The sequence below is a fragment of the Paroedura picta genome, chromosome 5, assembly GCF_049243985.1.
Source record: "Paroedura picta isolate Pp20150507F chromosome 5, Ppicta_v3.0, whole genome shotgun sequence".
Classification (NCBI taxonomy): Eukaryota; Metazoa; Chordata; class Lepidosauria; order Squamata; family Gekkonidae; genus Paroedura; species Paroedura picta.
The window spans coordinates 29341288-29562005 of record NC_135373.1 but is presented as its reverse complement, the minus strand read 5'-3'; the positions used below and the strand labels follow the sequence as shown (position 1 = coordinate 29562005).

The window sequence follows — 220718 nt, the reverse complement described above, 5'->3', positions numbered from 1 at the left end:
CTGTAACCCGCCATGAGCCATTCAGGAGTGGCGGGTAAGAAATTGAAGAAATGAATTAATAATACGTAAACTGGCCTTCCCTCTCTTTATATGGGATGTTTGTGCTTGCTGGCATGAGAGAAAGAGTCGGGAGTTTCACATCCGCTTCTTGATGGATGAAGATGTCACTGCATTTCACAATGAAGCCAGCTGTGGTGACAAATGGGTCCCCTTTTCTTGATCTGAAGGACTGGGCCGAAAGCCACTCAGCGTGCCAGAACAATCGCCCAGCTGAAGGAGACAGATGGCACATCCGCCCGGAACTGCAGACCAGAGACTTGTTTGTTAATGGTTAACTGGCACCGAAGGTTGCTGATTGGTCAGGAACTGTGGGGATAGGAGTGGGGGGGGGGACAAGGCCTTGTCTCCTTCTGCTAGGGTTGCCCTTCCCAACTTGGGAAATTCCTGGAGGGGAGGGAGGAGTTGGGGTTGCCAACTTTGGCTTTGGGAATTCCAGGAGATTTGGACCTGGAGTCCGGGGGTGGAAGGCTTTGGAGGGGAGTGGTTGGACTGTCTGTGAATTGCCAGTCCATTCTCACTTCATTGGCGTCTGGATGCGGACCCCAATTTTACGCCTGGCATTATACATTTGTGGGTTTCCCTGGCGTCATCCAGGAGTCCACAGCTTGCATTTTACGCTTCCATTGGGAGAGTAGATGTTCCTGGCTCCTTTACCCGTTTTAAACACCCAAGTATGTGCAATAACCTAACATCCCCCCCACACACACACACACACACTTGTTTTTGTGTCTTGCTCTCATCACCAACATCCCTCCTCCTCCCTTCCTCCCCTTCCATGAGAAAAGTGCCCAAGTGCTCCCCTTTTCCCTATGCTGTGCTGCTTATGTGGTGCCACCCCCACCCCCAAAGCCTTCCTGGGAGCAAGGTAAATTAAAAGCCAGCTTGGGAAAAAGGGTGCCTTCTTGCACCTTTAAGTGTGCCACTTCAGGCAAGCATCCTGGGTCATCCATTTACTCCCCCCCCCCACTCCAGTGCATATTATTATTATTATTTGTTTTAAAACCCAGTCATTCCAGAGAAGCTTTTTTTCCCCTTGGAAAAGCTGCAGGAGGCTGCTGGAGGAAATGAACAACCAGGGTAGCCTCCCTGACTGAAACTGATCACAGCTCCATTTACCTTCATGAAATTGACAAAGAGTGTTCTGCTCAACACACCCATTAAATGTAGTGAAATCCTTACCTTAGGTAGTAATTATATTCTGGCCGCTCCGCATGATGTCACCAACATCCAGCATTTGGGCAGTAACCGGCTGGCTACATGGCCCATTTTAAAGCGCTAGTTGGAGTATCACATAAAGTGGATTCCCCAACCTAAAATGTACAAGCTACAGGAGAGCAACCATCAGGCCACCAGCAAAAGAAATCTATGGAGGTGAAGAAGTGCTATCTCAGCCTCCAATGTCCCACTCTCGCACCCACCTCCCTCTCCCTTCACCTGGAGACGGGAGTTGTTTTTTTTAGGTGAACTGATTGAAGCAACGAATATTCATACAAGCGTGCAGGCAAAGCCAAAAATAATTTTTTCCAACAGTTTAAACATAAAGCATGCCATCCCCCCCCCCCTCAAGTCAGGAGGCTTGTACACTAAGGGCCCGATTTGGCCGCTTTGGTTGCAGTACTCATGTAAGTCAATGGCGCCATTGACTAAAATGGGAATTTCGGCTTTTCTGCCTTTCCTGAGGCCTGGGGAAGAGGGAGTTTGAGATACAGCCTCCAAAATTTCTGGGTAGCTACAGGAGGCTCTTCCCAGAATCCCCTCCAAATGTCAAAAGGAATGGTCCAAGGACTGGCTTCTAGGGGCTCCCAAAGTGGGTGCCCCCATCCGTCCATTCTATCCTATGGAGGGGACTCTCCTATGGAGGGGACTGGCTTCCTGGCTTGATTGAGAGGCGGTAGAGAGTCACGTATAAACCGTGTTGCTCTCTTCCACCATTTTCAGCAGCACTTGCGGACAGCAGCATCACCGGTAGGTGGCATCATGACCCATCGGGTGAAGCTTCTAACCTTGCTGTTCCTGTTTTCTTCTCCTTCTGCGGAGAAATCCTGTGAAGAAAACTGTTGGGTACAATTTTCATCCACAAATACAACATGCATGATGTCCACTTTGAAGATCTTGGAATTCATAACTCCTTTGTTGTGAGGGTTGTATCCAATAAAAACTCCCAGCTCCGTTCTGGGATCCACTTTTCCATGCTTTTGCTTTGGTACATAAGAATAGACTTTTGCTCCAAAAGTTTTCAATTGTTCTAGGTTAGGCTTTCTGCCAGTCCAAGCCTCATATGACATTTTGCCAATAATCTTTGAACATATTGTGAAAGTAGGCTGCAGTGTTTACAGCCTTTGCCCGGAACTTCTCAGGCAAATTTGACCCTAGCAACATGCATCAAGCACTTCCCATTAAGGATCTGTTGAATCTTCCTGCTGTTACATTTAACTCTGGAGTGCATGAGACTGTTCTCCCTTGGGAAATTCCTTCTTGTTCTAGGGAATTCTTCAATCCGGTATCGCAAAATTCTGATCAACATTCAGGAACTTTGGAAAATTTGTTCCTCATTTAGTTCACATATGTCTTAAATGAGTCCAATGTTTGATCTTTAGATCTCAAGAAGTATATGCAAGCAAATTTTGTACCATGATCAATTATTGTGAGGATATACCTCAAATTTCCAGCACATGCTGCAATAGGACCGATCAAGTCTTTGCTCTGAGGAATTCCAGAATTGCTAGACATGGAGGGCCTTCTCCCTTTAGCTCTGAGACAAACTTCACAACCATTTCTAGAAATTTCACAGTCATCTTATAGCCAACCTCACAAAAGGGCTTCTTAATAGATCCAAAGTTTCTATGGCCCATTCTTCTGTGAAATCTATAAACACAATTTCTATGTTTGCAATCACCCTTGCTTACGTTAAGCAGCATTGGCTCATCACAGCCTTCCTTCTCAGCCTTGAGAAAATAAGGATTCCCTCTTTTCTCTGCTTTAAATTTTTCATCCAGATTAGAATCATAAATCAGCCATTCATCTCCTCTTATCTGGGATTCAAACCCCCCTTCCTGCAAGTCTTGATACAGAGATCACATTTAACTTTGCAGAAGGAACATAAAACACATTAAGCATAGAGTTCTCCTCTTGTGGCGCAGAGTGGTAAGGCAGCTGTCTGAAAGCTTTGCCCATGAGGTTGGGAGTTCAATCCCAGCAGCCGGCTCAAGGTTGACTCAGCCTTCCATCCTTCCGAGGTCGGTAAAATGAGTACCCAGCTTGCTTGCTGGGGGGTAAATGGTAATGACTGGGGAAGGCACTGGCAAACCACCCCGTATTGAGTCTGCCATGAAAACGCTAGAGGGCGTCACCCCAAGGGTCAGACATGACCCGGTGCTTGCACAGGGGATACCTTTACCTTTACCTTTACCTTTCTCCACAGTATTACCACTGATTTCTCTAGCATGAAAAACTGACACAAGTGAGACATACATGAAGGCCATTAACAAAAAGGATGCATTTTGTGATTAATTATTTTTAAATTATGAGCTAACATGGTGAAAGGGAGGAGCTGTTAAGGAATTGTACATGTTTTATAATCCCAAACCTATGTAGATTTGACAAATTTTAGAAATGTTGTGTTTCTCCTATGCATATCATAGAACAGTGGTTCTTAACTTGGGGTTAAGTTGGGGTTGCTTGTCCCTTTCCCCGGGGTTGCCAGGTTGCCCACCACCATGGCGGCAGGTAACGGTGGGCGGTGGCGGGCAGCAGAGGTGGGCAGCTGCGGGCAGCAGGCAACGGGCAGAGGCAGGCAGCAGGGCCATGGCAACGTGCCATCCGCCTCAATTGCACGCATGCACACACACACCACCTGCATGCTGCGCACGTGCTGTGCACATGCGCGCATGCTGCTGCCACCACTGCACCAACCGCCACCAAGTTGCGAAGGTGAGAACCCCTGCCATAAAGTTTGCTCTCCATTTCCTCCAGGGGAACTGATCTCTGTAGTGTGGAAATTACTTGTCTTTCTGGTGCCACACAGAGATTGGCAACACTAAGGCCGGTCGGGGAACGAAGTCACAAGTGGTGTGGGTTGATCTACGCAGCAAGATGAGTACCATATATACATATTTTGAAGTGGGCGTGTGCCTCTAAAACTGACCTACATGTTAGAGTATATTAAAGTGAGCTGATTCATCTCATTGTGAATTCCTTCAGCACATTCACACAGTCAAAACATCCACCATATTTCTGAACGATCCCAAGGGGTTTATTGCAGTGGAGAGAAGGGACAGGCCCAATGGTAGGCCAAAAGGCTCTTATACATTGTGTACAAAGGCCTGGGTTAGAGTTCTGATGCCCCCAGTGTACACCTCAGCGCTCCAGGGCTGATTCTGCACTTAACTTTGTTTTTCCATTGTGGATCCTGCTGAATTCAGATCAATTTCAACTCAGGTCTTCCTGTATCCCTCCCCCCACAATAGAAACAAAGTGTTCTGTGTGTGTGATTAGGGAAGCTCAGAGTGGGGAAAGAAGGCAAGTGCAGCAGGAGTTTCTTTCTTTTTTTGAACAAGGGGGTGGGAGAGAGAGTGGAGACAGCAAAGGAGAGGGAAATAACAAGAGGCAAATCTCTTCTGAGAGAGCGCAGTCACTTTAAGGGAAGCCTTGCAACCAGGAACCAGGAAGATTCTGAACTGATGCCCTGGCCAATCAGGGAAGATTGCTTTGCGACCAGGAACAGAAGCTACGCATTTACTCATGGCAGTCTTTCAAATATTGAGGCTTATACCCACTCCAGGATATCGCAGGGGGAAGGTAGGGTCAACACGAATCAATCATGCATGTTGCAGAGGGGAAATGTAAAGTGCCCCAAATCAAAATGGAAATCGAATTCAGTGTAGATTGCAGGGACTCATTCGAACTGGGATTCTGGGCAGACTACACCCTGATCAGTGAATGAGGGTCAGCTTCACATTCTAAAGTATGGAGACTCCATAAACTGACTGCCTTGATGGCCCAGGCTAGTCTAAGCTCATCAGATCTCAGAAGATGTGCAGGGTTGGTCCTGGGTTCCTACACAGAAGCAGCCAATGGGAAAGCTTGTCCAAGGGTGGCCATATATCGGCTGCACCTTGATGCCACTTTCCATCACCGAAAACTGGCCTCTGCTTAAAGCAGGGCATTTATGTTAGGATTTCATAATGCTCTCGTATATGCTGTTTATCTGGTATTATTTCATAGTTCAGTCTACATAATAAAAAATTATTTGGGGGATTTAACATTTCCCATTCACCTTTGCTCTTCTGCTGCATTGCTATTTCTGCAACCCTGCGGTTGTTGCCATGTTGGCCTTTTTATTTGTTTTTATTGTTGCAATGCTGGTATTTTTATTTGTTTTTATTCATTTTTAATGCAAACCGGAGTTCAAATGCAACTGGGAAAATAGCCTGTACCAGGCCAATCAATGCATGCTGGAGTTGCTCAGGTTGGTTTCGGGAAGTGGACGGAATCCGTTCAAGCGCTGAATGGAGGAAGGAGATGCTTCGCCTGCAGGACTTTGGCTCTCAGCTGAACAAGGTTATCCCTGGTTAGAATTTGGCTGAGAGACCACCAAGGAAAGCCAGGGTTGCTGCACAGAGGCAAGCATTGGCAAACCACCTCTGAACCTCTCTTGCCTTGAAAAGCTTCCAGAGGGCGCTATAAGTCAGCTGCGACTGGACAACCCTTTCCACCCCAGGAAAGAGGTGCTCCACATTGACCGTTTCCGCACTGGGAACTTCACTGGTCCAGCTCCTGAACAGGAGCACAAATAGGGGGCAGATGAGGTACACCAGGCCAAATGCTCCCCCATGTGGGTGCAGGAAGAGGTAGGGCAACCTGAGGTCGGGCAACCTGCCACGATTAAAACTCCATCCTGCAGCCTGACATGAAACCTCCAGTGCGTAAATGGACATTGCGGCAGAATGGACTGGAAGTCTAGGGCCACTTTAAACACTCAAAAGCAGCTTTTGTGACGTGAGCAGCTCACTTCATCAGCTTCATCAGCTCACTTCCACAGCCTGCCTCTGGACTTTCAGACGCCCCAGAGTTTCGGATTCATTTTCTCACAGCAAATCAGCACAGTAACCCCTCTGGACTTACCCACCCAAATGCTGTCATCCTGTGTGGTGCAGGCCTAGTGTGTGTGTGTGTGTGTGTGTGTATTGCTAACTGTACTGCTGAGCAAGCTGCTATCACAAGGCAACTAGACATGTCAGAGAACAATAGCGCCTGTATGCAGAGGCTTACAGGCTAGGATCTTGCGTTCTGAAAAATTGCGTACTGTTATGTGTGAATGCTAATCAAATATGCTGAGAGCCAGCTTGGTGTAATGGTTAGGAGTGTGGGCTTCTAATCTGGCGAGCTGGGTTTGATTCCGTGCTCCTCTCGCCACAGCACTGATCAAGCTGTTGTGACCGAGCAGTAATATCAGGCCTCTCTCAGCCCCACCTCCCTCACAGGGTGTCTGTTGTGGGGAGAGGAAAGGGAAGGCAAATGTCAGCTCCTTTGAGACTCCTTTGGGTAGAGAAAAGCAGCATATAAAAGCCAACTCTTCTTCTTCAGTAATATCAGGGCTTCCTCAGCCTCACCTCCCTCACAGGGTGTCTGTTGTGGGGAGAGGAAAGGGAAGGCGAATGTCAGCTCCTTTGAGACTCCTTCAGGTAGAGAAAAGCAGCATATAAAAGCCAACTCTTCTTCAGTAATATCAGGCCTTCCTCAGCCTCGCCTCCCTCACAGAGTGTCTTTTGTGGGGAGAGGAAAAGGAAGGAGACTGTAAGCTGCTGTGAGACTCCTTCAGGTAGAGAAAAGTGGCATATAAGAACCAATTATCTTTTTGTTCAGTAATATCAGGGCTCTCTCAGCCTCACCCACCTCACAGGGTGTCTGTTGTGGGGAGAGGAAAGGGAAGGCGACTGAAAGCCACTTTGAGCCTCCTTGGAGTAAAGAAAAGCGACATATAAGAACCAACTCTGCTTCTTCTTCTGAGCTTGGGGGGGGGGGGGAGGAGTCAGCCAGCAGAAGTCGGCCGACTTTCCTTGCCCTCAGTTATCTGCGTGTTGCATCTGAATCTCTCTCATCCCAACAACCCTGAGACTCATGAGCAACCAGCCCTGAAGCTTTAAAAAAAAAAAAAAAACACTGGCAATATCATGTGCATATGCCATTGGCTTATACAGAATCAGACCCTTGGTCTCAAGACCTGTGTTATCTACTCAGACTGGAAGCTGCTCTCCAGGGTTTCCAGCTGAGGTCTTTCATATCACCTATTGGTGGTGGGAAATGCTGTCAAAGGCGAGACGCATTTCAGAGGTGGTTTACTACTGCCTGCCTCTGGGTCCCAACCTTGGATTTGCTTGGCAGCCTCCCATCTAAGCACTAGCCAGGGATGACCCTGCTTAGCTTCTGAGATCTGAGGAGATGGGGCCATCCAGGTCAGGGCTCTCCAAGGGACTCGGGCAATGGTCTTTCGTGTCACCCACTATCCCGATTCTTTTAAGTGGAGATTCTCTGGGTTGGATCTGGGGCCTTCTGCATACTGCTGGGATATTCCTACACTCATTCCCCCTCCTTTCCCCTTATACCATTGTAAATAAGCCTTCAGGGAGGGTGGTATATAAATATGAATGAATGAATGAATGAATGAATGAATGAATGAATGAATGAATGAATGAATGAATGAAATACAAGCATACTCATTCCTCCCCCACCATGACCTCCCCAATAGCTTCTCCTGATTTTTTAAGAGAGACATTGCAGCTAAATCATCAGAGCTTTCATTTATTACTGATCTATATTTGGAATGGGTCTACAGAAGGCTTCCAGCCTCTCTAGGACAGCAGAGGGATACTTTCACATCCTTTGGATATTTTTCTTCTGATAGATCCTCAGCTGATCTTGCAAGCATGGAGTGGCAGAATCTAGGAGAGGGGGAAAATACATGGTTTACATTGGAAGAAAAGTTTGTTCCTTTCTAGAATCAGGGTGTTTGTTTTTCTTTCTTTTTTTAAAGAAGAAACAACTGCACAAAAATCAAAAACTGACAAGAAGAAGCTGCAGAAAAACAACAACTAAATGAATGAAACTGAGCATGTGTTGAACTAAAATGCAAACTATATTGGAACTTGTGCCTAAGTTTATAAATTTATTAACAACCAAGTCTTTATGTCTGTCAAAAGCAAGGATAACGAAGGTGCGTAATACCAAATACGGTCTGATATGTATCAAAGATTAAAAAAAACAAAAAATTTCGACAAAGTCTTCTTCAGTGGTCATGAAATGTCAAACAATATACAACAATGGAACATTACACAGATGCAAAGAATGCATACAAAGCAAAGGGCCAAGACTGCTATTTATTATGCTGCAGAAAGCACATCCTGCACAAACTATTAGTGCAGCCATCGGCCTGAATGGGATAAAAATCAAAGGTACCTAACATACTATCCAGTCCTGGCTCCAAAGCACATACAGCCATTTTCCTTTCTGTGCAGATAATTAATCTATCCACAACCTTGAAGCTGCAATGGTTGTATTTTTCTAAGGTTGCATTGTTGTATATCTGTTCCACTATATATTTCTGGTAAGGCCTTGGAGGAGGAGCTGTTCTCATGGCTTAAGTGCCACTCAACGCTTAACACCCAGTCAGGGAGGCTGTCCTGCCCCTGAGTGCCTCCTCCTCCAATTGGCTTGCCTGTCTGTCCAGCGGCCAGCCAATCGCCTTCTGTCCCCCACCCTGACCACCCCCTCCTCCTTCCACTTCCCTCTGAGGCTCAGAGGATGCAGATCCCTGCTGCATGAGAGCTGCCCCTTCCGTGAGTTCCCCAACAGCTGCCTGCAGCCTTTCCAGGTCCTGGGGGCCATCCGCAGAGTTCTTCCACCCCCACCCCCCAATCTAATGCCCGTTGTATTCCTGAATGCAACAGGCTTTGCCCCGTGTTGTTTTATATTTTATGACCACCAAAGAAGACGTCAAAAACGTGCTGATCCCAATTGAGATGCTTCCTACAAAGCAACTAGTCATAGTTGATGGTCATGAGCCATGGTGAAGGCAAGGATTCAGGTGTGGCCAAACTCTGGTTCTACATATATCCATGGACTACAATTCCCAGCAGCATGCTGGCAGGGGCTCATGGGAATTGTAGTCCATGGACATCTGGAGAGCCACAGTTTGGCCACCAGGAAGCGACATCTGGCAGGAGCCATCAATAAATTCTTGGCTCTCCATTTGTAGTTTTGTTTGAGGCCTTCTCCAGCTCAGAGTGTAATCGATAATGGAGATATTTTTTTCTTATGGATGGGACAGCAAAAAAGGTGGCCCAAGGTAATATTAAGATCTGGTCTCTCCCCTCTTGAAAAGCTGCAGTAGGGGGAGAGCAAATAAGACTTTGCAAAATTACAGTAGGTGGGATTTTGGGGGAAAAGAAGATAGCATTTCGCCTTTGTCTCCCCAAATAAAAGGAGGTGTGGCAGATGTATTCTCTAGTTTGCATGATATCTCAAGGACAAGGAACATTGGGCTTTCCCCCGTGGACTCCCAGGAGAACCCACCTGACTCTTGGCTTTCACATACTTACCACTAACAGTCATCATCATACTCCTCACTATCATCATCAATTTGTGTGTCTTGCTCTGGTTTTTGCACCGGACGTTCTGGTACGTCCTCAGCTGAAGCACCTCCATTTTCTTCCTCCTCCTTTTGTCCTTCTTCGTTGGGGATTTCATTGTCTTGGTTGACCAGTGGCTCTTGGTTGTCCTGTGGTTTTTCTTCCTCATGTACGTCCTCTGAAGGAACAGGTTCCAGTTCTTCCATCTTTTCTTGTCCTGGGACCTCAGAGCTGGCTTCGTTGTCCTGTGGCTTTTCTTCCTCATGTACATCCCCTGAAGGAACAGGTTCCAGTTCTTCCATCTTTTCTTGTCCTGGGACCTCAGAGCTGGCTTCGTTGTCCTGTGGCTTTTCTTCCTCATGTACATCCCCTGAAGGAACAGGTTCCAGTTCTTCCATCTTTTCTTGTCCTGGGACCTCAGAGCTGGCTTCGTTGTCCTGTGGCTTTTCTTCCTCATGTACATCCCCTGAAGGAACATGTTCCATTTCTTCCATCTGTTCTTGTCCTTGGGGTTCAGAGTTGACTTCATTGTCCTGGTTGACCTGTGGTTCTTCTTCCTCAGGTAGATTCCTTGTAGTAGCAAGCTCAGCTCCACTGGGCTCATTGCTTTGTGGTCCCTGCTCTTCATTGCTTTTTTCTTTTTCTTGTTCTTTTTCTTGTTCTTTTACAAGTTCAAGTAGCTCTTTAGGGACTCCAGTCACTTTGAAATTATCCACTTGGAACACCCAGCGTCCTGGGACATGGACATTGCTCGTTTTTGTAATGTTGATAATTTGATTCATGCGTGAGCCTGGGATGCTGTAATAGTTTTTGTCATTGCCACTGTTAAAGCCAGCCTGAAAGAAATATTATATCATCTACATATGGACAACAATTAAGGTCTGTTTTGTGGCAACAGTTCATCCATTCATTCCTTAAAAAAAATTATGCAACCTTTTCACCAAAGCATGCAGAAACAATAAAAACATCAACACATTTAGCAAACTTGATAATTACAGCAAGACTAACTGCACCAAGAAGAAAAATAGCATATAAAAGAGTGTTTCTGTTCCACTATGGCTCAACCCATCTGAATAGCAGCATGAAAAATTTAAGAAAAGGCTTTTCTGCATTCTCATTTTCCATGCTTGTAAGTTCCTGTTTCTTCATGGGAGGGATGTATTCCAAGTGTGCTTTGCTTCCTCTAGAGGTCAATATGATATTACACAGGTTTACGTTTTGCGTATCTGCAGGTTTTTATGCTGGACATAAACTGGTGTGATATAGAATTGGCCACTAGGGGGAGCAAAACACATGCAGAACAGGAATTTATAAGCCAGAAAAATAAGAATGAGGAAAAACCCTCTCACACAGCAGAATCAAAAGTGAAACAAACACCAAAACCTTGAACCAGTTGGTGTACGGGTTTAAGAGCGGCGGCTTCTAATCTGGTGAGCCAGGCTTGATTCCCCGCTCCTCCTCCACATGCAGCCAGCCTGGATGACCTTGGGCTAGTCACAGTCCTGATAGTGCTGTTTTCACAGAACAGTCCTGTCAGAGCTCTCTCAGCCCCATCAACCTCACAGGATGTCTGCTGTGGGGAGAGGAAGGGAAGGTGATTGTAACCTGCTTTGAGACTCCTTCAGGCAGTGAAAACAGGGTATAGAGATCAACTTTTATTTTCTTCTTAAGCAACAAGGGTAACCTAGCATCTGAAAGTCAACACAGGCTGCTTCTGCTTTTTTTTTTTTTAGAGCTCTTTTTTGTATTTATTCATTTCATTTTTACCCTATCTTTCTCCCTGTTGGTGACCCCAGGAAGCTTACATTATTCTCCTCTCCTTCATTTTCTCTTCACAAAACCCCTGGTAGGTAGGTGAGGCTAAAAGCATGTGACTGGCCTGCCCAGGAAACTTCCTTGGCATAGCATGGATAGGAACCTTGGTCTCCCTGATAGCCAACATGGTGGTTAAGGGCAGCAGACAGTAATGTGGAGCACTGGGTTTTGATTCCCTACTCCTCCACTTGGACCAGTCACAGTTCTTTCCCAGCCTCATCTACCTCTCAAGATGCCTGGTGTGGGGAGAGGAAGGTGACTGTAAGCTGCTTGGAGATTCCTGAAGGTAGAGAAAAGCCGGATATAAACCCCAACTCTTCTTCTTCGGATCCTAGTTCAACACTGCAACCGCAACATCACCCCAGCTATCTATGGGACATGGGGCTTTGAGTTTCCTTTCCTTTCCTTTGGTACACTCTTTCCCAAACCTTCCTGTGCTCAGATCTGTTATGGGAAGAGCATTCTCCAAACACGTTGCCGTGCATCTGCATGGAAGGGGGTCGATTTTCCAAGTCTCTTCCCAAATCAGAGCCTTTTCTCCCTTGTCATCCCCTCATACCTATCTTCCCTGCAGCACCACCAACTTGGGTCTTTACTATAGCAGTAGAACAATGACTGATTTTTTAAAAGCCCTTTGTTGGCATGTTGGGGAAAAAATAGAATGGAAAGCAAAGATGGTATGCAGGAAACTCCCGTGCTGATCATCGAATCATCGAATCATCGAATCGTCGAATCGTCGAATCATCGAATCATCGATCATATAGTTGGAAGGGACCTCATGGGTCAATGGATACTCCATTGCAAATGCCCCTGTACAGTAAACCTATGTAGCAAACACCTTATTAGCCAAACCTATGTAGGATCGCTGGGGAGCAGTCCACCTAATTCTCTCTGGGATCTTTTCTGCCCGGTGGGCCACCCTGGTTCCTAGCAACGGGGCAATTACCATTGCTGCTTCCCAGGTCCTCACAGGGGAGGATTTTCCCCGCTGGACATGGTCTACCCACGATTACTGTCTCCACATGAGGCCAGCGGGGCAGGGGGCGGGCGGGCGGGATTGTGTTTACAACACAATTTCACCTTCATGAAAATTTCTAAAATGCCCTGGTTGGCTCTGCACTGACTGTGTCATTTTTTGGCCCTTCTGGGACACTGCAGGAAGGGGAAGAGCTGGACCTAGAAGATCCAACTCTTCTTCTTCCACATGGGCCTGCCCTGGGATAGGCCCCGTTGGGGCCTGCAGCAAAGAAGGGAACGCGGAAATATCTGCATTCCCTTCCCACAGGACAACAGAGGGCCGAAAGTGGGCCAGGGATAGGACAGCGTTGATGTCATGTAGAAGGGGGGGGGGGAATTAGCTCCACTGTCATACGAGCACTGGCCCAGCCTTTTCCCCCCGTGCGGAAAAGGTCTGGGAGAGGCAAAACTAGTCTAAAGAGCCTCTGTGACCTGCTTATTTGTGGAATGGACTCACCTGTGCTGACATTCCCCCCAGACCTGTTGTACGATTTCCACCACTTGCTGTTCCAGTTGTCCATTGGATGTCTCCATAGTTTAGTATGACAAAGGATACATTTCCATTGGTTGTCAAGACACACTGGAAAGTGTTGGCCTGCCGTGTGGATGAGCAAAAATAATTAAGTTAAGAGCCAGACTACATTGCCTCAGGCCTCCCCTGGATTGCAGCTTTCTCTCTTTCCACTGATACTTTCTTTCTCAGAGTTGGCTCCGTGGGACTTGAGCAAAATCTGCAAATGTTTGTATCATGAATGTCCAATAGTTTTTTTTTTGGGGGGGGGGGGGAACTTTAAATGAAATTGAATGGCAGGTAAATGCCATTGTTTAAAAAAACCCCAAAAACTGTGCTGTTAGGATATTCCAACTCATAAGTTCACTTTTCACAAACATGATAATAGCAAGACCTTTGAAAAATCTTTCCATTTAAAGGTTGGATTCTAAAAGTCTGAGAAATGGTCAAAATCCTTAAAATGGCAGAATCCATACGTACTAACAGATGTTTGTTAACACGGGGGAATTGACCTAGCAATTTACATTTAATTTACAGCTTCATGATTTTAAAAAAATGTATTTGATTTATTCCTTGACGGCTCGTGGCGGGTTACAACACCAGTAAACAACCCCATACAACCCCAATTAAAATCCCAGATAAAAATCACAGTCGTTAATCAACGCACAAAAAAGAAACAGAGGAAAAACAGCGCCCTCAGTAATCTCAGTTATCCCAAGCCTCTCAAGAGGAGTGGGAGGGTGCAGATGTTACCAGCAACCGTATCTTCCTGTTATAAATGTTATAAAACGTGTGTACACTTAAATTGCCTATATAATCTATGTTTCTAACAGCAATGCATGGCCCGCATCTGCGGATAGTTCAATGTGCCACACCAATGCTAAACAGATTTTTCAATGAATTTGGGCGACTCCCATTTGGGAAGTTTCAATTACCCCCATATTATTAGAATATTATGAGGCTGGGAGTTCAATCCCAGCAGCCGGCTCAAGGTTGACTCAGCCTTCCATCCTTCCGAGTTGGTAAAATGAGTACCCAGCTTGCTGCTGGGGGGTAAACGGTAATGACTGGGGAAGGCACTGGCAAACCACCCCATATTGAGTCTGCCATGAAATCGCTGGAGGGCGTCACCCCAAGGGTCAGACATGACCCAGTGCTTGCACAGGGGATACCTTTACCTTTACCTTTTACTATTAGAATCCTTGTATGCACATGCCAGGAGCCGTGTCAGGCCCGGCTATGCCAGTGGCAGACAGTGGAAGAGGCTTGGTGGCTGCAGTGGAGGACCCTGGGAGCCAGGGTTAAGAGCAGCTCCCAGGCACCACCACTGTCCCCATGGGGATTAAGGCGGATGGTCGGGCTTGGAGCCATGCCAGGTTGAGCGGGGGGAGGGGGAGAGGGGAGATTCTCCCTCTGCAAATCTCCCATTTGTTTGTCCTGTTTTGTCAAAATAGCAATGCATTTTGCTTTGATTTACATTTTAAAAATCGTGTCTAGTGGCTAGAAAGTAGGACAAACGGAATTAACGGTGGCTGAAGGATATGGATCTTGTTCCTACTGGTGCCTTACCTTTTTGGAGACAGATCCAAAATAGGCTACATGATCCCAGGTGGCAATAAAAGCCCAGGTAGCATTGAAAGGTATTTCAGGGAAGTATTCCTTGAGGTCCTTGGTGATTCTCTCCAGCAGTTTTGGGTCTTTATTCTCCCGCCACCAAATCTTACCATACTGCATAGTATTGACATCTCCCCAGTAGGGGGCGACAAAGGCTTTTCCATCCACCAGAGGGATACCTTTGGGGGTATATTCTGGGACAGACGAATTAAAGGAAACCACGCCATTGTTGTTCACCTGTGATAGGACAGAATGGAGCAGCATAAACATAACAGCAGTGGAAATAATAATAATTACTTATATGTGATATTTCATTCATCACTGGTAGCTAGAAGATGAAGAAGACGAGTTGGTTCTTATATGCCGCTTTTCTCTACCCGAAGGAGTATCAAAGCGGCTTACAATAGCCTTTCCTTTTGTCTCCCCACTACAGACACCCTGTGGGGTAGGTGATGCTAAGAGAGCCCTGATATTACTGAAGTTGGTTCTTATTTGCGGCTTTTCTCTTCCCGAAGGAGTCTCAAAGTGGCTTACAGTCGCCTTCCCTTTCCTCTCCCCACAACAGACACCCTGTGAGGTGGGTGAGGTTGAGAGAGCCCTGATATTCCTGCTTGGTCAGAACAGCTTTATCAGTGCTGTGGCCAGCCCAAGGTCACCCAGCTGACTGCATATGGAGGAGTGTGGAATCAAACAGATTAGAAATCCGCACTCCTAACCACTTCACCAAACTGGCTCTCATCATCATGGATTTGTGGCAGGGGATGGAACCGCACCATAGCCACTGTGCTTTCCAAACTGAAATGTTCTTCTACCCATTAATCCAGCCTTTCTCACCTTTTTTTACCATTGAGAAACCCCGGAAACATTCTTCAGGCTTTGAGAAACCCCAGTAGTGGCGCGATCTTGCAGAATAGGGTTGGGAAGCAGAGCTGTGCACATGCCAATTCCCTTCACACTCCCTCCAGGCCCATCACTGGTCATTTTGGGAGGGGTGTACAGGTTGACATGACCATATCGGGTCATATCATCTGTTAAACAGTTAACAAAATTTAAAAGATCTAAAATTTATTCAATCCCACCCATTCGGGAAACTCTTCCACGTCCATCAAGAAACCCCTGCCTTAATGGGCTGTCCTCACAGTTAAGAATGCCAGACTTGCTCTTACTTCATCAGTTCTCAGCCATTGTCTACAGTCAAATTGTCTTTGCAGATTTTGGAAGGACTACAAAAATCTCCCATTCCATTTTCGTCAACGTAGATCATTGAATCATTCAGCAGGCCTCTTTTTAAGCAACTGTGGGAAACGTTTGCTGATGCTGAGGTTCTTAGTTTCCAAACCCACTTCAACTCATATCCATTTAGGCAGTGGTCCCCAACCCCCGGTCCATGGACTGGTACCGGTCCAGAGACCAGTACCTGGCCATGGATCAGTCGGTACCAGGCCATGGCTTTTCCTCGTCCTCCTCACTGGCTGCTGCCTCGGGGGCTGCCCTGCCACTCTGCTGCTGGCTCACCTTTGCTGCTCTCCAGTGGCCACCATGGCTGGGGCTCCCCCTCGGCGTGGCACTGCGCAGCTGCTGCTGGCAGCGCTCCCCAGCGGGTGGCGGGATGTCAGGGGCACCGGCGGGAAAGCAAGTGGAGCAGGGGCTCAGATAGCGATGTCCGTCAGCAAAATACTACTCCCCCCCCCCCGGGCCTCAGTAAAATTGTCAAGCATTGACCGGTCCCCGGTGATAAAAGGATTGGGGACCACTGCATCAAGGGACTTGTATGAAAACATGGCTCCCTGGGTTACTGTGGCCAGAAATTCAGAGGATAATAATTTTAGCTCAATTTAGTCCTTTCTGAATCTGTGGCCATCTTTAGAATTCTGACAGGGGGTGATAGGTGCAGCCACAAAATGGCCGCTCCAGGAGGCAGAGCCAAACAGGCACAGAGGAAGCCAAAGGACATTTAAAAATATATATTGGGAAGGAGTGAGAGGAAATAAAACTAGCACCGTTGTTTCAGTTTCCGCCGAAACAATGTTATTTTAATCTGCGCGGCGAATCAAATCTTTGGTCCAGTCAGAAGTCCTGCTGGGTAGGAGTCCCACTTGGCCCCACCCACATTCTAAACCTCCTTGACAGGATCCAGGAAGAGTGTGGGTGGCTGTCATGTCGCCCACAGATCTAGATGTGCGTGGGACAGCAATGTGCTCCACGTGTGTTGAAGTTGTCCGTGTCCCCGAGCGGACTGCACACTTCCCAGGCTACTCCTGAGAATAGGGGACATGCGGTCTGCTTCCCTCCCAAGTTTCTGTCTAGCTGTCTGGCCATATGGGTCCTACGTACATAAAGATCATGATATGTTTTGCCGTAAAAGGTAAAAGGCTCTGTTGTGCTAATCTTGGGAGATGTCCCATCGTCTTCCTTGGGGTTCATCGTATCTCCCTCAGCCGCTCCGTAGGGATACATCAAGTGTCCTGGGAAGAAGGGAAGAGGGAATGTGTTACACTGCAATCATACCTGAAACCTAGCCACAGATCCGTAAAGGAAGGGATGCTGTTGCAGGGCACTGTGGAAAATTCGCTTGGGTGCCAGCCCAGGAAGCTGCCTTATCGGGAGTCAGTCGAAGTACCCAATAACAAATAGTAATGACTCGGTGAACAAACCTACCGTGATATAAAACACTATATACATGCTATGCCGTGTTTCCCCGAAAATAAGAGATACCCATAAAATAAGCCGTAGCAGGATTTCTAAGAGTTTGCATAATATATACGCCATAGAAGTAAAACTGGGGCTACCGTTTTACTCAGCACTGTAGGTCTCTCTCCCCCAGGACCAACCAGCAACAGTCTGTGGTAGGGTTGCAGCCACTTTGGCACCCACGGACCATCCCCGCGACACGGAGGGGAGGGGCAAAGCCGATAACAGCGTGCCAGCCGACACCCACAGGCAGGTGCAGAATTCTGCGCCTGCGTGTGGGCCCTGGCTGGCACGCTGCCATCATCAGCACCCCACGCCTCCACGCCACGGGGCTGGCCGCCCCAGTCTCTCTCACCCCCCCCCCCACAAGCACCAGTAAAGATGCTGCTCCCCAGCACTGACCAGCAACAGTCTGTGGGTCTCTCTCACCCCACACAAACACCTTTGTTGATGGCATCGACTTTTCTAAATACCAATAAGACACCCCCTGAAAATAAGCCATAGTGTGTCTTCTTGAGGAAAAGTAAATATAAGACAGTGTCTTATTTTGGGGGGAAACACGGTACTTCTTGGTTCCTGGCTTGTACCGCGTCAGAAGAAAAAAAAACAGGAATCACAAGGCAAGATAATGTAATAGTCCTCTCTGTATTATTAGTAAAAGTCCAAATAATGATAAAGAGTCCACCAAAACGGGACCCTAGGTAAATAACCCGCTTTCTGTGTATCTTCATCAGTGGTTGCTCTGCAGAGTAAATAAACAAGTTGAAAATATACCCATATACACTTTCACAAAACAACAAGACCCCATGGCATCACGGTATTCAGATGGCTCCCACTTGATTACTATGGATGTCAATGCATTATATACAAACATTCCCCATGAGGAGGCCAGACAAGTGGTGAGTCATTCTTAAGAGGGATTCACCTCTACCACCCACTCATTTCTTACTGGACCTTTTAGAGATTATTTTGGATAACAATTTTTTCCTTTTTGAAGATGAATTGTACTTACAGGTCAGGGGTCTAGCCATGGGTTCCCCCACTGCCCCTGTGGTCGCCAATATGTTCATGTTAAGACTGGAGGAGACTTTAATTTGTAATCAGGATTGTAATCCATATTATCAACGTGTCCATTTTTATGCACGGTTCCTGGATGATATCTTTGTTACCTTTAGCAACGGGGAGGTCATGGACCAGTTTGTAAATTGGATGAATACTATACACCCCACTATTCAATTTAGCATGCAAACCAGTACCACTAAAATTCCATTTTTAGACCTAATGGTGCACATTGTTAAAGATCAGCTAGCTGTGTCTTCATATTGAGGAATCTACGGTTCTCTATTTGATTGGTGATTTGTACCGAGTCAGAGCATCTGACCACCAGAATTTTGTCTCCCGGCTGGTTGTTTTGTCTATCTAGACTGGCCAGGTCTCTCCAAGGTCTTGGGCGAAGGTCTTTCACACCTTCTTGATCCTTGGAATCAGTGATGCTGGGGACTGAACCTGGTGTCTTCTGCATGTGACCCCCCAAATGCCAAAGACCCTTGCCTAACTCTGAAAAGGGGTAAAGGCCAGACTGGAAACAAGGCTTCTAGGGGAGGCTTTGCATGAGCCAGTCGACTGTCTGTTTTATTTACTTGGTTTATAGTCGGTCTTTCTCACAAAGGCTTAGGGCAGATTACAGATCAGAAAGTACAATTCAAGAGCTGGCGTTTGCTGGCAGGGGCTCATGGGAATTGTAGTCCATGAACAACTGGAGGACCACAGGTTGACTACCCCTGCAATACAGGATCAGCCTAAAGCATCCAATATGTCAGAGGTCATGGACAAAAATTCTGTACAACAGTGCCTATCCAATTCTTATACCCCTGGCTTAAAACAACGACAACAAACTGTTGCTAGCCAATCAGTAGGCACAGCCAGATCACTTGGGCCAACTACTATGGCTGCTTGTCCCAGCAGTGACACACTAATCCAGGTCATGCAGCTTTTCCCACTAGGCTGCTGTCCTCTAAACCAGAGTTAAACAACCCAGGAAACAACCCTGGAAATGCCTCCCCCTTGAAGAAAGCTTCCCTCCCCGCTCCTGCTCCCTTTTACACATCAGATTTACCATTAGGCAGCGTTGCTTCTGGCACTGGGGAAGGCAGAGCTGAACCTGTAGAAGGAAGAAGACCATGAGTCCCATTTCAAATCGATGCCCTGGCTTTGAATTCAGTAGGTGCATCCCATGGAAAGAGACATTGGTCCAGGGAAATCAATGAGATTGCACGTTGCAGAGAAATCAAAAAATGCCCCTTCGAGCTTCTGTATGACCCACATCAATCCTGAGCATGCCCAGCTGATGTAAGACTGCACAGTTATATGAATGCTGTAATGGAATCTGAACTGGTGGGATTAGGGTTGCCAACTGTGGGTAGGATACCTCGGAGATTTGGGGATAAAGCCTAGAGAGAACAGGGTTGGGGATTGGGCGGGACTCCAGCAGGATATAATGCCTGAGAGTCCACACTCCAAAAGCAACCATTTTCTTCAGGGGAATGGATCTCTGTCATGTGGAGATCAGCTGGAATCCTGGGAGATCTCCAGCAGGTCCTCCTTGAAGGCGGACGACCCCAGCTCAGCAGAAGAATGGTGCTAGCTGTTTCCAAAGAGGAGCTCCCTGCAGACACAAAACTGACACCCCCTGGGATCTTGTGAGCCACCTCCTAATCCAAGGGTAGTCAAACTGCGGCCCTCCAGATGTCCATGGACTACAATTCCCAGAAGCCCTTGCCTGCTGGCAGGGGCTTCTGGGAATTGTAGTCCATGGACATCTGGAGGGCCGCAGTTTGACTACCCCTGTCCTCATCCAAGGAGATGCTGGAAAGCCAGATTGGCTCTTCGCTATGACGGTTTATGCACTGGGAACTTCACTGCTCCACCTCCCTGTCAGGAGCGCAGATCGGGGGCAGACGAGGTGCACCAGGCCAACTGCTCCCCCATGTGGGTGCAGGAAGAGGTGGGGCAATCTGCCACAACTAAAACTCCAGTCTGCAACCTGGTATGAAACCTCCAGTGCGTAAACGGTCATAGTGGGCAAAGTTGCTTTGCCAAAGAAGCAACGGGTGACAGGAAACCTACCGACTGGCAGCACGGTCCCATGAAGCCCCTTAAAGGCCTAGTTTATTTATTTCATTTCTCCCCAATGGAGATTCAAAGTGCCTTACTTCCTTCTCCATTCCTCCATTGTGTTCATCCTGAATTTTGTGCAGTTTCCCAGGACAGCTTTTGAAGCCTCCCTTCCCTTGGATCCCACCCAGTCTGTCCACACTCCACATATTGTAACAGGGAGGTGCCAGCAACCCAGCATGAGAAGATGCTCCCTGCAGTACTTCACAGTTGCCCAAGCCATTCATACCTCTTCTCCAGAAGGGAGATTCGGATCGTTCTATCCGCTCAACTTACCCAGCAGGAGCAGCAAGAAGCCTAAGGAGATCTTCATCCTGGCGTCTTCTCTTCATAAAGTCATTGACCAGTAGCGTTTCCAGGCACGGCAAAGAAAAGGAAGGCGAGATTGGGTTAGTGCAGGGTGACTGTAGGGGAGCCATGTGGCAGCAGACATCAGGGTGGCCAGGAGCATATATGGATTTAGGAGGGGGCTAGATGAATTCAGCCACCTGAATAACCCACACAGGCCTGAGCCCATTGGAGCTTGGAAGCTAAGCAGGGTTATCTGTGGTTAGTCTTTGGATAAAGGACCACCCAGGGAAATCGGAGGAGATGTTGCAGAGTTAGGCGATAGTCACCAGGGCCCGTTCTGCACACAGGATAATGCACATTCAATGTGCTTTGGCAGCTGGATTGTCCTGTGCAGAACTGGAAAATCTACTTCTAGTGCATTGAAAGTAGGAAATCTACTAAGGTGCATTGAAAGTGCATTATCTATTGTGTGCAGAATAGGCCCAGCTCTGCTCGTCCCTTGCCTTGAACACTCCAGAGAAGGCTGCCATATGTGGGTTGCAATCTGAGGGCACGTTATTAGGAGAGAGTCCTGAGCAAAAGAGAGGTGGGTAGCTATGCTGGCCCGAAGCTGCAGAACAAAGCTGGAGTCCGGTGGCATCTGGAAGACGAACAAAGACCAACCAAAGCTGATAACTAAAATGGTTGGTCTTCCACCGGACTCCGACTTCGTTCTGCTGCTAGACTTACTGGCATAAGGGAACCTCCACATCTAGAGGCACTAAACCTCTAGGAGGCCACTGCAGGGATAGGCATTGGCCTCTGTGACTTTTCTCTTCACTCTCCAGAGTGACTCCCTGGCCTACCCTGAAAAACAGGATGCCCAATAAGGTGGACGGCTGGTCACACAATGTCCTGCGGCATCCTTTGCTTCTTTACTGACATCGCGGTGTCTCCTTGAAAGGAGACTGACTTTAGATCCCTCCCTGATTCTGTCCAGACTTCTCCTGCCAGCCTCACTCCCTGCATGCAACGAAGTGGGGAGAAACCCTGATCTCTGCATTCCTAATCTTACATTTTAACTGATACACCACACTGGTTCTCAGACTTCGGAGTTTATGAAGGTAGATGTGTGCATGAGAGAGAGAGAAAGAGAGAGAGAGAGAGAGAGAGAGAGAGAGAGAGAGAAAGAAAGAAAGAAAGAAAGAAAGAAAGAAAGAAAGAAAGAAAGAAAGAAAGAAAGAAAGAAAGAACATCTTTCTTCTGTCTGTGATGTGGTTACGGATGTCCTGAATGAGCACGGATTCCCCTAGCCCGCTTCCTGTCACCTTTGCCTCACTTACCTCTCAGACCTTCTGTGCTTCAGTCTCCCAGTTGCCCAGGCATAAGACCTCACAGATCTTCTGCTGGGCTTGATATAGAGCCCGTTCACCTTCCCGCCCTCACCTTACCCTGCGTGAATCACCCCACCTTTCTTTCCCGTTCATCCCTCAGGATTAGAAACCTGGCCGTGTGCCCCGGAGATGCCTAGTCAGCCCGGTGGCAAGCATGCAGCATGAGATCTGTGGTTAATCCCCTGTGTATCTTTCTTTTGGAGGGCGCTCAGCCTAGAAGTGGCTTATTCAAAAGAGAGCTCTGGAGCAGCAAATAGAGCAGACTTCTGGGCCTCCTCCCAGAGCAGGGTCTTCCAGCACAGCTGAGAGTCTTCTTGTCTGTATATCAACTAGAGTAGGTCCATCAGCATGGCTTTGCAGGATATTTTGTAGGTACAAAATCCCTAGTTGTATTATGAGGACATGAAGCTGCCTTCTACTGAGTCAGACCACTGGTCTGTTGAAGTCAACATTGACTGTTCTAATTGGCCACAGGTCTCCTGAATCTCAGGTCCAGGTGCTTCACAACCCTGACTGACTGCCCGTTCAACTAGAGATGTTATGAATTGCAATTGGGGCCTATTCTGGACACAATAGATAATGCACTTTCAACGCACTTTAGAAGTAGATTTTCCTGTTCCGCACAAGAAAATACAGCTGCCAAAGCACTATGAAAGTGCATTATCCTATGTGTGCGGAATCGGCCCTGTTCCGCACAGGAAAATCCAGCTGCCAAAGCACAATGAAAATACATTATCCTATGCGTGCGGAATTGGCCTGGGACTTTCTATATGCATTGATTGATTGATTGATTGATTGATTGATTGATTGATTGTGTGGCATGTGTGTAGCATGGCCAGGAGATCCTAGCACTGTCTGTCAGCCAAGCAAGGGATGTTTGGAGGTGGTTTCCCCTTGCCTGCCTCCGCATCCCAACCTCTAGTATTCATTGAAGGAAGTCCACCAAAATACTAGCCAAGGTCGACTCTGCTTAGCTTCCGAGATGTACCAAGATCTGGCTTGGCTGGGCCATCAGGGTCAGGGTTCTACATGCAAGAAGGATGCCTTCCCACTGAGCCACAGACCTTATTCTTCACTCTGCCCTCTACTAAACCAAACCAACTAGAAATGTCATGAATTGAAATTGGGACTTTCTAAATGCATTGATCTATTGATCGTGTGGCATGTGTGTAGCATGGCCAGGAGATCCTAGGATTGTCTGACAGCTAAGCGAGGGACATTTGGAGGTGCCCCATTTGTACTGCCTAGCCAGAGTCTTCTCTGTCCTGGCCCCCACCCGGTGGAACAAGCTCCCAGAGGAGATCAGGGCCCTGATGGAGCTAAAACCATTCCGCAAGAGAGCTCTTCTGCCAGGCATTTCGTTGAGACCAGGCACAACTAACAAAATCTGCAGGGCCCCTGCCCCCTTCCTCTCCCCCCCCCCCCGGAAATCCATCAAGGCATTCTACTCCTGGACCTGTTTGTATTATTACTGTTTAATGTTGTACTGTTACCCTGTTATTATCAGTTAATAATATTAATGTTGTACTTATTTATATGTATGGTTTCTTGTATAGTTCTCAGTTCCATGTAAACCGCCCTGAGCCTTTGGGGAGGGTGGTATATAAATGTGAATAAAAAAACAAACAAACAAACAAACAGTTGGTCAGGTAGAGCTATTTTCTATCACATTACCTACTTCCTGATCTTTTTAGTTGCCAATGCCAGGAATTGGTCCTTGTAGAAGCTGGAGATAGCAGGGATTGAACCTGGAACCTTCTGCACGCAAAACAGCTATGCTTGCCAATAAGCTACAGCCCTTCCTTACAACAAAAACACAAGAAACTGCCTTAGTCTGTTGGTCTATCAAGGTCAGCATTATCTCAGTTGTCCAGGTGGAGTTTTTTTCCACATCACTGACCACTTGGTCCTTTCAGCTGGAGGTGCCAGAGGTTAAGCCTGAAACTTCTGCCTGAAGAGCAGATTATATTTATATTTATATTTATATTTATATTTATATTTATATTTATATTTATATTTATATTTATATTTATATTTATATTTATATTTATATTTATATTTATATTTATATTTATATTTATATTTATATTTAATTACCAGTCACTCCCAAGCAGGCTTGTGGCGGGTTACGATGTCCAGTTAAGAGAGCCAGTTTGGTGTAGTGGTTAGGAGCGCAGACTTCTAATGTGGCATGCCAGGTTCGATTCTGTGCTCCTCCACATGCAGCCAGCTGGGTTACCTTGGGCTCGCCACGGCACTGATAAAACTGTTCTGACCGAGCAGTGATATCCGGGCTCTCTCAGCCTCACCTCCCTCACAGGGTGTCTGTTGAGGGGAGAGGAAAGGGAAGGAGAATGTAAGCCGCTTTGAGCCTCCTTCGGGTAGGGAAAAGCGGCATATAAGAACCAACTCTTCTTCTTCTTCTTCTTCTTCTTCTTCTTCTTCTTCTTCTTCTTCTTCTTCTTCTTCTTCTTCAAACCCCCATTAAAACCCTATTAAAATGAACAAAAATATAAATACAATAGACCAACAACCCAACAACATGGCTCTACCCCCTACCGCTCCCCCTACCTCTAGAGGGAGGAGGATGGAGGATGGAAGATGGACCACCATCGATCACATGGGCAAAAACCGATCCGTAATTGAACCAGCAACACCAATTCCAAGCAGGAGGAGGAAGGGATAGTAGGTTTGCTTTCTTTTTTTACAAAACAGGACATGCATTCCAGCTCAAAGCCAATTTTTTTTAATTAAGAAAAAGATAGTGGCGTGGACATGTGAGAAGCCAGAAGCCTCTTAAACTGCACAAAAACGGAGCCGCAGTGCAGTCAGACCAAACCGTTATTTATGGGGTGCTGTTGTTATTACACGGTTGATACAAGTTTTTTCACTATTAAACAAGTTTTTAATTTTTTTTAAATATTTGAATGTTTTGCTGCAGTGTATTGTTATGAGAGCTATAATGCGAACCACCCTGAGCCAAAAGGGAGGGCGGTATATAAATAGAAATCAATCAATTAAAAATATAAATAAATAAATAAGTAGCTCATCTACAGACCACAGAGATTTGGGGAGGGGCTGTGACTCAGTGGAAGACCCTCTGTTTGGAATGCAAATGGCCCCAGGTTCAATCCCTGGCATCTCCCGTTAAAAGGATCAGGTAGGAGGTGATGGGAAAGACCCCCACTTTAGACCCTGGAGAGCCACAGCTAGTCTGAGTAGACAGTATTGACCTTGATGGTCTCATTCCGTAGAAGGCAGCTTCATGTGCTCATCAGATCCCCTGGAGAAAATGAATGTCTTGGATTGTACAGCCTTGTACCCCACTGAGGTCCCTGTCCTTACAGGCCCCATCCCCAGATCTGCAGAAGTCTTCCAATCTTGGATTTGGCAATCTACCCCTATCCCCGTGCCAGAAAACAAGGGGACCTGGAACCATACTCTTTGGGACAGAAGCATCTTGGGGAAGCAGATACAGGGAATACCCAACATAGACTACTGGGGAGGTTAGTACTTTACAATCCCAAGCCCCAGGTCTAGGGCATCCCCTTATTCCAATTCCATATCAAGGGACAAGCACTGCCCGAAGTTCATTCCTGCCTAGCTGTCCACCCTGGCGGTTGTTCTTGTGCCATTAAACTTTGCTGTGCCAAGATAAAAACTATTAACGTGCATGCACACAAATGATGCATTGTAGCAAATTCCAAGAGTGCCCCCATTGAGAACAATTCAAGCTATGGAAGATCCTGTTTGGTGGGAGGGGGAGATAAGCCACTGGTCCTCCCATTGTTTGCTTCTGTGCTTGAAGGTGCTCAAGAAGGCTTAAGTGAGAGCATACAGGGCTTATCGACTGTGTACCTTGGCCTCTTCTGCTTTGGTTGACCTCCATCATGTTTGCAAAGGGTAACCTGGGTTTTAGGAACAGGATCCTGCCACACCCTTGGGCTTTGCTGCAACCTTGTTTCTAAAGACTGCACTGGCCATCCACTTTCACAGGCAGAGACCAGAAAAAGTGTTGGACATAAGAACATAAGAGAAGCCACGTTCGACCAGGACAATGGCCTGTCCAGTTCAACGCTCTGTGTCACACAATGGCCCAAGGTCAAGTGCTAGTAGGTGGTCCACCAGTGTTGCCAGAATTCCAGAAGCCCTTCCATCGTTCCCCCCCCCCCCCCGCAAGAATACAGAGCCTCATTGCCACAGGCATAAAAACTTATGAGAAGCCATGTTGGATCAGGCCAAGGGCCCACACAGTCCAACACTCTGCACCACACAGTGGCCCAAACCTAGGGACCACCAGGAGGTCCACCAGCGGGACCAGAACTCCTCATGCAACATGCAACAGAATGAACTTGATTTGCATGGGACTTTTCATTGGTCCTGGTTTTCTCCTACTAAGTCTCAATTAACTGAGGCCTGAGGAATGACCTGCCCATTCTCCGCTGTTTCTTTTAAAGGAGTTTCTGAAAGCCACTACAAGAACCTTTGGAACTACCCTTGCATGACCCAGACTCAACCAAACAACACTTTGGAAATAACCATCATGGTTTTCTTGGTTCAGGGGGCACACAGGATGGCAAGGGGCCCAGAATACCCCTCCCCCATACAATGAGGCAGCCTTAGCCAAACGTCCAGTAGCTGGGGAAGCATGCACCCTTTTTTTGCACCCTGCTTTCCAGAACTGCTCCCCAGAACTGGCAGAAATGCTATCAAGTTACAGCTGACCTATAGTGACCCCATAGAGTTTGCAAGACAAGAAATGAACAGAGGTGATTTACCATTGCCTGCCTCTATACAGAAACTCTAGGATTCCATGGGGGTCTCCCAACCAGGGCCCACCCTGCTTAGCTTTCAAGATCTGATAAGACTGGAATATCAGGCTGCAGCCGACTTACAATGACCTTTCATGAGGCTTTCATAGCAAGAGACAGTCAGAGGTGGTTTGCCATTGTAGGCCTCTGCAAGGCAACCCCAGGTTTTCTTGGCAGCCTCCCATACAAGTATCAACCATGGATGTACCAGCTTAGCTTCTGAGAGATGATGAGGTCAGGCTAGCCTGGGCCATCCACTTCACGCAAAGGGGCCTCTAGTGCTTAAAACCAGAAAACAAGATGCCAGGTATCCATACTGTTTCTTACAATGCTGGACTCTTGATCAATTCAAGTTTCAGTCTCTTGCCTCGAAGCCAACCCACCAAATTAGACCTTCTGCAGATCTTCCTCAATGCTACATTTCACAAGCAGTTTTAATGGGGTGATAACATTGTGTACAACCTTAGCCATTTTAGGTCCTTTAGAAAGAAAGTAAAAATGCCTCTGACATTTTGGATACTTTCTTTTGCCACCCATTCCCCTTAAGGCTGTTACTCTTGATTGCCCTGATTAGTCACCCAAGGTGTTGGAACACTGTGGTATCCCCATGCTCCTAACTAGGGTTGCCAGGTCCCAGCTGGCAGGGGTGGTAAAGGAGAGTTACTGGGAGCAACAGGAAGGCCCATCTGATGTGCACTGATGTGTCTATGTCATTGAGCTGGAAGGGACATCATCATATAGCATCTACCATAGAGTTTTTGCCCAAATACCAGAGCATTACCCAGCAACTCAGATGTGAACTGCTTGACATGTTTTATGTCCTGTACTAGTAATCAAGCCCGCTGTACGTACAATACAGTGGGCGCTAGCGGGGCAGTTCGCGGCCGGCGAGTCGGCAGGCCGCCATGTCCCACGTGCCAGCGGCCTGATGCGTCGGAGGCGCTTCGCGCCTCTCGACGCATCAGGCCACCGGCCAGGGAACACCCACCAGCCGCGCTGCGCGTGGCTGTCAGGTACTCCCTTGCCGGCGGGGCAGCAATCGGAGAGGCCAATCGGCAGGCGCAAAGCGCCTGCCGATTGGCCCCGCCGATGGTCTGTCCGGAGGAAGGGGCCAATCGGCACCCTTCCTCATCCTGGACAGAGCCCGCCCTAACTCCTCCCCCCAAGCCCTTATGGCTTTATTTAGTCCGCAGTGCCCACGGCGCCGAGGGCGGGGTTAAGATGTTTTAATAGGGTTTTTACTGGGGTTTTAGTTAAGGACAATTGTAACCCACCAGGAGTTGGTTCTGGGAGTGCAGGAAATAAATGTAAAAATGATGATGATGATGATGATGATGTCACTTCCAGGTGATGGGGCACTGATGTAGACACACTGCACATCAGATGGATCTTCCTCTCTTTAAAGGTAAGTTCCCCCACTGACCAGCTGATTGGTGGTTGGGCAGTAAGGCTTGGCAGCAGGAGACGCCCATCTCCACTGGGGATCTGGTAACCCGACTTCAAATTCATCACTCAGGAAACCCTTCTACCCTGGCATCACCCTTTTTATAGCCACTCATTCCCTATCTATGTTCTCTTTTATGCTCACCTGCATAAGTCCTTGCATATTTTACATGATATAGACTTGGTTCCTCAACTCAGGCACCATTTGGGGTCACAGTGCTGGTCCCCTGCATGGTCCCTTCCTACTGGGTCAGATGCTGGGAAGATACAGGTGCCCACTGGCTGAAGGACTTCACTGCTGCTGTTCAGCCCCAGAGGATACCATCTCTCTTTGGAATCCAAGTAGGGTCTGGAAATCTCCTTGAATTCGAACTGATCCCCAGACTTCAGAGGTCATATCCCTGGAGAAAAGGATAACTTTGGATGGTAGACTCCATGGCATTCTACCCTCCTCTCCTCAAACCCCACCATTCCCAGTTTTTGCCTCCAAATCTCCAGGAATTTCCCTGTCTGGAGCTGGCAACTCTAGCTCTCTTCCCACCACCTCCCATTACCACTTCCATCACTGGTTCTCTAGCTTGGACCTCATCCAGGAAAGGTAGCCCATTACTCAACTCGAGAAGATGTGCAAACAATGAATGTTTGTTCTGGATTTTTAATATATATCCTACACCTAAAACATAGAGTCAAAGGCAACTTTAATCTTTCATTTAACTTTTAAAGATAAAGTAATGGCTTTAAATTATGTGTTGAATGGTACCGGCTAGATCGGGGAGGGGGGGGGGATGTCACAGTCACAATGGTTCAGCAGTAAAATCAGCTGCCTAAAGAGGTGGTCCCTTTAAACTTTAAAATGGTGAGTGGTTTGGAGACTGAGATGTATGAGGAAAGGTTGGGGGAGCTTGGCCTGTTTAGCGTGGAGAGAAGACTGAGAAGTGATGTGATAGCCATCTCCAAGTACTTGAAGGGCTGCCACATAGAGGATGGAGCAGAGTTGTTTTCTGTTGCGGCAGGGGGTCATACCAGAACCAATGGAATAGAATTAATTCAAAAGAATTTTTGGCTAAACTTCCGGAAGAAGCTCTCGACAGTTAGAGTGGTTCCTCCATGGAACAGGCTTCCTCAGGAGGTGGTAGGTATTCCTTCTTTGGCAGGAAGATAGCCATCTGACAGAAATGCTAATTCTGTGGACTTAGGAAGATTGTAAATGGGTGGGCAGAAGGGATGTGTCGATGCTTGGCTGTTGTGGCTCTTTCTTTCTTTCTTTCTTTCTTTCTTTCTTTCTTTCTTTCTTTCTTTCTTTCTTTCTTTCTTATTTTTTTTATATATAATTTTTTATATTTTTCCAGAAAAGAGAGAAATAGAGTAGATACATATAATAAACATTGGTGAAGCAATTGTTTAGAATATAAGCGTATCAGAACCCGCTCCTTTCCCCCATCTATTTTACTTTTGTAAACAGTTCAGGTAAGGACCCCATTGTTCCTGAAAGGCTTCTTCTGATTTTCCATTAACCATTAATGTCAATTTAGCCATTTTGGCGAGATCCGCCAATTTGCTCAACCAGTCTTCTATTGACGGTAGCTCCTGCGTTTCCCACTTTCTAGCTAGCACTAGTCTTGCTGGTTGTGGTCCTTTCTTGCATGCTCAAGGAAATGCAGATTGCCCCTTTGGGGTTGGGAAGCAAATTTCTTCCAGGCTGGGGGGGATCATCTGGGCATGGAATGGGGTCACTGTGGGAGGGCAGGTAGTTGTGAGTTTCCCACAATCTGCAGGGTGTTGAACTAGATGACCCTGGAGATCCCAACTCTATGATTCTAACTGCCGGATGTCCTCACGGCCAAATTGTGTTTAACTACAGGAGAAGATACTTATCATCGATTCAGGTACTTATTGTTGATTTGGGTATTTATCAGAGTATCCAAACCAAATTGCAGAGGTGAGTTCCCCCCACACTGGCAGTTTTCAAGCAGTGGCTGGACAGATACTTATCCTTTAGGCATATCCTGCATTGAGCAGGGGGGTTGGGCTAGATTGCCTCTATGGAAGCTTCCAACTCTATGATTCTATACAATCCAGCATAGGTTCAGTTCCCAACATGGTCAGTTAAGGAGCTCAAGTAGGAGATGTTGGGAGGGACCTCTGCTGAGACCCTGGACAGCTGCTGCAAGTCAAAGTAGGCCAGGGGTGGGCAAACTGTGGTGAATGCTGGCAGGGGCTCATGGGAATTGTAGTCCATGGACATCTGGAAGGCCACAGTTTGCCCACCCCTGGAGTAGACAATAATGACGAATGTTCTGACTTGGCAGAAGAAGACTTGTGTTTGTGTGTTCGCATCACTTCCCAGATGGAATCCATGGTCCTGTCCAAGCCCTGATCTGTTTGCTGACCATGGGACTCTCTTCATGTCATGCTATCTCCCTGGCTTTGTAAAGTTGTTTGCCTATCACAATCGGCTAAACCTATTTCATCAGTTGCACAGCCTGATCTTTAAGTAACTATTGGCAAAGGAGATGTGAGCCTGGGAGGGACACGGCTGGTCTGAGGCCCTTCAAGAACCATCCCCAACCCATCACAGTTCTCTCCAGGAACTCTCAGCCTTGCTTGATTCACGGGGTGTCTGTTGTGGGGAGAGGAAGGGCAGGGGATTGTAAGCCGCTTGGACGCTCTTTCAGGTAGTAAAAATGGGGTACCAAAAAACTACAATTCCCTTGCAGGCAAGGGCTGTTGGGAATTGTAGTCCATGGACACCTGGAGAGCCACAATCTACCCACCTGAATGAGGGGCTTCCCTTCAAATGTTTCCATGCACATGAGAGTGCTGGAAGGGGATGTGGTGGAGTTCAGTGCGGAACAGAGGAGTTTAGGGATCTGTTTCCTGACCTGAGGAAGGGAATGGCAGTCAGGAGCCCCCAGGAATGTCTGGGTGGGTGAGGGGATCAAGGAGGTGGAGAGGGACTTTCTGCAGGTGACCTGGATTAGGTGTGTGTCACAGTTTCATCTTCTTCGTGTTTTGTATCCAAACAGGATTTTTTTTTTTTGTGGATAGGCCTTCTTTGCATCGCCGCATCAATCTGTTTCGCCTTCCAAGTCATGAAGTCAATCATCTCTCGACGTCGAAAAGAGGAGAAGGGTAAGGACATCTCAGATTATAGGAGGAAGGGCCATCTGTTGACTGGACAAGCCAAGGGGATCTTGCGTGAGCAGCTCCAAGAAGCAAAGCCTCATCTCTCCCTTGGATCATTTGACCCCTACCCACTCCATCCCCCTGCCAAACCATCCCGGTTTCCTTGATGATTTGAAGAGTGTTCTCCTCATCTAGAGGGTCTGTCTCTTGCCCAAACAAATCAGAGAGGTTTTGACAGGGGCCAGGGGGGTGGGGGTAATAAGGGGATCTCCCCAGAGATTATGAATGGTGAACCTCAACAGGTCCGATCTTGCCTATCAGTCCTGTTGACAGTGTTTGAGTAGGCAAGAAGAGCGCAACACCAGGCTGCTTCAAAGAATAAAACGGTTTTATCACGAAGAGAAACAACTATGTATAGAAAGAGGACATAAGAGAACTAATTACTGGTTACGTCAGCAGTCGTATAAAACTGCTGTTCTACAGGCAAGCAGGGAGGAAGTGTGCTCAAAAGAGCAGGAAGTCTCCTCTTGAGCCAAAAAGGACACCGGAGGAGATATTTTGAAAAATATCAAGAAGTTCCTCATCTAACTATGCTAAGAACACGTCTCCTCCGACACCCCCTGCAGGACACATTTTATATTCTGCTCAGCCATGCACACTGCAGAGATTGCAGATTCCAACAACTAGAATGTTTCTTAAGATGTGACAGACTCGATGCTCAGCATAAACAAGGCCTTGGTCGAATTTTTCCACAGATCTGGCACAAAGGCCAAAAGGTCAGCAGTGTGTTGAAAAGCCAGTAAGTACATGATCCAAAGAACCTCTTGTGGTGCAGGGTGGTAGGGCAGCTGACATGCTGTCTGAAGCTCTGACCATGAGGTTGGGAGTTCAATCCCAGCAGCCGGCTCAAGGTTGACTCAGCCTTCTATCCTTCCGAGGTTGGTAAAATGAGTCCCCAGCTTGCTTGCTGGGGGGTAAAACAGGAATGACTGGGGAAGGGAATGGCTAACCACCCTGTATTGAATCTGCCGAGAACGCTAGAGGGCATCACCCCAAAGGTCAGCCATGACTCAGTGCTTGCACAGGGGATACCTTTACCTTTACATGATCCAAAGGCAAAGACTTGATGTGAGTAGGAATTGGGGTGGTCGGTGTCATCATGGTGCTTCAGTTAATACTGCAGTCCTAGAATCATAATGAAGACAGTCGTCTGAAAGGGGGCCATAAAAGCACATGGGGCTTTATAGAGGTGCATAAATTAAATAATTAAATAAAAAAGGCAGTCCCTGGAGTCTCTCTTGAAGGCTCTCAGAAAGCTGATCTGGGAAAGCATTTGAGACACTGGAGTCCTCCTGCCAATAGTGGAGTCAGCAATACCTCCATGGTCTGCGTGGGCTGAAATTCAATGTGGTATTGGATCTATGTCTGGAATTGCCAAAACCTTTTTTGTTATTGTCGTCCTTGCAAACAGCACCCAGGCATGGGTGGCGCAGTCTTTGGGAGACCTCCTTTGAAGAAGAAAGAAAATGCCACCAGGTGGCAGCAGGTAGTTCTTCCAGACCTTATTGCCCCTCTAAAGCAGCAGGAGGGACCCTGTTGAGATGTTCAGAGGCATTTCTGAGTAGTGGGATGTAAAGGCCAGTGAAAGTTCTCCTCAAAGACATCCTGGGACAAATTAGTTCTCCTACTGTGCCTCAGTCCACAGTTCAGCATGGACTTTGGCCCTGCAGGACCTTCATGCTTGGTGCCCTAGCACTGACACGTGTGCATTCTTGTGAATTCCAGACACGAGTAGCACAACAGGGATGTAACATTCTTGGGAAGGAGCTGAAATTTGAAGAGTGTCCAAGCTAGTCAGGGGGCTTACAGAGTTGAGCCCTGAAGGTTCCTCGAAGTATTTGTATGCCGATAACCAGATGCCTTTTGTTATTTAAGAAACGTTCCTTTAAACGGTTTAAAACCAGTTTAGGAATATATTAACTAAGTTCTGTACAGCAATCACGTTGAAGAAGATAAAGAAGCTAACTATCCCTCAGGATTGCTCCCCAGGGTCTTACCCTTGTGTTACCTAAAATGACTGGATGAGTACCTCTTAGGCATGTTTGAATTTTAAGTCCCCAAGAAATTGTGGGTGTTTGTCCAGATGGCCCTCTGCAGTCTCTAGGAGCTTTGTGGGATTCTGACTCAGTACCTGCCACCCCTCCTTAGATTCCCATTTGGGCTGGGAGTGCTGAGACTTTTTTTGTACTGAACAAATTAGTGTCATCCACAGATTTATCCACTTCACTGCTCACCCCGGGCTCCTGAGGGGCTCTGTGGTGGCGTGTGCATGGTCTAACTCAGTGATCCCCAACCCCCGGTCAGCGGCCCAAAGAGTTCTCTTAGAGCTGTTCTCCAAGGGCAGTGTCTCTCAAAGCTTTCTCAGCCTCACCTACCTCCCAGGGTGTCTGTTGTGCAGAGACGAAGGGAAGTTGACTGCTAGTTCACTTTGATTCTTGGGGATAGTGAAAAGTGGAGTGTAAAACCCAACTTCTTCTTCTTCTTCCTCCTCCTCCTCTTCTTCTTCTTCTTCTCCTTCTTCCTGTTCCTCCTATTCTTCCTCTTCTTCTTCCCTGCCCATGCAAACAATCCAGAAATAGATTTTCACCTCACCGTTGTGCAATGGCCAGGTAGATGGGAGGGGGAATCATACCTTACAGAATATGGTTCAACTCCCCGCTTGTACAAGGGAACCCTCCTGGGTCACTTTGGGGCAGTCACCCACTCTCAGCCTGAAGATAAAATGGAGGAGAGGGGAACAATAGATGCTGCTCTGGTTCCACTGGGGACAAACTTTCCCTGCTCCTGATAAGAAGCCCAGTACAACAAGCTACAAATCGTAATGTATAATTGTGGTTCTGGACTTGAATTTCTTTCCGCTTCTTTGAGGGATTAGGCAACGGTTAAGCCAGTCAGCATGGAAAGGGCTAAGGTCCATTCAAAGTAAAGATAAGCCTGTGGCGTGCCCGCCAGGAAATGCAGCCAAGGACGAATAGCTGAGGATGTGGTTGTGTGCAAGGCAGGCTATTGGCTTCTGTGCTGTTTCCCTTCCTTTCTGCAACCGGGACAAAGGGTAGCTTGCACTGTTCTAGCAATGCTTGTTTTCATTTTGTTTTACATGCACATTTATCAACCACAATTATGTAACAGAATTGATTAGATCCAGGATTGCCGAAAGCACACAAGCCCAGTAAGGAAAGGAACAAAGATCAGAAGCAGTTCGAGAAGCAGCAAGAGGGACACACAGACTTCTGAGGTTAGTAGGAATCCGTTCAAGGGATTGATGTTGGAGACTTAGGAGATATGGGGGATGGTTGGATACTCTTGATTGATCAGGGTTGCTTTGTATTTATCAAATTTGGGTGATACCCCTCTAGATCAGGGGTAGTCAAACTGTGGCCCTCCAGATGTCCATGGACTATAATTCCCATGAGCCCCTGCTAGCGAATTCTGGCAGGGGCTCATGAGAATTGTAGTCCATGGCCGTCTGGAGGGCCACAGTTTGACTACCCCTATCTAGATCAACAAAAAGGCCTTTGTTTTGGAAATAAGCTTATCTTTGGGATTTCTCAGGGGTTATTTAGATGAGGAAGTGCTTGCACTCGAAAGCTCACACCTTGAATAAATCTTTGTTGGTCTTAAAGGGGCTACTGGACTCTGATTCTATTGTGCTACTTCAGGCCAAAACGGCTACCCCTTTGAATACATGCTTCAGCAGTAGATAAAGATTTGCAGGATAGTTTTCTGACTTCTGTTTCAAAAGAAATCATGCAATGTATGTGCAGGACACACCAGGAGGAGAATAAATGCGATTTTGATGCCTTTCCATTTACACTGAACTGCTCCCCTTGTGTTAGTCCAATCTTGTGCACATTTATTGAAATGTCAGGAGCTTTCTCCCTGGAAAGAGGTTGACTGGAAGAGGTTGTGCAACTGCAAAGAAAACTAAACAACAACACAAAAATATGGCCATGACACTCCAGTTTGAACACCAAGGTGGAACAAAAGCCAGTGTGGAATCAGCCACCTTGTGGCAAGATGCTATTTGCCAACTCCCAGTGATTTACCCCTTCTCGACCACTACCTGGATGTTTATGCAACTGAATATATAGTTCCCTTTTTGCATTTTTTAAAAAACAGTCAAAATCATCCTCAGCGAATTGCTGGTGAGAAAGTCTGTAGGAAGAGGATCGAACCTGGGCCCATTCCGCACACATAGGATAATGCATTTTCAATGTGCTTTGGCAGCTGGATTTCCCTGTACAGAACATGAAAATCTACTTCTAAAGTGCATTGAAAGTGCATTATTTTTTGTGTGCAGAATAGGCCCTACTCTCCTTTGGGCTTTGACAGTTTTTTTTTTTAAAAAACACCTCTCCCAAACCACACCTGTTGCCGTCAAAGTGCTCATGGTGGTGGTAGAAAGTGATATTAAGTCACACCTGACTTAAGGCAATCCCTTTAGGGTTTTCAAGGCAGGAGAGGTGAAGAGTGGGGGTCTCCCACTTAAGAACTAACCAGGACTGATCTTGCTTAGCTTCTTAGGTCCGATGAGATCAGACCAGCCTGGGCCATGCAGTTCAAGGCAAGAGCTATATATTTTCTGTGTCTTTCCCCATAGGGCTTAATGAATATCATAGGAGGTGATCTCATGCAGGTCGACTCAAAAGTAAGTCCCATGTCAACCTCAGAAGTAATGGCATAACATTATTTGCTGACCCCCAGGGATTTACCCCTTCCCCTTGACTACTGCCCAGATGTTTATGCAACGGAATATATAGTTCCCTATTTGCTCTTTTAGAAACAGCCTAAATCAACCTCAGCCAATTGTTGGTGAGAAAGTGTGTAGGGAGAGGATCAAACCTACTCCCCTTGGGCCTTTGACAGTTTTTTTTTAAAGAACACCTCTCCAAAATTGCACCTGTTGCTAGTGGTGGAAAGTGGCATTTAGTCACACCAGATTTATGGCAACCGCTGTAGGGTTTTGAAGGCAGGAGCTATGCAGAGGTGACTCAACACTGGCTGCCTGGGGGTGGGTTGGGCTTCCCTTATTTCATTTATTGAACACATTTCAGTCTGCTTTCACTCAAGGCTGCTGACCATTCAGCAACCAGGTTGCAAATTACAAACAGGCCAATGAGCAAGGGTCCAATGTATCAATCGAAAGCCTTCAGTGTAGCAGCAGCTCAAAAGGTTACTGTCACTGAGAAAGAAGTCTGTGGACAAAAGAAAGTCCAGCTGTTGGGGAAGGGCCATGGCTCAGTGGTAGCTCCTTTGCTTTGCATGCAGGAAGTCCCAGGTTCAATCCCCGAGCTCTCCATTTAAAAGGCTAGGTGGTAGAGGATGGGAAAGAGCTACACCTGAGAGCCCAGAGAGAGGCTGCCGGTCTGAGTGGGCAGTCCTCCTGACCTTGACAAAAGGATGGTCTGACCCTGTGGAAGGCAGCTTCATGCCAAGTTTGCTTGCAATTGTTCCAGCTGGCCAAGAAAAGAGTCCGGCTAAAGCCCCCCAACACTCCCCACAGGCAAGCTGAGGAGACAGTGTGGCTTCCAATGTATCCCATGAGCATTTTGCCACAATTATGAACAGTACATTTGGAAAGGGCAGTTCTTCTGAAGAAACTAAGAATGATAGTGACAAAAACAGCAGAAACACCTCTGGGGAGAAGGGTAATGTTCATGCGGGAACTCACTGAAGAGAGGAGAGGGAGTGGTCTTAGCTCATGGGCAGCAGGGACCACTACTGCAGTCCCCACATGGAAACTGGACCCAACTAGGGATGCCAGGCTCCAGGAGGGACCTGAGGATCTCCTGGATTGATGGCTCTTCTCCAGACTACAGAGCCCAGTTCCCCTGGGAAAAATGTATGCTCCAAATCAGGAGTAGTCAACCTGTGGTCCTCCAGATGTTCATGGACTACAATTCCCATGAGCCCCTGCCAGCAAATGCTAGCAGGGGCTCGTGGGAATTGTAGTCCATGAACATCTGGAGAACCACAGGTTGACTACCCCTGCTCTAGAGAGTTGGCTCAAAAGTATTGGACCCCACTGAAGTCCCTGCCCCCCCAAACTCCACTCCCCCAAATCTCCTGGAGCTAGAAACCTCCCCACCCAACCACCAGTGGCCAGGGGGACCTGGAAACCCTAGCCCCAACCTACCATGGCCCCCTTGGAGGGGAGTAAAGAAGTTAAATAGGTGTCTGGTGCCATGCGTACTCATCCAGTCGGGGGCTTGGGACATCTGGATGTAAGTGGTGGGTTCTCCTGTCCACCTTGCTCAGGGTGAGAGATGCCCCTTGCTTGGCCCCACTGGAGTCACAAATCCCCTGGAGGGTTCTCAATCTCTCCCTGGGTGGCTGAGAGGGTTTAACACCCACCTTCTGCACAGCTCAGCTCCCACCATGCTTGGGATGTCCTATGCCTGGGGAAGGGGTGGATGCTTCGGCAAGGAAAGCAAAGGACCCTTCCTGCTGCTGGACCAGAACTGAAGGCCTGCAGAGGGGAGGAGATGCTCAGGAGTCTCCTCCTGAAGAAGAGCCCACCTGCCTCCCACAGCTGGAAGCCAGAACTGTGTGCCCTCCTAGCAGCACTCTTCACCACTGGCCTCGGGAAGGTTTCTGTTGAGTGGCTGGAGGCAGCCCATGGCCTCCAGCCCTAAAGGCTGCCCATGAACTGAGGAGGCACACTGCCTGGAGGAAAGAAAGGCCTGGGATTTAATGGAGGCTTAAACGGGTCACGCTGCCCTGGACAGTCCAGGCTGACCTGACCTTGTCAAACAGAAGAAGCCATGTTGACCAGTGGAGTCTGGGATTGCGACGAGGACGCCAGTGTTTTCTGTAAGTTTTTTTTTTTATAGAGAGTTTTTATTTTATTTTCCAGAGTTAAAGACAGTGAGATACATGCAATCTACATTGTTAATACAGAAAAGGAGAGTTATGCTCTTCATTTGATACACTTGGTTCCCCATTTTAATCCCCTTTGTAAATAGTTCAGGTAAGGGCCCCATTGTTCTTGAAAGGCCTCTTCTATTCTTCCGTTCACTACTAGTGTCAGTTTGGCCATCTTGCCAAAATCAGCTAGTTTATTCAGCCAGTCTTCTGTCGAGGGTAGTTCTTGCGTTTTCCATTTCTTGGCCAATTCTAGTCTTGCTGTTGTCGTCGCATAGGAGAAGAAGCTCTGCATGTGGGTTGGGAGGCACTGCGGAAAAACATTTTGGTTCCCCGTTTCAATCTTAAAAACCCTCTTCTCTTCATTTAAGATTATCAGACTGGCTACAATATTATGGACTTTTACCCAAAGCTTATAGACTTTTTATAGACTTTTTCACGTTTGCACCACATTTAAAAAGAGAAGTCTACTTTGTTACCATCATTTCAGCATTTGTTTGCATAGTTTCTGACAATTTTAACAATCATAAACAGTTTATACTTAACGTAGTCCTAGAGCCCTCCACATTTCCACTAGGGAAAAGGAAAAAGGAAAAAAAACAAGCCTGCTTAGTTGTACGGAAAGAAGAAAAACAAATATATGTTTATGAGTTGCTAAGGTTATTAAGTTATATAAGTGTACATTATTAATACCAGAAATGATAAAATGGAGTCTTCATTAATTAGTAGAATAAATTCTTCGTTAGTTACATTTACACCTCCTCAGTTAGGAACCTCCTTTTAGTTATGCTTTAAGTTTAGGCTGAAAGTCACTACAGAGATATGTTAGATAATTCAAATTCAGCTATCATAGGAAATCTAATACCCCACACTATAATGTAAGCCCATTCCATTAGGTGTCTCCTTTTAGTTATGCTTTAATTTTGGGCTGGTAGACACTACGAAATTAGATTTAATAATACAAGTTCAGCTTACTTAGAAGATCTTAGACCCCAGATTAACTTCTTAACTAGTTATATTGCCTATATAGCTACGGAAAGGAGGGAAAAGAGGAAAAGAATTTCAACCACTGTGTTACATTTCCATTCCCCAAGCTTCTTAAGGGGGTCTCATATCGAGGCTTGTTACGTCTTGTGGCTCCCATTGACTAATGTTCTGTCCTGTTGGTCTTTGGCTAGGAAGGTACAGTTGTAGTCTTTCCCTCGGAGTATACATCGATAAATCTTGAAACAGTTGTACCTCCTGGACTCCAATATCAGTACAGATGTTTTTCCAAGAAGCTCCTTTCAATCGATTGCTTTCACCGCAGATCCATATGTCTTTTAATTGATTCTTGTGTACTGTTGCTTTGGAGTGGCTGTATATCTTCTCAGGTAGGGTGTCCTTATCTGAGCTGCAAGACTCTGACATCCCCTTTTCCATCTCCATAATTTCAGATTCCTCTTCTGCTGGTAATTTTCCACCTTGTTTAGAGCTATCATCAGCCACTACTATTGGTTCATCATTCCTGTTAGAAACTTCTTCCTTAATGCCTTTAAACTCCATGAGCATATTTTTAAGCGAGCCATTTATAGATTCTTTCAGGTCTTGTGTTTGTTTCTCTAGAAGATATGCAAATTTTTTAAGCGAAAACATGTTCCAGGCTTGGAATTTTGTTAGACTTAATCAATTATGCATATGTTGTTTCCAAAATATATTTGCAATTTTGCAAATAACCAGTAGAGGTCCTACAGAGTCCTAACGAAAGCAACAGTCTGTTTTGATATTAAAGCAATGTCTCTGGAGCTTAGTTCTCGCGAGATCTTTCCAGGCACGGCTCTTATCTCTCTTATCTTCGAAAACCAAAACATATGCAATAAGAGCTGTTACTTATTAGTTTGAGTAAATTTAAGTCCTTCTTCTACTTAGAAAAGAAAATTAGCCTGCCTCATAATGAGGTGGCATCAAGCAGAGCCAGAAACAGGGGAAAAAGTAGAGACGGAGAAGCGGAAGAGCACTTGCATCTCTGCGTTGATTAATGACTCAATATCTTGGAATTTGGCAGTGTCCACCCCCTCAGTTGCAATAAATTGTCTTCCTGTCACTCTAGCTTGTTTGGATTAGAGAAAGCAACTTTCCACACCGAGAGTTTATTCCAGGGAAGAGGGTGCCGGGGGAAACCCCACTCACTGTTTGTAGGCTCGATCTGATGTCTGCCAGATGTTTTCACTCCGAAGTTGTGGTGAGTCGAAGGTCTTGCTGGGAGTTATCCAATTAGCTTTGTAGATTAAAATAAGCTTTGTAGATTGCAGAGTTGAAAAAGGAGGAAAGGGAGGAAAGGATATTAAAATGGCGGACGGCGCTTGCTGGACCCTGTGCACACTGAGCTTACGTTCCAGTGGGAGATTAATTTCCCTGCGGAACAGAGAGGCCCCAGAGATTCACAAGGAATTTCTGAGAAGATTGTGGGTGGGTTAGCGTACCCAAAACCCGATTCTGTCAATCACAGCAGCGATTGACCCTCAGTGGAACAGGAGCTCGAAGTAATCGAGCTATCCAAGTGCCATGGCTCCGCCCAAGTCCTTTTCTGTAAGTTTTGACTTAGGAGAACCTCTTTATAATAGGATTGCACCTTCAAGAATGTTTCTGTGTGTAAGTGGAGTCTGGCAGGATATTGATTTGTATTCAGGCAGTAACAAGTTTTGGGAATGGTGTTAGACTAACATTCCCCAATGCCTTTGAGCCAATGGCCTATTGATATTAAAACACTGATATATTGTTATCAATATGGATCAATATTGTTATCAATATGGATTTAAATATTAATATATATAAGATAAGTGAGATACTGTTGGTTTCTGGCGGCTGTATTTGAACATTTATTTTGTGGGAAAGCTTGTTGGATTCAACCCAATGTTCCAAGATGTATAAAGAAAAGAAAATGGCAGCCCCTAACCAAAATAATAATAAAAAAAACAGAACAGAAAAGCAAAATCAGAGCAGACCCTCGGGATGCAACTCCCTAATTTTGCTTCTTTTTGCCTTTTGCCTCTCTCCAGGTCAACCATGTCATCTGTAGAATATCTCAGCCACAAAGGAATCCTATTCCCTTCAATGAATTATTCAGTGGAAACTCTTCTCCACTTGGAAAACGAATTCCAGATCCTAGATGATGATGTCTTTAATGTCACTTTCCCCAAGTCAGGTAGGAAGGGAAGTGAGCCGAATGGGGGTCACATGTGATGCTCCTGCAGAGAAACTACAAAAGGGGGAACAAAGCGACCCAACCTGTGTGCAAAAGCTGGGAACCTAAAAGGTTGAGCAGCAGCAGAGTATATATTAAATTATTAAAATGCAAATGTTTATTCCATGAGACACATGAGAATACACTCAGGCTCTGAGAGGACTTCTATAAGGTGGCACCTTGAATAATAAATATTCTAATTAGGGGTCTCCCAAGTGGTATATTTGGATACTTTGCATTAGTGTGGGAGCCTCTCCATTCTTATAGTCCCCATTATTACATCACATGAGTGCATTTAAATATTAGACCACTTAGGAAGACCCCCCAAGGGGGGTTGAAGTGGGTTTGGTTATCTGTTTCTTGTCATTTGTCCATGCGTCAAAAGGTTTGGGATTTGTGCAAAAGTTCTTGATATCTGTTGATGTTTTTAAGTTTTGTATGTGCACGTGTATTGAAATATTTGCATTTTATTATTTCATACATATTCTGCTTCTGCTCAACCTCTTAGGTTCCAAGCTCAAGCAGAGAACACTAATTACACTTTACTAAAGGTGCATTCCCCAAAATTGTGGAGTCAAACTGGGGCATGTGTGAGAAACATCAGTGCTTTTCATGAATTGTCCTTACAATTTCTTTACTTCTCTCTGGGAAGACTGAGGGTATTTCCACACATTAAAAAAAATTGCATCACACCAGTGAAATGGCGTAATGCTATTAAAAATTGCACCCCCCGCAATTTCCCACCTTCATGCTCTCCCGCTTTCTCCTGCCACTTTTTGGTACTTCCTGGAACTCTGCATGGCTGCCTGAAATGGCAGAGGGGAAGAACACTATAAACGCAACTCTCCCTCACCTGTCACTCATGGCAGGCAGCCAATCACCTTTTACCTTGTTTTAAAGGGACAGCAATGATTTTTTTTTAAGTGAAACTTCTCCGTTGGAATGCCTATGCATCTTATCATAGATGCATAGTGCTTATTTTAATGCCACTCCATAGCCTTGAGGCTCCAGAAAAGTATTTGATTTCACAATTTGGAGGCAGAGAGGGGGGGTTGAGAGCCATGCTCTGTGCATCAACTTGTGGGGGAAATATTTTTTGGCTACGCCTAGCCAAAGTAATACATATTCATTGCTCCAGGCTCTTTGATCCCCCAAAAATTAAAGATCCCTGTTCCAGGTGGAAGAAAGAGGGAGGCAGGTTTGAGGGTGGAGACAGAGATTGCGCTGCTTTGCTCACTTGGGTTTCGCACATGTCCTTGCCATGTGGCTTAAGGCTTGCTCTCCTCCTGCTGATGCTAGATAGTTGTGGAATCCACTTTATGCAGTTCCCCAACTATCAAGAAAGAGGGAGGCAGGTTTGAGGGTGGGCGTTGGAGACAGAGATTGTGCTACTTTGCTCACTTGGGTTTCACACATGTCCTTGCCATGTGGCTTAAGGCTTACTCTCCTCCTGCTGATGCTAGATAGTTGTGGAATCCACTTTATGTAGTTCCCCAACTATCATTTTAAAATGGATGATGTAGATGTTGGGATGTTGGATGTTTGCAACATCAGGTAAAACTCCAAAAAAATAGTTTTGCAAAAGGTAAGCATCTCACTATTTTAATTGGGTGCGGAATTGCCCTGAATCTGGGTTCTGTGAACAACTACAAAATGAGCTTTGATGGATGGAGTTTCCCCATTCTCAGACAAAGGGTCAGTTCCAGGTGACTTCTGCATACTGAACTGGCCTTTAGTTCAGGGAATTATGTTAACAGATGACCTATGTGCTCAGACTATAACGTCTAGTTCTCATAATTCTGTCAACACATGGGCAAGAAGTATTCCCAGCAAGAGAAAGTTAGCTTGAAAAAAAGAGTCAATCTCATGACTGGTGGACTCTCTTCTAGGCACCAATTGGATGGCTGAGATCTTAGCCCTGATCTCAAAGAAAGGGGACCCCACGTGGACACACAGTGTGCCACTCTGGGAGCGGTCACCTTGGATCGAGGCTGATTATGGCCTGGCCTCGCAGCTGACTCCACCTCGGCTTTTCTGTAGTCACCTTCCATTCCAGCTTTTCCCAAAGTCCTTTCTGAAAACCAAAGCCAAGGTAAGGAATGAGCAATTCGACCTGAGCACATTCTTCACACACAAGTACTTTGGAGAACTAGAAAACATTCCCATGTATATGCAAAGCCTGCCTGGGCTCCCATCTGAGTGCACAGATGCATTTGAATGTATGAGATGTTCTGTACTGCATGAGAATTGCAAGAAGCCCTCTAAATCAGGGGTAGTCAACCTGTGGTCCTCCAGATGTTCATGGACTACAATTCCCATGAGCCCCTGCCAGCAAGTGCTGGCAGGGGCTCGTTGGAATTGTATTCCATGAACATCTGGAGGACCACAGGTTGACTACCCCTGCTCTAAAATGGTTCCTGTGATTTTGGATAAACAGGAATTTATCACATTATTTATTGCATTATTCAGACATCCTCTTGAGAAACTCTCCAATGCCCCCCTGCTTTGTAGTTTATCACCCCCTTACAGAAACCATGTTCTATATAGACTTCCCCAAACATTAGCAAAGAGCTGAACTGGCCTTTCAAGTATCTTCAAAATAGCGGGGGATGTAAGGATTCAAAATGACACTGAGAATTCTACCATTTCAGAGCCTATTTTCAAATATTTACAAACCTGCAGTAGTATTGAGTAGTTTTACATCCTGCTTGTCTCTCCCGGTATCATTAAAGTGAACCTAACATTGCACTAGAACAGGGGTAGTCAAACTGCGGCCCTCCAGATGTCCGTGGACTACGATTCTCATGAGCCCCTGCCAGCGAATAGGAATTGTAATCCATGGACATCTGGAGGGCCGCAGTTTGACTACCCCTGCACTAGAAACTGAGCAATCAGCATCTCTTCTTATGAACCTGACTTCAGAGTGTGGATCAAAAATTCCATACCATGTTTAGGGGTGAGGGTGGTGAGGGTGGGAGATGTCACCTTTTCTAAATAATATTCCTGTCTCTGTCACAGGTTATCTATACCTTGCGTAATCCCAAGGATGTGCTGGTCTCATTTTACCATTTCTCTATGATGATGAAAGTACTGAAGACACCTGGGACCCTACAAGAGTACCTGGAGGAGTTCCTGACTGGGAATGGTATGGGAGCTGGGAAACTGCCCTTCGTGGGGCCTTTCCCTGAACACAATCCCTAGAACATACTTGCAAGGATTATGTTTCTCTTACAAGACTTCTCTCAGGGAATCTGCTGTGAGAATGTCCTGTTGAGTTCTTAATCAGTCACACTTGTATTCCACTCTTCCTCAGAGGAGCTTAAGGAAACATCCCCTTGCCTTGGGTGAGAAGCCCAGAGAACAGTTATAGAGAATATTCTTTTTTTTTTTTTTTTATAGAAAGTTTTTATTTTATTTTCCAGAATTGAAGAGTTGAAGACAGTAAGATACATGCAATCTACATTGTTAATACAGAGAAGGAGAGCTATACTCTTCATTTGATACACTTGGTTCCCCATTTTTAATCCCTTTTGTAAATAGTTCAGGTAAAGGCCCCATTGTTCTTGAAAGACCTCTTAGTGTCAGTTTGACTATCTTGGTAAGATCAGCTAGTTTATTCACCCAGTCTTCTGTCGAGGGTAGTTCTTACGTTTTCCATTTCTTGGCCAATTCTAGTTTTTCTGCCGTCGTCGCATAGAAGAAGAAGCTCTGTATGTGGGTTAGGAAGCACTGTGGAAAAACATTTTGGTTCCCTGTTTCAATCTTAAAAACCCTCTTCTCTCCATTTAAGATTATAAACTGGCTACAATATTATGGACTTTTACCCAAAGCTTATAGACTTTTTATAGACTTTTTCACGTTTGCACCACATTTAAAAAGAGAAGTCTACCTTGTTACCATCATTTCAACATTTGTTTGCATAGTTTCTGATAGTTTTAACAATCATAAACAGTTTATACTTAACGTAGTCCTAGAGCCCTCCACATTTTCACTAGAAAAAGGGAAAAAGGAAAAAAAAAGAATAAGCCTGCTTAATTGTACAGAAAGGAGAGAAACAAATATGTATAGGTATACATTGTTAATACCAGAAATAATAAAATGGAGTCTTCATTAATTAATAGAATAGATTTTTCGTTAGTTATATTTACACCTCCTCAGTTAAAAACCTTCTTTTAGTTATGCATTAAGTTTAGGCTGAAAGTCACTACAGAGATATGCTAGATAATTCAAATTCAGCTATCATAGGAAATCTAAAACCCCACACTATAATATAAGCCCATTCCATTAGGTGTCTCCTTTTAGTTATGCTTTGATTTTGAGCTAGTAGGCAGTGCGAAATTAGGTTTAATAATACAGATTCAGCTTACTTAAAAGATCTTAGACCCCAGATTAACTTCTTAACTAGTTATATTGCCTATATGGCTGCATACAGGAGGTAAAAGAGGAAAGGAATTTCGACCACTGTGTTGCATTTCCATTCCCCAAGCTTCTTAAGGAGGTCTCATTTCGAGGCTTATTACGTCTTGTAGCTCCCGTTGACTAATGTTCTGTCCTATTGGTCTTTGGCTGGGAAAGTACAGTTGTAGTCTTTCCCTCGAAGTATATATCGATAAATCTTGAAGCAGTTGTACCTCCTGGACTCCAATATCAGTACAGATGTTTTTCCATGAAGCTCCTTTCAATCGATTGCTTTCACCGCAGATCCATATGTCTTTCTTGTGTATTGTTGCTTTGGAGTGGCTATATATCTTCTCAGGTAGGGTGTCCTTATCTGAGCTGCAAGACTCTGACATCCCCTTTTCCATCTCCATAATTTCAGATTCCTCTTCTGCTGGTAATTTTCCATCTTGTTTAAAGCAATCATCAGCCACTACCATTGGTTCATCATTCCTGTTAGAGACTTCTTCCTTAATGCCTTTAAACTCCATGAGCATATTTTTAAGTGAACCATTTAGAGATTCTTTCAGGTCTTGTGTTTGTTTATCTAGAAGATATGCAAATTTTTTAAACGAAAACATGTTCCAGGTTTGGAATTTTGTTAATCAATTATGCATATGTTGTTTCCAAAATATATTTGCAATTTTGCAGATAGCCAGTAGAGGTCCTACAGAGTCCTAACGAAAGCAACAGTCTGTTTTGAATTAAAGGAATGTTTCTAGAGCTTAGTTCTCGCGAGATTCCACGGCTCTAATCTCTCTTATCTTCGAAGACCAAAAACAGATATAATACTTATTAGTTTAAGTTGATTTAAGTCCTTCTTCGCTTAGAAAAGAAAATTAGCCTGCCTCATGATGAGGTGGCATCAAGCAGAGCCAGAAACGGGGGGAAGAGTAAAGACGGAGAAGCGGAAAAGCACTTGCATCTCTGCGTTGATTAATGACTCAATATCTTGGAATTTGGCTGCTTCACCCCCTCAGTGGTAATAAATCCTGTCACTCTGGCTTGTTTGGATTAGCGAGAGCAACTCTCCACGCCGAGAGTTCATTCCAGGGAAGAAGGTGCCGAGGGAAACCCCACTCACTGTTTGTAGGCTCGATCTGATGTCTGCCAGATGTTTTCGCTCCGGAGTTGTGGTGAGTTGAAGGTCTTGCTGGGAGGTGTCCAATTATCTTGGAAGATTAAAATAAGCTTTGTAGATTGCAGAGTTGAAAAAAGAAGAAAAGGAAAAAAGATTTTAAGATGGCGGACGGCGCTTGCTGGACCCTGTGCACACTGAGCTTACGTTCCAGTGGGAGATTAATTTCCCTGCGGAACAGAGAGGCCCCAGAGATTCACAAGGAATTCCTGAGAAGATTTATGGTTGGGTTAGCGTACCCAAAACCCGATTCTGTCAATCACAGCAGTGATTGACCCTCAGTGGAACAGGAGCTCGAAGTAATCGAGCTATCCAAGTGCCATGGCTCCGCCTCTCTCTGTCGAGAATATTCTTTATCTGCCACAATTTTCCTCATGGAATCCTGGGGAATCAGAAATTTCCAATCTCAGGATGTGCTGTTTTTCCTGTCACTAAAATAAATATTAAAGTGGATGCCTCATGCCATTCATGAAGGGAGCCAAATGAGGTCATCCACAGTCAAAGGTGAGAGATTGGCCACAGCTTGTAGGAAGAAGATATGGAGAGGCCCCAATCTAGTATTATCAGTTGTATTACACCCCCTCACTAGAGGCCACAGTTCCCTCATGACTGGTCCTGTCACCCTCTGCCTTTCTCTCCTAGTGATCTATGGTTCCTGGTTTGAGCACGTGAAGGGCTGGATGGAGTTGAAGGGAAGGCCCAACCTTTTCTACATCACGTATGAAGAACTGCGGCAGGTATAGTCCCAGCTTCATGATCCTCTGCTTTTAATGATTCCAAATTTTCTCTCGAGATATTCTGTCACCATGGATTGAGTATCTCTGAGGAAGAAGAGTCCTTTCCCCACAAGAGTAAAAAGTTAAAAAATGAAAGGTGTGAGGTCCTTTTTGGAGCACACCTTCTGAGATATATATTGTCTAGGACCACACCTCTCAGCTATAGTCTTATTCTATATCAAGAGTGCCTTTCATGTGTGTCAGAAAAAGCTTTGGCATTTGAAACACTTTAGAAACATTGGTTGGGGCTAGGGTTGTGCATTTAGGCCCCGATTCGGACTGGTCCGAATCGATTCGGGGCCAATGCAAGTCAATGGTGGCCATTGACTTGCATTGGAAAGGATCCCGAATCGTTTCGGACGATTCGGGGCCAATGCAATTCAATGTCTCCATTGACTTGCATTGGAAAGCCTTCCCCCGCCTTCCCCAGGGGCTGGGAGGGAGGGTGTGCAAGTTGCACCCCTGAAACTTCTTGGGAAGCTCAGGGAGGGTCTTACCTGAGTCCCCTGAAAGTTTCAAGAAGATTGGACCAAGGGGTCCAATCCAAGGGGCTCCCAAAGAGGGTGCCCCTATCCACTCCATTGGTTACAATGGAGTGTCAGATTCTTTAGGCTGAACATGTTTCTCCATGGACTTCTTTGGGGAATGTTCCTTGGGAGCCCCCAGGATGGGACCCCCTGGTGCAATCTTCCTGAAACTTTCAGGGGACTCAGAGAAGACCCCCCCCCCACAGAGCTCCCCTGCAAGTGTCAAGAAGATTGGACCAAGGAGTCCCATCCTATGGGCTCCCAAAAGCGTGAGAAAAAAATGATTTCAGCAGGTAAATTGCCAATTTCCTGGTTCTGAAATCAAAGTGAGCTCCAGCAAGCAGCCCCTTGCTTTAAGTAGCCTCCTCCTGGGCAGGCTACAAAGCAAGGGGATTTAAAAAGCTAAAGTCTTCAGTGAGTGGCCAGAATGCCTTAGCTGAAAAGCTACAGGCATTCTGATTGGCCACTCACTCCCCCCTCCCCCCACCACCATTTTAGGCGGCAAAAAGTTAAAGAAAGAAAAAAAGGGGGCAGTTAGAGGCAATAGGCAAATGGCTGCCTGGCCTCCCTCCAACTCTGCCGAATCGATTCGGACCCAAATCGATTTGGCGGCCCTAATCTCTGAATCTCGGCGATTCGGACCGTTTTCGAGCCGGCAGGGCCCGATTCGGGCCCGATTCGGGCGATTCAGACGTTTCCAAAGCCGAATCGCCCATCCCTAGTTGGGGCTACACCAAACAGATTACTCTTGGCCACCCAGCAAAACTTTAGAATTTGTTTTTAGACCAGAGAGCAATGTACAGAACATATTGACCACTGAGGAAGACCCCTGGGGGTCAAAATGCGTTTGGTCTGTTCTTCATGCGTGATTAGATATGTATTATTTTTACTTTGTTTTAAATATATTATTGGTGCACTTTAATACATATTTGTGATAATTTTAAAATATTTTTTGAGTTCCTGGCTTCAACCAGGGCCAGGGCCTTTTCGGTCCCTACCTGGTGGAATGAGCTCCAGGAAGAGCTGTGAGCCTTGCAGGAGTTTCCAGCGTCCTGCAGGGCCTGCAAGACAGAATTCTTCTGCCAGGCCTATGGTTGAGGCCAGTGCTCTAAAAACATTGGATAGCCCCCCCCCCCCCAATAAGGACACATACTTCACCACATTCTGGATTACCATCAGTGGTCGCCAGCAGATAGCCCTGTAATGCCCTGGCTAGGAGACATTTGGAGTAGGGTAGGGTTTTTTTTACTGCCATGCTGCTGTCCATTGTTTTTATGTTAATTTTAATTGGGTTTTTTTGTATATGAGCTTTTATTCTGTGACCCGCCATGAGCTGGCTTGCCAAGTGGCAGGAAACAAATTGAAAATAAATAAATAAATAAAGTGTCCCCCCACAAAGCTACCTCACCACTCTTTTGCTGGGCTCACAAACCCCCCTCAGATGATAATTCAGCTCCCTCAGATAGTGCTGAGTTACAGGTTTTTCCATACTTGTGTGCCCGTATTGCATTAGTTTCCCGCCTTTGTAACATGTGTTTTGTTTCCTCTTTTTTAAAAAAAATATTGTTATCGTTATAAATGTCAACATGTGAATACACCATAACATTTTATATTTTATATAACCATGTAATATATATCTGTTTAAATTCTGTAAAACACATATTCCTATTATTAATAACATAAATTACTCCACATATTGACCCATCTTCTATTCTTTAACACCCTAAGTTACCACTTTTCTGTGAATGCATCTATGATTGTCTTATTATTATTTTTTAATTATTACATTAACTATGACATATCTTCCTAAACTCTTAATCTTTGATTCCTAACATATATTTTTTCTTTTCTCTTGGATTGCTTACTTATATTAATCCAGCACTCTAGTCCTAATAATTAAACTGCTCCTAGTATTTGAACTGACTTCTATACATTCTCATGGTCTTATTTGCCTCTTCATCTTTCCTTATCTATTTGATTGATAATCCAGGAACCATTTCCACTGTTCTATAAATCTCTTCTCGGAAATTTATTAAAGTTGTTAGTCTGGCCATTTTCGCCAATTCATTTAGTTTCTCTAGCCACATGTCTATTGTAGGAATTTCTTTTAGTTTCCATTTTTTAGCTATTGCCATTCTTGCTGCTGTCATTGCATGAAAAAATAAAGGTTTCATTTGTGGCTGAACATTGTCCGGAATAAAGCTCAGTAAGAAATATTCATCATTCATGCTGAAGTTTATGCCTAATATCTTCTCCAGTTCTTGATGATTTTTTTTCCAAAACCTGTTTTTGCCAGGACACCTCCACCATAAATGAAAAAATGATCCTGCTTTACTTTTGCATTTCCAGCATTTATTACTGCTTTCTTTTGCCATTTTAGCGATCGCCTTGGGAGTCATATACCTACCACCAGTAAAACATCTTAAACCAGTTCTCTTTTATGATTTGACTTGTTAACTTATTCACGTTTTCCCATATGTTTTCCCAATCTTCCGCTTCTAATCGCTTTTTAAAAATTCCTCATCCACTTAATTGCACAAGTTTTGACCACTTCTGTTTCGGCCTCATATTTTAAACATATCTTGTATATGTGGCCTTGCAAATGCGATTTCTGTTGCAGGATAATTTCCTCGAATTCTGTGAGTTCCATCTTTATACTATCCTGTGTTTTAAATTCTGTTTTAAACATGGATTTTAATTGATTATATTCTAACCATTTTATTGAAAATCTTTCTTGGGTTAATGTTTGCAGATCTTTCATTTTCTTTGTTTTTGATATAATATCTTGATATTTAAGACATGTGATCCTCGCTTGCTGAGAAAAAGTCATATACGTTTCTCCTGGCAATTTTAGCTTGGAGGGGGTGGGAGACTTTCTTTATATTTTTGCCATATTTTAACAGCCCCATGGTTCCACGGATTTTACTTTATCTTCATCTTTGCCCACCTTTCCAAGTTACTTTGGACCTTTTTCCATGTTCTCGCATAGTTATTTTTCATCAAACCAGTCAAATCTTTATCTAGATATATCCCCAGATATTTTATCAGTTTTTGATTAATTTCACATCCAGATAGTTGTTTAATGAGGTCTTTTTCGTCAGCTGCTATTCCTTGTAGAAATATTTTAGTCTTGGACGTTGATCTTGTATCCCGCATGTCTGCCAAATAAATGTAATAGTTCAAACAATGTTGGAATCGAAGTCATAGGATCAGTTACAACACACACCACATCATCTGCATAGCATTTTATTCTAAATTCTTCGTTTCCTACTTTAAGCCCTTTAATATCATCCGATGCACGTATTTTTGTTGCCAGCATTTCCAGAATTAGATTGAAGAGTAGCGGTGATAGCCCTGTCTTGTCCCTCTTTTGATTTTAATGATATCTTCTGTCAGCATACCGTTTACTAGGATTCTTGCCTCTTGCTGGGAATAGATTTTGGCCACCAACTTCAAAAAAATGTCCGCAGTCCAAACTTTGCAGCGTTTCCATTAGGAAATTCTAGAGGACATTGTTGAATGCTTTTTCGGCATCAAGAAAAAGAAACGCTGTCTGGAGTTTTTGCTGTTTGGCAAAATGCATTGCACTTAAGACAAGTGGCAAAGTTTTGCTATACTGCCGGCAGAGTGCGGAAATCTTTGGCTACTGTTGATGCTGAATGACCTGACTGTCAAAATGCTGTATTAATGTTTTGTGCTTTTGTTAACTCCCTGATGTCGAATGTCCTGTTAAAACACTGTAATAATGTATGTCTGTAGATACTTTGATGCTGGTCAATGACCGCAATAAATAAATAATAATAATAATTTTAAAAGACAAATTTTATATTATGCCTCATTAATCTTCTGGGCATAAAGCCTGTTTGATCTGTAGTCACCACTTCTCCAATATATTTTTAAAATCTTTCTGCTAATATTTTTGTAAAGATTTTATAATTATTATTTAACAGCGATATGGGCCTATATGAGTGATGAGAAAGGCGATCTCCCCCTTCCTTAAAAATTAAAGAAATGCTAGCTTGGTTCCATTAATCTGGTAACTTTTTGTTTCCTTCCTCAATTACTTAATTTAATAATAGGAGCAGTATTGGAGTAACCACATGTACAAATTTTTTGTAATAGATCGATGTTAGACCATCTGGCCCTGGCGCTTTTTGAACTTCAGTTGACTTTATTGCTTCATGTATTTCCTGAGTTGTTACCTTCTGGTTTAAAATTCTTTTATGATAGTCTGTAAACTGTTTTATAGGTATAACTTAAAAAAAACACGGTGTTATCTGTTAGATTTTCTTCTTGTCGATACAATTGCTGAAAGAATTTGATGAGCCATTGTTGTATTTCTAGTTCATTCATATACTCTTTTCCTTTGGTTTTTAGTTTGTTTATGATTTGTTTTTGTGATTTCACTCTTAGTTTCTGCACCAGCCATCTGCCTGGTTTGTCTCCCCACTCAAATTCTTTTTGCTTCAGATACTCCAGTTTTTTTCTCATGTCTTCCATTTCAATGTGATCTCTTTGTAGCCTAAGTAATCTTATCTGCCTGGCAATTTTCTTTGTTTTTCTTACTTTATGATCTTGTTCTAGTTTCTTAAGCGTTTTTAGGATTCTCTCCAGTTCTTCCTTTTTTTTCTTTATCCTTTTTGTATTCGCATAAGATAGAATGCCTCTCATAAAGGCCTTACTTGTATCCCACACAGTTGCCATTGACATTTCTGGAGTAATGTTCAAATGAAAAAATTCCTGCAGGTCTGCTTCACATTTTCCCCTAATTTTGGAGTCTTCCAAAATAAAGTTGTTCATTTTCCATCTCCTTATCCCTGTTCTCTTGTATGTATACTCCATCCAGATAGGGTTATGATCAGCAAATGTATTAGCTAGTATTTCTATTCCAGATATTTTTGACAATAAATGTGCTGAAGACCAGCATTGGTCTATTCTGGAGTATGTGGAGTGTCTATAACCCATTATGCACGGGGGTTTTAGCGCGCATTCGGGGTGGAATGGCGGTGACTAAAATCACTGATAACGCACGGAGTCAGCTGTAACCGGCCGTAGATTCGGTGCACACTGCCAAAAAAGCTATGTTAGCGGAACGCGGAAGAAAGCGCAGCTTCCTGGGCGACCAGGGCGCAACCGGAAGCGGCGCCGAATTGACCCCGTGCATAATCGGGGAGGCCAGAGGGTCGGAGGTGGCGCGACCGCTCAAGCGGCTGCCAGAACAAACGGCGGCGCAGGCCGGGGGGAACCCAAGGGAACATGGATGGAAAGGCAGCCGGAGAGCTCACAGTGGAGGGGGGCGAGGGGATCATCGCAGCTAAGGACGGCAGAGAGGCCAGCCACCCACCTCCCACCCATTCCCAAACACCCCCCCAACCACAAACGTGGAGGCGAGGTCTCTAAGAAAATACAAAAACTTTATAAAACAGTGTGAATGAACAAAGCACAAATATACAATACAAAGCTTAAAGTAGGGGAAACAATTTAAAGGGAAAACCTATGGGGCAGAGGAACCAGGGCCGCAAAGAAGGGGAGAGGCGAACTGGGAGTAAACTAAGGGGAAGGGGAAACATGCTCCCTCCCCCTCCGTGCCTGACAAACCCGGCAAGGCTGCACCTGCGCAGGCTGCTTCCGCCCTTCCTGTCTTCCGCCTCCGATGCTCGGCAACATAGTGGTGCGCTCGTCTCACTTCCCCTTGGCTCCGCATCGATGCCTTGACACCCGCCACTCCAGGTTTTGCCGCCGTCGTGCCCTGTCCCGTGCATAACCGGTTTGCTTCGCGTCTTCCCCCTCCGTGTTTTCCATGTGAACCAAAATCGCCATTTCGGCGGTCGTGCATAATGGGCCTATGAGAAAAAAAGTATATTCCCATTTCTTTGGATGTCTTGCTCTCCAGACATCTGTTAATCCAAATTGTACGAAATTCCTCCAAGCTGTTTTGGGAAATTTTGAGCTGGTTTTCTTCTTAGATTTGTCTAGATTTAAGTCCAAAATTGCGTTGAAATCTCCGATAATCAGCAGATTGTTCTCTACCATCTCTGAATGTTGTGAAAAGAAATCCTCATAGAACTTATCTTTTTTGTTGTTTGGAGTGTTGTTAGCGAGGAGTAACTTTTGGAGCATTGTTAGGAGTTTTTTGTTAGCGAGGAGTAACTTTTGACCGTCTGGTAAGATAATCTTTAGCGATATGAAACAACCCTCTATATCTTGGCAAAAAATTTCTGCCTTCAAGTTTGGAAGTATGTTACGACTCCTCTTTTCTTTACGTTTGCTGAGACTATGAATTGTTGTCCTAGTTTTTTCGATTTCAATAAATGTTGATGTTTAATATTCATATGCGTCTCTTGTAGGCATATAATACCTGGTTTTAGTCTTTTGAGCTGGTTAAAGATTTTCTGTCTTTTGTTTAATATGTTCAGACCATTAACGTTAACCAAAATAATTTTCAGCATTTCCATATTCAATGCTAAATTTAATATAATATAATGATCTACTATATCCAAAAGATCTCACTGTTGTTTATACTTCTATTTTGTTGAATGTTGTTGTGTTTGTTGTTGATCTTTGTCCGAAGTGAGGGTATTGGCCAGCTCTTGTGCTTGTTGAACCGTTTCTACGGTTTTCCTACCCGATGGCAGTATCACCTCTAGAACACATGGAATTCTCCAGAAATCCTTTATGTTCTTCCTTAGTAAGATTTGTCTTAGGAAGTGGAATTGAGCTCTCTTATGTAGCGTTTCAGCTGGGAGATCCTGGAACGTTTGTACTTCTTGTTTGTCTATTTTGAATGGTTCTGTACCATTTTTTAAATTGGAATGCATTTTTTGTCCTTTTACAAGCAAAGCTAGTCAGTATATCCCTTGGATGATCCTTCCATTTTTTCCCTTGTAATTAATTCTGTAGGTCTTCTCTAGGGAGATTTCCTCCCCTGGTAAATATTCTTGTAGTTCTTTTGTAAATTCTGATCTTAAATCTTGCCTCCCAAAAGATTCTTTAATTCCTCTAAATCTCAAATTTCTAGATCTGCTCTCCACTTCTAATATCTCCAACTTTCCCTCTACTGATTTCTTCCAAGTTTGTAGACTTTCAATCTCTTTCTCTTGTTCCTCTAATCTCTTTGTATTATTTTCAACTACCACTTTCAGTCCTTCTATCTTCTCAGTTAGCTCTTGTTTACAGGTTTGTATTTCTTTAAGAATTTCTTTAGATTGTTGTTTTAGCAAATTATCTGTTGAGGTCTTTACTTTGTTTTTCTAGTAGTCTAATCAATTGTGACATCCCTATTACTCTCTCCTCCTCTGAATCTTCTTCCTCTGTTGCCACCTCAATTCCCTCCACATTCTTTGTCTTTTCTTTCAATTATTTATTTTTTTGGTTTTGGCTGCTCCTGCCATCTCCCTTTTCCTTTTCCAAAAAGCTATAATATCTGTTGTTAATTTTTAAACAGGTGATCTAGTTGTCTTGGGTATCTTCCTTTCCTTACTATGTGTTTTGTTTCCTCAAGTGGCTCCTTATATATTTTATCACTGTATCTTCAGCCTATTTACTTAAATTGTGCTTGTGAATAAGCTGGAGGTTCAGCAAGAAGAGGAAAAGGAGGAGGAGGAGGAGGAGGAGGAGGAGGAGAGTTGGGTTTTACACTCCGTTCATTGTCCCCAAGAATCTCAAAGCAAACTTGCAATCAACCTCACTTCCTCTCCCCACAGCAGACACCCTGGGAAGTAGGTTAGGGTGAGAGACCTCTGAGAGACACTGCTCTTGGAGAACAGCTCAAAGAGAACTGTTGGTTCTTATATGCCACTTTTTTCTACCCAAGGGAGTCTCAAAGCGGCTTACATGTGCCTTCCCTTTCCTCTCCACATAACAGACACCCTGTGAGGTGAGTGAGGCTAAGAGAGCCCTGATATTACTGAAGAAGAGTTGGTTCTTATCTGCCGCTTTTCTCTACCCGAAGGAGTCTCAAAGCAGCTTACAATTGCCTTCCCTTTCCTCTCCCCACAGACACCCTGTGAGGTAGGTGGTATCACTACTCAGTGAGAACAGCTTTATCAATGCTATGGCAAGCCCAAGGTCACCCAGCTGGCTGCATGTGGGGGAGCGTGGAATCAAACCCGGCTTGCCACTACACAAAGCTGTCACTAGGGGGGTGCAAAACACATGTGGAAAAAGACAAAACAGACCAATTTGGTCTGGGCACACAAGTGATGACCATAAGCCATGTAGAAAAGCCCTGAATGCCGTGAGTGACAGCGCAGACATGATGGATCCACTGTGTACAGGTCTGGTGGCCACTTCTTAAAAAATACATCACAGCGCTGGAAAAAGTACAGAGGAGGACCACCAAGATGATCTAGGGGTTGGTGGACCTTTCCTACCAAGAACGGCAGAAGTGACTGGGACTTTTCAGTTTAGAAAAGCGATGATTTAGGGGGACATTCTAGAGTTTTAGAAAAATTATGCATGGGATGGTGAGACTGCACAAAGAAACATTTCTCCCCACAAATGCTAGAACTTAGACATCAGATGAAGTGGATGGGCAGGAGATTTATTATGGACAGAAGGAAATAGTTCTTTACACAGAAAGTGATTAAAATTTGGAATTCACTGCCAGAGGATGTAGTCATGGCCACAGGAATAAACAACTTTAAAAGAGGATTAGCTAGCTTCATTGAGGATAGGCATTATTTGGAAAGGTCAATAGATGGACTGGTAGAAATAATGGAATATCCAGACACCTGACACAGATGGCTTCTGTGTGATGAATATTAGGATGCTGATCTCTTGTGGGCATCACACAGGACATGTGCTTCCATTCTCTCTCTGACATCTCTCCCATATCACCCTCAGGACCTGCGAGGCTGTGTGGAGAAGATCTGCCACTTCCTCGGGAAAGAGCTCAATAGCCAGCAAATTGACTCCGTGGTGGAAAATGCCTCCTTCCGGAAGATGAAGGAGAACAAGATGTCCAATTTCTCCCAGTTGGATGAGACTATGGCGGACTTCAAGAAAGGAGAGTTCATGAGGAAAGGTAAAATGAGCAGCCTTAAGGGAGGCCTGGTGCAATGCATGCTCTTACACGTGTATACATTTGCTGGGCTTATCTGCCCATCTTGCAGCAGGACTGTGCAATCCCAGCAGGACTACAGATCCAGGCTGGGTCACAAGGAATAGGGACTGGAGCATGTCAGAACCAGCAAGTTTGACTCAAACTCTGAGGGGACACCCAGGCGGCCATGCCTGCAAGCAAATATGAAGGGGGAGGGGAGGCTATTCATTGCTGTGTGCAGTTGCTTATTCCTTGTGGTTACCCTCCCGTGTTGTCTTAGGGATCTCCGGGGACTGGAAGAACCACCTGACAGTGGCACAGAATGAATACTTTGACCGTGTTTATCAGGAGAAGATACAGGGCATGAATATGACCTTCCCGTGGGACTGAAGAAGACCAGATTCTCATCCTGAGCTATATCCTCTCAACCTCTTCTGCAGCACAGCTGAGAAGCCAGACCCCATTAACGAAAAGTTCTCAGATCTTCAGAGGTCATCAGATGTGCATCAATGGCACGTTCCACCCAGAACCTAGTAAAGGGTCCCCCAATGTGAACCTTGAATCCTAGTAAGAGAAATCATGGGAGAAAGATGCAGACTTCTCATGCATCAGGGAAAGGGATGCCCAAAGTTTAAACAGAAAATTCTTTCCAAGGCATTGTCTTTCAGGATGCTTGCAGTGCCTTTGTTCCTCTGCAGCCCTCAAAGAGGAAACCACCCTGGGCAGACCAGTTCCTCTGCTTTGGAGGGGGGGACTCTACGGCATTGTACTCTGCTGAGGTCCATCCCCTCCCCAAAACCTGCTCTCATCGGGTTACCCCCCACCCCCAATCTCTAGGAAATTCCTCAAGCAGAGTTGTCAACCCTAAGTCAACCAAAGCTCAGAAGAATAAAAGTTGTGACAGCCTGTCTCTCACAGGTATGTGGAACATATTCCTGCTCCATGGCTGTTTGGTCCCTCCCTCCTTCCCTCCTACCCAGCCACCCACACACCTTCTTTCAGGCAGGTGTCTGGGGGAGGGCAATGCTTAGCAGCAGCCAGCACCATGGATAGCTCACGGTGAGGCCTGGCCTCAAGGGCCTAGGCAAGCAGGGAGCCCATGGTATTGTCCCTGCTCTAGCTTAGAGACAAACCTAGACTAACACAGACGGACTGTTCATGCCCCCATCTCCCTAGAGAGGTTAACGGGGCCACATTTATTAACAGAGGTTTGTTCATCAGTCAGCCTGGAAAGCATCCAAGAGCCTTTTTCATTTCTGTATATGTCTTCTTTTGTTGGAAATAAAAAATATATATATAAGGAGGTCCCAGATTCAGTCCCTGATATCTCTGCTTAAGTACATAATATGAAAGACTTTGGAGATTCTTTGCCAGTCATAGAATCATAGAATCATAGAATCATAGAGTTGGAAGAGGCCATACAGGCCATCTAGTCCAACCCCCTGCTCAACGCAGGATCAACCCTAAGTGTCAGGATAGACAACATTGGATGTGTGTCACAGCAACCACCAGAAAGAGCTGAACCTCTGACTCTGAAGCAGGATGGACATTGATTGTGTGTGTCGGGCAAAGATGTGGGGCCTGGGCATGGCCTTCCCATGAGATGGAAGAATTCTTGAGCGTTCCTCACCATGTGTAGAATTTTTACACGTGTATGCCCCTAACATGGGGCAGAAGCCTCCTGCCAAAAAAGAGAAAAAGATCCCTTTAAATACAGGACATTTTGATTTTGCAGATGAGATCAGATGCTTGAGCAGCAATGTCATAGTCTACACAGCAGAGGGAAGTGCAGAGTGAGAAGGTCTTCAAAGTTGAGTGCTGGAACTCACTTGCTGGCTAGCCAGGTCATCAGGCACCCCTGCAATTGTCCCCAAGGACTGTGTCATCAGAGGGTGTATTATACCAGGGGGAGGGGGTCCACTACCTGGGAGTGAATTTTATTAAGAATTTTATTATTGTTTTAGGAGGGTTTTAATGTATGTTTGTAATTGTAACCCACTACGAGCCATGATATGGGAGTGGTAGGATATTAATATAATTATACTATCCTTATTTGCCTTTGGGCATCATGTGTGCGTTCGTGTGCGCGTGCACTGTGTTAATACTCCCTTTAAAAGGCTGTGGTTTCCATTCCCTGTCATCTCCCTGTGGTGTGACCCATGGAAAGTAAATTAAAGAATCTTATCTTCCACACTCCCTTGGGGTGTTGGGGTGGGCTCAGTCCGTGATGAGGAAGGGCAACAATTGGTCCCATGGCCCTGGACTGACAAGCGGAGGGGCCAATCGGAAGGTGCGAAGCCAGCCCTTCGGAAGAGCTGTGCCAGCCCTTTTCGCCCCAAGGCTGTCCTAACTGTCAAGTCCAACTGCAAATTGCCTCAGAACCCTGACAGAGCTGGCAGGAGGCTGCAGAGTGCTCCCCCTCCCCCCCCCTCAGGCATGCTGCGAAGGAGCCTCTGACAGGCCCTGACTGAGGGAAGGAGGCCTTTCCAAGAGCAACGCAGGGGAGTCTGAGGGCCTTCCTTTTGGGTGGGGGGGCTTTCCTCTTCTCCCAAACAGTTGCCTGACAGGGAGGCCACAGAAAAGCCCCTTCTCACTTAAAATACTGCTCTGGCTGAGAGTTAGACACAGCCAAGCCATGTGTCTTTCTTCTTTGCAACTCTCTGCAGATCTGAGGCCACTGCGTAGCATTATTCTGCAGACAAAACTGGTTCGTTTGTCTCCTGTTTCATCTGCACAACAACCCTGTGCAGTAGGCCTCAAGTCTTTCAATTCAACAACAACCTGTGTGGGAGGCCTTGAATGTTTCTTCTCTACCACAACCCTGTCCAAAGCAGCCCTTTCTGCCTGGGGAGCTGATCTTTATACTCTGCAGGTGAGCTGTAATTCCAGGAGCTCTCCAGGCTCCACCTGTAGGTTGGCTACCCCAGTGTTAGAAATATTCCTGGAGGTTTGGAGGTGGGACTTCAAAATCGTACAATGCCTCAGAGTCCAGCCTTCAAAGGAGCCATTTTTGCCTGCAGCAGGTGTGTCCCTCCTGGGCTATGGGCTATGGCCAGCCCTTACCAGCAACTGTTTGTATTCTGGGGCCCAGACAGGGAGACCAGCATCGGTCCTGTGAGTCTGGAAAGTGCAGGAAGATCTAAATAAATACTTACAGCCTGAAACTGTAAATAGTGAGAGGGAGGGGAAGGGAAGATTATTGGAAAATGCTTTGAGACACCTGAGGCCTTTTGGGTCACTGCGGCCCATTCCCAGTTCTCTCAGACCTCTCACAGCCCCACATACCTCACAGGTTGACTACTGTGGAGAGACGAACGGAAAGGGTGTTTGTGAACTGCTTTGAGACTCCTTTGGGTAGTAAGCAATAGGGTACAAAAATCCGTTCTTCTATGGAGCAACCATGAAAGAAGCATGTGGGCACATAACATTTTATCAACAGTGAAAAATGGGGGGAAAAGGAACAGGGTGGACACCTGTGTACTGTGACTACCCCATGTGTATTAGGGCAGAGGGGCCTAATTCACACAAGAAGGGAAATGACACAGAACTGGGGGGAATTGGTTGCCATGTAATCTTCCCCTAAGAAGAGTCTCCAGTCTGATTTTCCCTTCATATATCTGAAGACATGCCTCTGGAAAGCTCATCTGTAACCACTATGCCACAATTCCCAACGGTCAGTCTTCTCCCACACTCAACAAACATTCCAAACCACAGGTTCTTGACTCCCATATCTCCACACCCATGCCCTTATTTGCCACCACGCCACCACAACCCCCCACACAACACACACATTCAACCCCATGCCCTTACAGACTGGACAACTCCTCCCCTTCCTCTTCCCACTGCCAAGCTCTAGCGCCCGTTGTATTCTTGGATGCAACGGGCTTTGCCCCTAGTATAATAATAATATAATACTGGCCGCAGGCTCACATAGGTATGTGGATACCGGTCACAGACCGGTATCCACATACCTATGTGAGCCTGTGGCCAGTATGATATTATCTTTAACCGCTCCTGCGGAGCGGATTAAATAATCGGTTAAGGGCACCTAAGGAGGGCCCTGTCCGTGATGAGGAAGGGTGCCGATAGGCCCCTTCCTCATGACTGACAATCGATTGTTAGTCCAGCGGCAAGGAACCAATTGTGAGCCACGTGCAGCACGACTTGCAATTGGTCCCTTGCCGCTGGACTGACGAATCAGGAGGCGCAAAGTGCCTCCCGATCCGCCCCCCCTCGACTCAGCTCTCGCGCAAGGCTCGCCGCCGCCATTCCTTCCCCGCCGCCCAACAGGCAGCTCCCCGCCACCCTCAGCATACCGCTGGCCCAGCGCCCATCGCCCCGCAGCCGCCTGCTGCCGCCCCGCACTTCCCGACGCCTCCAGGAGGCCGGGAGCGCCACAGCTAAACACGCCTGCCTACGCACTCCCACCCGCCACGCCACACTAAGACTGCCGCCCTGCCTACCAGCCTCACGCACCAACGAGCCCCAACCCGCCCACCCGCCACCCGAACCTCGCCCGGCCTCACCGGCAGACCTGCGCCAACCCAGCTGCCTGCCTACTGACCTCCGCCGATGAAAGATCCATACAGGCCGCGCCGTCTTCGTTCTGGACGTCTCCCCCTCAAGTAGGCCGCGACCTGCTGGCGCCCACTTGCTGCCACTTCAGCGCCTGCTCCCCACCCGCCCTCCGAGCCGGCCCCACTGCGCCATGATACTGCCGCACCCCGCTAGTGCCCGCTGTCTTAGTTACAGCGGGCTCTCTTTCTAGTTATTATATACTAGGAACTGAAGCCTGTTGTATGCTTAAATACAACGGGCGCTAGCATGGTGTGATGGGTGAGTGTTTGGCTTAGAAGTTTTGGGTATGAAGGAAGGGAGGAGAAAGATTCAGTGGTGAGAACACAGGAGGGAGGGAGGCAGGCAGGCAGGCAGGCATAGAGAAAGGGAGAAAGAGAGAGAGAAGGGGAGAAAGGAGATGAAGCAATGGGAGAAAGAAAGGCAGAAGAGAAATGGATGGAAGGGAGGGAGAACGGAGATAAAGGGAGGTCTGGATGGATAGAAGGGAGGAAGAAAGGAAGGGGGGAAGGATTCCTTACCCCCTGGGCCAGAAGCACAGCCAGGGCCTGCCTCCATCCCCCTCCTGGCCGCAGCAATACAGAAGGTGGCAGGCTGGCAAAGGCTCTGAGGAGTGGATGTGGGTGGGCTCTCTGGAGACTGGGGGGGGGGGTATGTTAGGCTGGGACAGAACTTACTGTCTTGTATGCCGGCCTGAAAGCTACAGGCAGAAATCCTCCAGGCTTTTCTAGGGAATGTCCCAGGAGATGAAGACTTGGCACAGGAGAGCCCTTCATGAGTGCTGTGCTCGGGACATCTCCAGACCTCTGCACAGGGTTGCTAAAAGGTGTTGGTGGACACAGTACATTCCACAGGCTTCGGGAAACTTCTCAAGTAGTTCTTCCTCATTAGCAGCCCGTGCGCTTCTCCCGGGAGCCTGCAAGCTACAGTTCCCAGGCAGAGAGAAAAAGAAGCAGCAACCGGCAGCTTCCCTGTTAATGATTTACTTAAGTCATTGTATGTTTGTTTGGCCGGGGAGTGGGGGTTAAATCTCTGCCTCCTCACGTGTAGCTGTGAAGTCCCCGCCTCCTCATTAGCAGCCCGTTTGCCTCTTCTGGGAGCCTGCAAAGTGCAGCTCGGAGAGCTGGAGAAAAAAAAAAAAAAGCAGCAACCGGCAGCTTCCCGGTCTTGCAATGGAGCTCTTGAGTCCAACGTGAGGCAAGAGAGATGGCCTTGAAGCATGGGGGGGAGAGGCAGCATTAACCAGCGCTGATTTTGAAACAACCTGGCCGGCTCTCGCAAACAGGGAAGACACTTTAAAGCGGACCAGGAAGGCACGTGGGGGCCGAGCAGAGGAGTTTCTCAAATGGAGCCGACACACCATGGCTGTGCAGCAGCCCTGGGAGCCTAACCTGTTTGATTGTTGCCCCTCAAGTAAGAATAGCAGGAAGAATTTTGTTAGCGTGGCTTCAAAGCCCACTGGTAAGGGTGGGTTGAAGAGCCGGCTTTGAAAGGGGAGGTGGGAAGGCATGTGGAGGCGGCCGACGGCAGCTGGTGCGGCGGCCAGCAATGGCGGCGTGCATAGAAGGCGGCGGTTTGGGGGGGGAGGCAGGTTGTTGGCAAGGGCCTGATTGGGCCATTGGGGCCAGAATGGCAAGCAGAGGGCCCAATCGGCAGGCGCTGTGCGCCTGCCAATTGGACCCTCCGCTTGCCATTCCAGGGGAAGGGGCAAATGGCTACCCTTCCTCATCCCGGACAGGGAGTTCAATCCCAGCAGTCGACTCAAGGTCAACTCAGCCTTCCATCCTTCTGAGGTCGGTAAAATGAGTACGTAGCTTGCTGGGGGGTAAAACGGTAATGACTGGGGAAGGCACTGGCAAACCACCCCGTATTGAGTCTGCTATGAAAACGCTAGAGGGTGTCATCCCAAGGGTCAGACATGACTCAGTGCTTGCACAGGGGATACCTTTACCTTTTCAGGAGGGCATTTGGGAAAGTCAGGCCTGGGTATTATGGCTGATATTGATTTTAATTGCAGGAGTATACCCATGCACAGTCAAGTCACTTTAAAATATTGGTCTCAATAGACACCTCAGCGCACTTTCCCTCTTTGGGAGGGACAGTGTGCTGTGCAGACCGTGTTCTGATCACAATGTCTCTGTGATAATGTTTGGCGGTGGCATGAAGTGCCATCAAATCACAGCTGGTTTATGGTGACCCCTGGGGGTTTTCAAGGCCAGAGAGTTTCAGAGGTGCCTGGACATTGCCTGCCTCTGCATCATGGATTCAGTGAAAAGGAACTACACCGTTGACTTCCCAATATTACAGATAAGAGAAAAACGAAATCAGCAGGCCAAAATGATAAGTCTCACAGCCACTGTTGTTCGGTGTATAAATCATATAATTTCTGGGCAATCAGAACGGGCTCCTAGGTATATTTCCCCCCGTTTTCAAATACTTCTTCAATGATTGCCACTGCAGAGTCTGTAATCCATTTAACAGTAATCCATTTAACAGTAACAGAGCCAGTTTGGTGTAGTGGTTAGGAGTGCGGACTTCTAATCTGGCATGCCGGGTTCGATTCTGCACTCCCCCACATGCAGCCAGCTGGGTGACCTTGGGCTCATCACAGCACTGATAAAGCTGTTCTGACCGAGCAGTGATATCAGCGCTCTCTCAGCCTCACCCACCTCACATGGGAAGGCGATTGTAAGCCGCTTTGAGCCTCCTTCAGCTAGGGAAAAGCGGCATATAAGAACCAACTCTTCTTCTTCTTCTAATATTAGGTTAGGGCTGATCCTGCGTTGAGCAGGGGGTTGGACTAGATGGCCTGTATGGCCCCTTCAAACTCTATGATGCTATGATTCTATTCTAATATATCAATTAAGATGTATCTCTCGGCTTTAGGCTATCTTCAGGCAATTTTACTCCTACATGGCCCTCGTGTGTAGCGAGGTGAGATTCAGATCTACCTGGCAAGTAGTCTGTTGGCCATCAGTCATGGGCTACCAATTCACAAGTAGCCACAATCTGTTCTTGTACTCAAAACAATTGGGTCTCTGACTCCAGAGCAAACCATACCAACCACAGGATGCACACTGCAGAGATTGCAGATTCCAACAACTACAATGTTTCTTAAGCTGTGACTGACTTGATGCTCAGCATAAACAAGGTCTTGGTCGAATTTTTCCACAGGTCTGGCACAAAGGTCAAAAATCAGCAGCGTTTTGAAAAGCTCAAGGTTGACTCAGCCTTCCATCCTTCCAAGGTCGGTAAAATGAGTACCCAGCTTGCTTGCTGGGCGGTAAATGGTAATGACTGGGGAAGGCACTGGCAAACCTCCCCGTATTGAGTCTGCCAAGAAAACGCTAGAGGGCGTCACCCCAAGGGTCAAATAGGACTCAGTGCTTGCACAGGGGATACCTTTACCTTTACATGATCCAAAGGCAAAGACTTGATGTGAGTAGGAATTGGGGTGGTCGGTGTCATCATGGTGCTTCAGTTAATACTGCAGTCCTAGAATCATAATGAAGACAGTCGTCTGAAAGGGGGCCATAAAAGCACATGGGGCTTTATAGAGGTGCATAAATTAAATAATTAAATTAAAAAGGCAGTCCCTGGAGTCTCTCTTGAAGGCTCTCAGAAAGCTGATGTGGGAAAGCATTTGAGACACTGGAGTCCTGCTGCCAATAGCAGAGTCAGCAATACCTCCATGGTCTGCGTGGGCTGAAATTCAATGTAGTGTTGGATCTATGTCTGGAATTGCCAAAACCTTTTTTGTTATTGTGGTCCTTGCAAACAGCACCCAGGCATTGGGAGACCTCCTTTGAAGAAGAAAGAAAATACCACCCAGTAGCAGCAGGTAATTCTTCCAGACTTCTTATTGCCCCTCTAAACCAGCAGGAGGGACCCTGTTGAGATGTTCAGAGGCATTTCTGAGTAGTGGGATGTAAAGGCCAGTGAAAGTTCTCCTCAAAGACATCCTGGGACAAATTAGTTCTCCTACTGTGCCTCAGTCCACAGTTCAGCATGGACTTTGGCCCTGCAGGACCTTCATGCTTGGTGCCCTAGCACTGACACGTGTGCATTCATGTGAATTCCAGACACGAGTATCACAACAGGGATATAACATTCTTGGGAAGGAGCTGAAATTTGAAGAGTGTCCAAGCTAGACAGGGGGCTTACAGAGTTGAGCCCTGAAGGTTCCTCGAAGTATTTGTATGCCGATAACCAGATGCCTATTGTTATTTAAGAAACGTTCCTTTAAACGGTTTAAAACCAGTTTAGGAATATATTAACTTAGTTCTGAACAGCAATCAAGTTGAAGAAGATAAAGAAGCTAACTATCCCTCAGGATTGCTCCTCAGGGTCTTACCCTTGTGTTACCTAAAATGACTGGATGAGTACCTCTTAGGCATGTTTGAATTTTAAGTCCCCAAGAAATTGTGGGTGTTGATCCAGATGGCCCTCTGCAGTCTCTTGGAGCTTTGTGGGATTCTGACTCAGTACCTGCCACCCCTCCTTAGATTCCCATTTGGGCTGGGAGTGCTGAGACTTTTTTTTCACTGAACAAATTAGTGTCGTCCACAGATTTATCCGCTTCACTGCTCACCCCCAACTCCTGAGGGGCTCTTTGTGGTGGCGTGCGCATGGTCTAACTCATTGGTCCCCAACCCCCGGTCAGCGGCCCAAAGACCTCGGTACCGGGCCGCGGCAGCCTCAACTGCAACCAGCTTGGGCTAATCACAGTTCTCTTAGAGCTGTTCTCCAAGGGCAGTGTCTCTCAGAGCTTTCTCAGCCTCACCTACCTCCCAGGGTGTCTGTTGTGCAGAGAAGAAGGGAAGTTGACTGCTAGTTCATTTTGAGATTCTTGGGGACAGTGAAAAGTGGAGTGTAAAACCCAACTTCTTCTTCTTCTTCCTCTTCCTCTTCTTCCTCCTCTTCTTCTTCCTCTTCCTCCTATTCTTCTTCTTCCCTGCCCATGCAAACAATCCAGAAATAGATTTTCACCTCACCATCGTGCAATGGCCAGGTAGATGGGAGGGGGAATCATACCTTACAGAATACGGTTCAACTCCCTGCTTGTACAAGGGAACCCTCCTGGGTCACTTTGGGCCAGTCACCCACTCTCAGCCTGAAGATAAAAGGGAGGAGAGGGGAACAATAGATAGTGTTCTGGTTCCACTGGGGACAAACTTTCCCTGCTCCTGATAAGAAGCCCAGTACAACAAGCTACAAATCGTAATGTATAATTGTGGTTCTGGACTTGAATTTCTTTCCGCTTCTTTGAGGGATTAGGCAACGGTTAAGCCCGTCAGCATGGAAAGGGCTAAGGTCCATTCAAAGTAAAGATAAGCCTGTGGCGTGCCAGCCAGGAAATGCAGCCAAGGACGAATAGCTGAGGATGTGGTCGTGTGCAAGGCAGGCTATTGGCTTCTGTGCTGTTTCCCTTCCTTTCTGCAACCGGGACAAAGGGTAGCTTGCACTGTTCTAGCAATGCTTGTTTTCATTTTGTTTTACATGCACATTTATCATCCACAATTATGTAACAGAATTGATTAGATCCAGGATTGCCGAAAGCACACAAGCCCAGTAAGGAAAGGAACAACGATCAGAAGCAGTTCGAGAAGCAGCAAGAGGGACACACAGAATTCTGAGGTTAGTAGGAATCCGTTCAAGGGATTGATGTTGGACACTCGTTATGAGATATGGGGGATGGTTGGATACTCTTGATTGATCAAGGTTGCTTTGTATTTATCAAATTTGGGTGATACCCCTCTAGATCAGGGGTAGTCAAACTGTGGCCCTCAATTCCCATGAGCCCCTGCTAGCGAATTCTGGCAGGGGCTCATGGGAATTGTAATCCATGGCCGTCTGGAGGGCCACAGTTTGACTACCCCTGTCTAGATCAACAAAAAGGCCTTTGTTTTGGAAATAAGCTTATCTTTGGGATTTCTCAGGGGTTATTTAGATGAGGAAGTGCTTGCACTCGAAAGCTCACACCTTGAATAAATCTTTGTAGGTCTTAAAGGTGCTACTGGACTCTGATTTTATTGTGCTACTTCAGACCAACACGGCTACCCCTTTGAATACATGCTTCAGCTGTATTTGCAGGATAGTTTGGAGGATTTGCAGGATAGTTTTCTGACTTCTGTTTCAAAAGAAATCATGCAATGTATGTGCAGGACACACCAGGAGGAGAATAAATGCGATTTTGATGCCTTTCCATTTACACCGAATTGCTCCCCTTGTGTTAAAGTCCAATCTTGTGCACATTTATTGAAATGTCAGGAGCTTTCTCCCTGGAAAGAGGTTGACTGGAAGAGGTTGTGCAACTGCAAAGAAAACTAAACAACAACACAAAATATGGCCATGACACTCCAGTTTGAACACCAACTTGGAACAAAAGCCAGTGTGGAATCAGCCACCTTGTGGCATGATGCTATTTGCCAACTCCCAGTGATTTACCCCTTCTCCTTGACCACTACCTGGATGTTTATGCAACAGAATATATAGTTCCCTTTTTGCATTTTTTAAAAAACAGTCAAAATCATCCTCAGCGAATTGCTGGTGAGAAAGTCTGTAGGAAGAGGATCGAACCTGGGCCCATTCCGCACACATAGGATAATGCATTTTCAATGTGCTTTGGCAGCTGGATTGCCTTGTACAGAACATGAAAATCTACTTCTAAAGGGCACTGAAAGTGCATTATTTTTTGTGTGCAGAATAGGCCCTACTCTCCTTTGGGCTTTGACAGTTTTTTTTTTTTAAACACCTCTCCCAAACCGCACCTTTTGCCGTCAAAGTGCTCATGGTGGTGGTAGAAAGTGATATTAAGTCACACCTGACTTAAGGCAATCCCTTTAGGGTTTTCAAGGCAGGAGAGGTGAAGAGGTGGTTCAGGAGAGGTGAAGAGTGGGGGTCTCCCACTCAAGAACTAACCAGGACTGATCTTGCTTAGCTTCTTAGGTCCGATGAGATCAGACCAGCCTGGGCCATCCAATTCAAGGCAAGAGCTATATATTTTCTGTGTCTTAATGAATATCATAGGAGGTGATCTCATGCAGGTCGACTCAAAAGTAAGTCCCATGTCAACCTCAGAAGTAATGGCATAACATTATTTGCTGACCCCCAGGGATTTACCCCTTCCCCTTGACTACTGCCCAGATGTTTATGCAACGGAATATATAGTTCCCTATTTGCTCTTTTAGAAACAGCCTAAATCAACCTCAGCTAATTGTTGGTGAGAAAGTGTGTAGGGAGAGGATCAAACCTACTCCCCTTGGGCCTTTGACAGTTTTTTTTTTAAAGAACAGCTCTTCAAAATTACACCTCTTGCTAGTGGTGGAAAGTGGCATTTAGTCACACCAGATTTATGGCAACCGCTGTAATGTTTTCAAGGCATGAGCTGTGCAGAGGTGGCTCAACACTGGCTGCCTGGGGGTGGGTTGGGCTTCCCTTATTTCATTTATTGAACACATTTCAGTCTGCTTTCACTCAAGGCTGCTGACCATTCAGCAACCAGGTTGCAAATTACAAACAGGCCAATGAGCAAGGGTCAAACAGAGATTCCAATGTATCAATCGAAAGCCTTCAGTGTAACAGCAGCTCAAAAGGTTGCTGTCACTGAGAAAGAAGTCTGTGGACAAACGAAAGTCCAGATGTTGGGGAAGGGCCGTGGCTCAGTGGTAGCACCTTTGCTTTGCATGCAGGAAGTCCCGGGTTCAATCCCCGAGCTCTCCGTTTAAAAGGCTAGGCGGTAGAGGATGGGAAAGAGCTGAGAACCCAGAGAGCGGCTGCCAGTCTGACTGGGCAGCCCTCCTGACCTTGACAGAAGGATGGTCTGACCCTGTGGAAGGCAGCTTCATGTCAAGTTTGTTTACAGTTGTTCCAACTGGCCAAGAAAAGAGTCCAGCTAAAGGCCCCCAACACTCCCCACAGGCAAACCCCACAAAAGCCCCACAAAAGCCCCAAATGCCAAGGTATCCCATGAGCATTTTGCCACAATTATGGACAGTACATTTGGAAAGGTCAGTTCTTCTGAAGAAACTAAGTATGATAGTGACAAAAACAGCAGAAACACCTCTGGGGAGAAGGGTAATTTTCATGCGGGAACTCGCTGAAGAGAGGAGCAAGAGTGGTCTTAGCTCATGGGCAGCAGGGACCGCTACTGCAGCCCCCACATGGAAACTGGACCCAACTAGGGATGCCAGCCTCCAGGAGGGGCCTGAGGATCTCCTGGATTGATGGCTCTTCTCCAGACTACAGAGCCCAGTTCCCCTGGGGAAAATGTATGCTCCAAATCACCTGCCTCCCACAGCTGGAAGCCAGAACTGTGTGCCCTCCTAGCAGCACTCTTCACCACTGGCCTCGGGGAAGTTTCTGCTGAGTGGCTGGAGGCAGCCCATAAACTGAGGTGGCACACTGCTGGAGGAAAGAAAGGCCTGGGATTTCATGGAGGCTTAAACGGGTCACGCTGCCCTGGACAGTCCAGGCTGACCTGACCTTGTCAAACAGAAGAAGCCATGCAGGGTCAGCCCATGTTGACCAGTGGAGTCTGGGATTGTGACGAGGATGCCAGTGTTTTCTGTAAGTTTTGACTTAGGAGAACCTCTTTATAATAGTATTGTACCTTTAAGAATGTTTCTGTGTGTAAGTGGAGTCTGGCAGGATATTGATTTGTAGTCAGGCAGTAACAAGTTTTGGGAATGGTCTTTAACATTCCCCAATGCCTTTGAGCCAATGGCCTATTGATATTAAAACACTGATATATTGTTATCAATATGGATCAATATTGTTATCAATATGGATTTAAATATTAATATATATAAGATGAGTGAGATACATACTGTTGGTTTCTGGCGGCTATATTTGAACATTTATTTTGTGGAAAAGCTTGTTGGATTCAACCCAATGTTCCAAGATGTATAAAGAAAACAAAATGGCAGCCTAACCATAATAATAATAATAAAAAAACAGAACAGAAAAGCAAAATCAGAGCAGACCCTTCGGATGCATCTCCCTAATTTTGCTTCTTTTTGCCTTTTGCCTCTCTCCAGGTCGACCATGTCATCTGTAGAATATCTCAGCCACAAAGGAATCCTATTCCCTTCAATGAATTATTCAGTGGAAACTCTTCTTCACGTGGAAAACGAATTCCAGATCCTAGACGATGATGTCTTTAATGTCACTTTCCCCAAGTCAGGTAGGAGGGGAAGTGAGCCGAATGGGGGTCACTTGTGATGCTCCTGCAGAGAAACTACAAAGGGGGGAACAAAGCGACCCAACCTGTGTGCAAAAGCTAGGAACCTAAAAGGTTGAGCAGCAGCAAAGTATGTATTAAATTATTAAAATGCAAATGTTTATTCCATGAGACACATGAGAATACACTCAGGCTCTGAGAGGACTTCTATAAGGTGGCACCTTGAAGAATAAATATTCTAATTAGGGGGCTCCCAAGTGGTATATCCCAAGTGGTATATTTGGATACTTTGCATTAGTGTGGGAGCCTCTCCATTCTTATAGTCCCCATTATTACATCACATGAGTGCATTTAAATATTAGACCACTTAGGAAGACCCCCCAAGGGGGGTTGAAGTGGGTTTGGTTATCTGTTTCTTGTCATTTGTCCATGTGTCCAAAGGTTTGGGATTTGTGCAAAAGTGCTTGATATCTGTTGATGTTTTTAAGTTTTATATGTGCACGTGTATTGAAATATTTGCATTTTATTATTTCATACATATTCTGCTGCTGCTCAACCTCTTAGGTTCCAAGCTCAAGCAGAGAACGCTAATTAATCTCTACTAAAGGCGCATCCCCCAAAATTGTGGAGGCAAACTGGAGCATGTGTGAGAAACATCAGTGCTTTTCATGAAGTGTCCTTACAATTTCTTTACTTCTCTCTGGGAAGACTGAGGGTATTTCCACACATTAAAAAAAATAGCATCACACCAGTGAAATGGCGTAACGCTATTAAAAATTGCACCCCCCGCAATTTCCCACCTTCATGCTCTCCCGCTTTCTCCTGCCACTTTTTGGTACTTCCTGGAACTCTGCACGGCTGCCTGAAATGGCAGAGGGGAAGAACACTATAAACGCAACTCTCCCTCACCTGTCACTCATGGCAGGCAGGCAGCCAAGCACCTTTTACCCTGTTTTAAAGGGACAGCAATGAATTTTTTTTTAAGTGAAACTTCTCCATTGGAATGCCTATGCATCTTATCATAGACTAGTAATCAAGCCCACTGTAATTTAAATACAGCGGGTGCTAGACCAGGGAGCCCCCGGCAGTCGCGCGGAGCACGGCTGCCGGGGGCTCCCTTTGTGGGCGGCCTGATGCGGTGAGAGGCGCTTTGCGCCTCTCGCCACGTCAGGCCAGGGGCTCCCTTGCCGGCGGCCTGACGCGTCGCAGTTGCTTCCTTGTCAGCAGAGCGGGAATCGGCCGGGCCAATCGGCAGGCGCAAAGCCGATGGTCTGTCCGGAGGAAGGGGCCAATCAGGCCCCTTCCTCATCACGGACAAAGCCCTCCCACCAAGCCCTTAACGAATTATTTAGTCCGCGGCGCCCACAGTGCTGCGGGCGTGTTAAGGATGTCTCCCTCACCTGTCACTCATGGCAGGCAGGCAGCCAATCACCTTTTACCCTGTTTTAAAGGGACAGCGATGATTCTCTGTTGGAATGCCTATGCATCTTATAGATGCATAGTGCTTATTTTAATGCCACTCCAAAGCCTTGAGGCTTCAGAAAAGTATTTGATTTCACAATTTGGAGGCAGGGGAGGGGGAGTTGAGAGCCATGCTCCGTGCATCAACTGGTGGGGAAAATATTTTTTGGCTACGCCTGGCCAAAGCAATACATATTCGTTGTTCCAGGCTCTTTGATCCCAAAAAATTAAAAATCCCTGTTCCGCGTGGAAGAAAGAGGGAGGCGGGTTTGAGGGCGGGCGTTAGAGACAGAGATTGCGCTACTTTGCTCACTTTGGTTTCGCACATGTCCTTGCCATGTGGCTTAAGGCTTGGTCTCCTCCTGCTCACGCTAGATAGTTGGGGAAATCCACTTTATGCAATTCCCCAACTATCATTTTAAAATGGAAAATGTAGCTGCTGGGACGTTGGATGTTTGTGACGTCATGTAAAACTTCAAAAAATTGTGTTTGCAAAAGGTAAGCATCTCACTATTTTAATTGGGTGCGGAGTTGCCCTGACTCTGGGTTCTGTGAACCATTACAAAATGAGCTTTGATGGATGGAATTTCCCCATTCTCGGACAAAGGGTCAGTTCCAGGTGACTTCTGCATACTGAACTGGCCTTTAGTTCAGGGAATTATGTTAACAGATGACCTAGTTGCTCAGACTATAGCGTCTAGTTCTCATAATTCTGTCAACACATGAGCAAGAAGTATTCCCAGCAAGAGAAAGTCAGCTTGGAAAAAAACAGTCAATCTCATGACTGGTGGACTCTCTTCTAGGCACCAATTGGATGGCAGAGATCTTGGCCCTGATCTCAAAGAAAGGGGACCCCACGTGGACACACAGCGTGTCACTCTGGGAGCGGTCTCCTTGGATCGAGGCTGATTATGGCCTGAAGATGGCCTTGAACATGACTCCACCTCGGCTTTTCTGTAGTCACCTTCCATTCCAGCTTTTCCCAAAGTCCTTTCTGAAAACCAAAGCCAAGGTAAGGAATGAGAAATTTGACCTGAGCACATTCTTCACACACAAGTACTTTGGAGAACTAGAACACATTCCCATGTATATACAAAGCCTGCCTGGGCTCCCATCTGAGTGCACAGATGCATTTGAATGTATGAGATGTTCTGTACTGCATGAGAATTGTAAGAAGCCCTCTAGAGCAGGGGTAGTCAACCTGTGGTCCTCCAGATGTTCATGGACTACAATTCCCATGAGCAAATGCTGGCAGGGGCTCATTGGAATTGTAGTCCATGAACATCTGGAGGACCACAGGTTGACTACCGCTGCTCTAAATGGTTCCTGTGATTTTGGATAAACAGGAATTTATCACATTATTTATTGCATTATTCAGACATCCTCTTGAGAAACTCTCCAATGCCCCCCTGCTTTGTAGTTTATCACCCCCTTACAGAAACCATGTTCTATATAGACTTCCCCAAACATTAGCAAAGAGCTGAACTGACCTTTCAAATATCTTCAAAATAGTGGAGGGGGGGGGGTAAGGATTCAAAATGACACTGAGAATTCTACCATTTCACAGCTTATTTCCAAATCTTTACAAACCTGCAGTAGTATTGAGCAGTTTGACATCCTGCTTATCTCTCCCAGTATCCTTAAAGTGAACCTAACACTGCACTAGAACAGGGGTAGTCAAACTGTGGCCCTCCAGATGTACGTGGACAACAATTCCCATGAGCCCCTGCCAGCAAATGCTACATGGGAATTGTAGTCCACGGACATCTGGAGGGCCGCAGTTTAATTACCCCTGCACTAGAAACTGAGCAATCAGCATCTCTTCTTATGAACCTGACTTCAGAGTGTGGATCAGAAATTCCATACCATGTTTACATTGGGGGGTGAGGGTGGGAGATGTCACCCTTTCTAAATAGTATTCCTGTCTCTGTCACAGGTTATCTATACCTTGCGTAATCCCAAGGATGTGCTGGTCTCATTTTACCATTTCTCTATGATGATGAAAGTACTAAAGACACCTGGGACCCTACAAGAGTGCCTGGAGGAGTTCCTGACTGGGAATGGTATGGGAGCTGGGTAACTGCCCTTCATGGGGCCTCAGAGAATCTGCAGTGAGAATATCTTGTTGAGTTCTTATTCAGTCACACTTGTATTCCACTCTTCCTCAGAGGAGCTTAAGGAAACATCGCCTTGCCTTGGGTGAGAAGCCACAGAGAACAGTTATACAGAATATTCTTTATCTGCCATAATTTTCCTCATGGAATCCTGGGGAATCAGGGATTTGCAGTCAGCATTCTGAGGCTGTCCTGTTTTTCTTGTCACTAAAATGAATATTAAAGTGGATGCCTCATGCCATTCATGAAGGTGGCCAAATGAGGCCATCCACAAAGACGAGAGACTGGCCAGAGCTTATAGGGAGAAGATATGGAGAGACCCCAATCTAGTATTATCAGTTGAATTACACACAGTTCCCTCATGACTGGTCCTTTCAGCCTCTGTCTTTCTTTCTTAGTGATCTATGGTTCCTGGTTTGAGCACGTGAAGGGCTGGATGGAGTTGAAAGGAAGACCCAACTTTTTCTACATTACCTACGAAGAACTGCGGCAGGTACAGTCCCAGCCTTGGCCACCTTCACGCACATACGGCTATCTCTGCTTTTAATGGTGCCACATTCTCTCTCAAGATATTCTGTCACCATGGCTTGAGTATCTCTGAGGAAGAAGAAAGTTCCTGCCCCACAAGAGTAAAAAAAATGAAAGGTGTGAGGTCCTTATGGAGCCCATCTTCCGAGATGTATATTGTCTAGGACCAACCATCTCAGCTATAGTCTTATTCTGTATCAAGAGTGCCTTTCATGTGTGTCAGAAAAAGCTTTGTCATTTGAAACACTTTAGAAACATTGGTTGGGGCTACACCAAACAGATTTCTCTTGGCCACCCAGCAAAACTTTAGAATTTGTTTTTAGACCAGAGAGCGATGCACAGAACATATTGACCACTGAGGAAGACCCCTGGGGGTCAAAATGCATTTGGTCTGTTCTTCATGTGTGGTTAGATATGTATTGTTTTTACTTTGTTTTAAATATATTGTTGGTGCACTTTAATACATATTTGTGTGGGCCTTGCAGGAGTTTCCAGCGTTCTGCAGGGCCTGCAAGACAGAACTCTTCCGCCAGGCCTATGGTTGTGGCTAGTGCTCTAAAAACATTGGATAGCCCCCCCCCCCCAAGAAGGACACATACTTCACCACATTCTGGATTACCATCAGTGGTAGCTAGCGGATGTAGCCCTGTAATGCCCTGGCTGGGAGACATTTGCAGTAGGGGAGGGTTTTTTTTACTGCCATGCTGCTGTCCATTGTTCTTATGTTAATTTTAATTGGGTTTTATTGTATGTGGGGTTTTATTCTGTAACCCGCCATGAGCCGGCTTGCCGAGTGGCAGGAAACAAATTGAATAAACAAACAAACAAACAAATAAGGTGTCCCCGCACAAAGCTCCTTCACCACTCTTCTGCTGGGCTCACACACCCCACTCAGATGATAATTCAGCTCCCACAGATAGTTCTGAGTTACAGGTTCTTCCACACTTGTGTGCCCTTATTGCATTAGTTTCCCACCTTTGTAACATGTGTTTTGTTTCCTCAAGTGTCTCCTTATATATTTTATCACTGAATCTTCATCCTATTTACTTAAATTGTGCTTGTGAATAAGATGGAGGTTCAGCAAGATGATGAAAAGGAGGAGGAGGAGGAGGAGGAGGAGGAGGAGGAGGAGGAGGAGGAGGAAGAGAGTTGGGTTTTACACTCGGTTCACTGTCCCCAAGAATCTCAAAGCAAACTTGCAATCAACTTCACTTCCTCTCCCCACAGCAGACACCCTGGGAAGTAGGTTAGGCTGAGAGACCTCTTGAGAGACACTGCTCTTGGAGAACAGCTCAAAGAGAACTGTTGGTTCTTATATGCCGCTTTTCTCTACCCATAGGAGTCTCAAAGCGGCTTACATTCGCCTTCCCTTTCCTCTCCCCACAAGAGACACCCTGTGAGGTGAGTGAGGCTAAGAGAGCCCTAATATTACTAAAGAAGAGTTGGTTCTTATATGCCGCTTTTCTCTAACCGAAGGAGTCTCAGAGCAGCTTACAATTGCTTTCCTTTTCCTCTCCCCACAGACACCCTGTGAGGTAGGTGGTATCACTGCTCAGTCAGAACAGCTTTATCAATGCTATGGCAAGCCCAAGGTCACCCAGCTGGCTGCATGTGGGGGAGCATGGAATCAAACCCAGCTTGCCACTACACAAAGCTGTCATTAGGGGGGTGCAAAACACATGTGGAAAAGGACAAAACAGACCAATTTGGTCTGGGCACACAAGTGATGACAATAAGCCATGTAGAAAAGCCCTGAATACCGTGAGTGACAGCGCAGACATGATGGATCCATTGTGTACAGGTCTGGTGGCCACATCTTAAAAAATACATCACAGGGCTGGAAAAAGTACAGAGGAGGACCACCAAGATGATCTAGGGGTTGGTGGACCTTTCCTACCAAGAACGGCAGAAGTGACTGGGACTTTTCAGTTTAGAAAATCGATGATTTAGGAGGACATTCTAGAGGTTTAGAAAAATTATGCATGGGGTGGTGAGACTGCACAAAGAAACATTTCTCCCCACAAATGCTAGAACTTAGACATCAGATGAAGTGGATGGGCAGGAGATTCATTATGGACAGAAGGAAATAGATCTTTACACAGAAAGTGATTAAAATTTGGAATTCACTGCCAGAGGATGTAGTCATGGCCACAGGAATAAACAGCTTTAAAAGAGGATTATCTAGCTTCATTGAGGATAGGCATTATTTGGAAAGGTCAATAGATGGACTGGTAGAAATAACGGAATATCCAGACACCTGTGTGATGAATATTAGGATGCTGACCTCTTGTGGGCATCACACAGGACATGTACTTCCATTATCTCTCTGACATCTCTCCCATATCACCCTCAGGACCTGCGAGGCTGTGTGGAGAAGATCTGCCGCTTCCTCGGGAAGGAGCTCAATAGCCAGCAAATTGACTCCGTGGTGGAAAATGCCTCCTTCCGGAAGATGAAGGAGAACAAGATGTCCAATTTCTCCCAGTTGGATGAGACTATGGCGGACTTCAAGAAAGGAGAGTTCATGAGGAAAGGTAAAATGAGGGAGGCCTGGTGCAATGCATGATCTTACACGTGTATCCATTTGCCGGGCTTATCTGGCCATCTTGCCCCAGAACTGTGCAATCTCAGCAGGACTCAAACTCTGAGGGGACACCCAGGCAGCCATGCCTGCAAGCAAATATGAAGGGGGAGGGGAGGCTATTCATTGCTGTGTGCAGTTGCTTATTCCTTGTGGTTACCGTTCTGTGTTGTCTTAGGGATCTCCGGGGACTGGAAGAACCACCTGACAGTGGCACAGAATGAATACTTTGACCGTGTTTATCGGGAGAAGATACAGGGCATGAATATTACTTTCCCGTGGGATTGAAGAAGGCCAGATTCTCATCCTGAGCTGTATCCTCTCAACCTCTTCTGCAGCACAGCTGAGAAGCCAGCCCCCATTAATGAAAAGTTCTCAGATCTTCAGAGGTCATCAGATGTGCATCAACAGCACGTTCCACCCAGAACCTAGTAAAGGGTCCCCCAATGTGAGACCTGGAATCTTAGTCACCCTTGAGAAATCATGGGAGAAAGATGCAGACTTCTCATGCATCAGGGAAAGGGATGCCCAAAGTTTAAACAGATAATTCTTTCCAAGGCATTGTCGTTCAGGATGCTTGCAGTGCCTTTGTTCCTCTGCAGCCCTCAAAGAGGAAACCACCCTGGGCAGACCAGTTCCTCTGCTTTGGAGGGAGGGACTCTATGGCATTGTACTCTGCTGAGGTCCATCCCCTCCTCAAAACCTGCTCTCATAAGGTTACCCCCCACCCCCAATCTCTAGGAAATTCCTCAGGCAGAGTTGTCAACCCTAAGTCAACCAAAGCTCAGAAGAATAAAAGTTGTGACAGCCTGTCTCTCACAGGTATGTGGAACATATTCCTGCTCCATAGCTGTTTGGTCCCTCCCTCCTTCCCTCCCATCCAGCCACCCACACACCTTCTTTCAGGCAAGTGTCTGGGGGAGGGCAATGCTTAGCAGCAGCCAGCACCATGGATAGCTCACGGTGAGGCCTAGGCAAGCAGGGAGCTCATGGTATTGTCCCTGCTCCAGCCTAGAGACAAACCCAGATTTACATAGTTCATGCCCCCATCTCCCTAGAGAGGTTAACGGGGCCACATTTAATAACAGAGGTTTGTTCATCCGTCAGCCTGGAATGCATCCAAGAGCCTTTTTCATTTCTGTATGTCTTTTTTTGTTGAAAATAAAATATATATATATATTTAAGGAGGTCCCAGATTCAGTCCCTGATATCTCTGCTTAAGTACATGATATGAAAGACTTTGGAGATGCTTTGCCAGTCAGGAGAGACAGCACTGGATGTGTGTCACAGCAACCACCAGAAAGAACTGAACCTCTGACTCTGAAGCAGGATGGACACTGATTGTGTGTGCCGGGCAAAGATATGGGGCCTGGGCATGGCCTTCCCATGAGATGTGTAGAATTTTTACACGTGTATGCCTCTAACATGGGGCAGAAGCCTCCTGCCAAAAAAAGAGAAAAAGATCCCTTTAAATACAGGACATTTTGATTTTGCAGATGAAATCAGATGCTTGAGCAGCAATGCCATAGTCTACACAGCAGAGGGAAGTGCAGAGTGAAAAAGTATTCAAAGTTGAGTGCTAGCCTGGAACTCACTTGCTGGCTAGCCAGGTCATCAGGCACCCCTGCAATTGTCCCCAAGGACTGTGTCATCATAGGGTGTATTATACCGGGGGGGGGGAGCTTTCACTACCTGGGGGTAGATTTTATTAAGAATTTTATTATTGTTTTAGGAGGGTTTTAATGTATGTTTGTAATTGTAACCCACTACGAGCCATGATATGGGAGTGGTGGGATATTAATATAATTATACTATCCTTATTTGCCTCTGGGCATCATGTGTGGGTGCGTGTGCACGTGCGCTGTGTTAATACTCCCTTTAAAAGGCTGAGGTTTCCATTCCCTGTCATATCCCTGTGATGTGACCCACGGAAAGTAAATAAAAGAATCTTATTTTCCACACTCCCTTGCGAACCACGTACCAACTCAAGATGAATGTCCAGTCATGGAAGTCACTTTTATGTAGAAGCTGGTGAGCAAATCATGTGCAGTTCATCCCTTCTGTGTGTACAAGACTATGAAGATGACCCTTCCCTGGGATATGTGGATTATAACTGCATTTGCCAACAAGATTTACTCTTGACTTCTCTAGGATCAATAGCCTTTCATTCCACCGGCTGCCTGCAGCAGTATATATGGCTGAAAATGTAGAAAATAGCCCAACACTGAGACTGAACTCTTATGTTCAGTCTCCAGATGTCCATGGACTCCAATATTGAGATCTCTAACATCGAGATCATTGTTAGATCTATTGTATTGGTGCCACCCTCTTCTGAATATTATTCTCCCCACCAGGCTGAACTTGGGGGGAACTCAGGTACCCAGCTTGCTGGGGGGTAAACGGTAATGACTGGGGAAGGCACTGGCAAACCACCCCGTATTGAGTCTGCCATGAAAACGCTGGAGGGTGTCACCCCAAGGGTCAGACATGACTTGGTGCTTGCACAGGGGATACCTTTACCTTTTACAGGTAACTAATATTAGAATTGTGACCACCGCCGCTTATATGTTATATGTAACATTTGTTGATGTTAATTGGGGTTTTTATGGGGATTTTATTGTGTTATAACTATTTATGTTGTAAACCACCCTGAGACCTATTTGGAGAAGGGTGGTCTAAAAATTAAATAATAATAATAATAATAATGTTATGTACAATTTATTATATAAAATTAGGAATTTGGTGGCAAAGGAGAAGAAAGAGAGAGAGAGAACGTCTTTCTCCCCTTGACCATAACAGCTAAAATCCATGGGTAGTCAGAGAAGTTGGTGGGTAATAGAAAGGTGTCAGGATGACAGACTTGAAAACAAACAGCTTCTTAATTAAAGTAAGAGTTTATTTCCGCAGATCTATCCAGGACGATTCAAAGTCGAATCTGATGGGCCAACTCAAAATGCAGTTCTTTTTCCCACAACTTTCTGGCTCAAAAGAGGTTCACACACATGCAGACCAAATAGACAGTCATGTCCAGGTGCCGTCCGGGAAAGCAGCCAACAAAGATAACATGCCCAGTATTGGCCTTGGGGTGCCCAGTGTTACTATTTTCAGTGAGAACAGCACTAGTTACACTAATAAATGGTTAGCAGACAGGTCAGGGCTAAAAAGCAGACAGTCAGAAATGGCTACACAAAAGCTAAGCATATTAAATCATGGCAGTAATTTGTGGATTCTGACAAAAGGAAATACTTCTTCACTCAAAGGATGTGTGAACTATGGCAGGGGTAGTCAACCTGTGGTCCTCCAGATGTCCATGGACTACAATTCCCATGAGCCCCTGCCAGCAAATGCTGGCAGGGGCTCATGGGAATTGTAGTCCATGGACATCTGAAGGACCACAGGTTGACTACCCCTGAACTATGGGGTTCGCTGTCAGTGGACATAATGGTGGCCATGAACACAGATGGTTCTCAAAGAGGATTAGGCAGATTCAGGGAGGAGAGGACCACCAGTGGCTACTGGCCCTAGTCACGAGTTCTGACACTCAGCTTTGAGCTGGTTTCCACTCTGCACAGCCCTCTGCTCTGTAGACCATGCCGTAGTTGCTCAATCATCCGATCACATCTGCAAGATCAATAATTCAATATTTAGCAGAATCCGGTTTCTTTCCCCATTTCGGCTATCGCAGTTGCTTGAGAGCATATCAATTTGAATCCGGAAGAGTTATTGTGTATATTTGATTTTTGGAAGCATATCAATTTGAATATAGAACAATTTGGAAGAGGATTTTTCAGTTTGCTGGATTAAAATTTTAAAAATCACATCAGAGACCACCATTTTATTTTTTCACCTACACACCACTTTCTTATGGATTCTTGCCAGTTTCCGTGGAAAGTGGCTTGCCTATTAGTCTCCAAGAATCACAGCAAAGACTACAATAAAGCCAGAGTATTTCTGGTGATTCCTAGAGCGGACTGCTGTCACTTCCTGCATTTTTATTGGAAATGACATCACATCAATGATGCTGCTTTTTCAGGCCTTTGTCCCTGGAAATTTCACAGGTTCACCAATAGCAGAGGGTCAGGTTGCCGGCTAATTTATGGCAACTCCTTCAGATCTTCAAGGCAAGACATGAGCAAGAGGTGGTTTGCTTCTCAGCCAGGGCAAAGCATGCTGGGAGAGTCCTAAGCTTAGAGATATTCTACACCCTTCAAGGTTGGGACGAGTGTGAGAATGTGGTGGCTGGGAACTGTGACTGGGAAATAGTCCAGAGTTCTGAGTTGTTTTCCCTGAGGGGAGGGGAAGAGCCCATGAAGGGGTCTGGCTTCCAATAAGTATTTGTCATATATAGTTATTCATGTTATTGGGTAGGTTTTACTATTTTAATAGGTTAAGATTTTAATTGTTAGTTAAGGTTTAGCAGTTTGCATCATAGGGCATGTTAATGTTAGGTTAATTAGTTTATGCTGTGCACTCATATGCACTCTGCCTATAGCCCCAAAAGAGCATTACGTCTCCACCACTGCCAATTGGCTGATAGTCCATGGCCCCAAAGAAGCACGTTGATCCTCAACAAGAGCCAGAGCTTTTTCGGTCCTGGCTCCCACCTGGTGGAACGAGCTCCCTGAAGAGATCAGGGCCCTGCCCGAACTCCCACAATTCCTCAGGGCCTGCAAAAGGGAGCTCCCCTACCAGGCATTTGAGTGAGACTGACCAAACCTAATAACATCCACAAGTCCCCCTCAGAAATCTCCTCCATGGCCTAAACCAGCCTGACTTCTCTGGGGGCCTCATTTAAGTTGCCATTCCTGTTATATTGTTGTTGATTCAGACCTTTGAAATTGTGTTATTCATAACACAATTTCCCTATTCCCTAATGCAGTCACTAATCTGCATAACTAAGGAGCTTCTCTGCATGACTAATAGTCTATCTCAGGCAGGCAGGAGAGAAATGAATTGGTGAAAAGCATCTTTCAGAAATAATGCTTAAAAGACACTTAAAGCACCAAAGAGGCAGTTCACCGTGCAGATCAAAATCAGTTTTGCAGAGTAAATTCACTCTTCTGTGCAGAGATCAGAAAAACAACAATGTGAGTTTTCGTCAGCTTATCCATCATATAGAAGAGGCCCAGGGAGACTAGAGTAAACATTTTTGGAGGACCATACATGTACCTGGAGTTGCCCTAACATCAAATTCATCAGTGGGTTGTTATGAAAGCAAGAAGCCTCTTCTCATAACACAGGCTACTGTTTAGGCTATATCCCCTGGGAACATGATAGGACCCCGGGAGCTCTGCCATGGGAATAAAGGGTGGTCCTGATTGATGGGAACCCCACTAAATGTCCCTGTTTATGATGTGTCACTGACGTTAATATCTGTGAAATGACACTGTGTTTACATGGGCCTGAAAGGTATTTAGCATGGTGAATGTTATTGTGTTTTGTTTTTGCCAATTTTTTATGTCTTTGATCACAGTTGGAACCAATTTTGTTAGTCCTAATAAATCTTCATTTATGGGAACTCAAGATGGGTCAGCTGTCGTCTCTGACACCATTTTAGGCTGAGACATGGAGTGCTCAGCCCGGTTCCAACAAGTGGAATTGTTGTCTTGCCCACATTCATGCACCTTCGTTCCAGCCCAGCCTGATCTCTTGACCGTGGCTGATTCTGGAATGACTGTGACCTTGACTCCATGCTGCCTGCCTCAACATCTTGGACCATCTTATACTATTATGCATTACTGCCTGCTGTTGGACTTCTTGACCATGTAATGACCCACCTCTCACTGGCTTCTTGGACTCTGGTAACACTTGTGTTGTTTATGCTCCCAGCAAACTGGCCAGGGCTTGTGAAGACTCTCACTGTGCTGTTGGATTCTTTTCCGGTCCGATAACTACAGCTGGGAATGCTGCCAGCTCCAAGGTTGGCACAGCTGAGTACAGACAGAGGCTCCATCACAGGTAGATTCTAACCTGTAGAGCCTGGTTTGATTTCCCACTCCTCCACATGCAACCAGCTTGGGCTAATCACAGTTCTCTTAGAGCTGTTCTCAAATAACAGTGTCTCTCAAAGCTCTCTCAGCCTCGCCTAACTCCCAGGGTGTCTGCTGTGGGGAGAGGAAGGAAAGTTGATTGCAAGTTTGCTTTAAGATTCTCTGGGGCAGTGAAAAGCGGAGTATAAAACACAACTTCTTCTTCTTCTTCTTCTTCTTCTTCTTCTTCTTCTTCTTCTTCTTCTTCTTCTTCTTCTTCTTCTTCTTCTTCTTCTCAGAATCATAGAGTTGGAAGGGGCCATACAGGCCATCTAGTCCAACCCCCTGCTCAACGCAGGATCAGCCCAAAACATCCTAAAACATCCAAGAAAAGTGCATATCTAACCTTTGCTTGAAAACTGCCAGTGAGGGGGAGCTCACCACCTCCTTAGGCAGTCTATTCCACTGCTGAACTACTCTGACTGAGAACATTTTTTCCTGATATCTGGTCTATATTGTTGTACTTGTAATTTAAACCCATTACTGTGCATCCTTTCCTCTGCAGCCTCTTCTTCTTCTTCTTCTTCTTCCCTGCCCATGCAAACAATCCAGAAATAGATTTTCACCTCACCGTTGTGCAATGGCCAGGTAGATAGGAGGGGGAATCATACCTTACAGAATATGGTTCAACTCCCCGCTTGTACAAGGGAACCCTCCTGGGTCACTTTGGGCCAGTCACCCTCTCTCAGCCTGAAGATAAAAGGGAGGAGAGGGGAACAACAGATGCTGTTCTGGGTCCACTGGGAACAAACGTCCCCTGCTCTTTGATCAAGAGAAGCCCACTTAGGCTACAAATAATCATAATGTATAATTGTGGCTTTGGACTTGAATTTCTTTCTGCTTCTTTGAGGGATTAGGCAACCACCAGTAAGCATGGAAAGGGCTTACTCATTCAAAGTAAAGATACGTGTGCCAGCTAGGAAATGCAGCCAAGAACAAATAGCTGAGGATGTGGTTGTGTATAAGGCTGGCCATTGGCTTCTGTGCTATTTCCCTTCCTATTTGTAACCAGGACAAAGGGTTGTTTACACTGTTCTAGCAATGCTTGTTTTCATTTTGTTTTACATGCACATTTATCATCCACAATTAAGTAACAGAATTGCTTAAGATCCAGGATTGCCGGAAAGCACATAAGCCCAGTAAGGAAAGGAACAAAGATCAGAAGCAATTTGAGAAACAGTGAGAGGGACACCCAGAATTCTGAGGTGAGTGGGAATCTGTTTAAGGGATTGATGTTGGACATTTGTTAGCAGATATGGGGATGGTTGGATACCCCTGATTTAGCAAGGTTGCTTTGTTTTATCCATAAAATGTGGGTGATGCCCCTCTAGATAAACAAAAAGGCCTATGTTTTGGAAAGAAGCTTATCTTTGGGATCTCTGAGAGCTTTCTCAGAGGTTATTTAGATGACCATTTTCTCCAGCTGCATTTGAAGTTTTGGGGAATAGTTTTCTTTAAGGTGGAGTTTGACCTGGCTTGGCAGACTTTCACAGTGTCATGGCTTTGGCTTAAGCCTAGACTATAAAAGGGGCCCACTGTTTGTAGAAGACAGTATTTCAGTCAGTGAGGCAGGAATCCTGCCATGTATAACATGAGGCATAACATTATTTGCTGTCCCCCAGTGATTTACACCTTCCCCTTGACTACTGCCCAGATGTTTATGCAACAGAATATATAGTTCCCTATTTGCATTTTTAGAAACAGCCTAAGTCAGCCTCAGTTGATTGCTGGTGAGAAAGTGTGTAGGGAGAGGATCAAACCCACTCCCCTTTGGGCCTTTGACACATCTCCCAAACTGAACCTGTTGCTGGTGCTGGTGGTGAAAAGTGGCACTCAGTCACACCAGATGTATGGCAACCCCTGTCGGGTCTTCAAGGCAGGAGATATGCTGAGGTGGTTCAACACTGGCGGCCTATGGGTAGCGATCCCAGACTTCCTTAGGGGTCTCCCACCCAAGAACGAAGCAAGATCAATCCTGCTTGGTTTCTGAGAGCTGAGAAGACTGGGCTAGCCTGGGCCATCCAGTTCAAGGCAAGAGCTATGCATTTTGTGTGTCTTTCCTCCATAGGGCTTAAAGAACATCTTAGGGCAGGGGTAGCCAACCTGTGGTCCTCCAGATGTCCATGGACTACAATTCCCATGAATTGTACTGGTTACTGGTGGTTGCCTAATCCCTCAAAGAAGCAGAAAGAAATTCAAGTCCAAAGCCACAATTCCCATGAATTGTAGGGAATTGTGGGAATTGTAGTCCATGAACATCTGGAGGACCACAGGTTGACTACCCCTGTCTTAGGGAGTGACCTCCCGCAGGTCTACTCAGAAGTAAGTCCTATGTAAACCTCAGAATTAAGTCCATGACATGGCCAGAGAGGGATGGATTAATGACCATACCTCTCATCTGCTCTGTGTCTCAGGTAGAAAAGTGTACTATAGTGGAATATGAATAAATATTATAAAAACCAGAATAATAAAAACTAGAACAGCAAAACAAAATCAGAGCAGACCCTCAGGATGCAGCCCCCTAATTCTGCTTCTTTGTCTCTTGCCTTTCTCAGGCCTACCATGTCAGCAGTAGAATATCTCAGCCACAGAGGAATCCTATTCCCACCAAAAAGCTATTCAGTGGAAACTCTTGTTCACTTGGAAAATGAATTCCAGATCCTGGATGACGATGTCTTTAATGTCACTTTCCCCAAGTCAGGTAGGAAGGGCAGTGAGTGGAATGGGGGACCCTTGTGATGCTCATGCAGAGAAAGCCCATCATGCTGCACTGAAGGTGCATCCCAAAAAATTGCAGAGGCAAATTTGGGGGCACGTGTGAGAAACACCCGTATTGATATGTGAGGTTTTCATGGATCGACTTTACAATTAGTTTACTTCTCCCTGGGAAGACTGACTCTGGGTTCTGTGAACAAATTAATGACTGCAGAATGAGGGTTGATGGGTGGAGTTCGCCTTTCCCTAGGGAAATTGCTCCAAGACGGGCCTCAGGAAAGCATGCTTGAATCATCACGGAACTATTGGGGTCACATTTACAGGTATTATTTATTTATTTGCAGATTTATATATCAACCCTCCCATTAAACTGTCTCAGAGCAGTCTACACACAATAATGTCATATGAAAACAATACAATCAATTTATATAACATGTATTGAAGCTGTTTAAAACTGCAGTTATCTTTGTCGCATCAGCAATAATGATCTCTTCCAAATAATGTATTTCTGGTAAGGCCTTGGGGGAGGAGCGTGTCTCATAGCTTAAGTGCCACTCAGCGGTTAACTCCCACTCAGGGCAGCTGTTCCACCCCTGAATGCCTCCTCCTCCAACTGGCTTGCTTGCCTGTCTGTCCAGCAGCCAGCCAATCACCTTCTGTCCCCCACCCCTGATCACCCCTTTCTCTTTACACTTTCCTCCGAGGCTCAGAGGCTGCAGTTCCCTGCTGTGTGAGAGCTGCCCTTACCGATGAGTTCCCTTCCTGGGGGCCTCCAGCCTGCAGCCTTTCCAGGTCCTAGGGGGAGGAAGAGACCATCTGCAGAGTTCTTCCACCCCACTCCCCCATTCAAGTATCCATTGCATTCCTGAATGCAATGGGCTTGGCCCCTAGTAATAATAATAATGCACAGCCAATTAAATGTTTAAAAGATTGGAGGAACAGGAGGAAAAGGAGGGCAGAAGACACATGTATTGGGTTGGATCCAGACAAAGTTGGCTATTTTCATGATTCCTTGGCCCACTGCAGACCCTCCTCCCATGTGACACATGAAACTATTTCCTTCATTGTCAGACCCACGGTCCATCAAAGTCCAGTATTGTCTACTCAAACTGGAAGCTTCTCTCTAGGGCCTCAGGAAGGGGTCTTTCACCTAATCTACTGACAGATCTTTTAACTGGAGTTATCAGGGATTGAACCTGGGACCTTCTGCATGCCAAACAGGTGCTCTGCTGAGATACAGCCCCTCAGGGTTCCTATTTCCCAGGAGCCAATCTATCTTGGACATCAGTGGTCTGGACTGAGAAAGGACCAGGAAAGTTCTGTTCCAGTGATAGGGAATGGAATCCAAATCCTGCTCACTATTTACATAGGAAATGAGGTTTTGATCAGACAGAATCTGGGCAAGGTATTCAGAGGCGTTCTCCAGAATCTATAGTTTGTATGAAACACTGCATCACCATCCAATTCGAATTCTAGTTTTGCATCCTTGCATGCACACTCTGATGTCTGATGGGAGTGTTCCATTAGACAGTTACCTGTTGACTGTTGGTGTGTGAGAGATTAGCTCATGTTCAGGTTTATCTGTCAGAAAATGTAAAGTAATCACTACTTCTTCATTGCGAATATCAAACAAAACACTGTAACAGAACCAGATTGTTAACTTTTTGTAAGCAAAAGAAAAAGTGTGTCTCTGAAGACCAGATTTTACCTTAAAGATTGTGTTTGACTGTTCTCTAGTATGCAAGTAATATTCATTATTACTACAGAAGATATAACTTATTATTTAAAACTAGCTTCAAAGCCCATTCCCTGAAAGGGTCCCCTCTATACCACCTTGCAGCCAAATCAAGTGGGGCGGGCGGGGGCTGGGAAGCTCGTTAGCAGGGCTGAGACAGAGCTCCTCAGCAGGCAGTCAGCGGGCCAGGAGGCCCTCATTAGCAAGCCCTCCACCACGAGCCTTTGCCCAGGGCCCTCTCACCTGCCGCTGGCTCCAGGCACTGAGGCGTCTGAGAGCAAAAAGGCTAGAGTCCAGGGCCGGAGGGCGGGAGCCACAGGGGCAGGGCCTATCAGGACAAAGCTGGCTGCAGCCTGATTGGCCCTATTCCAACTTGGACAGCTGGACACGTCCCACCCCCTAGGCTGTTTCAGAAATATATAGAGGAACAACAATGGATAAGGATGAGAAGAAAATAACTAAGGAATTGCTGTTGTCACCTGGCAGATTTAACATACAATTTTTCTCACTCCACTGAACAAACTCTGACTAGGAGATTAGTGTAAGATGACCAGCTTCCCCAAAAGATATCATTTTATTTCCAGTTAAGATATTAAAAGAAATCAAAGCCCCGATAATACACTCAATATATTTTTACCATTAACCCCAAGACATCCTTCCTACTGTGGGCAGACGAGTCACATGGGTTTTTTAGACGTCTCAGAAATAAAATGTTTGATTCTATTCTGCAGCAACAGCTGTTGTAAAAATCCCTTCCAAAGGGGTCCCTGGCATGGAAGGACATGACATAGACTTTATTAGCTGTAGAAGAAGGCCAATATTTCTAAAAGGTAAAGAGAACCAACCATAGTTCTTGCTTTGGAAGATACTTTATTTCATAGCATGGAAAAACAGAGATTTCGCTCATTTCCTCACATAAGTGATGTTCTAAACCAGGGGTAGTCAAACTGCGGCCCTCCAGATGTCCATGGACTATAATTCCCAGGAGCCCCTGCCAGCGAATGCTGGCAGGGGCTCCTGGGAATTGTAGTCCATGGACATCTGGAGGGCCGCAGTTTGACTACCCCTGTTCTAAACATTGATGAACAAATGGGGGGCAAGTTGTGTGATACAAACAACCAAAATTTGCTGAGGTTTTTCAGCTAACGTCCTTTAGACAATTTTCAAGATGGGGTGACCTTGACAGTACAGGCATAGAGAGTTTTGCCACCTTATGAAAACCTTGTCCATTCTCATATGATGGGTCGATTCCAAGTGACCTCTGCATACTGAACTGGCCTTTAGTTCAGGGAATCATGTTATTACATTATCTAGTTGTTCAGAATATAAAGTCTAGTTCTCATGATTCTGTCAAAAAAAATGAGCAAGAAGTATCCCCAACGAGAGAAAGTCAGCTTGGGGGGAAAAAAAGACTGGTGAACTCTCTTCTAGGCACCATTTGGATGGCAGAGATCTTGGCCTTGATCTCACAGAAGGGGGACCCCACATGGGCACAGAGTGTGATAGTATGGGACCGGTCTCCTTGGCTTGAAACTGATGATGGCATGAAGAAGGCCTTGCAAATGCCTCCACCTCGGATCTTTTGTAGTCACCTTCCATTCCAGCTTTTCCCAAAGTCCTTTCTGAAAACCAAAGCCAAGGTAAGAGATGAGCAATCTGCACTTAGCACATTCTGCACACACAGGCTCTCTGGGGTGCACAGGAGACCTAGAAAACACACCCATGTACACACTCATGTACAAAGCCTGCCTCCCACCTGAATGCAACAATGTGTGTGAGTGAATGAGATTTTGCATACTGGATGAGAATCATAGGAAGTCCTCTAAATCAGGGGTAGTCAACCTGTGGTCCTCCAGATGTTCATGGACTACAATTCCCAGCAATCGCATACACAGTAACCATACTGTGATTTCGAATGAGCAGGAATTTATCATGATTGCTTTGTATTATCAGGACTCATCCACATGGGAAATCTCCCATGGTTCCCCCCTCCTTTGAGATTTATAATCTTACTAGGGACAAAGCCCATTGTATCCAAGAATACAACGGGCGCTAAATCTTGGCAGTGGAAAGAGGAAGGGGAGGAGTTGTCCAGTCTGTAAGGGCATGGGGTTGAATGTGTGTGTTGTGTGGGGGGTTGTGGTGGCGTGATAGCAAATGAGGGTATGGGTGTGGAGATATGGGTGTCAAGAACCTGTAGTTTGGAATGTTCATTGAGTGTGGGAGAGGACTGACCTTTGGGAATTTTGGCATAGTGGTTACAGATGAGCTTTCCAGAGCCATGTCTTCAGATATGTGAAGGGAAAATCAGACTGGAGACTCTTCTTAGGGAGAGATTACATGGCAACCAATTCCTCCCAGTTATGCGTAATTTCCCTTCTTGTGTGAATTAGGCTACAGACAGCGAAATATCCACCTGCCCTAATACACATGGGGTAGTCACAGTACACAGGTTTCCACCCTGTTCTTTCTGTCTCTATTTTTTTCAGAGCCAGTTTGGTGTAGTGGTTAGGAGTCCGGACTTCTAATCTGGCATGCTGGGTTCGATTCTGCACTCTCTCACATGCAGTCAGCTGGGTGTCCTTGGGCTCGCCACGGCACTGATGAAACTGTTCTGACCAAGCAGTGATATCAGGGCTCTCTCAGCCTCCCCCACTTCACAGGGTGTCTGTTGTGGGGAGAGGAAAGGGAAGGCGACTGTAAACCGCTTTGAGCCTCCTTCGGTTAGAGAAATGGGGCATACCAGAACCAACTCTTCTTCTTCTTCACAGTTGATAAAATGTTATGTACCCACATGCTTCTTTCATGGTTGCTCCTTAGAAGAAGAACTAGATTTTTGTACTCTGTTGTTTACTATCCAAAGGAGTCTCAAAGCAGTTTATAAACACCTTTTCCCTTCGTCTCCCCACAATAGACAACCTATGAGGGATGTGGGGCTGTGAGAGGCCTGAGAGAACTGGGAATGGGCTGCAGTGACCCAGCAGGCCTCAGGTGTCTCAAAGCATTTTCCAATCATCTTCCCTTCATTTTTGATACCTCATGATGCCTCAACATGCGATGGAGGGGAGATGTGTTTCAAATGTGGTATGTGCATGTGTGCTAGAGACAGGAGATGTCACCCTCCCTAAATAGTATTCCTGTCTCTGTCACAGGTTATCTATACCTTGCGTAATCCCAAGGATGTGCTCGTCTCATTTTACCATTTCTCTATGATGATAAAAGTACTGAAGACACCTGGGACCCTACAAGAGTGCCTGGAGGAGTTCCTGACTGGGAATGGTATGGGAGCTGGGAAACTGCCCTTCATGGGGCCTTTCCCTGAACACAATCCCTAGAAGATCCTTGCAGGGATTATGTTTCTCTTACAAGACTTCTCTCAGGGAATCTGCAGTGAGAATGTCCTGTTGAGTTCTTAATCAGTCACACTTGTATTCCACTCTTCCTCAGAGGAGCGTAAGGAAACATCCCCTTGCCTTGGGTGAGAAGCCACAGAGAACAGTTATAGAAAATATTCTTTATTGGCCATAATTTTCCTCATGGAATCCTGGGGAATCAGAAATTTCCAATCTGAGGATGTGCTGTTTTTCTGTCACGAAAATGAATATTAAAGTGGATGCCTCATGCCACTCATGAAGGGAGCCAAATGAGGTCATCCACATTCAACGGTGAGAGATTGGCCACAGCTTGTAGGGAGAAGATACAGAGAGACCCCAGTCTAGTATTATCAGTTGTATTAGACCCCCTCACTAGAGGCCACAGTTCCCTCATGACTGGTCCTTTCACCCTCTGCCTTTCTCTCCTAGTGATCTACGGTTCCTGGTTTGAGCACGTGAAGGGCTGGATGGAGTTGAAAGGAAGGCCCAACTTTTTCTACATCACCTACGAAGAACTGCGGCAGGTATAAGTCCCAACCTTGGCCAACTTCACGCACATACGGTTACCCCCGCTTTTAATGGTGCCAAGTTTTCTCTCCAGTTATTCTGTCACCATGGATTGAGTGTCTCTGAAGAAGAAGAAAGTCCCTTCCCTACAAGAGTAAAAAATGAAAGACAGATCAATCTAAAATGGTGACCTGAGCAGCCACCTAGAAGCTTTGCTCCCTCCTGCTGCTGCAGTTAGAACTATCCCTCACATGCAGACTAGCCTCGATCATTATCATCTGCTAAAAGGGCTTCCTCCTTTACCTGACTTGGCCCAGGAACCCCTGATGTTGTCAGATTGCAGAAGCTAAGCAGAGTTGGCTCTGGATTGTACTTGGTTGGGAGACCATCAGGGAAGTCTGGGTTCACCATGCAGAGGTAAATAATGGTAAACCACTTCTGAACACACACATGAAGCTGCCTTATACTGAATCCAGACCCTTGGTCCATCAAAGTCAGTATTGTCTACTCAGACTGGCAGTGGCTCTCCAGGGTCTCAGGTATTCCATGTCACTTACTATCTGGCCCTTTTAACTGGAGATACTGGGGATTGAACCTGGGACATTCTCAATGAAAAGCAGAGGCTCTTCCACTGAGCTAGGGCCCCTCCCCAACATCCAGTTGGTGTAGCCAGTTTGGTGTAGTGGTTAGGAGTGCGGACTTCTAATCTGGCATGGCAGATTCGATTCTGCACTCCCCCACATGCAACCAGCTGGGTGACCTTGGGCTCACCACAGCACTGATAAAGCTGTTCTGACCGAGCAGTGATATCAGCGCTCTCTCAGTCTCACCCACCCCACAGGGTGTCTGTTGTGGGGAGAGGAATGGGAAGGCGACTGTAAGCCACTTTGAGCCTCCTTCGGGTAGGGAAAAGCGGCATATAAGAACCAACTCCTCTTCTTCTTCTTCATCCCTTGCTTTAAAAGCTCGGAGAGGCCAAAGCAGGGAATGAGCTGAGACTGGCCATGGAAACTCACTGTAACAAGAAAAGCTTTTTCAGATATGTAAGGAGCAAATGTAAGATAAACGAGGCACTAGGCCTACTGTTAGGTGAAGATGAAGAAACTCTGACAGAGGACAGAGAGAAAGCAGAAAGGCTCAGTACCTATTTTGCCTCTGTGTTTTCCCAGAAGAATATGGACACGTCTAGGGATGGTAGTAGGCAAGGAATGGGTGGCAGGTTGACATGGACAGAGAGGTTGTCGAGAGGCACTTGTCTGCACTGGATGAGTTCAAATCCCCTGGGCCAGATGGTGTGTTCTCGAGAGTGCTGAAGGAACTTTCTGAAGAGCTTTCAGAACCCTTGTCCATCATCTTTAGGACCTCTTGGAGGACTGGAGAGGCGCCAGAAGACAGGGTGTGAGCAAATGTCATTCCAGTCTTCAAAAAAGGGAGAGATGACCCAGAAAACTACAGGCCAATGAGTCTGACCTCAATTGCAGGGAAGATAATGGAGCAGATTGTAAAGGGGCGATCTGCAATCATCTGGAGAACAATTTATTGATCCAGGGAAGTCAGTACAGATTTGTCTCCAACAGATCCTGCCAGACCAGCCTGGTTTCCTTCTTTGAAATGGTATTTTATCAGGGTGGAGGGAGGTGAGCAGTGAAGTGTCACAGGGCTCGGTACTGGTCCCAGTACTTTTCAACATTTTTATCAATGATCTGGATGAAGGGGTGGAAGGACTCATTAAATTTGTGGATGACACAAAATTGGGAGGAGTAGCAAACCCCACAGAAGATATAGAGTTCAATGAGATCTGAACATGCTGGAAAAGTGGGCAAATGAGAAGAAGATGTGATTCAATAAAGCGTGAAGTTCTACATCTGGGTGACCAAAATGAGAAGCAGACATACTGGATGGGAGATGCACTTCTGGGGAGCAGTGTGTGTGAATGTCATCTTGGGGTACTTGTGGAATGTAAGTTAAATATGAGTAGACAGTGTGTTGCAGCAGTAAAGCAAGCAAATGTAGCTTTGGGCTCTATCAACAGAGGCATCACATCAAAATCACAAGGTGTCATTGTCTTACTGTATATAGCATTGGTCAGACTCTACCTGGAGTCCTGTGTGCAGTTCTGGAGGCCTCACTTCAAAAAGGAAGTGGGCAAAATTGAACAGGTTCAGAGGAGAGTGACAAAAATGATCCGGGGCGTAAAGAGGGGACATGATTGCTGTCTTTAAGTATTTGAAAGGTTGTCATTTAGCAGAGGGCATGGAACAGTTCCTGATATCAGCAGAGGATAGGACCCACTACATGGAGAATTTTATCGGCTAAAGATATCTGCCAGGAGACAGGCCTGAAGATGTTTCACATTAATAATCTCATAGTAAGATCACTGGATGGGAACAGAAGTTTTCCATAAATTGAACCTTTACTATGTTAACTTTCTTCTGTGGTTTTAGTATTCCAAGTTGACTTCCCTGAACATATGTTGTCTTCCATTCCAGCATGTAAACAGAAAGGAAGGTCCCAAGCAGGCCCTGCTTTCTTTCCCATACTTTGAAGTTAAAATGTCCATTGCCCATGTTGTTCCCACCAACTATTGTTTCAGTTTGAATTCAACCTGGCAGTGCAAAATGTATCCAGATTAATCTCTCTCTCTCTCTCTACCTTTCTCTAATCATCAAAGTAGAAAACCTTAGTCCCTGGACTGACTGAGAGCATTTTCATCCCCCAGAGTCAATAGATCCTGATGGGCAAGTGTTTCTGGCTGAGGTTCTAAATACTCAGGGAGGCCCATTGACTTCTATGGACTTACAGTGCTTGGTAACGGTAAAGGTAAAGGTATCCCCTGTGCAAGCACCGAGTCATCGAACTCCCAGCCTCATGGGCAGAGCTTTCAGACTGCATGTCTGCTGCCTTACCACTCTGTGCCACAAGAGGCTCTTACAGTGCTTGGTATAGCCCTGCAAAATCTACAAGAACATCCCACCAAATATATCCTTGGGTTCTGTGTTTTTAGTGCTTCAATATGTAAGCCCTAAGACATATACACACCTTGTCCTGTGCTGAGTGTGGGAAACAGCAAAACGACAAACCTTCCCCACCCCACCCCCACCCCCAGAGCTCTGGAGCAAGTTTCCAGAGATCTTGGAGTCTTTTCCCATGGCATGTCAGGGGGCATGGTGCTGCAAGAAGAGTACTTGCACACAAAAATCTATACCTTGAATAAAACTTTGTTTTTCTTAAAGGTGCCTCTGGACTCAGACGTTGTTCGGCTGCCGACCTGAATCTATATATAAATGGTGTAAAGTATTTGTTTTAATGACTGTTGTATTATTGGAAAGATCAAGAGATGGTCCGAAAGAAATAACAGAACATCCAGACACCTCGCACCAATGGCTTCTGTATCATGACTATTAGGATACCGATCTCTTGTGTGTGTCACATGGGACGTGAGTTTCCACTCGCTCTCTGACATCTCTCCCTGTATCACCCTCAGGACCTGCGAGGCTGTGTGGAGAAGATCTGCCGTTTCCTCGGGAAGGAGCTCAATAGCCAGCAAATTGACTCCGTGGTGGAAAATGCCTCCTTCCGGAAGATGAAGGAGAACAAGATGTCCAATTTCTCCCAGTTGGATGAGACTATGGTGGACTTCAAGAAAGGAGAGTTCATGAGGAAAGGTAAAATGAGCAGCCTTAAGGGAGGCCTGGTGCAATCCATTTGCCGGGCTTATCTGACCGGCATGGGACAGAAGAATAAAGGAGGACATGTCTTCACAGTCACCTTCCTGACAGAAGTGACAGGTGCCATGCCCCTTTTGGGGCAGCCAGCTTAAACTACTAGCAAGACAGTGGCCATTTTCTGACCAATAGCAGCACGGTGCAGGCGGGACATAGGAGGGAGTCAAGGGGGCCCTGGCAGACAATGGGGTTATTCCTGGGGTGGGCCAGCGCTGTGTGGCTGAGTGCGGAGGCTGTGCAGAAGCAGGAACTTGCTTATAAGACCTTAACAGGAAAATACTTGTGTGCAGGGTGGGAGGGGAGGGAGAGGTGCTTTAGAAAGCACTTATGTGTACTTAAGGGAGGGAGGGAGCTGTATGTGTGTGCAGACTGCAATGCATGGCCATTTGCAAGCTTCCTTTGCAAGGCTGGGTCAGAAAGGAGCATCTTTAGCTTTTTCCCAGCAGGGGCTTGTAACATGAGCCTTCTGTGTAGAGACTTTGTACAGTCCCCAGGGCATGGTTTGTGCCTATTGGAAACATAGGAGGAAAAGAGGGCTCTTTGCAGCTTTTCCCTCTTTCACTGATGGCTGAGTTTTCTCTTCTTTTCTTCAGGGAAGCCCCTCTAGTTAAATGAAGAACTCCCTTCCCTTCCATAAAGATAACAAAAAGCCTCTTGTTATCTCCTCCAGAGGTGCTCCGGAAGGGAAGGAGGCACTTAGTTAAAAACCACAAAAGAGAGATATTAAATGGTGTTTGAAGTGACAGAGGAGGGGGAACCTGCCTCTCTCACTGGGCAGGAAATGTAGGGGGGGAGGACAGGAGGGAGAGCGTTTCACCTTCGATATGTACTTTCAGCTGGTTGGTACCTGGTTGTTTGCCAGCGGCTCGCACGTTCTAGGGTGGCAAACCACTTTTCTCAATTCTGGATAGAATCATAGAATAAAAAGAGTTGGAAGGGACCTCCTGGGTCATCTAGTCCAACCCCCTGCACTATGCAGGACACTCTCAACCCTATCGCTCCTCCACGTAGGCGATTTCATGTGGAGGGGCCAGAATGTGCCAAAAGGCTGTAGGGCTACATTTTTCGTGTGCAGGAACGTCCTGAGTTCCTTGCCAGTTGCAAATCCGCTTGAAGCCTTTTGTAAAACAAAGAACCCCTGCCCCCTGTTGAAAGGAGCGTCTTTAGCTTTTTCCCAGCCGGGGCTTGTAGCCAGAACCGTTTGCGTAGGGACTTCATTCAGTCCCTCAGAGTTTAGCAACCAATGTATTAAAACTCGAAAACTGCTTTCCGTAGAGGCTTTCCTCCATTCTTTCCTTTCTCCTTTCTGCTCCGGGCTCACAGCTGCCTTCCCCTGTCCCTCTTTGCAATTCGCTCCCCCCCCAGCTGAGTTTACCGAGAAACAGCGCCTATATTCAGTTCCCCGTCAGAATCCACCTAAGTTCAAAAGCACTAACTTTGAAAAGCCACGCCTTAAGCCAGGGGTAGTCAAACTACGCCCCCCCCAGATGTCCATGGACTACAATTTCCATGAGCCTCTGCCAGCTTTTGCTGCCAGGGGCTCATGGGAATTGTAGTCCATGGACATCTGGAGGGCCGCAGTTTGACTACCCCTGCCTTAAGCACTCATTTTGCAAAAAAAAAAAGAGTGTTTTTATTTCTTTTGCCAACCCCTGAAAAGTAAGCAACTTCATCACAAAAAATATCTGCTTTGATAAGATCAGTGTCCAGTAGCACCTTTAAGATCAACAAAGATTTATTCAAGGCATGAGCTTTCGAGTGTAAGCACTCTTCGGCCTTAAAGGTGCTACTGGATTCTGATTTTATTGTGCTACTTGAGACCAACACGGCTACTCATTTCAATCTATGCTTTGAAAAGCTTTACCCTGTGCTAGGGAGGTGGAGGTCTGGCAGTAGGGGCACGCCAGCCAATCAGAAAAGAGCAGGCTGCCTGATGGGAAGAAAGGCTCTGAGCACATGACCACCGTTCAAAGCATGGGAGAAGTCTGAGGGCAAGCACTTCAAACTGCTGGCAACTTACCCAATGGAGAGCCAGGAGCGTCGCTGTGCAGCCTGGGAGAGAGGAAATAATGGCTCCCATTGGGCTGCGTTGCCAGAAGTTTGAAGCGGCTGCCCTCAAAGCGTTCCCATGGACTGAACCCTGGTCACATGCTCTGCTTAAGGCGTGCGGCTTCATAGTTAGCGCTTTTGAGCTGGGGTTTGACATGAAGCGCTTTTTCACAAAATTGCTCTCAGCAGAGAGCAGGGCAGAGTCTGCGCTTACTTTTTTTATTCCATTGTCAATCCTGTTGAATTCAGATCGCTTTGAACTCAGGTCTTCCTCTTCCCCCCCTCCCCATTGAAACAGGAAAGTCTTCTGCACGTGGCTAGGGAGGCTCAGAAGAGGGGGGGCAAATGGAGACTCTTTGTTTTCTTGAAGGGGGGGAGAGGATCCAAGAAGTCAGAGGGGGGAGGAAAAAATCCTTTCTTTTCTTGAAGGGGGGGGAATGAAGAAGGCACAAAAAAAAAATCCAAGGCCAACAGAAGTTGAGAGAACTTAGGGGCTTCTCCTTTAAGGCAGGCTTGTCACATGACCACCTGTAGCCAATCACGGGTCCTCTGACACAGAGGAGAGCCCAGATTCAAAACAATGTGATTTTCTGAATATATTCAGGATTAAAAGTAGTCTGAGATATCGCACAATAAAGGTAGGGTCACTCCGGATCAATCCTTCTTGCTGCAGAAGGAAATTTCAAATCACCCCAAATCCAAACGGAAATCACATTCTGTGTAGAGGGCAGGGACTGAATCGATCTGGGGTTGGAATAAAAGCTCCATGCAGTTTACACCCAGGAGATTGCCTCTCTCTGAAGGCAAACTCAGCTGAATGGAGAGCATAGTTGGCTTCTGAATGGGGCTGGGAGGGCTAAAGGATGGATAGGAGATCACTTCCTCTTTGTCATGGCTTGCAAGGCCATTTTAATTTAGATTTTGTTGTTTTTACAAGCCCCTGCGGGGGGGGGGGAGCAAAATACGCATCTTTCTGACACCAACATCAGGGGAATGGGGCATTTTGTTCTGCAAAGGCGCCAAATGGATTTGCAACTGGCAGAGAACTAGGTTTTGTGCGGAGGAGAAGGGGGAATGGAAGGTCTGCTTGTTTTGCATACCGTTTCAGCAGACCCCGTTGAGTAAAACAGCCATTTCCTGGAGCAAGGAGGAAACATAATTTTTGCTCGTCTGCTTTATTTTGCTTAGGGTGGAAGAAAAAAAAGCCTGAGAGATGGGGGTCTGCGGACCCCTGGTTGGGAAACACTGTTCTACACATATTCACAAATAGCCCTTTTCCTATTGTGTCTTATGTATGCACTAGAGTTAAAGCTCATTTTACATGTTAATAAAATGGGCGCTAGACTGACCTTGTGGTGGCTCGGCGGGAGTGGCTCGGCGAGGCGGTAGGCGTGCGGCCTCGTGTTGCAACGCAGGCGCGGCGGGGCAATAATCCTCAGGCAGCGAGGCTGCCGCAGCCGCAGGGAGAAGGCGGCAGGGCCCCCCACCCCCCAACGGCAGCCATCTTCAGCCATCTCCCAGCCGGTGGAGTGGCCGGGAGAAGACAGCGCACCCCACACACACACCGGGAGCACTCGTGAGGCTTCTGTGACACAACGCGGCTGCTCCAGCGGCCGGCAGAAGGCAGAGCGGCCCCCGCGTAGCTGGTGCGCTCCGGGCAACCTCCCTGAGCAAGTTGGGAGGGTGTGCGGCTGGAAAGGAGCAGGGTCGCCGCGTCTTCGATGCACAGTCTCTGGCAGCCAAGGAGGCAATGGGGAGGTGCACTGATTCGCCTCTGAGTTTTTATCCCAGACAGAGCCCGCCCTAACTCCTCCCAACCTGCCCTTAAAGATAAGCACTCCAAAAGTTCTCCCACCCTTAAGTATGCACAAGTACTCTATAAAACGCCCCCATGCACAGAAGCATTTTCTCTATAAGGATGCCCCCACTCCCGCACAACCTCTGCACTCAGCCCCACAGTGCTGGCCCACCCCAAGAGTGACCACGTTGGTCAGGGGAAACAAAATCTCACCCCCTAGTGGAAGTCCTGCCTCCTCCCATGTCACCATTGGCAGCCAGAGCCAGACAGGAAGTCCCACTTCTCCTACCTTCCTATTGGTCAGAAAATGACCACCATCTTGCCAGTAGTTCGAAGCCACCTGCCCAAAAAGGGGCATGGCACCTGTCACTTGTTAGGAGGGTGAGTGTAAAGAGATATGCTTCTTTATTCTTCTAACAACTGTACAATCCCGACAGGGCTATAGATGCACTAAAAACAAAATGCCAAAATAATGAGGCTCTCATCCACTCTTATTAGGTATAATAAGTATATTAATCATTCAACTTCTTGTCAATCAGAATGGGGTCCCAGGTACGTTTCTCCCATTTTCTGATACTTCCTCAATGATTGCCACTCAAAAATCTACATTCCATTATAAATCAAATAAGGCTCTTGGCTGTAAGCTCTATTGTCTTGACACAGGGCCATTGCGCACCAGGATCTATGTGGCAAATTGGTTGCGGGATGAAAAAACGCCATTTTAAATAGAGGAATTCGTCGTTATGCATACCTGCCTTTGTAGTGGAATCCAGTTGCGTTTCTATCGTTTCCCACAGGTTTCCAGTCTCGGCAAAAATCGCTAGCCAGGAAGCGATATTGCCGAGCTCGTCCCGCCCCTGGCCGTTAAGCAACAAATGGGCGTCTGTTATCATGATCCCCAAAAGCCCCTTTCCCTTTAAGGAAGTTAAAACACACACACACACACACACACACACACACACACACACACACACACACACACACACACACACACACATATAGATGCAGGCTGGGTCACAGGGAATGGGGATTGTAACATGTCAGAACTAAGGGGACACCCAGGCGGCCTTGCATGCAAGGAGATATGTAGGCAGGAGGATATCCATTGCTGTGAATTTGCTTATTCCTTGTGGTTACTCTCTTGTGTTGTCTTAGGGATCTCTGGGGACTGGAAGAACCACCTGACAGTGGCCCAGAATGAATATTTCGACCGTGTTTATCGGGAGAACATGCAGGGCATGAATATTTCCTCCCCGTGGGATTGAAGAAGGCCAGATTCTCATCCTGAGCTGCATCCTCTCAACCTCTTCTGCAGCACAGCTGAGAAGCCAGCCCCCATTGATGAAAAGTTCTCAGATCTTCAAATGTCATCAGATGTGCATCAAAGGCATTGTTTTTCAGGATGGTTGCAGTGCCTTTGTTATGGGCCATGCAGTGTAAAATTTACAAGACCACCACAAAGACAGCTAAGCAGCAAGAGGATTTATTTAGAATACGTGTTTGCAAGCATGGAGAGAAAGCCAACTGGCGCATTCTCTGAAGTCTGCATCAGTGCAGCTCATTTTTTAAGACCTTGATACATCATCATGATGTATCCTGAAGTTCACTTACTCCCTATCTGTCCCTCTAACCAGTCAGGTTACGCGGAGGGCTCTCATTCTAACCAACAAATATATCTTATTTCATTTTATTTCCTTGTTTCAAAGATTATACTTTCCTTATGAGAGCCAGTTTGGTGTAGTGGTTAGGAGTGCAGACTTCTAATCTGGCATGCCAGGTTCGATTCTGCGCTCCCCCACATGCAGCCAGCTGGGTGACCTTGGGCTCGCCATGGCACTGATAAAACTGTTCTGACCGGGCAGTGATATCAGGGCTCTCTCAGCCTCACCCACCCCACAGGGTGTCTGTTGTGGGGAGAGGAATGGGAAGGCGACTGTAAGCCGCTTTGAGCCTCCTTCGGGTAGGGAAAAGCGGCATATACGAACCAACTCTTCTTCTTCTTCTTCTTCTTCTTCTTCTTCTTCTTCTTCTTCTTCTTCTTCTTCTTCTTCTTCTTCTATGGAGATTCAGGTATTATACATTTCCTCTTTTGTAGCAATTACATCTGTAGATATGTTACAGCTGCTACATTTTATTCTTTTGACAGATTCAAGGTTTCCTTCAGAGATAAAGAAATAACTTCATACACGTGGTGTTACAGCAGCCATTAATGAACTTAAAATGCACTCTGTCTGACCTAAGAATGAACCATGGACAGACTATAGCTAAAGTGTGTGTATGACTCAATTGTGTTCCACAAATCTATATAATCCATATCACCCTTTCCTTCTCAGAGCACTGCAGCCCTCAAAGAGGAACTCTAGGCAAACCAGTGCCTCTGCTTTGGAGGGTGGGCTCTATGACATTCTACCCTGCTGTCCTTCCCCAAACCCTGCCCTCATCAGGTTAACCCCCCAGTCTAGGAAATTCCTAAGACAGCGTTGTCATCCCTAAGTCAACCAAAGCTCAGAAGAACAACAAAAGAGCCCTGCATATAAGCAGACCCTGAGTCCATTGAGTCTGCCTCATACGGTGGCCCACCATTTCCTCTGTAGGGCCTAAGAACAGGGCATAGAAGCTGAGGTATTCTTCTGATGTTGCCTGCAGGCTCTGGGTTTCAGAGAAGCAGTGGCTAGTAGCCACTGATAGACCTATCTTTCATTAATCTATCTGACACCCTTTTAAAGCAGTTTACTCCAGTGACTATCACTACATCCCCTGGCAGCGGATTTGACATTTGATTCACTCTCTGTGTAAAGGAGGGTCTCCTTTTGTCCTTCCTGAATCTACTTTACAGCTTTTCCAGATCCTCTTCTGAGAGTCTTCAGAGAAGATGGATGAGGCTTCCCTCTGTGCCAATTAGGCCTGGAATCTACATGGCCTGCAAGTACACGAATCCAGACTACAACCATTCTAGGCTATCGATCAGTGTGTGAGGCCACTAGTTGGACACCCTCCCTCTGTAGAAACAGGGCTTGCGGTGAGAAATAAATAAAATAAATAAATAAAATAAAATCATATCAGAAAAAGAAAGTATTTGCTGGTGTTGTATTGCATGGCTCAGTGAGGCGGAGTGGTTTGAATGTGGGACTGGGCTGTTGTCTATCACAAGGGCTACAGGGTTGCCAACCTCCAGGTGAGGGGCAGGGTGGAGTTCGCCTAGGATTACAACTGATCTCCAGACTACAGAGATTCCTTTCTCTGGCGGAAACTGGCACATTTATAATGTGGAATCCATTGCATCGTGTGGCTGCTGAGCTCCCTCCCTTTCTTAAGATCACCAGGAATTTCCCCACCCAGAGTTGGCAACCTCACATGGGTAGGAACAGGTGCCATCAGAATCCCACCAGACCCTTTTGCTTGTTGCTGAGGTTCTGAACTTGGTCTAAGCCAGTGAGGCACAGTGACAGACTTACTCTCAAAGGCAGACAGACTCACAACAAGGGTTTTGGTTTAATAGAAAGCTTTAATTGGAAGTTGTTCTAATCACTCTAACATCTGAAGTCAAGACTACTCGATATAGGAAAAGCAAGCAGTTATCAATACAATTCTCCCGCCCAAAATGTCCCCAGTTCCCAGGGAGGAATATTCCCCCCCCCCCCCCAAAAAAAAAAGGTGCCATCCCGGGCTTCCTGCCAGACCGTCCCTGGCTCCAGCGGCCTTGGTCGAATTGCTGCCTCTCTTTGTAGATAAGATGTTCACAGGGGCATTTGCAACAAAGTGTCACCGCAGGGGAAAATGCAGTGTGAAAAAACTCAGGGCCATCAAAGGGGAACAGAGGTTCAAAGAGTTGCTACAGAGTCATAAAACAAAAGACGGCACACACACACAAAGATGGAGTCTCTCAGGTCAACCTGAACCAACCATGGCAGAGAGCAGATCCTGACACAGGGCCAGTTCCAGGTCTGGGTGGGTGTGGACAGGCAGTGACTGAGGGCTCCCCAACTCTCTCTCACACACACATAGAGAAACAAAGCTAATGCTAAATCAGTCTATCAAAGTCAGCCTTGTCTACTCAGACTGGAGATCTCCTTGGATTTGGAGGGTGTAATCCACAGCATCACATGGACGCTGAGCTCCCTTCCTCAGAATCTGCCTCCAAATCATCAGGAACTTACTTCTATACAACTTTACTTAACACCTTCCGGGGTGACGGTTGCATGGCATTACCAGTTGCTTCTACGGGGATTGTGGCGAACCTCTTCAAGGGTGGTGAAACTTACTTCGGTCAATTCAAATTGCTGCCCCCATTGACTGAGACATCAACCTCTATCATCACAGAGAACTTGGCAGATGCCAGAATGATAGGTGCTGGGATGAAGCCACTTTGGCACTGCAAATGACCCTGACAGCCATAGACGGCATCCTTCAAGAAATCATGTTGTCTGACAGCCCTTTTGGCAGGAAGTTCACCATCCTGACTTCCAAGAGACACTCCCTGTTGTCAAGCATGGCAGCAAGACTACCATGATTGAAGCCACCATAAAGTGGCACCCTCTCTGGCAGCATTTCACCATCTTGGGACTGTCCGTGCCAGTGAGGCTGCCTTCAGCGACTGGCTCCTGCATGTGGAGGATGGGGAGCGTGACACAATTTCTAGCCTTCCCCCAGAGAGATGATGGAGGTACCACAGCACATCCTCACGGAACATGATCTTGCCATCGTAATCCTGGACACAACGAGCTTTGTCCCTAGTCCAGTTAATATTTAACAAGGTGAAGATCAAAGAAGGGAACTCATGCATTTAATGTAGCAGCTCAAAGTCTGTTTTAATTTGTTATACTTTACCCAAATGATGAAAAAGAGTAGGGCAGAGCACAGCAAAAAGGGGGTAGGGCAGAAGGGGCATAAAAGAAAGATCCTGGCTACACGCAAGAGAGAAAAAAAGAGTTGTTGAACCTAGCGGGCTTGTCCAGCTGAAGGGATGACAATGATAAGGGTGGGATAAACCCCTCTCGTTCAGTGGCTCTGGAGACTTCCCCACACTGTTTACAATGATGGCAGAAGACATTGTGGCGCATCAGTCAGCTGTGGAGCAGGACAGGTTTGTTCTGAGAAGGCTGTCGATTTGTTTGTGGCTGGGGGGAGGAAGGTTCTAGAGCCTGTGTAGAGCGAACAAGCAAAGACGATTGCACAGAGAGGCAAGACAGGGAGGCAAGACAGTCTTCTTGGGATATAACCTACTTCTCTTCCTCCAACCCCCCCCCCCTTTTTTTTTTCTTATTCAGAACATAAAACTCCCATCTAGCGCGAGTTTCAGCTTGCAAACGCCTTTTTTTGTTCTTGAACGGGACAGATCTGATTCCTTTAGGACAGGGGTAGTCAACCTGTGGTCCTCCAGATGCTCATGGACTACAATTCCCATGAGCCCCTGCCAGCAAACGCTGGCAGGGGCTCATGGGAATTGTAATACATGAACATCTGGAGGACCACAGGTTGACTACCCCTGCTTTAGGAGATCAACAATCTTGCTGTTTTTCAGCTTCGATGGAATATTCCTGGAAATGCCAGGTCCAAAGCAGAGATTCAAGTGGGTAGCCATGTTGGTCTGAAGTCGCACAACAAAAAATAGAGTCCAAGAGCACCTTTAAGACCAACAAAGGTTTATTCGAGGTGTGAGCTTTCAAGTGCAAACACTCTTCCTCCAAAGCAGTCAATGCAAGACAGCACATACTTTGCTTTGAAGAGGGAGTGAATGCTGGCAGGGGCTCATGGGAATTGTAGTCCATGGACATCTGGAGGGCCGCAGTTTGACTACCCCTTAGCTTAAGCAGTTCAGTAGTTCTCCCTTCACTTTCTTACTTCTTTTGTGATTAAGCAGGATTCACACTTGGTGTTATCAGTACATATCACAAAATCAAAACCTTCAACCAGCTGATTTCTCATCATAGTTTGAATAAATGCATGACAGTAGTGTCCCAGAATTTTATGTCATACCTGATTGCACATATTATACGCTCAGGCTTCCGCTAAATTTGTGTTGATTGTTCCATCACTTACATTAAAGTCCTCAGCTATATCATGTACTTGGAATAGGCCTTTGTATTCAAATCCTGTGAGACAGAGCTGAAAATTTCTATATACACAACATTCATCATTTTCTTTTCTTTTAAATCAAAATATAAGATGAACGAACTCTTCTTCTGTTCTGACTCAGCAGTAATATCAGGGCTCCTGAGCACGTACCTCACAGGGTGTCTATGGTGGGGAGACAAAAGGGAAGACAAATATAAGCCTTTGGTTCTTATATGTCAAAAAGTGGCCTATAAGAACCAACTATTCTTCTGTTCTGAGCAGTGATATCAGGGCTCTCTCAGCCTCACCTACCTCACAGGGTGTCTGTTGTGGGGAGACGAAAGGGAAGGCAATTAGAAGCCTTTGGGTAGAGAAAAGTGACTTTTAAGAACCAACTCTTCTTCTTCTTTCTCTCTGCAGATTTCCGATGTCTTCAAAATATTTTAGCCATAAGGGAATCCTTTTCCCTAAGGTCAATTATTCAGAGGAAAATCTTAGCTATGTGGAAAATGAATTTCAACTGCTCGATGATGATATTGTTACTGTCACTTACCCCAGGTCAGGTAGGAAAAAACATGAATGCAAATAGACACTGCAGGTAGTGCTACGCATACAAAGGCAGGAAGTGGAATTTGAAAAATATCCCGGCCAAATGTGGGAAGAAACATGACTACTTAAACGTGACAGTTAACATAGTGTGGAGACTCTGCTAACAGGGGAGCCAGTCTTTAACAACTGGCTTACTGGGGAAACCTCAGGCGTTGACATAATGAACAGGGAGTTTTTCAGGTGCTTGCCATGTTTGCATTTTGACCTGAATGGTTGCTTTATGTGTGTTAGACCCAAATTAATGGGAGTCTGATGTACCAGCAACCAAGAATGGGGAAAAACAACTGGAAGGATGATTTCATCAGAAACAGACACTAAATGCACCAATCCTTCCTGATGCGGAGGGTCACTGAAGGGGTTAGCCACCTACCTGATACAGCGGATTCCTTTGTCCTACCTGTTCTGGTGTCCATTTTGATTGTATTTAACTACTGTGTCCTTTATTGGCCTGGTTTCCTTTTCCCACTGACCCATTTTAGCCTAATTGCTTTCTCCATTGAGTTGGATCGCATGATATAGCCAAAGTAAGTGAGCCGGAGTTTCATGATTTTGCCTACCAGTGATAAAGGTAAAGGTATCCCCTGTGCAAGCACTGAGTCATGTCTGACCCTTGGGGTGATGCCCTCCAGTGTTTTCATGGCAGACTCAATACAGGGGGGCCTTGCCAGTACCTTCCCCAGTCATTACCGTTTACCCCCCAGTAAGCTGGGTACTCATTTTACCGACCTCGGAAGGATGAAAGGCTGAGTCAACCTTGAGCCGGCTGCTGGGATCGAACTCCCAGCCTCATGGGCAAAGCTTTCAGATAGCTGCCTTACCACTCTGTGCCACAAGAGGCTCTTCCTACCAGTGATAGGTCAGGCTTTATGTGCTGTAGTATTTCCTTGTTGGTGACTTTTGGTGTCTATGGAACTGCAGAAGCCTTCTCCAATATCAGAGTTCAAACGAATTGATACTCCTCTTGTCCAGTTTTTTATCATCCAACTTCCACAGCCATAAGTGGCTATTGGAAAGATTAGATCAAACTAATCTACATTTGGTAGTCAGGCTGATGCCTGTACTTTTCCATGTTCAGCTCAAGCTCGTCATTGCTGAGCGACCCAAAGCAATTCAAAATTCTATTTCCATACTGCAATCGCCACTCTCATCAGCTTGCACTCCAAGAAAAGTGAATTCTTGAATGCATTTGGTCTCTTCACCATGGCCGATTCTGCACAAGCGATGTCACTCTGGCTGCCACCAGTGTTCCGTGTTCCCACGGGGAACCTTTTAGTGGAGTCCTGGTCCCTGGGGTCCTGGACCTGGTCCCGCATGGGGGAACGGCAGATGGGGTTACAGGAAGGTAGGATGGCATGACAATGCTATCCCACCTTCCTGCATAAAATGACCCATTCGGCCACATGGCACCACAAAGCTGAGTTGGGCATTTTCTGTCCTTTGAGGTTGTTTGAAATGATGCCATTAGCCATGCTCTCTGGGCGATATCTCCTAAAACCCACAGCCCAATGCCTGCGTATATGTGGAAATCCGTCTGTGGAGGACCTGCCCCACTATGTTTTGGCTTGTCCCCTGTATGCCAAACCCAGGGGCAAATTCCTTGCCAAGTTATTACCGAACTCACACCCTATTTCTGATTTTGACAAAGTCGCCTATCTGTTATCAGATGTCGACCCCTATATCTCATATAGGGTGGCACTTTTCGCTCTGTCTGCCAGGAAGATCCGAGCCAAAGCATTTTTACAGAAGTCTCTACCTTGATACACCATTCCCCCCCCCCCCTCTTATTGTAACAAAGCAGCCTAAGGTTACAATTTTATGTACGCGATATTGGAGAAACATTGTTTTATTCGTATTTGTACCATGTTGTTTTAATTGTTTTGTAATGGCCTTTGGCTATATACAATAAATGTTATCGTATCATATCTGTCCCTTCAGGGCCTCTGGAGGATGGGGAAGTGCCAGGCCTTCCAGGCCCGGTTCTTCCATGTCCACATCGGCCTGCAGATGTGCAGACCCTTTTGCGGTATTGGTTATGGAACAAAGAAAGCCAAAGAAGAAACATACTCCTTCCTTGCTCCTAGGTACCCACTGGATGGTGGAGACGCTGGCCTTAATCCGACGAGACGGGGACCCCACATGGGTACGTACTGCAGACTTGTCAGAGCGGTCACCCTGGATTGAGCCTAGTCCTGGCCTGAGAAACGCCTTGAAATATCCTCCCCCCCGGCTCCTGGTCACCCACCTGCCCGTCCAACTGTTCCCCAAGTCCTTCCTTCGTTCCAAGGCCAAGGTAAGAAAGCAGCCATTTGTACAAAGGCAGGGTTCAGGAGGTGTGAATCAGACAGATCTGGAAAAACCCACTGAAACTGCACAAATCCAAGGAATGGTGCATGTTCATAGGCTTGGATCCAGCGATCTGCACGTGGAAACATAAACAGATATCGTACAGGGGTGCCTGCTCAAGACCTTGCACAATGCCCAGCACTTTCCATCACATCTTGCACTGGTGGGAATGCAAGGTGAAGAGCTCTCCTTTAGAGTAACACCACTTTGCATTGTTCTGGAAGCCTCCTGAGTTGGATGAACATGGGATGGGGCTGGTGGCACAGTGCCAAAGTTTCTGCTTCACATGCAGGTTCAATGCAGGTCCAACCCTTTGGGGCAACAGAAAACTACTCTGCTCCATCCTCTATGTGAGAGCCCTTCAAGTACTTGAAGATGGCTGTCACATCCCCTCTTTGTCGTCTTATCTCCAAGCTAAACAGACCAAGCTCCCTCAACCTTTCCTCGTACATCTTGATCTCTAAACCCCTCACCATTTTTGTTGCCTTCCTCTGGACATGCCCCCGTTTGTCTACATCCTTCTTCAAATCTGGTGCCCAAAACTGAACACAGTATTCTAAGTGAGGTCTAACCAGACCAGAGTAAAGCAGTACCATCACTTTGCCTAATCTGGACACTATACTTCTTTTGATATAGCCCAAAATCCCATTTGCCTTTTTAGCCACTGAGTCACACTGCGGACTCATGTTCAGTGTATGAGCTACTAAGACCCCTATTTCCTTTTTGCACATACTACTACCAAGATGGGCCTCCCGTATCTTTTAATAAAGCATCTGATTTTTCCTAAATGCAGAACTTCACATTTTCCACTCTTGAAATTCATTTTAGCCCAGTTATTCCTTTTAACCCAGTTGTAAGCTGCCTTGAACTAGAAGGCAAAGCATGGTATAAATATGTTGATGAATAAATAATTGTTTTTAAAAAGTCTGGAAAAGTTGGGGAGGGGAGTTATTGACTAAGGAGGCAACAAACTTGGTTTGGTGTGAATAAATTTGAGCCAGGAGGGCTTTATGTCTCCAGCCATTTGGCTTCATCTCTAGTTGATGGCCCAGGGCCTGTCTGGGCCTTTTAGGATTGTTTGCCTAGTGTGCAATACCCAAACAGATTGACCACTAGACTGGAAAACCTTTTTATGACTTTTATTCTACTGCAAAAGAACAGAAATGACACAGGTGGGATGATCCCAAAAGAGCCTGCATGGCGAACAATAGAGATAAATTAAATTATATAACTTCTCACTGGAGGTGGGTAAAGGTGATGTCCTTATGGGCCAAACTAATAACCTAAGGTCTCCACCCTCTGCACATCTCCCCAGACCACCCTTTGCCATTTTGCAAAGTCACCAGAAAGGCCCCCAAAAGGCAATTTTCTGTTCCTCCCAGCCCTCCACCCGACTCCAATGGTTTAACATAAACAATTCCAGTTACTTCCACTGGCCTTGAAAATAGTGCAGCTTAACATATCAACATAGGCCATACTGGCAGTATTTCAAGAGACAGTCAAGTACATCCGTCTCACAAGCAAGGCCATTTGGATTAAGAAATAATTCCAAAAGCCAAGTTACAGAGAAGAAAAGAAAAAAAAAACCATTACAGGATATTACAGACCCTTGCATTATCACATATGGTGTTTTAACCATTGAATGGGTACTTAGGAATCTTCACATTTCATAGCATAGCAAAAGTGAAAAGTTCACCCCCTACTCCCATCATGTTGTTGTTGTTAGGTGTGAAGATGTTTTCGACCCATCGCAACCCCATGGACAATGATCCTCCAGGCCTTCCTGTCCTCTACCATTCCCCGGAGTCCATGTAATTTTGCACCGACTGCTTCAGTGACTCCCTCCAGCCACCTCATTCTCTGTCGTCCCCTTCTTCTTTTGCCCTCGATCGCTCCCAGCATTAGGCTCTTCCCCGGGGAGTCCTTCCTTCTCATGAGGTGGCCAAAATATCTGAGTTTCATCTTCAGGATCTAGCCTTCTAAAGAGCAGTCAGGGCTGATCTCCTCTAGGACTGACCGGTTTGTTCGCCTTGCTGTCCAAGGGACTCACAAGAGTCTTCTCCAGCATCAGAGTTCAAAAGCCTCAATTCTTTGACACTCGGCCATACATTGCAACTGGAAAGACCACAGCCTTGACTGGATGCACTTTCGTTGATGGGGTGATGTCTCTGCTTTTCAGGATGCTGTCTAGATTTGCCATAGCTTTCTGTCCATCATAGCTATCCCCCAACACAGTGTTGAGTGTCATCGGGCAGGGACAGAAATTTCAAGAGAATTTGGCAGGACTCTTCCTCAGAAGGTTCTTGTAGAACTCTTTAATGGGAAAATATGAGAAGACAGCTGGGCTGGGTAAATGAATAAAGAAAACTGTATTGCAAGAATGTTTGCGTTATTACACAAAAGCACCATAGCCTAGCAGCTAGTTGCTCTGAGGAATCTTTGCATGAGCTTTGAAATGGTGGGGGAAAGGAGATGTCTTCTGTACATGACTCCATCAGCTGCCCCACAGGTGATCTACGTCGCCCGCAATCCCAAAGATGTGGTCGTCTCGCTATACCTCCTCACCAAGGCGATAAAAATAATGGAGGACCCTGGAACGTTGGAAGAATATTTGGAGACATTCTTGAGTGGAAATGGTAAGGAAGCAGGCAAATCAGACGACTTTCTCAATTATGTTTACAGCAGGGCATTCGCTCTACGCAGAAACAGTGTGCTATCCTACGTGCAACTGGAGATGTGGTTCACCAGAAGTACATGGTGCCATTTCTCCCTGTTCACATGCCTCGCCCATTGGTTGCCAGCTGTCAGCTGGAAATGTTACTGCCTATGTACAAATAAAGGGGGGCTTTTTATTTGCATCCTCCTCAGCAGGATCCTGTATGTAAGGACTAGCTTTGAAGTGATGTGGGCTAATGCAGTGGTCCCCAACCCGTGGGCTGCGGCACGGTGCCGGGCCGCAAAGGCCTTGGCGCCGGGCCGCAGCTCCCTCTTCCCGCCCCCCCCCCCGAAGCGAGAAGCTCACCAGGCCGTGAGCAAATCAGCCGCCAAAGCGGCCGATTAGCTCGCGGCCGGCAAGCTTCTTGTTTCGGGAGAGGGGGGAGAGAAGCTTGCCAAGCCGCAAGCTAATCGGCCGCTTTGGCGGCCGATTTGCTGGTGGCCTGGAGGGGCCGGGAGAGGGAGCCGCGGCCGCCGGCATGGCGGCGGCACAAACGCGCATGCGCAGACTGCACACATGCGCGTTTGCACCCCTGCCTGGCGGGGTCCCGGCCTTTCCTTTCCACCGTTGGTGGCCACCTTGTCTTTGTTTGTGTTGTGCCTTCTTTTTCTTCTTTCTTTATATTCCACATCCTTCTGATGTATGGACCCTGGACTTTTTCTACAGTGGAGCCAGCTTGGTGTAGTTGTTCAGAGCACAGACTTCTAATCCAGGGAGCCGGGTTTGATTCCCCACTCTCCCTCCACATGCAGCCAGCTGGGTGACCTTGGGCTCACCACAGCACTGAGAAAGCTGTTCTGACCGAGCAGTAATATCAGGGCTCTCTCAGCCTCACCTCCCTCACAGGGTGTCTGTTGTGGGAAGAGGAAAGGGAAAGCAATTGGAAACCGCTTCCGACTCCTTTGGGTAGAGAAAAGCGACATATAAGAACCAACTCTTCTTCAGCAGTATCAGGGCTCTCTCAGCCTCCCCTCCCTCACAGGGTGTCTGTTGTGGGGAGAGGAAAGGGAAGGTGACTGTAAGCCTGTAATCTTCTTCCCCCTCCTTCTCCCTTCTCCCTCTTCCTCCTCCTCCTCTTCTTCTTCTTCTTGTAGTGGTGCCCTCCACTCTGTTTCAAAATCCCAAAACAGCCAGCCGGGCAAGCTCAGGAAAGTTGGGGACCCATTTATGTCAGACTAGTAGTAGAGCCTGCTGTAACAAAAATATAGCGGGCCCTAGCCCCAGAGAACGCTGTTTCCAGGCGGCATGGGATGTTTTAAAATGCTAGCCAAGTCCTGGGGGAAGGCACTCCGCGGCTCTGGGAGCTGCGGAACGCCTTCCCCGGGGCTTGGGCAGCATTTTAAGGCAGCGCGGGATGTTTCAAAACGCTCCCCAAGGCCCGGGGAAGGCGATCCGCGGCTCCAGGAGCCGTGGATCGCCTTCCCCGGGGCTTGGGGAGCGTTTCTAGGCGGCGTGTGAGGTCGGGAAACACTCCCCAGGCCCTGTGGAGGGTGCTGGGCGGCTCAGCGAGCCGGCCAGCGGGCTCCCCAGGGTCTGGGGAGCCGTTGTTGGGGTGGGGGAGGCTACTTTCACTCTCGGCGGCCAGCAAAGTAATGGCCGCCGTGGAGCAAAGGAAAGCTCTGGTGGGGGATGGGGCGGGTTGGGAGGCGCTTTGCACCTCCCAATTGGTTGTTGGGTGGGCAAGCAGCCAATCAGCAGCCGCGCTGCGCGCAGCTGCTAATTGGCAGCTTGGGGGTGGACTGACAAGCGGAGGGGCCAATTGGGAGGCGCAAAGCGCCTCCCAATTGGGCCCTTGGCTTGTCAGTCCAGGGGAAGGGGCCTATCGGCACCCTTCCTCATCCTGGACAGAGCCCACCCTAACTCCTCCCCCCAAGCCCTTACAGCTTTACTTAGTCCGCAGCGCCTGCGGCGCCGAGGTTAGGATGTGGCCCCACTTTTTCTCCAAGGAACTCATGAACATGCTTGTTTGATCCTTGCTAGCATTCTGTGAGCCTACAGTGGCCAACTCTGGGTTGGAAAATGTCTGGAGCTGTGAAGGTGGAGCTTAAGGAGGGGAGGGTCCTCTCTGGGGTAGAATAGCATAGAGGCAGCCCTCCGAAGCAGACTTTTTCTCCAGATGTCTATCTGTAATTCTGGGAGATCTTCAGAGTTTGCGACTCTGCCTCTGAAGCTGCCATTTTCTTCAGGGATATTGATCACAGTCACCAGTTGTAATTTTGGGAGAATCCCAGCTTCAGGTTGTGGTTGGCAGTGCTACAACATGAGTTTGCAAGAGTTTATGACTCCAGGTTGCCAAATTCCATAGTGGTTTTGATGTGTAACATCTTCTGGCAAGCTTCCTGGGATGGAAATGGGTTCAGACCTGATATCCGTGGTCCTGCCCCAGGGAGTATGCCAGAAGAGGCAGGGAGGAGGTGGAGGAGAAGTGGCCAGGGTGGATGAGTCAGAGGTGGCCAGGGCTGGGGCCACAGCTGCATGGTCACGGCAGTGGTGGCAGAGGCCCAGGCCATGGTGGCAGTGGCAGATCTAGCAGTGGAAGGGACAGCAGAGGCCTGAAGGACTCCGCAGAAGAGGGCAGCCTTCCTGCCACAAGAGCTAAGGAGGGAGAAGTAATGAGAGGGGGGAGAGAGAAGGAGTCACTCCATAGAATCATAGAGTTGGTACCTCATGGGTCATCTAGTCCAACCTCCTGCACTATGCAGGACGCTCCGTGTGTGTATTTGTGTGTGAGAGGGGGGGAGGGGGAGGAGGTTGGGAAACCAAGAGGGAAGGAGGGAGAGGGGAGGGGGAAGTGGGGGAAAGAGTCGTGGTGAACATGCGTGTGAGTGTGTGAGTTTCCGTCAGAGGGAGGGAAGGGACCAGGACAAAGAAGCCCCAGAATAGGTATGTGTTCCACATACCTGTGAGAGTCAAGCTGTCACTACTTTTTTTTTTTTTTACCGGGCGTGGTGTAGAGTCTGGAGAGGCCAAGGTTTTTTGTGGGGGCATAATGTTAAAAAGGTCTACCCAATTCCTTCAGGGGGACTCTTATCCATTGATCAGGAAAACCCCAGCTTCTGGTGAAACAGAACCCGTACTACAGAACATAAGAGGGAAAGGGGAAAATACCCCAAGAGTTAATCTGCTATAATTATGTCCTTATTCACAAGAATCCTCCAAGAGGAAGGTAATAAAGGCCTGAACTTGCATGAAATATGGTTAGACCACAGGCTCAGTATGGCTCATGGCATCAGAGACTGAGAGCAGAAAAAAGAGACTGATTGTTGTTGCCTTCTGACCACTATATTCCTTCATAGCTGGTCCTTCCTCCATTTGCCTCTGCTTTGCTCCCTCAGTGCCCTATGGTTCCTGGTTTGACCATGTGAAGGGGTGGATGAAGCTGAAAGACAGACCCAACTTCTTCTTCATCACGTATGAGGAGCTGAAGCAGGTTAACTTTCTCCCTTTGTGGAATTCAGACAAGTTTGTTCACATTTGTTTATCTCCTACCTATACAGAATACAAGCAGTAGGCTTCCCAGTTCTTGGCTGGGGAATTTATGAAGAGGTGAGGCCTGAGGAGGGCAGGGTTTGGGGAAGAGAGGGACTTTAGCTGGGTTTAATTCCATAGAGCCCCCCCCCCCCCGACCCACCCATCAGCCATTTTCTCCAGGTCTCACCGGGGAGTTACCAAGAAAAAGGGGAGCTGTGTAATTGTGACTCACCTGGGGGTTGGCATGCTTAATATGGAGGGCTCTTTTGCCCTAGAGAAGAATGGTTGTCAAGATCAAAATGGCCCGCATTTCCATGCTTGTGTGAAGTAATGGAAAATAACTACTTCATGGACTCTAGCTGGGAGTGTGGAATCCCCTTCCTATCTCAGGAGTCTTCTGCCTAGGAGTGGGTGAGTCCTGTGCTGACTGACAGGAAGGCCTTGGGTGAAATGTTCTCCAGAGAGGGCATCTATGGCCAGCTAGCCAGGCCAGGGCTGAAGTTCTGACTTTCCCGTCGGATTTCCATTCCGATTGCAACCCTGCTGCACAGAGAAGAGTGAACTGGAGTTCTCATCGTCCAGGGAGGCCCAAGGTTTTCCAGAAATTGTCCAGGACCACAGAGATCAGTTCCCCTGAAGGGAATGGCAGTTTTGGAGAGTGGACTCCATGAAATAAAATCCCCATTGACTCCCAACCTTCCCCAAACTTCTAAGGCAGAATGGGCAACCCTAACCTAAGCATACTCCACTACCACCCCATTCTCCCAACTTTGAACAGTCCAGGGGAGGATGGCATTTGCCTGTTTCAAAACACAATATGGAGCTCATAAGATGGATTGCAGTGACCTCCATCCATGCTCTCTCTGTGTTTCTTGCCCACATTACATGAGAGGGGACATAGATCTGCACAGCCATGGTCCCTCTCATATGTATTAATCCCCCCTTTCCTCTGTGGAGGTCAAGAGCTCCCATGGTCCTCCCGTCTTCCATTTTAACCTCCCAGCAGCTTCCTCTGAGGGAGGTGAGGTTTGAGAGTGAGTGAGTGAGCAAGGGGTCAAAGCCCATACAGTGACTCTCATTGACTGAATTCCTTTCCTCTTCACAACATGGGTTCTCTGCTTGGGTTGTCTCCAGGACCTGCGAGGCTGTGTGGAAAGGATCTGCCACTTCCTTGGGAAGGAGCTGACTGGGCAGCAAATCGACTCTGTGGTGGAAAACGCCTCCTTCCAGAAGATGAAGGACAACAAGATGACCAATGGCTCTCTGCTTCCAGACTCCTTTATGGATCAAAAGAAAGGACAGATGTTGAGGAAAGGTAAGAGACGAAAGCCTTTATGGCTGTGACTCAGTGGCAGCGCATCAGTTTTGCACATAGAAGGTCCCAGGTTCAATCCCCAGCATTTCCAGTAACAAAATAAACCACAGGTGGAAGCTAAGGCAAAAGGCTGCAGGGAGCAGCTGCAACTCACAGGACAGAATATTGACTTTGATAGGCCAATGGGATATCATTATGGTCTGGGACACTTATACCTACAGGATCATCTCTCCCACTACACACACAGACACACACACACACACCTGCCTGCTTCCTTTCCTCATCCTCTTGGGGTCTTTTGCAGGTGTCCAGCCCCAGGATAGTTTAGTTACCTTCTACCAGGTGGAGCAGCAACTATTACATCATCATCATCAGATTTATTTCCCGCTGCTATTGGCAAGCCATCTGGTGGCTAGTTACATAATAAAAACCCCACATCAAATACAACAGTTATAATACCCAATTAAAATTACTTACCCCAGCAGCACAAAAAAACCGCCCTCGCACAATCTCTTGATGCCCCCATAGAGGAATCCACAGAGGCTGGCAATCTACCACTAGGTCTGGCCCAATGGTTATCTCTCCTGGAGGGGCTCATCTGATCTTCCATGCCCTGACCTCAACATGCCCTGACTTCCACCAGGTAGACCTGGTGGAAAAGCTCCATCTTACAGGCCCTGCAGAACATAGACACCTCTACAGGGCCCTCAGCTCTTCTGGGAGCTCATTCCACCAGATTGGGACCAGGACCGAAAAGGCCCTAGCCCAGGTCGAGGCCAGGCGAGCTTCCCGGGAGCCAGGAACCACCAACAAGTTGGTATCTGCAGAGTGTAAAGCCCTTCGGGGGGGAGTGCATAGGGCAATAGGCAGTCTGTCAGATATGTGAGTCCTAGACCGCGGAGGGCTTTAAAGGTCAGAATCAAAATCTTGAACCTGATCCAGGGCCGCAACTGGTAACCAATGGAGCTGCCTCAGCACAGGCTGGATATGGGCCCTCCAAGATGTCCCTGTGAGGACCCGAGCAGCTGCAATTTCTGGGTCAGAGACAAGGGCGGGCCCGTGTAGAGCGAGTTATAGAAGTCAATTCTGGAGGTGACGGTCGCATGGGTCACCATGGCCAGGTGCTCAGAAGACAGGTAGGGCGCCAGTAGCCTTGCCTGACACAGCTGGTAAAATCTCTAGCGGGTTACCTTAGTGACCTCTACTTCCATAGATAGCAAGGTGTCCAGGATCACTCCCAGATTTTTGGCCAGGGGCACAATGTTAAATTGTGGGTAAATGCACTTCCTGACCCGCCCTTTTCTTGCTGCATTTGTGAGTTCACCAAGACTTCCAGGTACTTCCCAGCCCTCAGGGAACATTGTTTGCTTGAAGTGACTTTCATGTCAGATGGTTAATTGAAGCAGCTTCTGAAAATTTTGATGGATTGCTTTTTAATGGAGGTGAAGACTTGAGATTGACCTTCTTACCTTGCTAGGTCGGTTGTGTTTCCTATAGACACGACTTATCTGCACGTGTATTGGTGATTTCATATTTAGTTTGAGCCAAGCACTTAACGAGATAAGAATCACCTGATTCTGATAGGACAGTTTTACAGAAAGCTAAGATTAGTATTTTCCCCCCTATAGATATGCACTACTTTTTGCTCATTCCTAAACCCAGTGAGACAAAAAAGCTGAAAGCTGGTTTGCTTTTTAAACTATTACTCGATATAATATGATAAAGCAGTGCTAGGGAACATGGATAATTCTAACATTTATCTTTGCAGTCCTTTTGAGGTTAGGCTTATTCATGTGAAAGAGGAAAGTCTCTCTAGGCTTTTGGTGTGTTTTTCTGGCTGCGGTGCAAAGAACCATACTCCCTGCCTTACAGGCAGATGTAAAGGTTGGTAACTATCCTCTAATAGATTAGAAGAGGAAGATTTTCCCATTCCGCTTGTTTACTGCCTAAAGGAATCTCAAAGCGGTTTACAGTCCCATGCCCTTCCTCTCTCCGTGAGGCAGAGGGCTATGAAACTCCACTTCTGCCACCACCGCATGCAAAAATTCCTCCTATTGCTGATCCCTGTTGTGTTGTTTCAGGTATCTGTGAAGACTGGAAGAATCACCTGACGCCGAAGCAAGAAGAACATTTTAACCATGTTTATCGGGAGAAGATGCAGGATATGAATATGGCCTTCCCATGGGATTGAAGGAAGCCCGATTCCTCCTCCTCAAGTTTCGCGTCTTCTCCGACAGAGCAACATTGACGACCCACCTTAAAATTATTACTGAAGAAGAAGAAGAGTTGGTTCTTATATGCCGCTTTTCTCTACCCGAAGGAGGCTCAGAGCGGCTTACAGTCGCCTTCCCTTTCCTCTCCCCACAACAGACACCCTGTGAGGGAGGTGAGGCTGAGAGAGCCCTGATATTACTGCTCGGTCAGAACAGCTTTATCAGTGCTCTGGCTGCATGTGGGGGAGTGCAGAATCGAACCCGGTCATCCCTGTATTGGCTTTGATCGTGTCAAGCCAGCGGATCCTTTGGCGACCATGTTTCCTTTTGCCTCTGACCATGCCAAGCATTTTCTAACAAGTTAGATCTCATGATGTGTCCAAAGTAAGCGAGCTTTAGCCGTAATATCTTCCCTTCTAATGACATAGTTGGTCTTATATGCTGCTTTTCCCTTTGGCTGCCCATGGTATTCGCAGCATTCGTCTCCAACACCGTGATTTGAAAGCACCTATTCTCCTCCTGTCTTCCTTCTTCAGGGTCCAGCTTTCGCATCCATTTGAGAATGGCTGATCCAAATGAAGTAAATAATTGTCAATAAATGTTTACTTGATCATGCCCTGTGCTTTAATAAAACATATTTGAACAAATGTTGACTCCTCAACACCTGTGTGCCTGGTTGATTGTCCTGTCACTCAAATCTTGAAAAGAACCTGCAGCAATTTTGCCTATTCAGCAGAGCTAGAGCCAGCATCACGGAAGAAGGTGCAATCTCATGGAGACACAAAGCGTTCTGGTGTTGGTACGCTTCCCCGGCACCATTTTCCCACTTTAAATCTCCTTCCCTGAACTGATTGGTAGCACCAAGATAGAAAACACCCCAAGATGTGGGGAGGAGGAGAGTAGCTGGCTACTGGGATGTGTCCCAGTGAGGCTCCATCTCCTGCTTGGATTCAATTGGTGGTGTCTGTGCCAAAGGCAACAAAACATGTCCTCAACTCTCAGATGACCAGGAGTTCATATCCAACATGCTCTGAGACATCAGGGTCTACTCTGCTGCTCTCCAACCTGAGTAAATGATTGTTTGAATCAATATGGTCTGAGCTCCATATAAAGAAGAAAGGGGTTCCTGTGGTGTTGACCAAGGTGAGCCCTCAAGTTGTCCTGCTTGTCTAGGATATGCATTGGGGAAAGATGCTGCTGCTAACATCTCCTCTTCTACACTACAGGACTCTGGACCCTAAAATAATTGAATAATAGAGTTGGAAGGGATTTCCTGGGTCATCCAGTCCAACCCCCTGCACTATGCAGGACACTCACAACCCTCTCGCTCATCCACTGTAACCTGCCATCTCCTTAACTTTCATAGAATCAGCCTCTCCATCAGATGGCTATCCAGCCTCTGTTTAAACATTTCCAAACATGGAGAACCCACCACCTCCCGAGGAAGCCTCCATTGTGCCTGGTCACCATCTTGAGTAGTTCGTGTTCAGGTCTTATACTCCATGTTCCATGGCTTCATCAACCCAGATGATACAAGATACAGCTGATACATTCAGAAACAAGCAGAGTTTGCTAGATCAGATTATATCCCAGCATTTATTGTACTGGTCAGAATGATTGTAAATAAAGTAAAGTAAAGGTAAAGTTATCTCCTGTGCAAGCACTGGGTCATGTCTGACCCTTGGGGTGATGCCCTCTAGTGTTTTCATGGCAGACTCAATATGGGGTGGTTTGCCAGTGCCTTCCCCAGTCATTACCATTTACCCCTCAGCAAGCTGAGTACTCATTTTACCGACGTCGGAAGGATGGAAGGCTGAGTCAACCTTGAGCCGGATTGAACTCCCAGCCTTATGGTCAGAGCTTCAGACAGCATGTCTGCTGCCTTACCACTGTGCGCCACAAGAGGCTCAGTAAATAAAGTATTGTTGTATAAATAAAGTGTTGTTGCCAGGTCACATAAACATGGCTGTTTTGATATAGAACTAACCTACAAGTGAAACTTAATAATTGCTATACAATCTATACATCTGGGTAAATAAGAACTACATATAATCCTAACATAGAAGAAGAAGAGTTGGTTTTTATATGCCGCTTTTTCATAAAGCGGCTTACATTCGCCTTCCCTCTCCTCTCCCCAAAACAGACACCCTGTAAGGGACAGACCAGAATGAATGGGATTAAATTAATTCAAAAGAAATTCCATCTAAACATCCGGAAGAAGTTCCTGACAGTTAGAGTGGTTTCTCAGTGGAACGGGCTTTCTCAGGAGATGTTCAGAAACAACAGATGTGGACAACCTCTTTGGGTGCTGATAGAATTGGATCCCCTGGTCCAATAATTTTTGAAACTTGAGGGGTTCTTCTGAGGAGAGTCTTCTGCAGCTACCCTGCAAATTCTAATGCCTCTATCCCAACCCCTTCTGTTCCTCAGCCCACAGAATACATGGAAAGATAAGGTTTCCTTTTGACTTTAATGCTGTCATTGAGTTTAATGGCTCCAAATCACTTCGGATTTGGCCAAATAATTTCAGATAAAACCCAGGGAAGGGAGGGTGCTTTGGATTCGGCCGAATTTTGTTTTTTGGTTTTTTTGTAGATGCCTACTTGGATATCCTCCCTCAGTAGAAACGGAGGTTGCAGTGTGAAAATAAGAAAAAAAAATCAGAAAAATCAGAAAAAGAAAGTCTTTGCTGGTGTTGTATTGCATGGATCAATGAGGCCAAGTGATCCAAATGTAGGACTGGGCTATGGTCTATTACAAGGGCTACAGGGTTGCCAACCTCCAGGTGAGAGGTGGAATGGAATTCTTCTTCGAGGTGGCCATTTCCTCCAGGGGAACTGATCTCTGCTGCCTGGAGATCACCTGTTGCCACCTGGAGGTTGTGAGAAGCAAATGTATAACAAAGTTCCAAGTTTATTTTGTGGTCACAAAGGCTTCAGTAAAGACTCCTTTATTTCGATTTGCTTAACGAGAACTTCCTTGTGACTAGCATATCTAGAATTAAACAGCTTTTGGTAACAATGCTTTCAAAACCTAAATCTTCCCCAGTTTCTCCACATCTTTCTTCAGTTGTAGTGCCCAAAAATCCAATTTGCCTTTTTAGCCACTGAGTCATGCTGCTGACTCAAGCTCAGTGTATGGTCTACTAAGACCCCCAGATCCTTTTCACATATACTACTGCCAAGACAGGTTTCGTCCATCCTATAGCGATGCATTTGATTTTCCCTACCTAAAATGAGGAACGTTACATTTATCATTGCTGAAATTCATTTTAGCCCAGATCAAATACATTTATTTCGGTCAGCGACCAGTCATTTTAGCCCAGTTTTCTAGCCTGTCAAGACCATCCTGAATTCTGATTCTGCCTTTTGGTGTGTTTGCTACCCCTCCCAGTTTAGGGTCATCTGCAAATTTAATAAGCACCCCCTCTATTCCTACATCCATATCATTTATGAATATGCTGAACAACACAGGGCCCAGGACAGAGCCTCGAGGTACTCCATTTGTCACTGCTCTCCAAGAAGATGATGAACCATTTACAAGCACCCTTTGGGTGCGATCTGTTCTCAATCCACCAAACAGTAATAGGATCCATACCACATTTTACCAACTTGTCAATAAGAATATCATGTGTAACCTTATAAAAAAGCCTTACTGAAATCAAAGTAAACTATGTCCACAGCATTCCCCTGATCTAGCAAGGTAGAAACTTTCTCAAAAAAAGTCTGACATGACTTGTTCTTGAGAAAGCCATGCTGATTCTTAATAATTGCAGCCCACTGCTCCTGCTCAAGGACTGACGGGTGATTTGTTCTAAAATTTTGCCTGCTATTAATGTCAAGCTGATGGGTTGGTAGTTGCCCAGATTCTCCTTGTTCCCCTTCTTGAAGATGGGGACAACATTTGCCCGCCTCTCTGATTCAGGGGAAATGAATCACCAAAAATTGTTGATTAAGCATGACAGTTCTAATCCGTAATTTAAACCCTGGGAGATCGCCCAAAGTTACAAGTGACTTCCAAATCACGCAAAGCATTTCCCCTGAGGAGAACTGCTGATAACGATTTGAGAATTCAGATTTGAGAGCTGAGATTTAAACTGGTTAGGGGTGAAGTAAAATAATAACGAAACATTATTTACCAAGTAATGTAATGGTTAGAAGATATATAATATATATAATTTTTATATATATTTATTTATATATATAATTTTTTGTTCTTTTTCTTATAATCTTTTTTTTTGGTCTGTTCTATTGTATAATTTAAAAAATAAACAGTGCAAAAGAAAGGGAAAATGAATCACCAAAAGTTGTTGATTATACAAAACATGCCGGTTCTAATCCATTATTTAAACCAGGGGTAGTCAAACTGCGGCCCTCCAGATGTCCATGGACTACAATTCCCATGAGCCCCCTGCCAGCATTCGCTGGCAGGGGGCTCTTGGGAATTGTAGTCCATGGACATCTGGAGGGCCACAGTTTGACTACCCCTGATTTAAACCCTGGGAGATCTCCCAAAGTTACAAGTGATCTCCAAATCACAGAGTATTTCCCCTGAGGAGCATTGCTGCTTTGCATGGTGAGCTTTCCGAATGCTTCCTCATTTTCTCATGCAAGTGTCCGGGCGAGGCCTTTAGGAGGTGGGAGAGACGGCGGGCGACGGCTCTGCGACATCCCGGAGTCAACGCTGTGAAGAGAGACGAGACAAGCATGAGAAGGCGAATACGAGTGGAGCAGGCAGGGATGATTCATTAAACGACGCGCCCGGACTTGTGCCGATTCAACAGGGGATTATCGGGGCCGAAGGTGGACGGAGGGCTCCAGACGGGACCTAATCAAGTAGCGGAGCGTGATCCGGCTCAAAGGGGCTTGGAGAGGGGACTCCCGCCTAGAGGGAGGGCGCGGCTGAGAGTGCGAAGGCCGAGGGAAGGAGTCGGAGGCGAGTTTGCAGCCGATTGTAGTGGAAGCCGGAGATGGGCAACGCCCGGGACCGGTAGCAAGGGCTGAAGGCTGAAGGGGGCGTGGGCTTTATAGAGGGGGAGTTGACTACACAGGGGGATAGAAGGGCGGTGAGGAGGAAGCACGGGGGTGGAGAGGACGGGAGGGAAAGGTGTGGCAGTTGTATGGTGTAGGCAAAGACGGTGATCAAACAACCTACTTACCTGAATACTGAGACCAGTGCTGGAAGAAAGTGGGCGGAAACCTGCAAAAGAAGAGAAGAAAGAGGTGTACCCTCCGGGCGGAAGGAAGGGCACTGTACAGCAAGGTAGTGCACACAGAAAAAATGAAACTAACTTCTTATTTAAGAAGCATTTTGTTTTATTAGGGATTCCATAAGCACTGTAAACATGTGGCACCTGGGGGTGTGGCAGAGAGGCGTGGCCATCTGGCATGATTTTCAGGGTTAGTCAAAGCCTGAAGAATAAGATCTGACACCAGGGCCAAAAGATTGGAAAAGGCTGGTTTAAAGGGCTACACAGTTTTTTTTTTAAAAAAGCAAATAAGCAGGTCTTTGAAATATTGGCATAGTGTTGTTTGATGTTTAACTTTGCACAACAAAGTTAACTGAACAAACTGGTTGGCTCTGATAAAGTATCAGGTGTGTGTGTGTACTTATGTTTCTGGCCAGGGGGAAACGGGGCAAAGATTCGGCTCAGCTAAGGTCTAAGGTCCACGCAAAGGGAAGGAGGGAAGATCGGACGAGACAGAGAGACAGCCTGGAGTCTGAGGTGAGTGGGAAATCTGTCCCAGAGAGTAACCTTAAGAATCTGCTCTGGGATATAACATGGCAAATGCAACTTCCACTCCCACCAAAACCCCTGTTTCTTATTATCCAGAATGTAAAATTCCCATCTAACATGAGTTTCAACTTGAAAATCCGTTTCATTTTTTGAAATGGACAGATCCAGTTACTGTAGGAGCTCAGTTTGACAATCAACTGAGGTAGGATCTTGCTGTTTTTCAGCTTCTGTAGGATATTCCAGGAAATGCCCGATCCAAAGCAATTGTACGCAAGCCAGTATGTGCTTTACTTTGAAGAGAAACAGCTGTGCTTATGAGACTGATTTGTCCTTTTTTTAATTTACTTTTATTTATTTATTTATTTATCACTACACTTTTAATTTGTGTACTTCATTCTACACTGCCTTTTCCCCTAAATTGGGACCCACCCCCCAAAAATGGCCTGTGTCAGCTTCTCCTTCTTTATTTCATCCTCACAACAACCCTGTGAGGTAAGTTATGCTGGGAGTGTGTGTTTGTGTCAACATCATCCAGGACACGGTGGGTATTTCATTCAAGATTCTAGGCTGATTTTCTAACTGTTGAGAGCCCCAAATGTTCAGATTATTGTGGAGAAAAGACACATATGGCTTGGCTGTGTCTTCCCTCCAGCAGTGAGGCCAACCACAGCAGAATTGTAAGTGAGAAGGGGTTTTTCTGTGGTCGCCCTGTCATCCAACCATTAGGCATATGGGGAAAGCTTTCCCCCCCTCAAAAGGAATGCACGCCCACACCCACAGACCCTGCATTGCTCTTGGAAATGCATCCGATCAGTTGCTGTTAGAAACTTCCTAAACAGTAGGATTGAAGGAAGGGGGTGGGGAGGTGACTTTTGAGCCTAGAGAAGCAATTGGCCCTGAGTGGGGGAGGTTCCACCAATAGGAGGATTCGGAACCTTCAGCATGTTGTCAGAACCACACAACGCATTTTAATATATTCAATTTCTTAGAACAATGTTGAAAAGCTATGATCAGCCAGTGTGTCATTTCCTGGTTTCCAGCTTAAAGAGGAAGCCCTAACCTTTCTCAGCAGAATCTCCAGGAGCCTAAATTTCTCTCAGTAGAGATTTGCCTCTTGGTTTTTTTCTCCCTCCTCTGCTATCTCCAATCCTCCCCCCCCCCCCCCTTGTTCAAGAAAAGAAAGAAAGAGGCTCCGGCTGCACTTGGCTCCCCCTCCCCTTCTGAGCTTCCCTAACCAAGTGCAGAGCACTTTTCTGTTTCAATGGGGGGGGGGGAGAAGAACTGAGTTCAAATCGATCTGGATTCAGCAGGATCCACAATGGAATAAACAAAGTAGGTGCAGAATAAGCCCTGGTAGAGAAAAGCGGCATATAAGAACTAACTCTTCCTCTTCTTCTTGATTTCTGTTGTTTTGGGAGAGGAGAAAGAGTTACCTTTGTCGACTCTCTCTACTTCATGCACAGTTTTATGAGCCTCTATCCTGCCCTCCCTTTGTTGCCTCTTTTCTAAAATGAAAAGCCCCACACTCTGCCCTCTTTCTTTATCTCTCTCTCTCTGTGTGTGCAGATTTCCAATGGCTTCGGCAACAAATTTTACCTATAAGGGAATCCCTTTCCCCAGGGCCTATTACACAGAGGAAGATATCAGCTACGTGGATAACGAATTTCAAATGCTCGATGACGATGTCATTGCTGTCACTTACCCCAGGTCAGGTAGGAGAAAACATGAATGAAAATAGACCAGAAATGGAAATTGCATGAACAAACAACTGTCTATCAAGCGAGGGAGTGGAAGTGATGCTGCGGGGAGGCGGGGTGCTTACGAGGGTAGGGAAAGTGATGGCCCGTGTTTTCGCTTCCTGATGGCCCTGCTGCAAATTGCAGCTCGTTGAGTCCTGCTGCAAAAAGGGGAATGCTGATTTCGCCACATTTCCTTGGGGTATCTGAAGGCCAGAATCACACCAGCTCTGGAACCAGGCCAACGTCATCAGGAAACGGGAATTAGCCCTGTGGCCAAGCAAGCAATGAGCTGCGAGAAATCCCACGTGCAGAAAAGGTCTCTGACTGTGAATTTTTACGTGATATTATTATTTAAAATTATTACCCACCTCTATTGCACAGCATCTCACGGCAGGTTACAATAAACGATTTTAAAAATCCCATTTACATATAAACCCAAAAGCCCACTCTGGCAATGAAACAATCTATAAAAATCCCAAGTTCTTTCCCATCCACTCCCCTCCTTCCCCAGCATCTCAGAGGGGCATAACATTAGGAGATGCTGATTCTCATAATACAGGTGGTGTGCAGTGTGAAAGGAAGGATCCAAAGACCTGGTGGGAAAAGGCCCTGGCACTGGTCAAAGCCAGGTGAATTTCCTGTGAGTCAGGAACCACCAACAAGTTTGTACCCACAGAGCGTAAAGCCCTGCAGGGATCATAAGGCGGCTGGTGGTCCTTCAGATATGTGAGTCCCAGACCACAAAGGGCCTTAAATGTCAGAACCAAAATCTTGAACTTGATCCGGGCTGCAACTGGCAACCAATGCAGCTGCCTCAGCACAGGCTGGATGGGAGCCCTCCAAGGTGTTCCAATGAGGACCCTAGCAGCCGCATTTTGCACTTTCTGCAATTTCTGGGTCAAGGACAAGGGAACGTCCACGTAGAGCAAGTTACAGAAATCCAATCTGGAGATGATCATCCATGGATCACCATGGCCAGGTGTTCTGAGGACAGGTAGGGCGCTAGTAGCATGGATCACTATGGCCAGGTGTTCTGAGGACAGGTAGGGCGCTAGTAGCATGGATCACCATGGCCAGGTGTTCTGAGGACAGGTAGGGCATTAGTAGCATGGATCGCTATGGCCAGGTGTTCTGAGGACAGGTAGGGTGCTAGTAGCATGGATCACCATGGCCAGGTGTTCTGAGGACAGGTAGGGCATTAGTAGCATGGATCACTATGGCCAGGTGTTCTGAGGACAGGTAGGGCGCTAGTAGCATGGATCACCATGGCCAGGTGTTCTGAGGACAGGTAGGGCATTAGTAGCATGAATCACTATGGCCAGGTGTTCTGAGGACAGGTAGGGCGCTAGTAGCCTCTCTGGGCGAAGATGGTAAAACATCGAGTGTGCTGCTTGATCTAGCCACTATCGTTCTCCATGTAGTTTAAAACCTTTGCTGCGCGTCCTATCTTCTGCTGTCAACAGGAACCTCTCCCAGCATGTTGAGATCTCGTTGAACTCTATCTCCATCTTCTGGCATGTTCGCTACCCCTCCCAATTTGTCCCTCCACCCCCTCATCCAGATCATTGATAAAAATGTTGAAAAGAACCGGGCCCAGGACTGAACCCTGTGGGACCCCACTGCTCACCTCCCTCCACTCTGATGAAGTACCACTGACAACCAGTCTTTGGGTGCACATTTCTCGCAAGTTCCCTATTTATTACTTATTTTATTTCTTATACTTCTAAACCAGCCTCCCCTGAGGCTCAGGGCAGTTTACCCAAAACGTAGGTATAATACAGCACAATTCATAACATCAGAAACATCAGAAACAACAATAACCGTGGATTCCATCACTGAAGACAGCAAGAACTGCAACATTTGCCAGTGTTAACTTTCTAACCATGATCCTGTAGGTAGGTTGGTTTTGGTTGAGATCATGGGGAGGGGTTTCTTGGGACCCCAGCAGATGCTATTGAATCTTTCTATCCACCTAACAATCCAAAAACCCAGTCTACAGTCCTCCAGTCAGTCACTTTCATCAACAAGGAGTCTTTCTGCCCAAACTGTTTGGTGCTAGGAGGGGCTGTGGGCAAAGGGACTCCTCAGTCTTAGCAAATACCCAGTGATGACCCAACCATTATTCTATCAATAAAGAGATTTTCCAAGCAAAGTCTGCTTATTGGGAGTAATTGGAGTTCCTCATGCAAACCATGCTTCATTTCCTAGTTCTGATGAGATCTGGCTAGCAGGAGATAAGTAGTTAAATAAATAAATATTCACCACCACTTAGTTCACAATTTTGTAAGATTGTGTAATTCAGTGATTTTGCAGAAGTAGGAAACAATTGCAAGGTGGTACAAGAGAGGGAGGGTGGTGTTGATTGTGGAACAAAGAAAGCCAAAGAACACACACACCCCTTCCTTGCTCCTAGGTACCCACTGGATGTTGGAGACGCTGGCCTTAATCCGACGAGATGGGGACCCCACATGGGTACTTACTACACCACTAATGGAGCGGTCACCCTGGATTGAGTCTAGTCCTGGCCTGAAAATTGCCTTGAAATATCCTCCCCCCAGGCTCCTGGCTACCCACATGCCCTCCCAGCTGTTCCCCAAGTCATTTCTTCAGTCCAAGGCCAAGGTAAGAAAACAGCCATTTGTACTCAAATACAGGATTCAGGTCAACATCAAGAAAACAAAGATCATGGCATCCGGCCCTCTCAATTCCTGGCAAATAGAAGGGGAAGAAATGGAGATAGTGACAGATTTTATTTTCCTGGGCTCCAAGATCACTGCAGATGGGGACTGCAGCAAAGAAATTAAAAGACGCTTGCTCCTGGGGAGGAAAGCTATGGCAAATCTAAAAAGCATCCTAAAAAGCAGAGACATCACCCTGCCAACAAAAGTGCGTTTAGTCAAGGCTATGGTCTTCCCAGTTGCAATGTATGGCTGCGAAAGTTGGACCATAAGGAAGGCCGAGCGTCAAAGAATTGAGGCTTTTGAACTCTGGTGCTGGAGAAGACTCTTGCGAGTCCCTTGGACTGCAAGGCGAACAAACCAGTCAGTCCTAGAGGAGATCAGCCCTGACTGCTCTTTAGAAGGCCAGATCCTGAAGATGAAACTCAAATATTTTGGCCACCTCATGAGAAGGAAGGACTCCCTGGAGAAGAGCCTAATGCTGGGAGAGATCGAGGGCAAAAGAAGAAGGGGACGACAGAGAATGAGGTGGATGGATGGAGTCACTGAAGCAGTAGGTGCAAACTTAAATGGACTCCGGGGAATGGTAGAGGACAGGAAGGCCTGGAGGATCATTGTCCATGGGGTCGCGATGGGTCGGACACGACTTCGCACATAACAACAACAACAACAGGATTCAGGAGGTGTGAAGCAGACAGATTTGGGAAAGCCCATTGAAATAACAGACATCAGAAATTAGATTCGCCAGGCTCCCCACCCCGGGAAGCCTCAGTGCTGCTGAGAAAAGCCACGGTGGCCATTCTCAGGGTGAACAGAAGCCCTGGCTCAAGTCCCAGCCAGGGCTCCTGTTGGCCCCAAGAAGGGCCGGCATGGCCAGGGGCCAGCCCAACCAGGGAGCACCCAGTTTTGCTGGCCATGTCCTGACTGCCCTGAGAAGAGTGTCCAGTCGGAAATGGACTCTGGACATGCTCCGCCCACCATGGCTCTGTGCAAATATATATAAGAGCCACTAAGTGTTAAGGATTTGGATGAGGGATTACAGGGGTCACTTATTTAATTTGCAGATGATACTAAACTGGGAGGGGTAGCAAACACAACAGAATATAGAATCAGAATACATTATGATCTTGATAGGCTCAATAACTGGTCTAAACTGAAAATGAAATTCAATAGGGACAAATGTAAAGTTTTGCATTTAGGTAGGAATAGTCATATATACTAATATAAGAATTGGGGAGACTTGTCTTGGCAGTGGTATGTACAAAAAGGGTCTAGAAGTCTTAGTAGACCATACATTGAACATGTCACCAGTGTGACTTGGTGGCTAAAAAGGCAAGTGGGATTTTGGGTTGTATCAAACGTAGTATTGTGTCCAGATCACAGGAGATGATACTACTGCTTTACTCTGCTCTGGTTGGGCTTCACTTTGAGTACTGTGTTCACTTTTGGGCACTACAATTGAAGAGGGATGTAGACAAACTAGAGCGTTTCCAGAGGAGGGCAACAAAGATGGTGAGGGGTTTGGAGACCAAGACGTATGAAGAATGGTTGGGGGAGCTTGGTCTGTTTAGCATAGAGAGGAGACAACGGAGAGGAGATTTGATAACCAATTTCAAAGGCTGCCATATAGAGGATGGAGCAGAGTTGTTCTCTCTTGCTTTGGAGGGACGGACCAGAACCAATGGGACAACTTGAGGGCTCACCTTGGTCAAAACCACAGGAACCCCTTTCTTCTTTATATGGAGCTCAGACCACATTAATTCAAACAGTCATTTACTAAGGTTGGAGAGCAGCAGAGCAGACCCTGATGTCTCAGAGCATGTTGGATGTAGACTCCTGGTCACCAGAGTGTTTAGGACACATTTTGTTGCCTTTGGCACAGACACCACCGATTGAAGCCAAGCAGGAGGCGGAGCCTCACTGGGACACATCCCGATAGCCAGTTACTCTCCTCCTCCCCACATCTTGGAGTGTTACCTATCTTGGTGCTACCAATCAGTTCAGGGAAGGAGATTTAAAGTGGGGAAAATGGTGCCAGGGAAGCGTACCAACACCAGAACACTTTGTGTCTCCATGAGATTGCACCTTCTTCCGTGATGCTGGCTCTAGCTCTGCTGAATAGGCAAAACTGCTGCAGGTTCTTTTCAAGATTTGAGTGACAGGACAATCAACCAGGCACACAGGTGTTGAGGAGTCAACATTTGTTCAAATATGTTTTATTAAAGCACAGGGCATGATCAAGTAAACATTTATTGACAATTATTTACTTCATTTGGATCACCCATTCTCAAATGGATGCGAAATCTGGACCCTGAAGAAGGAAGACAGGAGGAGAATAGGTGCTTTCAAATCACGGTATTGGAGACGAATGCTGCAAATACCATGGGCAGCCAAAGGGAAAAGCAGCATATATGACCAACTATGTCATTAGAAGGGAAGATATTACAGCTAAAGCTCGCTTACTTTGGACACATCATGAGATCTAACTTGTCTGGAGGCACATTATGTCATTCTTTAAAAAACCAGCAGTAAATGTTGTGATTACTATTCACAGGCAATGAACTTCAACAGAGTGGCAGTGGCTCAGTTAGTAAGGTGCTTGTCTTACAACCTTAACTTTATGAGTTTGAGTCCGGCTGTGGATCTCGAGATTTTTGTTCCCCAAGCAGGAATATGAATTAATTTTCTTTTACTTTTGAAAAAGTTTTTTAAAAATCAAAAGTATAAGATGGTGCATTTTTTAAACATGTGCTTTTCAAAAGTAAAAACTCCTGCATGAGGGAAACATGTTGAGTTTCATGGGACAGGGACAGAAATTTCAAGAGGTTGGCCAGAGTCTTCCATAGAAGGTTAGAAGATTTATATGGCCATATTTAGGGGAAAATATGAGTAGACAGCTGGGCTGGGCAAACAGGAGAAAAACCCAGTCATGTATTTCAATAATGTTTCTTTAGGTATACCAGAGCAACTAGCTGTTACATTATGGTGCTTGGCCCGGGGGGGGGCATCCATGCAACAGCCTTGCAGGGTAGATCGAGATAGAGTGTTCGTCTGTCTGGGGCAGTGGAAAAGAGTGAGATCGGCATGGTGGGACAAGAGGCAGAACTGAGAAACCCCAGAAGAAAGCCGATTTATCTACAATCATGAACAATGAATCTTCACGCCATTGGTCAGTTTCAGTTTAATTTATGTGAAAGAACCCTGGCATAATGTTATGGTTGGGGGTCACCACAACGTGAAGAACTGTATTAAAGGGTCGCGGCATTAGGAAGGTTGAGAACCACTGGCCGAAGCAAATGTTACCTAAGCACCATAATCAAACAGCTAGTTGCTCTGTGGAATATTTGCATGAGATCTGATATAGTGGGGGAAAGGAGATGTCTTCTTTAAATGCCCCTCCCTCCCCTGCCCCACAGGTGATCTATGTCCTCCGCAATCCCAAAGATGTGGCCGTCTCGCTCTACCAGCTTACCAAGACAATGAAAGCAGTAGACAACCATGGAACCCTGGAAGAGTTCTTGGAGGTATTCTTGAAGGGAAATGGTAAGGAACCGGGCAAACCAGCAGACTTTCTCCATGACATGTAAATGTCCTGACATGTCCTGACATGTTGTAACAGGGCATACCTTCCACACAAGCACAGTATGCTAACTGAGATTCTCCAGTAGGACAGAAAGAGATGTCACATCACTGGCGTGACGATGAGGTGACAGTCAAGGATTTGAGCAAAATTATAATGGGGTTTTGCCCAAATCTTAAGAGTGTCACCTTGACCTTATACTGGAGATGTGATGTCACTTCTGGCATTCACCAGAAGTAATGTTGTACTCCCATTGTGGTGCCGTTTCCTCCTGTTCACATGTCTCCTCCCATTAGTTGCCAGCCATCAGTTGCAAATGCTCATGAAGAAGACTTGGTTTTTATACCCCACTTTTTACTTCCTACAGGAGTCGCAAAAGTGGCTTACAATCGCCTTGCCTTCCTCTCCCCACAACAGACACCCTGTGAGGGAGGTGAGGCTGAGAGAGCCCTGATATTGCTGAAGAAGAAGAAGAGTTGGTTCTTATATGCTGCTTTTCTCTACCCGAAGGAGCCTCAAAGTGGCTTATTTTGCCTTCCCTTTCCTGTCTCCACAACAGACACCCTGTGAGGGAGGTGAGGCTGAGAGAGCCACGATATTACTGCCCAGTTGGGACAGCTCTATCAGGGCTGTGAGGAGCCCAAGGTCACCCAGCTGGCTACATGTGGAGGAGGAGCAGGGAATCAAACCCTGCTTGTCAGATTAGAAGCCGACCCTGCTAACCACTACACTGCGCTGGGTTTTTACTTGCATTCTCCTCACCAGAATCCTGTAAGCAAGACCCATGGATTCTCTGTGGAGTGCTTCAGGCTCTGGCAGAGCTTGTCAAGGGGAAGGGCAACATGGAAGCTGAGGCCATGCTTTGTTCAGTATTCCAACCTCCAGGTGAGGCCTGGAGATCTTCTGGAGTTAGATTTCCAGACTATAGAAATCAGTTCCCCTGGAGAAAAGGACTGCTTTGGAGGGGGACCCCTGTGACATTATATCCTGTTGAGGTCCTTCTTCTTCAGGCTACACCATCAAATCTCCTGGAATTTCCCAACATGAAGTTGGCATTTCCTTCAGGGAAACTGATCACAGTAGTTGTAAATCTGGCAGAACCCCAGACCACATCTTGCGGTTGGCAGTGCTACTTTACCAGGTTTCTAGAGTTTCCACCTCTAAGCTGTAAAGTTCCATGGAGTTGTTGGGATGGGGGGGGGGGGCAGGATGTGGAGATGGCATGGTTTTGGAGTAGAAGGGAACTTCAGTAGGTCATAATGTTGAAAAATCCACCCTCCAAATCAGTCATTTCCTTTGTGGAAACTAATCTTTGTTCTCTGGGGATCAGATACAAGTCCAGGAGAAATCATGGCCTTGGTAAACCTAACTCAGCTGTTGCTGAAAGATAACCCCTACAGGAGTCCATGTGAGGGAATAAATACACCATGAGTTAATCTGCTTTAGTTTGGTCCTGGGTGTAAACTGCACGAAGCTTTTATTCCAATTCCAGGTCGATTCAGTCCCTGCCGTCTACACAGAATGAGATTTCTGTTTTGATTTTGGCGATTTAAATTTTCCTTCTGCAACAAGCAGATATCTTAGATTGCTTTTAACCCTCAATATTTTAAGAATCGGATTGAGAAAGCAGGCTGTTTTGAATCTGGGCTCTGCTCCGTGGTAGAGATTCCCTGATTGGCCAAAGCTGCCCATGTGACAAACTTGCCTTAAAGGAGAAGCCCCTAATTTCTCTCAACTTCTGGTGGTCTTGGATTTTTTTCTCCCTCCTCTGCCTTCTTCATTCCTCTCCCCCCCCCCTCCAAGAAAAGAAAGAGGCTCCCGCTCTGCTTGGCTCCTCTCCTCCCCCCCCCCTTCAAGAAAAGCAAGAAAGAGGCTGTGCTTGGGTTCCCCCACCACCACTTCTGAACTACCCTAACACTTTTCTGTTTCAATGGGTGGAGGGAGAGTAATCTGAATTCAACAGGATTGACAATGGAATAAACAAAGTAAGTGCAGAATCAGCCCTAGATTCCTCCAAGAGGAAACTAATAAAACATGCATGGAATGAGTACAAGGAGGCCTGAGGGTGATCGTGTCAGACACTGAGGACAGATAGAGGAGACTGATGGTTCCCTTCTGACCACCATATTCCTTCATAACTGGTCCTTCCTCCATTTGCCTCTGCTTTGCTCCCTCAGTGGCCTATGGTTCCTGGTTTGACCATGTGAAGGGGTGGATGAAGCTGAAAGACAGACCCAACTTCTTTTTCATCACGTATGAAGAGCTGAAGCAGGTAAGGTTTCTCCCTTGGTGAAACTCACATGTCTTTAGTTCCCTTTGCTTTGGCTCCTGAAGATTTGAAGGTTGGGCCTAAGGAGGGGAAGGTTTGGGGAGGAGGGGAACCTCAGTTAGGGTTAATTCCATAGTGCCCACCCCCAAAGCAGCCATTTTCTCCAGGTCTCACCTGGGGGCTGAAACCATGAAGAAAAAGAACCGAATACATTTCTGCAAAATAAAATTCAAATTCTTTAAGCCATCTTGTCTATTTTATTGTAGTAGTAGATTCAGTTGCCAACTCAAATGCCAAAATGAGGTTCTGGACAATATACACTCATTTTCAATTGTCTTCCTCAGTGGTGCATCTATATAAGCATAATATAGATATGCCACCGAAGAAGATAATTGAAAATGAATTTATATTGTCTGCAGCCTCGTTTTGGCGTTTTGGCAATTGAATGTACCACAACAAAATAGCCAAGAGACTTTAAAGAATTTTATTATACAGCCCTTGTTGATTCTTTTTCTTTGTGGTTTCAATGCAATTGGATCAATAGGAATTCTTCTTGGACTTCTAACCTGGGGTTTGGCGTGCTTAATATGAAGTGCTCTTTTGCCCTAGAGAAGAATTGTTTTCAAGATCACAATGACTCCCCCCCCCCCAATCCCTAAGCATGTGCAAAATATCTTCTGTTGGAAAAGAACTTCTTCATGGACTCTAGCTGGGAGTCTGGCATTCCGTTCCTATATCAGGAATCTTCCTAGGAGTGGCTGACTGACAGGAAGGTCTTGGGTGAAATGTTCTCCAGAGCTGGCGAGGCCAGGGCTGAAGTTCTGCCTTTCCCATCAGTGGTGGGTTCCCATTCTGAATGCAACCCTGCTGCACAGAGAAGAAGAAGCTGGAGTTCTCATCCTCCAGGGAGGACCCAAAGTTCTCCAGGAAACACAGCTGATCTGCTGACCACAGAAATCAGTTCCCCTGAATGGCAGTTGTGGAGGGTGGATTCCATGGAATAAAATCCTCCAACCCTCCCCAAACTTCCAATGAGAATGGGCAAGCCCTAACCTTGGCATAATCCCCACCCCCCAAATTCTCCCAACTTTGAACAGTCCAGGGGAGGATAACATTTGCTCTATTTCAAAACACTCTATGGAGCTCACCAGATGGATCGCAGTGACCTCCATCCATGCTCTCTCCATGTTTCTTGCCCACATGGATCCCACAGCCATGGTCCCTCTCACGTATTTTAATCCCCCTTTCCTCTGTGGAGTTCAAGAGCTCTTGTCCTCCCTTTTATTCTCCCAACAGCTTCCTCTGAGGCAGGTGAGGCTGAGAGTGAGTGAACAAGGGGGTCAAAGGCCATCCAGTGACTCTCATTGACTGAGTGGCCATTTGAATTCCTTTCCTCTTCACAACATGGGTTCTCTACTTGGGTTGTCTCCAGGACTTACGAGGCTGTGTGGAAAGGATCTGCCGCTTTCTTGGGAAGGAGCTGACTGGGCAGCAAATCGACTCTGTGGTGGAAAACGCCTCCTTCCAGAAGATGAAGGACAACAAGATGACCAACGGCACTCAGCTTCCAGACTTTTTTAAAGATAAAAAGGAAGTTCACATGTTGAGGAAAGGTAAGAGACTGGACCAGGTAGGACGTGTATCTCATACTCAGGAATGGGTCCAGCACTTAGAATCATAGTGTTGGAAGGGGACTTATAGCCCATCTAGTCCAGCCCCTTGCTTACCAAGATAAGAATCGCATGACTGCGATAGACCAGGTTTAGAGAAAGCTAAGATTGATATTTTTTTCTCCTATAAATATGCACTATTGCCGGAGTTAGAAGAGGGCAGGGAAAGGTTCCTGTTGGTGGCAGAGGATGGGACCCGCAGTAATGGGTTTAAACTACATGTTGAATGATACCAGTTAGATATTGGGGGGGGGGTTCACAGAGTACTTCAGCAGTGGGATGGGCTGCCTAAGGAGGTGGGGAGCTCCCCCTTACTGAAGGTCTTCAAGCAGCATCTAGACAGATCCTTATCCTGGATGCTTGAGGCTGATCCTGCATTGAGCAGGACGAGATGGCATGGATGGCCCCTTCCCAGTCTAGGATTCTATGAGTCCAGTTCAGCAGTGGGATGGGCTGCCTAAGGAGGTGAGGATCTCCCCCTCTCTGGGAGTTTTCAAGCAGCAGCTAGACAGATACTTATCCTGGATCCTTTAGGCTGATCCTTCATTGAGCAGGGGGTTGGACTCGATGGTCTGTATGGCCCCTTCCATGATTCTATGATGTATATATCCATTAAAAAATATTCATTCAACTGCTTAGGTAGATTTGGTGGAATAATACTTAACATATACTTAACATGTAATGGAAACTTTAAAAGTTTTATGTTCATATGTGGTGGTCCATGTATCTTTATCCAAAAATTGTTTATTATGTAACCACCACATATGAAAGAATGAACCAATTGTTTCTTGGCACCTCCAACATTTCTCATCTGTCTGTTTAGACATCCTACTGATACATTTTTGGGGTAACATACCATCTGTAAAACATTTTATACCAATTTTCCCCAACTGATTGGCATTTTGTCAGTGTAACATTTTTGCACCAACATAACTCCCACTCTACTAACAGGAAATCCTGGGCAAAATTCTGTATTTTTGTATATTCTTACAGAAGATATAGCATTTCACTGAATGGGCATCTGATACCTGGAGGGAAACTCATTTTTACGTACTGTGCTGGTACAAAAGTGCCCACGTGTCAGAACCAGTTTGGTTCTGTCAGTGACACTGTTGTGGTTCCAATGTGTATCTTTCCACCCACCTACCCCTCACCTTATTCTGCGTAAGATTACCACTGTTGGTCTTTGAAGAGTACCCGACTGATGCCTTGCCTTGCCTTCCTTTGGAGAACTGCTTTGGTGTTGTAAATCTTGTTGGGATTCATTGATGTGTTGGAGTGTAAGAGCTTTGAAATCTCCAGTTCTCGCCTGGAGATTCCTGAGTCTGGATATGGTCACAAACTATTTGGAATATCTGTTCTTTTTCATCAACATACCTATGCTGTTTGGTTTATTGCTATTAGATATGTATATGAACTCTAGAAAATGTATTGCTTCCTCCTTTCCTTTCCCCATTTGCACCCTTCCCCTACCCCCCAATCCATCTTTCCTGCCTTTGGACATGTCCTTGGGCTCCCCTGTTATCTGTCAGCTGCCTGACTTGTTTTCCTTTTGAAACTTCCCACGTTATTTGGGTTCTCACGGGTGGGGATGGGAGTAGAAAGGGTTGCATGCTGTGTTCAATTCCCTGAACCCCAGTTCTGACAAAGTATATATCGAATTCACTTTCTTGCTTTAGAATAAACCTATCTTTTGCACCAAGTCAAAGACTGTGTCTTCTGGGCCCCCGAAGCAACCTGACACCAAGAAGAAAATAGCCATGAAACTCCACCACCACCTCACACAAAAATTTCTGTTACTACTAGTCTCTGTTGTGTCTTTTCAGGGATCTGTGAGGACTGGAAGAATCACATTACATCGAAGGAGGCAGAAAAGTTTGACTGTGTTTATCGGGAGAAGATGCAGGATGTGAACATGACCTTTCCATGGGATTGAAGAAAGTCCAATTGCTCCTCCCCACAGAGAGAATCTCGTCCTGCAGAGCAACATGGCTACCTGTCTTAAATTTATTTTTATTCTTTAAATTCATGTATACCTCCACCTTTCCTTCCAGTGGGGACCAAAAGCAGCTTCTGTTGTTCTCTCCTCCTTTTGTCTTCCCAGAAATCCTGTGTGATAATATAGGCTGAGAATGATTGGCCCAAGGCCACCCAGCAGGTTTCCAAGGCACCCCGGGAGATTTGAACCTGCACATCCCAGATTCTAGCCAGAAACTCTTAACGAATACACCACTCCGGTTCTGTAGTTCTTGCATGGAGCTGGTAGCTTCCCTCTTTTTTTCTCAACAGTTTGGGGGGGGGGGTTTGCAGGTGAACTTATCTGTTCTGCTCACCCAGTACCCCTCAGTTCTCCATGGCGTGCTTTGCTTGATCAGCCAATCCCATCAGCACTTCCCAAAATGAGAACAGACTGACCACATGCACACAAGTAAAGGTGGAACCTTGCTTCGACTGCATTCCAGAGGGAGTCAAATTCTGTTCTCTGTGTGCCAAAGGGCCTCCAACCACCATTGAAGAAATGGATATGTTAGCCAAAAAAAGAGGAAGTGGGCAGTGATGACTCTTGTACTTGGCTAGAGACACTGGAAGCTGTCTGGGAGGAGTTTGGGGCTGGGAGACAATGGATTTCCAGCTCTGGGCTAGGGAATTCCTTGTGGTTTGGTGGTGGAGCCTGGGGAAGGTTAGATTTGAGGAATGGCATAATGCTCTAGAATCACAGGAGCACAAGAAGCTGCCTTATGCTGAATCAGACACCAGGTCCATTGAAGTAGCATTGCCTGCTCAGCCTGGCAGCAGACCTCCAGGGTCTCAGGCTGAGGCTTTGAACCTGGGACCACTTGCATTCCAAGCAGATGCTCCACCATGGACATGTGAGGGCTGTGACTTCTGTCACCCATTGTCAAGGTTGATTCAGCTGATCTAGCTGGCTAAGCGGGTGTCCACACCTCCCTCACCTCTCCATGTGCATCTCTCCCAAAACTGCATGCTCGGTGGAAGAGGGTGACCATCCCAGATAGAAGGAGCAAGCCATTCTTTTGTCAAGAGTATACAATAGCTCTACCATGGAGCCATGGTCCCTCCAAAGAAGCCACTTTCTCCAGGAGGACATGTAGCTGTAGTCTGGAGACCAGCTGTGATTCTGGGAGGTCTTCAGGCCCTCCTAGCCTACGACTGACCACTCAGCTGAAACTGATCATGGACACTGAGTCAGTTAAATCTGACTGTGGAATGTGTCAATCATAAAGTTTCCAATTCTGGTTAGATTTCTGGACATTCGGGGACGAAGCCTGGGGAGGGAGCTCAGTACAGGAGTGAGGTCACGAAGTCCTCCCTCCAAACCTTCCATTCCCTCCAGTGAAACTGGTCTCTGTATTCTGGAGATTAGTTGTCACTCAAGACCCCACATGGAGATTGGCAACCTTAGACTTCACCATGAAATTTTCTGCACCCCTTTGGTCATCTGGTAGCTTCAGCTGGCATCCTGAATTCACACTGATGAGCTAACAGGAGACAATGGGGAGACAGCATGGTATAATGGTTAGCATTTCCAAATAAGATCTGGGAGCTCCAGGTTTGAATCTCTGCTCAACCATGAAAGCTTGCTGGATCACCTTGGTCCACTCCTACCTCCCCCAGTTGAGTCTACCTGACAGGGTTGTTGTGAGGATAAAAAGGAAGAGTGGAGAAGGTCAGCTGGTCTGGGTCTCCATTGAGGAGAAAGGGGCTATCTCAACAACATAAATAAGCAGCAGTAAATGTTTTATGTACTTTTACTTGATGGTGACTTGTTGGAGAATTGCACTTTAATAATCAGAATTGCACTTTAATAAAACATAATATTTTAACAGTTATTGACACCTGTGTGCATGATTGGTTGTCCTGTCACTCAAAACCTGGAAAGAACCTGCAGCAGTTTTGCCTATTCAGCAGAGCTAGAGAAGATGATACCATCTAATGGAGACATAAAGCATTCTAGTGTTACTCCTGGCACCATTTCCTTCCTATAAATCTCCCTCCCTGAAATGGTTGATAACACCAAGATAGGAAACACGCCAGAGTGTATTATGCAGCACAGAAAACTCACAGGAAGACTGTCAAAAATGACATCTTATTTTTTAATTCTTAACATGGCATCATTTTCAAGGTGCAAAACCCATCATATTATTTTCGTTTTCACATTGCAAACACTGACCATGCTAAGGGGTGTAAATTCCCATCCTCCCCCTTCTGTAGGATCACAGCCCCCATTGCTATGTTGCTAGAATCTACTTGCAAGGTAAAAGGCTTTCCCAGGTCTACGTGCTGGACCACCGGCTCCAAGTTGAAGAGTTCATCAAAACCTTGCTAGTACTTCTCTGTCCACAGCAGTGGGTTACTTGGCTTTGCCACCTTGGCCTCCCCCCCCTCCCAGTTTTCAACAAGTTTGTGAGGGGGAGCACCACCCTAGCAAAATTCGGGATGAAAGTTCTGGAGAAGTTGGCAAACTCCAAGCAACTTTGCAACTGTTTTGGGGCGTATGGCTCTTCCCAGCCCAAGATGTCTTTGACTTTATTGGGGTCCATGCTCAGCCCTTGTGGTGAAATGCGGTAGCCCAGAAAATCTATACTTTCCTTATGAAACTCACACTTGGAGTTTGGCGTATACATAATTCTCCCTCAGTCTTCTCAAGACTTTCTGCACCAACGCCACGTGCTCATCCATTGACTCATAGTCAAATGTCATCTATTTAAACCAGAACCCCTTTGTAGAGTAGATTGTGCAGTACTTCATTAATTAAATTCATGAACACCCCGAGAGTGCTGGACAACCCGAACGGCATCACGATATACTCAAATTATCCCAAAGGGGGGTTAAAAGTAGTCAAATGTTCATACCCCTTTGACATATACAATCAGAGTCCTTGGCCTCAGGGAAGAAAACCTGGCCTCAGCCAGGGCCTGGGCCAGGCCCGAAAAGGTCCAAACCCGGCAGAACACTTTGCCTAGTAACATTAGAGCCCTCCGATATCTTAAGTAATTCTAGAGAACCTGTAAGACAAAGTTGTTCTGCAAGGCTTATGGTTGAAAACATGAAATGACACCAAGGAAACTGCTGGCTTCCTTACCTGAAAACCAAAAGCGAGAACCACTCTGAATGGAATCTACCCAGCATTGACCAACTCTCTCCCCCTAGAAATGTTTAATTAATGCTTATTGTCTAGAACAGACCACTATAGAGTTGCAAAACAGTCCCACGTGCCACAGGGACACTTTAAATCTGGATTGTGCTCCTTTTGCTGCAGTTTTACTGAAGGTTCTGAGAGCTATCTTTCTACCTGCAATGTTACCTTAAAACATAAGGAGTTTTTCCAATTGTGCCAGTTCTTGTGTTCTATATTTAATTTTATTTATGTTGTTCCTTGATTTACGTTGGCAAGAACACTTGTGTCATAAGAACATGCCTGAGTGAACATAAATCTCACCTTGAGTTCCATCTGCTCCTATTGTGGAACATTGCCTTATTAAAAATCATAAATGGGAAAAATTGCAATTCTATGTTTTAAGAAGTTGGAAAAAGAGGCTGGATGTTATTTTTTTACTGCAACAGAAGGGAACCCATGCTATTTTAAAAGTTGGGAGTATGGAACCTAGAGGGTTGGATAACCTGTTGGATTTCCACTAGGGTTGTGCGCAGCGACATCGAAATCGGCTGTTCCATGCCAACGCAGCCAGCGCCTCCCCCCCCCGACCCAGTAGCATGGCACTGGCTGTGTCAGCCTGGAATGGCCGATTCGGATGCCACCATGCACAACCCTAATTTCCACTGTTTTTTTGTAATTGCTGACTCATTACTGCCTTTCTGCACCCCACAGCTGTTGCTAATTACACATAATACTTAAACATTCTATTCTCTATAGCTCCAGAGTTCCTGAAATTCATCTGCAGAGCGATTGTTCATTAGGCTTCTAAGCTTTGCCATTCTGGCCAACTCTCCCAATTTCTCAAGCTAATCCACGACTTTGGATGTGACCGGGTGTTTCCACATCCTAGCCACAACCAGTCGTGCTGCTGTCGTTGCAAGGAATAAGAAATCACCAGCTTTTTAAGGAACACTAACTGGTAACACACTCAGTAACATAAATTTGGAACAAAATGGAAATCTAGCTTTCAACATTCCTTCTAAAATATCATGAAATTTTGCCAGAATTTTTGCATTTTTTTACATGTCCAACACATATGATAAAAGGAACCAACCTTTTCCCTACATTTCCAGCATTTTATATCAAAGTTTCCAAAAATTTTACTCCAAACAGCTTAGGAGTCACGTACCATCTGTAAAACATACCCATTTTCTCTTCACAGCTGACATTTCGAGTTTCAGTTTTGTTCCATAATAGTTCCCGCTCCTCTAAAGGAATAGTACGATTCAAGGTCATCATCCATTTCACCATACAATGTTTAACTTCCTCAGTGTCATACTTTAATAAGAGTTTGTACAATTGACCCTGTAAATGCAGCTTTGTCTGAAATAATATCTTTTCAAAGTCAGTTAGAACTGACCCAGATTGCAATTGGAACTCAGACTTAAACCTGGAGATAACTTGATATTCCAACCAATTCATATCAATACTCCCTTTGATGAAGATTAAATGGGATTTTTTCCCCCTGTAGCTGTCAGGATCTCCTTATACCTAAAGCAGCCCAGCCTGATTTTTTGTCCTTTATCAAAGTACGTCTCAATAGACGATTTCAAAAGTGATGTAGACTAGTGATCCCCAACCTGTGGGCTGCGGACCACATGTGGTCCTTCGACTAATTGGAGGTGAGCCCCGAAGGACGCCTTCTCCCCCCCCGGCCCTTTACTTCATCCCCCCAGCCCTTTACAACACACTTCATTGTTGTGGCGTGTCTGTATCTTATTTTGAAGGGATGTTTAAACATTACCATAGCGATCAGAGAGTTTTAGGGCAGTGGTTGAGAGTAGAGGAGTAAACTACCCCCCCCCCCAACGGGCCTCAGTAAAAGGCATTGAGTGGTCCCCGGTGAGTGGCCCCCGGCATTGAGTGGTCCCCGGTGATGAAAAGGTTGGGGACCACTGATGTAGACGATGTAAATCTCTGTATTTTTCCCAAATGAAAGATAATGGTTTCTTTCAATCTGAGGATTTTACCATCTACTATTCAGGAGAAATGGTGTGGCTTTCATTGCAGGCAGTGGAAAGTTTTTTGACAATCAATGATTGTATCCTGACAATTCGAATGAACGCCAAGCCCATTAATATCGCCGCTGTCCAAGTATACGCTCTGACAAGCACGGGCAAAGTGTTTTTCCTGCATTGGCCATGGAAGCTGGCTCTCAGCTCAGCCTATCTCGCAGGGCTGTTGTGAAGATAAAATGGAGGAGAGGAGATCCACAGAAGTTGCTTTTGGTCCCCATTGGAAGGTAAAGTGGGGGCATGTGCCAATTAAAGAAATATATAATTTTAAGGTGGGTCGAGCAATTGGGCTTCCTTCAATCCCATGTGAAGGCCATACTCATATCCTGCATCTTCTCCCGATAAACATGGTTAAAATGTTCTTCTTGCTTCGGCGTCAGGTGATTCTTCCAGTCCTCACAGATACCTAAAACAACACAACAGGGATCAGCAATAGGTGGAATTTTTGCATGCGGTGGTAGCGGCAATGGAGTTTCTTAGCCCTCTGCCTCATGGGCATTTTTGCATCCACACAGTACATGAAACTGTCAAGTCCCTGTCAAGATTCCAATAAGCAGACTCATTGTGGGAAAAGAATGTCCTTATTGTAGAAAGCAAACGAACAGAGGGCCAGCGGGATGGGGCCTGCAGTGGCCTGGTACATTCTGCCTGTCTTGGGGATTGAACCTGGGACCTTCTATGTGCAAAACTGATGCGCTGCCACTGAGTCACAGCCATAAAGGCTTTCGTCGCTTACCTTTCTTCAACATCTGCCCTTTCTTTTTATCCATAAAGGAGTCTGGAAGCAGAGAGCCATTGGTCATCTTGTTGTCCTTCATCTTCTGGAAGGAGGCGTTTTCCACCACAGAATCAATTTGCTGCCCAGTCAGTTTCTTCCCAAGGAAGTGGCAGATCCTTTCCACGCAGCCTCGCAGGTCCTGGAGACAACCCAAGCAGAGAACCCATGTTGTGAAGAGGAAAGGAATTCAAATGGCCACTCAGGGGGACTCATTATGTGATAAAAATATGTCTGTGACAGATGTGTTATGTAATTCCTTGTAATGGTGAATAGTGGGTGTCTTTGCTGGGTTTTTTTGTCATTCATATTTAGATGTTGTGTATAATTGTATAATTGAATAATTTGTATAATTGTATAATTTTTTCTATAAAAAGATAATTATTTAATGAAGTGATATGGTGTTTAATAATAATTTATGCTGCTTGTATGTTATACATTATATATTCTTGGTTGGCCTTTTTGTACATGGGGCTTTTTTACTGTATGGGTGGGAAATGACTGTGGACCTAGCTTCCATGGAACACAATAGACAAAAAGCTCCCTCCCACGAAAAGCCCACCTTTTGCCTCTGCCCTCCGCCTTTAAGTTCTGAGATATGCAGCTTTCCTTCCCCTCCACGGTCTCCCACCCCCTCTCTTTCTCTCTCTCTCTCTTTCACACACACACACAATGCCTCCTTCCCCCCACTTTCCCCTTTTCTTTCTTTCTTTCTTTCTTTCTTTCTTTCTTTCTTTCTTTCTTTCTTTCTTTCTTTCTTTCTTTCTTTCTTTCTTTCTTTCTTTCTTTCTTTCTTTCTTTCTTTCTTTCTTTCTTTCTTTCTTTCTTTCTTTCTTTCTTTCTTTCTTCCTTCCTTCCTTCCTTCCTTCCTTCCTTCCTTCCTTCCTTCCTTCCTTCCTTCAAACTCCCGGCCCACACATGGAGGTTAGCAACCCAGCTGCCTAAAATCCCATTTCCCCACCCCCACTATAGTGTTCCCACATAGTGTGAGAATCACAGACACCCTGTGAGGTGGGTGAGGCTGAGAGAGCCCTGATATCACTGAAGAAGAAGAGTTGGTTCTTACATGCCGCTTTTCTCTACTACTTCAGTGGATCATTATACTGAGTCCCTAAAGGAATCAGATCTGTCCCGTTCAAGAACAAAAAAAGGGGGTTTTCAAGCTGAAACTCATGCTAGATGGGAGTTTTACGTTCTGACAGACAAGAGGGGGATTGGAGGAAGAGAAGTAGGTTATAGCCCAAGAAAATTCTGAAGGCTACTCTCCAAAACAGAGACATCTTGTCTCCCTTCATTCAGCCTTGCTCCTCTGCACAGGGTAGTCAAACTGCGGCCCTCCAGATGTCCGTGGACTACAATTCCCAGAAGCCCCTGCCAGTGAATGCCTTTATTCGCTGGCAGGGGCTCCTGGGAATTGTAGTCCATGGACATCTGGAGGGCCGCAGTTTGACTACCCCTCCTTCCCCACAACTGACTGCTGAGCAATGCTGCCTTCTGCCATTGTGGTAAACAATACGGGGGAGTCTCCTGAGCCTCTGAATGAGAGAAGTTCTAACCCAGCCTTATGATTGCCCTCCCTTCCGCTGGAAAAGCCCTGTAAACAGCCAGGTTCAACAAGTCTTTTTTTTTTTTCTCCCTTGCCTGTTGCCAGATTTCTCTTATATTCTTTCTGCCCCTCCCCTGCTAAGCTTTTCTCATGATCTGGGTAAAGTATAAGGGATCAAGAGGATAGATTCCGACGGGGAGCTGTGTTGGTCTGAAGAAGCACAATAAAATCAGAGTCCAGGGGCACCTTTAAGACCAACAAAGGCTGATGAAGGGTGCTTGCACTCGAAAGCTCACGCCTTGAATAAATCTTTGTTGGTCTTAAAGGTGCTACTGGACTCCGATTTTATTGGATCAAGGGGGGGTCACCAAGACGCTTGGATCAGACAAGACAGAACCCATGGGCAGCCCCAGACATCCCAGTCATAGAATCATAGAATCACAGAGTTGGAAGGGACCTCCTGGGTCATCTAGTCCAACCCCCTGCACTATGCAGGACATAAGCGAATCGGCCGTGCAACCCCAAAATCTCGCAAGGGGCCGATTCGCTTATGTCCTGCATAGTGCACAGAGGGAACTGTCCACAAACACGTGTTGACATCCTAATCCACGTGTACTCGGAAGCCAGACCAGACCCACCCTCCCCCCTCCTCCCAAGGGCAAGGCATCGGGCAGGAAAGCGGAGCCCCCGAGTTTCCCCTTACAAAACCATACCGTCGGGTGACGTTTAGCCCAGCAAGAGTTAAAGAAGGAACGGCTGATAGGAAGGGGCGAAGCCTGCCTGCCCGAGACAGAAAGAGAAAGAGACTATTTGAAATCCCTGGGTCTAAATTGCAGCTGCAGCTGGAAGAGCCTCTCGTTTGGGCTTGGACCGGACGTGGGAGATCTCGCCTCCGGGTAAGCAGACACAAAGCAGCTGCTTCCCCAAAGCACCATCCCCAGCCCCGCAACCCCCTCGGCAAGGCGGTCTTCCCTTCCCATCTCACCCCCCAGCCCTGTCCCCCTCACCCTTCCGCGGATGCCAGGGTCTTGTCCGAGCCTCCCCTTGTCTGCCTTCCGAAGTAATCCGGGGGCTTTTTAAAAAAGGGGGCGAGAAGTTTCACTTAAAAATAGCTTGCATCGCGGCCTGTTCCAGCAGGGAGAAAGGGGGTGGGCTGCCTGGCTTGACGGACAGGCGGAGGAGAGTCACAAGAGTCACAAGCACAGCGCCTTCCTCTCTTCCGCCTTTTCAAGCAGGCATGCCGAGCCCCGAAGCACGAGAAGGCGGCAGAGGGAAGGGAAAGAGCCAGGAGGAGAGGAATGGCCGGAGGCTGTTTTTTCCAATGTGTAGAAATGCCCCTGGAATTGTTAAAGCACCTTTAAGACCAACAATGATTTATTCAAGGCGTGAGCTTTCGCGTGCCAGCACTCTTCAGGTTAGAACTGGAGATCTCCTGATATTGCAACTGATTTCCAGAAGACCATGATCAGTATCCCTGGATGAAGGGATGATTCAGGGGTAGTCAAACTGCAGCCCTCCAGATGTCCATGGAATACAATTCCCATGAGCCCCTGCCAGCAGGGGCTCATGGGAATTGTAGTCCATGGACATCTGGAGGGCCGCAGTTTGACTACCCCTGGAATATGCCCCGCCAGGGAGGGGAAGCGCACCATCTCCTTCGGCAGCCCATTCCACTGCTGAACTACTCAGACTGTGAAAAACATTCACCATTCTTCACATAGTTTAAAGCTAATAATCAATTTATAAATTAGATACAAATGGGTATCCGTGTTGGTCTGAAGTAGCACAATAAAATCAGAGTCCAGTAGCACCTTTAAGACCAACAAAGATTTATTCAGGGCGTGAGCTTTCGAGTTTGTTTGTTTGTTTTATTTATTACGGTCATTGACCAGCATCAAAGTATCTACAGATATACATTAACAGGACATTTGGCATCAGGGAGTTGACAAGGCACAAAACATGAATACAGCATTTTGACAGTCAGGTCATTCAGCGTCAACAGTAGCCAAAGATTTCTGCACTCTGCTGGCAGTATAGCAAAACTTTGCCACCATGTAAGAAACAGAATTATCTTTATCTGCAAGCAAGATGTTAATTAGATGATCATCTGTAAGTCCAGGAAACCTTGATAATAAGGGCAAGATTAAACGGCTTCTGGCAACCTTATAAAAGTCACAGTATAATATAATGTGGGCAATTGATTCAATTACACCTGAATTGCAAGGGCATAATCAGTCCTCTATGGGCACACGCTGCAGTCTTCCACTTAGCAGTGCTGATGGAAATGCATTGAACCAGGCCCTCGAAAAAGCCCATCGAAATTTACTAAAGGTGATATATGTTAGGTATGGTGCAGTAGAAAATCCCTCCCTGGACTTTAGTAACCTATATGGGCTTGGGAGTAGGGCCATCTCATTTTGCAGCTCAATATCCATAAGTCGTTGATAGACCAGATGTTTTGCTTGTCTGTGCCCCGTTTCTAATAGATGATCAGGGGCTAAGCCAATTTTGAGAAATTTGTTAATTATTTCTGTACACCAAGTGGGTTGTGGGTGAACTGACAAGAAAGAAGGAATAAGGCCTACAGATTTCAAGTGCACTGGCGAAGAGTGCTTGCACTCGAAAGCTTACACCCTGAATAAAACTTTGTTGGTCTTAAAGGTGCTACTGGACTCTGATTCAATTTATAAATTGTATGTTTATATTGCAGAAAACATGTAGAATGTAGCATGTGATATGTTGATGTACTATTTTAAGTCTTTATCTCTTCTTTCTCGTTGAAAGTTGTCTCCTGGAACAAGTTTCGTTTTTCTTCTTTTTGAAAGGCAAGATAGCATTTTAACGTGTTTGTGTGTTTTTTAAAGTGGTTTTGTAATGTGTAGTGTATTATTTTTAAATAAGTAAAAATTTTAAAATTTTAAAAAGAAAAGAAAATCCAAGAGCCATTGCTCATGAAAACAAGTTTTATTCTTCAAATCATTGTCGTGGTGCCAATATATACAATCTCGAGTAAACTGATTCATGATTCAGCAGAACAGCGCTGAATTGACAAATTCAGCTGTTTACCATAGGAGAAGACACAAAGGGAAAGTTCCCATTTCTTTTCCTGGCCCCAGAGCGAGAGACTGACCTCCAGTGTGTGCAAAGAGAATACTTGTATTTATACAAGACTAGGGGTTAACCCCGTTGCATTCAGGAATACAACGGGCACTCGATTTGGGAGGGTGAGGTGGAAGAACTCTGCAGACAGGACCTGGATTGGCTGCAGGCACCTGTTATGGAACTCACCAGCAAGGATCTGCAGCCTCCGAGCCTCAGAGGCAAGTGGAAGGAGGAGGGGGGTCAGGATAGGGGACGGAAGGTGATTGGCTGGCCACTGGACAGACAGGCAAGCTGGTTGGAGGAGGAGGCATTCGGACTGGACAATCACCCTCACTGGGGGTTAAGCGCTGAGTGGCACTTAAGCCATGAGCCCAGCTCCTCCTCCAAGGCCTTACCAGAAATATTAAGTGACCTGAAAAGGATCATCCAGTGACCATGGAGTCATTAGCCAGTGACCATGGAGTCAACAAATATGAGCATGTCCAGTCTACTCTGACATTTACATGTATGGATACAAAATGTGGGTTAAGCCAGACACAGAACGTTGATACATTTAAACTATTTTTGATGAAGGAGTGATGTGATATCACCGGGGTGGGGTACAATTCCAACATATTCTTTATTCCAGGGGTCTGCAACCTTTTACAATTAAAGAACCGAATGGAGCAAGAGATCAGCACCTTGTCTGTGTAACCCAAAGCGTACGGTTTAGCATCACAGAGAAAAGATCATTAATCCATAAAGGTTCCACAGGACAAACAACAGCTGTTTAAGTCCTTTATCAGGAAGCAGCACATGCGAGAGATCTCCCAATGTGATAAATCTATGCCCATGCACCCTGTGCTATTCCTTTACTGTGATAGGGCAATGCTGTACATGGGGTGCATGGAGATTCCTTGCCACTGTTCCCCTCTATCACTTCTATTGATGAGCATGACCTAAACCATCATGAACGTCCACAAACATTCAAAGCAGTTTGTGGTAGTTCATGAATAGAGCAGAAAGCAAGGATCTAAAGGGACTCTGAATTTAAGCCTCTGCTTTCTGTTCCCCACCACTCAGCTGTTTCGGGCTTTCTTGTGCAGTCCTTTCAAGCTTCAAATGTATTTAAAGGGGATGCACAAGAAAACCGAAGAAACAGCTGAGCAACAGGGAGCAGCCCACTCCCTGCTTTCTGGCTTTCTTCTGCAGTCCCTTTAAACTGGACTGTGCAAAAAAGTCCAAGACAGCTGAGCTGTTTTCCAGCTTTCTGCAAATCTCTTTGCAGTCCCTTTCAATGAGGTTTGCTGGGGAACACGAACCATTAACCAGTTTGGCTTACCAGTGAACTCAAACATGGGTCAAGGCCTGTAACATCCCGTTAGACCTGAAACCTTAAAGACCACCTCTGATTCTTCCAATCCCTCAAAGATGGCCTTTTGGACAGCTCTTCCTCATAATACTTCGAGTAGGAGATGGTCTCCCAGACTGGCTCCCTTCTCCCAAGATCAGTACAGAAGTCAGGGTAACTCATGGAATGCAGCGAGGTAAGTGAAAATACACCCATGGCTTTGATGAGAGTTCAGGAACTCAGTTCACCCAGGAAAACTAGGGAGGGTGTTCGTGCACAGGTCTTCTACATCACAAATAACAGGGACCAGGATTGTTTGAATGGGGCAACAAGGGATGACAAGAAGCTTTCCACTCCCATTTGCCTGCAGCTGGGCCCAAGTCAGCACCTACAGGGCTCGTTCATCAGCCAATCAAAGGGGCCCTTTATTGGACATACAAGGAAAGGACCAGTAGCACCATTTGGACAGGCTGCCAGAGAGGGGGCATCCTATTGGCAGGGGGAAAGGGCTACCAGGGCTTTCTGAGTGTGCCAGATCGATCCCACGCTCTTCGGTAACATTGCTCCGGGCCAAAGTAAGGGGTCCGGTTGTTCTGTTACTTGTTCCATTTAAGTGTCTCTAGTTTTTTTTAAAAAAAACATAGCAGCATCTCTCTCTGGAAGGTTGGTGAGGTGGCAGCTCAGTTGTGCAGCTCCCTGAGCTTCAGTGCTGGATGACCATTCCGCTGGCGTGGGAGTGCATCTGCAGAGAAAAAGCACAGTCCTTCATAGCCCCTTTCGGGCTGGCCAGAGAGGGAGACAGGGAACTGGGGAGGGGGGAGAATCTTGGCCCAGCCCTAGGAATGCACCAGCAATGTGATCAGCAAGGAATCTGGGTGATGTTATTGCACAGTCAACGCACTGCAGAGAAGGACGAACCTATTTCCCCACTGCTCCTCTGACTGGACACTCCAGTTGCAAATGATAACTAAACCACCTACCAGAATTCATTTTATGTATTATATATAAGGGCTGGGCATTTAGACTTTGGGATTCAGCCAACATGGTATATTTAGATAAAGGAAGGATATAAGACAACAGTCATCAGTGTGGCATTCATGGGCATCACAATGGCCAATCAGAGCTTTTCAGGGATGGTAGTGATTGCTACTGAGTATTGGCACCTAGCCACGCCCACTTAGTCAGAGAAAGAGTGAACCTTCAGGAACATGCTAGTCTTCACTATAGAGACTAGTGCAAATTCCTAGAGTGTCACTATGTGGGTGCCACTTTTTTTCTCCTGCTCTGCAATTTCTTGGGGCTGAGAAATTGGGGTAGGGGGCTAATAATTATGTGGGACCTATTCACGCCCATGATACCTGAGCTTGGTCATGACTTCCTTAAGTCTTTAAGTATGGCGACCTCTTCTGTGGCTGTGTAGGGAGCAAACCTTCCCCTTCCTTTGGAAAACAAATCCAAACAGAAAAGCAGCAAGCTAATCCGCCGCCCAATGGCAACCATTTTGTGATGGTCCCGCTCAAATGGCAGCCATTTTGTGATGGTCTCGCTCAAATGGCAGCCATGTTGTGATTGGCTCTGCCCTCCCACAGGGCACCCTGTTTACTTTTGTTGCATCAGACTAACAGGACTGCCCTTTTGAAAGAAGCCACACGCACACACTTCTTACCTTCATGGACCGGTAGATCCAGCCCTGAAAGTCATTGACCTTGGTATAGACTCCTGGTTTATTGGCAAGTGCACAACCAGTGCCCCAGCTCACGATGCCACAGAGCCGCCAACGTGAAGTCTGGGAGATACCATCCTCACACACAAAGGGGCCACCGCTGTCCCCCTGTAATACACAAAGAAGCAGGCCTCAGTCGCCACGACTGTCCCATCTCCTCTTTCAGACAAGCCTTCTTGAAATACAGGAAGTAAATAGGAGGCCTCATGGTCAAAAGGCCAATCAAAATGGTGCCTGAAAGTTCATTCTAGAGAGGGGTTTCCCAAAGTGAGTGGTACACCCTCCCTGGGGGCGGTAAGGAATTTTGGGGCAGTACTGGAGCAGCAGTTGGACTCTTCCTGCTGCAGCTAGGTTTTCCTAGTGAGAGACATTTCAAGGTAGTTTGCCATGGCCTAACTCTAAGTAGTAGCAACCCTGGACATCTTTGGTGGTCTCCCATCCCAGTGTTGACCAAGGCCAGCCCTGCTTAGCTTCCTGAAGAAAACGACAGCTTCAGAAGTTGGGCTGGATGGGATCATGTTTCATCTAAGCTTCTTCCCCTCCTCGGACTCTGTCCTTCCCAGGCTCCATCCCAGATCTCCAGGAGTTTCTCAAACCACGGTTGGCAACCCTTCCCCAGAAGTCTCCATCTTTGGGAGGCTGGAAAAGCCTTCTCCTGCTTGGTCCTGACCATGAGATTTTCCATTGCTTGCCTCTCTCTGTCTCTGTCTCTGTCTCTCTCTGTCTCTCTGTCTCTCTCTGTCTCTCTGTCTCTCTCTGTCTCTCTCTCTGTCTCTCTCTCTGTCTCTCTCTCTCTCTCTCCCCCCCCCCATCTGTCTTTCTCCCCAATGAGAACACAAAGTGGCTTTTACAATGAACTTATATATTTCTTTCCAGACTCAAATATAGCTGCAGCACAAAACCCAACAAGGAAGTGTAGGCAATATAGTGCATTTTGAATTTGCATTAGACCTAACACCAGAAAAGACATGTGCATTCATATGGGGGGGGGGACACTAGGGATGTAGCCTGGGAGCTAAGGGGACAAGCCCCCAAAAGTTTGGGAACCCCTGTTCTAGAGCATGAATCATAGCAGCTTCTGGGTTGAAATCTGGTCTTCTGAGAGCAGCAAGTGGCCATTTATTTGTCTTCTCTCCCACCCCCCACCATTTCAGGTGAAGCCGAAAGGAATTGGGAACAATGGGAAAATAGGATTCCTCTAGGGCTACCAACTGTAGGTTGAGCAACTCCTAGAAATTTGAAGAAAGAACCTGAGGAGGGTAGAGTGCAGAGAGAGGAGGGAGCTCTGCCAGGATCTCATGCCATAACGTCCACCCTCCAAGGACACCATCTTATCCAGGGGCAACTGATCTCTGTAGTCTGGAGACCTAGGGGAAATTGCATGAGAACTCTAGACTTGACCATTGGCTACCCTAATTTTTTCCTCCTTGCTTGCTTGCTTTTCTCTTGCCTCGCCGAGATCTCTGCATCCCATGTAATAACAACCGAGGTTGCTCGGATCCAAACACACACACACAAACAACCTAGGAGATCATTGAAGGATAATGAACCAATCATCTCTAGTTGACCCTTAGCTATGCCAGTGGCCAACCATATATTCACCGAGACATCAGAAACCAGGGTCCTGTGAGGGTAAGGTGACCAGAAATCTGTGGTCACAAGGCTCCTGCGGTGGCGGCAGGCGGGCCCTCCCTTCCCCCCGACCCTTAGAAGGGCAGCGGCGGCGGCAGGCGGGCCTCCCCCCTCCCTCCCCAACTGGCCTTAGAGCGGCGGCGGCCCGAGAGGCAGCAAGGTCTGGAGGCAGGAAGGCCGTCCGAGCAGGCGGCAGCAGACCTGACCGGGAAGCCCTGCCCCGGAGCCCAAAACCCGGAGCCTGGGCGCCTGCACAGAGGCCTCCTGAGCACAGGCTGCCTATTCAGCTGCCTGCCGCACAGCAAAAAAAACATTTTTTTTTTAATTAAAAAATGTATTTAAAAAAATGAGAACACCACGAGACAGGCGGGAAACGCTGCAGGACACAGGGCAAATGCCCCAAAAGTGGGACAGTCCCATCACAGGCGGGACAGATGGTCACCTTATGTGAGGGCCAACTTCCTGCCTTAGGGAACCCCTAAATGCAACGGCCTAATCCAGACCTCTTCCTAGATCCCTGCAAGCACAGGGGCTGAGCCAGTAAGCAAGGCTGTTATTACTCAGTTTAAATATTATTTCCCCCAAAAAATTCCACCTGAGGTTATTCCCATTAATAATGGCTAAACTGCTTATCCTGCATGCTGACCTGGTCATTTTGGGCTTTTGAGTCCAAGCCAGCTCTATGTGCATCCCATTCATAAGGTCTCGTTGCCTGAACTCCCCAGGGGTGGACTGGCCATCAAGGCCACCAAGGAAAACCCTGATAGTCCAAAGGCCTAGGGGTTTTGACCCCCACAGAGGGGATACCCCACTCAGCCCCAAATAAAGAGCAGCCTTCACCTTGTACAAGGTGTGTGATTGCAGCTTTCCCAAGCTAGAGCTCCTCATGCATCAGCTGGTTCTGCCTCTTTGGTAGCATGGGCCACACGGAAGGAGAGCGCTATGCCCAGCCCAGCCATGCACAGAGAGTGCCCAGCTCAACCTGGCAGGCTTTTTCTCCTTCCTTCCTTCCTTCCTTCCTTCCTTCCTTCCTTCCTTCCTTCCTTCCTTCCTTCCTTCCTTCCTTCCTTCCTTCTTTTGGAAGGTGGAACCCACCCCAGGGCCATTTTTCCTCCCCAGTCTACCCGTACCCACCACGGCACACCGATGTCCAGTTAGTGCTGCATACTTCTGCCCACCGCCAGGCGCAACCTACCTGGCAGGCATCCGTTCCTCCGGCAGGAAAGCCTGCACAGAACATCTTGGGCCGGATCTGGCTGCCATAGTAATCTGGGCTGTTGCAGACGCTGGTACTGATGATGGGCACGCTGGCCTCTTGCAGCACATCTGACTGCTGCCCTGCATGGACAGAGAGAGAGAGACAGAGAGAGAGAGACAGAGAGAGAGAGACACAGAGAGAGAGAGACAGAATATCTTTTTTGGCGTAATAAAAAACAAAGAATAAAATAGCGCCAGAAGGGTAGAATTAAATGATATATACAATCTTTCAGTAGTTTATGTGTTACAAGATGCTCATATTATGATGTAAAGTCTACATTGGGGTTCACAGAAGTTAGTTCTTTAGCCGGTGTTGGGTTCAAGCATGAATAATTTAACCTTTGTATTGTTCATAATACCTTGGCCACCATGTGGCAAATAGTGTGGCCTTTCTAAGAAGCTAATGAGCAGAACTTATGGGTTAAGTGTAATTTTTAAAATTCTGGTTAGGTGATAACTGTGACAGATCTGTGTTTGTTTTGAACAATTTTATGGTTGTCTGATCTTGCGATGGCCTGTGGCCTAGTGCAATAAAGTTTGACTTTGACTCAATGTAATACCTTGGCTACTTCTCGGATAGTCTCCAGATCCCTTTCGCCTAGGCCAGTGATTCTCAACCTTCCTAATGCCATGACCCTTTAATACAGTTCCTCCTGTTGTGGTGACCCCCAATCATAAAATTATGCAAGTGATCTTTCACAGAAATTAAACCAAAACTGATCAATGGCGTGAAGATCTATTGTTCATGATTGTATATAAATTGTTGTTGTTTTTTTCCTGGGGTTTCTTCGTTCAGTTCTGCCTCTTGTCCCACCATGCCGATCTTGCTCTTTTCCACTGCTCCAGACAGATGAACGCTCTATTTTGATCTACCCCACAAGGCTGTTGTGTGGTTGGTGCCCCCTCCCCCCAGCCAAGCTCCTTACCCTGCTGCGACCCCTGTGAAAGGGTCTACCTTCCTACCTCCAGGTTGAAAACCACTGGCCTAGGGTTCTATGCATTGGGCCATTCTCTAAAGTGCCCATCCGTCCCGCTTCTGACGGGACTACCCCGCCTCAGGCCAATTGCCCCACGTCCCACCATGTTCCTTAAATGTCCCATGACAGCGCCCAGTCCGTCACGAGGCGAGGCGGGGCGGGGCGGGGCAGGGCGAGGCCAGCTGGCACACCCACTCCCCGTAGGCTCTCCCATGCTGCAGCCCCCAACTCTCCACGTCCCATCAAGCATGCCCCGCCATGCTGGTGAGTCACAGGAGGTCCAGGGATGCCTGGGCGGGAGCTCGTTGCATAAGGCATGTCTGAAAGGTTGCTAAAGCAGTCCCTCCATTGTATATAATTGATCTGAAATGGGCCTGAGAATTAAAATGAACATAAAGATTGTTAGCGATGTATGCCCACACTCTGAGAGCTGTAAAAATCCTTATTGACATGCTTCAGTCCCTGGTGGTGGCCCATATGCTCCTCCAATTGCAGCAGGCTGCCGTCTGGACTCTCTCTCTACAATATTTTGTTGTTATTTCTAGTTCCTAAATATTGCTTTGTGCATGGCCTATGGCTATTAAGTTTGAATAAAGTGTAAAATGTAATCTCTAACCATTTGAACATCATGGCAAGCTGTGATTAGCGCCATACAGGAAAGCTGTGCAGAATAACGTGGCACTAATGAGTCCAAGAATTCTCCAAAGCATGAAATGAGCCAGAGAATGAATTCAGCAGCCACCACTTCCCCAGGGCCCTCCTCCTGAGCCTCCCTCCTATGGCACCCACCATAATTCCAGCCAACCCACTGGGCTATCAGTATGAGCTAATTTAATGTTCCCCACATTTTTCTACTGTTCCATGTTGCTTGTTGTTTCACTTCATTCATTATTGTTAATCTGAGTTGTCTGTATTGTTTCTGTTTTATGTGAACTGCCCGAAGCCTTTGGGGACGGTGGTATATCCTAACCCCGCCTGCAGCGCCGCAGTTAGGGCGGGCTCTGTCCGGGATGAGGAAGGGTGCCGATTGGCCCCTTCCTCTAGACAGACCATCGGCGGGGCCAATCGGTAGGCGCGAAGCGCCTGCCGATTGGCCTCTCCGATTCTCGCCCTGCCAACAAGGGAGCCCCCACCAGCCGCGCACAGCGCGGCTGGCAGGGGCTCCCTGGCCGGTGGCCTGATGCGATGAGAGGCGCAAAGCGCCTCTCGCCGCATCAGGCCGCCATGTCCCGTGTGCCAGCGACCTGCAAACTCGCCGGCCGCAAGACCATGATCTAGCGCCCGGTGTATTGTTAGTACAGCGGGCTTGATTACTAGTAAATATAATAAATAAATAGTTCCCCACTTATGGCCATGAGTGGTAATTCCAGAACTCCAGGCTGTGCCTGGAGGTTGGCAACTCCCTGGTTTACTAATCTTAAAATCTGGTCACCTTACCATCTTCATCTACCCTAACGGATTTCAGTTTCTTCCAGCATTTGGCCAGCGGTTTTTTTAAGTGCAGAAATCTAGGACACTCCACCTATAGGTGTGGTAAAGCAGGGGTAGTCAACCTGTGGTCCTCCAGATGTTCATGGACTACAATTCCCATGAGCCCCTGCCACCAATTGCTCGCAGGGGCTCAGGGGAATTGTAGTTCATGAACATCTGGAGGACCACAAGTTGACTACCCCTGTGGTAAAGTATCAGGTATGCCACATCCATGAAGACACAACCTTTCGGCAAAGGGAGTGTCCAAAAGGCGGCCTCTGGATTCACAGGAAGGGAGGATACTTAGCCGCACCAGAATAAAGGCTCTTCTAAGAGAACTGTCTTCTGATATCCCGAAATACACAGGACAGGATCTATATACAGGGAGGACTCCCTAGTGTTGAGGGGAGCAAGTGCTAAAAAAACATGATATAATCTTGTTACAAGAAACATGGGCAATAAGGGAGCCATCTTTGCAGGGTTTCTACTCCCATAATATAAAAGCCCTTCCATCCCAAAATCACACCCCAGTTTGTTGCCCCAAGTGGTGACGGGAGCAGAAAACTGGCCCCCTTTCCATGTCTATAACCAGGTCTGTACATATACATTGTATGGGGGGGGGGGGCAAGATAATGAAATTTACATGCTAGAGACCTTCCCTAAGAGAAGCAGGTTTCTGCATTGTGCATAGAACACGCCCATTTTGCAATTAGCTTCAAGTAGGTGGCCATGCTGGTCTGGAGCAGCAGAACAAATTTCGAGTTCAACAGCACCTTTAAGACCAACAAAGTTTTATTCAAGATATATAAGCTTTCGTGTGTGCCCACGCTTTGTCAAATACGGTCAAACAGACCGATTTGCTTAAATCATCCTTTTTCTATTTGCCCAATGGAAGTACCCTCAAAGCTACTCACCCAAAATGATCAACTGTTCCCACTTTGAGTTCTGAGTCTGCCAGTTTTGACCTATGTAATTCAAACTTACAAACGTGGGTTTCTGGGGACGGGGAGCAACCCCCCCCACACACACACAAATAGCTGGATCCCATTGAAAATCCTCTCCATCTCCCCATTCTGCAGTGGCCAAATGATGTTCTAGAGGAGGGGTGGCCAAAATGTGAACCTCCAGGTGTCCATGGACTACAATTATCATGATCCCCAGGGGCTCATGGTAATTGTGGTCCATGGACATCTGCAGAGCCACAGTTGGCCACCTCTGTGGATCTCCAGACAACTCCTGTGGATCTTCAGGTGTCCATGGACTACAATTATCATGATCCCCAGGGGCTTTGTAGTCCATGGACATCTGGAGAGCCACAATTAGCCAACCCTGTTCTAAGGGGACAGGGGACTTCAGGAGCAGCATAAAAGACAAGAGCTGCAGGGCTGTCGTGGGAGAGGGAGATCTTCAAAAGAAACAAACAACTGCATACTTGAATCTTTTCCGCAAGATCCAAGTGTGAAGTTTTTATCAGCACTTGGACGGTATAATTGCAGAAGGCACCCTTCCTCCCCTACCCATGAGAGTTGCTGCCACCCAGTGGTCTCCAGGGGTACTTACCATAGTACTGCGTGTTGCCCCAACCAGTCACTGTACAGACCTTGCCGTCCACCAAGGGCTGGCCCAGCGCTGGGAGGCAGATGGGCTGGATATATTCTGTGGACAGAAAGCACTGTCATTGGGGTGGACCAATCGTTCTGCCCCATCTCTGGTTTGCTCATAACTCAGCACCGTTTCTCTGCCCTCGGGGGAAACAGAGTTGGACAGGACAGCAGGGTTGGTTTTTTTTCTTAACATTCCAGACTCTAGATTTGCTTATGAAAATTCTGAGCCATTTCCTCCCCACCAACCTACTGCGACATTTATTGACTGTATTATACTGTCTTTATTCTGTTGCTCTGAAACTGTGAAATCCAGTTTATTGGCTAGATCACAGGTGGGCAAACTGTGGCCCTCCAGATGGCCATGCACTACAATTCCCATGAGCCCCTGCCAACATATTCTTCAGTCCTTCCCACTGTATCCATTTTTCTTAGCTGCGCACGTGTGGTGACTATTCTGTGGATACAACAAATCCACCCTCAGAGTCAAAAGGGGCTCGTCCAGATAACACCGTGCTTTTTTCCATTTCCCATTCGAAAGCCACCATTTGAGGGGCAAGACCCCACTGCACAGAGGAGACACTCTAGCCCCTCAGCTCTGTGAGGGATAACACTGGTCACCACTCCCAAGGCAGCATCCACTGGGAAAACAGGAAGCACCACTCTTCACCCATTGCGTGGTCAGCCACTGTGGAGACGGGGTTGAAGAGCAGTGGTTTCTAATCTGGAGAATTGGCTGTGATTTCCCCCCTTCCCCCTCCACAAGCAGCCAGCTGGGTGACCTTGGGCCGCTCCCAGTTCTCTCAGTGCTCTCTCAACCCCACCTCCTTCACAGGACATCTGTGGTAGGGAGCAGAATGGGAAAGTGTAAGCCACTTTGGGACTCCTTTGGGTAGTGAAAAGGAGGGTATAAAAACCCAGCTCTTCTTTTATTGGCTGCGGTCTTAGTGACGTAGCTCCGCCTTACAGTCTCTTTTACCCACAGACCATTGCAATATCAACATCTCCTCATGCCCATATGCTCCGCCCACACTCTGTGACCTCACCGCTGAAGGAAAGGGGCGTTCCCAAGTGCATCAGGGCAATGTCGTTGCTGTTCTCCTCGCTGTTGGGATCCAGGAAAGGCTGGTACCCACCGTGGTACACAACACTCGTCACCCCCACCTGCAGCCCTTTGGCCGACTGCTGAGAAATGTCCCCCGAGAACACCCGCCACCGGCTGACCACTCGATTCCTCCTGCAGAGAGAGATGGGCAAAGAACAGCCGTTCTCAGCACTGGGGGTACACATTGAGACAGTGGCGAAAGCAACAGGGAAGCCCATTAAGATAATAATACATCTGAATTAATGCACACGCACGCACACACTCATATGATCTTTGCGGCTAAGCTGCGGTTGAATTCTGCCGATCCCATCAGGATTACAAGAGACAAACAGAGCTGGTTTGCCATGAGATGGAGCTGCAAGGCCACCATGGGCCTATTCTACACACAATAGATAATGCACATTCAATGCCCTTTAGAAGTAGATTTTCCTGTTCTGCACAGGTAAATCCAGCTGCCAGAACACAATGAAAGTGATTATCCTATGTGTGCGGAATGGGCCCTGGACTTCCTTGGTGACTTCCCATCCAAGTCCTAAACAGGACCGACATTGTGCTTAGATTCTGAGGTCTGATGAGATCCAGCTAGCCTGGCCTCCCCAGAGAAGGGCCTGTGCACACACCCACACCCGTATACGTCACATGGATGGGTAATGCAGCTTGTTGGTGAAATGTATGGTCACAATATGCACATCGATCCCAAACATAGCATGGTGGGTTGTGCAGGACGACACACAGCACCCTTTTGAAGGGAGAATTGGTCTCCAGCCAGCTTGGTGATAGCGCGCAGCACCACCAAGTCACAGACATGGTATGGATTCATGCTGGTCTGGGTGATGCTGGGTGGGTTTAGACATAATGTGCAACCAGGGATGCTTTTAATTAGTTTGGTCCCAGGATTCGACTTGCAGATCAGCCATCAGATCCTGGCTTGCCTCAATGAATTAGTTGTCAGGCTAGGAAATTCCTGGAGGTTTTGGGGGTGGAGCCTGAGGAAGGTGGACTATGCAGAGGGCAGGAGCCTTCGATGGAGCCACAAAGTCCACCCCCCAAAGCAAGCCATCAGACACTCTCATCTTATTTTTTAGGGTTGTTATGAGGATTTTTAGGGTTGTTAAAAGAAAGGAGAGGAGAACAGTGTAGGTCAGTGGTCTCCAACCTTTTTATCACCGGGGACCACTCAACGCTGGGGACCACTCACTGCCTTTTACTGAGGCCCGGTGGGGGGGGGTAGTTTACTCCTCTACTCTCAACCACTGCCCTAACGCTCTCTGGTCACTATGGTAATGTTTAAACATCCCTTCAAAATAAGATACAGGCACGCCACACACAACAATGAAGTGTGTTATAAAGGGCTGGGGGGGATGAAGTAAAGGGCTGGGGGGGGGGGAGAGAAGGCGTCCTTCAGGGCCCACCTCCAATTAGTCGAAGCACCACATGCGGTCCGCGGCCTACAGGTTGGGGATCGTTAGTGTAAGTCACTTTGTCCCTTCCCTCCCCATTAGGGAGAAAGGTGGGGTATAAATGAAAAAAAATCTGGTCTCTCTCCCCTGAGGCTATATTCATTCTCCAGGAGAACAAGAGAAGATCCCTGGGACCACGGCAGACTCTGAGGGGGCCACAATCATAACCGTAACTCAGATCCAGGCTGTAACTTACTCTGGGAAACAGTGTGCAGCGGTGATGACCCATTCCTCAGAAATGATGGAGCCCCCACAAAGATGAGTCCCGTCATAGCGCAGGCTGACTTGCCAGGGCCACTTGCCCAGGCTGGCATCTTGGCCACCCACAATCCGGTCCATGGGCAATTTCCGACGTCCACAGTCTGCAAGGCACACCTCAGGAGTTAGGACTGCACTTGGGTTCTGGGTCCACATTATCAAAGTCGGGTCCAGACACGTTTCAACTTTGGTTCCCATCATTCAGTGTTGAAAAGAGAAAGCGTACTGTGTAGAGTGTTAAACAGCATTCCTATTTCCTTAACCCTTAAAAAAAAGCACTGGGGTTAACCTGGTATGTGATCTTCAGATGGATAATGTTGACCTCAATATGCCCACCAACATTCCTTCTGATCTTCAGACATAGAATGTTGACCTCAACATGCCCACCAACATTCCTTCTGATCTTCAGACATAGAATGTTGACCTCAACATTCCCACCAACATTCCTTCAGATCTTCAGACATAGAATTTTGTCCTCAGTATGTCCACCAACATTATTTCCAATGTCTCAGTCTTCAAGGGAGTTATCCCCTTGTAGTACATTTTGTCTTTTCATTTCCCTCCTTGTGAAAGTGTGGGGGCTGAGCTTGTAGTCAAAGTGAAAATGTAAGATCAAGTTCCCAATGTGCCCTCCAAATTTCATTCCAACATCTCAATATTCACCATATTACAAATAGAAGACTGAATGATTAAAACAATGGTCTCACTTGGTTTAGCCAATACAAAGAGTCTGGGGCTTCTCAAACACATGCTGGAACAAAGTTTGAGTCCAGTGGCAACTTTAAGACCAGCAAAGTTTAGTTCTGGGGATAAGCTTTCCTGTGAATGCATATTTCTTCACAAGAACTTATGCCCAAAATTAAACCTTACTGGTCTTAAAGCTGCCACTGGACTCCAAGTTTGTTCTATCACTTCAGACCAACATGGCTACTCACCTGAACCTACCTCCAGATACTGTCTGCCATCACTAAGTTTATATGCATATTCTTTTGGCTACCTCTCCTCATTTCACCTAGCCATTCTCTGATAATAGGGAATGTAGGTTTTCATCATTTACTGGGTGGACCAGGCACTGCACAGACTGCTAACAGTCAGTTAAATCAATAGTTAAGTGATTCTCCTTTACCCCAATCAGATGTAATGTTTCCACCTGTATGAGATTTCATAAAAACCCACTACATGGACACTCAAGGACGTCAGAACTGGTCCAACATAGCTTCTCTGGCAAACTTCAGACACTCAATGCAAAACCAAAACCAAAAAAGGAACACAACCCAAGCTTAACAGGTCGGAACTCAGAAGTTGAGCTGTACAATAAAATAATGTAAAACTTGTTGATTATTTATTATAGTGTACAATTAAAAACAGAATAAAAGCTTCATAAAAACTATACAGAACTAACAGCACATAAGACCAAATGCGTTTCGACCCTACTGGGTCTTCCTCAGTGGTCAGAACTGTGATGATACACTCTCTATAAAATATCTATATTAAACTCTTTATAATGTAACTGAGTGGTTGAATGGGATCTGTAAATTATGTTTTTTTCCCCTTAAAATTAAGTTAAAGCTTTTTTTCTGACACACATGAGATACACTCTCAGCACAGAATTATATAATAGCAAAGAGTGGTGACCCTAGGCACATATCATAGGAGGTGGTCTCCAAAAAGGATAAAAGGATAAAAAAAAAAGGATAAAATTTACATATATTGGTTGGAGCCATAATTTACAGATCCCATTCAGCCACTCAGCTACACTTTATAAAGAGTTTATTTTATACAGAGTGTATTATCACAGTTCTGACCACTGAGGAAGACCCAGTAGGGTCGAAATGCGTTTGGTCTTATGTGCTGTTAGTTCTGTATAGTTTTTATGAATATTTTATTCTGTTTTGAATTGTGCACTATAATAAATAATTAACAAGTTTGACATTTTTATTGTACAGCTCAACTTCTGAGTTCCTTCCAAACTTCGGACACTCCCCAAAAGCATCCAGGTGCAAGCATGTGAGAAGTGAGGAGGAAAGGAAGTTTTGGAATAACAGCATAAGGAGAATCAAGAAAGATCCGGAAGCATGTCTGAATGGAAGACTGGGAAAGAGCCAGAGAGAGAAACAGGGACAGAGAGACAGAGAGAGAGAGAGCCAGAGAAAGAGACAAAGAGACAGAGACAGAGAGACAGAGACAGAGAGAAACAGAGAGAGTTGCATGCAAGTTCATGGGTGAAGGTGGTGTCCTTCAAAAGTATCAGGGTTTCCATACCTTGGCATAGCGTTGCCAGGAACCGGCCTGCTGGACATTCGCTGCAAGAGGAAGAGAGAGAGAGAGAGAGAAAACACTCAGCTCTAGAGAGGAAGAAGGCAACAGCATCATTAGAGGTGTATGGATTCCAGAGCTCTTTGCGACCTATCATCCTCAAAACTTAGGTTTTGTTTGGAAAAACAAGGTTCTAGTCCTTATGACTGGAAGTCAAAGAGAAACCAGGTTGATAGAGCAGTTCTGAAAACAAAAAGGCAGGGGCATGGAACAGAACTGGTGGCTGAACCCACAGAGCTGCTTGGTGCTGAGTCAAATGCTTTGGTGTACTGAGGTTAGAATTGCCCACTCTGGCTGGCAGCAGCTCTCTTGGCTTTCAAGCCTAGGTCTTTCTTCTCACTTGCTACCTGACTTTTTCAGCTGAACGTGGAACCTTCTGCATGCCAAGCAGATGCTCTACCACTAAGCCACAGCCCTCCCACCCGAGCCAATGTTGGTTCCACATCTGTCACTTTAGCAGCTGAGCCAAGCTTACGTGGCAGTTGAGGGACACGCTAAATGCTGCGTGTTTTGGCTACGATGGTCATCTTCAACCTCACCTTCCTGCCACTAAAATGGTGGGAAGTTATGACTCAAACCCAGCATCGAAGAGCCAACCAGGAAGAAAGGAAATCCATTCCACCACTGTCCCTTTAAGAGGTTCACCAAAGAGGATCCGACACCTTGTTAGGGTCTCATTATGGGTCACTCCGAGCAGGGGTAGTCAACCTGTGGTCCTCCAGATGTTCATGGACTGCAATTCCCATGAGCCCCTGCCAGCAAACGCTGGCAGGGGCTCATGGGAATTGTAGTCCATGAACATCTGGAGGACCACAGGTTGACTACCCCTGACTCAGACAGCAGAGGTCTTTGCGGGATGAGACAGCTCATCTTGTACCTTACCACACAACAATGGCCTCACTGAGCCTTCGGGCAAAAGGCAGGCGGGACTCATCCACGCAGAAATAGCCGGCAGTCCCGTTGACCCCCGCGGAGTCGGCAGACAGGACGGAGTGTGAGAGAGATCTAGAACGAAGGTAGCAGAGCTGAGAATATATCAGTTTCATCACAGGGACCTCTGATTGGCTACAATCGAATCATGTAACTACCATATGAGGCGTTCTTCTCACTGGGGCTACCAAGAGACACCAGAGGACAAAGAATCTCCAAGTGGAAGCTTCACATCACATTACAGAATACTCCTCTCACTGACAACAGAACACATGCAAGATGCTGGATTAGAACAGGCATGCTGCTATGACCCTGGAGCAGCCTGACCTGTTTCCCTGACCCCTTAAGATGGCTTGGCCTTTAGGAACATTGGTCCCTAGTCCAACCCCACCCCATCCCTTAGCTGCTCCAGGCATCTAACGAAGTCTCCCCCTCCAGCAAAGTAAGTGTGGGAACAGGCAATCCTTCTTTGGCATACAAAGAATAGAAGACCCTGCAGGGGGCAGCAAGGAGACTATGAGAGACAATAGTGAGGTCAGGACCTGAGTCTATTCTGCACACAATAGATAATGCACTTTCAATGCACTGGGAGTGATGGGAGACAATGACACCCAAAGTGTGTTGTAAAGGGCCGGGGGGATGAAGTAAAGGGCCGGGGGGGGGGGGAGAAGGCGTCCTTCGGGGCCCACCTCCAATTAGTCGAAGGACCATATGTGTTCTGCAGCCCACAGGTTGGGGATCGCTATCCTACATGACTATCAGTCCATCTCTGTCTGTCTGTCTGTCTGTCTGTCTGTCTGTCTGTCTGTCTGTCTGTCTGTCTGTCATCTTTGCCAACTTAACACCACCCTGTGGGATTTTCAAGGCAAGAGATGAACAGCGATGGCTGGCCATTGTCTGCCTCTGCCTGGCAACCCTAGAGATACTAGATGGTCTCCTGACCAAGCACTACCCAAGGCAGACCCTGCTTAGCTTCTGAGATCCAACACGATCAGGCCACAAAGAAACTGGGCAGCAGAGTACAGGCCTGCTGCTTCCCCCAAGCACTACATTCAGGGTTGCCAACTTCAGGAGAGATCTTCAGGGATCTCCTGAAATGACATATACTCTCCCAACCACAGTGATCAATTGCCCGGGAGAAAATGGCTGCTTTGGGAGGTGGACAACTACAGCATTCTAGCCGCCCGCCTCAAGCCCCACCCACCCCAGGCTCCACCCCAAATCTTCAGGAACATCCCGACCTGGTATTGACCCCCTCAGCCGGAGGCTCCTCCTCCTTGACCCAGCCTCACTCAGACATACCTGACAAAGCCCATCTCCTCACAGCCCAAGGTGGCCATTTGAGTGTCAGCGGGTGACGAACACAGGAGCCGCCATTTGCCTTCGTTCTCGTCATACAGGGTGAGGCGCTGGTCTCCGGGACTCACCTGGACTGCAGGGAACATCAAGGCAGCATTCAGCACCGGCCCCAGCCTGCCCCCCACACCCTGTCCTTTAATCGGTTCAGCTGCATCGTGTTTAACTGCTCCTAGTTCAGGAAACCAGGGGTCACCTTCAAGATGATCGCTTGGACCCTGGTTTGCCTCATCCAGTGCTGATTCTCTGTTTCTTGTCCAGGCCAGGGAACAAGGAAAGACTAAATCAGGGCGCCTGCAGCCCTATGTCATGCAAAGCCTCCATCAAGACTAACTTTAGTTAATAAGGATAGATCCAAGTGGGTAGCCGTGTTGGTCTGAAGTAGCACAACAAAATCAGAGTCCAGTGGCACCTTTAAGACCAACAAAGATTTATTCAGGGCATGAGCTTTGGAGTGCAAACACTCTTCCTCAGACTATGAACTGACCATCATTGTGGAAATATAAAGGAAAAGTTAATTCTGTTAAATTTTTACTAATTTACTAATTTTTACTAATTTAACAGAATTAACATTTGCTTTATATTTCCACTTTTACTAATTTAACAGAACTAACTTTAGCTTTAGATTTCCACTGTTTTACTAATTTAACAGAATTAACTTTTTCCTTCGTATTTCCACTGTTATGATGGTAGTTCAAAGTATGAGGAAGAGTGCTTGCATTCGAAAGCTTACGCCTTGAATAATCTTTGTTAGTCTTAAAGGAGCTAGTGGACTCTGATTTCGTTAATAAGCCAACCTCCTGGAAAAGGCCATAATGGAAAAGTCTTCACCTTTCTTAATGGCTCCCTAAATTTACCAGCAAAGGACAGGGTAGGGAGTCAGACAGCAGATTTTGTGTGTCAGAAAGGGAAAGTGCTGGGAGTTGAGTGAAAACAGGACATTTTGGGGGGAGCAAAGAGGGAGAGAGTCGGACTACGATCCGGAAGACCGAGGTACAAATCCCCACTTGTTCCACGGAAGATTGCTGGGTGACCTTGGGCCAGCCACACATATCTGGCCTAACCTACCTCATAGGCTTGTTGTGAAGGCAAACTGGAAGAGTGGGGAATGTGGCAAGGTGCTTGGGGTCCCTGCTGTGGAGAAACCCGGGTTACAAATGAAGTCAACGAACAGAGTGATGCAATTTGGACAGCATGCATCCCAAAACCAGCTCAGGATTGGCCTTGACGTTTCTCCAATGGACCTATGCCATGGTAATTTGTCCATGACAATTACAAAAGCTATCATTAACTGTTGTGAAAGGACTGAGGCATTAGCTAGCTAGCATATTATAACAAGCAGGGAAACAAAAGTGACTGAGGCCTGGTAGTTAGCATACTGGATTCGAATCCCTTCTCTGCCATTGAAACTTGCTGGGCAAACCTGGACCCGTGACATTCTCTCGGCCTAACCAACCTCACCGGGATGCTGCCGTGAGGAAGTAGGGGAGGAGAGAGCAGCACTGCAAGCATCAGGAAGAAAAGTGAGGTGCCAATACCTGAATAAATACAATGAGCCGAGGCAGCCTTCTTCCCACTAGCAACACAGGGATTTTGGCCTACCTTACAAGGTTGCTGTTTCGGAGGGAGGGAAGCACTATTAACTGCAGGCATGAGCAAAAAGACAGACAGCAGAGCCCCCCCCCTCCCCCGATCACTCACCGACATACAGAGTTTCGCCGTCACTTCCAAGCACAGACATCACTGCAAGAGAGGACAGACACGAGGGTGAAGTCAGGACACCACCCGGGACAAGGCTGCAAGAATCCAAGCTTGCATTCAACCATCCAGGTCACTAGAACATATGAAGTCGCCTTGGACTAAGTCAAGAACCTCAGTCCATCTCACCTGGAACAGACGGGGATCTCCCGAGAGAGCTTTGCCACTATTACCACCAGATGGAGCCCTCCTGATCCATGTTTAGTTTACCACTAGTAGCAATTGGGTGTCGAAATTAATGAATTTACCCAAAGGGAAGACTTCATTTTGAATGTTTTTCTTTTTCAGAAAAAGAGGTGGCTGACTTACATTGGCGTATAATGTATAGCAATTTTTAAAAAATCTCAATTATAATATTTCGCGGAGGGATCATCTAGGGCGGCCACTCAACTGTTTTTTGGCCATGTCCTTTTAGGACCTTCATTAGGCTGGCGGCTTGTGCAATGGGTAAGGCCAAAAAAAGGCCTAAGGCTAAGGGTGAACTAACTGCACTTGACATGCCTTGCCTTATATATACACAAGGCCATTTTTTAGAATAGTCAACCAAGAGAAGCACGTATGTTAATTGTTTTCCTTGACTGCATTAAATCAAGCACATACAAAGGAACAAATGGCATGAGTTCTTTTTCTTTCCCTTGACGAAGGACGAACCTTCTAGCAATTAATGACGTCCTACGTGACAAAAAGGGACTTTCATTGGTTCAGTTGCTAGGCCCTCCCATAAGCCCTTCGGGCTCCCCTTCTCTCATTGTTCAGTCTGTGGCCCCCATCAAATATGCCAGGGCCGCCCAGGGGCCCCCACTGAGAATGGCTGATCTAGGATGCTCAGCCTCTGCCTTGGTCCCCCACCATTGTTCCACAGGGCAGCAAGAGGAGATTGGTGGGGGCCATAATGGCACCTGCTGTGACATCACTTCCCCTAGGTGACTGGAAGTGACATCAGCACATGGAAGGTTGCTCTAGGATTCCCCCCAAGTCAGGGATTCTGGGAGGTCCTAACATGTCATGCTACATGGTGACATCACTTTCAGACACAGTCAGAAGTGATATCATGACATCACAGGAAACTGCTTTGGCAGTCTCCCGGGATTGCGGGAAACTTTAAGGTCATGTTATACTCAGGCTCCTCTTCCTGACAGGTAAACGGGGGCCTGCCATGATCTATGCAAGATACAGTGTGACTCTTTCCACAGCAGAGACTGGCTGATCGTTACTGAACTACTCCGATGCCGAAAAGGTTTGGCAGAGCATCTCCCCCCCCCCTCCCCGTCCTCCCTTCTCTCTTACTGAACTCAAGGAACTATGGGCTCAACACCTTGAGAGTCCAGGGGCACCTTTAAGACCAACCAAGTTTTATTCCAGGTCTGAACTCATGTGAGCACGCACACTTCCTCCAGAACAATGTCATGGAGTGGAAGTAGAAGAAAAAAAGTCTCAAGCTGGTGATGGCAAAGTGATTTAATGTTCAAAAGAATTTCAAAACAGAATCCCAGGTATAGTCCGTTTCCACTATCTTCATCAGTGATATTCTCTACAGCAGTCACTGCTGTAGGGGAACTGCACATTGTGATGTTAATGTGAGTAGACCCCTACAAATCTGGATATTAGGCGACCAATTTGGGATTGAACTATATAACCAAGACATTATAAGAGACTACGTTATTTCCCACAATCATAAAAACACTATTAGAGAAGATTTAGTTATTACGATATTGAGAATATCACTGATGAAGAAATCGAAAACGGACTATACCTGGCAATCTGTTTTGAAATGGTTTTGAACATTAAATCACTTTGTCATGGCCAGCTTGAGACTTTTTTCTTCCACTTTCTTACGGCTGACGGGTCTTCACCTGATGGAATGGAAGTAACCACTCCATACTTATAGGCAAAGTGCAAGAGTGAATTTACATACAGCATAATTAAAATGGGCAACAGATCCCAGAGATAAATAGGGGGGGAAAACCAGCAATCTGGATGGAATTGCATGGGAAACATCTTGAGTTCAATACAGGTGTCTACATAGGAGAGTAAGGAGCACATCTATTGTTGACAGCAAGGTGGGACTTGTATGGGGGAACACAGGCGTATCATCTTAGGAATGAACTCTTCCTCCTTTGCAAAGGGACGCTGGGGACAGAGACTCACCGATAGCCCAGATTCCAGCTCCCATTCCAGCCAGCAGTAGAAGGCCACTGGCGATCACTGCCACCACTTTGCACAGAGAGCAGCCCTGTGACTTAATGCCTCCTGGAAGACACAGAAGAAGAGACCGTTAACCAGCAACAGGCTGGTGTGATTATTATGATGAATGACTACAGATCGTACAGATCGTACCCAGTGATCGTACCCAATGGGTACTTGTTAATGGTTCAGCATCCTCTTGGAGAAGAGTGACAAGTGGAGTTCCCCAGGGATAGCCATCGGACAGAGAGGCTGATTCTGTGAAGGCTTAAGGGGGTGGCAGGTTACAGTGGATGAGCGAGAGGGTTGTGAGTGACCTGCATAGTGCAGGGGGTTGGACTAGATGACCCAGGAGGTCCCTTCCAACTCTAGGATTCTATGATTCTACAGTAATATAGTAGAGGCTGTTCTGCAGTTCAAGATCTAGCAAAGCTTTTGAGAATTGCAGAAGTATCTTCACTCTTTTGATTAGATCTTGTTTTGAACTGGTCTCTTTTTGTAATATCACCTCCCTTCTCCCTCCCTCCACTTTTTTACCATAAAATGCAGACAGCCAAAATGACAGATAGCATGCTAGACTCAGATATGGGAGAGCTGGCTTTGAACCCCCGCTCTGCTGTGGAAACTTGCTGGGTGCGCTTGGGCCAGTTGTACCCTCTGACCGTAATCTGCCTTGCAGGGTTGTTGAAAGGCTAACAGAGAGGTCAGAAGAACAATGAAGGCCACTTCTGGTCTCAATGCGGGGGAAGATGGAGTATATATGAGGTCAATAAGCTAAAGGTATCCCCTGTGCAAGCACCAAGTCATGTCTGACCCTTGGGGTGACACCCTCTAGCGTTTTCATGGCAGACTCAATACAGGGTGGCCTTGCCAGTTCCTTTCCCCAGTCATTACCATTTTTACCCCCCAGCAAGCTGGGCACTCTGGGGAAGGCACTGGCAAACCACCCCATATTGAGTCTGCCATGAAAACGCTAGAGGGCATCACCCCAGGGGTCAGACATGACCCGGTGCTTGCACAGGGGATACCTTTACCTTTACCTTTTAAGCTGGGCACTAATTTTACTAATCTCGGAAGGATGGAAGGCTGAGTCAACCTTGAGCCGGCTGCTGGGATTGAACTCCCAGCCTCATGGTCAGAGCTTCAGACAGCATGTCAGCTGCCTCACCACCCTGCACCACAAGAGACCCTTGAGGTCAATAAACGCTAAATTAGAACAATAATGACCATTCACACCAAGGGTCAATGAGATTTTCAGGGTACAAGCAGCGTTCCCTCTAAGATGTGCACATGAGCAGCTTCTCACTTGCACTGCCCATTACCCGTCTGAAGATGACATCCTTTCTATTCCCCTCCGGGTGTGAACCGCTCTACTCAGTAGGGGGGGGGGATGAAAGGGAGCATTGGTCATAAGCTTTTGAGAGTCAAAGTTCCCTTCTTCATGCCCAAACAGGAATGGAAATTGGAATCCTTTTACCCTAGCCAGAAAGTGGGAGGGGTGTTGTAAAGGTACTGTCCATACCATACCTGGTAGACAAGAGCTGCTTAATTTTGTTGCTTCGAACTGAACATGGCTACCCAACTGGCCCCCAAGGGAGAGGATCTACGTTAGACAAGCCCCGTACACTTCCATGACAAAGTGCAGAAAAATCAGGTGAGTGAGCCGCCCCGCTCCCCAACCCCAAATCTGCCAGCCACGGCAGTCGTGTTGGCAATGCCCCAGTAACTCCCGCAGTCCAGGTACGTGACACCTTCAAGCTATTCTTTCAGCTTCCTGCCTCAAGAGAAAGGGAAAGTGCAGGCACACCCTTTTCTTCTCCTGGGTTTTTTTTTTTTTTTGAGTGGCGGATCCTCAAGCTGTTCTGGCTTATATTAATCCCTCAAGACAGACGGAACTGGTTTGGCAACCATGATATGTATCTCCCCCCCCCCCTTTTGGGTCTACTCTTCCTTCGTTCAGTTTCACTTTTATTCTACAATGAAATTTGGATTTTTGAAAATGCAGTTTGCTTCGGATGGCCAATTGTCTGGAATTAAGATGCAATTAAAGAATCCGGCTGATATATCACTAGAGAATCTCATTTCTACTTAACAATGGATTGCGGGATCAGATGGGTGTTGTCTGAGTTGACAGCATGTGGAGCTGCTCTTATGCCTTCCTTGCTAGGTAGAGGGTGCCCAAACCCCAAACCAGTTATAGGCAGTTAGAGACTCTTGGTTCGAGGCTTGTCCAAATGTTCAGCAAGAGTCTTCGATGTAATGACATTTTAATACTATTTTTACACCCACTAGGTGGAATGTTTTATGTCAATGTTTGCCATCCTCTCAAATCTACTTGATGATCTTAGCAGTGTCTTGACTAGTGAGAGCCAGTTTGGTGTAGTGGTTAGGAGTGCGGACTTCTAATCTGGCAAGCAGGGTTTGATTCCCCACTCCTCCACATGCAGCCAGCTGGGTAACCTTGGGCTCATCACGGCCCTGATAAAAACTGTTCTGACCAGGCAGTGATATCAGGGCTCTCCCAGCCTCACCCACCCCACAGGGTGTCTGTTGTGGGGAGAGGAAAGGGAAGGCGACTGTAAGCCGCTTTGAGCCTCCTTCGGGTAGGGAAAAGTGGCATATAAAAACCAACTCTTCTTCTTCTTCTTCTTCTTCTAGAAGGAGGAGACAATGATGCCCAAAGAGGCTACAAGTCAAGTTTTATTATTTTTAGTTTATAACCTATAGAGCACGGGTAGTCAACCTGTGGTCCTCCAGATGTCCATGGACTACAATTCCCATGAGCCCTGGCCAGAAAATTCTGGCAGGGGCTCATGGGAATTGTAATCTATGGACATCTGGAGGACCACAGGTTGACTACCCGTGCTACAGAGTAGTGATCCCCAACCCGTGGGTTGCGGACCACATGTGGTCCTTCGACTAAATGGAGGTGGGGACCAAAGGACGCCTTCTCCCCCCCCCAGCCCTTTACTTCATCCCCCCCCCAGCCCTTTACAACACACTTCAGGTGTCATTGTCTCTCATCACTCCCAGATGGGACTATCTCATTGCAGAGAAACAAGCTCAGGGTTCCCATTGATTTGTCATTGTCATGAGTTAAAATTTCCATGAAAATAAAATGTTCCTTATGTTCATTGTTGTGGCGTGTCTGTATCTTATTTTGAAGGGATGTTTAAACATTACCATAGCGACCAGAGAGCGTTAGGGCAGTGGTTGAGAGTAGAGGAGTAAACTACCCCCCCCCCCGAGCCGCAGTAAAAGGCGTTGAGTGGTCCCCGGCGTTGAGTGGTCCCTGGTGATAAAAAGGTTGGGGACCACTGCTATAGAGGACACAGTTAATTAATATATCCAATGAGTTTGGAGTTTTTTGTTTAGTACAATGTGGCCCAATGTAAAAAGGTTCTCTTCCTTCAGAAACTCCCCCTAAGAGAAGCTTCTGCAGAGAAATAATCTGCGAACAGTTTCCACCCTGGGGTTTCTTCAGCTGTACTTCCACCCTGACTTTCAGAACAACAAGCTACCATATCACAAGATCATAAGGATTGTTTATGCACTGGGTACTTTACTGCCCCAGCTTCCATGCAAGAACACAAGTCAGGGGCGGATGAGGTACACCAGGCCAAGTGCTCCCCCATGTGGGTGCAGGAAGAGGTGGGGAAACTTGCCACGACTAAAACTCCAGCCTGCAGCCCGGCATGAAACCTCCAGTGCAGAAACGGTCAAGGATGCTCCCTGATCCAAAGTAGGCCAGTTCCTCAAGTTGGGGGTGGAGCTTGAGAAGGATGGGATTCAGAGAGGGGAGGGGCAGGGCGGGACCTCAGTGTGGTATCCAGAGCCCACCCTCCAAAGCAGCCATGGGCTCCAGGGGAACTGACGCCTGTACTCTGGAGATGAGCTGTAATCCCAGACAAATCCAGGCCTCTCTTGGCAGTAAGAGTCCAAGTCTGATCTCTACGCGTCTAAAACAATTAACTATAACTCACAAGAGCTCATATTTAATTGATTTATTTATAATTACATTTATATACTGCCTCTCCCTGCAAAAGCAGGCTCGCAGCGGTTTACTACATATAAGACAATAAAACAGCAACCATAAAACCATTTAAAACATCTAACATTATCACAATAAAACAATGAACCCCACCCCAAAAAACAATAAAATCAAGATGGCGGTCAAAATCCCTCTGCTGCAGCTGTAACCAGGGTGGGCTGGAAAACTGGGAATGATAGAAAAAAGAAACGAAGGGGTAGACCAAAAAGTGGGTCTTAGCTGGTCTAATACTTTGGCTTCTGTCCCGGGGAAGGGGGGAGAATGGCAGACTTTTAATCCCGGTTCTCATTGCGCCCAGCCTCAACCGTAGACCTGGTGGAAGAGCTCCGTTTTGCAGGCCCTGCGGAACCCGGAGAGTTCCAACAGGGCCTGCAGCTCTTCCGGGAGCTCATTCCACCAGGTAGGGGCCAGGAGAGAAAAGGTCCTGGCCCTGGTTGAGGCCAGGCACACTTCCCAGGCTCCAGGGTCATCGGCAAATTCATACCCGCAGAACGAAGTGCCCTGCGGGGGGCATAAGGAGGTAACTGGTCCCATGGGTAAGTAGGACCCAAGTTGTGTATTCATATTGAAATGTGGTTAGTTTTTTAAGGTGAGAAAGAACAAAGGCTGCCCAAGGCAAAACAAAAAGCCATGTTTGGCCACTTGACATGACCTTCTTTAGGCTGATCCTGCGTTGAGCAGGGGGTTGGACTAGATGGCCTGTATGGCCCCTTCCAACTCTAGGATTCTATTATTCTGTTCCATGAAATCATTGCCAGTACAGAAAATACCTTTGCAAACTGACATCGTGCATCCGACAAGACTTCAGCCTGGATTCAACAAAGAATCAGATGAGTCTCTCTAAAAAAGCTACTAACGATTCATTTGGAATTTGCCCACCTGTGCAGCAGAAGGATCTTGGAAAGGTCACATGATAGATATGTGCCCTTGCTAACTTTTGCAGGCCAGTACAGAGCAGTCAAAGGTGTTAATGTTTAATTTCTAGCAGGGGGCATGGGGGGGGGGGTCCGCAGTATTCAAGGGGAAAGGAACAGCAAGTCCCAGGGGCCTCTTAGAAATCAAAACCCAGCTCACCATCTTTTTCAGCCATTTCAGAACTGGTTAATGATCAATCCTCTCCAGAAATCCAGGTCCCCGCAACTGGTGACTTGGAAACAGCCTAAGAGGTCCTACAAAGAAGAAATAAAGAGCCACAGTCATCCAGAAGCCTTGAGCTACTTAGATCAGAGTCAGGGCTGCTGTGAACACAAGCAGTGAGCTGGGAAACGAGGCAACGTGATGCAGGGGTTAAGTGACCTGGGTTCAAATCTCCACTCTGCCGGAGAGTTCTCTGGGTGACCCTGGGTCTGGTGCTCTCTTTCAGGCTAGCAACATGGTTGTCCGGATAAAACAGAGAAGACAGCGATGGATAGCACCCTGATAGGGTTGCCAATTCTGGGTTGGGAAATACCTGGAGACTTTGGGGGTGGAGCCAAGAGTGAGCAGGATTTGGGGCAGGGAGGGACCTCAGGGTTATGAAATGCTATGGAGTAAACTTTAGGATGCTTAGGGCTGATCCTGCGTTGAGCAGGGGGTTGGACTAGATGGCCTGTATGGCCCCTTCCAACTCTATGATTCTGGGATTCTATGAAACCCTCCCAAGCAGCCATTTCCTCCAGGAGAACTGATCTCTTTAGTTTGGAGATGAGGTATAATTCCAAGGGCTTAGCATTCCCGTACCCTGAACACCTTGGAAGTGGGGGCTAAAAATATATACGAAATTCTGTTCTTAGCCTTGAAAGTGAACCACAAGTTTCTCAGTCTCAGCCCCTGCCCCGTGCAGTCTACAGCGATGGTCCCCAACCACTGGGCCGCGGCTCCCTGCCTCTGCAGGGCCGTGCTGGGCCGCGCATGCGCATTTGGACCATGCACGGCTGCAAACACACATTTGCGGCACTCCCGCGCATGCTGCTGCCCAAGCAGTACTTTTTTTTAAAATCAGCACAGCCAATCAACCCTCAGGCGGTTAGTCAGATTCCCTGCTGGGCAAAAGCTTTACCTGACCCCACCCATTTCTTAAAAGCACTTGGCTGGCACCAGGAAAGTGGTAGCAAGCATCATGGCACGCATGGGCATCCCATTGGGGACCCCTGTTCCACAGCATTATAGCCTGCTGCGGTCCCTCTGCTCCCCCCAAAGATCCATCGCGAAGGCTCCAGGAATTTCGGGATTCAGAGTCGGCAGCAACCCTAGTCCCAGTGTACCTCGACACATTTATCTCACTTGTGCTTTCAGGGTTAGATTTTAAAAGCGTAAACATAGCTCCGAGGAAGGGTGTGGACAACAGTCTGCAGCAATGTATTGTTTTGCCAACCACTTCAGAATTGCTTTTTTTGAAAATCTCAGGTCTGAGATGGCAGGTGAGTCATTTGCGAACCAACAAAGCCAGAACTCCAAGGCAAATTTAATTCTTTAGCCCCGACACCCTAGCAACAAGATCTCTGTCACCAAACATGACTTCCAGCGATTCCTTGATGCAATTGCTTACCGTTAAGGGTCGGAAGAGAGGTGGATCCGCAGGGCCTGCAAGACGGAGCTCTTCCGCCAGGCGTTGGGCTGAGGCCAGGATGGTGATTGGAGCTAACAAGTTGTGGACCCCACCCTATTTTTTAAAGATCATGACCTTTGGTTTCCCATCGCTTTTAGATCATCGGTATGGGCCCGTTGGCTGGAACAACAGGGCTGAGCTTTAAAAGAGCTAGTGCAGTGGTTCTCAACCTAGGGGTCGGGACCCCTTTGGGGGTCGAACAACCCTTTTACAGGGGTCGTGGCAGGGCAAGCAGCTTGGCCGGGAGGGGGTGCCATCTACACAACAGCCTTGTGGGGTAGACAGAGATAGAGCGTTCGTCTGTCTGGAGCAGCGGAAAAGAGTGAGATCGGCATGGTGGGACAAGAGGCAGAACTGAACTGAGAAACCCCGGGAAAAAAACAGTTTATATACAATCATGAACCATGGATCTCCACGCCATTGGTCAGTTTCGGTTTAATTTCTGTGAAAGAACCCTGGCATAATTTTATGGTTGGGGGTCATCACAACATGAGGAACTGTATTAAAGGGAAGGTGGAGAACCACGGGGCTAGAGAATTTTATTATGCCGCCATCTATTTGTTGTTCTGCATAAGGGTTTTTATGGTGTTTTATATTGTGATTGTATCGTTTTATTTGTAAACCGCCACGAGACAGCTATTGCCAAGAGTGGCGGTATAGAAATTGAAATATAACTAAAAATAAATAATACATTGCAAACACAGAACAGGCCATGGCTACCCAAGTTCTGTTCTGCATGAAGAAAACCGGCATCACTTTTATAGATATTCACATTTATAGATACGCACACCCCTATATTTCCATTCCTCTTAGTATCCGACAAAAAAAAAGCTTTAGCTCTTGAAATTGTACACCCTGGAAATCTTGTGGCTCTCTAAGGTGCTCTTGGACTACACACCACTGATCATCCAAGCTACATTCCTAGGAGATACGAATTCACCCAGGAGAGCTAAAGGTAAAAGGGGTCTCAGTTCTGTATTTGGATTCCAAGGTGAAGGTCAGATCAGGGGATGCTCAGACAGGTACAGGGCAAGGAACCAGACCAGGTAGGGTGGCTCAATGGTCACTGCACCTGCAGCATGCCCCAAGTTCAATTCCAGCCATCTCCAGTTACGAATCTTGGACAGCAGCTGTCCGGAACAGCCCAACTCCGCCCAAGAGAGAGGGCAGCTGCTGGGGCAATTTTGTAAGCGTATCTGATCGTTTTTGAAGAGGAAACTGATACCCGTTTTCGAGGGATGCCGGTTAACTCGAGATCACAGGAGTTCTCCACAACCTTAAACCACCTTGGTTAAACAACAGGGAAGGGGTTGATGCCTACCACACCTCATTGCTTACTTACTGAGTTGATTGTGGGTTCTAGATTGGCATTGAAATGACACCCCCCCCCCAAATTAGATCTCACCTTCCCTTTAAGGAGTGCATGTGGAATGGCATCTATTTATTTGGCAAATTATCCCATTGTTCTCAAGAAAAATTCAGTGTGGCATATTATACCTTCACAACCCCCCTGTGAGGAAGGCCCATAATCATCAGGTGAGCTTTGTTAGTGACTTTTAGTGATTCTCCCAAGCCCAACGGCCGTTTTATTTTAGAACTGCATTTGACAAGTTTTAAGTTTTTAAAAAAAATTTATTAGCAATCCTAAATGCATTTTTTAATTGTGGTTCTCCCACGTATTCCTTTATCACCGTTTTCTTTTCACCGTAAGATGCTTCGAGTTCCGCAGCGTACAAGGGCAGCTAATAAATGTTTTAAATAAATAAATCCCCGTTGGCCGGCCAAGGTATGACAATGAATGAATGGATGAATGTAGACAATTTAGTTCAGAATGTGAGGAATGCATTATCCGGGCAAGGAACATGGGTTGACATGGCTGACAGTTGACCAGCATCAAAGAATTCCACAAACTTTGTTGTGCAATCCTGAAAAGTTACCACTTTCTAGGCCAGTGGTTCTCAACCTGGGGGTCAGGACCTCTTTGGGGGTCGGACGACCCTTTCACCGGGGTCGCAGCAGGGCAAGTAGCTTGGCCAGGGGGGGGAGCCATCCACACAACAGCCTTGCGGGGTAGATCGAGAGAGAGTGTTTGTCTTTCTGGAGCAGCGGAATAGAGCGAGATCAGCATGGTGGGACAAGAGGCAGAACTGAACTGAGAAATCCCAGGAAAAAAAACCCAATTTATATACAATCATGAAGAATAGATCTTCACGCCATTGGTCAGTTTCGGTTTAATTTCTGTAAAAAGAACCCTGGCATAATTTTATGGTGGGGGGTCACCACAACATGAGGAACTGTATTAAAGGGTCGCGGCATTAGGAAGGTTGCGGACCACTGATCTAGGCCAACTTCACTGGATTCAGGACGATGACATTCTGTTTAGGATGGCACCGTTTCAGCCCCAAGATGTCTGTTTTCGACCATCCCTAAACTCTATGTATTTTATCACTGTAGATAATGCAGGCTCTCTACTCATGATGCAGTCCAGCATTTCGATCCCCCCAGCTTGTTCGGAGGCGGGTCCACACAGATTCCTAACTATGCCCTTCACCCACGCTCGGGACGCCCGGGAGAAACAAGGAGCCCTTAGATGCCCCAAGTCAATAACTAACCAGCCAGCTGCAAAGCCCTGCACAGAATCCCAATTTCGATCCTTGCTCCTCTCGGAGCTCCTGCGGCCTTTCCCTAGAAGAAGGTGGGCATCGAAGCCTTGGGCGAAACGCGGAAAGAACCGAACAAAAGAGTTTCCCAAGCGGAGGTGGAGAAAAGAATGGGGATGCGGGGCAGGGAGGGGGGCTGCTGGTGAAACCAAATCCTCTCTCCCCCCCCTCCTCCAGCGCCAGCAAAGGGGAGCGGAAAGGGGCAGGGGAAGGGAGGTTACTTACTCTTCAGCCCACTTCCAGCCGCAGCTCACCGGGGAGGCGAAGGGGGGCGCGATCTTCATGGCTGGGGAGCCAGGGGGAGGGGGGGCGGCGGCGGGAGCCCCCCTGCACTTCGCTCTCGCGCTGGCTCCCTTGGCAGGTGAGCCCGGCGGGCAAGGCGGAGCGGGCAGAACACCTGGCCGGGGGGAGAGGGCGGGCACCACGGCGCGGGCGTGGCCCGCAGGGGAGGGGGAGGCGCCCCAAGCTGGAGCTCCTGGAAGCCCGTTTCTGCTGCGGGGGGGGGGGAGCCTAGGGTGGAGAGGAGGAGAAGAAGAAGAAGAAGAAGAAGAAGAAGAAGAAGAAGAAGAGTTTATTCTTATATGCCGCTTTTCTCTACCCGAAGAAGGCTCAAAGGGCGCCTGGGTGCCCAAAGTGGATTCCGTTGGCCATATGGCCGGACGCCTGTGTCCCTCCCTGGTTCTGGGAGTGAACAGAGGACTTGCCCAGAAAGGGGCCCCAGCATCTGAGCAGCCTTTGAGGACATTCGGTGGTTTTGCCAACCTCCAAGTGGAGGCGGGAGATCTCCCGGAATTACAGAGGCTCATCCTCAGGATTCATAAATGGTTGGTTTGTTGATTTAAAACTCCTTTGGCCACATGGCCAGACCCCTGTGTCCCTCCCTGGTTCTGGGAGTGAACTTGCCCAGAATGGGGCCCCAGCATCTAAGCAGCCTTTGAGGACAATCGGTGGTTTTGCCAACCTCCAGGTGGAGGCGGGGTGGCTTGTCAGCGTTTGCAAATGGTTTGCTTGTTGATTTAAAAATTGCACTTCTGGAGAAAATGGATACTTTGGAAGATGGGCCGCGTGGCATTGTAACCAACCCAGGTGCCTCTCCCCCCCCCCCACTCTCCCAGGTATTCCTCCCTCAAATCTCCAGGTGTTTCTGAACCCGGAGTTGGCAGCTTTATATGTATTTGTTTCACTCGGTTTTGATCTACTCCAGAGGGTGTCCGTTGCCCTACCCACCCCAACCTAATTTGATCCTCATAACAACAACCCTGTGAGGTAGGAGAGAGAGGGACTGGCCCAGGGTGACACAGCAAGCTTCCAAGCAGAAAGTGAATGAACCAGGCCAGGGCAGTCTCATGCAGTGTTACCCCTGTCTAAATTTATTGCAACCATTGGGCTTCAGCTGGATCAAATCTGCATAGGATTGGGTTCGTCCTCTGAGGCAAAACTGCAGTGAATCAGCAGGCTTCCCTCGTTGGGTCTCTTCCGCAGCCTGGAAGGAGAAGAAAGAACTTCTGTAATAGAAGATGCCAAGGCTCTAGCCCAGCCTTTCTCTTTTTGTTTTACCACTGAGAAACCCCTGAAACATTCTTCAGGCTTCAAGAAACCCCAGAAGTGGCACAATCCTACAGGAGTGGCCAAACTGCGGCTCTCCAGATGGATTGTAGTCCATGGACATCTGGAGAGCTGCAGTTCAGCCACCCATGGAATATGCTTGGAAAGCATAGCTGTGTACAGGCCCACCCAGGGCCCTTCCCATTCCAAAACTCTCCAGGTCAATCATGGGGTATTTCTCGGAGGGGAGGGGTCATATCACCTGATAAATGCTTAACAACATTTTAAAAATTGTTCATTCCCGCAAGGTCAGCCATTCAGTTTCTGTGGCCAAGTGGTGAGTCAAACTTGAGTCTCCCAGGTTTGACATTCTGACCATTACATCATGCTATGTAGGATGGGAAGAACAGGACTGAGTTATTTGAAGGAGAAGGAGAAGAAGAGTTGGTTCTTACATGCCACTTTTCTCTGCCCGAAGGAGTCTCAGAGCAGCTTACATTCACCTTCCCTTTCCTCTCCCCACAACAGATAACCTGTGAGGGATGTGAGGCTGAGAGAGCCCTGATATTACTGAAGAAGAAGAGAATTGGTTCTTATGTGCCACTTTTCTCTACCCGAAGGAGTCTCAAAGCGGCTTACCCTCTCCTTCCCTTTCCTCTCCCCACCACAGACACCCTGTGGGGTGGGTGAGGCTGAGAGAGAGCCCTGATATCACTCTCAGTCAGAACAGCTTTATGAGTTCTATGGCAGCTCAAGGTCACCCAGCTGGTTGCACGTGGGGGAGTGCAGATTCAAACCTGGCTTGTCAGAATAGAAGTCTGCGCTCCTAAATACACCAAGCTGACTTTAAATAAGTCAGACCTAAGATAATGGATAGCCCAGGCTAGCTGATCTCATCGGGTCTCGGAAGCTAAGTAGGAGCAGAACACGGAGGCAGGCAAGGGCCAACTAATCCATCTTGCTTTGAAAACCGTGCAGGGCTGGCATAAATCGGCTGCTACTTGAAGGCTAAACAAAATGATAAAAGTGGATGGGGCAGGAGCTGTTTAATGAGCTCATCCAAAGGGCGCCACCCTTTTGTGTGCCCACCCTGAGTTCTCCAGCCGTCCTCTTCTCACTTGGGCAGAGTAGCCCCAGAATGCAGGTGGAGCCTCTTCCCCACCCCCCATCCCCCCCATCAGGGAGCTTCTTACTCAAAGGAGCCATTGTGGCTGCTCACACCGCACCTGCCAGCATTGCACGGAGGAAGGAGGGGCTGAAGACAACATATCAGTCTCACACTCGCACACACAAAAATGCTGGCAAGAATTCCAGGCTGCAGGATTTGGCCAAGGCACCTCCCCATTGTCCTCCAGTCCCTCCTGAGTTCCAGTAAACATCATCGGAGGGGACAAACCGCTGCAGGAGACCCCCCGTCAGGTCCAGTTAAAAGGGTCATGGGGACAAGGCTGCCGCCTGAGACGGTGGAGAGCTGCTGCCGGTCGGAGTAGACAATACTTCACCTGCCGGATTCAGTATAAAGCAGCTTGCTGTGTTCAAGGAAGGAAGTGGGGAACTCCTGATAGGCTCCCTTTGGATCAGAGAGACCTGGGTTCTAATCTAATTGGATCCTCATTCATAAAAGGACAGGGTAGAGGATCCCAGTGACCCAGGCTTGCATATATAGATGTAAATAAAGAAATGTGTAGCATATGATCTAAGGGGGAAATAGAAATGGCAGGCGTGTTCTCTGTACTGTCTTGTAGTATTTAGGACTCCACTGTAGAGAAAGCTGATGTACAAATGAAGAAAATAAATTCATGATAAATTAATATGGGGCTCAGTTCCCCCAGTGAATTGCTCCTGTGCAAGCGACACTGAAAACAAAGCAGCACTAGTTATAAATGATGCAAGCACATCCTACATGTCGTATTCCTGATGTGGCTTCTAGCCTGACCCTAAATCCACTTGGGGGATGTACAAGTTTTTGGGTTCAAGTCTTGTTTGGCGGATGAAAGCAGGGAGCCAATTGCTTGGCAGCTCAGCTTGCCCATGTGTAGAGCATTTTCCCATTCCATAGAATGACTAGATTATGAAAGTGGGGAGGGTGAAGTCTTGTTCCATTTCCCTATTTTGTCCTCCAGTTTTGAGAGCCAGTTTGGTGTAGTGGTTAGGAGTGCGGACTTCTAATCTGGCATGCCGAGTTCGATTCTGCGCTCCCCCACATGCAGCCAGCTGGGTGACCTGGGGCTCACCATGGCACTGATAAAGCTGTACTGACCAAGCAGTAATATCAGGGCTTTCAGCCTCACCTCCCTCACACGGTGTCTGTTGTGGGGGAGCAGGAGGGAAAGGTGTTTGTAAGGCGCCTTGGGGCTCCCTCGGGTAGTGAAAAGCAAGGGCTCTTCTCTCTCCATCTCTTGCCTTGGAAACCTTACAAGATTGCTGACTTGATGGCAAAAGTGATTCATGCAGCCGTCACCTCCAGGTTAGATTACTGCATTTCTCTCTATGTGGGTCTGCCCTTGACCACGACCTGGAAATTGCAACTCGTCCAGAATGCAGCGGCAGAGGTCCTCCCAAGGACACCTTGTAGGGCCTATATCCAGCTGGTTCTCAGACAGCTGCACTGACTCTTAACTGAATTCTGCATCAGGTTCAAGGTTTTGGTATTGACCTTCAAGGCCATTCATGGTCTGGGCCTGGCATATCTCAGGGATTGTCTAACCGACTACGCCCCTGGAAGAGTGCTCCACTCTGCCAATTCAAACAGGTTGGTTGTGATTCCTGGCCCTAGAGGTGTATGTCTGGCCTCAACCAGAGCCGGGGCCTTTTTGATCCTAACCGCAACCTGGTGGAATGAGCTCCCAGGAGAGCTGTGGGCCCTGCAGGAGCTCTCACAGTTTAGAAATACCTGCAAAACAGAGTTCTTCCCCCAGGTATTTGGTTTGAAGTAAATGAGCCATAGCGACATCCTGGATTCCGAAAATTGTCTTCACAAATACGAGATGAGAGTGTAATGGTGGCTAATCGCACAGTGGATTATGATCTGTGATTGATTAATGCAATGTTTTAACTATGTTTAATGGAATTGTCAATAATTATGCTGTGAACCACCCTGAGCCGGCAGTACCGGTAGGTACTGCTGTATTGCATTGCATGTATATTGTTTTGATGATATTACTTGCTCCATATTGTTTCTAAGTTATTGTTTTTAATTACTCTGCCTCCCGTCTCAGAAAGAACCCTGTCACTGAACTCAATAGAACCCTCAGTTGCGTTTTAAAGTTGGGAGATCATGAAAAATGGGGGTTTTTTGGGGGGGGGGCAAGGACTATTTATATCTGCCCAAATATTTCTGATTCCCCCCTCCCTTTCCTCAGTATGTGTGGGATTGTCCACTGTGGGTATCCAAGAAGGACATTCACAGGCAGAATACGGAGCAGGCCGAAACGCTGCCAAAATAAATGGGTCATGTAGCTTTTGGTTACGTGCACAGCAGGGCTGGGGAGGGGGGCGGGAAGGGGGAAAGGCTGAAGTCCAGAAAGAGGGAGGGAGGGAGGGAGCCTTGGGTGGACGGTGCGTTACTGATTACCTGGGGGAGGCAAGGTCAGACCAGGGGACACCCAAGAAAGGGCAGCTGCTCCTGTTGCCTGTTTCTACCCAGGAAGGCTGCCGCCGATTGCTCTGTGGCAGAACTTGTCACCCAGAACAGGGCATGGCACAACAACAACAACAACAAGAAACTTTATTCTTATAGCACTTCCTTCCCAGGATGGGTCAGAACATATTAAAACATACAAATAGTTTTTATATGTATAAACAAATAATTTTTAAAAGACAACTTGAAATGTCAGGGGAGGTGGTTATGTTATGATGTTAGGTTAGGTTTATAATTGGGGGATATTTTGGCAGGGACGCCTCAGTATTGAATTCTGTCACTGTATATGTATATGTATATAAAGAGCCTCTTGTGGCGCAGAGTGGTAAGGCAGCCGCCTGAAAGCTTTGCCTATGAGGTTGGGAGTTCAATCCCAGCAGCCGGCTCAAGGTTGACTCAGCCTTCCATCCTTCCGAGGTTGGTAAAATGAGTACCCAGCTTGCTGGGGGGTAAACGGTAATGACTGGGGAAGGGACTGGCAAACCACCCCGTATTGAGTCTGCCATGAAAACGCTAGAGGGCGTCACCCCAAGGGTCAGACATGACTCGGTGCTTGCACAGGGGATACCTTTACCTTTTATATGTATATGTATATGTATATGTATATGTATATGTATATGTATATGTATATGTATATGTATATGTATATGTATATGTATATGTATATGTATATGTATATTAAAATTAATGGAGAGCCATTGGTTACGATGGGGGCAGGCTGTCCCTTTTCCCTGTATATGGAAACTGGGGGTTGTGCTACTGCTGTTTTCGTTTTTTTTGATATTTAGTATTGCGGTTGTATTATTGTACTGACCTCGCCTCATCCAGATTTTTCGGCAAGCCACACCACTTGGAAGCTGTCCTGGTTTTCGGATGCCCGTGCAGGAGGATTCTTGCCAGAGGCTGCCCTTCCTGGGTCAGGTTTCAAGTTTTTATCTGTCTCAACAAAGCCCAAATTCTTGCCTCATTCCCTGGGCAGCCCATGACACGCATTCGGTAGACATTTAGTAGCTTACTCTCTCCCTCTCGCTCCCTGACGAATGCACTCCAGAACAAAACTTTTCCCCTTTTTCTTGAGCACCTTTAAAGCCAGAGGGGAAGATTTTATTCAGTGGGCCCGGGCATAGAAAAGAGAATCCCAAAGTCACATGGGGTGTGGGTTTTTGTTTTGGGAGAACAGAAAGATGAGGATGAAAACATCTACAAATGAGCTCTCAAGCTGTACATTCTCGGTCAGTTAGCGCAGGGGTAGTCAAACTGCGGCCCTCCAGATGTCCATGGACTACAATTCCCAGGAGAACGCGAACGCTGGCAGGGGGCTCCTGGGAATTGTAGTCCATGGACATCTGGAGGGCCGCAGTTTGACTACCCATGAGTTAGGGCCTAGAGTCGTTCTTCAAAGATCGGCATGTTCTTCTTGTCTTGAGCAGTTAGATTTCTGTGGGAGAGAAAGGGTTGCCACCTCTGGGTCTGAGAAATCCCTGGAGATTTAGGGAGTAGATCCTGGGGAGGGCAGGGACCTCAGTGGGGTATAAAGGTAAAAGAAGAGCTGGGTTTTATACCTCACTTTCCTCTATCTTAAGGAGTCTCAAGCAGCTTACAAGAATCACCTTTCCTTTCCCCAACACACACAACAACAGGCACTTTGTGAAGTAGGTAAGGTTGAGAGAGCTCTGAGAGAACTGTGCCTGGCCCAAGGTCACCCAGATGGCTATATGTGGAGGAGGAAGAGTGGGGAATCAAACCTGGCACTCCTAACCACTATGCCATGCTAGCTCCCAGTGCCATACAATTTTCTCCAGGGAAAGTGATATGTATAGTGTAGTGATCCTTTGTAATTCCAGATGTCCAGTCCCTACTTGGATGTTGGCCTCCATAGGAGATGCAGCTGGTCATTAAAGCACATATATGTAAAAGTTGGCAATAAGGGTTGAGTGAGAGTTGTGAGTGTCCTGCATTGTGTGTGTGAGGGGGGTTGGACTAGATGACCTAGGAGGTCCCATCCAACCCTGTTATTCTATTATTCCAAGCTGTTTTGCAGTAGGGTTGCCAACCTCAAGACAGGGCCTGGAGATCTCCTGGAAGAGCTGAGATGCCTGGAAGACTCTCCAGGACCCGCCAAGAGCTTGGCAACCTTAGTCAGCCCTCGATGCAAGCCCACCAGGGAAGGTCAATGTTGCCAGGTTGCCAACCTCCAGGAATCTCCTGGAATTGCCTCTGATCTTCTGACTGCAGAGTTCAGTTTCCCTGCTTTTGATGGTGGAGCCTTTGGCATTCTACAGTGCTGCGGTTCCTTCCCTTCCCAGGCTCCACCCCCTCAAGTCTCTAGGAATTTCACAGCCTGGAGCTGGCAAGCCCAAGTCATGCAGAGGCAGGCAATGGCAAATCACCTTTCAATGGCTCGTGCCTCTAAAACCCTACAAAGTTGGGCTTTCCTTAAACTAAATAACATTATGGGCCATTCCGCACCGGGATCCATGTAGCAAATTGTTTGCTGAATGAAAAATCGCCATTTTAAATAGTGGAATTCGGCGTAACGCATACCTGCCTTTGTAGTGGAACCCAGTTGCGTTTCTATCGTTTCCCACAGGGTTCCGGTCTCTGCAAAAATTGCTAGAAAGGAAGTGCTATTGCTAAGCTGTGTCCCGCTCCTGGCCGTCAAGCAGCCAATGGGCGGCCGTTAGCATGCTCCCAAACAGCCCCTTTCCCTTTAAGGAAGGTTTTTAAAAAAAACACACACACCCGTTGCAACGAATATGCATTGATTCGTTGCAACGGAGAGACCCATCCAGCTAGCAGGTGATGTTTGAGCTGCCGTTTCATCGTTGCCATGCTCCCCCCGAGTGAAAAAAAAAAATCCCCCCCTTCATGGGCGCGATTTTCAGCCAAAAACAGTGTGAAAAATAAAGTGAAAATAAACCAGCAAACGGGCCTTTGCGATGCTTATGCTTGGTGACTTTAAACAGAGCGGCTGCAGCCAGGGAAGCCTCGCTGGGTAAATGAAGGCTCGCTGGTGCGTTGATCTCCACTCACTCAGAGAGAAAAAAATGGCGATCACTTCGCCGGAAGATCAGAGGAGAGAGCCAGGGGGAAGGACTTTGCAGAAACCGCAACAATGGTAACGCACAGAACTTTCCCGCTAGTGTTGCAGATTGGTTGCAGGAGTGTAGCGCTTTCTGGAGGGTGAATCCACTTTTTGGGATTTCCCTGAAAGCGCTACAACAAAGCGCTTTTTGCAGATCGGTTTCAGGAGTGTTGCAGATTGTCAACAACGTTGTGCATAACGGCAAAACTGTAGCGATTTCAATTAGTAACCATTGTGCTATTTTGGACGAATGCGGAACGGCCCTATGTTTCGCCTCCGAGTTGGTACCTTGGCCTGCCCATCTTTAGAGTTTGCTTTTTTATGCTTGGCCTGGAGGGGGCAAGGTGGTATCTAGGAGTTGCACAGACTATGGCAGGAAAAACAAGGCTCCCTTACCTGTAACGATTGTTCATTGAGTCTCTTCTCTGCAGGCAGACACTGGGACCATGGCTAAGCAGACCAGCCATGGAAGATTCTTTAGCAAGCTTAAAAATCCTCCAGAGGATGCTCTGCCTCCTTTGTACCATATTGGCCATCTCTTCTTGCTGAAACAGTCACTCAGTTCCACCTGATCCACTGCAGATAACCAAGAAAAAACTCTCTGATACCTCACAGGTATGTGTGGGAGGGACTGTGTGCCTGCAAAGAAGTCATGCGATGAACAGCAGTTACAAGTCAGGCAATCCCGTTTTCATCTCCAGTCTTCTGTGCAGCTGCCCATTGGGATACACCCAAGCTACCTTCTAGGAGGTGAGGTGAGGTCCTCACCTTAGGCATTCTAGGAACAAGGAATGCAGTAACGCTTTGCCCACATCTTTTTCTCTTCTGGCTTTCAAATCCAGTGCATAATATCTTGCAAATGCATCTGAGGAGGACCAGGTAGCTGACCAGCAGATCTGAAGCACAGGGACACCTTGTTGCAGTGCAGCAGAGGATGCCTGTGCTCTGGCTGAGTGACCACATACCTGTAAGAGGAAAGGCAATTTCATCTGCTCATAACATGGTTTAATTTAATTGTGTTGACAATCCATCTGGCCTTTCCTTGTTGTATCCCTGCTCTTCTGCAAGTAGAAAAGACAGCAGTCCCTATTGTATGCTCACTTCTGTTTCTATGTTCATAAGGTCTTGTGCAGCCAATTTCTGGGCACCATAATATATTGGACTACTGGCAGGTGCTCATGGAAACTGTAGTCCATGGACATTTGGAGAACCCCAGCTTGGCCACCCCTGCTTCATAGGCTTTTCTGCTGAGGATACTTCTGTGAAACAAGGATCTATCAGAACCTTATTCAGCTTTCAGCTTCAACATTAATCATTGTTTTAAAAGGAAACACAACAAAGAGACTTTACATTCACCCTTTCTTCACTGCGCTCCTAAGACATAGATTTGGCCACACAAGGTTGTTGTTTCTTTTGCTCAGCTATATATGGTTTTTGTGTTCTCCTATAGTGCTTCTCCCAGGAGCACAGATCTGTGTGTTTTGCAGATCGGTTGTAATTCTGGGAGAACTCCAGGCCCCATTGGGCTGTTGGCAACCTTACGGGACCCCTTGATATAACTCCTGCCAGGGTTCAGTTAGCTCTTCTGTCTCTATAAAAGGCTCCAGGCGTATAGCCCTGGGCTTGCGGGCGCGCTTGGTCACAATGGGGAGAGGGTAACACTGTGGCATAATGAAAGACAGGCAATTGGTGACCTTTCAGAGCTAGACCTTCAAACACACAGTCCCCGTGTGATGCTGTTACTGTTGGCACCAAGACATCCAGCGGGTGGTAAGTCGGTCAGAGGTAATACTAGTTTGGAAAGCTAAGGTGGAAAGCAGGCCGAAGTTCAGGAGGGAAATGAGGAAAGGAAACTATAACATGGACTACTTTCCCTCGCTTGGCTTGTTCATGCCTTTCTTTGAAAGAGGGTGTTTTTTGTCGTCGTCCCCCCCCGGGTCCTCAATCTTGCTGAGCCTGTAGGAAATTGGAGGAAGAAGAAGAGTTGGTTCTTATATGCCGCTTTTCTCTACCCAAAGGAGTCTCAAAGCGGCTTACAGTCGCCTTCTCTTTCCTCTCCCCACAACAGACACCCTGTGAGGTGAGTGAGGCTGAGAGAGCCCTGATATTACTGAAGAAGAAGAGTTGGTTCTTATATGCCGCTTTTCTCTACCCAAAGGAGTCTCAAAGCGGCTTACAGTCGCCTTCTCTTTCCTCTCCCCACAACAGACACCCTGTGAGGTGAGTGAGTCTGAGAGAGCCCTGATTTCACTGCTCGGTCAGAACAGCTTTATCAGCGTCGTGGTGAGCCCGAGGTCACCCAGCTGGCTGCATGTGGGGGAGTGCTGAATCAAACCTGGCTCGCCAGATTAGAAGTCCGCACTCCTGACCACTACACCAAACTGGAATCTTGGGAAGGAAGAATGGGCAGTCCCACAAAATGGTGGCTACAGGAGGAAGTCACACTATGGGCGTCGTAAGGAACCGGGGCCAATCCCCAAATCAGCCATCATTTCCTGTGCTATGCGCCAAACGTGAATACGGTTAAATACGACACATTGGACAGGAAATGACCACACTGTGGGAATAACAGCCAACAGCCCAGTCCTCCTCAGAGGAGACCCTCCATTGTAGATCCCTGTATACTGGCACATCTGAGCGTGGGCCTAGCAATGAAAAAAATGGAGCCCAGATCAAACTGATGACCGTGAGTCACAGTGAGGGCTTGCAAGGAATGTGAAGTCATTCCTCCATTAATCCTGCAAAAGCCATATCTAGTGGGAGCCAACCAAACAGACTTTTCCCCAAGGAACTCAGAGGAACCCTCCCTGTCTGGCCCTAATCATGACTCAGGTCATCCAGAGAATGAGCAGTGGGCCAGCCCCAACCATTTCTTCTAATGGAGGATTTCTACCTCTACTCCATTAAGTCTCTTCCACAATGCGCACAAAACCCCTTTCACCTTCAGACAGATGATGGACTTTTCATCCCTCCCTCAGTCCAGTGTCAACACCTCCCCCCCACACACACCAACAACTAGCAAAAATGACTACAAAGCCCACCCAATTTGGAGCAGATTTTCAATCAAAGTCCATTACCCCAACGGTATGGTTGGTTGCTCTGCTTCTCTACTCCATCTTGCTGTGCTTCCCCAGAATTGCCCAGCTGGGTCCAGGAAGCCGGCTCATATGTCTTTGATTCTCGCCTACTTGGGAAGGAAGAATGAGAGCCAATTTAGTGTAGTGGATTTCTAATCTGGTGAGCCCAGCTTGATTCCCCACTCCTCCTTCATATGCAGCCAGCTGGGTGACCTTGGGCTCACCACAGCGCTGATAAAGCTGTTCTGACGGAGCAGTGATATCAGGGCTCTCTCAGCCTCCCCTTCCTCACAGGGTGTCTGTTGTGGGGAGAGGAAAGGGAAGGCAACTGTAAGCTGCTTTGAGACTCCTTCGGGGAGAGAAAAGCGGCATATAAGAACCAACTCTTCTTCTTCCTCAGTAATATCAGGGCTCTCTCAGCCTCACCTCCCATACAGGGTATCTGTTGTGGGGAGAGGAACAGGTGTACTGTGTGAACTGTATGCCATAAAACATGGCCCAGAATCCTCTGCAATGCACAAGGTTTCCTTAAGAGGAAGTCCATCTGAAAAGAGATTCCTGGAGGTAGCAAGTCAGTCCTGACCTGCGTGATCCAGGCTGGCCCCGTCTCATTGGATCTTGAAAGCTCACCAGATCTCTTGATAACCCCCCAGGGATCACCATACGCATCGGCTACAATGGTATGGTATTTCCAACCACCACCGTCAGAAGATTAGAGAACGTCTAGCTTAGAGATATGTAACAAGTTAACTGTAGAGGAGCTGATGGGTGCCAATTTTCCTGTTCCTATAAACAGATGCGGCCTTACAGATGCAAGTTATCCATCACCAGCTGTCCCATTTTTCATAAAGGAGAGAAAAGGTTGTCCTTCTTACAGGGTATGAGCTTGTCACTCACTGGAAAATGGTAAGTGTGGTCTTTTTTTAAGTGAACTTGCTTAATGTGGGCGAGGCCTTCTGCAGGTGCCAACTGGCAAAGGGGCAAGACCAGCAACCACCCCTGCAAGATGCCTTCTCCATCGTGGTACCCCACCTCTCAGAACGGCCTGCCTGAGGAGGCCATGTTCCTGCTCTCCACGCTTTCTGCAAACTATGCACAACTGAATTATTCCAAGAGAGCTTTTCTACACAGGCAAATGATTCACAGAGTTACTTAGATAAGTTATAAGGCAGGGCTGGGGTCTATGTTACTGTGTTCAGCATACAGACACTAGGATCGTCCTGGGTAAATTTTGTATCATTTAATGTGTCACGTTATGCTTGGGCTTTGCTCCCCTTCGTTTTTTGGATTTCCGGTTGGTCCTGCAAGCCTCATTCCCTCGTACTGTTCCTCTCACATCCCAATCCATCCATTGTGTTGATGCACTCTGTGTGATCCTCCTTGAGTCCTAGGGAGAAAGGAGGACTACAAAGGATGAAAATAAATACATAAAAACAGGTCTCTGGCTCACTCAGAGGTTAAGGTAGGGTTGCCAGCCTCCAGGTGGCTCCTTGAGATCTCTTGAGATTAGAACTGTTCCCCAGGCAACAGAGATCTGTCCAGCAGCCGCCAATGGACACTTTGGAAGGTAGATTGTTACGGTATTATGCCCTATTGACTCGACCCTTGAAATCTCTAAGTTCAACCCCAAACCACTCAGGGTGCTTGAACCGCCCTCCATCCAACTGCAGGTTGTTCAGGATACTCAAAATTTGAGCCTTCCCACATGAACACACATGAAACTTCCTTCTGTGGACTTGATTCCCCAAGGCAGCTCTTCCGACTCTCAGGTTCCACATTGCCTCCTGCCTGGTCCTTTAAGTGGAGATGTGGGGGGTGATGCATGCAAAGCAGAGGCTCTTCCACTGAGCCATGGCTCCTCCCCACAACCAGTTGAGCTGATGTGGCAGGGCAGAAGCAGAAGCCAGACATTTCAGAGGTCTTACCCCTTGAGGAGCGAGCTTCTGATCACTCTTGCCCAGAGGACCCCCAAACCTTTGAGCCCATGGGAACCTGTGGAAGTCCGACACTGCATGGTGAGCACACAGGGTTGCCAGCCAGCCTCCAGGTGGTACCTGGAGATCTCCTGGCATAATAGCTGATCTCCAGGGGACAGAAATCAATTCACCTGGAGAAAATGGCCAGTTTGGAAGGTAGATTCTTATGGCATTATACCCCGTTGATTGATGTCCCTCTGCTCCCCAAACCCTCAGGCTCCACCCCTAAAATCTCTATGGCACTATGCCCCATTGAAGTCCCTTCCCCCCCCCCACACACACACACACAACCTAACTCTTCCTCAGGCTCCATTCCTAACCTGAAGCTTTCAACCCAATGGGCACAGCCAGAAAATGGCTGCCACAGGCACCAATTGAAAGCCTTGCTGGGCAAAATCCCCAGCTGCCCCAACCTACAGCAGGAAGGTCCACCCATGGCTGGACGAGGGGATGAGATAATTAGTGGTTTTTTCGCCTGCCGCCTTAGTAATTATACTAATACAAGCTTCAAACCCCGTTCCTAAGAATGGGCCTTGAAAGGGTCCCCTCCCTTAAGCAGCTTAAGGTGGCTTTGGGCCGCAGCCAGATCAAGTGGGGCGGAGGCTGGCCAGCTCATTAGCAGGCCCAGGACAGAGATCCTTAGCAGGTAGTCGGGAGGCCCTCATTAGCAGTCCCTCCACCACAACCCTTTGCCCATGGCCCTCTCCCCTTATCTGCTGCTGGCTATAGGCACTGAGGTGTGTCTGAGAGCAAAGAGGCTAGAGTCCAGGGACACAGGGCAGGAGTTACAGGGGCAGGGCCAAGCTGGCTGCACCCTGATTGGCCCTATTCCAACTTGGACAGCCGGACACGTTCCACCCCCCCAGGCTGTTTCACAAATATATAGAGGAACCATGGATAAGGATTATTAAGGGACATTATGGGGTTTTATTGTGTTTTTATTCTTGTATTGCCTGTAAACCACTGTGAGCCCAGATGGAAATGGTGGTATATAAATCCAAAATAAATAAATAAATAAATGAAAACACTTGGCAGACAGAAGGAAAGTGTGGGGAGGCGTCAGTGTGCCCACAGGTACCACGTTTGGGGACCCCTTCTCTAGTCTTTAGATGGCTTTCCTAGGAAACAGCAGCTAGATCTCTAACTAGGAAACACGTCGAATCCCCATTAGGGGGAGAATTGCTTGGAGAATTTCTTTCCATTAGTTTCAGCTGTACAGAACTCACGTGGAGACCAGCACCACAAGTACCTCCAGCCCTCCCCTCAGAAGCACCAGCGGGACCCCGAGCAGTTCTCCCAACAGAAGCACCAGCGGGACCCCGGCCAGTTCTCCCAATAAAAGCACCAGTGGGACCAGTTCTCCCCACAGAAGCATCAGCCGACTGCCAACCAGTTCTCCCCGAAGAACCAGCACCAGCGGGACCACCACCAGTTCCCCTCGCAGAAGCACCAGCAGGAGCCCCAACACTTCCCCCCGGAGAAGAAGCACCAGGGGGAGCCCAAAGAACGCTCCCCCCTTCTCCACCAAGAGCTTGAACCAGACTTTGGATGAGTTGCTGGCTGGGGTGCTTGTGCAGGAGAATATATTAAAGCCCAAACTGAATCGGTCCATCCTCAGCGGCATGCCGACCGTCCCGGTGGACCTAGACGTGAGCGATGGAGAGACCAGCTTGTCCGACAGCGGCTCGGACTCCCCTGTGTGCGTGGAACTGCCACAGCAGCCCACTATCTACCAGCACACCGTCAGCAATGTCAGGGCGGAGGTGCGGCCTACTCCTGACTCTGCACCACCTGATTATTTTGGCTCAGCGCCTGGCCTTGCAGGGGAGGACAGAGGGCTGCCAATATCCGGTTGGGAAATATCTGGAAACTTGGGGACAGAGCCTGAGGAGAAAAGGGTTTGGGGAGGGGAGAGATTTCAGTGGGGAATAATCCCATCACGCCTCCCTTCCAAAGTGGCTGTTTTCTCCACATGAACCGGAGATCTGGAGATCAATTGTAATCAGTTGTAATCCCAGGGACCTCCAGCCACTGCCTGGAGGCTGGCAACCCTAGATGAGATCCTTTGGCATATAGGCACCTGTCATCCCCTGAAAACCCCACTGTGGAAATTTTGGGGAAGGAGTGGGGAAGTTACCATCCCCAAATGGCAATGCTGGGGTCAGAACCAACAAAAAATGGCGGCCTTGTGAGGCAGTCCCAGGACATGGGAAGGTGGTAAGCCAACGGTGGGTAGCTCTTTCCAAATGAGCACCGCCATGTCAACAGATAAGACTCGCCACGTGGGCCCCTCCCCAAATGGGCAAGTTCTGCTGTCAGGCCAGCAGATCAAGATCTTTGGCTTGATCTTCCTTCTCCTCAACAGCTTTCCTGGACAGGCCCAAGCAGTGGGGAATTGGTTTCCTTCTATGAGCTGCGGCTACAGGAGGCCCGGCTGACTAGGCCACACAAGAGCATCAAGTGGTTTTGTTCGCAGACAGAAGAGCACCTGGAGAACCTCACCCCTGGCACCGAGTACCTGTTCCGCGTGCGAGCTCTCAATGTGGCCGGTGCCGGGAAGTGGAGTGAGCCTTATAAGGTAAGCAGAGGCATGCTTGTACGGCGTGCGTACCATATTGCACACCCCACTCCTAGGCACCTTTGGGATTCTGACACAATGTGGTGGGCACACCCACAAAATGGCTGCCACACAGAGGGCAAATCCAGCCACAAAATGGCCGCCGCAGCTCCAGTCACACAGTGAAGATCCTTGCATTGAGATGGCAGCTACTGCTGAAGCAATTTTTTTTTTAAGAAACTGGCAAAACCAATGAGGTCTCCAGTGCCAATGAGAAGCCCTGCTGAATAAAAGCCCCACCTTGCCCCGCCCACCTTCTGAAAGCACATGGCATTGGTGGAAAGGTATCATTGGGCACCACCATTTCCATTGGTTCCACAGCTGGTACCTACCATTAAGGACAGTGTTGGGACTCCAAGAGGTAGCTAAACCATGGCTCTCCCTGCAGGGGATCATGGTACTTGTAGTACATGAACATCTGGAGCGTCTGGTCATCCGTGACAGAGTGTGTATTGTATAGCACAGAATTCAGCCTCCAAGAGCATAAGATGTGTACCTTAGAGCAGTGGTCCCCAACCTTTTTGGGGGGAGAGGGAGGCCCGAGGACTGGAGGGGGGACCGCACCAGTGAGCGCACCTCCCTCCCTCTCCCTGCAGCACTTGCTTCGTCGGAAGCAATCGCTCTCGGTGCAGCGAGCACCATGCAGCAGGGGGGGAGGCACGGGCACCGGCGGGCTCAAATGCACAGATATAGCAGCTTCGTGCCTGCACTTTTGAGCCTGTTGGTGCCCATGCCTCCCCCCCTTCCCCGCGGCGCTTGCTGTGTCAGGAGCGATCGGCCACAGAAGCCCAACTGGGGGAGGAAAAAGGCTTCTGCGGCCCCGGGGATGGCCACCTCCTTTGGCCACTGTCACCTGCCACCTCCTTAAGCCTTCACAGAATCAGCCTCTCCATCAGATGGCTCTCCAGCCTCTGTTTAAAAATCTCCGAAGATGGAGAACCCACCACCTCCCAAGGAAGCCTGTTCCACTGAGAAACCGCTCTAACTGTCAGGAACTTCTTCCTGATGTTTAGATGGAATTTCTTTTGAATTAATTTCATCCCACTGGTTCTGGTCTGTCCCTCCGGGGCAAGAGAGAACAACTCTGCTGCATCCTCTACATGGCAGCCTTTTAAATTCTTGAAGATGGCTATCAGATCCCCTCTCAGTCCTCTCCTCTCCAGGCTAAACAGACCAAGCTCCCCCAACCTTTCTTCATACATCTGGGTCTCCAAACCCCTCACCATCTTTGTTGCCCTCCTCTGGACACGCTCCAGTTTGTCTACATCCCTCTTCAACTAGGGTGCCCAAAACTGAATGCAGTACTCCAAGTGAGGCTGAACCAGAGCAGAGCAAAGTTTGCATAAAGAGAATGTTCATCCAGATTTGCAGCATTTAAGGCTGGGTGAAAGCTGCCTAATTCCCCTGCCTCGCCCACAGCCCATCTAGCACATCACGTCTCCCGCTTTGCATCTGGAGCACTGACGTGTCCCCTCTCACTCCCGCTCTCCTTTCCTTCTTGCAGTTTGCCACCATGCCTGCCGTGCCAGGGCTGGCCCTGGATCCATCCCCCGTCATTGCTGTTGTGAGAAGGCACAGAAAGCCCCAAAGGAAAACAGTCTACCTGCCTGCTTCATAACTGGCTCCTGCAGGGCAATAAAAAAAGGTGACTCCAGATCTTAAATTTCATCTTGCCTTCCCCATGAAACTGGAACTTCTCTTCTTAGCATCATATAGACCAGGTTTGCTGTACACAGTCACGGTCTCGTGGGGGGGAGGGGGGAGGTGAATACCACCCCAACATCACTCATGGCTGTATATGATTATCCATTACAAATGCCCACGCCTGTTTCACTCTTTGTGCACACAGGGAAAGAATCTATAGTTGGACACTGTAAACCAGGGGTAGTCAAACTGTGGCCCTCCAGATGTCCATGGACTACAATTCCCAGGAGCCCCTGCCAGCGAATGCTGGCAGGGGCTCCTGGGAATTGTAGTCCATGGACATCTGGAGGGCCGCAGTTTGACTACCCCTGCTGTAAACGTTTACCGGTCCGTTCAGTCAATTAAGCTAGCTTTTCAGTTGACCATCTTTTATAGACTAGGGACCTGAAATGAATGGCAGGGAAGAAGATAAACAAGTGGAAAATCCCCCATCCCACCCGCACACCTGAGCACAATTGTGACTGCTGACTTGTGAACCCCACCCGTCTCGTACCATCTGAATTGCTCTGTGACTCTGGACACTCAAGTCTGGAAGTAGACAACTGCACACGTTGGATAATGCACTTTCAATCTGCTTTTGCAGCTGGATTTGCCTGTGCGAAATAGGAAAACCTTCCAAAGTGCATCGAAAGTGCATTATCCAACATGTGTGGAATGAAAGCAGCAGAACCAAGTCTCAGTGGCACCTTTAGGGCTGGCAAAGTTTAATTCTGGGTAGAAGCTTTTGTGCACAGGCACTCCATCAGATACCACTGAAAGCTGCTTATTGAACCTTAGCAGGGGTGGCGGTAGGGTTGCCAACTCCAGCTTGGGTAAATCATGGAGGTGCAGGGACTCAAGAGTCACCAAATTATCACTCTCCAGATGTTCATGGCCTATAATTCCCATGAGCCCCTGCCAGCTGGGGCTCATGGGAATTATAAATGGACAGCTGAGGAGCCACAAATTGGCCATCCCTCTTCTATATTTTTTATTTATTTCTTAGATTTTTAGACCGCCTTCCCATACGGCTCAGGGAGGTTTAAATATAACGTCGCGGGGTAGTACATGGAATGACTGAGGCATATAACATAGTCAGAAATAACATCAACAATAATCCAACAGTGGTTCTAAATTAACATAATTTAAATGGTTTTGATCAATAATAATATAACCAGAACGACAACTTAGATAAACCCCCAGAGAGGTCAGACTGGTTCAGGCCATGGAGGGGGTGTCTGAGGGGGACCAGTGGATGTTATTGGGTTGGTCGGTCTCAGGCAAATGCCTGGTGGGGGAGCTCCCTTTTGCAGGCCGTGCAGAACTGTGGGAGTTCAGGTAGGGCTCTGATCTCTTCAGGGAGCTCATTCCACCAGGTGGGGGCCAGGACAGAGAAGGCTCTGGCCCTCGTTGAGGACTGATGTGCTTCTTTGGGGCCAGGGATCACCAGCCGGTTGGCGGTGGCGGAGCGTAATGCTGTTTTGGGGGTATTTGTTGCTATTTCTCCAGGGGAACAGTCTCTGAAATTTGAAGCTCAATTGTAATTCTAAAATAACTCCAGGAGGTTGGAAACCCTAGCTGGTGAGCTGCCTGTATGAGGGAATGAAGTCCCAGCACAGTCCTCACAGTCCTCCTTTAACCCCATTCTAGCATAACCTTATTGATGGTTCTGTGCTGCTGAAGCCGTCATGGGGGAGGGTAAGAGGACCATGTATCTCTTTTGCGCTCTGGAGGGCCCAGCTGGGTGAAAAGGCAGGATAAAAGAAAATAAAGAATTCCCATAAATGCCTAAATCATATAAACACCCTCGAACCATGTGCGGAGTTCTGGCTGCAGATGCCATTGTCATCATCATAACAAATAAAACAAGAGTTTTCTTTCATGAGACGATGTGTACAGGATGGCACCGAGTGTGTACATGCAACACATCGTGAGATGGTTAAAGAGAAAATGATGCACGTGGCTGGACAGGGGAGGGAGGAAGGGGGAGTCCTTAACTATAATTATATCCCACCATTCAAAACTGGGGGGAAACCCTTTTCTGGCCCACAGACAGCCCCCCAAGTCTTACAACAAATCCCCATGAAAAGCTCTAGCCAATAAATCAGAGTACCTTCTGAAGCCTTCTAAAGGTGGCCCCTGCCCTCTCTCCCTTCACCTCCTCAGGGAGCTCCTTTCACCAGTTGAGGGGAACTCTTCCGTTTGATTGCTGTTTGTGGCAAAACATGAGCATTCCCAGAACAGTGGAGGCAGGTCTAAGCAAGGACAAACCCAGTGGAGTGATTTCTCATGCACCGCTAGATGACTTTACTGTTGACAATGCTAATGGTGCGGAAACAGCCACACATAGCCCTTGATTTGGATACACAGAAGAAGAAGAAGTCTCGAAAGGGCTTACATTCACCTTTCCTTTCCTTTCTTCACAACAGACTCCCTGTGAGGGAGGTGAGGCTGAGAGAGCCCCGATATTACTGAAGAAGAAGAAGAGTTGGTTCTTATGTGCCACTTTTCTCTACCCAAAGGAGTCAAAGGAGCTTACATTCGCCTTCCCTTTCCTCTCCCCACAACAGACACCCTGTGAGGAAGGTGAGGCTGGCCCAAAGCCCCCCATGGCCCCACCCACTTTTTAAAAAACACTTGGCAGGCACTGGGAAAGGTGTTGGCAGGCACCAGTGTGACACCCAGACCGTTTATGCACTGGGCACTTCACTGCCCCAGCTCTCATGCAGGAACACAAATAGGGGGCAGATTAGGTGCACTGGGCCAAATGCTCCCCCGTGTGGATGCAGGAAGAGGTGGGGCAACCTGCCACAACTAAAACCCCAGCCTGCAGCCCAGCATGAAACCTCCAGTGCATAAATGGTCCCAGAGGCACCATGCTGGGGACCCTGCCTTGCGCTTTGCCAGGGGTGGCCAGCTCTCCAGATATCCATGGACTACAATTCCCATGAGCCCCTGCCAGCATGTGCTACTCGTTCCACCCTCCTAGCTGGTGCAATAATCAAATCAAGACCATAGCAAGGATTTCACATTATATTGCAGCGATAGTATTTTAATGCTCTATACAGTTAAAATCATATTAAGAACATTTCCTTTTGAAAAAAAAATGCTCTCTTGAAATTCCTAACAGAAGAAAAACAATAATGCGGGATTATTAAAATGCTTAAAAGTTGAAATTGGGCAGACATAGTCCAATCCGAATGTTTTTAAAAGCAAAAAGCCCACCCACCCCAAATCCTGAAATGTTATGTTTTTGGAAATGGAATTCAATATATCCCATCTGAGAACAAAAATACATAAGCTCAAAGCCCAACAAAAGAATTGAGCTTGAAATGACAAAGGCTAGAGAGAAAACAGCATTCTGGGACCCTCTCAAAGGAAACAGTCCATGTTCTGGACTCCTCAGGAGCTTAACTACTTTGTTATGGGTACATGAGACCCATCTTTTGGGAAGAGAAGGAGTACATAAGAAGCACCAAAGTGAAAGATGGGATATTTTACCCAAGATGGCTTTTACATCACAGTATAAGAGAGTGTGGGACTGCCATGAGGTTGGCATATGGCAGGGGTGACCAAACTGCATCTCTCCAGATGTCCATGGACTACAATTACCATAAGCCCCTATACATTGTAGGCCATGGATATCTGGAGAGACACAGTTTGGACACCCTACTATGGGTTCATGCACAGGAAGTAGGAGCACTGACAAGGCACACCTTGGGATTGTGGCACATGTGAAAAAGAGAGTGGGTGGGTGAACATGGAGTGGCATGCAGAACTGGGGATCGGGCAAAAGCCAGCAATACCCCTTTTGAGTCCACAAGTTCCTGTGCTCGGCACGGTGGACGGTGGGCCATGCAGGAAGGCCTCTTGCGACTGTCTGAAAACTGAGGTGCAAAGACTTCTAGCTGAAGGTGTCCTCCTGGAACCCCTTTTAGGGAGACACCAACCGAACTGGGCATTCTACCTCTTCATTCGTAGCATGGGAGTTTTGTTTCTTGAAGAAATTCCAGGGGGGAAAGTGTCCCCTTTTCTTTCATCCCCTTTCCACCAAATTAATAGAACTCTGAAGTTCTGCATTTTGCAGACACCATATCCAAACATCCCAAAACGGACACATCTAAAAACGTCAAGAATGCATGGACTAGAATTAAAAGGAGATGTAAAGAATATCACTGGAAATTCAAGGATATGGGATTGTGGGAGGGGAGAGAGAGAAAAATAAGGACAGGGAAAAGGTGAGATACCTGGCTAATAAAATGGAGAGTAGCCACCAGACAAGGGTCTCCGACATCACTTAAAGTGGAAATAGAGAAAGGACAAAATAAAATTCCACTGTTGGGTGACTGGAGTGTGTGTGTGGGTGGTGGGGGGGGAGGGAATAGGGGAAGGAGCAAGTGGACCAGAGGACTCAATGTAAGGAAGGGTGGGAAAGGTCGTCTTTGACCCTCAAGAGGCCCTGGCCAGCTAGACACTCTGATGCCTGACTGCACATTGCACAGTCCAGGTTCTAATTGATTCCCTAATCTCAAAAGTGACCAAGAACGTCAAACAGAAAGCAAGGTTGGTGCAGTTCTGCAGCCCATGGCATACAAGGACCCTAGAGTCCTAGGCTTCACATCCACTGAGAACTTCCAGAAATCCACAATGTTCACAGAAGTAGAACCCCACCACTAGATCCCAGTAGGCTGCTTTCCATGTGCTCCCATGCTTGACCTCACAATGCTTTTCTGATCCATACTTCATGGGATATTGCACGGTAGCAATCCTTTGGATCTAAGTTTCCCTGTGCAGATGTGACAATCCACTAGGGGACAATTGCTGCACCTTTAACAACAATGCTATATCCATCATGGTGAGGAAGTAGCTCTAGTTCTCATTCGTACCTGAAAACAAGGCTCAAGATGCATACTGAGGCATGGGATGGAGGTCCGGGGAATTTCTGAAGACCATCTCCACCTTCTGCATGGCAAAGGCCTATGCAAGACTCTCACTGGTATACATGAGCTGGGGAATATCCATGACAAAAGGGCAGCAGAATGAACTTGTCCATCAGCCCACATTTCTTGTTGGGGGATCAGCCCTCGCTTGGAACAGGTTTCCATGTGGAGCCACCCAACATCCTTGCAGAGCCAAAGATTTGCTCTGGCCAATCCAACAGGTCAGCAGTCGCCAGAAGGACCCACCACTCGCTACAGCCCCAGTTCGAGATCCCTGTCCCTGCCAGTAGGTTCCACATCCATGAAATCCTTTATGATGCAAGGGACGGGGAGGCTTGTGTGGAATACAGGAGTATTTTGGGGCTGAGACGCACCATCACAATAGCTGTTGGGTTGGCACTGGTAGGAATCACAACTCCAGGAAGAGGGATCAGAAGACTCGCCAGGAATGGCGACCACATCACGGCTACAGGACTTAAGGTGGAAGGTGGCCTCAACAACATTCTTGGGTTCCAGGAGAGCGTCAACAATTGGGGCTTTTAGGGAAGAGGTTTTTGTTGGGCACTCTGCCTTGCCAAGGTCACAGGGTATGGTAGCCTCTCCAGGTGCAGAAGAACTTGAGATGGTCACATCGGAGGCATCGGGGGCCGATACCCGGAGGAAGAAACCCAAGGACACGATGCAAGTGACGGCAACCATGTCTATCATCAGCTCCAGCACTTCTATCAGGGAAATGACGGACGAACCGAACCAGAGACCCCAGTGGGCTCCCAGTTGGGAAATTAGCATATTGACCTGCGGAACAGAAGAACAGAGATTGCTAGAGGGTAGATGTCCTAGGCTAGCTGGAGAGAACCTAGTTAGTGCTTGGATAGGAAGCTAGTCAGAAAGTCCAGGGTCACTACACAGAAGCAGGCAAAACCACCTTGGTTGAAGAAAGATTTGGGTGGGTAGTCATATTGGTCTGAATCAGCAGGACAAAGTTGGAGTCCAGGGATACCCTGAAGACAAGCAGTTTTATTCAAGGTATAAACCAGATTGGTGTAGCAGTGGAAGAGCGGCAACCTCTAATCTGGAGAATGGGGTGTGATCCCCCACTCCTCCCCCACTTCAGCCAGCTGGGAGGACTTTGGGCTAGTCACGGTTTTCTCAGTGCTCTCTCAGCCTCACCGACCTCACAGGTGTCTGTTGTGGGAAAGGAAGGGGAGTTGAATGCAAGCTGCTTTGAGATGCCTTCGGGTAGTAAAAAGTGGGTTGTAAAAAAACAGCCCTTCATCTAAGTTTTTGAGTGCATGCTGAACAAGGAGAATGGGATTGGAGTTTGACCATGGCCACTTGTAAGATGTAAGTTGGGATGTTTTATTTGGGTTTTACTGTGTTTTTAATGTTTTAGGATGTAAACCGCTGTGAGCCCTTGGGGAACGGCGGTCTATAAATCAAATAAATAAATAAAATAAATAAATAAATAAATGCCCATTTGGAATCATAAAATCATAGAGTTGAAAGGGGCCATATAGGCCATCTGTTCCAACCCCCTGCTCAATGCAGGATCAGCCTAAAGCATCTTCTTCAGATTATAATTGCCTTAATCCAGTCTCAGCTATAATCACCCAGTTACTTATGCATCTAGCTAGCCCTTCCTGGTATTTAATCCCCTCCCCCCCATATATAGGTTTAGGAAATTCTGTTTCTCAGTATCTGATGAAGTATGCATGTGCAAAAACCATGAGTTATGCTTTTGCCATGTGTTGCCTGAACTGCTTGAACTGATGTCAAAACCATATTCTATGCTAATGCTATGTACTGCACACAAAAGCATATACCTTGAATAAAACTTTGTTAGTCTTTAAGATGTCTCTGGACTCAAACTTGGTCTCGGTCAAAGGAAGCAGTTTTTCTGAAGGATGTACAGAGCAGATAGTGTATCTCTGGAAAACAGGCCTGGAACCATTATGGCAAGGCGCCCCCTTGTGGTTTCTGAAGCCACAACATTTGTCGCCTGACAAATTGGGAGACAGCTGCATGTGAACAGATACCCTTCAATCACAATAATCGTGAGGGCCATTCTGCACCCATCGAAAAAAATAGCATTACACCAGCACAATGGCGTAACGCTATAAAAAATTGCGCCTCTGTCCATTCTTCACCTCCTGGCTTTCTCATTCTCCTCTGATGCCTTCTCGTGCTTCTTGGCATTCTGCACGCCTGCTTGAAATGGCAGAAGAGAGGAACGTGCTGTACCCATGACTTCCCTCCGCCTGTCAATCAAGCCAGGCAGCCAATCACCTTTCTCCATGTTTTAAAGGGTCCGCAGTGCAAGGTATAATTTTTAAAGTAAAACTTCTCCATTGCTATGCCTATGCATCTAATCATAGATTCATAGTACTTATTTTACTGCTACCCCTTTAGGAATTATGAGCCTTGAAGCTTTAAAAAAGTAATGTTCCCAATTTTTTCTTGGAGGGGGGGGTTAGAGAGGCATGCTTTGTGTGTTATCTGGTGAGGAAAACAATTTTTTTTACTCTGCCTGGACGATTTAACACATATTCGTTGCTCCAGACAGTTTGCTTCAAAAAAAATATCCGTCCCCAGGAGAAGGGAGAGAGAGGCAGGTGCGAGGGCTGGTGCTGAAGGCAGAAGTAGCACTACTTCACCTCCACACATTTCTTTAGTGTGTGGTTGCTGGTTGCTCTCCTCTTGATCGCACTACGTAGTTGGGGGAATCCGCTGCCAGTTTGCTGCTGGGATGCTAGATATTGACAATATCATTTAAAATGCCAAAAATATGGCATCAGAAAAAGGTAAGCCTTTCACTATATTTTCTGGGTGCAGAATAGCCCACAATTTTACTTCTTCAGCCACTCAGCATCCTCTGCCTCATCCGGTATTCCCCAGTCATAGAAACTGCTGTAAGGAGACGTGGTACATGGGAGCTCTCCCATGAAGGCTCCTGAATTATTGGGCAGCCAGGTGAAGAGATAGGTACACAGAGAAAAGCCACAGATATGAGGTACAGGATGGGGAAGGTACACACCGTAAAGGCCGGAGTCTCTTGGGTGGCTTTATACCTCCATTCATCAAAGAAAATATGCACTTTGGAGATACTGTTCCTGGAGAAAAGAGAGAGGGGTGAATGAAGTGGCATTGTTCAAAGAAATTCTGCTCTACCCAGTTTATCCTGAAATCCAACAGTCTGTCTCTTTTCTGCTTTATAGGGATTTGCAGTCTGTTTTGACTCTCCGTTATGGTCTAAAGAGAGGAGGTTCTGCAGAATTTCAGACTTCCACTCTCCATTAAAAGCATGCCTGATTAAATATAACCCATATCTCTCCCCAGCCCACAGAACAGCCTCTCTGGGGAATCTCATCTATTCCACAAAGTGGGATATGCCCTAGAGAAAGACCAGGTTCTTGCAGATGCCAAGCTGGCAACCTTAATTGGAGGAACAGCCAGAAGGAGACAGCTAGAAGATCATAACTGATGCCTAATGTTCATGGGGAGGCAGCCCTTCCCCCAGTGTGGTGTAATGGTGACATGGTTGGACTGAGATATTTGGGCAGCCAAAGTTCAAATCCCCACTCAGCAATGGAACCTTGTGGGCCAGTCATATGCTCAGCCTAACCTCCCTCACAGGTTTGTTGGAAGAATATAATAGAGAACCCAGGAGGTCCCTTCCAACTCTATGATTCTAAGAGAAGGAGACATTCTGCTTTTCTCACCAATGTGAATCAAAAGTGACTTGCTTTGTTCGCCTCTCCTCCATTTCACATTCACAACAACCCTGTGAGGTAGATTAGCTGAGAGAGCGTGAATGGCACAAGGTCACCCAGCAAGTTCCCATGGCAGAGTGGGGATTCAAATCAAGGTATCTCAGATCCTAAACTGATACCTACACCCTTCTGGCCTTCCATTTTCCAGCAGGCATTTCTCAAAACCCCTTCTGGAGCCAATTCATTTGGGATACTCCTTTGATTCTTTCTTGAGGGAGTGGTCTTCATCTTTGCCAGGGAGCCCACCTGCATGGGGTCTACTGAACAAAGCAGGGGACCCGAAAAGGAGCCCAGAATTATGACCTCGCCAGGGCCAGTACCACAATGGACAGCAGAGCTGGGGACAGGAAGAGTATCCTAGCAAGGAAAAAGGCCAGAGCTAGGGAGGGATGCTGTCTGCTGCTGTGATTTCCTGGCAATTCTTCCAAAAGTGCCGGGGGAGGCAGTGGTGGCTCTGTAAGGGCTCTTGACCCAGCAGGTGGGGCCCAATGACCCATCAGATTGAAGACCTCTGCAGTAGGATAGTCTGGGTACCTGTGTAGGGGATCAATCCATGCAGAAATTTGTTCCTTACTTAGCTTGCACTGAATGGAACACACACATACCTTTGAGTCACGTTGTAATCCTTTGCCCGAGACAGTACGTGAAATACCCACTCCTGAAAAGGAAGCAAAATGTCCGTCTCTCTCCCAGCTCCATACCTTCCCACCTCACATCCTGCCATGTGTTAATAATATGACTCCTCCTACATTCGATACTAGCACAGAGCATGCAAGCTGCAACAGTGGCGCAAAATCGAAAAAGTATTGTCTACAGCCAGTGAAAACTTCCTGCATAAATGTCATGCACTTAAACACACATTAAATAATTCACTTTCGATCCACTTCCGCTGCACTTTCACTTGCGTGTGGAATCCATTATTAGATTCCTTCTGGAGTCTAACTATTAACTGCAAACAGTAGCCAAAAGGAGACGTATTATGAAATCAGGAAGAGGATCACAGAGAATGGGAGGTTGACTTCCTAGACTGCCTTAAGCTTGGGGGAGGAGGACAGGTACACAGATTGTACCTGCTTTCCCTCTGTCCTACTGAATCTAAACACACATCACAGAATATTTTCAATTGGGGAAATGGCACTAAGGGAAGAATTAAATCTTCCATTCTTCAGCTCTGCCCTCGCGCAGGTCCTTTTATATAGCTCAATTACACATTTGGGATCTGTATTCAAAACCCCTGGTAACACACACACGGTGATTCTCACATCCCAGCATGATCTTCCTTCCTGTCTTCTGCTGTGGTCCCTTGAATCCACAGCTCAAGTGGTCCTAGAGAGCAAGGAAACAGCTCCTTACCTTGGAAGTCCACTGGGAGTAAGCTGCCGATAGCAAATATTGGGTGACCCTGAGAAGAGGGAAACAATCAGTCAAATGTTCCTAAAGAGAGCAGAATTGCTAATTTAACACTATCCTGCCCACAATTCCATTCTCCCTATTATAGATCAAGGAGAGAAGACGACTAAGAGGTGATATGATAACCATGTTCAAATACTCAAAGGACTGTCATATAGAAGATGGAGCAGAGTTGTTTTCTGTTGCCCCAGAGGGTCGGACCAGAATCCATGGGTTGAAATTAATTCAAAAGAACTTTCATCTAAACATCTGGAAGAAGTTCCCGACAGTTAGAGCAGTTCCTCAGTGGAACAGGCTTCCTCAGAATCATAGAGTTGGAAGAGACCTCCTGGGTCATCCAGTCCAACCCCCTGCACTATGCAGGACTCTTACAAAGCTCATCCACTGTAACCTGCCACTCCCTTGAGCCTTCACAGAATCAGACTCTCCGTCAGATGGCTATCCAGCCTCTGTTTAAACATTTCCAATGAGAAGGTGGTGGGTTCTCCCTCTTTGGAAGTTTTTAAGCAGTGGCTAGATAGCCACCCCACAGAAATGCTGATTCTGTGAACTTAGGCAGATTGTGAGTGGGTGGGCAGAAGGGATTGCGTTGGTGCTTGGCTCTTGTGGCCCTTTCTTGCATGCCCAGGGAAATGCCAATTGCCACTTTGGGTTCAGGAGGTGAATTTCCTCGAGGCTAGACTGGCCAGGGATTCTGGGGGGAAGGGATTTGGGGGGTATCATCTGGGCAGGGAATTGGGGTCACTGTGGGTGGGCAGATAGTTGTACATTTCCTGCGTTCTGCAGGGGGTTGGACTAGATGACCAACTCTATGATTCTATGATCCTATAACTGACCTAGACCCCCAAAAAACTTTCCCTCATTCCCCACCTACCCACTCAGAAACTCACCTACAAAGCTTTGGGCATTTGTCAAAGCACCCCAGCTTATTTGATTTGAATTCAGCTTGCAGTCGGTAGAAACAGTGACCTAAAAAGAGACACAAATGTTAGTTGCTACAAAGGGGAACTTTGGAGGGGGGGCTTAGTCTAGGGTGAACCCTTTATGGATGGAGGGGGGGATGGAGGGATGGAGGGATGGAGGGAGGGATGGATATACTGTTATCCTAAGAGGCTGGAGCCAGAGATTCTCTAGATTCAGAGGGTGGACATGTAGTCTGCAGTTGAACAGCTAGGTTTGATTACTGTAGCACCTTAAAGACCAACAAGGTTTTTGGGGAGTCACGGAATTGACTAAGGGAGCTTTGACTTTCAAAAGCTTATCTCCCCCCACCCCCACCCCCAACAAAAAACCCTGTTGGTTGCTAGGATTCCCCAGAAGGAAGTACGCAATGAAGCTATTCTCCTAAGAGACGTACCGATGGATTCCCTGAGGTGGAGCGTGCAATGAGAAGGGTTCGTCTCAAGGGGTAAAGAGTCATGGATTCTCAGCAGTGAAGCATACAGTGAAAAAGATTCTTACAGGGAAATGATCTGTGGATTCTCTGGAGGAGAGTAAGCAACAAGAACAGCCAAAGTGCCCCGTTCCCGCTGCCACACATCCCTCTGGCCCACGTCCGTGCCCTCGGCTCTTACCCCAGGCCACATGCTTGGCATAGTCACAGTACTCTGCTCCGGAGGGACGGGGGAAGAAGTAATAGGCACAGCCACAACGTTCCACCATGAGGCTCTGGAAGCAGGAATGTACACAAGCCTGGAAGAAAAGGCAAGGGGCAAAACAGAGAGGCCACATTCTCTCTCCCCATCATTCTCCCCAGTCCAGGAGTGGGAACCAGGGTCACCAAGCAGGGGGACAAAATCAGGAGGGGCAAGTCAGCTGCAGAGCCCCTGGAGGTGGGTGGGCAGGTAGGTGAGTGAGTGAGTGAGTGAGTGAGTGAGTATGAATGAATGAATGAATGAATGAATGAATGAATGAATGAATGAATGAATGAATGAATGAATGAAATCTAATACGGTTCTGTCTGCTACTAGGGATTCCTGGGAAGGTAGAGCACATTGGGAAGTAGCTCATTCAACCCAAAGAAATCTTCTCGGCCCAACCCCCATAGCCAAATTTTGGAGCTTTGTCTTTTTTCTGCTTTTTAATACAAACGGACTGAAAACAATTGAAAAATTATTCAATTTTTAAAAGAATACGGTGGAGCTGAAGTAAAAAAAGATTGGGCTTGTCTCCTCCTCCCTTCCCACCCCCGCCCCCAACCCCCCCACCCCCCACCCCTCGGCCACTTTGTTTTTTACCTGTTCGGTGTATTTGGACGTGTACAGGTTTCTCATGGGCACATCACTCCCGTTCCATGAGCAGCGACCATAGGCCCCGCCGAGGTGTTCCAGCACCTTCTACGAACCATAGCAAAGGGGTTAGTGAACGTCTGGGAGAAATGCTCATTCGAGCCATGGGATTTTGTCTAGCCTACAGCTGTGCAGTGCTGTTAATTATTATTATTGTTGTTGTTGTTGTTATTATTATTTCAATTTATTTCCCACCACTCCCAAATGGCTCGTGGCGGGTTACAGTGTCTTAAAACCCCATTAAAACTCCCATTAAAAGACTTAAAAACCATCACAGCATGGCGGCACAATAATAAGATCCCCTTCCTACCCCCCTTCCTAAAAGGTGGAGGAGAAGGAGGTCAATGGTGTTCAAGAAGAAGCCCTGGGGAGACCAGTTGATGTACCACCGCAGCCCCAGCCTCAACCATAGACCTGGCGGAAGAGCTCCGTCTTGCAGGCCCTGCGGAACGTTGAAAGGGCCCGCAGCTCTCCCAGGAGCTTGTTCCACCAGGTGGGGGCCAGGACCGAAAAGGCCCTGGCCCTGGTCGAGGCTAGGCGTGCTTCCCTAGGGCTGTCATTCCCTAGGGCCGGGAATGACAGGAGTTTAGGAGGTAATTGATTGATAAGGTCACCATCAGTCAGAAGTGACTTGACAGCACTTAACACGCATGCACAATGACAATGACTGTTGTCAGCTCCAAAAATTCTCCCTCCCCCTCCTCTCCTCTGGATGGACCCTCTTCCCCTACACGCTACTGTGAGAGTCTAGCTCAGGCCTTCTCAACCAGGGTTTCGGGACACCCTGGGATTTCTTGACAGCCCTGGAAGGGTTTCCCAGATGGGTGGGAGTTAATTAATTTTTAATCTTTAATTTTTAATTAATTTAAATTTGTAATTAATTAATGGATGTGTGACACAGTTTACTAATTTACTAATTTAACAGAATTAATTTTTACTTTATATTCCCATTGCCATGATGGTAGTTCACAGTCTGAGGAAGAGTGCTTGCACTCGAAAGCTCACGCCCTGAATAAATCTTTGTTGGACTTAAAGGTGCCACGGGACTCTAATGTTTAATATATTTTTTATAAATTTGTTAAACATTTATTGGGTGAAATGACCATCATAACTGTGGAGATATAAGGCTAAAGCAAATGGTGGCCAGTTAGTATAGTGTGTCATAATAACCTAATTAAGCCATATGAAATAATATGGAATAATAAATAAAATAAATAAAAGTTTTATTTCTCCAACATATTTGTGAATTGCCACTGAACTCAAAAGGACTAATTAGTTGTTTTAGCAAAGAATTATCATATGGCATCGTATGGCTCAATTAGGATCTTATGACACAGTTTACTAATTTGCCACAAATTGCTTCTGCCTTATATCTCTACAGTTATGATGGTTGCTCATTTAGTCTGAGGAAGAGTGCCTGCACTCGAAAGCTCACGCCTTGAATAAACCTTGGTTGGTCTTAAAGGTGCGATTGGAGTCTATGTTTGTGGTGCTACTTCAGACCAACATGGCTACCCACTTGAATCAAAAATAAGATTCGGCCTATGGGCCGGGGCTTCCTTTCAGCAACTCTGCACTTTCAGGATGTGGCAAAAGCACTCTCCCAAAGCAACCAACCTTTCTCACAGTGATCGATGTCTGCATACCGGGGCGCACATCAAAGCCCCCTTCCCCCATGAAGGCAGGTTCGTTCTGGTCATGCACCATCACCCGAGCACCGGACCCCGTAGAGAGAAGCGGTACCGAGTTGTTTTGCTCCGTGCGCAGCAAGAGGGAGAGGCCTGTGGGGGGGGGGGACAGAAGGAGGGGAAGGGCAGCTGTGAGGAAAACCCAAAGTGCGTCGGAAGGGCATTATGCAATGTGTGCGGAATTAGAGGAGATGCAAGAAACAGGAATGAGGGTTTCTGCGAACATTCAGAGCGCTGGCGCTGGACTTCAGGAAAGCTTGTAATCCTAGGATGGTTGGGGTCGCCAACTCTGGTTTGGGAAATTCCTGGAGATTTGGAGGTGAAACTTAGGGAAGGGAGGGTTTGGCGAAGGGAGAATATAACCCCAGAGAGTCCACCTTCAAAGCAGCATTTCCTTTAGGGGAAGTGGGCTCTGTCATCTGAAGGTGAGTTGTAATTCCAGGAGACCTCACGCTACACCAGGATGCTGGCCACCCAAGGTTTCATAGAGCTCATTCAGGGTTGTAGCTGGCTGACAGAAGGGAAAGCGAGGATGAGAGTATTCACATACTGTCACAACTTGAGGATTCTGATGTGGGGAAGAGACCCCCTATCCGACGAAATCACGACACAACTCCATGGAGTGTAAAGGAAAAGGCAGTCTTTATTGAGAGGGTCCACAAAGCAAAGCAGAAGATGCAGAGATTGGAACAGGAATCACTGCCAGATACGAGGAGCTATAATTTCCCCCAGTATCAATCCGAAGAGATAGGGCTCTGGTCTCTTGGTCTAAGGCAGGGGTAGTCAAACTGCGGCCCTCCAGATGTCCGTGGACTACAATTCCCAGGAGCCCCTGCCAGCATTCGCTGGCAGGGGCTCCTGGGAATTGTAGTCCATGGACATCTGGAGGGCCGCAGTTTGACTACCCCTGGTCTAAGGTATGGAGAGGCCGAGGAGCTCTGCTCAAGGATACGCACCATGTTGGCTTCCAGGCATGGAAGATGTCCACCGTGTGCTATCCATCTGGTTGTTGAGCGTGTAGCAATTCCCATAAGTAGGATGACGAAAATGGGTGAAATTGCTGGCGGAGGGGGAAGAGATGCAAACGTTCATACTGGAGGCAGACAGCAGTGTGATAGACATACACATAGGATGCAGGCACAGAGGACAGGTTTACTGATGGGGCCTCAGCATCTCACTGGAAACAGAATGTTTAGAGAACGTTCCCCAGTCTTTTAGAGCTTGCAAGCACCTTCGGAATTCAGCCCTAGTTCTGTGGGCAAGGAGAAAATGGCTACCACAGGAGGAGAAAATGGCTGCCACTGCTTACCTTTAGCCACACAGTCAAGATCCTTGTCTTAAGGGGGCTCCTGCTGCCCAAGCAACATTTAGAAAAATCTGCACAGCCAATCAAATCTCCAAAGGTCCTACAGGAGTCTTGCTGAGCAGTAGCCCCCTTCCTAAAAGCACTTGGCAGGCACCAGAAAAGGTATCCGCAGGATCTATGGTGCCTACATGTTGAGGACCCCTGCTTAAGATCAACAACACTACAAAGGGGTCCAAAGTCGCTCAGCACCGAGCCGAGTTTGGTCAGTTCTCTGCTTTTGCAAGAATCTTGGGCTACAGAAACGGGCTGATTCAGGGTAAGGTAGCACCTTATAGTCTGCAGTCTGGCCACATGGAAAGGCTGCTGAGAAGAAACCCAGCTAAGTGCCTCAAAGAATTCAAGGCGGATGCTCCACCACTGAGTCATGGCCTCTCCTCTAGATGTGTACGCATGAAACCACCTTCTACTAAATCAGACCTTTCATCCAGCAAGGCCAGTATTGCCCGCTCTGACTGGTAGCAGTTCTAAGGGGCCTACAGCAGAGGTCTTTCATACCACCTACAACATGACCCTTTTAATTTGAGGTGCCAGGGGTTGATCCGGGCGCTTCAATACTGAATCACAGCCTCTCCCTTGACACCACCTTCTAGACGTGACGCTTACCCCTTGTTGCAGGGCTCCTTGTTGAAGCGGCAGGAAATGATGAAGTTTGCATCGCTGTCTTCCCCCAGGATCTGGTCGCTGGGCAACCGCGCCAGGAGACTGATGTAATGGAATCTGTACCACTCCTGGACAGCATCGATGCCAGAAGAGAAGGTTCGGTAGAAGCAGTCTGCATTGGTTTCATTACACTGCAGGGGAGAGGAAGAGACAGAGAGAGACAGTGTCCAACAAACAAACATGAACAGAAAGTGAGCACAGACAAACCAATGTATCGGATCCTGACCTAGATAAGGCTGAAAGCATTTTTCAGATTCCCAGGATATGGTCCAACTGGGCTTGTGGACATTTCACCTACAGATATGGATACCAGGAAGGAAGGAAGGAAGGAAGGAAGGAAGGAAGGAAGGAAGGAAGGAAGGAAGGAAGGAAGGAAGGAAGGAAGGAAGGAAGGAAGGAAGGAAGGAAGGAAGGAGACAAAAATATAAGATTGGCCCTTTTTTCTTTGACGCTTTGCCAGATGTATTTTTGAAGAAACAGCTTAGCTCCTTCTGAACCTCAGTATACCCAATAGCATGGGTATACTTTGTCTCCCACTTTGTCTCCCACTCCCAAATAATCCCCAGCTGCATGTTAGAATAACTCGGGAACCAGGCGGCAGGGTGTATCCACGCACCAGAAGGAAGCCCATTCCACCATCATGGCTGTTCCCCCCAAGGCCGGTCGGATCCTCGGCTGTTAAATGTTGCAACGGGTGGCGCTGAATATGTTGAGCCAAGCGGAGGATGTGTGGAGATCGGGACTCTGACTGGGTACGCTCCTGGGCCTTCTCGAAGCCATACAGGTCTTTCAATGCCTGGTGGGCGAGGCGATCCAATTCCCTGATCTCCTCCTGGATAGCATTGTATCTGCAACAGGGAAATATGATGGATTGGGACCCTTCTCCAAGTTTCATGGTATGTTTTCAGCTCCACCCCCAAAATTACAGCGGCTCACTCCAGCAGTGAAGAATGCTTCTGTACTGGCAGCTCTCCAGCTGCCCGTGGACTACAATTCCCATGAGCCCCTGTCAGCTGAAAGAGCTCTGAGAGAACTATGACCAACCCAAGGTCACCCAAGCTGGCTGCATGTGGAAGAGTGGGGACTCGTGCTCTAGCGTTATCCCAAACAACAAAAGCCCTTTCCGCTGACGTCATGCGCCATGTTTGTCTTTCCACGCTCATGCACAAGCCAGACTCACTGGAGCCGCCTCTCGACACCCCCTCTCACCTCTGGGGCTTTAGGCTACACAGCGTGACGGCAGGGAACGTCAGCTGATCCGAACGAAGGCTGATCTTCAGGTTCACGGGATAGCTGTAGTAGCGCTGGAGGGTCTCCCCAAACTGCCAGTACAGAACGGCGATGGTCAGGAAGAAGAGCACGGTCCAGAACGTGGTCTTCATCTTGTTCTCAGCCGGACGGACCAAACGGATGGCGCCGTGAACCGTGCTGTTAGTGCAGAAAAACTCAAAGAGCTCCTGGTAGGAGGCTGGGAATTCAAAGAGACCCTCCGAGGACTGAACTGTTGTGGGTTCCTCTTGGTTAGGGCCAGCTTTCTCAGTCTGGCCAGACGCTGCCCATCGCTGCCTTGGGCTGAGCATCATGTACTCTGGGCCAGACGATTGTTGTCACTTCAGTCTCTGATACGGCCAAATCTGCCCCAGCAGGCTTCTAGCTCCTTGCACTGATGCTTCTCTCCGGCAGCCTACAGGCAAGAAGTTCAGAGTGAGCAGAGTTCAGAGACCAAATAGAATTGACAGAGGATGAGAAGGCCTTGCTGGCTTCTTCCTCCTCCCCTCTGTTCAGTTTCTGAACAGGAGAACTGTTCAAGCATATTTGAAAAGCAAATAAAAGTCCTGAAAAGTCCTGTCAAAAGTCAACCAGTTGGGGAGATTGATTTAAATGAGTAGCCGTGTTGGTCTGAAGTAGCACAATAAAATCAGATTCCAGTAGCACCTTTAAGACCAACAAAGATTTATTCAAGGTTTGAGCACTCGAAAGCTCACGCCTTGAATAAATCTTTGTTGGTCTTAAAGGTGCTACTGGAATCTGATTCAGTTGGGGGGGGGTGTTACTCAGAAAGGAAAAGCACTCTGTATATGATCAGGGATAGGAAATAACTAGAGACTTTGGGGGTGGAGATGGGAGTGGATGGGATGTGGGGCAGGGAGGGACCTCAATATTGTATAATGCATAGTCCACCCCTCACAGCAGCTATTTTCTCCAGGGGATCAGATCTCTTTAGTCTGGAGATGGCCTGTAATTCCAGAGGATCCCCAGGTCCAACCTGGAGGCTGGCATTTCTAGTCCCCACCCTTTTGGAGTCTGTGGGCACATTTGGAATGCTGACACTGCATAATGGGTACGGCCACAAACTAGTTGCTGCAAGAGGTAGAACCCGTCATGAAATGGCTGCTACGGTTTACCTTCAATCAGACATTGAAGACGATTGCAGCTACTGACTAAGCAACATTTTTAAAGATCTGCACAGCCAATTGCCAGCCAGAGGTTTTGTGGCACAAAAATGCTTTCTTGGACCTGCCCACTTTCTAAAATTGCTTGAAAGACATCAGGAAAGGTGTCTGCAGGCACCATGTTGGGCATCCCTGGTCAGGAGAACATTCACAGGTTTTCATGCCTGTGTTTAAATAACAACCTTGCACAGGGAGAGACTGAAATTCTGAGAATGGGGTAACTTGAAGAGTTAATCTGCTACCTGCAGCACACCCTATCCCCCCAGGAGAAGGGGTGACTTCTGTAGCAGCTGTCTTTGCCTTTATAAAAAGAGTAGGAAATCCACGCATGAATCTGTCCATTGTCCTGTCTACTTCTACAAAGAACCTATTAAATCAAAAGGGATTTCTTCAGAGTAAACTTGCTAATATCAGGCTGTACAAAGGGTCTTTTCAACTCCAAAACCCAGATCCCGACTGAGATTACCGGGAATTAAGATCTGTTGATTTTGATGGGCTTTGTTGCCAAGGAAGAACCAAAAGAGATGTGATCACATGAGGTCTATGAACAGATCTTACTTATATTTGAAAAGGGTCATGGGTTGGGGGAATCCGACAGACTTTAAACCCTTCCCCATATGGTTAATTGGGGTCCCAGAATTACAACAGATCTCTAAGTTTCTCTGGAGACAACAGATGCTTTGGAGGGTTAATTCTATGGCATTATGTTTCTCTGAGGTCTCCCCCAACCCAAACCTTGCCTTCCTCCAAATCTCCAGGAATTTCTCAACCTGAAGTTGACAACTGTAAGAGTTATTAACCATGCTAGAAAAATAAATTAAAACAAAACAGGCAATTTCTATTTTTCTCCTCTGTGGAATAACAGCAGGAGTAGGGTGGGGAGAGTTGATAACTGCCCTTGGTCAACTCCCCTCTTTCTGTACTATCCTCTTGATTTTCCAAGCACCTGATCTGCCCTGCAGCTCTTCCTCTAAGGACACCTTTTAAATTGAGAAGACTGCTATTGCTAACAAGATAAGGAAGATTCAGGTGGGTAACTGTGTTGGTCCGAAACAACAAAACAAAGTTTTAGAGCTTTAAGACCAGCAAAGTTTAATTCTGAGCCTTTGTGTGCATGCACATTTCATCAAAGGTAAGGGAGAATCAGGTATCCTGCCCCTGAACATGGAGATTCACCATAGTTCACAGCTGACGGGAGGTATACTCCTTGTCAAGTTTTCAATTAAAGCCAGCTAGATTAGTGGCTGTCCTCACGTCAATAGGCAGAGAGTTCCATACATTTGGATGTTTTTGTCTGTTCCAGGGAAATTTCTGGAGATTTGGGTGTAAAACCTAGAGTAGGACTGGGAGTTTTCTTAAAGGGGAGGGGGGCTTTTTGCTGCTGTGGAGAAGATGCTCCAAAACTGCATCAGAGGCAGGGGTGGTGTCAGCAGTGAGATTTATCCTGTAATGCACATAGAGCCATTGCCAAATTTCCAAGTGGGGAAATTTCTGGAGATTTGGTGGATGGCGCCTGGGAAGGGCAGAGGCTATTGAGGGGAAAGAACTCCCAGGACCCAGCCTCAAAAGCAGCCATTTTCTCAAGGGGGAACTGATCTCTGTCATCTGGAAATCAGCTGTGATTTTGGGAGATCTGCAAGCCCCCACCTGGAGGCTGGCAATGCTAAATGCTGAAAGAGGCTCCCAGAATCATTATAACCCCACAGTTTCCTTCCAAACGCAGAGCTGAGCCTGAATCAAAAAGGGCACCCGGAACATGCACAGAGAGTATTTTTCTTCAGTGCACATATAGGGACCCAAGGGAAGACCTTCTGGGTTAGACTGACACACAAATGACCTGCACAACAACTCTCCGATGGCTACAAGGTTAAGATGACGAGATTGTCCCACTTTTGGAGGGGTATCTGCAGGTACCTGGCAAATTGTACTCATGCTGAAATTAAAATATATATATTACAATACTATGTTTGCGTTCTATGAAACATTTTGTTGCTCCATGTAGACCAAATTTTTAATCAAGGACCTCTCCGGTCAATGGTGTCCCGATTTACCAGTGTTAAAATCTGGTCACCTGATACAAGGTGGAATGGAAGAGAAATTCCAGGCTTAGAGGTGGTCAGTCATTGTACCTTGGAGGCAAACAGCCAGGAATAGCCTTCCCCTTCTGCGAAACAGAACTTTGGTTGCATTTCAGCAGGTGATACAATAATCTGAGAGCTACTTTCATCCTCACATAAAAATGCCCGGCTCGTACCTGTTAGGACTCCCCTGTACACCTCTATTAAATAGCTCCAATACTAACCTCATTTCCCCCCCTGTTCATATCCTGTTTAAATTTGTACTTACCTATCTTCTTTCTTTCTTTTTCTTTCCTTCCTTCTTTCCTTCCTTCCTTCTGTTCTGGCAGAGACTGGTTTCTGCCCAACCAATCCCCCCCCCACCCCTCCAGTTGGGGGGAGGTGAATGTGAATTTTCATTAGCAGTTGAATAGACCTGTAAGCCAGAGGCTCCAGGGCAAGACAAGGAGAGAGAAGACAGAAAGCGAGATAAGGGGCTGATAAGGGCATACTTCAATGTGGGGCCCTGGTCCATACTGAATTAAGAGGAGTGGTGGATTAATCCCCCCAAGGAATTCAGATTAAAGGGGGTTGCTTCTAGACCGGTTGATGGAAAGTAAAACTCGTGGGAATCAAGATAAATCTGGCGGAGAAATGTTATCCTTCCAGAGGTTTATCTTCGACATCTCTAAGTGGAAGTGAGTAGGACTTACTTAGCGTTGCCAATCTCCAGGTGGGGCCTGAATAATGCCTCATGTTACAACTAATCCCCCTCCCCCTTCTGAAGCCACAGGCTCCCCCCCCCCCCAAACTTCCAGAATGTTCCAGTTCCGAGCTGGCAACCCTAGCCTTACTGCCAAGTAAGCACATACACAGGAATGCCCTTTGTGTGCATACGGTGAAGCCCATTCCTGTTGTAAAAAAAAATCATTAACACCCAATTTACTCAGGAGATTTCCACCTTATGCCAGTCGACCTACGTACTAATACTTAGTCAGGGCTTTTCCAGACTGCACTCGGGGTTTTGCATAGCTATCCACTTCCCCCTTTAAAAAATTAATACAGCTGCCTATGTGCAGAAAACTAACTAGGCAAGGAGACAGGGACTACAATGAAGTTTTACTCAAGTAGGGAGTCATGCAGGATACTTATTCTTATTTATTGTATTTATTTACCACCATCCCCGAAGGCTCACTGACAGCCTGAAATGGTAGCAACCAGGAACACTACACCAGGTGATCAGGTAGGGAGTGAAATGACATAGACCAGGGCCTAGTCTGCACACAATAGATAATGCACTTTCAGTGCACTTTAGAAGTACATTTTCCTGTTCCGCACAGGGCAATCCAGCTGCCAAAGCACATTGAAAGCGCATTATCCTATGTGTGCAGAATGGGCCCAGGGGTAGTCAACCTGTGGCCCTCCAGATGTCCATGGACTACAGTTCCCATGAGCTCCTGCCAGCATTTCCTGGCAGGGGCTCATGGGAATTGAAGTCCATGGACATCTGGAGGGCTGCAGTTTGAGTACCCCTGGCAGACAGTACCAATGTACTTGGGATGAAGATCCCTATTATGATCTACACCTGTTAGCTTTCAGTTCCTAGCTCTGGGTGAGAAATACCTGTAGATTTTGGAGGTGGAGCCTGGGGATGGTGGGTTTTGGGGAGAGGAGGGTCCTAAGCAGGGTGTAATGTTGGAGAGCCCATTTTATCCAGGGAAGCTGATCTTTGTTGCCTGGAGAGTAATAGCAGGCGATATCCAGGTGCTACCTGGAGGCTGGCAACCCAAACCAATCCCCAAGGGGGTTTTGCTTGCTTTGGACATATAGATTCCTGGGTTGGATGTATGGGGAAAATTTGCTTGCCAGTAATATGGAGTCTAAACCCACTGGAAGCCAAATCCTACCGGCGTCTTACTTTATAAGTAGCTGAAATGGAAGGGAGAGAAATTTGCAGAGCTGCGCTAATAGTTTAAATGTAGCGCATTTAATTGCATGTCACTTCTGACATGGAAATCCTGTGAATTAGGCAGCCTTTAAAATATATGCACACACACCAACTCTGTGCTTTTAACAGCTACATGCTGGGCAGAAATTCAGTTGGTGATTTTCCCCCCTCTTTATATATGAGGAACATATTTTTCCACCATAGATGGGCTGTTTTTCAGGACGATAGCTCTTGCCGTATATTCAAATCACCTTAGAATCATAGAGTTGGAGGGGATCTCCAGGGTCATCTAGTCCAGCCCCCTGCAGAATGCAGGAAATGCACAACTACCTGCCCACCCACAGTGACCTCAATTCCATGTGCAGATGATGTCCTCCCCCCCCCACACACACACAAATAACCAGAATCCCTGGTCAGTCTGGCCTGGAGGAAATTCGCCTCCGGATCCCAAAGTGGGGATCAGCATTTCCCTGGGCATGCAGGAAAGGGCTACAAAAGCCAAGCACCAACATAATCCCTTCAATCCATGCGTTTACAATCTGCCTAAATTCACAGACTCAGCATTTCCCTGAGGCGGCTATCTAGCCTCTGCTTAAAAATGTCCAAGGAAGGAGAACCCACCACCTCCCGAGGAAGCCTGTTCCACTGAGGAACTGTTCGGTTCTTCTTCTGGATGTTTAGGTGAAAATTACATTAATTACAAACTGTTAATCTGGAAAGTTTGACCAAAAGAACAAAACCTACTGCTCTTTGTTAATAAAAATCTCTTGCAGTGCTGAGTGCACTGGATTAGCGATCCCCAACCCATGGGCTGCGGACCACATGTGGTCCGTCGACTAATTGGAGGTGGGCCGCGA

The 220718-nt window shown here is 46.9% G+C and overlaps 8 protein-coding genes and 1 long non-coding RNA gene across 23 annotated transcripts; 5 read left to right on the top strand and 4 right to left on the bottom strand.

Moving 5' to 3' along the window:
• Window positions 1-7858: 7858 nt before the first annotated feature.
• On the bottom strand, window positions 7859-63125 carry LOC143837324 (uncharacterized). Of its 4 annotated transcripts, XM_077336991.1 has the most exons (9): window positions 34245-34438; window positions 33988-34164; window positions 20785-20834; window positions 19451-19495; window positions 16978-17108; window positions 14599-14880; window positions 12976-13113; window positions 9657-10522; window positions 7859-8000 (listed from the first exon to the last, which is right to left on the bottom strand). In XM_077336991.1, exons 3-8 carry the CDS (start codon window positions 20819-20821, stop codon window positions 9659-9661), a joined length of 1497 nt encoding a protein of 498 aa, XP_077193106.1. In that variant the 5' UTR covers window positions 20822-20834; window positions 33988-34164; window positions 34245-34438; the 3' UTR covers window positions 7859-8000; window positions 9657-9658. The 4 variants fall into 4 exon arrangements, with proteins under 4 accessions (XP_077193106.1, XP_077193109.1, XP_077193107.1 ...); XM_077336994.1 differs by lacking the exons at window positions 33988-34164; window positions 34245-34438 and adding an exon at window positions 62873-63125; XM_077336992.1 differs by having other exon boundaries at window positions 20785-20829; window positions 33988-34438.
• Window positions 34571-79244, top strand: SULT2A1 (sulfotransferase family 2A member 1). Of its 8 annotated transcripts, XM_077336996.1 has the most exons (11): window positions 63341-63608; window positions 65370-65442; window positions 65977-66036; window positions 67727-67832; window positions 69136-69183; window positions 71234-71379; window positions 73641-73849; window positions 74774-74900; window positions 75350-75444; window positions 77833-78013; window positions 78239-79244. In XM_077336996.1, the coding sequence occupies exons 5-11, from the start codon at window positions 69149-69151 to the stop codon at window positions 78346-78348; spliced, it is 903 nt and encodes a 300-aa protein (XP_077193111.1). In that variant the 5' UTR covers window positions 63341-63608; window positions 65370-65442; window positions 65977-66036; window positions 67727-67832; window positions 69136-69148; the 3' UTR covers window positions 78349-79244. The 8 variants fall into 8 exon arrangements, with proteins under 8 accessions (XP_077193114.1, XP_077193118.1, XP_077193117.1 ...); XM_077336998.1 differs by lacking the exon at window positions 69136-69183 and having other exon boundaries at window positions 63344-63608; XM_077337003.1 differs by lacking the exons at window positions 63341-63608; window positions 65370-65442; window positions 65977-66036; ... (6 more) ...; window positions 77833-78013; window positions 78239-79244 and adding exons at window positions 34575-34847; window positions 40566-40697; window positions 41515-41660; ... (3 more) ...; window positions 57422-57602; window positions 57901-58920.
• A 5865-nt stretch (window positions 79245-85109) lies between these two features.
• On the top strand, window positions 85110-103067 carry LOC143837323 (sulfotransferase 2B1-like). The gene is made up of 7 exons (XM_077336990.1): window positions 85110-85294; window positions 86645-86790; window positions 89971-90179; window positions 91692-91818; window positions 92343-92437; window positions 95905-96085; window positions 101148-103067. Exons 2-7 carry the CDS (start codon window positions 86652-86654, stop codon window positions 101255-101257), a joined length of 861 nt encoding a protein of 286 aa, XP_077193105.1. The 5' UTR covers window positions 85110-85294; window positions 86645-86651; the 3' UTR covers window positions 101258-103067.
• Window positions 103068-104875: 1808 nt separating this feature from the next.
• LOC143837322 (sulfotransferase 2B1-like) lies at window positions 104876-119374 on the top strand. The gene is made up of 7 exons (XM_077336989.1): window positions 104876-105075; window positions 106467-106609; window positions 108737-108945; window positions 111508-111634; window positions 115050-115144; window positions 116320-116500; window positions 118582-119374. Exons 1-7 carry the CDS (start codon window positions 105026-105028, stop codon window positions 118689-118691), a joined length of 915 nt encoding a protein of 304 aa, XP_077193104.1. The 5' UTR covers window positions 104876-105025; the 3' UTR covers window positions 118692-119374.
• A 4406-nt stretch (window positions 119375-123780) lies between these two features.
• LOC143837320 (sulfotransferase 2B1-like) lies at window positions 123781-140237 on the top strand. The gene is made up of 8 exons (XM_077336988.1): window positions 123781-123975; window positions 124339-124438; window positions 126017-126162; window positions 128603-128811; window positions 132284-132410; window positions 134625-134719; window positions 136149-136329; window positions 138213-140237. The coding sequence occupies exons 3-8, from the start codon at window positions 126024-126026 to the stop codon at window positions 138320-138322; spliced, it is 861 nt and encodes a 286-aa protein (XP_077193103.1). The 5' UTR covers window positions 123781-123975; window positions 124339-124438; window positions 126017-126023; the 3' UTR covers window positions 138323-140237.
• Window positions 140238-140260: 23 nt separating this feature from the next.
• LOC143837321 (uncharacterized) lies at window positions 140261-147102 on the bottom strand. Its single transcript, XR_013230955.1, has 3 exons — window positions 146909-147102; window positions 144317-144497; window positions 140261-143986 (listed from the first exon to the last, which is right to left on the bottom strand). It is a non-coding gene; the product is annotated as an uncharacterized LOC143837321 (long non-coding RNA).
• On the top strand, window positions 146637-197252 carry FNDC8 (fibronectin type III domain containing 8). 5 transcript variants are annotated; one of them, XM_077336983.1, is made up of 5 exons: window positions 146637-146797; window positions 191802-191911; window positions 194187-194744; window positions 195347-195559; window positions 197103-197252. In XM_077336983.1, exons 2-5 carry the CDS (start codon window positions 191909-191911, stop codon window positions 197214-197216), a joined length of 888 nt encoding a protein of 295 aa, XP_077193098.1. In that variant the 5' UTR covers window positions 146637-146797; window positions 191802-191908; the 3' UTR covers window positions 197217-197252. The 5 variants fall into 5 exon arrangements, with proteins under 5 accessions (XP_077193098.1, XP_077193101.1, XP_077193099.1 ...); XM_077336986.1 differs by lacking the exon at window positions 146637-146797 and adding an exon at window positions 179734-179756; XM_077336984.1 differs by lacking the exon at window positions 146637-146797 and adding an exon at window positions 179921-180019.
• HPN (hepsin) lies at window positions 148851-180060 on the bottom strand. The gene is made up of 13 exons (XM_077336981.1): window positions 179884-180060; window positions 175486-175580; window positions 170325-170426; window positions 168120-168161; window positions 166365-166494; window positions 165015-165137; window positions 164079-164119; window positions 161755-161920; window positions 160040-160230; window positions 158953-159048; window positions 154884-155026; window positions 152000-152164; window positions 148851-151075 (listed from the first exon to the last, which is right to left on the bottom strand). Exons 2-13 carry the CDS (start codon window positions 175499-175501, stop codon window positions 151037-151039), a joined length of 1254 nt encoding a protein of 417 aa, XP_077193096.1. The 5' UTR covers window positions 175502-175580; window positions 179884-180060; the 3' UTR covers window positions 148851-151036.
• Window positions 197253-200324: 3072 nt separating the features above from the next.
• Window positions 200325-218649, bottom strand: LOC143837316 (epithelial sodium channel subunit alpha-like). Its single transcript, XM_077336979.1, has 13 exons — window positions 218203-218649; window positions 214613-215087; window positions 214020-214251; window positions 213347-213534; window positions 212334-212437; window positions 211307-211470; window positions 209639-209737; window positions 208976-209093; window positions 208292-208370; window positions 207345-207393; window positions 206597-206649; window positions 205256-205331; window positions 200325-203016 (listed from the first exon to the last, which is right to left on the bottom strand). The coding sequence occupies exons 2-13, from the start codon at window positions 214984-214986 to the stop codon at window positions 202474-202476; spliced, it is 2079 nt and encodes a 692-aa protein (XP_077193094.1). The 5' UTR covers window positions 214987-215087; window positions 218203-218649; the 3' UTR covers window positions 200325-202473.
• Between the last annotated feature and the right edge of the window lie 2069 nt (window positions 218650-220718).

What these genes read in the sequence shown, in the direction of transcription:
- LOC143837316 (XM_077336979.1), bottom strand. Translation starts at nt 214,986, where the DNA reads ATGATGCTCAGCCCAAGGCAGCGATGGGCAGCGTCTGGCCAGACTGAG. An exon ending in CGTCCAAATACACCGAACAG is followed by an intron (nt 209,094 to 209,638) that starts GTAAAAAACAAA and finishes CTTTTCTTCCAG; the next exon opens with GCTTGTGTACATTCCTGCTT. An exon ending in TGCCAAGCATGTGGCCTGGG is followed by an intron (nt 208,371 to 208,975) that starts GTAAGAGCCGAG and finishes GTCTCTTTTTAG; the next exon opens with GTCACTGTTTCTACCGACTG.
- LOC143837324 (XM_077336994.1), bottom strand. Translation starts at nt 20,821, where the DNA reads ATGAAGATCTCCTTAGGCTTCTTGCTGCTCCTGCTGG. An exon ending in AAACATATCATGATCTTTAT is followed by an intron (nt 14,881 to 16,977) that starts GTACGTAGGACC and finishes GTCCTATCACAG; the next exon opens with GTGAACAACAATGGCGTGGT. An exon ending in TTGGATCTGTCTCCAAAAAG is followed by an intron (nt 13,114 to 14,598) that starts GTAAGGCACCAG and finishes TCCACACGGCAG; the next exon opens with GCCAACACTTTCCAGTGTGT.
- LOC143837320 (XM_077336988.1), top strand. Translation starts at nt 126,024, where the DNA reads ATGGCTTCGGCAACAAATTTTACCTATAAGGGAATCCCTTTCCCCAGG. An exon ending in GGTATTCTTGAAGGGAAATG is followed by an intron (nt 132,411 to 134,624) that starts GTAAGGAACCGG and finishes TTGCTCCCTCAG; the next exon opens with TGGCCTATGGTTCCTGGTTT. An exon ending in CGTATGAAGAGCTGAAGCAG is followed by an intron (nt 134,720 to 136,148) that starts GTAAGGTTTCTC and finishes GGTTGTCTCCAG; the next exon opens with GACTTACGAGGCTGTGTGGA.
- SULT2A1 (XM_077336996.1), top strand. Translation starts at nt 69,149, where the DNA reads ATGAGATCAGACCAGCCTGGGCCATCCAATTCAAG. An exon ending in TGTCACTTTCCCCAAGTCAG is followed by an intron (nt 71,380 to 73,640) that starts GTAGGAGGGGAA and finishes ACTCTCTTCTAG; the next exon opens with GCACCAATTGGATGGCAGAG. An exon ending in AGGAGAGTTCATGAGGAAAG is followed by an intron (nt 78,014 to 78,238) that starts GTAAAATGAGGG and finishes GTGTTGTCTTAG; the next exon opens with GGATCTCCGGGGACTGGAAG.
- HPN (XM_077336981.1), bottom strand. An exon ending in GCTGCACACTGTTTCCCAGA is followed by an intron (nt 160,231 to 161,754) that starts GTAAGTTACAGC and finishes CTCTCTCTGCAG; the next exon opens with GAGGAATCGAGTGGTCAGCC. An exon ending in GGGCAACACGCAGTACTATG is followed by an intron (nt 155,027 to 158,952) that starts GTAAGTACCCCT and finishes CTGTCCATGCAG; the next exon opens with GGCAGCAGTCAGATGTGCTG.
- LOC143837322 (XM_077336989.1), top strand. Translation starts at nt 105,026, where the DNA reads ATGATGGCAGAAGACATTGTGGCGCATCAGTCAGCTGTGGAGCAGGAC. An exon ending in CGTATGAGGAGCTGAAGCAG is followed by an intron (nt 115,145 to 116,319) that starts GTTAACTTTCTC and finishes GGTTGTCTCCAG; the next exon opens with GACCTGCGAGGCTGTGTGGA. An exon ending in AGGACAGATGTTGAGGAAAG is followed by an intron (nt 116,501 to 118,581) that starts GTAAGAGACGAA and finishes GTGTTGTTTCAG; the next exon opens with GTATCTGTGAAGACTGGAAG.
- FNDC8 (XM_077336983.1), top strand. An exon ending in TCAGCAATGTCAGGGCGGAG is followed by an intron (nt 194,745 to 195,346) that starts GTGCGGCCTACT and finishes TCTCCTCAACAG; the next exon opens with CTTTCCTGGACAGGCCCAAG. An exon ending in AGTGGAGTGAGCCTTATAAG is followed by an intron (nt 195,560 to 197,102) that starts GTAAGCAGAGGC and finishes TCCTTCTTGCAG; the next exon opens with TTTGCCACCATGCCTGCCGT.
- LOC143837323 (XM_077336990.1), top strand. Translation starts at nt 86,652, where the DNA reads ATGTCAGCAGTAGAATATCTCAGCCACAGAGGAATCCTATTCCCACCA. An exon ending in TTCTGAAAACCAAAGCCAAG is followed by an intron (nt 90,180 to 91,691) that starts GTAAGAGATGAG and finishes TCTCTGTCACAG; the next exon opens with GTTATCTATACCTTGCGTAA. An exon ending in AGGAGAGTTCATGAGGAAAG is followed by an intron (nt 96,086 to 101,147) that starts GTAAAATGAGCA and finishes GTGTTGTCTTAG; the next exon opens with GGATCTCTGGGGACTGGAAG.